The sequence below is a fragment of the Stegostoma tigrinum genome, chromosome 19, assembly GCF_030684315.1.
Source record: "Stegostoma tigrinum isolate sSteTig4 chromosome 19, sSteTig4.hap1, whole genome shotgun sequence".
NCBI lineage: Eukaryota > Metazoa > Chordata > Chondrichthyes > Orectolobiformes > Stegostomatidae > Stegostoma > Stegostoma tigrinum.
In genome coordinates, this window is record NC_081372.1 from 28,257,849 (window position 1) to 28,546,206 (window position 288,358).

Here is a 288,358-nt window from a genome sequence, read left to right on the forward strand (position 1 = left end):
AAAAAAAAATTCATGCAATCTGTTTCCTAGCAGGGATGGGAAGGTGGGAAGCAGGAGGTCCGTAGGTCACGCAAGCCCGGGAAATGTGAATATCTGATTTTTGAGACAATGACAGACTTTGTTGTGAAAGCCGTCCCCTACACAGAGCAGTGTACTGAAACTAAATGAATTGGAAGAGTTTGTTTCAAATTGTCTTATTTTTATTATAGGATAATCCATCACATCTCTAAAACCCTGGAAATATTCACTTGACTAATCTGTACTAAACAGTTGATATGTCATTGATGAGCAACACTGCTTTCATTTTATAGTCCTGAGTAACGGCACAATTGACATATTGCTCATTGAATCTTGCAAAGAAAATAATAATGTATTCACACCTGATAGCTGATATACTAACAAGCTGGTCATATATGGTAGTGACCTTGGGATCAAAAAAGAGAGACTGTTGGATGCATTTACTAAACTTTTGGCTATTTCGAATGATTTTTAATTATTCAGTTGCTGTCATTCCAGCTCTCCTTTCTCAAGCGTTATTAATGAAGCTTAAACAAATTCTGCCTCACTTATTTTTGTTTATTGGTTGTGGGCATCACTGGCTAAGCTAGCATTTATTGACCATCCCTAATTGTCCTTGAGAAAGTGGTGGTCAGCTGTCTTCATGAATAACTGCAGTCCATATGGTGTATGCACACTCAGTGCTGTTTGGGACAGACTTCTCAGGATGTAGACCTAACAACAATAAAGGAACAGCTAGACTGACTAGTTCCAAATCAGGATACTAGATATCAAAGTGTGGGGCTGGATGAACACAGCAGGCCAAGCAGCATCTTAGGAGCACAAAAGCTGACATTTCAGGCCTAGACCCTTCATCGAAAAGGGGGATGGAGAGAGGATTCTGAAATAAATAGGGAGAGAGGGGGAGGCGGACCGAAGATGGATAGAGGAGAAGATATGTGGAGAGGAGAGTATGGGTGGGGAAGTAGGGAGGGGAGAGGTCAGTCCGGGGAGGACGGACAGGTCAAGGGGTGGGATGAGGTTAGTAGGTAGGAAATGGGGATGCGGCTTGATGTGAGAGGAGGGGATAGGTGAGAAGAAGAACTGGTGAGGGAGGCGGGAATGAGCTGGACTGGTTTTTGGATATGGTAGGGGAAGGGGAGATTTTGAAGCTTGTGAAATCCACATTGATACTGTTGGGCTGCAGGGTTCCCAAGCAGAATATGGGTTGCTGTTCCTGCAACCTTTGGGTGGCATCGTTGTGGCACTGCAGGAGGTCCAGGATGGACATGTCGTCTGAGGAATGGTGGGGGGGGGGAGGTGAGTTGAAATGGTTTGCGACTGGGAGGTGCAGTTGTTTATTGCGAACTAAGCGTAGTGTTCTGCAAAGCGGTCCTCAAGCCTCCACTTGGTTTCCCTGATGTAGAGGAGGCCACAATGAGTACAGCGGATGCAGTATACCATATTAGCAGATGTGCAGGTGAACATCTGCTTGATGTGGAAAGTCTTCTTGGGGATTGGGATGGGGGTGAAGGAGGAGGTGTGGGGTTGAAGGAGAAGTGCCGGGTGTAGTGGGGTTGGAAGGGAGTGTGGAGCAGACGAGGGAGTCACGGAGAGAGGTGTCCCTCCAGAAAGCAGGTAAGAGTGGGGAGGGAAAAATGTCTTTGGTAGAGGGGTCGGATTGCAGATGGCAGAAGTGTCAGAGGATGATGCGTTGGATCCGGAGGTTGGTGGGGTGGTACGTGAGGACGATGGGGATTCCCTTTTGGTGGTTATTGCAGAGGTGGGGTGTGAGGGATGAGTTGCAGGAAATGCAGAAGACACGGTCGAGAGCATTCTCGACCACTGCGGGGGGGGGAAGTTGCCGTCCTTGAAGAATGAGGGCATCTGGGATGTGCGGGAATGGAATGCCTCATCCTGGGAGCAGATGCAGTGGAGGCAAAGGAATTGGGAATAGGGGATGGAATTTTTGCAGGAAGGTGGGTGGGAGGAGTGTATTCCAAGTATTTGTGGGAGTCGGTGGGCTTGAAATAGATTTTGGTTTCTGGGTGGTCGCCCGAGATGGAGACAGAGAGGTGCAGGAAGGTGAAAGAGGTGTTAGAAATGGTCCATGTGAACTTAAGGTTGGAATGGAAGATATTGGTGAAGTGGGTGAACTGTTCAAGCTCCTCATGGGAGCATGAGGCGGCTCCGATACGGTCATCAATGTAACGGAGGAAGAGGTGGGGTTTAGGACCAGTGTAGGTACAGAAGAGGGACTGTTCCACGTAACCTACAAAGAAGCAGGCATAGCTTGGGCCCATGTGGGTACCCATGGATACCCCCTGCACAGATGACATCACATCCGCCACCGCCGGGTACACCACTTCCGGGACAGCGAACGCCATCGCTGCTGAAGCCACTGCCTCTATTTCCGAGACCACAGACACTACCGTCACCGCTGCTGCCACCGCCCATCCCGATCCGCCCACCACAGACACGGACGCAACTCCATCCACCGCTGACGCCTAAGTAATCCTGCCCACCACCGCCGACGCAACTCCGCCCACAGCTGGCGCTGACATCGCTCCACCCACAGCCTCCACAGCCACCAGCTCCAGAGGAGACAGCAACTCTGAGCCGTGCTGAGTCTTCACCATCCCCCAGACCTCTCATTGACTGTGGACGAATGGTCAGTCCTCAGTAAAGGGCACACCTTTGTCCCCCTCCACCCACACATCAATGAACACCAATCATGTTTGGACATTGAGCAGTTTTCCCACTACCTCCACTTCCACGCTTACTTCTTTAACCGTGAACCTAACCCTCACTCTACTGACCCCTTCTCCCACCTCCAACCCAAGCCCTCCTCCTGGACACCACCCCAAAGCCTCCTACCCTCCCTTGACCTCTTCATCTCCAACTGCCGTTGAGACATCAATCGCCTCGATCTCTCCACATCTCTCATCCACTCCAACCTCTCCCCCACAGAACATGCAGACCGCTGCTCAACTCCCAACCTCACCATAAAACAAGCGGACAAGGGAGGCACAGTTGTAGTATGGCACACTGACTTCTACATTGCTGAGGCCAGGTGCCAACTCTCCAACACCTCCTCCTACCACCTCCTGGATCATGACCCTACTCCCAAGCACCAAATCATCATCTCCTAAACCATCCACAACCACATGACTTCAAGTGACCTCCCACCCACAGCCTCCAACCTCATCGATCCCCAGCCCTGCACTGCCTGCTCCTATCTCCTTCTCAAAACCCACAAACCTGACTGCCCTGGTCGACCCGTTGTCTCTGCCTGCTCCTGCCCCACTGAACTTACCTCCACCTATCTCGACTCCATTTTCTCCCCCTTGGTCCAGAAACTCCCTACTTACGTCCGTGACACCACCCATGCCCTCCACCTCCTCCAGAACTTCCAATTCCCCAGTCCGCAACACCTCATTTTCACTATGGATGTCCAATCCCTATACACCTGCATTCAACATGCAGATGGCCGAAAGGCCTTCCACTTCTTCCTGTCCCACAGGCCTGACCAGTCCCCCTCTACTGACACCCTCATCCACTTAGCCGAACTCGTCCTCACCCTCAATAACTTCTCTTTCAATTCCTCCTCGTCCTCACGTACCACCCCACCAACCTCTGGATCCAACGCATCTTCCTCTGACACTTCTGCCATCTGTAATCCGACACCACCACCAAAGACATTTTTCCCTCCCCACCGTTATCTGTTTTCGGAAGGACCACTCCCTCCGTGACTCCCTTGTCCGCTCCACAGTCTCCTCCAGCTCCACACCCGGCACTTTTCCCTGCAACCGCGGGAAGTGCTACACCTGTCCACACACCTCCCCACTCACCCCCATCCCAGGCCCCAAGAAGACTTCCCACATCAGCTGATGTTCACCTACACATCTGCTAATGCGGTATACCGCATCTACTGTACCCATTGTGGCCTCTTCAACATTGGGGAAACCAAGCAGAGGCTTGGGGACCGCTTTACAGAACACCTATGCTCAGTTCACAATAAACAACTGCACCTCGCAGTCGCAAACCATTTCAACTCCCCCTCCCATTCCTCAGATGACATGTCCTTCCTGGGCCTCCTGCTGTGCCAAAACGATGTCACCCTAAGGTTGCAGGAACAGCAACTCATATTCTGCTTGGGAACCCTGCAGCCCAATGGTATCAATGTGGATTTCACAAGCTTCAAAATCCCCCCTCCCGCTACCGCATTCCAAAACCAGTCCAGCTCGTCCCCGCCTCCTTAACCTGTTCTTCCTCTCACCTATTCCCTCCTCCCACTTCAAGCCGCAACCCCATTTCCTACCTACTAACCTCATCCCACCCCTTGACCTGTCCGTCCTCCCTGGACTGACCTATCTCCTCCCTACCTCCCTACCTACACTCGCCTTTACTGGCTCCATCCCTGCCTCTTTGACTTGTCTGTCTCCTCTCCACCTAGCGTCTCCTCTATCCATCTTCTGTCCGCCTCCCCCTCTCTCCATATTCATTTCAGAAGCCCCTTCCTCTCCCCCATTTCTGATGAAGGGCCTAGGGCCAAAACGTCAGCCTTCCTGCCCCTTTGGAGTATGTAGCTGGAGCTTCAGCAGATTATAAAATATAAGTTATAAGGTAGTAACATTGCATAAATTGTGTACTGGGGAAGTGATACTATTTGCAAGATGGCCCTAAATTGTGACCTGAAGAATATTTTTCCTTCAGGTTAACTGATTATTTATCCTACTTATTATTTTATTAGCATTGTTATATCAAAATCAGTTCATTTTATATCCAAACAAGTAATAATCGTCTTGACAGGAGTTTATCAGATATGAAAGACTTTGGAAGATTTTGAATGATGTGACAAGAGCCTGTGTAAATTCAAGTTTGTTCTTTAAATGTATACTGAATAATTGCTAGATATGTTTTCTGAAAGTAAGTTAAAAAATCAACTGAACAGAAATTATGACAATATTTTAGTTTACATGGACATGCTAATAACTAAATTTGCAAGCTGAATACCAATGTAAACAGTGTTAAAAGGTCATTAATAGGAAGCTCACCAATGGATTTTGAAACGTACTGACTGGAATATATAAAAAGCCTCAGTTACTAACGTTAATTAAAGATCAGAATTGTAGTTTTCTGTGTCATCAAGACAAATCTTGACAAACCAAGCTGTGACACTGCTTATTCCTTTTGTATTTTCAATAGTTAGCTTTTTATCAAATTACATTTGACTTCAAACTTTAATTTCTCACACAGGGTGGCACGTTGGCTCAGTGGTTAGCGCTGCAGCCTCACAGTGCCAGAGACCCAGGTTCGATTCCAGGCTCTGGTGACTGTCTGTGTGGAGTTTGCACATTCGCCCTGTGTCTGCATGGGTTTCCTCCTGGTGCTCCAGTTTCCTCCCACAGTCCAAAGATGTGCAGGCTAGGTGGACGCTCTGGCTTACTAAATTGCCTGTAGTATTCAGGGGTGTGTGGGTTATAGGGAGATGGGTCTGGGTGGGATGCTTCAAGGGGCGGTGTGGACTTGTTGGGCCATAGGGCCTGTTTCCACACCGTAGGGAATCTAATCTAAACAATATATTTTGCAGTAATATGAATTTTTAATATCGATTGATATCCATGCAACGTAATTTATTTTGCAGTAGGCTTGGTTATCATACTGTAACTACATTTAAAAGTTATGAAATGTAATATTTGTTCAGGATTTGAAATAAACTGTTTCTTTTTCAGGACACTGCAGTTAACAAATCAAAGTGCTATCATAGTGTAACAAGTGACTGCATTGTTTTACACAATTTGGCTTTTTTTTGCCTCTTCTCTCATTGGATGCAGTAAGTCGAGCTAAGTCACAGACAAAAATAATATTGGTGGAACTTAAGTATCAAAAGTAATGTAATGCTAAAACAACTTGAACAATCTAAATTACCTGTATAAAGGAGATGTTATCCAAACTACAGATGACTCCTGCTACAGTGATCAGTTGGCTTTTTCTGGTATACACCACATTGTTACTGAGCGAAATGTTGGCGTGGCCATTGAAATTCATAGACAAATATTTCTTAGTTGTGGTGTGGGCAGAAGATATTTTGGAATTTATAGTGTAAAATACTACGAATGAAATGGCTAGTTCCATGCCTTGCTAATTTTTTCAGATAATGTGCCTTCCCAGGTAGAGTGGCCACTTTGTGGTATGGAAAGTAGTCTTTGGGCCATTTGCAAGTTTGTTTGAGACAAGAAGAACAATCATTTGATGAGGATAGATTTTGTCCAATAAGAGTTTTGATGTTCTTAATTTCGGTGTCAAGTTGGCAAGTGAGCAAATATCTTTGGCCTTACACATTTGTTGATGAGAATAGTCTTATAACTCATGGCTTCTTGACTGGGTCTGCAGCATCTGGTGAGAAAAACAGCAAGTGGGAAAATCCTATTTGACCTCATCCTCTATCTGTCCACAACAGTATTGGGAGAAGTAACCACTGCACTGTCATGTTGGAGGTGAAGTCCCATCTTCACATGAATAAATTCTCTTTATGTGTTGTGTGAAACTACCACTGTGCTAAGTCAATATACTTAAAATTGATTAATGAGGTTGAATTTGGGCATCCACAAGGCTCTGAGGTTCACCAGCAGAACTGTATTCAACCACAATTTGTATTTACATGGTTTGCCATATCCCAGTCCATCATTAACATCCAGCAGGGAAATCAGTGTTGTTTCCGAAAAGTGCAGGAAGGCATGCTTGGAGAAGCATTTGGCATTCCTAAAATAAGGTTGGGGCAACATTACAAGATTTCCTGTGTATCAAACTGTGGAAACAGCATGTAAGGGTCAGAGCTAAATAATCCCACATCCAACAGATAAGATTGAAGTTCTGCAGTTTAGTACACATCCAGTCATGAAATGGGGATGACAATGAAATAACTAACTGAAGGGGGAGGCTCTATTACATCAAATCAAGGCAAAAGACAAAGCAGAAACATTTGTAAAAATCTTCAGCCACAAGTGACAAATGAATGATTTTTATCCTCTTCCCTCAACTTTCTACATCACAGATGCCATTCTTTAGCCAATTTGATTCATTTTGCAGGATATCAAATAATGACAGAGATTTGATTTAATCTGTTGGTTGTGGGATTGCTTACCACTGTCTCGCGCATGCTATTGCCATTAAAGACACAGTATACTGTAAAAGGTCTCCGCCTTACAATATTCTGGCAATAGTACTGAAAGCTTGTGCTCCAGAACTATTAAGTGGCAATTATTTTGGATTGTGAAAATTTATCCAGGCTTTTCCTTTTCACCAAGGGCAGGACAAACCCAAAGTGACATTTTCTGTCCCAGTCGTCAACTCTGGGTCATCAGCAAAAGGATGGAACAGATCATTGTCATTGCAGTCAAGCAACCTATCAATAGTCTGCAGTGATGTGCAATTTGGTTCCTCCAGGGCACTCAGGTCCTGACCTCATTACATCTTTGATCCAAACATGGAGGAAGTGCTGAATACCAGTGGGCTGAAGTGAGGTGAGAATACTGTCCTTTATATCAAGGCATCAACAAAAGTAGACCACATCCAGGCTTGGGCTGATAAGTACAATGCACCGTACAAGTTGCAAGCAATGACCATCTCCAACAAGGGAGACTCTAACTATAGCCCCTTGATGTTCAATGGCATTTTTAGCTCAAAACCCCACTATCTATATGCTGGAATTACCACGGACTAGAAATGCAACGTGAACCAGCAACATAAATACCGTGGTAGTCAGAACAGATCACAGGCTAGGAAATCTGCAGCAAATAATTCACTTGCAGTGTCCCTTTGCCAGTCTACAAGCAAGGCAAAGTCAGAAGTGTGATGGAATGCTCTCTACTTGCCTGAGAGGATGCAGCTTTAAAAAAGCTCAGGAAATCTCAACACCATGCAGGATAAATTTGCTGATTTGATTAGCATCCTACCCAGCACCTTTAACACTAGTCCCTTCACCACCAATGAGGTGGCAGCAGTGTGACGCTCTACAAGATAGATAGACTGCAGTAATAGTTCAAGCCTGTCAGTGTTAGCACCTTCTAAGTCCAAAATCACCAGGTGCAAGTTTCCCTCCAAACCATATACCATCCTGACTTGGAACTATGTTGCCATTTCTTCAGTGTTGCTGAATAAAAATACAGAAACTCCCTTCTTAACGGCACTATCAGTGGCCCCACACCCCAAGCATGGCAGTGGTTCAGAAAAGCAAGGCAACTTACTACTAATGGATAAACTGCACAATTTACAAGTTTCACATTTTACATGTAATGAGCATCTGCAGTCAGAAGTAGTGATATTTAAGGGAAACATTGCTCACACTTAACTGTGAAGCAGATCTGGTGGTCTTGATTGAAAGTAGGAGTATCCAAGGGACTAAATCACTGCCTAAGTCAGATTTCCTGTAAGTAATCATGATCAATAAGGCAGATGCAGAAGCAGATTTGTATCTCTTGAAGAGCAACTTCATCACTCTCCTGGTCCAGGTTATAGTATTATGGTCTGTTTAGCCTGCAAAATAAAAACTAGAAACCATAGCCACCCATTTAAATCCTCAATTTGTCTAGTGCCCCACTATCCAGGCACAAAGCCCATCACCCAACTTCCCACTTCAGGCATAAAGCCTATTGCCAGCTCTCTGAGCGTAAAGCCCATCATTAGCCCCCTGGCTGCCCCCAGCCTTCCACGTACAAAGCCAGTCAGTAACCCTTTGTCTGCCCCCAGCTCACCAGGCATAAAGCCCATCATCAGCCCTGCTGAATCCAAAAACTCCAGGCATAAAGCCCATCCCCAACAGTCACCAGTTCATCGGGCATAAAGCCCGTCATCAGCACCTCCCCCATCTTGGTGGCGTAAGGCCTGTTAATAAACATGTCAGGATTAAAATTCTACTCTTGAATGGAAATAAAGAACAAAGAAACCTACAGCACAGGAACAGGCCCTTCGGCCCTCCAAGCCTGCGCCGATCAATATCCTCTGTCTAACCTGTCATCTATTTTCTAATGGTCTGTGTCCATTTGCTCCCTGCCCATCCATGTACCTGTCCAAATATATCTTAAAAGACGCTAACGTGTCTGCGTCTACAACCTCCGCTGGCAACGCGTTCCAGGCACCCACCACCCTCTGTGTAAAGAACTTTCCACGCATATCTCCCTTAAACTTTCCTCCTCTCACTTTGAACTCATGACCCCTAGTAATTGAGTCCCCCACTCTGGGAAAAAGCTTCTTGCTATCCACCCTGTCTATACCCCTCATGATTTTGTAGACCTCAATCAGGTCCCCCCTCAATCTCCGTCTTTCTAATGAAAATAATCCTAATCTATTCAACCTCTCTTCATAGCTAGCACCCTCCATACCAGGCAACATCCTGGTGAACCTCCCCTGCACCCTCTCCAAAGCATCCACATCCTTTTAGTAATGTGGCGACCAGAACTGTACACAGTACTCCAAATGTTGCCGAACCCAAGTCCTATGCAGCTGCAACATGACCTGCCAACTCTTGTACTCAATACACCGTCCAATGAAGGAAAGCATGCCATATGTCTTCTTTACCACCCCATTGACCTGCGTTGTCACCTTCAGGGAACAATGGACCTGAACACCCAGATCTCTGTTCATCAATTTTCCCCAGGACTTTTCCATTTACTGTATAGTTCACCCTTGAATTTGATCTTCCAAAATGCATCACCTCGCATTTGCCTGGATTGAACTCCATCTGCCATTTATCTGCCCAACTCTCCAGTCTATCTATATTCTGCTGTAATCTCTGACAGTCCCCTTTACTATCTGCTACTCCACCAATCTTAGTGTCATCTGCAAACTTGCTGATCAGACCACCTACACCTTCCTCCAAATCATTTACGTATATCACAAACAACAGTGGTCCCAGCACAGATCCCCGTGGAACACCACTGGCCACAGGTCTCCAATTTGAGAAACTCCCTTCTACCACTACTCTCTGTCTCCTGTTTCCTAGCCAGTTTTTTTATTCATCCAGCTAGCACATCCTGGACCCCATGTGACTTCACTTTCTCCATCAGCCTGCCATGGGGAACCTTATCAAACGCCTTACTGAACTGCATGTATATGACATCTACAGCCTTTCCCTCATCAATCAACTTTGTCACATCCTCAAAGAATTCTATTAAGTTGGTAAGACATGACCTTCCCTGCACAAAACCATGTTGCCTATCACTGATGAGCCCATTTTCTTCCAAATGGGAATAGATCCTACCCCTCAGTATCTTCTCCAGTAGCTTCCCTACCACTGGCATCAGGCTCACCGGTCGATAATTTCTTGGATTATCCTTGCTACCCCTCTTAAACAAGGGGACAATATTAGCCAGTCTCCAGTCCTCCAGGACCTCACCCGTGTCTAAGAATGCTGCGAAGATATCTGTTAAGGCCCCGGCTATTTCCTCTCTCGCTTCCCTCAGTAACCTGGGATTGATCCCATCCAGACCAGGGGACTTGTCCACCTTAATGTCTTTTAGGATACCCAACACTTCCTCCTTCCTTACGTCAACTTGACCTAGAGTAAGCAAACATCTATCCCTAACCTTAACATCTGTTATGTCCCTCTCCTTGGTGAATACCGATACAAAGTACTCGTTAAGAATGTCACGCATTTTCTCTGACTCAGCGCATAACTTTCCTTCTTTGTCCTTAAGTGGGCCAATCCTTTCTCTAGTTACCCTCTTGCTCTTTATATATGAATGAAAGGCTTTGGGATTTTCCTTAACCATGTTTGCCAGCAATATCTCATGTCCTCTCTTAGCCCTCTTAATGCCTCATTTCAGATTCGCTCTACATTCCCGATATTCTTGCAAAGCTTCGTCTGTCTTCAGTCACCTAGACCTCATGTATGCTTCCTTTTTCCTCTTGGCTAGTCTCACAATTTCACCTGTCATCCATGGTTCCTTAATCTTGCCATTTCTATTCCTCGTTTTCACAGGAACATGTCTCTCCTGCACACTAGTCAACCTCTTCTTAAAAGTCCCACATATCAAATGTGGATTTACCTTCAAACAGTTTCTCCCAATCTACTTTCCTCAGATCCTGCCAAATCTTGGTATAGTTGGCCTCCATAGTTCTTGCATTGCAGGCATAAAGCCCAGAATGTTTAATCCTGGATCACCACAATATGCTCAAATAAACTTTTAAAATTACCAGTGCTAATAGGCGTAAAGCTGTAAGGAGCAACCCAACTGCAATTTATAGCTACAGACAGCACAGTTGCTCTGTGATTAGCACTGCTGCCCCGTGGTGCCAGGGACCTGGGTTCAATTCCAGCACTGGACAACTGTGTGGAGTTTGCACAATCTCCTGTGGCTGTGTGGGTTTCATCCAAAGGTGTGCAGGTTAGGCGAACTGGCTATGCTAAATTGCTCATAGGGATGTGTAGATTAGGTGGTTTATAGGGGATGAGTCTGAGTGGGATGCTCTGAGGTTCAGTGTGGACTTGTTGGGCTGAAGGGCCTATTTCCACACTGTAGGGATTCTATGATCTATGAACACTCCTTTTTTCGGGGTATTAAGGATGAGCAATAACTGCCAGCCTAGCCAACAATGCCTACATCCTACGAGCAAGCGAAAAAAATGACCAATTTTGGTGTCGAGGATGCAAAGCGAAGCTGAAAACTCTTTTCTGGTTGGAATCTTGCACAATGAAAACAGATAGTTACACGGAGATCAATCACTTTGACCCAGAACATCACCATAGAAATTCTTCAACCATCTTCAGCTGCTTCATCAAAGGTCAATGACATTCTCACCAATATGAGGTCAGAAGTGGGAATGTTCACTGATAACTGCACAATGTTCAGCATCTTGCGCAATTCCTCGAATACTGAAAAGATGTGTGTCAATATAGAGAAGACTGGAACAATATCCAGGCTGAGGCTAACAAATGGCAAGTAATATTTGTGCCACATGTTTCAGATGACGATCATCATGAACAAAAGAGAAACTGAAACTTAGAACACCAGCTGCTCCCATGGGAGCATCTCCATATTGCTTGAATAACTGCATCTCTAAAGACAGAAGTCACACGACACCAGGTTATAGTCCAACATGTTTATTTGAAATTATCAGCTTTTGGAGTGCTTCTCCTTTGTCATGGGTCCAAACAGCAGACCAACAGGCAACTGAATACTCCAACCTTTGCTTTTTTATCTCCAAGAACAAACAAATATTGGTTATAAGTGGAGAGTGCATGCATGTGCATGTGTGTATGTGTGTGCATGTTTTTGGGGTATTTAGAAGGATAGATACTTACACTTTCATATGTCAAACTGTATATTTTTAGCAAATGCAAGAAAACAAGATGAAAAGTTCCAACATGGTGTCTCTTTTTAATGATGTTTAAGTTCTGTAATATCAAACAAGTGGTCTATTTTGTTCGTTAGAGAGGTGTGTGGAGCAGGGAGTCTGAGGCACTGTAATTCCTGACACTCTGTTAAATACCAGTGAGTCAAAGCACTAATCTAGCAGTTGTCAATATTCCTGTGAGGAAAGGAATCTTTACATCTTTACTGGTTTCACAATAAATCAATAATTTTGTGGTTTGTTAAAAGTGTGGTTGATGAATATTTTTGTACTACACCACATATAGGGAAAGCATATAATTAGCCATATTGATTGAAACACAATATTATGTTGCGACCATGGAAAGTAGGAGAAGAGGGAGAAGAATACATCTCCCAGCTTGGTTGTAACATATGCAATATCATCATCGGTAACTCCCTTACTATCAACCTTCTGGAAGCTACCATTGGCTAAACCTGAAAGGGGCTAGCCAGATAAATACAATGGCTACAAGAATAGGCTAGAGTATAAGAACTTTGTGGCAAGTTACTCTGTACGCAAAACTTGTCCACAATCTACAATGCACATGTTAGGAGTGTGATGGAATACTCCCTACCGTTCTGGATAAATCCTGCTTTAACAACACTCAAGAAGTCAACGTCATTAAAGACAGACCAGCTTACTGAACTGATATCCATTCACTCCACAGTGGGAGCAGTTTTCTATCTACTAAATGCAATGTAGCTCTCATTGAAAATTCCTGTAGCAATACCTTCTAAACCTGCAACCCCCATTACCTAGCAGGACAAGGGGAGCAGGTGCATAGGACCAGCGCAGCTTGCAAGTTCCCTTTCAACTAACACTCCATTCTAACTTGAAATTACAGTAATGTTCTTTCACTGTTGTTAGGTCAAAATTCCGAAATTTCTCTCTTAACAGTATTGTGGAAGCATCTAGACCACATTGACTGCAGTCGTTCAAAGAAGTGGCTCATCACTAACTTCTCAGCGTCAGTTAGGAATGGGCAATTAATGCTGGCTTTGCCAGCAATGCCTATACCCTGTGAAAGAATACATTTAAAAAAAAACTCAGCATCCTTTGCAATATTACCACACATGGCTGTCACTGCCAAAGTTACAGTGTGAGAAAGACGTGAAAAAGCAGAAATGCAGGCTGTATACAGAACTATGTTGAGTTGAACTGTAACTTCTTACTATCTTGCTGAACATGGTTGAAATGAGAAATGTGTTTATGAAGCTTTGTGGGTTGCACTCGTCATGATAAACCCAAGAAATTTCAAACAACTACAGTTGTTATTTCAACAGAAGAAAAGGTGTTGGTTTGTTGACAAGGCAACTCTTATTGGCTGAGGCATTGCCATGGAGGAAGCAATGGGGAGCTACAGCTTCCTCATCTCCTGAATAATTCAAAGTAAAGACAAGGCATGAACATATCACTTTTGGTTGCAGAGAACAGGTTTCTGCATATGCACATATGTCACTTCCAGCATGCATAAATGAGCCACATCATGAGCTCAACTGATAGTCAATTTAAAACAATTCACTAAATTATATTCAACAGTATATGTTTTATTTTGAATCTTGCAAGTACAAACCAGTTAATTATTGTCTATACTTTGCTGTTACAAACAAATGAAGTGTACTTATTTGACCAGACAATCATTTGAACATATGACTTGCATGCTTGTCATCACTCTGGCACTGATATTTGACAGAAAATGCCACACCTGTAGCCACAGCATAATAGCTAGCTTAACCTGTTATTCATTTTTTTTAAAGACACGTTGCCTTTTCAGGTGATGGCGAGGCGAAAGAGGTTAATGCAGCTCAAACTATTACTTTGTATTTTCCAAAAGCTCATTTGACTTTGAAAATGTGATAGAATGTTCTTTCCTACAAATAAATGGCAAGGCCAGGAGTGATGCAGACCAGTTAAGACCAAGAATATTTTAAAACCAATGCTGTGTTTTTTTTAGCATTTTATACAAGTAATTTTGCTTGCTGTGCTTAATTTTAGAGTTGAGAGATCTTTCAGAGAGACAGAAGTTGCAAAGGAGAGAGACAGACAGACTTCCATAGAATTCAATGAGAAAGGTGTTGAGAAAAAGAATGAGGAGTTTGTATAGGCAGCATCAGAGGAGCAGGAAAGCTGATATTTCGGGACTGGACCTTTCTTCAGAAATTTTTTTTCTGAACATGGGTCCAGACCTGAAACGTCAGCTTTCTTGTTTCTCTGATGCTGCCTGAACTGCTGTGTTCATCCAGCTCTACACCTTGTTAGTTCACACTCCATCATTGGTAGTTCCTACTATCTCTGAGGAGTTTGTGTGTTTGTAAGAGAGGTTTTGACTTCAACCATTTTTAGCTCAAAGTTTAGCATGTGTATTACTACTATAGTGTAATTTGAGGTGGATGTGACACTTTTCAGTTCTGAAATCTTGGCTGTTGACCCATTTTCAAGTTGTGAATTGTCCAGTGAACATCAATTCAATCAGGACAGCCACTGAATTACACGAATGTGCTAATGTCGATTCTACAAATAAAGAAAATGATTACTCTCACTCCAGAACTTTAACGTAGTGTAACTCCAAAGGGCATAAGACTGCACCGATTCAACTTCAAGGAAACAGCAATTACAGTATTCCTGCAACGTACAAATGTTAAACAAGGGTTTGCCATGGATCAAGATTGATAGATCAGAGATTGCCTACTTAAGTGAAACATGTTGAAATTATAGAAGGCAGATTTCACTGAACTCAAATTTTTATTTCTTGAATAATATTGAGCCCAATTAGACTTCCACATTCTATGCCTTTTAATCAAGATTCTTGATATTGTTTATATTTATTGTCTATTTAGAGGTGGCATGATGTCACAGTGGTTAGCACTACTGCCTCAGTGTCAGGGATTTGGGTTCTATTCCACCCTCAGCCAATTGTCTATGTGGAGTTTGCACATTCTCCCCATGTCTGTGTGGGTTTCCTCTGGGTGTTGCAGTTTCGTCTCCTGGTCCAAAGATGTGCCGGCTAGGCGGATTAGCCATGCTAAATTGCCCACAGTGTTCTGGGATGTGTAGGTTAGGTGGGTTTATAGGGGGATGGGATGCTCTGAGGTTCAGAATGGACTTGTTGGGCCAAAGAGACCATTTCCACACTGTAGGGATTCTCTTATGTCATTAGGTCTATTTTTCCACAAGGACAATTAATATACCTCACTCCAGAGAGAGAAATTTTGATTCTGTAAAATGCCAGAAGAATTGCTCCAATCCCATATTAAAAGAAGTACTTTTGCAATAAAGAAATTAGTTTGACTTAAAATGCTTGCAAGTGTCTGCTTGTGGATAAATTATTAATCATTATGGGGGGAGAGTGACACTTGACAGAATCACACAAAAGCTAAACATGGATGAAATCCCCACTATTGCCAAGGAAGTGGCAGTATCAGTGAAACAAAAACTGTAAAGGTACCAAGATCAGGTGTGATCCCAAAAGAAAATTACACATGCAACAAACAGTTCAAACTGACCAGTTAAAGGAAGTATTCAAAGTCGTTTGCAGTGATAGTACCTGGCCCCATACTAAAAAGTTGCAATCTAAAACAGGAGGGAGAAATAAATCATTGCAATAACAACTAAGATAATAAAATGTGAGGCTGGATGAACACAGCAGGCCCAGCAGTATCTCAGGAGCACAAAAGCTGACGTTTCGGGACTAGACCCGTCATCTGATGAAGGGTCTAGGCCCGAAACGTCAGCTTTTGTGCTCCTGAGATGCTGCTGGGCCTGCTGTGTTCATCCAGCCTCACATTTTATTATCTTGGATTCTCCAGCATCTGCAGTTCCCATTATCACTGATACAGCAATAACAACTAAGATCTTTTAACTTTCATTTTAGTATCAGAAATATTTCATTAAGTATTCCTCTTAACTGACTGTTTGAAATGCAATCATCCAAGAGTAGAGTGCCTTTGGAACACAGTACAGCTAAATTATATGATTTTTATCGTTATCTTTCAATAGGAATTGCAAAAACATGATCAGTACATGTCTAACATATTTTCATTGTGGCCAAATGTCAGTAATTTTTCCTTTCCAGCACGCTCACATTTTTGTTATATTTTCCAGTTTTTTCACATTGTTAAATTAGTTCTTCAAACTCTAACAAATACATATAAATTAAAATTAATGAAGTTTTTACATGCCTGGCACAGGCACAATGGGCTGAATAACCTCTTTCTATGTTGTATTAGTCAATGAATGTGCCTGTTTTCCCTTCCACTTCTGACCTTAAATTGAAAAGTCATTTTACATCAGATGCATTCTTCAGTCATTAAAATCCTGTTGGATTTACATTAAGTCATTTTCCCCTACAGTGCTAGATATTAAAAGACATTAGTTCTCTAATGTTCGCTGCAGATCTCTTTTCCTTAATTCCACTTTCATTCAGTCATGCTGTCATCTTCTTTAAAATAGAGCTCATATCCTGTGTAATTACTTGCACGTCTTCTATCATGTATCAGAATCCCTACAGTGTGGCTGCAGGCCATTCAGTCCATCAAGTCTACACCTACCCTCCGAAGAGCATATCACCCACACTTACCCTCACTACCTGATCCATGCATTTCCCATGGCTAATCCAACCATCCTATACATCCCTGGACAATTTAGCATCCACCTCACCCGCACACCTTTGAAATGTGGGAGGAAACCAGAGACCCTGGGGGAAGTCCATGCAGTCACTGGGAGAATTCCATACAGACAGTTATCCGAAGGTAGAATCAAACCCAAGTCCCTAGCACTGTAAGACAACCACTGAACCACCTTGTTAGATACATGCCAGATACAAACTTTATTTCAGTAATGTGTTGACCATCAGATCTCCCGTTTCTCTCTATGTAAATTTTGTGCTGCTACTAAAGCACATGAAAACCACCAATTGGCAGTTTGAAAAAAACGCAACCAATAAAATAGAAACCAGTGATTACAACCATTTAAAGCCTTTAGTCACAGGTATGTAAAGATTAGGTACAAACTAATACCGTGAGTCAAGGAAATTTGTGGTTGAACTAACATAATATGAGGTTATACCTGTTTGAGTGGCACAGAGGTTGGCCGTGTCTAATTCTGAACTCAAAAATCTGCCCCCAATTTTGCATAAGTCACAGGTAGAACAAAGGTTTATTGAGAGAGCTTGTAGGGAGTGCAAAATCAGATATGGCTGCTGAACTAGAGGGTTACAGATTGTCAATAAAGGAGAAACTGAAAGCTTGATAGAAAGTTCAGACAATTGTTTATGATAGAGCAGAAACATGTAGGCAACACTGCTCCCTTTAATGCAAGAGTTGGAAACCTAAGGTTGAACAATTGCCCATAATGAGCACAGCTTACAGTGTATCTGACCTACTTTGTCTTTTTCCGGTTAATATTCACTTTTGACAAGATTTGCAGTTGTACATAACAATACTTGATTTTTATATTAAAGATTATAATGTGTGCTTTAAATTTGCAGACTTAATTTTATCTCATTAAATAACACTTCGAAAACTGATAAGTGTATCTTTGGCAGCAATTACAGTTGAAGATTTCTTCCAATCTAACCGACTGTGAATCGACTCTGCCCTCTGTTGCTCAAATCAGAAGGTGTATACCTAATTCTTGAAAAGCCTAAGCCATAAACTGAAACATGCTAGAAACTAATCAGTTATTTCCTTGTTTTATGATAACAGTTCAGATTATGTTTCATTTTAACTGTTTGACTACTAAAGAAGTGATGTAAATTTGTTTGTTTCAAGCCTATAATATCATTTGCTCTTGCTGTAATCGCAAGGGCAGTGGGCAGGGATTTGATGCAATATTCTGAGATAAAATATAGGGTGACAATTCACTCAGTTTCCACAAGCTAAAATGTTGCTCAACATTTTAACCCTCACTCGGCCTGGACTCTCCTTTGTCTTTGGATGATCTTGCCATTGGTCAGTGTGTAGGTGATGAAGAAGAGGTTCAATGATTTGAAGGATGTTAATGGTGTGGGTATAGGTAAAGAAGGCATTGCTGGAGGTGGTCTAACTATGACATGCTCAACACGTGTGGAACAAACAAGGGCTATTCCACTGAGATGGACAACAGTAAAGCAAAGTTGAAGCAAAATAGTTAAGTTGATCATATTAAACATTGTAGAGAAATCAAGAAGTTACAAAATGGGACTTGGGCATCACCTGTAAGGTCACTGTCTATTCCTTACTGCCCTGAGCTATATCAGAGTTAAATGCCTGCCAGGGCATTCTCAGACAGAATTAAGAACCAACTGTATTGTTTCAGCCTAGTGTCATAGGCAGACCAGAACAGTAAATTTCCTTTTCTAAAGGGCATTAGTGAATTGAGTTTTGGTATGGCAATTGATGATAGTTACCACTAATGATAATAGCTTTCAATTCCAGGTTCATTAAGTATCGTGTTGGGATTTGAAATCATGGCATCAGAACTTCAGACAGGGCTCTGGATTACTGGTTCAATTGCATGACACTTTGCCACTAACCCCCACTCTATTATAGTCACAGAGAATGCAGTTTGTGATTTTGGGAAGTAATTTCAGTCTGATGGTAAGAAACAGGTAACATGGATTAAAAGAGGCTAACTGTAAGTTGGACAAAAGGTGTATACAGATTTTGGAGGTTACAGCATGTTCAAGGACTTTGAGAAAGTGAAAATTCAAGTTGGCCAACAATTTGGAAAGATGAAGAGCAAAGGTTTTTTTTTAAAGATAGGACTGATTATGACATTGTTGAAAGTTGTGAAGACTATATCTGAGGAGAGGGAATCATCTACGCTGTCAATTAAAGTGGAGGTTTGAATATAATGTTGAGTATTAGCAGTTTAGATGGACAGAAATCAAAAAGCAAGCACTGGGTCTCATTGCCAGATGAGTTCAGGAAGAGAATTAAAAGAGAAATATGAGAAAAGCTGATCGAACAGCATCTCATTTTTTACTTGGGGACCCTGCAGCCTTCTAATTTTAGAAAATGAACTTCTTCTTCTATATCCTTTACCCTATCCCTGTCCCCATCTTTTAGCATAGCCAACCCATTTTCACTTACCAATACTCACCATTATCAGCTTCATTCAGGCGGTGAAGATAAGGCCAAAGACCAGGATGTTAAATCTCTGAAGATGCAACTACTGACCTGCCACCAATTAACCTCCCTCAACTCCAAAATACACTTTTGATGGCCTGATGACTTTCCAGCCTGCCCAATCATCGCCCCGCCCCCTGACTAGGCCACACTGCTGATTTGACCAGAGTACTACCAAACCTCCAACTACTCTCCAACCAATTACCCTGTCCCTCTGATGTGACCAAACTACCCCTCGATCGAAACCTTCCCTCACTCACCTGTCATCCTTCACCCCTCACCTACCCAACTGCCACTCTACTGTCTCTCAAACCTCTCACTGTCCCTTACACCCAGCTATCTCTCATGCTACACAGTCATCTGTCTATCTTACAATATTGTTTCCCTCTGTATTTTCTCAAAGAAGCTTTGGAACTTTTAAACTGCATTTACTCACCTAAATATGTCAGCTAGTGCTGCAGAAATAGGGCGTATCTCCATACTTCCACCTTTGGAGATTGCTATATTGCAGCGTGGAAAGGATCCTGCATTGAAAGAAGTACCCAAACTCTCATAGGAAATATATAACTTTTGCTGTTTTGGCTTGGAAATGGTTATTCTAACCCAGGTCAGAAGATTTAGGCCATATTTTTCAAAAACCCAAGATCCTTACTTATCAACAGAGCAGATCGGAGATTCAAGCACTCAATTTATGGCTTTGCAATCTTCTAATCATATAATTAATCATCCTGATACAAAGCCTTGTTTGACAGCAAGTTAGAGCCATTAATCAAACTTATAGCTTCGAGATTTTCTAATTATGAAGATCAATGATCAAACTATTCGGAGAGGAGTGAATCACATATGCGGATGTCGACCAATTTCTCCAACATGTGCTAATGTCTCTTCTCATTGATCTAGCACTGATTTATCTTCAAGTGGCTATTTCCAGCTCATTTTAAGCGAATTCACAGCTTAGCTTAATGAAATCAGCTTTTCTTCAATTGAGCAATTTGCCATTGTTCTACTGTATGACTATCCTACATCAAACTGAATTGATTGCTTCCTCTAAATTTTGCTCTGGTTATTACTCCTTTCCCCTCCCTAGCTTTAGTCCGTTGTTCTCTTGGGCTTGATGCATAAGGACTAAAAATTCTTCTCCTAAATGAATTTTAAGGATTTGTTCCCTCTGTGCCTTTCACACTAAATCTATCACAGTACGTGCTAGGGTACTTGAAATTTTCTACAATTACTGTCTTGTCATTTCTGTACTTAAAAGATTTGTGCACATATTTGCCCATCCACCTCCCTGTGACTGTTTATAAGTCTATATTGCACTCCCAGCATTGTGACTGACCCTCTTTATGCTCTTCAGTTCAACTTACATGCTCTCATTCAATGATGCTTCCCTCCTTTCCCCACAGCTATAAATGTTTAGTTAATCTTTATTGTCATCCTTCTGCATCTCTTTAATCTCCGCTCTATCTTGTTGGAAAACAATGTTACCAAGCAGGTTGAGATGCCATTCTTCCCTGTCTTACAGCTGTGTCACAATAACAACTATAGCATCATACTATGGTCTATCATACTGGAGGCAATATGTAAACTCTGTTTCTCCGTCTATAGTCATTTCCAGAATAAGGCAGATGAGCTGAGATCAAAGTTATGAAAAGTGTCTGAAAAGCATCCCACTCAGACCCAGCCTATCCCCATAGTCTCACATTTACCACGGCTAATCCATCCAGCCTGCTCATCTTTGGATACTATGGGCCAATTTAGCATGGCTACCTAACCTGCACATCTTTGGACTCTGGGAAGAAACTGGAGCACCAGTGGAAACTCATGCAAACAGGGGTTGGGGGGAGAACATGCAAACTTCACACAGTCGCCCATGGCCGGAATCAAACTCCAGTCCCTGGCACTGTGAGGCAGCAGTGCTAACTACTGGGAAACAGTATTGCCCCTATTCCCTAGCCTTATTAAAAAGAGGCAAGGTAGTGTCCCGGGCCAAATATTTTCATTTGCTTTATCAATGACCTTCCCTCCACCATAATATCAGGAAGAGATGGTTTGCTGATGGTGAGTTAGAGATTAAACAAGGCTACCCCAAAGTATATTATGGAGATAGCCAAGATCATAACTATAATTTTGTTTTAAAGAGAAATGTAAGGCGCTGAGTTACAGATATTATTCAATTGGTCCACCACTAAGCTTTAATCAAAATACACTTTATTCTTACAATGCAGTTAAAATGCGACAAAATGAAGAATTGCTACAACTGTATTGTATTCACATACTTAACAAGGCAATGTATTATTTAACCATCAATTATCAACTGTTCCAATATAGGTAGCAGCTCATAAACATACCCTTTGGCAAAACGTAATACAGCAAAAGTTATTTCTTAACCTTTCTTTCCTTTGTTTTCCAAACACACTTACTGATGTTCTGCTTTCCATTTCCATATTTTCTCCTCTCCCTTCTAAATGTACTTTCAGGTCCCATTTTCTCACAGCAACAACATAACACTACGAGCACGTACAATATTGGTCCCGATCACGTTAACATGTACAGGCTCTGTGTCACCCTGAAACAGTCCAGGTATCTCAGGTTTCTTACGTTGTCCCTCTTGCAGCCACATTTCATCAGTTTTATCATTATACTTTTGTGACACCCACAGTAATCCATGGATTACTACTTTGAAGGTCCTGCATTTCACCACGCTCCAAGCTCTTTAAGTTCTGTAATCATCTTCATTCTTGCTATGTCATTGGTACACAGCATGACCTCAGGCAGTTGAGATTTCTCCCTCAAAATGTCCTAAAGCCACTCAACAATATCCTTGCAGTGGGTACGGGATGTGGCATATAATTTGCATTCACTTACCTTGACTACTCCCGAGGAAAAGAAACCTTTTTCTGTGCTCAGGGCTAAACAGAATTGGCCACAGTTAACTGCTGCCTTGGTGTTCTTAGCAGTTGTTTGAAGGCCCCCTTGGCCGGAGGGGAGCTACCTCTCCAATCTTAAGTTCTTGCATCAAAGCCTCCAGCATGGTACCCGAAAAACCTGAAACACAGTCCAAGGCCTAAGACACTATTCTGTTGCTTCTTGCAAGTGTTCCATTCTTCTCCAAGCAGTTTCAATCACTATACTTCACAGTTCTTAGCATGGTGAAGTGTATTCATTATAAGGAGTATGAAACATGACATTGGTATGCTACCTACATCATTCTGAGATTGCACAGCATAACTGCATATCACTTTCTCTGTCCCTGATTTCAGCCTGTCCAATTTACCCCCCATAGTACTTTATTGATTATTAAGCTAATTAATATGATGGATCTTCATGAAGTAAAATGGCATAGTAGCTCTCTTAGCTGTGCTAAGAGTATTAAAATTAGCAATTACTGATCTGAAAGTAACAAAGGAGTTAAAGAGGTAAATGGAAAATGAGAGACTATGAACTCAGAAAGAATCCAATTTAGGACTGAAATATGGCCTGAGCTCCTGAATCAGGCAGGTTAAAAACCTTTCTACCCACTGATCTCTGATGACCTTTGATATACTGACCATTCCTTTTGCATCGCTTTGCAAATATGATTATGTTAATCTTGACCACCAAGAAAATCTAAATAACATAAATGTCAATTTTTTGCCATAGATCTCCCAAGTATTCTGACATTTATTTTGAAATTTTGGAGAACTTGTTCTCAATATCAGTAACCTTTTAAAACAAAACCAGAATTACGTGCATCAACTTACAATTAAAAAATTGTTTCATTTCCTTCCATAACTTATATCATGCACCAAGAGTTTAAATGATCTGAATTTAAATTTTTGTCATGCTTGAAACTGTAAGTTTCTTTTCGGAAAATCATGTCAAGATCTCTCTACAATGTGCTTGGATGGTATCTAGTGATTATAAGCTCCCAATCAAAGTGCTGATATTAATTTTCTTCATTACTGCAATTAATGTACAACGTTTTATATCATTCTAGAGCATTCATTCATGATAAATAAATTAGTGCAAGCCGTAATTTGCAAGTCATGATCTTTCCATTGCTAAGACATTTATCCACAACAACTTACAAAGTTCATTAATATGACAAATAAAGATCCATTTGTGATACAACTATAGTGTCAGAGTAAGGGCAACCTGGACCTGAAACAAAAAGAAAACTGAATCAGCAATTAAGCCAGAAGGGGATTTAATTTCACATATGCTACAGGGTCAGGTCAAGCCATAACATTAAAGGTTCGTTAAGGTAGCAAAGCTGCCGTGGATAGAGTTCCTCCTAAAAGTGGCTCAGCCAGTCTCAGAGGAATTTTGCACTAAGACAAATATTTTTACAAGTGCTGTCATTGAGAGGTCATGAGGGATTTTAAGTATGCTTCAGTGAATACAGCCTGCTGTGTTCTGCAGAATGCCATTTAAACTGGTCTGGATATTCTGGGGAAAAGCTAAGTGGAGGAGAATGGCATGACACCATGGCATAATTTCTTTGAGTCAAACACCACTGCCCTTTCAAATATGCTCTGAGTGGTGCCCTATATGTTAGCTCATGTAACTTCTAAAACAAGAAATAATAGTTAGGGGCCAGTTAGCTGGATGTGAGGTTTGCCTAATTTAATAAATTTAATCTGACCAACATAAATGAGTTTTAGCATTAATGCCTATGTGTCATGATCTACATCAGAATCTTTAGGGTGTGCAATTTTTATTTTACAGCAGTTCTGGAACTCAGTGCAAATCAGGTCACAAAGAGGCTACAGGAAGAATTGTGATCTCCTCTATGGGGTAGTCTCACAACACTTTTATTTGACAAAATATAAAATACAAATATATAACTTTAGAGTAGTTGTAAAATAAATTTAGAAGGTGAATGCAGTAGTCAAGTCTTCACGGCCCTGGTCCTGATATGTGCTTCCAGAGCATAAAACTGGTCAGGGCATTAATTCATCGAACATTCTTGTGAAGTTTTAAAGTGGTGCTGTACTTACAACTAATGGCATAAATGCATAAATCCATAACTGTATGAAATATTTAAAAATACTTCCTATAATAGAATTATGTCTGAATACATCATGCTTGAGAAATTTATTTGTGCGACATGCACTGTTTCAGCAAAACATGGAACAAAGAACAAAGAAAATTACAGTACAGGAACAGGCCATTCGGCTCTCCAAGCCTGCACCGACATGCTGCCCATCACAACTAAAACCACCTACCCTTCTGGGGACCATATCCCTCTATTCCTATCCTATTTATGTATTTGTCAAGACGCCCTTCAAAAGTCACTATAGTACCTGCTTCCACTACCTCTTCCAGCAGCGAGTTCCAGGCACCCACCTCGCTCTGTTGAAAAAACTTGCCTCGTACATCACCTTTAAACCTTTCCCCTCGCGCCTTAAACCTATGGCCTCTGGTAACTGACTCTTCTACCATGGGCAAATTTCTGACTGTCCAGTCTGTCCATGCCCTTCATAATCTTTTAGACCTCTATCAGGTTTCCCCTCAACCTCCGCCATTCCAGTGAGAACAACCCAAGCTTCTCCAACCTCTCCTCATGTCTAATGCCCTCCATGCCAGGTGACATTTTGATAAATCTTTTCTGTACCCTTACCAAAGCCACCACATCCCTCTGGTAGTGTGGCGACCAGAATTGAACACAATATTTCAAATGCGGCCTAACTAAGGTTCGACAAAGGTGCAACATTACCTGTCAATTTTTAAACTCAGTGCTCCAGCTGATGAAGGCAAGCATGCCATATGCCTTGTTGACAAGGGCACCATATGGCACTGAAGAAACCCACTTGACATGCAACTTATTAGCATTCAGTTCAGGCTGTAAGTGAACTCTGTACTTCACATAGAACATAGAACAGTACAGCACAGAACAGGCCCTTCAGCCCACGATGTTGTGCCGACCATTGATCCTCATGTATGCGCCCTCAAATTTCTGTAACCATATGCATGTCCAGCAGTCTCTTAAATGTCCCCAATTACCTTGCTTCCACAACTGCTGGCAACGCATTCCATGCTCTCACAACTCTGTGTAAAGAACCTGCCTCTGACATCCCCTCTATACTTTCCTCCAACCAGCTTAAAACTATGGCCCATTATCTCTGATACTCACATTTTATTATCTTGGAATCTCCAGCATCTGCAGTTCCCATTATCTCTGATACCCGAAACGTCAGCTTTTGTGCTCCTGAGATGCTGCTTGGCCTGCTGTGTTCATCCAGCCTCACATTTTATTATCTTGGAATCTCCAGCATCTGCAGTTCCCATTATCTCTTTAAAACTATGGCCCCTCGTGTTAGCCTTTTCTGCCCTGGGAAATAGTCTCTGGCTATCAACTCTATCTATGCCTCTCATTATCTTGTATACCTCAATTAGGTCCCCTCTCCTCCTCCTTTTCTCCAATGAAAAAAGTCCGAGCTCAGTCAACCTCTGTTCATAAGCTAAGCCCTCCAGTCCAGGCAGCATCCTGGTAAACCTCCTCTGACCCTCTCCAAAGCATCCACATCTTTCCTATAATAGGGCGACCAGAACTGGATGCAGTATTCCAAGTGCGGTCTAACCAAAGTTTTATAGAGCTGCAACAAGATCTCACCACTCTTATCAATCCCCCTGTTAATGAAAGCCAAAACACCATATGCTTTCTTAACAACCCTGTCCACTTGGGTGGCCATTTTAAGGGATCTATGTATCTGCACACCAAGATCCCTCTGTTCCTCCACACTGCCAAGAATCCTATCCTTAATCCTGTACTCAGCTTTCAAATTCGACCTTCCAAAATGCATCACCTCGCATTTATCCAGGTTGAACTCCATCTGCCACCTCTCAGCCCATCTCTGCATCCTGTCAATGTCCCGCTGCAGCCTACAATAGCCTTCTAATCTGTCAACAACACCCCCAACCTTCGTGTCATCTGCAAACTTGCTGACCCATCTTTCAATCCCCTCATCCGAGTCAGTAATAAAAATTACAAACCGTAGAGGCCCAAGGACAGAGCCCTGTGGAACACCACTCACCACTGACTTCCAGGCAGAATATTTTCCTTCTACTACCACTCGCTGTCTTCTGTTGGCCAGCCAATTCTGTATCCAGACAGCTAAGTTCCCCTGTATCCCATTCCTCCTGACCTTCTGAATGAGCCTACCATGGGGAACCTTATCAGATGCCTTGCTGAAGTCCTTATACACCACATCCACAGCTTGACCCTCATCAACTTTTCTAGTCACAAAGACATCTGGGAATCACATTAGTCATGCAGGCATCCCACCTGATTTTGGCTTTAGATCCATTGACTTTGCAAATCAGGTGCCTCATACTTATTTCACCTCATTTCCAAATTTGGTTCATGATGCTAATCTTAGGGTCCTTAGTATTAATTCACTACTGTTTGAGATTGTCAACAAAATGTAGGGTAAAATTATCAACCTAGTTTATTTTAATAACAATGGCACTGCTTCTCAATAACCCACATGCCAGTCCTAGCAAACAGACATCTCTCCCCCTTGTGCTCCTGAGATGCTGCTTAGCCTGCTGTGTTCATCCAGCTTCACACTTTATTATCTCTCCCCCTTAGGCTGTACTGTTGACTTAAGTCATTGCAAAATTACCTTCACACTCATGAATGGTGCTCACAGCTCAATGATACTAGGTTTACTGAATTACTGAAATTTACTGAACTACTGCCAATTGACCTAGATACACACAGGGAGCATACATTGAATTTGGAATGTGCCTCACTTTGGATAAAGTTGATTTTATAGCACAATACATTTCTTCTTACAGTAAATATACAATTACTAATATTAAAGCAGTTTAGTAGATTATTCATTCTTTGTTGATCACACTTTACCTTTAAGAGGGTGCTTTTATGTTGTGGGGAGAGAAAATGGCCTCGTGGAATTATCACTGGACTATTAAGCCATGGACAGAAACAAAGTTGCTGGGAAAGCTCAGCAGTTCTGGTAGCATCTGTGAAGGCAAAAAACAGAGTTAATGTTTCGGGTCCAGTGACCCTTCCTCAGAACTGTTAACAGCTTTCTCCTTCACAGATGTTGCCAGACCTGCTGAGCTTTTCCAGCAACTTTGTTTTTGTTCCTGATTTACAGCATCTGCAGTTCTTTCTGTTTTTATTAATCCAGGGGCCCAGATAACATTCTGGGAACTGCTGTTCAAATCCTGCCATGGCAGATGGTGGAATTCCAATTCAATAAATATCTGGAATTAAGAATCAAACAATGACCATGAATCCATTGTCAATTTTCAGGAAAAATCCATCTGGTTCACTAATGTCCTTTAGGGAAGGAAACTGCAATCCTCACCTGATCTGGCCGACATGTGACTCCAGACCCACAGCAATGTGGTTGAGTCTTAACTGCCCTCTGGGTTATTAGGGAAGGGCAATAAATGCTGCCTAGCCAGTGACACCTTCATCCTGTGAACGAATAAAAGGGGAAAAAACATTCTCTTTCTTTTTCTCAGTCCCTAACTTCAGTACAACAAAATTAATTTTGCTATAACTGTCCATGCATTGGTTTACTGTTGGGAATATGAAATAACAAGCCTGAGTGATGACAAGTCATGAACTTCCTATGTTTTCATTTGTGGCTTTTTTTATTTCTATAGCTCAAGAGCAAAAGATTGATAAGTACACATTTAATAGTCAGTTTGTTTTCTACTGTACAGCCTTTGATGCAGCTTAATTTATTTATGGTGTTTCTAGTTTGTTCATAAGCAGGAGTTTTTAAAAGACTGCCTATAACAAACATTCCTAGATTTGGCACAACTCAGTTGTCTACTCTCTTATTTTAACATAACCTCATGGAATAATCCTTCATGAGTGTTGCAATGCACTCTGTTTCAACATAAAAGCTTAAAATGACTTGTCAACAGGGCTGGTAACCCAGTGATGTCAAAGGTTTTATCTGTGAAGACGAACAATTCATTTCCATATCTTCCCTTGATTGTGTCACTAATATGTCCTGCTCACAGATGCTAGGAATTGCTGCTACACATTTTAGTAGTTATTTATGACAAACTAAGAAATGTTTATCCACTGTGTGCTACAGTATTACTTTCTTTCTGTCATAGTAGATACAGGGAATAAAAGCCAAGTGTGCTGTTAGAAAATGATCCAAACTTGTTTTAATTCACAGGAGCAGGAGATTAGATCTGAAGGTTCAAGGCTTAAGCTTACACTTCAAGATGAATAATCTAAAGGGTGGAAAAAATAAAAGAAAACAACTCAGGTCCATGAAATGTTCATAGCACTTCCTGTCTGATTTTCTATTCATTAATTAAAGTGTCTTCAAAAACAAACAGGGACTTCAGTACTTTTATTTGTTTATATGGTTGCATGGCAACTTATTTCAGTTTAAGAAACATATAATTAAAGTTCCGCTCTCACAATCATGTTTCAAATGTATTTGTCAGCCTCCTGCCTGCAGTTAAATTACTGTTGATGATCTGGATTCTGTTAACACTACAGGGATGATTTTCTGGTCGTGCCTATCAGAAAGTCACAAACATTCCATGATTTTCCATCCAATGATGTTAACGGTTGTAAAATTGAAGGCAGGGTGGCCACAAATTCCTGATACTTAGAAAGTGGATCATTAACTATTCTTGCTGTAATTATGAAAATATAATCAAGTGGTGATCTTTACCATAAATGTACTTAAATGAACACGTATTAGTCATTAATTCCTCTCCCAACTCAATCATTGGTAAACGTGGCAAGTTAATGGCAACCATCCCAATACCCACTAACGAAGCTGCATTAGAACATTATTCCAACGAGCCACCACACACTGCAGCACAGAGGAACTACGCAGAACAGAGGAAAATCACCTATACAGCATTTTCAAAAAGAACGGGTACCCAATGAACACAGTCCGCCGATTCCTCAGCAATAAACCCAAACAAACAGACAAAACGGGCTCAGAAACCGTAACCACTCTCCCCTATATCAAAGACATTTCCAAAATGACTGCCAGACTACTCGGACCTCTTGGCATCAGGGTAGCCCACAAACCCACCAACAGACTAAAACAGCAGCTAATGAACTTAAAAGACCCTATACAGACAACAAACAAAACAAACTTCATCTATAAAATACCTTGCAAGAACTGTGACAAACACTACATTGGACAAACTGGCAGAAAGCTCGCCACCAGAATACATGAACATCAACTAGCCACAAAACGACATGACCCACTATTACTCGTATCCTTACACACAGATGAGGAAGGACACCACTTTGATTGGGACAACACATCCATCCTAGGACAAGCCAAACAGAGACACGCATGAGAATTCCTAGAAGCATGGCATTCCAACCGGAACTCCATCAACAAACACATTGATTTGGAGCCAATCTACCATCCCCTGAGAAAAAGAACAGGAAATGACATCACTAACACAGGAAATGACATCACCAACCCAAGGAAACCTAACCAGATAAATAGAAAGCGGGACATAACACCAGCGCTTCGTTGGAGGCTCACTGTTGATGTTACCTAGAATGGTGACAAAACATCTGGGGACAAACCTTACAGCTCAGTGAACCAACTTACATCTCGAACACAATAAAGACCCACTCTCTTGTGGACCGAGAGGACGAGAGTGCTGTCTTGGAGGTGAAAGTAGGACGTCGGGTTGGCTGTGCACCCTTGCGACCAGTGGATCTTAATGCTGGCTTCGGCCTAACGCTGGTTCAGGGGAGCAGCCAATCTGCAACGATGGCTGCGGCAAGTGCTCGTGCCCCAGGTCAGGGGGTCCGGAACACCATCCGTGTTTCTGTAAAGAAGGTGGATGAAGGTGCACCTGTGGACCGCACCTTCTTCGTGAAGAGGGTCCTGTTGGACTGTTGTGGGTTTGCTGCTGCGGACATTTACTGCCTGCAGGATTTCCCCGGAGGAGGTTTTTACGATGTGACCTTCCGGAGTGCCAAGCTTTGCGAGCGCTTCCTGGAGGTTTTCAAGGAGAAAGGAGGTGAGGGCCCCCTCTCTGTATTGACCGCTGTCCCACTGTTTGTGATGCCAGCACAGAGGAGCCGTATGGTGACTGTACACATGTACAACCCGCATGTGCCAGCAGTTGATCTCCTGACCTTCCTCGGAAGGTATGTGAAGGTGGAAGGGGACCTAACTGACATGGTGGACCCCTTTGGCATCTGGACGAGTAAGAGGCAGGTCAAGGTGACGCTGAGGATGGGCGCAGACGGGAATGTCGCACACCCACCGTCCAGCTTCGCGATCGGCGGGAGCAGGGGCTACCTGACCTATGCAGGGCAACCTAAAGTCTGCCATGCCTGTGGTAGGTCAGGTCACATGGCGGCCGACTGCAAAGTCACCATCTGCAGGAACTGCACGGAGGAGGGACACCTGGCAAAGGATTGCCCACGAGAGAGAAGCTGCAACCTTTGCGGGGAAGCGGGCCACTTCTATAGGGCATGCCCGCGGCGGGGTACAACCTACGCCCAGGTCGCCGGCAGGGGAAATGCGGGGCCAGCCCCCCCGGAGGAGAGGAAGGCACCAGGGCCCAGCAAGGACCCTACTAATGTGCAGGAGGGCCAGGCCGTGCAGGAGGGCCCAGCCCTGCAGGATGGGCCCGAGGCCAGCAAAGCACCCCTGCAGGCTCCGATCCCCCCCCGACAACCCGGAGCCAATGGAGGCGGCAACAGGCGACCCAGGGGAGTGGACTACAGTCCGGAAAGCGAGGAGGAAGGTGCGTCGACGGGCCCAGGAACCGCAACAATCAGGAGGGAAGAGACAGCTACAGGGGGGCTATAAGAGCTCCTCTGACGAGGAGGATTCGGAGAGCGCCCACCCGAAGCAGAAGTTAAAGGTCTCGAGGGGGAAGGAAAGCAGCACCCCGCTTCCAGGTGACGGGAGGCGTCCGGAGGCTCACTCCGACACCCAGTCAAGTGCCGCTGGAGCACTGGAGGGCCCCCCCGAAATTCCAGGCGGGAAGGAGGAAACAGCACGTCCCCAGCCTGATCCGGAGCCGGACACTCCTGCCTCCGCACCCCTGACGGGGGGATGCCACCTGGAAGGCAGCACAGACGGTTTCCTGAGCCCAGAGAGCGTCCAGCAGTTAGCCCGGGCAATGGGCATGAAGGGACAGATGGAGGGGCTGGACCTTGGACTTGGGGAGGGTACTGCGGTCACTGCCCACAATGGGGGTACGAATTGCGAGCATTAATGTGCGCAGCGTCAAGTCAACCGCGAGATGTGTGTCCACATTGGCCTACCTGACCACCATCAAGGCGGACCTCCTGTTTCTGCAGGAGTGCGGGATACCGCACCTCGGCAGGTATGGGAAATGGTCCGGCGCCTGGACCTGTGGGCCTTCGATCTGTTCGGGGGGTAACGACTGTCGCTCCTCGGGCCTGGCTATTCTGCTGCGGGGGCGCGACTTCACCATCTCTCAAGTTCAGGAGGTGGTGGGGGTGCGCCTCCTAGTGGCTGACATCACCTACAGGAATGCTCCCCTGAGGCTGATCAACGTGTACGCCCCAGCGGTACGGAGTGAGCGGTTGGCCGTCCTGCAGCGGCTTCCACCCCTGCTGGCTACGTCCAGGCTGGTCATCCTAGGCGGAGACTTCAACTGCATCATTGATGCAGATGGAAGATCCGGCGTGGGGACAGCGGGTGGGGGGATTCAACTGGACGTCACGTCCAGATTCCTGATGGGCACGGTGAAGGACGCCAAGCTGCTCGACGTCTTCAGCACCCCTGCAGACGGAGCGCAGCAGAGGTACACCTGGTCGCGGCCAGACGGGTCTATCCGCTCAAGGATAGACTTCCTGTTTGTGTCACGGACGTTCTCGGTCAGATCCACTGGTGTCGAGCCGGTGTTCTTCTCTGACCACTGCCTCCTGCTGGCCGACTGTCACTTACAGGACGACCAGCCGGCCGGCAAGGGGACGTGGAAGCTCAACACGACTCTGTTGACCCCAGAGAACGTCGAGGAGCTTAAGAGGGAGTACACCGGTTGGAGGACCGTGAAACCCCTCTTTGAGTCTCCAGGCGACTGGTGGGAGACGGTGAAGGAGAACACCAAGAGGTTCTTTGTCCTCAAGGGTGTTCAGAAGGCAAGAGAGAGGCAGGGAAAGCTGTCGCGACTCCAGAAAAGGGTGCAGAACCTGCTCCTTCTGCAGTTGATGGGGGTCGATGTCACGGAGGACCTCCGGGGGTGAGGGGCCAGCAAGCCTCGCTCTTCGCCGCGGAGGCCTCCAGGATAATCTTCCGGTCCAGGGTCCGCTCTGTGGAGCAGGACGAGACGTGCTCGCGTTTCTTCTTTCAGAAGGTGCACAAAGAGAGCTCTGTGCTTAGCCGGCTGAAGGAGGACGACGGCTCGGTGACGTCGTCTCGGCCCGACGTTTTGAGGATCAGCAGATCCTTCTATGCCGGACTGTACGACACGAAGCCCACGGACAGCACGGCCTCCGAGTCGTTCCTGTCGTCTGTCACGGAGGTCTTAGATGACGGCACGAGGGAGTGGCTGGACCGGCCGATATCCCTGGACGAGCTGGCCAGAGCCCTCAAGTCCTTGCAGAGGAATAGGACTCCCAGAAGTGATGGCTTACCGGTCGAGCTGTATTCTGCTCTGTGGGGCCTGGTCGGCCAGGACCTGCTGGAGGTGTACGATAGTGCGCTTCGGGCAGGGGAAATGTGCAAGTCCATGAGGAAGGGCATCATCACCCTCATTTACAAGAGGAAGGGGGAGAGGGAAGAAATTAAGAATTGGCGTCCCATTTCACTTTTGAACGTGGACTACAAAATCCTGGCCAAGGTCATTGCCAACCGGGTCAGGTCTGTCCTGGAGTCGGTGATTCACCCTGACCAAACCTGTGCTGTGCCGGGCAGGAAGATCGCTGAGAGCCTCGCGCTCATCAGGGATACGATCGCCTACGTACAGGACAGGCGGGTGGACACCTGCCTCGTCAGCCTGGACCAGGAGAAGGCCTTCGACAGGGTCTCTCATGCTTACATGAGGGACGTCCTCTCCAAATTGGGGTTCGGGGAGGGCATCCGCAATTGGATCCGGCTGCTCTACGCCAACATCGTTAGCGCAGTCTCGATCAACGGGTGGGAATCAGACAGTTTTCCTGTTAGATCTGGAGCCAGGCAGGGCTGCCCACTCTCTCCTGCCTTGTTCGTGTGCTGTTTGGAGCCCTTCGCCGCCTCCATCAGGAAGGACGTGAGCCTGAAGGGCGTGACTATCCCAGGCAGCGGAGGCCTTCAGGTCAAGACCTCCCTGTACATGGATGATGTCGCCGTCTTCTGCACCGATCGTCGGTCGGTGAGTAGGCTGTTGGACATCTGCGGCCAGTTTGAACTGGCCTCGGGTGCCAAAGTCAATAGGGGTAAGAGCGAGGTCATGTTCTTCGGGAACTGGGACGACCGCTCCTTCATCCCCTTCACCGTCAGGACAGACTACTTGAAGGTGCTGGGTGTTTGGTTTGGTGGAGCTGGGGCACGCACTAAGACTTGGGAGGAGCGTATCTCCAAATTTAAGCAGAAGCTGGGCAGGTGGACGCTCCGGTCCCTCTCCATCGCGGGTAAGAACCTGGTTGTCAGGTGCGAGGGGCTTTCGGTACTGTTGTATGTGGCGCAGGCCTGGCCTATTACCTGGACCTGCGCCGCTGCGGTCACCCGGGCCATCTTCCACTTCATTTGGGGGTCGAGGATGGACCGGGTCCGCAGAGATACCATGTACAAAGACCTGGGAAATGGGGGAAAGGGCGTACCGAACGCCACCCTCGCCCTGACGGCTACCTTTGTGTGCGGCTGCATCAAGTTGTGCGTAGATCCTCAGTATGCAAACACCAAGTGTCACTACTTACTGAGGTTCTACCTGTCCCCGGTGTTGCGAAGGATGGGCCTGGCCTCGTTGCCGCAGAACGCTCCAAGTAGTTGGACCGTTCCGTACCACCTGTCCTTCGTGGAGAAATTTTTGAAAGGAAACACCTTTGACCACAAGGCCGTCAGGCAGTGGTCAGCACGTAGTATCCTCAGGACCCTTCGGGAAAAGGAGAGGGTGGATCCCGTCGTGTGGTTCCCCACGCAGACTGCCAAAGTCGTTTGGCAGAATGCCTCATCGCCAGAACTTTCAAACAAGCAGAAGGACATTGCTTGGCTGGCGGTGAGAGGGGCTCTGCCAGTGAGATCCTTTATGCATGCCCGGAATCTCTGCACCACCGCACGCTGCCCTCGAGGTGGCTGCGGGGGGGACGAGACTGTCGATCACCTCCTTCTGGAGTGTGCCTATGCGCAGGAGGTCTGGAGGGGGATGCAGTGGTATTTGTCGAGGTTCGTCCCGAGCAGCTCCGTGACGCGGGACTCCGTGCTCTACGGGCTGTTTCCGGGGACGCACACCGAGACCAACATCAACTGCGCCTGGAGGACCATCAATGCGGTGAAAGACGCTCTTTGGTCTGCCCGCAACTTGCTGGTCTGCCAGCTGAAAGAACTGACCCCGACCGAGTGTTGCAGACTGGCGCACTCCAAGGTCCAGGGCTACGTTCTGAGGGACGCGCTAAAGCTTGGGGCAGCCGCCGCCAAGGCGCGGTGGGGAAAGACCACCGTATGAGCCCCCTCGTCCAGAAAAGGGAAAAGAATCCTATCTGGTAACTGGGCCCAGCTGGCGCCTTCCCCAACTGGTCAGGGGGCCAACTGGGACTGTGCGGGGTGACGACTGCCGGGGCGGTTTCTTTGCTTTGTTTTTTTTTTCTCTGTTTTGTTTTTTTTTCCCTTTAGTTGGTGTACGTACCCCCGGGTAACCTGGAGTGGCTTGCATGACTGGGTAGGTGTATAAATGTTTTATTTTTTGTACATTCTATGAATAAAGTATATTTTTTCAAATAAAAAAAAGGTGACAAAACATCTGGGAACAAACCGGCAAGCTCAGTGAACTAGCTTACATCTCGAACACAATAAAGACCCACTCTCTTGTGGACCGAGAGGACGACAGAGTGCTATCTTGGAGGTGAACGGAGGACGTCGGGTTGGCTGTGCAACCTTGCGACCAGTGGATCTTAATGCTGGCTTCGGCCTAACGCTGGTTCAGGGGAGCAGCCAACCTGCAACGATGGCTGCGGCAAGTGCTCGTGCCCCAGGTCAGGGAGTCCGGAACACCATCCGTGTTTCCGTAAAGAAGGTGGATGAAGTTGCACCTGTGGGCCGCACCTTCTTCGTGAAGAGGGTCCTGTTGGACTGTTGTGGGTTCGCTGCTGCGGACATTTACTGCCTGCAGGATTTCCCCAGAGGAGGTTTTTACGACGTGACCTTCCGGAGTGCCAAGCTTTGCGAGCGCTTCCTGGAGGTTTTCAAGGAGAAAGGAGGTGAGGGCCCCCTGTCTGTATTGACCGCTGTCCCACTGTTTGTGATGCCAGCGCAGAGGAGCCGTATGGTTACTGTACACATGTACAACCCGCATGTGCCAGCAGCTGATGTCCTGACCTTCCTCGGAAGGTACGTGAAGGTGGAAGGGGACCTAACTGACATCGTGGACCCCTTTGGCATCTGGACGAGTAAGAGGCAGGTCAGGGTGACGCTGAGGATGGGCGCGGACGGGAATGTCGTACACCCACCGTCCAGCTTCGCGATCGGCGGGAGCAGGGGCTACCTGACCTATGCAGGGCAACCTAAAGTCTGCCATGCCTGTGGTAGGTCAGGTCACATGGCGGCCGACTGCAAAGCCACCATCTGCAGGAACTGCAGGGAGGAGGGACACCTTGCAAAGGATTGCCCACGAGAGAGAAGCTGCAACCTTTGCGGGGAAGCGGGCCACTTCTATAGGGCATGCCCGCAGCGGGGTGCCACCTACGCCCAGGTCGCCGGCAGGGGAAATGCGGGGCCAGCCCCCCCCGGAGGAGAGGAAGGCACCAGGGCCCAGCAACGACCCCACTCATGTGCAGGAGGGCCAGGCCGTGCAGGATGGGCCCGAGGCCAGCAAAGCACCCTTGCAGGCTCCGATTCCCCCCCGACAACCCGGAGCCAATGGAGGCGGCGACAGGCGACCCAGGGGAGTGGACAACAGTCCGGAAAGCGAGGAGGAAGGTGTGTCGATGGGCCCAGGAACCGCAACAATCAGGCGGGAAGAGGCAGCTACAGTGGGGCTATAAGAGCTCCTCTGACGAGGAGGATTCGGAGAGGGCCCACCCGAAGCAGAAGTTAAAGGTCTCGAGGGGGAAGGAAAGCAGCACCCCGCTTCCAGGTGATGGGAGGCGTCCTGAGGCTCACTCCGACACCCAGTCAAGTGCCGCTGGAGCACTGAAGGGCCCCCCGGAACTTCCAGGCGGGAAGGAGGAAACAGCGCGTCCCCAGCCTGACCCGGAGCCGGACCCTCCTGCCTCCACACCCCTGACGGGGGGATGCCACCCGGAAGGCAGCACCGACGGTTTCCTGAGCCCGGAGAGCGTCCAGCAGTTAGCCCGGGCAATGGGCATGGAGGGGCTGGACCTTGGACTTGGGGAGGGTACTGCGGTCACTGCCCACAATGGGGGTACGAATTGCGAGCATTACTGTGCGCAGCGTCAAGTCAACCGCGAGATGTGTGTCCACGTTGGCCTACCTGACCACCATCAAGGCGGACCTCCTGTTTCTGCAGGAGTGCGGGATACCGCACCTCGGCAGGTATGGGAAATGGCCCGGCGCCTGGACCTGTGGGCCTTCGATCTGGTCGGGGGGTAACGACTGTCGGTCCTCGGGCCTGGCTATTCTGCTGCGGGGGCGCAACTTCACCATCTCTCAAGTTCAGGAGGTGGTGGGGGGGCGCCTCCTAGTGGCTGACGTCACCTACAGGAACGCTCCCCTGAGGCTGATCAACGTGTACGCCCCAGCAGTACGGAGTGAGCGGTTGGCCGGCTTCCACCCCTGCTGGCTATGTCCAGGCCAGTCATCCTAGGCGGAGACTTCAACTGCATCATCGATGCAGATGGAAGATCCGGTGTGGGGACAGCGGGTGGGGGGAATCAACTGGACGTCACGTCCAGATTCCTGATGGGCACGGTGAAGGACGCCAAGCTGCTCGACGTCTTCAGCACCCCTGCAGACGGAGCGCAGCGGAGGTACACCTGGTCGCGGCCAGACAGGTCTATTCGCTCAAGGATAGACTTCCTGTTTGTGTCACGGGCGTTCTCGGTCAGGTCCAGCGGCATCGATCCGGTGTTCTTCTCTGACCACTGCCTCCTGCCGGCTGACTGTCACTTACAGGATGACCAGCCGGCCGGCAAGGGGACGTGGAAGCTCAAGACGTTCTCTGGGGTCAACAAAGTCGTGGAGGAGCTTAAGAGGGAGTACGCTGGTTGGAGAACCGTGAAACCCCTTTTTGAGTCTCCGGGAGACTGGTGGGAGACGGTGAAGGAGAACATCAAGAGGTTCTTTGTCCTCAAAGGTGTTCAGAAGGCAAGAGAGAGGCTGGGAAAGCTGTCGCGACTCCAGAAAAGGGTGCAGAACCTGCTCCTTCTGCAGTTGATGGGAGTCGATGTCACGGAGGACCTCCGTGAGGTGAGGGGCCAGCAAGCCTCGCTCTTCGCCGCGGAGGCCTCCAGGATAATCTTCCGGTCCAGGGTCCGCTCTGTGGAGCAGGACGAGACGTGCTCGCGTTTCTTCTTTCAGAAGGTGCACTAAGAGAGCTCTGTGCTTAGCCGGCTGAAGGAGGACGACAGCTCGGTGACGTCGTCTCGGCCCGACATTTTGAGGATCAGCAGATCCTTCTATGCTGGACTGTACGACACGAAGCCCACGGACAGCACGGCCTCTGAGTCGTTCCTGTTGTCTATCACGGAGGTCTTAGACGACGGCGTGAGGGAGTGGCTGGACCGGCCGAAATCCCTGGACGAGCTGACCAGAGCCCTCAAGTCCTTGGAGAGGAATAAGACTCCCGGGAGTGACGGCTTACCGGTCGAGCTGTATTCCGCTCTGTGGGACCTGGTCGGCCAGGACCTGCTGGAGGATTACGATAGTGCACTTCGGGCAGGGGAAATGTGCAAGTCCATGAGGAAGGGCATCATCACCCTCATTTACAAGAGGAAGGGGGAGAGGGAAGAAATTAAGAATTGGCGTCCTATTTCACTATTGAACGTGAACTACAAAATCCTGTCCAAGCTCATAGGCAACCGGGTCAGGTCTGTCCTGGAGTCGGTGATTCACCCTGACCAAACCTGTGCTGTGCCGGGCAGGAAGATTGCTGAGAGCCTCGCGCTCATCAGGGATACGATCACCTACGTGCAGGACAGGCAGGTGGACACCTGCCTCGTCAGCCTGGACCAGGAGAAGGCCTTCGACAGGGTCTCTCATGCTTACATGAGGGACGTCCTCTCCAAATTGGGGTTCGGGGAGGGCATCCGCAATTGGATCCGGCTGCTCTACACCAACATCGTTAGTGCAGTCTCGATCAATGGGTGGGAATCGGACAGTTTTCCCATCAGATCTGGAGTCAGGCAGGGCTGCCCACTCTCTCCTGCCTTGTTCGTGTGCTGTGTGGAGCCCTTCGTCGCATCCATCAGGAAGGACGTGAGCCTGAAGGGCGTGACTATCCCAGGCAGCGGAGGCCTTTAGGTCAAGGCCTCCCTGTACATGGACGATGTCACCGTCTTCTGCACCGATCGTCGGTCGGTGAGTAGGCTGTTGGACATCTGCGGCCAGTTTGAACTGGCCTCGGGTGCCAAAGTCAATAGGGGTAAGAGTGAGGTCATGTTCTTCAGGAACTGGGACGACCGCTCCTTCATCCCCTTCACTGTCAGGACAGACTACCTGAAGGTGCTGGGTGTTTGATTCGGTGGAGCTGGGGCGTGCACTACGACTTGGGAGGTGCGTATCACCAAATTGAAGCAGAAGCTGGGCAGGTGGACGCTCCAGTCCCTCTCCATCGCGGGTAAGAATCTGGTTGTCAGGTGCGAGGGGCTTTCGGTACTGTTGTATGTGGCACAGGCCTGGCCTATTCCCTGGACCTGCGCCGCTGCGGTCACCCGGGCCATCTTCCACTTCATTTGGGGGTCGAGGATGGACTGGGTCCGCAGGGGCACCATGTACAAAGACCTGGAAAATGGGGGAAAGGGCGTACTGAACGCCACCCTCGCCCTGACGGCTACCTTTGTGTGCGTAGATCCTCAGTACGCAAACACCAAGTGTCACTACTTACTGAGGTTCTACCTTTCCCCGGTGTTGTGAAGGATGGGCCTAGCCTCGTTGCCGCGAACGCTCCGAGTAGTTGGACCATCCCGTACCACCTGTCCTTCGTGGAGAAGTTTTTGAAGGGAAACACCTTTTACCACAAGGCCGTCAGGCAGTGGTCAGCACGTAGTATCCTCGAGACCCTTCGGGGAAAAGGAGAGGGTGGATCTCGTCGTGTGGTTCCCCACACAGACTGCCAAAGTCATTTTGTAAAATGCCTCATCGCCAGAACTTTCAAACAAGCACAAGGACATTGTTTGGCTCGCGGTGAGAGGGGCTCTGCCAGTCAGATCCTTTTATGCATGCCCGGAATCTCTGCACCACCGCACGCTGCCCTCGAGGCGGCTGCGGGGGGGACGAGACTGTCGATCACCTCCTTCTGGAGTGTGCCTATGCGCAGGAGGTCTGGAGGGGGATGCAGTGGTATTTGTCGAGGTTTGTCCCGAGCAGCTCCGTGACGCGGGACTCCGTGCTCTACGGGCTATGTCCCGGGACGCACACCGAGACCAACATCAACTGCGCCTGGAGGACCATCAATGCGGTGAAAGACGCTCTTTGGTCTGCCCGCAACTTGCTGGTCTGCCAGCTGAAAGAACTGACCCCGACCGAGTGTTGCCGACTGGCGCACTCCAAGGTCCAGGACTACGTGCTGAGGGACGCGCTAAAGATTGGGGCAGCCGCCGCCGAGGCGCGGTGGGTGTATGAAACCCCTTGTCCAGAATAGCAAAAAGGGACCTATCTGGTAACTGGGCCCAGCTGGCGCCTTCCCTAACTGGTCAGGGGGCCAACTGGGACTGTGCGGGGTGACAACTGCCAGGGTATTTTCTTTGCTTTGTTTTTTTTTCTTCTTTGTTTGTTTTTTTTTTCCTTTAGTTGGTGTACATACCCCCTGGGTAACCCAGATCGGCTTGCATGAGTGGGTAGGTGTATAAATATGTTTTATTTTTTGTACATCTTATGAATACAGTATATTTTTTTCAAATAAAAAAAGTGACAAAACATCTGAAAACTAACCGTCCAGCTCAGCGAGCAAACTCACATCCAGAACCTCAACCTGAGCTACAAATCTTCTCAAAACACGTGGGAAGTTAATATTAAATTGTTTCATGTTTTGCCTGTGTTCTATGATGATTCTGCTCAAGACAGATCTGGTTTAGTTGACAATCACCATCATTTAGACTGGTATATGAAGGATAGTCTGAGGAAACTGAATTAGACGTCATTCATGCCCCTAAACACAAATAGTGAATTCAAATTCAAACCTAACTTTGTCACAATTTTATGTCGGTGAAAGGAACTTACACAATATAGGATACTTGCACAATTTCAGGAAGCCAACTGACATTTTGGGATGCTTTATTTATTGCAATTTGTAAAGTATGGGACTCAACATAGTCACAGACTATCGATGGTACATTGACAAATTTTGAATTGAAAATGAAGTATTAAAAGGAATGTGTTTGTATTTAATTTGCATGCAAGCAAAAGAAGCAAGACTGTTTCACAATTATTTGAATTTGTTTCATAAAATAAAGCATATAAAGTGATCTGTGAAAAAAATAGCCTGGAACTTCTGGTTTCATATAGTTTCTTCTGATACTGACAAACTTGAGTTGTTTTTGTTAACTGAATGTCATGAGGTAAATAGAACAGAGAGTAAACTAGTTTCTATACAAGAGTTTTTTTCAAACTATTGACCTTCAAATGAATTGCTTTGTGTTAGTAGCCCAGGGACAGAAGTTCATTCATTACACTGATTGTGGATAGTGAGGTTCATTAATACTTAGCTGCTTTATCATTTTTATTTGTTTGACTTGATAAATTGCAATAATAACTGTGCAAAAATAACTGTTCTTCATTTTTAGTAATTATACAGAAAAGGTTCATAAACCATTACATTTTCATCTGGATTTTCATCAGACTTATGTTACATCAATATCCTTAAGTTATTAATCATAGCAGAAAATGTATCATCACAGAAACAAGTATCTGGATATTGACATTTGGCAATAAGGATCGTAATGATAATGATAATAATTGAGTTGCTCTTCCTCCGCATAGCGTGACAATGTCATAAGTATGTCCAACAATTCACATCTGATTTTTCCACAAAGGCATTTAAAGGGCTTGTGTAACATTTTAAAGCTTCTGCATTGGAGATTCACAAAACTTGACAAATTACGGAGATTCAAAGGGTTTCCAGCCAAATTAACATAAAATCAGAAACATCAGCTCAGTTCCTCAAAAACACAAATTTGAGAAGACTTTTTTTTAAAATTCATTCACAGATGAGTGTATCAATGAATAGACCAGCATTTAGTATGTATCCCTAATTGCCCAGAGGGCAGTTAAGTGTCAGCAATTTAGTTGCAGGTCTGGACTCACATGCAGATCAGACCAGGTAAGGACATTAGTGAGCCAGATGGGGTTTTTCCAGAATTTGACAATAAATGCATAGTCATCATCTTCCTCCCAGGCTGTGTACTTCCCTCCTTCCCTTCCAGAATGATAAAGAAACTGCCGATGAATATGTAAACAAATGGCTTTTATTTATAAATAGAAACGTTATCACCTGGTAGTCATGCATGTCATATAACTCCAATTGTGTTTCGTTCTTGATTTTTTTTTTTGATGGTTTTGATGTTAAATTACACAAAACAGTGAAAAAGTGTGTCACTTTCTTTTGAATTGTCATGACTTTATCTACTGTTTCAGTAACTGTTAATAACACCCAAAAATGATGGAAATGATGTGATACGATACAAGTAAGGACTTTGAAACGCTCCTTAATGAATAGTGATTCCAGGAAAGTGAACCAAGAGATCAAAAAAATACATACCAAATGTGTAGTTAAAAGTAGGTTTCAATGTAAAAGGCAAGATGCTGGAATAAACAGAATATCCCCAGGTAATAACAGCCAAGCAGATAATTGGTTGCAGGAACATTATTAGATAAGATGCTGTTATTGGTATGGGCTTTTCAACATCCTACTTATTCCCATTCTTTGTGATGGGACTTACTTTGTTGTGAATGTGAACTCAGGATCAAATGTCTCAACTCTGGGCTGCATCTGGTCAGAAGCTATGAAGGGTTGCTCTTGATTAGATGGTACAGTTGCTGCAGTTCCAGCTAGAAATTATTGTTGGACATACTGCAGAAATTGCCTCAGAAATTTAATCTGCTGTCACATGGCGATGTTGCAGAGATGGCTGATCCTGTGCTAAAAATGCCACAGATCCATCATCTGGCAATTTCATCATTACCTATTGCGTCTCTGCTGAATCATAGACAAATCTAATGTGAGGAAAACAGCATCCACACCATTGTCAGAGGCCCTCACATGGGTGCCTTCTCTCCTCCACAGTAGGTATAACATCACATTGCTGCAATGTCCTCACCTGTTTATCCGTAACAGTTTATAGAATGCCTAAAGAGTAGAAGCAGGCCATTCAGTCCATCGAGTCCATACTGACCTCTGAAGAGCATCCCGACCTGAACCACACCCTACCCAATCCCTCCATTCTCCACCCTAGACACTAGTGGCAAATTAGCATGGCCAATCCACCTACCCTGCACATCCTCGGACTGTGGGAGGAAATCAGAGCAACCCATGCAAACACGGGGAGAGTGTGCCAACGTGACACAGACAGTCCCCAAGGCTAGAATCAAACCCAAATCCTTTGAAGCAGCATGCTAACCATTGAGCCACAGTGCCATTTCTGATGTGTCAGTATGTGAACACAATGGAGGTTGACTGTCAGCCAACATCTCTGCAGTATCTGTTAGAGGACAAAACTAAATCACACTAAATTTTCATCACAAAGCAAGCCCAATACAATGGAGCAAATATTGCTCAACTTACTGCCTCACTTTTGATGCCAATGTCTAAAGGTCACTGGTCACAGTGGGATTCTCCAGGACAAGCATGCACTGCACATGCTCCTCTTGTTCGACGTAGGTTGTTCTCTCATCAGTTAAAGAATTTTCACAAGCAATATTTGCGACCTTCCCCTAAAGGAAGGCAGCGTGCAAGTTTATGAATTCTTCACTAATTTGAAAGAAATGCAATTGAAGTAAAATCCTCTGACTATAAAAGGAATTGTGCCACTGTCCGAGACAGCTCAAGACACTTTGGGTATTTTATGATGTCTCATAAAATCAGTTAGCCAACACTGACCTTTCAGAATTCAGCAATCTTCAGTTGAAGTAACAATTATGTCCAGGACCACTGAATTTTATAAAATCTCACAAAATCCATGTCATTCACTTTTTCAAAAAGACTCTTATCAAAGTCAACAAATGATACCTATGTGATTCTGACAAACTATTCACAACCTGTTTGTTGCCTTTAGCAAATCAACCACATCATCTTCTTCCAATGTCTCTCCACTATTATCAGTTGGTGTGCAACTGTTATTGTTTGATCCAAACTTATCTATCTAATCAATACTATAAAATCATCTGCAACAGCCTCTCTTCCCACTCCCACATCTTGTTACACCTATAAATCAAAGTTAAAAAAAATCCATTCTACATGAAGCAGAATAAATTAATCCACTGAAATGAAACTTAACCTACTAGTAGAAAGAATTAACTTCTCGACCTGTTTCACCAAAGGATGGAGCAAAGCCATCTCCAATTCACACACTAGCATCATTCTATGTATTTTTAAAAATCTTTCCTGAATGATAGAGAAAAAAGACTATTTCAAACTCTGCACTCTTTCAGCACAGAACTGTGCAGCATTTTAGACAAATGTTAATTTTCTCTGAACATTTTGTTCCATTTTTTTCTCAAACCAATCTCTTATTTTTGTGAATTGTAACACAATGAGTCCACTGTATCAGGCTCACATCATTTGTTTACATGTTCCAATTAATAATACTCAAACTTAAAAATCGTCTTTCTTTTTAAGAATTGTATGAGATCTGCAGTCGTGGCTGAGTGGTGAAGACGATGGATTTGAAATCTATGAGGGTTCCTCCACACAGGTTCAAATCCTGCTGGCTACTTTTCTAGGGCAGCACAGTGCCTCAGTGATTAGCACTGCTGCCTCACAGCGCCAGAGACCCGGGTTCGTTTCCACCCTTAGGCGACTGTGTGAAGTTTTCACATTCTCCTTGTGTCTGCATGGGTTTCTTCCAGGTGCTTCTGTTTCTTCCCACAGTACAGGCTGTCCGCGATGTGCAGGCTAGGTGGATTGGCTACGCTAAGTTGCCCGTAGTGTTCAGGGATGTGTAGCTTAGGTGGGTTATAGAGAGATGGGTCTAGGTTGGATGCTCCAAGGGTCGGTGTGGACCGGTTGGGCCAAAGAGTCTGTTTCCACACTGCAGGGATTCTATGAAAATCTTCAAATTTTGCAAGGTTTCTCATTCAAATTAATACAACTCAAGATTAATCATAACACTCTAAACAGGAAAAAAAAATCAATCTAAATACGTCTGAACTTTGTACGGGAGTTAAAAATCTCCATGTTTCTCATAATACCTGGAATCATTAATCAGGATTCCAGGACTCATCGTTTGAAAAACATAGGTTGTTTATTATCCTTCTCACAAGTTACTTTATGACCATTTTTTCAAACTCGCAAAATGCAACCAGTTTAGTTTCCAAGAAGAACTTTAACTTATTTAGCCCAAAACAAAAGGAAGCCTGGAAGTTTCCACACACACTGAACATCTGCAACACCCATTCAATTTAACAACATTTATGTTTCAGTTTTCAAAAACTGTGACTTACAGGCATGAGAGGGTAGAAAAAGGTCTGCATGTTTTCATTGACAAACCTCGCATTGTCTCTACCTCAACTGTTGGATCTTATTACACTCTCATGCCAGATGGACAGTCCTAGAAATTCCATCCTCAACAAACAAAACATCTGCTTTTGAACAACTGAAACAAATATTTCATCACAAATTATTTTCAGGCCATTTTGTACAGAGAAACTGTACAGACACCAACAGCTTTAAACTATACAAAACAAGATCACTCAGAGTTAATTAATCTTTATTGGCACCAAAAAGGAGACAAAAAGAACAAGGCAACCATAAAGTACAAAGAGACAACTTGTACATGTTCTTTTATCTCCAGCAATTGTGCTGATTTGTTACTTTTAGTTCAAAATGATTCACAAAAATTAGCAACCAACTCCAAATTCTCCTTTCTGCCTCAATTTTACCTGAGGCGTAGTGGAAGTCAAAACAATATTTTTCTTTGAGATCAAATATACAAGGACTTGAAGTGTAATCTGCTTAATGAGGGGCTAGTCTCTTATTTCAGCAAATAGCAGGTTTTGCTCTATCAAGCATGCCTTCAGTGTCTGAAGAGCTACAAATGATCCTGAACACTGTGCAATCAACAGTGAAATTCCCCACTTCTGACCTTATGATAGAGGGAAGGCCAGTACTGGGCCTCGGACATTAGCCTGAAGAAGTCCCGCAGCTTTGTCCTGGACCTGAAATGAATGGCCACCACAAACTTTGTGTTTGATATGTTCCAACCAATGGAGAATTTCCACTGATTTCAATTTTACTAGGGTTTCTTGATGTCACACTCAAGTCAAAATCTGTCATAAAGTCCATTTTAACTAACATCTTGAATTGAGTTTCATTGTCCATTTTTGACACAAAGCTGTAATGAACTCTGATGCTAAATATCTTTGAACAAATTATTACTGGCTAGGTGCTTTTTGATAGACCAGCCAGCAACATATTCCATCGTTTCACTTTACTTATATTTAAAGGTAAATTGATGAGGTTGTAATTAGCCAGATTGGATTTGTCCTGCTTTTAGTGGGCAGTACATACTGCCAATTTTAGGCACTGATGCCAGTTTTGTAGTTGTTCTGGAATGCTTTGTTAAGGCTACAACTTAGTTTGAAGTACAAGTCTGCAGTACTTCAGTTTGGATGTTGTCAGGACCCATAGCCTTTGCTGCATCCTGTGCCTTCAGTCATTTCTTTATATCACAGGGAAAGAATTGAATGTATGAAAACTCGAATCTGTGTTGTTGAGGGTCTAATGACAAGACTGAGATGGATCATTCATTCCACACTTCTGGATGAATGTAGTTGCAATTTCTTCAATTTCATTCTTTTTCACTGACTTGCTGGCCTTCACTGTCATCGAGGATGATAATATTTAGGAATCCTACTCCTCCCCTTAGTTGTTTAACAGACCACAATTGGATTTGGGAGGACTGCAGAATTTTTTTATGTTATCCACTGTTTTGTGGGACAGTAAGCTCCATGGACAATCTGCTACTTCTGCTGCTGAGAATGATTGTAGCACAATATTACTAATTACTTTCTTCCAAATTATCAATAGGTTGATGGAAGAAGCATCAGTTGTGCCATAAAACAACATCTACTCACCAATTCAGGTTCTGCCAAAGCCACTCACTGATGTAAGCAGACATGGACTCAACAGCTTAGTGACAAATAACAGGTGCTAGTATCTGTCCCCAAAATTCAAGATCAAAATTGTCTAAGGATATCACTGAGGGCCAATATGGGTCAAAGGGAAAACAGTGCATTCTAGACAGTAATACCTAATACAAAGAGGACATTCCCCCGAGCACATGCTTACGAACATTTTCAGCTGTTACATTAATGACCTTTCTTCAGCATAAGCTTAGCAATCAAGCTGTTCGCTGACAATTCCACAATATTCAGCTCAATTCTTTTTTTAATAACCATCACCAGGGTATAACAGGACTTGAGCAACACCCAGGTTTGGCCGACACATGGCAGGTATTGCAGTACAAAGACGGCAGTTAATGTCCATCATATTAAAAGAAAACCCTCCACTGTCAAACTCCTGCCACTCTCCTTCGAGAGTACAACTAACCAGAAGTTTAATTGGATTATATAAATAATAATGTGCATAAATGCTGAAATGAAACAAGATGCAGCAGACAAAATCAGTAAGTGTGTCAGTCCTAAAGATAAAGAAAACAGGCCAACACACTAAGTACCTAACTAGCTGCAAGATCTTAAACAAAAACAAAATTGCTGGAAAAGCTCAGCAGGTCTGGCAGCATCTGTGAAGCAGAAAACAGAGTTAACGTTTCGGGTCCGGTGAACCTTCCTCAGAACTTAACAGTTTGGGGTCACCGGACCCGAGACGTTAACTCTGTTTGCTCCTTCACAGATAATGCCAGACCTGCTGAACTTTTCTAGCAACTTTGTTTTTGTTCCTGATTTACAGCATACGCAGTTATTTTGGTTTCTATCTGCAAGAGCTCGTTTTTTTTTGGACACATCAAACTCCTTCGCTGTTCTCTCTAATGTCAACAGATGTATTTCACTTTAGAGGTGGCTCTGACAATAGAAAACAGAACAGTTAAGCTAATTTTTGAAATAACAAAATACAACATTTGGAATAAAACTGAAAACAAAAATGCTGGAGATCATAGCTTCAAGTCAGCTCTGATGAAGCGCCATATAGACTCAAAATGTTAGCTTGCTTTCTCTCCATGGATGCTGCGTGACTCACTGCGATCTCCAGAACTTTTTGTTTTCAGTACAGATTCCAGCATCTGCAGCAATTTGTTTCTACATTTGGAATAAAAAGCTGCAGAATGTCGAGGTGAAAATGAGATACATAAATGCCAAAGTTGGAATTAGAGAGAAAACTAAAGTAGGAGATAGGAGAGCAGAAAAACATTGAACATGATGATGCAATATATAGTTTAAATTACAGGAATTCAGTTAAAGAATAGATAACAGTGCAGAACATTTAACAGCCTCTGTGAAAATGCTATATTTATATATGGTATGTCAACATTAAAAATTCAGTAACCAACTAAAAGACATTCTGTCTGAAATATATAAGGAAGTGATCGTGCTATATCGTACCAGCAGTGGATGTTTAACCCATGAAATCATATCAAAAAGTTACAGAATTATGAGCGATATTAAACTTTAGTAAGGCTTTACTTGGAACACTAAGTTTAGTTTTAGACTCCATGTTGAATGGTCAATATTCAGGTAATGATACACATTCAGCATAGATTTATTCTGATACCACCTCGTATGATGAAATAAGAAAAATTGAAAAAACCCGAGTGTTTTCATCAGAAGAAATAATTAAGAGAGGTGGTTAGAAAAATTTGGCAGGAGCTCGGGAATGTGGATTGGGAGCAGCTGTTTGAAGGTAAATCCACATTTGATATGTAGGAGCTTTTAAAGAGAGCTTGATTAGAGTGCAGGATAGACATGTCCCTGTGAAAGTGAGGGACAGAAAGGGCAAGATTAGGGAACCATGGATGACAGGTGAAATTGTGAGACTAGCAAAGAAGAAAAAGGAAGCATACATAAGGTCTAGGCCGCTGAAAACAGACAAAGCTTTGGAAGAATATCGGGGAAGTAGGACTAATCTGAAACGAGGAATTAAGAGGGCTAAATGGGGTCATGAAGTATCTTTAGCAAACAGGGTTAAGGAAAATCCCAAAGTCTTTTATTCATACATAAGGAGCAAGAGGGTAACTAGAGAAAGAGTTGGCCCATTCAAGGACAAAGGAGAGAAGTTGTGCGAGGAGTCAGAGAAAATGAGTGAGATTCTTACTGAGTACTTTGCATCGGTATTCACTGAGGAGAGGGTCATGACCAATGCTGAGGTTAGGGATAAGTGTTTGATTATTCTAGGTCAAGTCAGCATAAGGATGGGAGAAATGTTGGATATTCTAAAAGGTATTAGGGTGGACAAGTCCCCATGATCGGATGGGATCTATGCCAGGTTGCTGAGGGAAGCGAGAGAGGAAATAGCTGGGGTATTAACAGATATCTTTGCAAAATCGCTAAGCACACGTGAGGTCCCAGAGGAATGGATAATTGCTATTGTTGTCCCCTTGTTCAAGAAGGGTAGCAAGGATAAACCAGGTAATCATAGACCAGTGCACCTGACGTCAGTGGTGGGGAAGCTGCTGGAGAAATTACTGAGGGATAGGATCTATTTACATTTGGAAGAAAATTGGCTTATTAGTGATAGGCAGCATGGTTTTGCGCAGGGAAGGCCATGCCTTACCAACTTGACAGAATTCTTTGAGGAAGTGACAAAGTTGATAGATGAGGGAAGGGCTGTAGATGTCATATACATGGACTTCACTAAGGCGTTTGATAAGGTTCCCCATGGTAGGCTGATGGAGAAAGTGAAGTAACATGGAGTCCAACCTCCGTAATATAAATAATCCTAATCTACGCAACCTCTCTTCATAGCTAGCACCCGCCATACCAGGCAACATCCTGGTGAATTTCCTCTGCACCCTCTCCAAAGCATCCTCATCCTTTTGGTAATGTGGCAACTAGAACTGTATGCTGTTCTAGTTGCCACATTACTAGCTAGATTGGTAAAGAACTGGCTGCGCAACAGGAGACAGAGAGTTGTAGTGGAAGGGAGTTTCTCAAAATGGAGAACTGTGACCAGTGGTGTTCCACCGGGATCCATGTTGGGACCACTGTTGTTTGTGATATACATAAATGATCTGGAGGAAGGTATAGACGGTCTAATTAGCAAGATTGGTGGAGTAGCAGTTAATGAAGGGGACTGTGGGAGAATGCAGCAGAATATAGATAAATTGGAGAGTTGGGCGGAGAAATGGCAGATGGAGTTCAATCCAGGCAAATGCAAAGTGATGCATTTTGGAAGATCCAATTCAAGAGCGAATTATATGGTAAATGGAAAAGCCCTGGGGAAAATTGATGCACAGAGAGATCTGGGTGTTTAGGTCCATTGTACCCTGAAGGTGGCAACGCTGGTTGAGACAGTGGACAAGAAGGCAAACAGCATGCTTTCATTCATTAGATGGGGTATTGAGTGCAAGAGTTGACAGGTCATGTTGCAGTTGTATAGGACCTTGGTTCAACCACATTTGGAATACAGCATACAGTTCTAGTTGCCACATTACCAAAAGGATGAGGATGCTTTGGAGAGGGTGCAGAGGAAATTCACCAGGATGTTGCCTGGTATGGCGGGTGCTAGCTATGAAGAGAGGTTGCGTAGATTAGGATTATTTATATTACGGAGGTTGAGTGGGTCCTGATTGAGGTCTACAAATTCGCGAGAGCTATAGACAGGGTGGATAGCAAGAAGCTTTTTTTCCACAGAGTGGGGTCTCAATTACTAGAGGTCACGATTTCAAGGGGAGAGGGGAAAAGTTTAAGGGAAATATGTGTGGAAAGTTCTTTATGCACAGGGTGGTGGGTGCCTGGAACGTGTTGCCAGTGGAGGTGGTGTGGTGGGGGTGGGGGGCGGGGGGAATGATAGCGTCATTTAAGATGTATCTAGACAGATACATGAATGGGCAGGGGGCAGAGAGATACAGATCCTTGGAAAATAGGTGACAGGTTTAGACAGAGGATCTGTCTTGGAGGGGGGAAGGGCCTGTTCCTGTGCTGTAATTTTCTTTGTTCTTTGTTCTATAGGATGGGACAAACCAAGCAAATTGTTAAAATGTAGCTGCATTCTGATGTTTTGTTGATTGGAATATTCAACAGAGGAAGTGCTGGATATACAAAACATTTCAAGACAAAACTGGATGACAGGTGTGTCAGAAAACCAACTATATTTGGCCATAATTTTAACTTTAATAAAATTCATTCCTATTTAATAACCCATAACACATGTTTTTCATTGAACATTCATTCAATAATATGCTTTCAAAGAAACTCATTAAAGTAGCAAATTACATTTTTCAACAATGCTTTCATATAAGAATGCATGCCTATCAGGGGACCAACTTTAAAATCTGAATAATGATCACTTAGGTGATAGTTACGATATATTGATATTTGTAAAAGCTTTATTGATAGTGCTTTGTACTTCCATATGTTTAGAAAGATGGCTTAAATTGAACATACATTTCAAAATTGAGAAATTCTTTGTTTCATTATATCATGGAAATTTATTAACTTTTCAAGAATAATGAATCAAAGTACTTTTTTTATTTCTCTTATGCAGTAATAATGAGGATTTGCAAACTTCACTTTAGAAGCAGCAATTGCAGTAGAGCAATTCTGAACCTTAAAGTGACTGCCACAGACCCTCCCATGGACTAAATTAACATTTCTCCTATTGATTTCCATGGAACCAGGAGGATCATGAATACATCTTGCAGGCCCTCTGCCGGTGTCCTGTTGGCCCACCCAGATGATCACAGCCAAGCTATTGATCAGCTTTAGTCAGGCCTTCTGCCCCTTTTTGAAGGAATCCTTATCTCTTTGAGCTGTCAATCGATCAACTGGCTGGCAGTTCTTGCCCCTGATGTGTCTTTGGAAGTTATGGTCATATATAGTTGGTTTTCTGACACACCTGCTCTTCAGTTTCCTCTTGAGAAGTTTTATGTATCCAGCACTTCCTCTGTTAAATATTCCCATCAACAAAACGTCAGAATGCAGCAGCTGTAGGGACTATGGGCAGTTCCTTAAGAAAAAATATGAATGCAGCCCAGGCTGCAAGGCAAGCACATACTTTTTGCAACAGCCAAGCTGGCAGAATAAGGTACCCTCCCAGCCACCAGTTTCTCAGGTTCAACCATGCCAATCTTTCACACCATGTGTAAAGTCCCAGCAGTGGTGGGAGCAGACCCTTAAGTGGCTACTAATTTGGGAGGCTAGTCAACGTCTCCTCACTTTTGGCAAATACTTATTAGAGGCTGAGAGAATTCATGTAGGTGATGAGCATGATGCTACTGTCACAATGCTCAACTCTTAGTTCCGACTCCATCACCCTCCCTTAGTTTGCATCCTGGAAGGGCAGGGGGAGGGAGAGGTGGGGGAAAGAGTGTGATACAATCTATGAAAACACCACAATATAGAGCTGATGATGGGAACTGCAGATGCTGGAGAATCCAAGATAATAAAATGTGAGGCTGGATGAACACAGCAGGCCCAGCAGCATCTCAGGAGCACAAAAGCTAACGTTTCGGGCTTAGACCCTTCATCCCACCCTCTCTGATGAAGGGTCTAGGCCCGAAACGTCAGCTTTTGTGCTCCTGAGATGCTGCTGGGCTTGCTGTGTTCATCCAGCCTCACACAATATAGAGCTTCCATCTTTCAGATGAAACTTTGTAATAATTTGTCTGTTTGGGTGGACACAGAATGTTAGATGGCAGCACTGAAAGAAAGAGTAAGGAGACTTACGTGATATCAGGAAATCAGCATTTCTTCCTTTGCCCTCACCATCACAAACACTTAAAGCTCACTCAGTACTTCAGAGGTCATGCTGTGCACAAATTGACTATTGCATTAGCCTGCGTCACAACAGTGACTTCACATCAGAAAAATAATTCACAGGTTGTTACATACTTTTGGATATTCTGAGAATGTAATAAAGCATCATAACTACAATTTACTTTCTTTAATTAAAGTGTCTGTTTTCCCATCTAGCTTTCACACAGAATGCAGGATGGAGAATTGGTGCCACACATCTGTTGTTCTGTTCCTGAACTTTCCACTTTTTGCTGCATAAATACTTTAAAATAAATTAATTGAAATCAATTGACAGAAAATCACAATTAGTGCATTTTCAATGTTTGACTGCATTTATTGTACCAAGAAAATGAACACATTTCATTTAGCTTGTGCTTATCATGAAAGAAAACGCCTACTTAGCTCAATTTTCACAAGTAGTAATAAAATGATGCACTCCTCTTCATCAAAGCACATTTAACAAACTTCATTCTAAAATCACATTTTGTATAAAACATTAACAAACCATAACTTAATAAGTTATTCCAAAAAAAATGAGCAACTTCCATATTCCAGAAACACTGACATCAACAAAATAACTTGACGTGTAATTTAAGATAACAAGGTGTACAGCTGGATGAACACAGCATCATCTTAGGAGCAGGAAAGCTGACGTTTCGGGCCTAGACCCTTCGGTTCATCCAGCTCTACAACTTGTTATTGCGGAGTCTCCAGCATCTGCAATTCCTATTATCTTTGACCTGTAATTTACCTCAGGATACACATAGTAATATCATTTAATAGGTGTACCTCAGCAGAGGCCTTAAAGAAACAGTCTGGATTCACAAATGAAAACCATGTACTAAGACCCTCTTGTGGTACAGTTTCAGAATTCCCTACCTGTGGACTGAGAGACCTAGGTTCAAGTCCAACCTGCTCCACAGTTGTGTAGTAATATCTCTAAACAGGCTGATTAGGACAAAAAAAAGGCACAACAACAAAAGTGAAAGCCATGCATGAGTTTCAAGACTAAACAAGAGCAATACAATTGACATTGAGCACTGATTTTTTTTTTAACGTTTAAAAGAGCGATCTTTATTGAAAAACTGCCCTCAAGAAACAAAAAGTATAACTGAAAGTGAATAAATCCACCTGTGCGTAACAGGGTAGGGAATTATTTGTTAGTTAACGAGGTTGATTGTACCTGCAATGCAGATTTAACAACGTATCAAAATTATGCAATTAGCTGTATTTACACCCGAGGTAACTCCAAATCTTTCCTACATCATTACTGCATGGCTTTGAGATAATACTTTAACCAGTGATATTATATTGTTTAGTAATTATTGTCCTTCAGAAATTACAACTTCTGTACTTCATTACAAAATCTACAGCTTTGCTCCAGTAATAATGTTGTACTCTATTGTATAATATTTCATTACTAATAGGTTGTAGACTTAAAGAAATTGTCTGTATTACAAGTTACCAAACCAGCTGGAAACAATACTATCCAGATGGCATCAGTAAAATCCATATTTAAGTTCAATTATCCACAAAAAGGCTTATTACCATTATTAATACTTGTTAAGTTTGAACTCTTGGAGGAGAACCAACTAGCTTTGCAGTTTCTATGATAATATTGTGTTAGTTTGTAAACTCCTTCAGAAATAACACCAAATAAGACTGGATTATGACATCCTGGAATTATAAATTATGTCCAGCCTAAGAGGCCCAACAGCATTACCAATAAAAGTACTATTTCAATAGAAAGGACAATAAAAATAGAAATACGAAAGCTTTACATTTGCATAAGTACATAGGCAAAGTCACAATGCAAAACAAATAATCAAACTAAAAATATACATCTTGCAATAAGCCCATTTGCATTATGAAATACTTCCAAATGAAGTTAGTTTGTTTTCTTAATTAGCACAGATAAAACTTTCAAGCCACAAACTTGAGCAAAAGACATGTTCAAACTGTTTTGTTTTGTGATGTTCGAACAGAAAAGTCTCCAATGATGTCCTCAAATTATAAACTGAAAGGCCATCACCACTCGTGCCCAAAATTTCCTGATATTTGCGAGTGATGCTTCCCCAATACTTTGCATTCAGAAAATTCAGTGTAAGAACGCTTGATAATTTTTGGGAGGATTCATAAATTCGAAACATTTAATCTGTATCAATGATTTTAATTTTTGTTTTTTTTTAAAGTTGGATCTGATTAAATTAGACTTTTTTCTTTACAAGTTGATTTCTTGTTCTTATTAAACATAACACTAATGTTCCAAAAATCTCTAATCATATTTGCTGTTGTAAGGCCGGGTAAATATGTGCATAAAATCCTTGTTATTACTTCCACCAAAACAAATATTAATGCTAAAGAAATCGCACTATGATGTGAACAAAAAGCTCTTGGCTCCTGACTTTTTTTCGCTTTAGTTTAAGTTGTTTGTTATTTTATTCTTTAAAATACCTTAGCTATTGGTACTACATAGCTGTCATGATCTTTCAAAGAGTCTAGCTCAAACTCAATCAGATTCCGTTGCCATGGTGACTTGACTGCCCCGGATGGGGTTGGCGGGAAGTCCTCTGTTTCCATTGGCCGACGGCCCAGCTAATAGGAGGCGGGGGAAGCGTTTGGCGGCCCACGTGGTCGAAGCAGCGAACGGAAAAGTTTGTCGCCAAAAGTTTTGGAAAGTGAGTGGAGGGCTTGGGGAGCGATAGAGAGAGAGAGAGGCTAGTTTTCAGGATGAAGTTAGACAGAGGTCCTGAGGTCAAACAGCCAAACCTTTTCCATCAAACTTATTCAGGGATGGGGATCTGGAAATATATTAAGTGTAGGGAGGCAAAGTTGTTGTACCTTTCTGGAAAGTAAAATCTTCACAAGGATGTGCGGCAGCTCCTGGATTTGAGGCAATTTCTAATGTTTTTTCAAGAACTTTTCCTTCTTATCAAGTGTTTGTGTGTTGCGGATTAATTGAAGTAAATACGATGGTGGGGTATTCCTGAATTCAGAAATTTGACTTTCATATACATGAAGAAATACCTGATAGTTTATACTTAAACTTAATTTTATCTGCAATGAAATATCCTTGCACTCTTCGCAATCCTGTTGTTGACTCAAAAGAAATTGAGCAGTACGCCTTAACTTCGCCGCATGATGGCACCAAATGTCAAACTCACACAACATCGAATAGTGGTAGCATGTGTACATCGAGTTGCCTTTAAGTTATGAACGATTCTGCATCTGAAAAAGTATGATATCTAGGATATATACTTTACAGTCTCCCGCGTGAATAAATTGTCAGATTATGTTTTGGGGCCTAAACCCATGCGTCCTTGCTGTAGACCTATGCAAGGGTAAATGTCAGAGTTCTGTTTCGCATACTACTAGTGAATTAAAGTTAATTAGCATAGCCATGAATGTTGCTATATTCAGCACTTGCACACCTTGGTAAGGATGTGATTGCAGAGCAAGTACTAGTTGTTTTTAAAATAATACGGTATGGAGTTAGAGGAACGCAGCAGACCAGGCAGCATGGGAGGAGCAGGAAAGTTGATGTTTCTAGAAAAGTGTCCCGACCCGTAATGTTAACATACCTGCTCCTCTGATGCTGCCTTGCGTGCTGTGTTCCCCCAGCTCCACACTGTGTAATCTCTGACTCCAGCATCGGCAATTCTTACTGTCTCCTACTAATTGTTTTAAGCTTTTTATGTTAGCTTTCTTCATGGTTCTTTTTGCCTTCCACAATGCCCCCTCTAGCTAGCTACTATTATGACTGCTCCCTTTCATGTCAAAGGCATAAACATATAAAAAGTTAGTCACCGATTCTGGTTTGATCTTTTCCTCGAGGTCTCGTAACATTAGTTATTGCCTTTGGTTGTGTCACCCAGTCAAACATTTAAAAAATATTTTCAAACCATAAAGCCAAAGTGTTCAAAGGAAATTTGTTTAATGTTAAATACATTTTCTTTCATGTTTATAGTAGCATCCTTTAAGGTTAATCAATAGTTCTTGCAGAGTGCAGGAAAATTTTGAAATTGACAACCCAAGTAATTGTAAAGAGGAGGAAATGATGCTTCAGTGATAATGGGAACTGCTGATGCAGGAGAATCTGAGATAACAAAGTATGGAGCTGAGAGATAATGGGAACTGCAGATGCTGGAGACTCCAAGATAATAAAATGTGAGGCTGGATGAACACAGCAGGCCAAGCAGCATCCCAGGAGCACAAAAGCTGACGTTTCGGGCCTAGACCCTTCATCAGAGAGCCTCTCTGATGAAGGGTCTAGGCCCGAAACGTCAGCTTTTGTGCTCCTGGGATGCTGCTTGGCCTGCTGTGTTCATCCAGCCTCACAAAGTATGGAGCTGGTTGGACGCAGCAGGCCAAGCATTATGCTCCTGAGATGCTGCTTGGCCTGCTGTGTTCATCCAGCTCCACACTTCGTTATCTCGGAAATGATGCTTCAGTTGTCTAGAGCCACTCTCATATTTCATATTGAATACCTCAGTCAATTTGGAAACTGCACCTGAGGAAAGATAAATTGACAGGAGTGTAGCACAGGTTCACCAGAATGATGCTTTGCCTTGATAGGTGCAATTATAATGACAGTTTGCATAAACCTCACTGGATTCAGGTGTCTTTACAAGGTCAAAAGGTGATCTAATGAGTTGTTCACAATGGTAATACCTCTCGATAGGAGAGACACAGAGAAATTATTTACTCTAAGTGCTTGTGTATGTGCGTGTGTGTGTGTGTTACAAATCACTCATTGACTTTAAGATGCTGTTGCACTATCCCCTTGTAGTTGCACCTTATCGTCCAGAGTTGTGGATAGCAATGTTAGAGGCTCAAATTTTGCCTCCATCACAAGCCTGACCAGGAATAATGTAAAGTAGAGGGATCCAAAGCAAAGGAAAGTAGTGTTAAAATTAGAACTAAGCCATTCAGGAGTGAAGTTAGGAAGCAAACTTTCACACAAAGGATAATGGAAACCCAGGACATTTTTGCACAAAAGACTTTATGCTGGAATAGAGTCAACTAAAATATTCAAGACTGAGATAGACAATTACTGTTAGGTATCAAGAGATGTGGATTAAAGACAGGTAATTGGAGATGAGATACAGATCAGACTTGTCGCAACCGTGGCACAGAAAGCTCGAGGGATGGAATAACTGATGCTTATTTCTGTGTAATCAGGGGAAGACATGCCCTCTTTACTCCACTCCTGTAATTTATGCATGACCTTCAATGAAAGATGTGCAGGATCAGCTGGTTGACATCTTTTTCAATCCCTTCGGAAAAACCCATGTTTGCTACTTCGTACGTTACTGGCACATCTGAGGCTGTGGACCCAATCTCTGGGTATTGTGGTGCAAATTAACATCCTTCAGCTTTGTTCATAACTGCTGTGTAAATGTAAATGTGGCCCATTTATCAAACATGCCTTTAGTCAGCAGATTCCAGCTCCAACGCATTTAGATCTCGGCTGGATTAGATCTAAACTACATAACACCAGTTAAGACTACATTTCTCAAAGGAAACTAAAGACAATACAATTGACCAATGCAGTATTAAAAATGTTATGTAATTACTTGCTCTGGAATATTCATGCGGGGAACTTATATTATTATGTTCTGCTAATTTATTTGTATAGACTTTTTGCAGATTGGTAAAAGAAACCTGTATTTTCTGTTATTGCATTACCAGATGCAGATTAAGCCTTTGATCGGAAGGTTTAATGTTTGCAAAATGCTTGAATATTCCTACCTTTTTCTTTGACCTAAGACCACAGTGGCAGAGAAAAATAGAGCAGGTCTGGTTGGGATGGATGAGTTGGACCAAAGATCCTGTTTCTATGCTGAATAACTTTATGACTCTGTTTGGCCCTTTAAATCCTGCTGTTCAACTCAGTAACCTACTCTTGCTTTTCTCACACAATTTTTGATCCCTTTAGCCCCAAGTGCTATATTCCTACTCCTTGTTTTTGCCTTAACTACTTTCTGTGGAAGCAAATTCCACTGCTTCACCACTCTGGGTGAACAAATTTCTCCTCATCCCAGTCCTAAATGGTTTACCTTGTATGCTTAAACTGTGAGCTCTACTAATGAACTATACCACCATTGGGAACATCCTTCCTTTATCTACATCATCTAGTCCTGTTAAAAATTTTATAGGGTTCTATGAGATTCCCCCTCATTCTTCTGAACTACAATTCAACCTGCCCTTATCCTTCACTCCCACCATCCTAGGAATCAGTTTGGTGAACCTTTACTGCATTCGCTGAATAGAAAGAACACCCTTTCTCTCATAAAGAGACCAGAATTACATGTAATAGTCCAGGCATTGTCTCATCCAGATGCTGCATAATTGCAGTGAGACATCTCTGCTCCTGTACTCAAATTCTCTCACTATGAATGCCAACAAATATTTACCTCTTTACCACCTGCTGATATTACATGCTTATTTTGAGTGACCCCTAGATATTCTTGCATATTCCTGTCTTTCAATTTATAGTTATTCAGATAATCATCTGCTTTCCAGTTTTTGCTACTCAAGTGGGTAACCTCATGTTTATCCATGTTATACTGCATTTGACATGCATTTGCCCACTCTCTAATCTTGTCCAAATTACACTTGAGTATCTCTCCTTCCACCTTACAGCTTACCCTCCCACCCAGTTTTGTGTCATCTGCAAGTTTGGAGATATTACATTTAGTTCCCTCATGTAAACTGTTGACGTATATTGTGAATACCTTGTAGTAGTGATCCCAGTGGTACTATGCTAGTTACTACATGCTATTTGGAAAAAGATCCATTTATTCCTACTTTTTTGTTACCTTCTGCCAACCAGTTTTCTATCTGTCTCATTACGTTACCCTCAATTCCATGTGCTTTAATTTGACACTCTAATCTATGTCAAAAGGCTTCTGAAATTCCAAATAAATCACATCCACTGGCTTCCCCTCATCAACTTTACTGGTTATGACCTCGAAGATTTCCACTCAATTTGTCAATCATGATTTCCTTTTCTTATATCCATACCAAGTCTCCTACCATTGTTTTCCTAGTCCACTCCTTACATCTTCATTCTTTGCTGTCTTCTCACCTCTTGGGCAAAGGGTACAGAGATTATTGAAAGTAAAAGTAACATATGTATTGTGTAATGTAAGATGTGTGATTCATACATTTACTTTTGTATCAGTTTTGGATTTTTGAATCTTTATGTATGAATGCATTTAATAATTAACTTGTATTTCTGTAGCCTTAGTAATTTCTTTTAAAACACGGTATTAGAGAGAGACTTAATGGAGCAAAAGGGGAATTTGTTTACATTGAGAAAGTGTATGAGTGAACAAAATAGTGTAACAGGTTTTCAGTCAAAGATTCTGGAAGTTTCGGGAGGCTTGAGGAAAGCACCCATAGCAAGGAAAGAAAGCCTTCAATTTCAGTTTGAGGCAGTTTTGTAGAAGTTTTGTTTGAAACTGAATGTGTAAAACAGAAGCTCCTGAGAAAGAAAGAGGTCACCGCTGTGTAAGGAGTTTGTTAAATGTTCCAGGCCTGAAAAGATTCTGAAGGGCCAACCTGTAGCTGGGAAAATCTGAGATCAGTTGTATGAAGGTCCTGGAAGGGGCCATCAGATTCTCAAGATACAGAATTGTAACTTGCTTTAAATTAAACTCAACGGTGGTGAAAGAGAAGGAAAATCTCTCTGATAAGAATACTGTGAAGGAGAATATGGGGACTAATGGGATTATATTTTACTGTGTATTTCGAAAGCTTTAATATTCTGTTGTATATAAGTAACTTGGTCTTGCCAATTTTATTTTAATTGCTTTTGCATAGTAAACTTTTGTTTGATAGGTAGACCCAAGTCCCGTTCTGCGTTTGTGTTTCAGTATAAAATCACCTGGTTAAAATCAAAATAAAGATTATCTGACAAGCCAGTCTGGTATGTGACTTGTCCTGGAGAATCAGTTAGGATCATCACAACAGAAAATCTCATTTACTTTTTGATATTTAGAATTAATTTATTTCTGTTCTAATCATTTTTATTTGCTTCTCTTTAGTTATTTTACTGTCTGTTGCAGATGACCAGACTGAATGCAAAGGAAAAAACCAGATCAGGGGATGCAAGAGATAACAGCAAAAGGTTAATTGATGACATCAGCAAAACATCGCTCAGTTACATTTTTCCTGTGATATAGACTCTGCATTGTTCATGGAAATACTTTATAGAGGCCTTTTTAAACAAGTCATCTTTCAGGCATTCTATTTGGCTTCAGGTAATTAAAATATTATATGTCAAACATTGTGTTATGCCCATATAATATGACGCTTCTGTAAAATGGATTTTCACATAATGCAACCCTTTCATTATAGAACATAGAACATTACAGCACAGTACAGGCCCTTCGGCCCTCGATGTTGTGCCGATCTGTCATACCGATCTCAAGCCCATCTAACCTACACTATTCCATGTACGTCCATATGCTTGTCCAATGACGACTTAAATGTACCTAAAGTTGGCGAATCTACTACCGTTGCAGGCAAAGCGTTCCATTCCCTTACTACTCTCTGAGTAAAGAAACTACCTCTGACATCTGTCCTATATCTTTCACCCCTCAATTTAAAGCTATGCTCCCTCGTGCTCGCCGTCACCATCCTAGGAAAAAGGCTCTCCCTATCCACCCTATCTAACCCTCTGATTATTTTATGTTTAAAGTTAAGTCGTAGGATGAAGATAGTTTTCCATCGCTCCCAGATTTTCTTTTCTGACTGAAAGTATTGGAAAACTTGTGTATGTTAATTATTTGGGGCAAAAAATGCTTTATCACAGGGAGTAGTCAAGCAAGAAACCATTGTAACTTGTAAGGGAAAAATAAGTGAGTATTTTAAGCAGAGGAAAGTGCAGGATTCAGGGTACAGATTGGGCCAGTGGCATTACTTTGGACTTGCCTGACAGGTGGCCTAGGCATTTTATTGCTGTTATAATTGTGTGAAACCCCCCCAAAAAACAATTTCATGCTCCATCAATTCTGTGTATGAAGAAATGTCCTTCACCCTCTTTCTGTGCATTAATGGGGATTTTAAGTTGATGAACTCTCATCTCTGACTCCCAACTAAATAGTCCTTCTCTGTTTAGTGTAAATATTTCATGACGTAAAATAAACTCTTCTCAGCCTGAAGTTAGCAAGAACTGCAGATGCTGGAGTCAAAGATAACAAAGTGTGGAGCTGGAGGAACACAGCAGGCCCGACAGCATCAGAGGAACAGGAAAGCTGAAGTTTATGATTAAGGGTCCTGAGCTGAAATGTCAGCTTTCCTGTTCCTCTGATATTGCCTGGTCTGCTGTGTTCCTCCTGCTCCATACTTTGTTTCCTGTTCTCAGCCTGCTTCTTTCTAGTGGAGATGGATTTCAAGTTTTTCTTCATAACAATGGTGCCTTATAACTATGGTTCCTCACACCTAATATGTTTCCTGATGAAGTCTACTCGGAGCACTCTCTATGGCTCCATCTCAATGATGGAATGTCCAAAAATGTATGAAGATATACTTGAATTGGAGAGGTCATATGAAGTTTCACTAGATTAATTACTGAGAGGGCTGATATATGAGAAAAGGTGGAGTAGAAAGGTACTGTATTCTGTGAAGTTATGAAGAATGGGCTGTGATCTAACTGGGTATGTATAAAATTGCTTGCAATTTGACAAGATAGATGCTGAAAGGCTGTTTTCCCCTAGAATTAAGGGTCATAGACACAGAAAATGAAGTCACTGTTTAAGACTTGAAATTAGGACAAATTTCTTGACTCAAGATTATGAGTTTTTGAAATTCTCTGCCACTGAATTGTTATGTATTTTCAAGGCTGACATCAATAGATTTTTAGACAGTAAAGGAATCAAGGGATATGGGGATAAGTCAGAAAAAATGGAAATAAGATTGAAAATCATTCATGATCTAATTGAATTGCAGAACAGACAAGTGGGTCATTTGAGATAACAAGGTGTATAGCTGGACGTACACAGCAGGCCAAGCAGCATCATAGGAGCAGGAAGGCTGACGTTTCGGGCCTGGCCCCTTCAGAACTGGGTCATTTGGCTTATTTCTATTTATTCTTTTCTACTTGAAAGTAGCCTAACTATTGCTGGGCCAAATTCATGCAGAGTTGGCTTGTGAGCAGTGACATCCAGCTGTCTATTCTTTCAACTACCAATTCATGCAAACTTTAATGGTGACTTTGTGGCTCTCATCATCAAATACACATTGATTTCTCCCTTTACCCCTTTGTCACTTTCTTAATCATCATCTGAGTGCTTCAGTTTGTTCCACCCAATTGGGAGAGGTAAAAATGAGTCAAATAACTGCCTGACCTAGTCATATTCTCATATTTTACGGCCAGTGCCCAAGAAATCACCAATTCCTTACCTAGTATGTCCTGTCCCACTGGTGGGACAGATCCACCAGGGATGGTAATACATGAAATCTCATGCCACCAGCTCAATATGGGAAAGAAAACTTCCTGCTGATTACCATGTACTGTCCCTCAACCCCAACCCCAACCCCAAGCCTCAGATAATGATACTTTGTATTTATCAGTGTTGAAGAGCACTTAAGCTTTGAAGGTTGTGATGAAATGTGGATGATTGATTTTGAATTCCATTAACTAATTTAACTTTCATTGATTGAAACAGTTTTAAACAATGAAGTAGGGACCAAAAACACTGGCTTAAAATGACGACTAGTTTTCAACTGCCCCTTAACAGGTTGGCCAAGGGCAATAAAATCAGCTGTACCTCAGGAAACAAAAAGATCCTTACCTCCTATTGGATTTAAATCATTATGAGAATCTGAACATGTTGGAAATCAAACATTACTGCAATTACTAGCTTGAAGATCATAACTTATGTAGGCATGGAATATGGAAACAACTTCTATTTTAAGGAGCTTCTTGGCAGGCTAAAATAGAATTAAGAATACAGAACAGAAAGCCCTCCCCACCCCCTCCCTCTCCCTCTCCCCCCCCCCACCTCTCCCTCCCTCCCCCCCTCTCTCCCTTCCCCCTCTCCCAACCCCCCTCTCTCTCTCCCAACCCTCCCCCCCTCCCCTCCCCAAGGTGCCTGGTGGATGGCACTGACTGGAAAGAATCACAGAGAACTAGGAACTTTAAAAATACCTGTGACATTTGCTTCTGAGTTTGCTTTGGATTTATTGTTATCATGTACCATGATACAGTGAAAATTGTTGTTTTGTGTGCTATACAGGCAGATTGTACTGTACAAAGTGCATCTGGGTAGCAGAACAGAGTGCAGAATATAGTGATACAGAGGAGAGAGCTCAGAATTAACATTTGAAAAGTCTGTTCAAAAGTCTGATTACAGCGAGAAGAAGCTGTTCTTGAATATGTTTAGATGTGTACTCAAACTTCTGTACCTTCTGCCCAATGGAAGAAGGTGAAAGAGTATAACTGGGGTGGGAAAGGCCTTTCCATATGTTATTTGCTTTCCCGCTGCAGTGGGAAGTATAGAAAGAATCAGTAGATACAAGGCTGGTTTGTGGGATGGACTGGGCTGTGTTCACAACTCCCTGTGATTTCTTGCGGCTTTGGAATGAGCAGTTGCCATACCACATTGTGATGCATCCAAATCGAATGCTTTCTATGGTGCATCTGTGAAGATTAATAAGGGTCCATGTGGTCAGCCCGAAATTATTCAGCCTCCTGAGGAAGTAGAGATTTTGTTCTGCTTTCTTGGCTGTTGCATTGTCTTGGGTGAACCAGGACTAATTGTTGATGATCATCACTCCCAGAAACTTGACACTTTCGACAATCTTCACCTCGGCTCCTTTGATGAAGATAGTGGCATGCCCTTCACTCTGCTTCCTGAAGTTAATGAACAGCTTCATGTTGCTGACGTCGTTGAAGAGATTGTTGTCTTTATACCATGCCACTAAGCACTCAATCAGCACTTCAATCAGCCAGCTTCTGCTGACTGCATCCAAAAAAAACTACAAGCCAACTTTGATTTTTGGATCACTGAGCTCTTTCACATGTGCTCCTTACATTCGTTGGCATGGATGTGGTCCTATGCTGTAGCTTCCCCAGATCATCTTTAGGTATGTGTGGTGCTGCTCTTAACATGCTGCCCTGCAGTCATTACTGAATCAGGCTTGATCCCACAGTTTCATGGTAATGGTGGAGTGATAGATATCGAATATGCCTGGCCCCAGGTTAAAACTTTACTCCTCAAGGACACCTGAAGGACTCTCCACCACATTTAATCTTACGCTATCTTATGTACGGGATTCTATTCACTTTGAACTTTTTGTGTGTATTAGTGGCCCAAGTGACTGCACAAATGTCATATATTTAATATTGCATCTTTATTCTTTCTTCAGTATGAGCACATTACAGATTTGCTGTCTCTTTTAATTCTAGAAATCTTCATGATTGACTGCTATTGTTTATAGCAAAAGCAATAAACATTATTTTGTTGGAGTAAGGCATAGGTTTGTGCTAGAAAGAGCTTAACCTTCTGCCTGAGGAAGCTGAAAAGAGTGAAGCAGGTTCATCCTTCCTACCAGGTCATAGCAGGTGGCAAAAGGACAGGATGTGTTTTAGTGTAAAGTTTCTATCACTATGAATTGCCCAAGTCTTAAAGGACATAGCTGAGAAAGTAGATTTTAGTGAGGAAACCAATAAGTGTGAAAGAGCAACTTTACTTCAGTGTATCCAATCTGCCTGTCATAGGTGCAGTTGTCTGTGACAATATCAGGAGGTAGTGATCACTGCACAGAAGACAAAGTCCAATCTTTACATTGAGGGTACACTCCCATTTTGTTGCCTGATTCTACCACTATGCAAAATGGGATGGAATACAAGTGGCTCTAGCAACTTGAAATTGGGCATCCATGAGGCATTGTGTGCCATTAGTAACAATCGATTTATATTCAAGCACAAACAGGCCAGGCATATTCGATATCTATCACTCCACCATTACCATGAAACTGTGGGATCAAGCCTGATTCAGTAATGACTGCAGGGCAGCATGTTAGGAGCAGCACCGCACATACCTAAAGATGATCTGGGGAAGCCACAGCATAGGACCACATCCATGCCAAAGAATGTAAGAAGCACATGTGAAAGAACTCAGTGATCCAACAATCAAGACTCAGCTCTCAGTCCTGCAGTCTTGCCATAGTTAGTTATGAATGTTGGGGGGAGAATTAACCACCCAACTAGAAGAGAAGGCTTTACATATGCAACATTAATGATGAGGAGGGGACTGACAACATTACTACAAAATACAAAACTAGAGCATTTCTAGCTATCTTTGACTAGAAGTGCAGTATGGATTATCTATTTTGGCTGCCTTTTGAGATGATGAACTTTACAGATGTACGCCTTTTGCCAATTCGAATCACTCCATATGATATCAAGAAATGGCTTTAGGTTCTGGATATTACAAAGGCTGCAGGCCTTTGTTGCATTATTGATCTAAATATGGACGAAAGAGTTGAAATTGAGGTGGGGTGAGAATTTCTGCCATATATACCCCTGCAGCATTCAAAGGAGTGTAGCTTCAAGTAGCTGCAGCAAAATGTGAACCGTAGAGGATTGGAAAGAAACACTCCGGTAACTGGCATCATACCTGGCACAAAGGAATCTAGTTCTGATTGTTGGTGGCCAATTAACTCAGTCCCACACAACCTAACTGCAAGATTTCCTCAGGGTAGATCATTTCTAATCAGCTTGTCCAGATGACACCACCTTGAGGTAGAACTTGAACTCAGACCTCCTGGCTCAGAATTAGAGACACCAGTTTCCTCAGGACATTGTCATTTTTCTAATCAACCTGCTCAGTGATGTTATTATTTATCTCTGAAGCAGGTGATTCTTGAATCCAGGCCTCCTGGCTTAGAGGTACAGACGCTATCACTGCCATACAAGAGCCCTTATTTCCTCAGTGCAGTTATTTTCTAATCAATGTAATCAGCAATGTTATCAGATGTCTCTGGAGCAAGTGGAACTTAAACGTGGACCTTCTGCCACTGCACTGATCAGATCAGAAGCTGGGAATCCTGTGGGAGTGTCTCACCTCAAGATTCCCCAGACTGTGACCACCATCTTCAATGTACAAGGCAGGAGTGTGATGGGATACTCTCCACTGCCAGTATAGGTAAATTTCCAGCAACATGAAAAGTTGACACCATTCAGGACAAGGGTAACCTGCTCGAATGCTACCGCACCCTCTTCATCACTGACATTCAGTAGGAGCTCCTTTCACAGAACCTTCCACCAAGTGACATCTGACACTTGGAAGGACAAAAGCAACAGGTGCATTGGAAAGCCATCACCCATAACTTCTTCTCCAAACCATGTACTGTTCTGACTTTGTATTATGTTGCCCTCACTTTACTGTCTCTGATAAAAATTCTAGAATTTCCTTCCTAAGAGCACTGTGGATGTACTTACATTAAGTGGACTGCAGCGGTTCATGCAACTTTTTCAAAGGCAATTTAGGATTGCCAATCAATATCAAGCTGAAATGGGCAGATTATTTATGAATAACAGTTGGCAGGCTAGGCTATATCTGTTGGTGTTTAGAAGAGTAAGACGCGATTTGATCGGAATTTATAAGAGACAAGGGGATCTTGGCAGTGTAAATGTAGGAAGAGTGTTTCCTCTTGTAAGAATATAGAACTAAGCGTCTCTGTATAAGTGGTTGCCTGTTTAAGACAGAGTTATGAAGTTTTTCTTTGACATTGAGGGCCATGAGTCTTTAGAACAGTGCCTTTCTCAAAAGGAAGTGGAATTTGAATATTTTTTAAAGAAGAGGTAGACAACTTATTCATGAGCAGGCGAGCGAAAGATTACTGGGGTAGACAGGAATGTGGAGTAATCATCAGATCAACAATGATTTTATTGAAACATAGAGAAGGCTCAAGTGGCCAAGTGACCAGCCTCTCCTAATTTATATGTAAAAAGTATATAAAGCATTAGATTTGGGTCTGAGCAAATGCTCTTCTTACCTAAAGTCTACAGCGTTGTCACTGAGCCAGGGTTGACATCAAAAAAGTAATCAGGCAGTGGAGAAGTTTGGAGAACTAGTTCAGGCAGAACTGGAAGTCATCAATAGAAATGTGAAGCCTGACTGCATGCCTTAGAAATTGACTGGTACCATGCCTATTTTTCAGATACTAAATGAATGGTGGTGTTCTGTTTATGGTAATAGGAAGCACACATCGAAACACACTCATAAACTAGTAATGTCCTGCCTGACATATGGATGAATACAAAAATTAGGTTTCGAGGAACATTCATAAAAAATGTCTCATAAATCCTTTGCCTAATTAAATAATGAGCCTTGCATCTGTTTTAGGTCCAGCTACAGTGGAGGATTGCCCGGAACACATTGCTAACCAAATGTGTTCAGAGAAACAAGGCCTGTACGCAGCCTTAGGAGGACTACTTCTTGTCGCCATCAGAAAGACAAGTCTGTAAAATATACTTAACTCAAATCAGCATTCCTCCTGGGTAACCATTTAGAACTCATGAACAGCTGCCAACCACGCTATCCATCTTAAAACCACTATCATCCTCTCACATAATCATCCATACCCTCTCTCTCTCCAGCCCCCAGTAGCTTCTCTCACAAGTATCAGTAAGACATTTGATAAGGTTCCCCATGGCAGGCTGATGGAGAAAGTGAAGTCACATGGGGTCCAGGGTGTGCTAGCTAGATGGATAAAAAAAACTGGCTAGGCAACAGGAGACAGAGGATGGTAATAGAAGGGAGTTTCTCAAATTGGAGATCTGTGACCAGTGGTGTTCCACAGGGATCTGTGCTGGGACCACTGTTGTTTGTGATATATGTAAATGATCTGGAGGAAGATGTAGGTGGTCTGATCAGCAAGTTTGCTGAGGACACTAAGATTGGTGGAGTAGCTGATAGTGAACGGGACTGTCAGAGATTATAGCAGAATATAGATAGATTGGAGAGTTGGGCAGATAAATGGCAGATGGAGCTCAATCCGGGCAAATGCGAGGTGATGCATTTTGGAAGACCAAATTCAAGGGTGAACTATACAGTAAATGGAAAAGTCCTAGGGAAAATTTGATGAACAGAGAGATCTGGGTGTTCAGGTCCATTGTTCCCTGAAGGTGACAACACAGGTCAATAGGGTTGTCAAGAAGGCCTATAGCATGCTTTCCTTCATTGGATGGGGTATTGAGTACAAGAGTTGGCAGGTCATGTTGCAGTTGTATAGGACTTTTGTTCGGCCGCATTTGGAGTACTGTGTGCAGTTCTGGTCGCCACATTACCAAAAGGATGTGGATGTTTTGGAGAGGGTGCAGAGGAGGTTCACCAATATGCTGCCTGGTATGGAGGGTGCTAGCTATGAAGAGAGGTTGAGTAGTTTAGGATTATTTTCATTAGAAAGACGGAGATTGAGGGGGGACCTGATTGAGGTCTACAAAATAATAAGGGATGTAGACAGGGTGGATAGCAAAAAGCTTTTTCCCAGAGTGGGGGACTCAATTACCAGGAGTCGTGAGTTCAAAGTGAGAGGAGGAAAGTTTAAGGGAGATATGCTTGGAAAGTTCTTTGCACAGAGGGTGGTGGGTGCCTGGAATGCGTTGCCAGCGGAGGTGGTAGACGCAGACACGTTGGCGTCTTTTAAGATATATTTGGACAGGTACATGGATGGGCAGGGAGCAAATGGACACAGACCATTAGAAAATAGATGACAGGTTAGACAGAGGATCTTGATCGGCGCAGGCTTGGAGGGCTGAAGGGCCTGTTCCTGTGCTGTAGGTTTCTTTGTTTCTTGGTATCACTTTTTGCAATCTTCCTGTCTCTCATTTGGTTCCTTACCCGTTTCAAGATACCTTTAAAGGCTGTTTTAGTCCTCTCCTCCAGTAATCTGTCTATGAATGCATGTTACGTAATCCCAGTTTGCAGGATTGTTAATAATAAGGCCCGAGCCTCATAATATATGTAAATTTAGTCTACTGATTCGTTCACAGGTATTGTTCCTTGTACCCTTTGTTTATCCATATCTGGATGCAAGTGAATTTTTAATCCATTGCCTCCAAATGATCAGCGGAAGGCCAGTAGATAAAAGAGGAAGAGATCTTGAAGACAATGGTAAGGTCAACTATATCAAATACTGAAGAAAAATCAAAAAGAAACGAGATGTGAAATACTCTGTGGTGATTAGGTTTGTGAGTCTTTGGAAAACTCTTTTTCCAGAGAGTGATGCAGACAGAGTCATTGAATATTTTTGAGGACAGAGAGATCTGCTATGTTCATTTTGGATAGTAGTGCAGGTTTGAGAGGCTGAATGGCCTACCCTTGCTCTTAATTTGTATATTCATATGAATGTCACAGTCACAGAAGGTGTGACTTGTGATTTCAATTCTGGCCATTGTTGCGCTGTAATATTATAGAGAGCTGACTGGTAGGTTGCAAGGATAGAATTGTAGCACGTTAGTACGGATTTAGCAGATATCAATATGTTCAAGACTTTTAGAAAGGCGAGGGCATGAGGTGGTGGCTTCTACGGATAAAATATTCAAGGGTAAGACATTTGCAGAGATTTAATAGGATCAGGGCAGGCCTGTGGAAAGAGGGTAATTGACAATGTCACCTTGCATGGAAATCAGGAAGGGAAGCATGGTGGCCAGCAGTTTAGTGGGAATGGGATGGAGGGAACGGGAAATAGGTTATTTAAATCAGAACAGTTTAAAGAAAGCAAGAGGCAAGAAAGGAGGGGCTTAAAGAAAGTTTTGAATTCTGGGCTTCTCTAGGGGATATTTTGAGGCAAGTTTGGGTTGGTGCTAAACAGGGAGATATGGAAGTTGAAGAGATGCTCCGAAATTAGTCTGAAGATGACCACAAGCTCCTCATGCATGTTGAAGTGAGGGTGGATGAGTCAGAGTAGTGCTGTAAAAGGAAAGTGTTGCAGAAAGAGCAAAGGCTTTTATATTACAGCATGATTTTCAGCGTTGAGCAATTTTAGCAGACAGTTTGTAACATGTGCCAGTTAAATCTGGCGATGAATGACTTCAGGATAAACAAGAGTGAAGATTTTATGAGAGACAGATGCCACAAAGACAGATAAAGTGTGATTACAAAGATTGATAACTGTACTGGTATAGTGTATGTAGAGAACAGATGTTTAGATGGTTGGTTTTAAACAAAAGCACTGGAGAGAATTTTGTTCGAGGCAGAAGCATGAGGAAGTGAAATTTGAAAGTGCTAAGGACAATGAGTGGTGAGGACGAAGCAAATGGTCAGCAATGGCATTTTCAATGATTGATATTAAGGAGGTAGAGAGACTATGTGATATGTCCAGATCAAGTGGCTAGCTCTGAATTTTGGGAGAAAAGTATATGTGTAACGGAAGTTTCAAGGAGGTATGGACAGCAATAAAGTCAGAGAGTTAAGGTGGAGATGAAACTCAGCATGATTTTTTAAAATTCTTTCGTAGAATGCAAACCTTTTGAACTGCTGTCAATGCATTTATGTCCTTCGTTAAATAAGAGGACCAATTTCGGACACAGTATTCCTGATATGGTCTCACCAATAGCCTCCCTACTTTTGGAATGAATTCCCTATATACATCAACATTCCTTTAGCTCTTCCAATTACTTGCTGTACTGGTACATTAAGTTTATGTGATTCTTGCACTAGAACGCCAAGATCCCTCAGTCACTTTTTAAAAAATTATTCTCACGAAAGTGGACAATTTCACATTGTACGTTGTACTCCATTTGCCAGAACTTTACCCATTCACTTTAACCTATCCATATCCCTTTGTAGCCTCCTTGGTGAACATTACAATTTACTTTTTCTAACCGTGTCTGGTGTCATCAGCAAATTTAGCAACCATACCTTCATTCCTTTCATCAAATCCATTTAAATAAATTGTAATATGGTGAATCCCTTGTACTGATCACTGTGCAACACTACTTGTTACATCTTGTTCCACCTACACCATAAGTTTTTATGCCCACAAAAGCCTTTGATATGGCACCTTATCAAGTATCTTCTGAAAATTTGAGTGCAGCTCGTCCACTGATTTCCCCTTTATCCACAATGCTTGTTAATTCCTCAAAAGAACACTAGTAACTTGTTTAACATGATTTTCCTTTTACAAAATCATGTTGATCCTGCCTGATTACCTTGAATTTTTCTAAGTGCCCTTCTATTAGCAATCTTTAAAGTAGGTTTTAACTTTTCTCACTCTAACAGATATTAAACTAACCAGCTTGAGATTTTTTGCTTTCTGTCTCCCTCCCTTATTGAATGAAGTGGTTACATTCATGTCCACTTTAATGGAACTTCCCCTGAATTCAGGGAATTTTGGAAAATTGAAACCAGGACATCAACTTGCTCACTTCAAACTCTGGGATAAAGTTCATTAAAGAATACTGCTTGCAATTTTGGTCTCCCTGCTACAGGAAGAATGTTATGAAACTTGAAACAGTTCAGAAAAGATTTACAAGAATGTTGTCAGAGTTGGAGGGTTTGAACTATAGGGAAAGGCTGCATAGGCTGGGTCTATTTTCCCTGGAGCATCGGAGGCTGAGGAGTGACCTTATAGAGGCTTTTAAAATCAAGAGCCGCATGGATAGGGTGAATAGACCAGGTCTTTTCCCTGGTGTGGGGGAATCCAAAACTAGAGGGTATAGGTTTAAGGTGAGAAGGAAAAGATTTAAAATGAACCTAAGGGACAACTTTTTCATACAGTGGGTAGTGTGTGAATGGAACAAGTTGCCAGAGAAAGCAATGGAGGCTAGTACAATTACAACATTTAAAAGGCATCTGGATGAGTATATGAATAGGAAGTGTTTAGAGGGACATGGGCCAAATGGAACAGATTTATTTAGAATATCTGGTTGGCTTGGATGAATTGGACCAAAGCATCTGTTTCCATGCTGCATAGCTCTATGATTCTATGACTTCAGGACTTGTTTGTCCACAGCCCAGTCCATTTGCTCATAACCACTTTCCTACTGATTTTAATTTTCCTGAGTTCTTCTCTCCCTTTCATTTCCTGATTTACGGCTATTTATGGAAAATTATTTGTCTCCTCTATAGCGAAGACTGATGCAAGTTTTCTGTCCAATTGATTTATGATCTCCTTATTTTCCATTTTTCCCCGACTCAGTTTCCATCTGACCACTGCTCACTTTGTTAACTCTTTTAAATAGCCGCAGGAACTCTTGCTATCTGTTTTTTTCTTGCATTTCTAGCTAGTTTTCTCTTGTATTCTAATCTTCTCTTTTAAGTAATCGTTCAATAATTTATTTTTGTTGTCTATGTTTTTCCTAATCTCAGATCTTCCACACAGCTTTCTACAATAGTGTGCTTTTCCATTTGAACTTAATGCTTTCTTTAAGTTAACAGCAGATCGTGGATCTTCTTCTTGAATTTTTTCTTTCTCAATGGAATGTATCTCTTCTGTGTATCTTGAAATAATCTCTTTGTTATCTGCCACCGCATCTCTCTTGACTTATCTCTTAATATATTTTGCCATTTCACTTCACCTAGCTCCGCTTCATCCCCTTTTAATTGTCCTTGTTTAAATTTAAAGTGTCGGTCTTGGGCTCAATTTTCTCTCCATCAAATTGATTGTAACCAATCATATTATGATTGCTGTTGCTTTGGGGCAGCCTCACTTTGAAGTTTTTAGTAAATCTTATCCCATACTGTGTGCTCTCTCTGGGTGTTTCCAGAGTGCGCTGTTCGAAGAATCAATCCTGAAAACATTGTGGAATCCTTATCTAGGCTACCTTTGCCCATCTGATTTTATTAGTTGATATGGAAATGAACCCTCCACCCCCCCATGATTATTGCCATAATTTTCTGACAAGCTTTAACTATTTTCTTCTTTTGGATTCCATCCCACCACATGATTACTATTAGCAGTGCAGTACATCACTCTCACAAGTGACCTCTTGCCTTCACAATTTCTCATTTCTATCTAGACCAACACTATATCCTGGTTTCCTGAACTTAGGTTATCCATCTCTATTGTGCTAATACTGGAATTAATTAACAGAGCTAGCCTCCATTTTTTCCTAGCTTCTTTTCCTGATTTTCCTAATTGTAACTTACTCCTCAATATTATCGTCATTATCTATCTCATCCTACAGTCAAGTCTCTTAAATAGCTATTAGATTATACTGATTTATTGGCGCTGTCAATTAATCTATTTTGTTTTGAATGCTCTGTGCATACAGATGCAGAACCTGTTGTTTTGCCTTCATTATTATTTTTGTGACCTCTAGTCTATTGTTGATTCACTCTTAGATTTGTACCCTCTATACCTTCTTGCCACATTCTTTTTATCACTTCCTGTATTAATGTTTGTCTGTCTTCCTTTGTCTCTACTCTTTGACTTACTAACTCTTCCCAACTTTGACTCCTTTCCCTCACTAACTTAAAACTCTCTCTGCTTCCCTAGTTATGTGATTTGCTAGAACCCGAGCCTCAGCATAGTTCAAGAGTCAACCATTTCAACAGTACAGACCCTATTTCCCCTGTGCTGATGTGGGTGTCCCATAAATCAGAACCTGCTTCTACCGCACCAGTCTTTCAGCAATATATTCATTTCTTTAATTTTATTTACCCTATGCCAATTTGCATGTGGCCCAGGTACTAACCCAGAGATATTACCTTTGAAGTTCTTTTTCTTAATTTGGTCCCTAGCTCTTCATTCTGACTATGTAGATCCTCTTTCCATGTTGGGCCTATGTCAGTGGTACTCACATGGATCATGATAACTGGATCCTGCCCGACCCGCCATATGTTCATTCCAGCCCTGAACATGATATTTTTTGAGGAATTATTTATTTTAAACCCTAGGCTTCTCTGTTCCTCCACATCCTTCAATTTATATTTTTATTAAATTTTAACTGCTAATATTTTTAACTTCACTGACATGTTACACAGCCTGCCCATGTTCCTTTGAAGCTTGCCATCATTCTTATCAATATTAGCAAAACCCCTTTTCATTGTCATCAACCTTGCATCTTATTTTCAAATGCGATCCATTTAGGTAAATGAAGTTAAATTCAAAGAATGATATTTTATCCAACTTTGAGAGTAGTGATGGTATTGCCATTATCTCAATGGTTGCAAAAAGGCAAAAAATGCTGGCACCCATTCTGTAATCAAAGTAATCTTGAGTTATCGCTGTAAAACAACTTGAAGCTTATCTCACCTGTTACAGAAAAGACAGTTACACACTGGTCCCAGTAAATCGAGTTTTGTAAACTGTGTCTGAATCATGCAGTTCACGCAGTATGTTATGCATTTAAATCGGTTTGGCAGGAAAAGACCACAGGCAGGTGTAATTCAGTGCAAGCAGTTGAGTACTCACTGATTTATAGGTTGCTGCACCTAGCACTGCTCACCATTAAGGCTGATAGCTTTGAGTGCAATTGGTTATCTTATTCAAATCCAAACTGAATTCAGATTAGTTTCATTTGATTAGAAGTTGCCACTTGGGGAAATGTATTTTGGCCCAGAGTCATTCATCTCCATACAACTCTTGCTGTGATATCAAAAGTGCAAAGAAACCCTTGGCAATCTGCCACTATTTCTGTTTCTTTTTGCCAGCTATTGAAGAATAAATCCATGATAAACGTAAACAAGCGGCTGAAGAAAGGTTGATTGGGAGGAAATAGGTGCTACTGATTTGTATGAAATGTTTACACAAATATATGTTCAGTTTAAATATTCGAAGCACAATTTGCTAGTGTTTGGAAGTGGCTGATATGGTTTTCCTCTATTTGCTGCTTTTCCTCTTTTGAAATAAACAAAACACAGCCACTGATTTTCCCAATCGAAGCGATGACTGCCTGATTTTTTTTGTCATCACTGAATTATTTATTGAGAGCAGACAATAAACCCAATATGATAAGTTTTAGAAACTCGGAAGACTTCTTTGAAACTTGACTACTAATCCAGATCCCATGATGGGGTAATTCTCCATTTTTTAAACATACACAAAGTTGTGATTTAACTTCACTGAAGAGTCACAATACATATAATAAGTGCTTTTATATTTAGCAATCAAAGTAAAATTGAAAAGAATGCAGCCAGTGTAGCTTTGGACAAACTCGGCATCTGTGTCTCAACCCAAGAGTGAAAACCATGTGTATAGGTTCTTTGTTCCATTTTACAAACTTTGCATGTAAAGTTAAATTGGGAACATTTCAAATCAATGTTAGTGAAACACAAAATATTTGGAAAATAGAATTCTTTGCTTTTCAACTTTCCTAATAATATAGTATTTGAAATCCGAACAGTTCACAGCATACTCCTCATTTACTTCAAAATAGAGTTTCATGAAAATGCTTGCTTTTATTAGCAGATGAAATTCTAGAACACAGAATAGTACCATTCAAACCCGGAAACAAACTACCTATCTTGCAAATGTAGTTTTTGGTTGTTTGCTATTACATAGAACTGGATTTGTTCACTAGAATAATCATTGCTCACATTTCCCAATTTACCGTGACTGTGTTTTTCTCATTCAAAAAGTGAACCCTTTAAAATTAAAAAAAATGAGAAAAGTAGCAAAACAAAAATAATATACAAAATGAGCACTGAAAGGGAGACATTACAGCTTTATAACATAGAGACCTAGGATTGGATTTTGGCATCCCTGCCCTGAATGAACCCATATCGGGTCAGGGAGAAGTGCTGATCCCAGGATTCCTGACCCAATTCTCATTAAATCTAATTTTCGGGACTCATGTAGAGAACGATTATGAGCTACGTGCAGCAATCCCAGTGATTGTGTTGTGATGACCCCCAGTTGGGCATTTATCTGAGAGGTAAATGGTTCTTGCCAGCTTGGAGATGTTGAGAACTAAAGGGATGACTTTTATGGAGTTGGAACCCATTTGACAGGTAACTTTAAAATTAGATAATAACTTCACATGTTGAAATGTGTGCAGTAAGATAAATCGAATATTTTGAATGCAGTGATTAATGATAGGACATTATTTAGAAAAGTTAAATGACCATTAAATTGGCTAGCATTGTTTCAAAAAAAAGGCTTCAGAAACATTAGATTAAATAAGCCATTGGGTAAAGTGCGCTTCCTTATTGATGATTATCAAGATTCACTTTTACCCCGTGCTTTGATAATTTCATCGATAAGCAAATTATACCTTCAAAGGTGAAGCGATTCCTATTCTACAACTTAATAGGCTTTAATTTGTTCACCTTGGTGACCCAGTTGTGCACTGTCATCGTAATTTGAATGTGGAACTGAACTCCAGAAAACCTCAAATCATGTCAACAGGTATTATGAATATAGATTGACAATGTTATGAGCTCCTAAGAGAATTTTATTTTTTGATGTAATTTTTGAATGATTGTTTGTTTTTGTTGATCATCTCATTGGCACTCTCAAAGATTTCCCAATATCATTGTAGGGCTCATGACTCTGTTTCACACTGTATATTAGATGACTTGCCATGGGATTTATGAGGAGTAAGGACAGAGCCGGGGACATGAGAGGCATTCGGGTTATAGAGGAGATAGAGTAATTGAGGAGTAAGGGGACATTGATGGTTTGGAGATGGATAGGAATTGAAGGGAGCAAAGCACTATGGTGATAACACTGGGGTACAGTCTGGGCTGATGTTCCAGTGATTGAAAATTTGCATTTTAATCAGCCCACCTAGAGAATTAGGTCTGCTTCAACAGTTGGTGGCGGGCCCAGATTCATCCTGTCTCTGGCACCCAACCATGCAAACAGCATGGGCAGTGCAGGATAGAAAGTGGGATCACAACTTGGGAGAGTCCTCCTGACTCTCAATTCCTACCCCAAAGGGGGAAGTGCAATTCCTGGAGTTTATATTTTTAACCAGACAAATCCATAATACGGTTGAAAGTTATATGCCTTAAAAGATGACTGAGAACATGACAATTGTACAACCTACTATGCCCAAATATTCTCTGATGAATATATATGCATCAGTGTTTCATCCAAACTAATTCCTCGCCTAAAACTGGCCGTAGCCCATGTCTTTGGGACAGAAAGTGTGATCTTTCAGTATTTTAACTAGATCTTAAGTCACATCAGAAAATAGAGGTACTTTATGTTTTTATTAATCGTGTTTTAGTATTTAAAAATAAATACCATTACAAATGAAATAACTCCATGAAGACTGGTATCCCATCACCTAGTCACCATTTATTTACACATGCACAGAAATGACATTGATCCAGCTAGCTCAGAGCCAGTTCCTAGAGTGATGCTCTTGTTTATATTTAACAGCCAAGACTCCCTGACTAGAACAGGTTAACAGCCCTGATCAGGGAACTCCAAATGGTGATCTGGGGTAGACCTTCTAAAATGTTCTCAGTTGTCTGCTGAAAAATGGCATAAGCTGATGATACCCCATATGACAGACTCATATATTGATACAAGCCCTTATGGGTATTAGTTTTAGCATATGTATGGGAATCCTCATCCTAATTGCAATTGCAGGTACGCGTGGCTCATGTCCAGCTTTCTGAAGGACAGCCGTCGCCAATTTTGTGTATAAGTCCAAGCGAGGGACTGAGTATTTATCTAGCTGTGAACAGTGGTTTACTGTTTGTTTAAAATCCCCACAAAAGTGAACTATCCCATCGGCTTCACAGTCCGTATGGCCAATACTGCAGGTTCCACAGACTGGACAGATTTGACGATTCCTTTGCTTTCCAGTCTCCTGATGTATGCCTGTACTTTTGCACACAGGGCAAATGGCACTGGGTGGGCCTTGTAGAATCATGGAATTGCTTCCTGGTAAGCTAGCATTGTTTCTTCAGATAATCCCTGGATCTTCCAGGAAAAAAAACTTCCAGGCATTTAATTAGGATTTCACTCAGGCAGCCACTTGCTAATCGAAAAAATGTCGCCAATCAAGTTTAATCTTTTTCAACTAATTTTGCCCCGTCAAGTTTGGGCCCGAGCCTTTTACTACAACCAGTGGCACTCAGCCAACTGCTTCTCATAACAGACTGGAACCAAAAGTGGACCCTCAATCTGTAAGGTTTTCCTGGTATAGGTTCTCAGCCTGGCCAAGATCTTAAGAAAACTTAAAAGTTTGGAATTCAGAGCGAATTTTGGTAAAGACTGGTTCCTCAATCACTGATACAGCCGTGCCAGTATCAACCTCCATTTCAACCATTGACCATTTAACCACAGTTTTATTTTGATTAGTTCTGATTTGGATTTTGCTAAGCAATCTCATTGTTCCAAGTCAGATATCGGTGAACTTCACAGGTTGCGTGCTTGCCTGGATACGGGCCTATGGGGTTCTCTTACTCAATTTTGTATTGTTTTGCTGACTCTAACCCACTCCGGGATTGTTTTGCTCACTCAAGCTCACACACCGGCAGCAACTACAATGTCTTGCTGGTCCATATCCTGAAGAAAATGTTAACCATTTAGCCAAGGCTTGGCTTTGTTTTGATGATTTGCTTTTGGCTGACCTAGAGTACCACTGTTCAGGATATGTTCTGAGTGAGACTGCACAATTGCCTTCACTCAAACAGTGTCCCCGAAGCTCAGTCAGCCTCCTCTCACCAGGGGACACAGCCACAGGACATGTAGTAGACAATTTAGGACTGAGACGAGGAAAACATCTCCACTCAAACAGCATTGAACATGTGGAATTCTCTCTCACAGAAGGCTGTCGAGGCCAAGTCACTGAGCAGATAGACTTTTATGTAGATTTTAAATGCATCAATAGTAATGGGGAGAAACCTGGAATATAGCATTGAGACAGTGGATTAGCCATGATCATATTGAATGGGGTTAGAGTTAAAATTTGTGACTTAGGGTCAGGGCCTCAGAGAGCCAAAAACAATGACCAGAGCTTCTTGGGTGTCTGCAGTACTTGGTCAGGGTGGTGATGGGGGCTGCTGCAGGAGTGGACACACCATGTTCAAGTCAGGTGCAGGCACACTATTCGTTTGGGGGTGGCACACTGTTCGGGTTAAGGGGTGCAGCTGTCGGGCTCGAGCCACAGGTAGGTCTGCTGTGCTCGGGTCTGAGGATGGGAGGGACAGGGCCAGTATCGTCAGGTCAGACACACGCACACTATATTCAGGCCGGAAGCAGCACAGAGCCCCAGGATTTCTCTCCCTGGCCCTGTCTGTGGTTACCAATCCACTTACCAGAAGGAACAGTTTTTTACCACCTGCTCTCAAAACCGCTCCCACTTTTGAATGCTTCTGTGAGATTTCTCCTTAACCTCCTCTGCTATTCGGAAATCCAATCTAGCTTCTCCTTTCTCTGTACTTGTTCAAAGTCCGTCATCTCTTTACTTCTTCAAGACTTTGACAATTTTCTAAAGTTTTGATGACTGGAATTATGCATACTATTCCAGCTCAAATTTAAATAAACTGATAGAATAGCAATGAAATTAATGTAGTTTAGGATTCTTTCTCTCTTTTATAATGTCTTGCCACATAATAAAACTGTAGATTTCTCCATGTTACTGGTGAGGATTTACAGGGAAAAGAGTATTTTGGTAATATCTAGCGAACAGCAATAATTCTGGCTTATTTGATGCATGGCAAATATTGCTAGTGTTCTCAGAGGCAATCTGAATTTAAGATTACAAGGTGTGAAGCTGGATGAGCACAGCAGGCCAAGCAGCATGAGAGCAGCAGAAAAGCTGACGTTTCAGGCCTAGACCCTTCTTCGGAAATGATCTACAATCTGAATTTAGCTAGTTACATAACTTGCTCATGACTATTACGAACAGAGTTGATGCGGAACTTGTGATTGACGTGGTCTTTCAATCCATGAGATCATGTGGATTAACTCAACGCAAAATGCTTCCCTTGTGAAGTGCAGCTTCCACTGGCATTGTTCATACCTCAGCTGTGTGCATTCTTTCATGATAGTTGACTGCTTGTCTTTCCTACATTTCTCCTCTTCAACCTTCTTTCCTCCAAAAAGCAAACATAATGTTATTCTTTGTACTGTTCAGTGGGTGAGGGATTGTAGCTTCAAATCATAGACAATTACAACATGGAAAGAAGCCCTTCAGCCAGTCATCCAGGACTCATCCACTCTAATCACATTTTCTAGTTCTTGACCCTTAACTTTGTAAACTATAGCCTTTCAAGTGTTAATCTCAATATTTCTCAAATGTTCTAATCCTCCTGCCCTTATCTTAAATTTGTGCACTTTGGTTGTTGACACCTCTACTAAGAGGAGAAGTTTCTTCCTATCTACTATATCTATATCCCTCATACTTTTATTCATCTCAATTAGGACCCCCTCAACCTTCTCAGCTCCAAGGAAAACAACCCTAGCTTACCTATACTCTCTTCTTACTCCATCCTGGATAACACATTGGTGAATCTCCTCTTCATCCTCCCCACTGCAGTGACATCCTTTCTATAGTATGTTGATCAAAACTGGATACAGCACTCTAGTTGAGGCCTCAGTAACTTCCTGTATAGCCCCATCATAACCTCACAGCTGTTGTAATCTATACATTGCATAGTATTCCTACATAAAGTAGAAGCAAAGAAAAAAAAGTCAAATGATTCAAAAACTTCAATACTAGGACAATTTAAAATGTTCTTCCTGTGGCTCTTTCAATCAAATACCATCTCTCAGTTGTCACATAGCAATCTTCAATGCTTGTTTTCATTGGTGACCTCATTGGAAAATATAAACATCATTAAATCTGAAATTATGGAAGGGAATTTGATTACTTCACCTTTTGGGTACGTTTGCATTTGGTAACATCGAAGCAGTTCCCCTGGTCTTCATTTTGATGTTGTCATTCTGCAGTCCTGAATGCATTAATGTTGGTGAAAGATCTTTTTACATCCAGCATGATTGAGAACATTCAGGGTATGATACATTCCTGCCGTGTACCCTTCTGGGATCCCACCTCAGTTTCAACCCTCTGTCCAGCATACGGTAAAGGCTGCAGATTGTATAAGCATCATCTTCTTTTCTTCCATCCAGTCACTTTTTGATGGAGTCTACACTCCCATTTCACATTCATGTTTTCTGACACTGAGGAACTGCTGCCTGTCTAATAAGTACAGCTTCATAAGGAAGAGGAAAGAGCAATACCACACCTCTATGTGTAAAAGCTACTGTCATTTGATCTGAAAGTCACAAGCACCAGCTCCGGTAAATACATAGTGCATTCTTTAAAAGTTGGTATAAAGTCAGGATCTGCCGGTGTGAGTCATTGGGTATGAATGAGCTGCAGCCTGCCAGGGACAAAGGACTGTCTGTATGCCAGTTCCAGAGGGTGCAACCACAGATGACACCTGCTGCGGAGGCCTCAAATACGCATGTCATTGGGGCAAGGTACAGGAGAATGCTATTTAGAGCACATAAGATTTTTGTTGAGCTGGCAGGCCTACTTGCCATTGTCACTGGAGCATTGAGCTCCGTTCCAGCCTACTGCCGGGTTTCACTCAGAGCTTGAAGATAGACTATAAGACAAAGGAGTGGAAGTAAGGCCATTCGGCCCATCAAGTCCACTCTGCCATTTATTCATGGCTGATGGGCATTTGAACTCCGTTTCCCTGCACTCTCCCTGTAGCCCTTAATTCCTTGCGAGATCAAGAATTTATCAATCTCTGCCTTGAAGACATTTAACGTCCCGGCCTCCACTGCGCCCCGTGGCAATGAATTCCACAGGTCCACCACTCTCTGGCTGAAGAAATGTCTCCTCACTTTGGTTCTAAATTGACCCCCTCTAATTCTAAGGCTGTGCCCACAGGTCCTAGTCTCCCCGCTTAATGGAAACAACTTCCCGGCGTCCACCCTTTCTAAGCCATGCATTATCTTATAGGTTTCTATTAGATCTCCCTTCAATCTTCTAAACTCTAATGAATACAATCCCAGAATCCTCAGCCATTCTTCATACGCTAGGCCTACCATTCCAGGGGTCATCCGTGTGAATCTCTGTTGGACACGCCCCAGTGCCAGTATGTCTTTCCTGAGGTGTGGGCCCCCAAATTGGACACAGTATTCTAAATGGGGCCTAACTAGAGCTTTATAAAGCCTCAGAAGCACATCGCTGCTTTTATATTCCAACCCTCTTAAGATAATTGACAACATTACATTCGCTTTCTTAATCACGGACTCAACCTGCAAGTTAACCTTTAGAGAATCCTGGACTAACACTCCCGGATTCCTTTGTACTTCGGCATTATGAATTTTCTCACCGTCTAGAAAATAATCCATGCCTGTATTCTTTTTTCCAAAGTGCAAGACCTCGCATTTGCTCATGTTGAATTTCATCAGCTATTTCTTGGACCACTCTCCTAAACTGTCTAAATCTTCCTGCAGCCTCCCCACCTCCTCAGTGCTACCTGCATGTCCACCTAACTTCGTATCATTGGCAAATTTCTCCAGAATACCCCCAGCCCTTTCATCCAGATCATTAATATATAAAGTGAACAACTGCGGCCCCAACACTGAACCCCATGGGACACCACTTGTCACCAGTTACCATTCCGAAAAAGAGCCTTTTATCCCAGCTCTCTGCCTTCTGTCAGACAGCCAATCCTCAATCCAAGCCAGTAGCTCACCTCGAACACCATGGGCCCTCACCTCACTTAGCAGCCTCCCGTGAGGCACCTTATCAAAGGCCTTTTGGAAGTCTAGATAGATAATGTCCACTGGGTTTCCCTGGTCTAACCTACTTGTTACCTCTTCAAAGAATTCTAACAGTTTTGTCAGGCATGAACTCCCCTTACTAAATCCATGCTGACTTGTTTTAATTCGACCCTGCAGTTCCAAGAATTTAGAAATCTCATCCTTAACGATGGATTCTAGAATTTTACCAACAACCGAGTTTAGGCTTAATTGGCCTATAATTTTCCATCTTTTGTCTTGATCCTTTCTTAAGCAGGGGGGTTGCAACAGTGATTTTCCAATCATCTGGGACTTTCCCTGACTCCAGTGACTTTTGAAAGAACATAACTAACGCCTCTGCTATTTCCTCAGCCACCTCCCTCGGAACTCTAGGATGTAGCCCATCGGGACCAGGAGATTTATCAATTTTTAGACCTTTTAGCTTTTCTAGCACTTCCTCTTTTGTAATGCCTGCCATAGTCAACTCTGCCCCGACTCTCCTTAATTGTTGGTATATTACTTCTACTGTGAAGACTGACGCAAAGCACCTATTAAGTTCTTCAGCTATTTCCTTATCTCCCATCACTAGCCTTCCAGCATCAATTTGGAGCGGCCCAATGTCTACTTTTGCCTCTTGTTTGTTTCTTATGCTCACCCTATTCTGACTTGGGACCCAATTCCGTGACAACATTTGCAAACCCATCATTGACATTTGATGGCCAATGTCTCAGCTTTCATTGCAACACATGCAGAAGCCACCCAACATCTGTATGCTGCAGTAGAAACTGGAAACTCAGGTGGAGGTCATGTGATCCATGTTTGCCACCATCTAAAGTATGATTCCTGCCATTATAGCTGCAGACCTCAATGCTGAAATTGACTATCAGGCTCACTCGCTCTTGTAATCCAACATTCTGTCCTCCAGCAGATAACTGACATTTTTGAAGTGCCTTCCTGGAGGTGTGCCAGTGGATCTATGAAGTACTAACTTTCTCACCACTTTCAGAATGACCCCATTTCTACTCCAAACACTGCCACCCTACGCCCAAAAGTTGTTCAAAGCTTTCCTGTCTGCCACACCCTGCATTGAAAATCATCAGTATTCCATGAGTCAGTCTCCAGTCAGTATTTCAGATACACTTACAAATAGGCACAAAAGTGATGCATGAAGGTGAATACTTCAGGTTTATATATGATGTTGGGTGGTTTGTTGGATAAAGTTGTTAAGGAAGTACTGCGATGGTTCATAGAAGGAGGATTGAAAGATTGGGGAATGAAGAACAATGACGATAGTGGGGGTGACATAAAAGAGCCAGAGTCTCAGTGAGAAGACAGTAGGTTTTCAAACCGCGACTTGGATCCCCACTAGATCAGTGGGTCTTTATTTCTTTAAATTACACATTTATATTTTGCTTATCTAATGTACAACTGAGAACCATACTGGTCACTAATTAGGAAATGGTTACACTGGGCAGTTTGTCACCAGTTTTCTTATTTATTTCTTGCGCAATGCTGACATATATAAGTTCACTTCCTCATTGCAGGAGCATGCAAGAAAAGCGATCCCTAATATAGATGCAATGTATCACTTTCCCCATCAAACTTTGTCTCTATATAAGTACATAGAAATTAGGAGCAGAAGTAGACTATTTAGCCCTTCAAACCTACTCCATCGTTCAATAAATCATGGCTGATCTATTTGTACAACAAATTCCACATTCCCATCACTTCTCCAACAAGAATCCATTTACATCAGCCATAAAAATATTCAAACACTTTGCCTCACATCCTTGTGAGACAGAGTTCCAAAGTCAGGTGACCTTCCAAGAGAGAATAAATCCTCTCATCTCTGCCCTAAAAGAGCAATCTCTAATCTTAAAACCGTGTTCCCTAATTCTGAATGCACCCACAACGGTAAACATAATTCCACATCCATCTTATCAGAACTGTTCAGAATCGTATAAATTGAAATCAAATCATCCCTTGCTCGTCTAAAGTCCAGTAATATCAAGCCCAACCTATCCAGTCTTTCCTCGTAAAGCAACCCACTTATTCTAGACCTCCACCATATTTACATCTTTCTTTGAATGAGAATGTCAACACTGTTCACAGTAATCAAAATGTGGTTTCATCAGTGCCCTATATGATTGAATCAGTACATCCTTACTTATGTATTCATTTCTTCTTGTGGTAAGGGCTGGCATCTTATTTGTGCATTCTTATCTATTGTGACTGATGCATGAGAACACCCAGGCTCCTCTGAACCTCAGAATTCTACAGTCATTCTCCACTTGAGTAATACTTTGTTTTATTCTTCCTGTGAAAGTGGACAGCTTCACATTTCTGGACATTACGTCCAAATGCCAGACTTTTGCCCACTCATCTGACCCATCTACAACACTCTTTTAGGTTGTCACATTCACAACACACTTTCCTACCCACATTTGTGTTTTCTGCATCATCAGTCTCCATGCATTCAATGCCCTCATCTAAGTCATTAATATAAATTGTAAAACGATGAGGACTCAGCAATAACTCGTGTGGGACCCCACTTGTCACATCCTGTCAATTTGGAAAAGAGCCATTTTTACATACTTTGTTTGCTGCCAGACTCTCAATCCTCGATCTATTCTAGTATGTGGCCTCCTATATCATGGGCTCCTACTCTTTTATGTGGAACCTTTGTCAACGTCTGTAAGATAAAAGTACTATATAATTACTGGTTCTTTAACTTGGTCACCATTGAGCATCACAAAGTCTTTTCCATGTATGTACTCATCTCCATATTTATTTTACACACTTTTTAGAATGCTGAAAATAATCCTTAGTACTGAGGTTGTTGACAACCAGGTCTAAAGTCTTGCTGAAATTTCAGCCTTCTCTTGTGGTCTCACAAAGGATAAAATAACAAGTTTGCTAATACTTCAGAAAGGAACTTGCCATTTAATTGGACAAGTGTAAAAGGTTGCATACGATTACTTAGGAAAATCTTCACTGTGTAAAGCATATAAGCCGCATATATTTCTACATTGCTAACAGAATTTTCTCACCTTTATTCAGTTTTATTTTGTAAGATATTTGAAAGGTTCTTTTTTTTAAGGAAACTTCCCGACCAATAAACGTAATGGGTAAAAAGGGAATTTTTGTGTGAGTAACCTTCTCGCATTTTAGCTTTTTGTATTTTGTTATTTCCTATTTGAGGTTGCCTGATAAAGCTGTCCTGTTTGGAAGACAGCATGATCAATTGAGTAGTTTACTTATCAAAATTCTCACCGCCTGGAACACAAATTTAGTTGAAACTGCAAATGATAGTTGGTAGATTTCTGTTAAATGAATTCAAGTTGAACTGAAATACCAAATGAATGTCACTGAAGTGCTTGAATGTTGTGAAACTTGGTGTACAAGCTGAAAGTGAAAGCAAACTCTGTTACAGTACTGAAATCACTCATGTTTTGACAGCTTAAAATGTTTTTGAATTAACTCATCAGAAGTCCGCAGCAAAACAGGACTACAGTAGCTATGTACTGGTCCTGTGCCCTACAGCTATTATTTGGATCTATTCAGTTACTTCACCGCTAGGGTATGATATCATTTGTGCATTCTGCTGTGAAAAAAAGTTTTCAAATGTTTTTGAATGAACAGCATCTTCATTGTGTGGTTGCTACATATGGTAGAAACTCAGGCAGTAAGATTTCCCAGTTTTCAGGATCACCTGATGTTTGGAAAGTTATTAGCAGTTTTGTTTTTCATAACTGCTTTAGAGTGTTCAGGGTTTGTGTTTTTTTGGTAAGTTTGCCTTCAACTTTTATTTTGTTTAAAACAATTTTTCGAAGTAGCTGTAAAGAATCATGCTTAAGTTATACTTGAAAGAGATTCTGATTGTTCTAAAGAACCTACTCAGTTTTCCTGATTGGATTTAGGTTCTGAATAGTTTTCATACAGAATAATGTAAAGGTTGTTGAGATTTTTATACACTTATGTAGCGAGTGAAAGAACCTTTACTTTGGCGTTCTCATGGTTTCTAACAGTTAGTAAACCACACATTCTTTGTATTCAGTATGATTGTTTAAAAATAATCATTTTGTTGACACAAAAATAGAAGTTGCTGAAGAAGCTCAGGAGGTCTAGCAGCAACTCTGAAGAAAACATCAGAGTTAATGTATCAGGTCCGGTGACCTTTCCTCAGAAAGACCGGAAACATTAACTGTGTTTTATGTTCTTCACAGCTGCTGCCATACCTGTTGAGCTTTTCCAGCAACTTCTGTTTTTGTTCCTGATTTACAGCATCTGCAGTTCTTTAGGTTTTCATTATTTAGTTGAAGCCTTTGTCTGATATTTTACTGATGACATACATGATGTTCCAGTACTGGAAGTAATTTAATACCCTATTTGTCAAAATCCTGAACACTGGACAAACACTGTATATCTTAAAAGTATTATGAAAGCTGATTGAAACTATTTATTAGTTCCTTTTGTTCAATGTAGCTTAGATATAAACAGAAGACTCAGTTACAGTGTAAGTCTACAGTGTTGACATAAGTTGAGCTTAGTGCTTTCAAACTCTATATAAAGCAGCGAGTACTGATACCTTCTTTAACATTTAAAATATTGTTTTGTGTTCTTGAAACAGGCCAAAATGAAGAATTTTGAGAAACTTGTCACGGTCAACCAGTCAAAATCCTATGAAAGCTGCAGTCAAAAAATGACGAAGAGTGAAAAACTGAATAATTTAAAGAATGTTGATGAGTCAGATATGAACACTGAATATACTGGCAAAGGTAAGAGCTTTACTTTCAAGCTAACTTATACTATTTTACATGTAATTTTTTTTAAGCTGCTAATCAAATTTAAGCTCCAAGGAATTTAGTTTTCAAGTCAAAAGTTTTCAAAACAAAGTATGTTATTTTGCAACAGCACAAGGCTGGGTTTTCACCAGGTCATTGTTATAAAATGGTATTTTCTATGTGATGTGAATTCACACATGACTGTTCAGCTATTTTCACTTCCTTGTACCAATAGTACTGATAAGGAAACAACTTACTGGATGATAAGTAGTCACAATTTCCAGAGGGACGTTAATTAATGAAATGTGATAATGACGAAGACAATAAAGGTTTTAAAATTGCAGTTATTTGAGAGACAAAATATTCAATGAACAACAATTTTATCTGAGGAAGGTACAGGAAATATAATCTTGCTTTGTATGGACTCATTATTTATGGTTTATTTGCAAAGGATTATCGCTGAAAGCAGAAATCCTATAACCCAACGCTTAACACATTCATTTTGATTGTCATTTAAACTATCCTTGTTCCTGCCAGAATTTTTGAAGCTTGTTTAGGTGTAGCTCTACTTACTTCAACTTTGTTGCATTGCCTTCACATTGAAGGGCATTGTTTTAAGAGAACATAATGACAGATTTGGCCATTTTTGCCAATCCCTGTATGATTGACATGCGATGCAGCCCATTTCACACTAAAGTTTACCAGCTTCCACATTGAGTCAGTTTGCTGACTATTCTGCAGTTGTAAATCCCTACAGAACAAAGTCATGAAGTTTCTAGTCATTAAACAAAGTCCAGATGATCAGTCAATGTGTATGCATTAAAAAGATACACAACAGGATGTAGTAATGTATTGAACAATAAGGCATTAAGCAAATCAAATCTACATAGCTGTTTGCCCTGCAGACTTATAATTAAGAGCTCACTGTGACTCGATGGTTCTTTTTGAACGACTACTGAGTCATAATGCACCCTGAAAACACTTTTTACCCTGTATAACTTGTTCAGACGTCAATTTAGAGTTTTCACAGTGTTACATATATTTATAATTAAAAATCTAAAACATGTTTGTAATGTTTTTGGTCCTGAAATTTCACTGAGTTAATAGCATGTAAAAATTTAATGAATCTGCCAGAAATGCCTTTCTGTGATATTTTCATTAAGTTCTCAATTTACCTAAATTGAACTCTTCACTGAAATAGTGAATGAAGGAATTTCTAACAGTCAAGTTATGCTTTTATACACTGGTGACCCACAGTGTAAATTTATTACCATGCAATTTACAAAATTTTTAAAATCAAATTTCATTATACACTAGGTAAGACAAATAACATTATTTGCAAATGTAGTGTGTTACAAAATCCATTGTTTTATATACAAATATATATTAATTCACAGTAATTTCTGATTGAAATCAACTCCTCACCCAATTATAATAACAGCGTTTTAAACATTTTTCGTACCATTTCTTCTGAATGGGGACAATTGTACAGGTTTGCTAACTGAAGTTCAACTTATCAAGGTTTTGACAACTGCCTCAGTGTGATTAATCATGTTATAGACTGAAGGATACATTTGTTGCAGTGAAAGACATGGAATGATAAATTCTGGTGATATAAGTTTTACACTGATGGTAAGAGCTGTCTATGCCTTTAACAGGGCTTAGAATTAACAGTGGTCTGTTAGAAGCTAGTGAATTTGGCAATGGACCAGTGACAGTCGAAGTTGAACTGGCCCATTGGATCAGTGAATATATTCTAGCGCTGATCCACTTTCACTGCATTTGGCTTTTGCGCACAACAACAGGCTTCTTGTGTAGGCTTCAGTAGATATCAACGCATTAGAAGGTGAGAAGTTTTTAATGTTTAAAATGTCGGCGCTATTGATTTTTGCTTTGGACCAGCAGATTTTGTGAGCTACTTGTCCGACAGTCCTAGTGTCTTAAAGATGAGTTCATAGAATTCCACTGAGTGATTGTAAAGAGTAAATTTTGATTGAAGTTACCAGGCTAAATTTTAGATATTCAAACTACATTATTGTTTTCTGTATGATTATGTAGTTTTGATTGACCGTTTGTCTGTTCAATTTGCAGTCCTGTTGGAATGGCAAATTGAACAGTTTCAGCAAAATGATTTAATTCATGACTGGTCCTAATTACTTTAAATTTATAGAACAATGGCAGTAACAGAATTTGATATAATATCTGTTGTCTGTTTGAATGTTTATAGAGGCTAGAAAGACAGTGAGTGGGGGCTGGGGTGATAGGACTTAAACAGCTGGGCCATATTAGTTAGGTACAACTTACTTTTCACAAACTGTAAGTAACATCAAACTGTTATTAACATAAATGTTATTATGTTTCAGTTTAGGACCCCAGTGTTTTGAAGAATTTCTGATCCATGAAACTTTTCACAGGTTGTTTTTACAGCTGATATATTTTTAACTATTGAATGGAAGGAACTAAACACTGGCTTAAAATGCCAAGAAAAGAAACACAATGTTGTGCAATATTATCAAAACAGCAGAAGATAAATCTGAGGCTGCCATAGCAAAGCTTTGTGGTACCCTAGTTAAGCTGAATTGTAAGTGCTGTATTTAGTTCTGGTTACTGAAATAAAATTATTCAGGCACTGGAAAGCGCATGGCAGTACAGGTTTGCAAGACCAACCCTCAATACCAGAAACCTGAGAAAAGAACAGCTCAACTTCTTCAGCCTTGACCAGAACTAAATCAGAGGGGACCTAAGGAAGATATTTAAGATACTAATTAGACTAGAGAAAATTGATCAAGAATATGATTTCAAGTTACCACAATTTTAATACAATGGGCATAATTGGGGAAAAACAAAATCAGGATTAATGTCAGAAAGCGCCTTTTATTGCAAGAACTCTGTATACCAGGAATGATCTGTGTTTGGGTGAATCAAGGCAATGAAGTGCTTTACATTATTGTTAAACCAATATTGGAAGGGCCATCAAAGCAAGAAAGAACTTGAAATGATATCACACTTTGTTGCTTCTCTTAGGAAAGTCCCAAAGTAGTTCATGAACTTTATGTTATTTTGCATTGCAGTCATTGTTGCTATGCAGCCAATGTGTCAGCAAGCTACCAGAAACTAGAACAGTAGCATGAATGAGTAGTTAATCAATTGTTGATGCTCTTAGTTCGAGAGGAGAGGTTTGGCAAAAACAATAGAATTTTCCTGGTTTTTTTTTTAAATTACCTTTGATCAGCAACTTTAAGTTCAAAGAAGATTCACTAGATTAATCATAGGAATGAAAGACTTGTTTTAAGAGGAGAGATTGAACAATTTAGACCAATATTCATTAAAATTTAGAAAGATGAGAGATCTAATTGTTAGAGATATGTAAGATTTTAAAGAGAATGGCAAAATAGACATAGGACAGATGATTTCCCTTGTAGTGCATTATCGAGCAAGAGCCATAGTTTTAGAGCGAGGGGTGACAGATTTAAAATATAAAAGGGGAGGAATGACTTTTCTCAAAGGGTCATGAATCTATGGAATTCACTACCCCAGAGTATGTTGGTCACTGAGACACTGAATAAATTAAAAAAGGCAAACATTTTTAATTCAGCAAAGAACATGGGGAGCGGGCAAGAAAGATGACTTGAGCTGATGTGAGATCAGCTATGATTGTATTAAATAGCACAGCAGGCTCGAAGGGCAAAATTACATTCTCCTACTCCTAGTTCTTATACTTAAAGTATAGCATATCTATCAAAATAAATGAAACGCTGCATATTAACACCTAAGCTGCAGAACAACAGTAAAGAGTGCAGCACTTTATCAGTCGTAATGGCATCTACTGAAGGATAAGTTAGATTGAAAAGGTCTAAGTCATGTTTTGAGACTTTTGACCACCTGAAAAAGATAAATTTTGAATTGCTTTGTCATAAAATATTGTATTAATTAAAAATAAAATCACACAGGGTTAAATACATACAACATTCTCTGCTTCTGGGTAATGTCGGTTAGATCCAGAACATCCTCACCAATCTACCTAGAGCAAATGCATATGTCCGAACGAGTGACATCTGTACAGATCTGTGGAAATGAAATCCCATTCTCACAATTATGATACTTCCATGCTGTTGTGTGATGTCACCACTGTGCTAAATTGGATAGCTTTCAAGCGGATATAGAAACTGAAAACTGGGAATCTATGAGGAGCTAGAGCCATCAGCAGGAACAGAATTGCATTCAACAGCAGTCTGTAACGTTGTGTGACCTGGTGTATCCCCTTTGTACCATTATCATCAAGCCAAGGGATCAACCTTGATTCAATACTAGATATTTCTCAAAATGAGATGTTGAATCCAGTGAGAGACAAAACTCACCCAGTGAATCACTGTCAGTCTGCTGTCAATCAGCAGCAAAGTCAGTACAGTGCTATCTCACTTAGTCAGCAGTAACCTGCTCACTGATGCTCAGTTTGGATTTATCCAGAGTGTCTTAGCTTCTGGCATTGTTACAGTTTGGAACAGGAAGCCTGGTACTCCACGAAGTAAGCCATCAATAAACACAGAGCTAGAACCCACATATACTCCATTGCGAAGGAAAACTTGAAGTGAGGTAATTCAGCTCGACAGTCTCCAGAGTTTAAATAACAGGCAGGAAAACACAACAGCGCTTCATCGGATGCTGCACTGATGATGTTACCCAGCAGGGTAATGAAATGTCTGCGGAACAATGAACCAGATCAGTGATCCAACTAACCACAGTATTTGATCTAGTAAGACATCAGGGAGCCTTTACACAACTGAAGCTAATGGCAGTTAGGGGACAACTCTTCACTGGTTGGAGTCATGATTCACACAAAGATAGATGCTTGTGATTGTTGGAATTCAATCATCTCAGTCCCAGGATATCACTGCATCTGTGCTGCCTGTTAGTAACTTATAGAATCATAGAATCCCTATGGTGTGGAAACAGGCCATTCAGCCCACCGAAGCTACACCAACCATCCAAAGAGCAGCCAACCCAAACCCACCCCATCCCTGGATTTCCCATGATTAACCTATCTAGCCTCCACATGTTTGCACTGTGGCAGAAAACTGGAGCACTCGGAGTAAACCCATGCAGAAACAGACACAACTCCATACAGACAGTCAAACCCTTGGATTCAAACCCAGGTCTCCAATGCTGTGAGGCAGCAGTGCTAACCACTGAGCCATTAGGCCACCCTTACACCCAGTCATTTTTCAGCTGCTTTCTCAATAACATTTCCTGCATTCTCAGATCAGAAGAGAGGATGTTCACTGATGATTACATAATGTTCAACACTATTTGCATCCCTTAGGACATTGAATCAGTCTGTAGCCTTAGGCAAACGGATTTGGGCCTGGACTAATAATTGGCACATTACATTTGCACTGCACAACCACCCAGGCAATGTTCATCCCCATTAGGTGAGACGTAACACCTCCCCTTGATATGCAATGGCATTGTCACCACAGAATCCCCAACCATCAGCATCTTGAGGGTTCACTTGGAACTGAAACTGGAACAGCCACATCTATGCATTGGCTACAAGAACAAGTCAGAGGCTAGTAATTCTGCAGTGGGTTACTCAGCTCTTGACTTTCAAACCTCTCTACCATCTGCAGCTTAAGGGTGGGATATAATACTTTGCACTTGTTTGGATGAGTGCAGCTCCAACAGCACTAAATTTCAACACCATCCAGGAAAAATTAGCTTACTTGGTTGTCAAATTAACCATCACCTTCAATATTTACTCACTGTACAACTGATGCACAGTGATGGCAATGTGTATCATCTACAAGATGCACTACAACAGCACCGTGGAGCTCGTTCAGCAGCACCCTCTAAACCTTTGACTTCTACCACTAACATGGCAACGGCAGCAAATGTATGAAAATACCACCATCAGCAAGATCCCTTCCAACTCCTGAGTTGGAACTGCATTAGCTTTGCTTCATCGTTGATGGATCAAAATCTTGGACTTACTTTCCTATTGGCACCATGAGTACACCCTCCATCATAAGGATTGCAGCAGTTCAAGAAAGTTGTTCACTGCCCCTTCTAAAATGCTGGCATAACCAGTGATGTCCTCATCGCATTAATGAATTACCAAAAAGAGCATTTCTCCAGGTTTCTTTCTTTCACAAATATATAAGTTCAAGACAGTGAGGTCTCTTAAAGACATTTTTGTCACATTCCCAGATATGTTGAAGTAGTTTTATATCAGGTCTGGGTATGGGAAGTTCAAATGAGTAGAAGAGCTTGGTTAACTTTCCAGGAATCCATTAGCGCATTAATAGTTCTGCTGGCTCATTTTTAGATATGTTAAACCTAGAGAGGGTAAGTGAGTGTTTAATGATGGGAGTATTAGAAGTGAAATCTTTGCCTTCCTGTCTAGCACTGGCAAAAAGGTTAGTCTGCAACTATTACAGTGTGGGGCAGATAATATACTCTTTGTAAATTTTTGGCCAACTAACTTTAAGAAGTTTACTAGACTGTTAAGTTAAATTTAGCCCATTAAAATTGGGGAATGCATCATGGTTTGCTATGTTCTTTGATATGAGCAACGTTAAGAAATGGATGGAAATGAATTGAAATTATGTCCTACTCATTCATCTAATGAGTGTAAAATAAACACATCCATTGTTCTGGGTTGCTTTTATCATTTCACTTTAGGAAAATGGAAGACATACATATGACAACACTTGCAAGGTTACAGTCTTTGTGAAATAATGTGGAATTTCATAGTTTGATCCTGGGTCAAAACAATCCTAAGACTATATATTCAGTGATTAAGGTAATTACTGTGAGTAGAAATGCAGAGCCTGTTATGCAGCACTGTTATTACTAAGCACCAGAGAATATTTAATGCTGAAATTTAAAAGTTTCCTTTATTTGTACTTCATTTTTTGACCTTCATGAAAATGTTTATTACAGAAATTTTTGAGAAAAGATGGAAACTAAAATTTCCAACGCTGCAAAAGAATTAAAGTTGAGAAGCTGTTGTTGCTGCCAAAAGCATGTTAACATTTAGAGTATTTAAAATAAATAGAATAAAACTTATGCTAAAATAGACAACCAAGGAATTCATTGTGAATATATTAAGCATTTTTATCTTAATATCTGAAATTGTGATTTCTAGGTTTAAATCAAGGAGAAAGTTTTATGGCTTCTAGAAAAAGCTTTATGATTCTGATTAAATTTCACTAATTTGCCAGTAGGTTCCCTTTTAAAATTTTATTTTAAACAGGTTGCTTTCATATGAACTTGCTATGCATATGTCATGAACTACAATTCGTAACATTCTGTAATCATAACATTAAGGTATAAAAATCAGCCAGTGCTTTTATTAATAATTGTATTAAATATTGCCATGGTATTATATTTATTTTTGTGTCACAGCTTCAGAATAATATTCCTGATTTAGGATTTTCAGTAAATTTTCTAAGAACACAGCTTTTCTATAGATAACAGGTTGAATTGCCAAAACCCTAAAATGTCACAAGAAGGTAGTAAGATATAAGTTTTTTTTTTCTGAAATTTCTCTCACCAGTATTTTAGTAGAAAGAGGTATTAGCCAATGTATTTAAAACACATTACTGGTTCTGCTAAAATAGCAATCAAAAGGTTTCAGAAAACATGATACAATTGTATGCATGCCTATCTCACAGCGTAATTTCAGAGCCATTAAATTTAAATAGTTTTTGTGCAAAGCCATATGTTAAAATGAAATATAAGCTAGAAAGGTCCCACAATAACAATTTGCATTTATATAGTATTTGTTCAAAAAGATGAGTCAAAGTACTTTAGAATAATAAAAATGAAATACAGTGGGCATCAGTATTTGGGAATGGATGAGGAATGGAGAAGCTAGGAATGGGAACCAAAGACGTTCTTTACAATTGTCTGAGAAAACACTTATTGTCCTTGTCACAATTCCAGAGATTGTGAATAATGTGGATCCACAATTCAGAAAGACTAGGAACATTTGCTGAAACAAAATTATTTTTTATGGATTCACTGAGAACAATGATCATAGAATCAGCTCTTCAATTCCCAAGCACATTTTTAAATACCTGTCAGCACTTCTATTTAGGAGAACACAGATCCTTAGTTTGTATGTTATTTTAGAGTACACGTATTTGTCACATTGATTAATATTAGAGAAGAAAACAAGGAACAAGCTCTTCATTTGTGGTTGCATCAAAAAATTGAAAACAGAGAATGCTTTTGTTTGATTGTTAAAAGCATATGGGGAATGTTTTAAATGGTAAAGAACCTACTGCTCCATTTTCCGAGTAAGTGAAAAAATAAATTATGTATACATCACAAATTTGTATGTTTTCTAGTCATTTTCCATACTGGAGGGATTTTTGATGAAGAACATTGTAAAATTTTTGACAGGTATTTTTTAAAAGTATATTTCTAAAAATACATACTTTTATGTTGAATATAAGATAAAAGGACTATCTGATAATCACTAGATTGAAGCATAATCTGGCCAGAAATGAGCTTTAGCTTTAGGACTGGTCTTTGTATAGAGGCGAAATAGTGACTTTGACACATTAGACTTGTCATTGCTCATATTTACCTCTCCCATCATTGATGTACCTTGTGGTTGTAAGGGTGAGTATCCAGCTTTGGGAGATTTCAAGTGAACAGCCCATAAACATGAATTGTGTACCATAAGGAGAAAAACAGTGCTTCAATAAATTTCATCATGCCTTGTTTTGGTATGAATAGATTTGAAACCCTTGAGGATAAACACACTAATGTGCTTTTTGTGGACATGACGTTTTCAGCAGAATCTATAATGTCTAACAAGTTGAATTTCAGAGCTGCAGAGTTTGCATAACATATGGACAAAGTAAAGAATCTGGGTCATTGTTCTAAGGACTGTGAAATTAACTTTGAACAATGGTGCCACATGAATTAATACATGTTTATGTAGAATTACACAGGACCTACAGCGTAGGAACAGTTGATCTGTAATGGCACTATGTTCCACAAGAGCCTCTGCAGCAATTGTCATGAACATATCTGGCATTTCCTTTTGTACCATTTTACTTTGTCTTAAATTGAAATGGGAAAAACAGATTGCTTTTGTTTATGTAAAGAATCACCATTCTTAGAATGCAGGGTCCTTCCATAGATCATTCTTCCTAATTTCTGAGTTTTCAATTTGCCTTTTAAGAATTTCTCAGTGTGAGGATTTTCTGCATATAGTTATTAATTTATGTATTTTTAATAAAGATATAACTCTATGCTTCACTCCAAAGAAAACTATTATCTGCGCAAAGAAAGGCAAAGAAACTTGGAGTATGCCATCAATGAAAGGTTATTTTAATATGCCTCTTGTAGATAAATGCTTTGAAGATTTTTTTTAAGATCCTCTTTTAAAGTGATCAGAATCTGACTGATCTTCATTTTTGGATCAATTATTTAAGCATTTTAAACATGGTGTGATCTTGTAAGACTTAAGATTATTCTAAAAGAGCATTTTTGTTTTTACTCTAATGCTGGCCCTGTCATTGTTACCAAAGCAATACCTGTATCAGGTCATTCATGATTTAGAGAAAATTAAGTCTGTTAGTGATTATTGTTTTGTGTTGCTTTGTAGATTACACTGACATCGTTAATTGCAACATTCATTCACATAACACTTTGATGTAAAGTTTCATAGAACCTACAGCAGGTTTACTCACCACATGTGTTCCCTCCCATTGCTCTTCAAAACCATATCAGCATATCCTTCCATTCCTTCCTCTTTCATGTGCTTACCTTAAATGCATCATTTAATTTTTTAAAAATCCCAAATGGAAACAGAAAATGAAATCTCTGCAGTTAAAGGGAGGTAGGAGTAGGGAAGGAGCGGAAAATTTTACCCCAGACTTGTTGAGGAAATTCCTGTCTTGATCACAGGTTCTCTTCTTTTGTACCAAATGCAGGCATCTCAATCCCCTCATCGCCAGGGAAGACCCCAGCTGCAGGCTACTCTGATTGGTAGTCCTGTCCACTTGCTGGTCAAACCATTTGACACAGGAAGTAGTTTTTTTTATTGTGTTGGTATGTTATTTTGAAAATTTGTATTCAATTAAGTAAAGAATTTGATTTAATAAAATAAAATGGCAGTGATTGTCCTAAAACACAATCACTTTACTGAAGCTTTTCAGGGAGGATAACCGGCAGTCTTTACCTACTTTAGCTAAATGTGACTCCTGCCTGCCTTTTCAAGTAGCTTAGAAAACTATTCAATTATATCAAACCCAGTAACCAGGAATGGACAATAAAACCCGCTATTTCCAGCGATGTCCACATCTCGAGAATGAAAACAAAACCTGTTTCAAATCATTGGGTTAAAAAAAATTCTAGGTTTTCATTCCTTACAGTACCTAAAAAGATTCTGAATGTGGAAAATTCATTCCTGAATTTTGTGTAAAAGTGTTGTCTTAACAGTAAACTAGACTTAAAACTAAACAGAATATTGTCTAACCACTAGCTAACATAGCATGAATTTCTGCTGTGTCTCCTGAATTATCCCCAGAAACTCCTGCCACTACTGCTTCACTGTCTTTCTTGCTAGGCTCCCCATCCATCAAACTCTGGTCAGCTCTATTTGCCTGTCTTTGTAGTTACCATCACACAATTGTAATACTGTAACTTCTAATTCCAGGAGGAATTCTGCCATTATTATGGTCAATGTCCCCTCAGGGCTCCTTCACCTTAAGCTCCCTAAGTAAATCTGCCTCATTTCAGAGGCAGGTTCTTCACTCAGAGAGTGGTAAGGGCGTGGAATGCCCTGCCTGCCAATGTAGTTAACTCAGCCACATTAGGGGCATTTAAACAGTCTTTGGATTAGCATATGGATAATGATGGGATAGTGTAGGGGGAGGGGCTTAGATTAGTTCACAGGTCGGCGCAACATCGAGGGCTGAAGGGCTTGTTCTGCGCTGTATTGTTCTATGTTCTATGTTCTGTGTTCTATTACACATCGCCACATCCAGAATTGCCTCTTCCCTCGTGGGCTGTATGACAAACTGCTCCAAAAACCATCTCATAGACATTCCCTAAATTCCTTTTCTTGAGATCTACTACCAGTATGATTTTCTCAGGCAACCTGTGCATTGAAGCTACCCCATGATTGTTGTAATAGTGCCTTTCTTATATATCTTTTATATCTCGTGATTTATTTTTCATCAGATTCCCATCAGTCTTGTTTCCTCTGCAGTTCCTCAGCTGTACCCACATAGATTCTATACTTTCTGACTCTAAATCACTTATTGCTATCAATTTAATTTCATTTTTTACTTAAAAGGTAATCCCGCCCTTTCCTTTGTCCATCTGCCTGCCTTTTTGATAGGAAACGTATCCTTGGATGTTTAGTTTCCAGCCCAGATTGTCATGCAGCCATGTCTCTGTGATGCCCACAACAGAAATAGAACTATCAATTTTTAAATCTGATCTGTAAACAATTTAAATGTGTGGTATTTCTCTGTTTACTGCATGTTCAGAATCAATCAAAAAGCTGTAATTGGGTATTTGGCCTCTCAAATGGTTCCAGTTTTCATTACTTGAATTTTTTTCATATATTTAAAGGAGTGATCATACAACAGATGTCATGCATAAACCATAAAATATATTTTCTCAAATGCCTGCAAGAGACTTTATAATTTGATGTTTTAGTGCACGCATTTACTATTCCTTGAGGATACTGGTTGATTTTATGCTGTAATCCACTGGTATCCCAGAGCTTTCCTGTAGTAAATGCTTCAACTAAAGGATTTTGTTTGGCCATTCCCTAGCTGCCAACTTGATTCCTTTCCCTGTCAACAGTCTAAGATTAATTCAGACTGTTTACAGCTTTGGTGTCATATTTGATCCCTAGATCAACTTCAACCTAATTTTCATGCTGTCATTTAGACTGTACCAGCTCATCTGCTGTTGAAGCACATTCATAGCTCCATTTCCTCTATTGTGGACTAATCTAATGCACCTTGGTTGATCTCCTGAATTCTACTTTGTGAAAATCTGGAATCATCCATAGCCTTGCTACTCAAGTTTCCTTATCACTCCTGCTAACTCATTTTGCCTCCTGATCAAGCAATGTTACAATTCTCACAGACCATACATTGTGGAGCTGGAGGAACACAGCAGACCAGGCAGCATCTGAGGAGCAGGAAAGTTGATGTTTCTGGTCAGGACCCTTCTTCAGATAATCTTTTGCATCCTGGTCTTCCCAGCATTCCATGACCTCACTTTTCCCAGTCTCTGCAATCTCCTTCAGCCTCTCAACCCTCCAAGATATTTACAATCCTCTAATCCAGTTTCTTGTGCATTTCAAATTTAATTGCTCCTGTGAAGTGACTTGACATGTCACATTATCTTAAAAGAGTAAAATAAATATCAGTCTTATTACAATTACTGAATATTCAAAAGGATTGAGTGCACTTAATAAGCAACATTTAGAGTGTGGATTATCTAATTGTTTCTGCAGGAAAATAATTGTTATGACCTGCCACAACGATTTACAAAATGTCTGCACAAGATTTTTTTTAACATTACTCATAGTTTTAATGCTTGTTAAGCCAGGGCTAGTGCCACCACACAAGCTACTGTGTTACTTTCATTGCAGTAGAATGCTTTTTTTAGTGTAAGCATACTTATGCCCTACCCTTCTAAATGCTACACTGCTTCCTCTGACTCTCTGCTTCCCTGACTCAACTTCAGTATTAGAGATTGAGTTTTTTGAGGAAGTGACCAAAAAGATTGTTGAGAACAGAGCAGTAGCCGTTGTTTACATTGACTTTTTTAAAGCCTTTGACAAGGTTCCACATGGTAGACTAATTAATAAAGTTAGATCACAGGGGATTCGGGGTGAGTTAGCAAATTGGATACAAAATAGTCTTGATAGTAGGAGACTGAGGGTGATGGTAGAGTGTTGTTTTTTTGGAATGTGACCGGTGTGTTCCACAGGGATCAATGCTATGTCCACTTTTGTTTGTCATTTATATAAACAATTTGGATGAGAATATTGGGGGCACGGTTAACAAATTTGTGGATGATATCATAATTGGTAATATACTGGACAGTGAAGAAGGTTATCTCAGGTAACAGAGATTTTCATCAACGACTGAGGAATGGAAGACGGAGTTTAATTTGGATAAATAAAAGGTATTGCATTTTGGTAAAACAAACAAGGGCAATGGTAGTAGATTCGCCAACTTTAGGTACATTTAAGTCGTCATTGGACAAGCATATGGACGTACATGGAATGGTGTAGGTTAGATGGGCTTGAGATCGGTATGACAGGTCGGCACAACATCGAGGGCCGAAGGGCCTGTACTGTGCTGTAATGTTCTATGTTCTTAAAACCTATGCAGTTAATGGTAGGGCCCTGGGTAGTGTTGTAGAACTGAGAGAGACCTATGGGTTCAGGCACCAATTCTTTGAAATTTGCACAACAGGTAGACAGGGTGGTTACAAAGACGTTTAGCATGCTTGCCTTCATTACTGAGACCTTTAAGGAGTTGACACGTGTCGAGGTTGCACAGGACATTGGTGAGACCTCTTCTGGAGTACTATGTGCAGTTCTAGTTGCCCTACTATGGGAAGAATATTATTAAGTTGGAGAGGATTCAGAAAACATTTACCAGGATATTGCCAGGAGTGGAGAGTTTGAGTTATAAAAATAGGCTGGATAGGCTGGGATTTTTTTCACTGGTGCATCGGAGGTTAAGTTTGACCTTGTAGAGGTTTATAAAATCATGAGGGATATAGATAAGGTGAATGGCAGGTGCCCTTTCCCTAGGGTGGGGTTATTTCAAGACTAGGAGTCATATTTTTAAGATGAGAAGAGAACATTTTAAAGAGGACTTGAGGAGCAATATTTTTACACAGAGAGTGGTTCGTGTGTGGAATGAAAAGCCAGAGGAAGTGAAGGATGCAGATACAGTTACAACATTTAAGAGACTTTTGGATCAGTACCTGAACAGGAAAGACTTGGAGGGAGTTGGGCCAAATGCAGGCAAGTAGGACTAGTTTAGTTTGGGAACATAGTTGACATGGAATGTTTGGACCAAAGAGTGTGTTTCCATTCTGTATGACTTTATGACTCTATGCTGTTTATTCTCCATCAAGCAGCATTCCCAGTCTCTGCTCACTTTGTTCGTTTACATTTTCTCTTTTATGTAAGATATTCCAAAATAATAAATCTCCTCTTCAATCAATAATCTGGGCGCAAAATCTCATGAACCACTTTTAATGCTATATTTTCCTACTGCCTGTCCTAAATCTTACATTTCATCTGATATCTGCATTGCCTCATTCTAGACCTCTAAATCAGAAGCTGATCCCACCTATTTAGCCCTACTCCATTTTAATTTTATTGCTATGTTGTTTTTCTTGAAATTTCCAAAACTGAAACCAGTAGATTTTTTTAAGCAAGGGGAGAAAGGATCTGGAGGAAAGTTAGATCTGTAGACCTAAGGCTGACCTTAAGCAGAAACCAGTTTCAAGTGTTAACATTGGCACGAGTCATGGAGGCCTCTCTCACCACAGGTGGAATGGCCACGTGCAAAACCTTCCGGTTTTCTGAGAGTCTGCAACATCTTTAAAGTCCACTTATGCATTCAGTCTACAGTTGCCCTGCACGGTTCCTGTCAATTGTTTCAAACATGTTAAATGGAAGGAAATTGGCATCCTGCTTTACTAACCTGGCAGTCCTGCTGGATGGAATGGAGATGTGTATGTGGTCCCTGCCCATGAAACATGTTGTGAAATGTTGTTTGGTGTACAAGGTGAAGGACCAGAGGAGCAAGCAGCGAGCTGTAGTTGTCATGTAATGGCTCTGATTTTCACGTCAGGAATTGTCATTTTACTACTTTCTTTCTAACAGGTGGATGCATGGGAAACTGCATACCAGTGAGGCGAGATGACATAATAATGAAAAGCTGATGCATGCAGATAGGCCTGTCACTACCCACTAGCAAAAATCTTCTCTCACTCTTTAACCCAATAGTTGAAAAATGGGACTTTTCACTCTTGATATTGGGAGTTTCCTTGTTGTCCAATGTCCTCACCAACGCCCACATTGTTCAGTGGCTGGGAAAATTCATCTCTGAGAAACTAGTCCACTAAGCGCCTTTTTTTTGGCCTGTTATTCAGACTGCCGGAACGGCTCAGCAGGTCTGGCAGCACCTGTGAAGAGAAGTCAGAGTTAATGCTTCGGGTTCACTAACCCTTCTTCAGAACTGATGGTAAACAGGAAAAGGATGGCTTGTGTGTAGAAGATAGAGTGAGGTGAGGGGTGAAGAGTAAATGATAGGTGGAGATATACCCTGAAGAGAAAGAAAAACAATTAGACAAAGAAGTGAATAAAGACCAGCCTAGGAGATAGAAAAACTGCTAACGGGGACTATTAGTGGCTGACAATGGGTTGTGTGAGGTAGCAACCTATGTGATGACAATGCCTGATGTGTTGGTCTGGGGGAAAGCATGGGGAAAAAGTGTTCAAGCCCTAAAATTATTGAACTTGATATTAAGCCCAGAAGGCTATAGGGTCCCCAGCAGAAAATTAGATGCTGTTTTTCCAGCTTGCGTTGAGTTTTGCTGGGGCACTGCAGTAAGCCTGAGACCGGGATCTTGCTCTGGGAACATGGTGGTGTTTTGAAGTAGCATTTAACTGGAAGCTCAGGATTTTCTTTCATGGGCAGAAGGTAGGTTTTCTATGAAGTGGGCACCCAGTCTACGCTTTGTTTCCCTACTGTAGAAGAGACAACATTGTGAACAGTAAATACAGTAGACTAAGATTGACTAACGTGCAGGGGAAGAGCTGCTTCACCTGGAAGGTGTGTTTTGGGCCTTGGATGTTAAGGAGGGAGATAGTAAACAGACAGGTGTTACACCATCTATATGCAGGGAAAGGTGCTGTGGGAGTATGGAGCAGTGTTGAGAGTGAAGGACGAACGGACCAGGGTGTTCTGGAGGGGATACTGGTTTAGTTGCTCACACCCTGCGATAGCAACCTGAGCCAGCAGTGTTCTAGTAACCCTTATAGCAACAATTACTGCAAATTTTTGAGGTCATGAAACACCTTTTCTTCCTATTAGAACAGAAATGTGCATAACAGTGTTTAAAGACATTTGGTAAAATGAGAAAAGATCTTTCCTTCAAATTATCCACAGAGAACAAGCAAATACAGTGTTCATTACTCATTTGTGCTGCTATGCTCCAAGAATAATGTATAAACTAACATTCATTGGCTCATTTTAAATTTCATTCCATATTTATTTACGGAGAGAGGCTGCAAGCAGTGCTTTAAAAATGCATTAGTAGTACCCTCAGATTACTTCAAAGGAATGAAGGTCATGGTGCAAATGCATTTACGTTGCTTTGTGCTTTGAAATGCAATCGCACTGTGTACAAATTTAGTGTGAAAAATGGAAAATGATTACCAAGACCCAGAGCTGGAAAACAAGGTGTCATTGGCACATTTTCAGCTTTTGGCCAGTTAGTATTATCTCCGAAATAAATAGCCATGCACTGAACTAGCTGAATAATTGATGAGTTGGAAGAGCTCGGGTTTTTTTGCAGGAAGTGGAGATTTCAAGAACACTAGGGCCTTGTGTCACTGTCACAGCTGGCAGCTGTACTCTTACTGAGGTAATCTGCCTCAACTTTAGGTCCTTATACAAATGTGTGCATCCTTCTCATGGTCTGACAAGTTATCACTTTAAATTTTAAACTAGTTTTTGAAACTTATCAAAGGAAGATAGATTGCTTCAATGATTCACATCAGTACTTTCTGTGTGTCAAAACCGCTATGCACAACAACTTGTTTAAAGTTTTTTGGCACCGCAGATAAATAAAGAAAACACTACATAAGCATTCATAGAATGTTGCATTTTTCAGGGATGGTAAAAGCATCAATCTTTAGGTTTCGATTTACATAAAATGTAATGTTGATGTAAATGAAATGCAATGTGTCTGCAGATGAAAGATGATATAAAATTCTCTGTAATAGCTCATTTGTTAAAGTGGTGTTTAGTTTCATTTGTGTGATATAAGTGCTTAGAAAGGTTCAATGGATTAAGTATATGGACAAGTGAGGGGTTCTTGTCACACAGTGGTAATGTCCCTGCCTCTGAGCCGGAAGGCCCAGGTTCAGGTCCCACTTGTTTCAGAGGTGTGTAATAACATTTCTGAACAGGTTGATGACAAAATATCTACAGACAAATGACAGCAGCTACAATAGCATTTTGTTTGTAGTTTAAACCATTGTACAGAACATTGAGCAAAATAACCTTTCAAGCCTTCTATCCTTTTAGGAAACAGTGTAGATTTTCTTTTTCAAATTTGTAGCTGGAATTATTTTCAAAAACTTCACTTTAGGATAATCCATTATAATGAAGGTCTTCAGAATATTATATTCAGCAACCCACATGAACATGCTGAACTATATTCAAAAAATTACACACTCAGTTTCATTTCCAGTTTTTTTTTCATTTTTATGTTGCTGTGGCTGACCTCTGAGACTCAAGGAGTCCTAATCACTTTTAAAACCAATGTAGCTATCCTACATATACTATCTACCTATCTTACTGAACTGTGTCTGTGTGGTTTTAGTGTCATGTGTTGTAGGGATTTCTGTCTTCAGTCAAAAAGAACATGATACCAGAGATCGTGGTTTGTTTTATTAGTCCCACTAGAAAATTAAAAGAATGGAGTCTTCAGGATACAATCCCTTTAATTTCCCTCTTCCCTTTCAGCAGGCAAACGATTATATCCCAAAACAAATGTGAAGAAAATACTTAACTTGGCACTTAGCTGCCATGACTGTTGCTCACCAATCTCCTTCATGCTCTTAAGAGTCTTGGCTCAAATCATCCTCCTCGGATCCAAAGATGATACCCGTTATGATATCGAGCCATACAGTCATACAGCACAGAAACAGACCCTTCAGTCCAAACAGTTCATACTAACCGTAATCCCAAACTAAATTAGTCCCACCAGCCTGTGCTTGGACCATGTCCCTCCAAACATTTCTTGTTTATGTAGTTACCTGAATGTCTTTTAAATATTGTAACTGTACCCACATCCCCACTTCCTCTGGAAGTTCATTCCACACAAGAACCCCTTTCTGTGTAAATAAATTGCCTGCCATGCATTTTTTTTTAAATCCTTCTCCTCTCACCTTAAAAATACACCCCTTAGTCTTGAAATACCCAACCCAAGGGAAAAGACACCTGGCATTCACCTCATCTGGACCTCTTGTGATTTTATAAACCTTGACATGATCAACACTCAACCTCTGATTCTCCTGTCAAAAAAAGTCCCACCTTATCCAGCCTTTCCTTATAATTCAAACCCTCCATTTCCAGTACATCCTGGTAAATCTCTTCTGAATCCTCTCCAGCTTAATAATGTCCTTACAATAATAGGGTGTCCTGAACCAGATACTGTATCCCAGAAGAGGCCTCACCAACATCTTGTTCAACCTCGACATAATATCCCAACTCAGAGATTGTAAGAACTGCAAATGCTGGAGTCAGAGATAACACAGTGTGGAGCTGGAGGAGCACAGTACACCGGGCAGCATCAGAGGAGCAGGAAAGTTGATGTTTTTGGTCGAGACCTTCTTCAGCTTTCCTGCTTCTCTGATGCAGCCTGGCCTGCTGTGCTCCTCCAGCTCCACACTGTGTTATCTCATAGTATCCCAACTCCTAACCTAACAGGTCTGACCAATGAAGACAAGCATGCTAAACGTCTTCTTAACAACCCTATCTATATGTGACACAAACTTCAAAGAATTATGTACCTGAACCCCTAGGTGTCTCTGCTCTACAATGCTACCCAAGGCTCTACTTTTAATTATGTAAGTTTTGACTTTGTTTGCTTTAAAATAGAAAGAAATAAAATAAAATTCTGAAAGAAGTAGAGACAAAAGAGGCGTTTTTGATTAAGGAAAACAGTACTGGTGTAACTAGTGAAGACATTTATGAAAAATTGTCCAGTGAAAATATATGGGATGATATTAGAAATTAAAACGGAATGAGCTCAATGATGAGATTGTACTATCGACACCCCCAGTAGTCAGAGGCAAACTGAGGAACAAATATGTAAAGAGATCTCAGATATATGCGATAATAATAAAGTAGTAACAGTAGGTGATTTTAATTTTTCAAACATTGACTGGGACTACCATAATGTTAAAGGTTTGATGGTGAAGAATTTGTTAAGTGCATACAAGAAAATATTCTTCATCGATATGTAAATATTCCTAGCAGAGAAGGAGCAAAACCTGACCTCCTCTTGGGTAATAAGATGGAGCAACTGACTTAAGTGATAAAAGCAATAAATGACTTTAAGGAAATCTAGCAGAACTGGCAGGGACCTGGTTACAGTGGGTCCCTGCTGACTCTAGATGTCCAACATCCTGCCTTATCAGTCCTTGAAACTCCGTCTCCCTTTCTGCCCCCCAAAAGTCTATGATACCAAGATGTAATGCATAAATTCAGGTAGAAGTGGCTGCTTCCAAAGTATCAAACCAACCAGTATGTCAAGATGAGCTGCACTGCTAGTAGAATGTTGTAATTTGATCCCATTCGGGAGCCTGGTGCTCAGAAAACTTATGAATAAAAGGTTATCTACGTAACTAGTCCATAAAGAACTCATTGGAGTGTGCACAGGAAGCTTAGGGCTACAAGGGGAATACAGGAGGGTGGGCAAGTGACTGGTTGCTCCCAATCCCCTCTCTTGCACCTCCTGTTGACCACCAGATACAAAATTCTAATCAACATGACACAGTCAAATACCAGAGTTGCACAACAATGCCTTCCAGCAACACATTAATTAGGTACCCTTAAAGGCTGCAAAATTGGGTAGGATTAGCACCGGAGTGTATCAGTTGGTGTAAATGTTGCAGTTACAGCAGGATTGTGGTCTAAAGGTGTTTCTGTCAAGTTGATAAGTAATGTGAACTTAGAATAGAATTTTTTTTAAATTGGTATAACAAAAGGGGAGAAAAAGTCACCTAAATCAGGTCCATATTACATTTGGCGTAGAAAACATTATGTTATAGCTCTTTGTCATGCTCCTGTATGGTATCCAAGATGGGATTTGGGGATCACATGTTCTATCACTAATATCAGTTGACAGCTATAGAGCCAGTTGACTGGAATTCCAGTTCTCAGGTGACATTGGTCAATTCAATAAATGTCCTGCTGAAGCAACAGAGGCACTGAAATCCAGTAAGCAATAACAACAAGTGTTAAGGATCTATTAAAGACTCTTTAGCATTGCAACCTTGAACAAATGTATCATTGAACTGTACTACCAGAGGTCTACTTGTATTCTTTTGCAATTACGACTTTGCCGAGCTTCAGCTGCAATATTTTAAACCATGTAGATATTTGCGAAGGCTTTTAAGGGGTAGCCAGTTGTGTAATGCATGTGCCACTGAATGAGCTAAATATTCTGGAGACATGGGATTACATCCTGCCATGGCAGATGGTAAAATCTGAATTATATTAAAATCTAGAATAAGAGACGTAGTCAAATGGCAACCATTGTTGATTGGTATAAAAACCCATTTGGCTCACTGATGTCCTTCGGGGAGGGAAATCGGCTGTCCTTACCTGGTTTGGCCTGCATCTGATTCCAGACTCATAGTGTGCTTTACTGTAAATTAGCGATAGGCAATAAGTGCTGGCCCAGCCAGCAGCACCCATATCCCGTAACTTTATGAATCAACAAGATCAACAATATCCTGCTCCTAAGATGCTGCTTGGCCTGCTGTGTTCATCCAGCTCCACACCTTGTTATCTCGGATTCTCCAGCATTTGCAGTTCCTATTATCTTACTCCCCAAGATCAAATGAATGTATGTTTTAGACCATGGATAATGTTTGGAAGTATAAGAAATTTGCCGTACTTTCAGATCGAGTCACAGTAATACGGCACAGAAACAAACCCTTCGGTCTAGCTAGTTCATGTGGACCAAGTTTCCCAAAGTAAACTTGTCCCACTTGCCTGCGTTTCATCCAAATCCCTCTCACCTTTCTGATTCACGCACCTATCCAAATGTCTTCAATGTTGTAACAGTACTTGAACTGCCAGAGGAAGTGATAAATTCATTCCACATACAAACCACCCTCTGTGCGAAAAAGTTGCCCCTCAGGTCCCTTTGAAATCTTTGTGCTCTCATGAAATTGAATTAAAATATAAATTATAATCGCTGAGGTTGATGTGACACTGAGGGCAGAAGCTAAGGGAGCATTGGACTGAGAGTAGTAATGATGATGTGTTGAAGTTGGTGGGTTGCCAGAGCTGACTAGTGTGAATGAAGGGTGGAGAAACACGGTAAGCATGGAGTATCTAGGGGGTGAAGACAAAGTTGGATGAAGGCTCAGGCTAGCAATGACAAACTTCTGTTGTCAGGTACCCACTGTGGCATTCACGATGCGAATTAATGTTGTCGAGTTTGTGGGGAAAGGGAGGAGAATTGAAAGTGTTGTAGGTATGAGGTAATTTGTACTAATAATGAAATGTATAGCTATGAAAATAAGGCAATCGCTGCTTGGTAGCGAGACTCTAAATTCACCATTTAAACCTTTGGGGGGGAAGTTAGGAATTCTTTTCTAGATATCGAAGTTCTGATTTTCTTTTCTCTTTACATATTTTTTTGACCTTTCACACCACTGCCCACGCCGATCAAGGGAACAGCACATTCAGCACCGAAAGTAACTAAATTTTCCACTGTGATGAGACAGGCTGAATTTGGCTTTATAATCTAATATCGAATGGCACATATGAGATTCAAAACATTGCTTCTGTTTCTGTATTCTTAGCTTAAAAAATGTTATTGATTAGATTTACCATACTAAGTTGGTCGCACCAAATATTTTCATTAATTTTAGCACACAACTAAATGTGTCAATCAAAATGAAGGAGCCAATTACAAGGCTTTCTTGATTGGAAGAAAGATTAATTGTATGGCTTCCTAACCTGAAGAAAAGCAAGATCAAACACAAGCAATAAATTTAAGAAAAGTAGTGTGCCAGTATAGATAGAAGGATAGAATAAGGACTGTGCAATGTAAAAAAAACCTTGAAGTTCTTCAGGTATAAGATTTTTAACCCTGAGGTCACAATTATTTAATTGTTGATTCATATCCTCAACAGTGGTGAAATTTCTTCCAGTTTCCAGTAAATGGCTCCCATTTTGCTCTTTTACTGGTACTATCTTCTGTAACAGTGATGTGGAAGCCAGAAGAAAGAACCTTCCAGGTTGTTATGGTTCCATCATTGCTTCAGTCTGCTCTGTGGTACCAAGCAACTACTGAAATATGATTGAATTAAATATTCCCAAGTCTGACTCCTTTGTCTCTCCAAGATGGGTAATCAGCAGACAACTCATCAAACTCCCAGTATGTGAAATTTATCATTGCAGTGTAAGGAAAATAAAAAATACAGATTTGAGCTCTGCTACCTATTTAAAATGTTAATTTCAGCTCTGTAAGCTCAGGTAGTTTTGTTTATCCTGTATTGCTTTCACAAAGCTTGCCTCAGTCTATGGTTAGGTGAACATTGCAGCTATTTTATGTCTGTTTTTTTCCTTTTTTAAGAACTATGTTATAGGTACTAAAATTAGATGATGCAAGTTAAAATTTGGTGGTCTATTGTTTCTACCATTGTAACATTAATCATTATTCAAAGCATTTTAAAACCCTGTTAACCTTTTAAGACACTGATGTGGAAATTTGAAAGAGTGGATCCCCATCAAAAATTCGAGAATGGTAGTCATAGCAGTAAAATCATCAAAATTTAAGAGCTCTAAGCTTTGTATTGAAATTGATGAACCAATTGTGCAGATCTCTGTACCAACAGTACTAAGTCATAAATATGTGTTATGTTTCATGTGTAGTTACAAGTCTTGGATAGGGTGGTCAGTAGTTTTAGTGAAATGTTGATTCTTTGGCAAGGAATCAATCGAAGGTGACCAGCATCTTCTCAGTTTGTGGGGCTCTAAGTTTGAAGAGACATTCACAGAAGTGGACGTACTTTCACCAGAGAATTCAAAGATTTTAGATCATGACATGTGTGACTATGCAAAGTGCATTTCAAAAGAGTGAAATAATTCAATAATGGACACATCTTATTTGGTTAACTATCAGCATTCAGCTGTTGTGAACTTTCCTAAAAGCAATGGCATGAATTTGACCAACAACTAGGTTTCTATTCTAAAGTACCATCTCCTGTCCAGCAGAGAGATTATGAAACATGTATATTCCATTAAATTCAACAATGCCATTTCTAATTTTCTCTCTGATAAGTGATTTGCACTCATCTTTCAAAGATGCATGTTTAAATTAAAGATTCTCATTAATGAAAGACCTTGGACTGCTAGTTTTCCCCTTGTGAGTGTCTTTACATCACACAAGGGAGGATGTGAGACTGTCCACTGTCTTAGCCAAATGCCAAATGAGATCAACATACAGAGTAGACGTTTGGCAATAGAAAAGGAAAAATCAGCTGCACTACCATGCTAATCCTGTAAGATGGGATGAATTGGTTTGCCCTGAAAGCATATAGTGTAACTTAGTAGTCTCAGTGCTTCTCCCATGTGGTGCAGAAATAATCTTACTCTTCCTGCTGACAGGGTGTAACATCTTTAATTAAGTAGGACTGAGAGGCATGTAATGGTTTAGTAATCTCAGACTGGTGACTGTTGATCTTTAACCCTGACCCCTGTCCTCTTTGCATTGATGGCAACATTTTAACAGCAGCAAACACAAAAGTAAAAAGGTTATATAGTTTCATTATAATAGGTCTATTTTAAAATGTTTAAATGTGTTTTTCGACTGGAAGGAAGCATCACCTGCCAATAGCTCATTTCAGACTTTTGGGCATGAACTGAGAATGATGTTCTGGCCTTTAAAAAATTGCAACAACGACATAGTCTGGGTGTCTGAATCTCCAGGTATTTGTTGTTGGTAGGCAAGCATGAGCTCTGATAAGACCCATCTGAAATCTGCTGTACTGTTCTAATGACAGCCATTGTGCTGTAAATGAAATCCCTCGTACTGGAGAAAGAAATAGCAATAGCAGAACTGAAGAGAGGAAAGAGAGAACAATGCATTTCGTGATAGAATGCTTCTAGAATGTAACTTAGTTAAACATATAAGAACAGAAATGGGCCAATCAGCCCTCTATCAGCTCCACAATTCAGAATCATGGCTGATTATCAACCTCATCATCACTTACTCGCAATGTACCCATATCCTACATACAAGCAGCACTGCACAGTGTAAACCAGATTTGCAGAATATTTGAGAGAGGAGAGGAGACATTAAAACATTGGATGTAACCAGAAAATGCAAAATTAGACCAGGAAAACTGAAAAGTAAGAGAAATACATTTTAGGAGAAACAAAGATAGATATAGCTACTGTTTTAAGCTGAAATACAGTTCATTTAGGCGATGGGTTGAGAGCTGAACACTCCACAGTCACCATATCCCCAACTTCGGTACCATTAGGCCTATGATATTGAACTGCTGAGTCTCATCTGCTTGCTACAATTGAGCTGCTGATCTAATATGAGCAGGAAGTGGCAGCTGGCTAGCTGGTCGGTGAGAATGAACTTTGAGTAGTAGGAAGCCATCTTCACACCAAGGTGGGTTTTGCCAGGAAGAGAGTAAGTTACTGGGAGCGGTTTTCAAGAAGATGTCTGTAGTTTTTGGAACCATGGCCAGATGGATCTCATTGACTGTGAGATTCTTGATTGGGGTTGTTAACCTGGGTCAATCAGTGAGGCCTGCCTGACAGATATAAGTAGGATTTTCTAAAGATCTCCTCAGTCTAAGGACTGCTTTGAGCATGTCACAGCATGTGTACAGTGCACATATAAATAAAGGGTTTCTTATTGACAGGATACCAGCCTCTGTGCGATTACTTCAAAGGGATTTGGGAGTACTTGTGCACAAAAACAGCAAAAGCTAACACATACATGCAGCAGGCAGTAAGAAAGGCTAATGAAATGTTGGCCCTTATTTCAAGGCTGCCAGTACTTTAGCCAAATGCCGTCAGTTTGAGATCAAAATCCAGAGTTGACATTTGGGAGATCTCATAAGGGAAGAATTTACACAATGAATGGTAGGTCCTAAGGAATAAAGGAACTGTGGTGTACAAGCCCATAGATCCCTGAGGATGTCAGCACAGCTAGACAAGCTGGTGAAGAAGGCATACAGGATGGTTGGCCTCATTAGCTGCAGAATATGGAAGCAAGGGGGTCTTGTTACAGTTGTATAAAACATTGGTTAGGCCGCAGATAGAGTACTGCTTACGGTTCTGGTGACCATACTTTTGGAAGGTTGTGATTGCACGAGAGGGTTTAGAGGAGATTCACCAGGATTTGCCTGTGATGAAATAAGTCTCAGTTTTGAGGAGAGACTGACTCGGCTGGGTTTGTTTACCTTGGAGCAGAAGAGGTTCAGAGGGGGGATCTGCTTGAGGTATACAGAATTGACTCGCATAGTCAGTAGATAATGAGAATTTCTACCCCCGCCCCCCCATGTCAGATGTGTCTTAAGACCAGAGGGCATAAGTTCAAGGTGAGGATCAAATATTAGTGGAGAGCTGAAGAAATGTTTTTCTATCCAGATATAGATATATGAACCAAAAGGCCTGTTTCCATGCTTTTTGACTCTGATTTTGACATGGCCAAAGAAAAAATATTAGCTATCATGCTAACCCTGTAACATAGAATGAAGTGATTTGCCCTTAAAACACATAAAGTAACTCAATAGTCTCAGTGCTTATCTCACTTGGTGCAATTATTGCAATGCAAAATTAAACCAGGAAAACTGAAAAGGGTGTAACATTTTTAATTAGGTAGGGCTGAGAGACAAATACTGGGTGCATATGTGATTCCTGACTCCCCAGAGCCTGTCCATCGTCTACAAGGCATAAGTCAGGAGTGTGTTCGAACACTTCCCACTTGCCTGAATGGTTCCATCTCAAACAACATTTAAGAAGCTTGACACCATCCAAGACAAAGTAGTCCTCTTGATTGCCTCTGCATTCACAAGGATCCACTCCTTCCACCATCAATGCTCAGGTGCAGCAGTATGCGCTATCTACAAAATGCACTACAGATACTTGTCAAAAATCCATAGCAGCATGATCCAGATTCATGACCACTGCCATCTAGAAGGCCAAGAACAACAGATACATGGGAAACCCCAACATCTGCAAGATCCCCTAGAAACTCCCCGCCAGCCTGACATGAAAATACAGCACATTTCTTTCACTGTTGCTGGGTCAGAATCCTGGAATTCAATCCCATACGTTCAACCTATCACACATAATTGCTACAGTTCAAGGTGGCAGCAACACCACCACCACTTCAAGCACAACTAGGGATGGCCATTAACTGCTGGCCCATCCAGCACTGTTCACATCCCACAAGGGAATAAAGCAAATTTTTATAAGTTTTACAAAACTGTCTAAAATGATGAATTCTGATTTATGAATCATACGCTTCCAAGTTTTAAAGACATTGTCTGCATTTGTACCAATTTTTAAAATAGTTTCAAAGAACTTTGAAATGCAAAGAAAAGTGGTTGGCATTAGAACATTATGTTTGCATTCTCAGTGCTTATTTTTGCATGACAAATGTGTACTATTTTGGAAGTTCCCATACCCCTGATATTTCACCATTTGTAACTCACAGGGACAGAAAATAGTGGAGAGTAATATTGACCTTTGTTGTTGAAGTCCAAATATTGTAAAATTATTCCACACATTCTTATGACAGTAAGATTTTAGAGTAGGTAATCTGGTAAATTACTGTATTACCAAGTAGAACTTGACATCAGGGTTATTATTAGATGAATGTTAGCACCCATCTCAAATTTGTGGCAAAGATACACCTATCAGTGGAACTACTGGAAATTTGAAAATCGAACTTTTGGAAACTGCACTATTTAAAGAAGCAAAGATATAGGATTAAATACCAATAATTGTACTGACCATCATAATTGCTACTTTAAGATAACAAGGTGTGGAGCTGGATGAACACAGCAGGCCAAGCAGCATCTCAGGAGCACAAAAGCTGACGTTTCGGGCCTATACCCTTCGTCAGAGAGGGGAAAGGGGAGAGGGTTCTGTAATAAATAGGGAGAGAGGGGGAAGCGGACCGAAGATGGAGAGAAAAGAAGACAGGTGGAGAGGAGAGTATAGGTGGGGAGGTAGGGAGGGGATAGGTCAGCCCAGGGAAGATGGACAGGTCAAGGAGGTGGGATGAGGTTAGTAGGTAGGAAATGGAGGTGCGGCTTGAGGTGGGAGGAAGGGACGGGTAAGAGGAAGAACAGGTTAGGGAGGCAGAGAAGGCTGGGCTGGTTTTGGGATGCAGTGGGGTGAGGGGATGAGCTGGGCTGGTTGTGTGATGCAGTGGGGGGAGGGGACGAACTGGGCTGGCTTTGGGATGCGGTGGGGGAAGGAGAGATTTTGAAGCTGGTGAAGTCCACATTGATACCATTGGACTGCAGGGTTCCCAAGCGGAATATGAGTTGCTGTTCCTGCAACCTTCGGGTGGCATCCTTGTGCACTGCAGGAGGCCCATGATGGACATGTTGTCTGAAGAATGGGAGGGGGAGTTAAAATGGTTCGCGACTGGGAGGTGCCGTTGTTTATTGCGAACCAAGCAGAGGTGTTCTGCAAAGCGGTCCCCAAGCCTCCGCTTGGTTTCCCCAGTGTAGAGGAAGCCACACTGAGTACAATGGATACAGTGTACCACATTGGCAGATGTGCAGGTGAACCGCTGCTTAATGTGGAAAGTCGTCTTGGGGCCTGGGCTGGGGGTGAGGGAGGAGGTGTGAGGGCAAGTGTAGCTCTTGCTGCGGTTGCAGGGGAAGGTGCCGGGTGTGGTGGGGTTGGAGGGCAGTGTGGAGTGAACAAGGGAGTCACAGAGAGAGTGGCCTTTCCGTAAAGCAGACAAGGGTGGGGATGGAAAAATGTCTTGGGTGGTGGGGTCAGATTGTAGATGGCGGAAGTGTAGGAGGATGATGCGTTGTATCCGGAGGTTGGTGGGGTGGTGTGTGAGAATGAGGGGGATCCTCTTGGGGCGGTTGTGGCGGGGGCGGGGTGTGAGGGATGTGTTGCGGGAAATGCGGGAGACGCGGTCAAGGGCGTTCTCGACCACTGTGGGGGGAAAGTTGCGGTCCTTGAAGAACTTGGATATCTGGGATGTGCGGGATTGGAATGCCTTATCCTGTGAGCAGATGCAGCGGAGGGAATTGGGAATGGGGGATGGAATTTTTGCAGGAGGGTGGGTGGGAGGAGGTGTATTCTAGGTAGCTGTGGGAGTCGGTGGGCTTGAAATGGACATCAGTTACAAGCTGGTTGCCTGAGATGGAGACTGAGAGGTCCAGGAAGGTGAGGGATGTGTTGGCCCAGATGAACTTGAGGTTGGGGTGGAAAGTGTTGGCGAAGTGGATGAACTGTTCGTGTTACTCTGGGGAGCAAGAGGCGGCGCTGATACAGTCATCAATGTAACAGAGGAAGAGGTGGGGTTTGTGGCCTGTGTAGGTGCGGAAGAGGGACTGTTCCACGTAACCTACAAAGAGGCAGGCATAGCTGGGGCCCATGCGGGTGCCCATGGCCACCCCCTTGGTCTGTAGGAAGTGGGAGGTATCGAAAGATAAGTTGTTGAGGGTGACGACAAGTTCGGCTAGGCAGATGAGGGTGTCGGTGGAGGGGGACTGGTCGGGCCTGCGGGACAGGAACAAGCGGAGGGCCTTGAGGCCATCTGCGTGAGGAATACAGGTGTATAGGGACTGGACATCCATGGTGAAGATGAGGTGTTGGGGGCCAGGGAATTGTAAGTCCTGGAGGAGGTGGAGGGTGTAGGTGGTGTCACGGACGTAGGTAGGGAGTTCTTGGACCAAAGGGGAGAAAATGGAGTCCAGATAGGTGGAGATGAGTTCGGTGCAGCAGGAACAGGCTGAGACAATGGATCGAACAGGGCAGGCAGGCTTGTGGATTTTGGGAAGGAGATAGAAACGGGCCGTGTGGGGTTGGGGAACAATGAGGTTGGAGGCTGTGGGTGGGAGGTCCCCTGAGGTGATGAGGTCATGGATGGTGTTGGAGATGATGGTTTGGTGCTCGGGGGTGGGGTCATGATCAAGGGGGCGGTAGGAGGAGGTGTCGGAGAGTTGGCGTTTGGCCTCGGCGATGTAGAGGTCAGTGCGCCTTACTACCACTGCGCCACCCTTGTCTGCGGGCTGAATGGTGAGGTCCCAGGAAGTGCTACACTTGCCCCCACACCTCCTCCCTCACCCCCATCCAAGGCCCCAAGATGACTTGCCACATTGGCAGATGTGCAGGTGAACCTCTGCTTAATGTGGTATACTGTATCCACTGTACCCGGTGTGGCTTCCTCTACATCGGGGAAACCAAGAAGAGGCTTGAGGACCGCTTGGCAGAACACCTCCGCTCGGTTTGCAATAAACAACTGCACCTCCCAGTCGCGAACCATTTTAACTCCCCCTCCCATTCTTCAGACAACATGTCCATCATGGGCCTCCTGCAGTGCCACAAGGATGCCACCCGAAGGTTGCAGGAACAGCAACTCATATTCCGCTTGGGAACCCTGCAGTCCAATGGTATCAATGTGGACTTCACCAGCTTCTAAATCTTCCCTTCCCCCACCGCATCCCAAAACCAGCCCAGTTCGTCCCCTCCCCCCACTGCATCCCAAAACCAGCGCAGCCTGTCTCTGCCTCCCTAACCAGTTCTTCCTCTCACCCATCCCTTCCTCCCACCTCAAGCCGCACCACCATTTCCTACCTACTAACCTCATCCCACCTCCTTGACCTGACCATCTTCCCTGGACTGACCTATCCCCTCCCTACCTCCCCACCTATACTCTCCTCTCCACCTATCTTCTTTTCTCTCCATCTTTGGTCCACCTCCCCCTCTCTCCCTATTTATTCCAGAACCCTGTCCCCATCCCCCTCTCTGATGAAGGGTCTCGGCTCGAAACGTCAGCTTTTGTGCTCCTGAGATGCTGCTTGGCCTGCTGTGTTCATCCAGCTCCACACTTTGTTATCTTGGATTCTCCAGCATCTGCAGTTCCCATTATCTCTGATATAATTGCAACTTTGCTGATATACCCATAATAGAATGGCAGTTCAATTTCTCTGGGATGGAAACTGTCATGGGATAGTGTTCAGTTGCTCTCCACAAGTTTTTCCCTTTCTGCATGCATAAGTACAATTGGGCCTTAAATCAGTATATCTGATTGAATTGCTGGTTGGCTGGATGTACCGTTAAACTGAATTTAGAACAGATACCAGTGAGTAGAATTTGTTGTGCCTGCATTTTTTAGGGACAGGAACTCAACTGATTCAAGTTTCATCGGAGGTTCCTGCCCAAAGACCAGTGACTTATGAGTTTTTCAGTATTTCTGTTTAAACATTGAAAACTGATGAAGTCATCATTGTTTTACCCTGTTGTGAAACATGAGGGTGAAATCTTCCCGGGCCCAAGGGTGAAATTTGTAAAAATCAGGTGAAATATCAAGCGAGACCCTTCTCTAGATCAGGATTGAAAAGTTGCAATTTCTAACCAAGTCCCAGACATTGAAACAAGACCTTTGCTAATTGAGCAGTGAAAAGCCTTTTAACAGTGATTATTACTCATACTCCTGAACGATGCTTCATTAATATGCAGCTTTTCATTCTCCTACTGGCTGGATAGGAACTAGATCCTGAGAATTCGTGACATGGAAGTTAGAGCACTCAGCAATTCCAACTTGCCACCTTCCCCACTGGACTTCCATCTGGTACACTGGGCTCCAACACCACAGTGCACACACCATGGGCTGTGGCCACATGCACCCATGTTCATGGATGTTGGCAACCAATCGTTCTGGGCTTCTTTCACTGGAATGCTGCTGCATGGACACATTGTGCTCAGGTTTAGGGGCCCAGCGCATAGATTTGACTAGAGACCGTCTCAGGGTTTCTGAGGATTTGTTCTCTGAGGATTCAATCACTTTGTGTCTGCTTGGACACGCACAGCATCCTTGCTTTGCCTTCCCTTGTCTTTTTGTGCTTTGATGTCTCAGTTAAATTTTATAGGTTCAAAGCACAGACAAAAACATGAAGACAAGCAGCATGTAATGTGTGTCAGCAACCATCAGTCAAGGGGGGAATGTTTGCATCGTGCTATGTAAATCTCACACTTATAGCATGTGACAGCAGCCTACATGGCAAGCACGCTATATGTGTTTCGACCAAATGGCCATTTTCAAAGTTGAATGGGAATAGTCCTTAGTCAATTCACGGGGGGCTGCCATCAGTCAGGGGATACTGAAAAAGCAGTCAAGGCCAGCATCCACAACCAGTTCAGAGGTTTGGGCATGTTCGTACATCCTCTTGGAGTGGTCATGGTCAGGGATGGTATCCCAATACAGCCTGGGCAGGAAGCCACAGTCAGTCCTGGTGCGAGCAGTGTAAGCAGTCAAAGGATTTGCAGATTGCCAGTCAGAGAAATGCACAGAGATCAGCCACTCAACAGTCAGGATTGTCAATTTAAATTGGAAGTGTGAGTGTGAGGAATAGTCAGTTCTAGGATCATTGGATTGAGTGCTGGGGATATTGGAGAACATTGTTGCATTAGGGAGGTATTGGGGGCAGACACATCTCAACATTGGGAACTGGAGGCAGCAAACAGGGAGACAAAAATGGTGAAGGTGTGAAAATTCACTGGACTCAACATGTTAACTATACTTTCCGTCTACAGATGCTGCCAGACATCCTGACTTTCTCCAGCAATTTCTTTTGTTTTTCTCTAAGCACTGATGTTGTGAGCAGCAGCCCTCTTACTCGGCATGGCTGAAGTTTTTCTGTTTTGCTGTTTAAAGGCTTCCCAGCCTGTTAGTTTCACTAAAGAAACTGTTGCCTGGTTTGCTATGAGGTATTGCTCCCAGTTCAAGGAGTGGGTGCACTGTCTGTTAAAGCTATAATGATTGGATAAAACAGCAGTTACTGACCTATTTGTACAAGGCAATTACTACTTGACAGCTGTAAACAAGTTCTGCATTTGCCTGTCAACTCACTCATTTAAAACCTGGAAGTGATTGGGAATATATTGTGTGCTGATTTGATTTCACTTTTGGGAATTTGACTGTGCTTCCACTTAGCAGTTAGAATTCTGCACGTTTTGTTGAGGTGATTTTGCAGCTGTGTGGAAAGGTTTTTGACTGACAGTTTGCTGTAATTTATCATTCTTTTTTACTATAACCTCAATTTATGTTGAAACTACTTACTTGGAGAACCTTTTTTTTAAATAGGTTGTGATTTCAAAAGAAATGAGTTGACCTTATAGTTTAATCTACATGGATGACATGGTCCCATTTCAGCTGGCAAAGTAGCTCTTCTGATTAAGTATTCAGTTTTTGTTTAAAGATAGTCGAGTACATTTCGGTATTCATTTCTGTCAAAACCCATTGTGCTAAGTGAACAATAATAATTGTAATTTTGTGTTAAGTGTGTAGTTTTGCAGTCCATTAGTTCCACTGTTACATTGGACTCATATCCAGCTGACATAAGTGTGATGCTAAATAATAAGTAGTAAGAACAGCTGAGGAAAACCAGCTTTCCTGTATTCCTAGCAAGCACACATTGTACTTCTTTTTTCAATGTGTAAAAGATAAAGAAATGGGCAGTGTATCACAGAAATTGCTTCAAAGACTCAGTCCTGAGGCATGTTTTATTTAATTTACTTAGTTGGCTATTATTTGGTGAAATATTAATGTAATGAAAAACAAATGATCACTCTCATGTCTGCTTGGTTTGAGCAAGAAAATATTTCATTTGATCACGTAAAAAGAAAAAGCTAATTTCAATTACCCAGAGAACTTCTAGAAGGTATCGAGTTTTCAGCATACATTTATAATTCTCAACTTCATGCAGGGTTCCTCGTTATCTTAAGCGCCAGCCTTTTGTCTGCTAGTTTTCATGATAAATCAACCCAGTTTGTCCGGCCTTCAGTGCCCGTTATTTCCTTGCTTTGTGTAGGAATTACTAATTGTTACTACTGAAATTGAGCTTTGACTACAACCAAGACTGTCACAAACTTTAAGTTTAACTTAACTAATATTAACCCCCTCATTTCAATTTTGTTAGGGGCTGTTTTTAAGTCGTTAATTTTGTTTTTCTTTGTTCTTGTGATGTAATTGACACTGGTACAACTACGTGTATATTTTAATCCCAGTTACCTTGGGAATGTGGTGGGCCTTTCAGAACTGCTGTTGATGCTCATCTCAAATGCCATTAGATAGAAGAAGCCATGTGATAAGTGTTCAAGGCAGGGGGGCTTGGAGGGCTTGTCGATGGGGCATTCTTATGATGATAGCATTTTTGTTCATCCCATCAGCCTACCGCTGTTCAAGATGTCCCTCCTTCACTAATTCTGGCCTCCTGCACATTTTTGATTTTCATTGCGCTGCGATTGGCATCTGGGACTTTGACTGCCTAGGCTTTAGGCTCTGGAATTCTTTCTTGAGCCTTTCCATCTCTGTCTCCTCCTTGAAAATCTTTCTTAAAATCCACCTATAGACAAGTCTTACTAATGTTAGTTCTCATATAAGTACTAAGAAAGTTTAGAAAAAGGAAACAGGTCCTTTGGCCCAACTTGTCCATGCTGCCCAGTTTTCTCACACAATCTAGTCCCATTTTGGATTAGGTTTATTGTAACTATTCTCTTGTTGCTCAAGAGCAAATTTTGTTTGATAACTCTGTCTAAAAGGTCCATGAGCATTTTGACTATATTAAAAACCCTGTTTAAACGTACTTTGTTATGGCTGTTATCATCAATGATGGAAATGCAGAGACCTGACAACACAAATAAAAATCCATTTGGCCCAATCAGGACTTGTCAGCAATTACCCTTTGTTCACATAAATAGTTCCAATCGTATTGACCCACAACTTGTCCCTGTCCCTTCAACCACTTTCTTTTAATCCATCAAACAATCTAATCTCCAGTGTTGTTATGGTTTCTGTCTCAACTATCATGCCTGGAGTGAAGTGTACAGTCTCATAATGTATAATGTAGAAATGTTTTCCCTTCCTTCTGTCAAGAATCTCTCAAATATAATCTCTATCTCTGTATCCTCTTTCACTTTTGGGGATCCTCCAATAGTTTACTGATTAATGAACTTTCGTTTTGATCACTTGATCTGTAAATGGTCTGCTTCTACCTGTAGTTTCCCATCTGTTGTAATTTTAAACATTTCCATTATAATGTACATTGTTTTAAGAATAAGTATTTGTTGTCAAAGTAAGAGTAAGAAGCTGCTGCAATGCCTACTTTGGGTGGTATATATTTTTGTAGCAAGTTGCCAAACGTCTCTTTATTCTCCAAAATATGCCCCATTTGAACATGAATAATGCAAATCCACACATTTGCATCAAGTTTAAATACAAGATGGTTGAAAAATGTAAGCGAACACTAATTACTTCCTGATACTTCCAGTGAAAGTATCCAACAACAGAAAATATCCTTTAATTGACCTTAGGAAATACCTATTTATAGCAATTAGGCCAATGATATGGCAGATTACATACAATTCCACTTTTAGAAACGGCATTATAATTTGTGCATTACATGGTGTTATGCTCCTGCTGTAATAAAATAACATGGCCTCGAAATTGGATGTGAAGGGCATGTGGTGTGCGTGATTTAATTCTGTATTTGGTAGGCAGCACATGCTATGTTTGTTAAAGTGCATCCTTTCTAAGATCCAGAGTACCTGCTTCAGGTCCATTGCTGATACAAGCCATAAGATATAGGAGCAGAATTAGGCCATTCAACCCATCGAGTCTGCCTCGCCGTTCATATATTTCTCAACCCCATTCTCCTGCCTTCTGCTGTAACCCTTGATCACCTTACTAATCAAGCACCTATCTACCTCTGTCTTAAATACACTCAAAGAATTGGCCTCCACAGCCTGCTGTGGCAATAATTTCCTCAGATTAACTGCCCTCTGGCTGAAGAAATTCCTCCTGATCTCAGTTCTAAAGGATCGTCCCTTCGCTCTGACACTGTGCCCTTGGTTCCTAGTCACTCCTACTCGGGGCAACATCTTCTCCACATCTACTCTGTCTAGGCCTCTCAGTATTCTGTAAGTTTCAGTGAGATTCCCTCCTCATCTTTCTGAACTCCACTGAGCACATACCCAGGGTCCTTAATTGCTCCTCATATAATAAACCCTTTGCCTCCACGATCATACTTGTAAACGTACTCTGGACCCCCTCCAAGGCCATCACACCCTTCTTTAGAAATGGGGCCCCAACCTACTCACTGTATTCCAAATGGGGTCTGACCAGCGCCTTATATAACCTCAGCAGTGCACCTCTGTCCTGCATTCTAGCCCTCTTAAAATGAATACTAACATTTCAGTTGCCTTCCTAACTGCTAACTGAACCTGCATGATAACCTTAAGAGAATCCTGAATTAGGATTATTCAGTTGAGGTCATTCTTTGTGCCCCATTGCTGCTTCTCCAGCTTCATTTTCCAGATGTCCAATGTACAGTCTTCCCTCTCTTTACCTTTCATAAATCTAAAAGAAATCTCTTACAGCATTTTTTTATGTAATGAACTATCTTACTGTCATATTTCTCCCTTCTTTTTTCCTTATGGCTTTTTTTGTTATCCTCTGCTAGTTTTTAAAGCCTTCCCAATTCTCCGGTTTCCCACTAATCTTCATCACATTGTATGATTTTTCTACTTCTTTTACGCTGTCTCTGACTTTCCTTGTCAGCCATGGTTGCCTCATCCTCTCCTTAGTATGCTTCTTCGTCCTTGGATGAATTTCTGTAGCTCCTCCCGAATTACCCCCAGAAACTCCTGCCATTGCTGCTGAACTGCCTTTCCAGCTCGGCTCCCCTTCCAATCAACTCTGTGCAGCTCCTCCCTCATGCCTTTGTAGTTACTTTTACTCTATTGTAATGCCATTGCATCCGATTCCAGCTTCTCCCTCTCAAACGCGGAGTGAATTCTATCATTATGGTCTTTGCCCCCGACAAGTTTCTTCACTTTAAGCTCCCTGATTCAGTCTGCTTCATTACTTATCGCCAGTTCTAGTATTTCCTGTTCCCTTGTGGGCTGTACTACAAGCTGCTGCAAAAAACCCATATCGTAACCATTCCACAAATTCCTTTTCTTAAGTTCTGCTACCAACTTGGTTTTCCTAGTCCATCCGCCTGTTGAAGTTCCCCCACAATTATTGTAATAGTGCCTTTCTTACATGCCTTTTCTATCTCCTGATTTATTTTCTTCCCACATGTGATTATTGCTAGGAGGCCTGTACACAACTCCCATCAGGATTTTTCTTCCTTTGAAGTTCCTTAACTCTACCCAAACAGATTCCATGTCTTCCAAGTCTGTATCACTTCTTGCGGTCAATTTAATTTAATTTCTTACCAACAAGGCATCCCCATCCCCTCTATCCATCTGCCTGTCCTTTCATTAGGACACGTATCCCCTGGATGTTTAGTTCCCAGCCTTGATGTCTTTGCAGCTACCTCTCTGTGATATCAACAACATCATACCTGCCAATTTCAATCTGTACTACAAGCTCATTAGCCTTGTTTTGTATACTGCATACATATAAGCACAACACCTTTAGTCCTGCATTCACTGTCCCTTGTTCATTGTTGTCCCCTCATCAGCTATGCCTGAAGTTAGATTCACGACCCTTTACTTACTCTCTGTCTTATTACTTGATCTGGAACTTTAATAACACCTGATGACCCTTTCACTCTCCAGCCTTCCCCCTTTAACTTTTTCACCTCATTTCCCATGCAAGTGAACCCCACCAGCTATTTCGTTTAAAGCCATATCCACAGCCCTAGTTGTGCAATTTTCTAGAACTCCAATCCCAGCATGATTCGGTTGGAGTCTGTCCCATTGGAACTGCTCCCTTCTTCCCCAGTACTGGTGCCAATGTCCCATGAATTTGAAACAAAAACAGAAATTGCTGGAAAAGCACAGCAGGTCTGGCAGCATCTGTGGAGAGAAATTAGAATTAACATTTTGGGTCCAGTGACCCTTCCTCAGAACGGAATGAATTTGAACCCGTTTCTCCCACACCAATCTTTGAGCCAAGCATTTACCTCCTGTTGACCCTGTTCTAATATTTTCACGGCTCAGGCAGTAATCCAGGGATCAATGCCTTTTTGGTTCTGCTTTTTGATTTAGTTCCTAACTGCTCATACACCCTCAATAGAACCTTTTTCGTCTTTCTACTTATATCATTAGTAACTATGTAGACCATAACAATTGGATCTTCCCCTGCCAACACCAAGTTTCTCTGCGGCCCAAATGAGATATCCTGAACCTGGGCACCAGGCAGGCAACACAGCTTTTTGGACTGTTGATCCTGGTCACAAAAAACAGTGTCTATTCCCCTGACTTTGCTATCCCTAATCACAACTTTATTTCTTGTTTTTGCTCCCTTTTGAATGCCTCCTCATACCACAATGCTGTGGTCAGTTTGTTCATCTTCCCTCCGATCCCTACACTCATCCACAATGGGAACAAGAATCTCAAACCTATTAGCTCAAGGGCTGGCGCTCCTTCAGTACTACCTCCTGGATCCCTCCACGTGCTTCACTTGTAGTCACCCCTTCCTGCCCCTGACCACTGACTGAATTCAATGTTGTTCATCTAATGGGTATGACTGCCTCCTGAAACACAGCATTCAAGTAACTCTTCCCTCCCTGATGTGTTGCAGCGTTCAAAGCCAGAGTTCCTCAAGCAACCAACACTTCCTACACGTTGTCACTACGAACCCCAATCGGGTCAACCATCTCCCACATCATGCAGCTCCAACACGTCGCTTGGCCAAGCATCTCTATTTTAGTTACTTGGTTCTTAATTTGATTTTTTTTAAAGTGTACAAGTCTTTTAGTTTGTAACCTGTAAATATTTACCCTATTTATGGTTAATCTGAAGGTAACCTATAATAGATAGTCAAATTAGTAGCTATCATCAACCAATGATTTTGTGGATTACATGCAATATCACTGTTTTGTTCTGAACCCCAGTGCTGTGCTTTAATTTATCCTGTTAAAAAAATTTCAAACTTTGTGCCAGAAGAAAGCAAGCAAAAAGCACCTTTCTGTTCTATACTAAATTCCCACATTGTCTTCCAATTCGCTGAACTGTATACTTGCTGGGACTGTGTCACACCCAGGATGTGATCAATCCTTTATGACTGTGCAAAGTTTACTGGTCAACAATTTTCACCACATGAATTTTAAACAATTTTTTCTGTTTTTGGATTAAGAATAATTTCAGGATGTGGTGAGTATGTTGCATGTAGTTTTCTTGTGTGAACAAAAATTAGGCCTTTTTATTTCGAAGACAGTTATGTGATTGTGGAACCAGAAGGTGCAAAAGTGCATTCCTGACATAATTAAGGCACAAAAGCTGATGTTTCGGGCCTAGACCCTTCATCAGAGAGGGGGATGGGGAGGGGGTTCTAGAATAAATAGGGAGAGAGGGGGAGGCGGACCGAAGATGGAGAGAAAAGAAGATAGGTGGAGAGGAGAGTATAGGTGGGGAGGTACGGAAGGGATAGGTCAGTCCAGGGAAGACAGACAGGTCAAGTAGGCGGGATGAGGTAGTAGGTAGGAAATGGAGGTGCGGCTTGAGGTGGGAGGAAGGGATGGGTGAGACGAAGAACAGGTTAGGGAAGCGGAGACAGGCTGGACTGGTTTTGGGATGCAGTGGGGGAAGGGGAGATTTCGAAGCTTGTGAAGTCCACATTGATACCATTAGGCTGCAGGGTTCCCAAGCGGAATATGAGTTGCTGTTCCTGCAACCTTTGGGTGGCATCATTGTGGCGCTGCAGGAAGCCCATGATGGACATGTCATCTGAGGAATGGGAGGGGGAGTTAAAATGGTTCGCGACTTGGAGGTGCAGTTGTTTGTTGCGAACCGAGCGGAGGTGTTCTGCAAAGCGGTCCCCAAGCCTCCGCTTGATTTCCCCAATGTAGAGGAAGCCACACCGGGTACAATGGATACAGTACTGCATCCCAAAACCAGCCCAGTTCTTCCCCTCCCCCCACCACATCCCAAAACCAGCCCAGCTCATCCCCTCCCTCCACTGCATCCCAAAACCAGCCCAGCCTGTCTCCGCTTCCCTAACCTGTTCTTCCTCTCACCCATCCCTTCCTCCCATCTCAGGCCGCACCTCCATTTCCTACCTACTACCTCATCCCGCCTCCTTGACCTGTCCGTCTTCCCTGGACTGACCTATCCCCTCTCTACCTCCCCACCTATATTTGCCTCTCCACCTATCTTCTTTTCTGTCCATCTTCGGTCTGCCTCCCCCTCTCTCCCTATTTATTCCAGAACCCCCTCCCCAAGCCCTTCTCTGATGAAGGGTCTAGGCCCGAAACATCAGCTTTTGTGCTCCTGAGATGCTGCTTGGCCTGCTGTGTTCATCCATTTTCATACTTTGTTATCTTGGATTCTCCAGCATCTGCAGTTCCCATTATCACATAATTAAGGCATTCGTGATTTTCTGTTTCACTTTCTATTGCAACACAGGTCTGATATTGGCATCTCCACTAACTGATCTTTATTTGCTTCACAATCTAGCACAGCTCCACAGGGCACAACTGTTACTCCAAATTTGCCAGTTGTGTTGTAATGATGCCAACAAACTTAAATTCCTCCTGGTCCTCTTGCTCATCCATTACGATGGATGGCTTATTTTCAGCTGAATTCAGGTTCAATACTGCCTCGTGGCACATTGTCTTAGGATCAATGGGAGCAATAGCATGGGGCATCTAAGAGTGGAACTGAAAACAGTGGTGGCAGTAATGTTGCACTGGCATTTACATATTTGTAGGGCAAAAATGACTTCCAGAGAGGGAGCAGGATTTTCCGAGATTATTCAGCAAGGCCCCTATCTCCTTGACCTAATACATGTTAAACATTTCAAGAGTCTTTGTGAAGGCTCTATTTGACTTCTTCCGGTATCCTAGCTGTCTGCCCTTCATTCCATATCACCAACATACCCACCAAAAACAAATATTCATCTCTTTTAGTGACTTTTTTTGTAACATACTTGTTGCATTCAAATAGCAGAAGTGATAGCAGTCATTGAATATGAGTTGATGAGTGCTGGAGTAAGGTGGTATGGAAATTCCTAGGCACCTTTGATTAATAACAATCAAATTAATATATGGAAGAAACATGGTTTATAGTACTCTGTATGAAAAGCTCCACCAAGGTATTACCTTAACAATCTCTTTTCACCTTTTATTCATCACTGATTAGTTTCTCAAAAGACATGGCTATGTTTGTCAGGTAATTTTGTAGTCTATCTTAGGTTCGTTTTATTCATTCATGGAATGTGGGCATTGTTGGCTCGGTCAGCATTTATCATACATCCCATTTTGCCCTTTAGAAGATCAGGGTGAACTTACTTCTTGAATCCTACAGTCCGTTGCTGTAGGTAGATCCACAATGCCAGTAGGTAGCAAGTTTTGGGATTTTGATCCAGAGGTACAGAAGGAATGATGATATTATTCCAAATTAGGTTGTGTGATCATCCAGGTTTGTGTTGACAAGTGACAACTAATGTTCATGCCCCATAAGTGCCAAACAAGCGGGGAGGCCCTCTCCAATAAGGGAGAACCTAATTATCACCCTTTGACATCAAATAGCATTGCCATCACTGAATTCCTACTATGAATGCCCTGGGGGTGATCATTGACCAGAAACTGAACTATATTAGCCTGATAAATAGTGTGGCTACAAGAGCAAGTCAATGGTTATGGATCCTGCAATAGGTAACTCACTGACCCCACAAAATCAGCCAGTCATCTACAAGGCACAGTTAGGAGTATGATGGAGTTCATCTCACTTGCCTGGATGCATGCAGCTCCAACAACACTCTAGAAGCTTGACGTCTAGCTAGTTTGATTGGCACCGCATTCATTAACATTCATGCCTTCCACCATGTATTCTCAGTAGCAGTCGTGTATACCATCCTCAAGAGGAGCTGCAAAATTGTTCCAAATCTTCTTAGACAACTCCTTCCAAATCTACAGTCATGACCATTTGGAGAACAGGGCAGCGGATACTTGGGAACACTATGACCTGCAAATTCCCCTTGAAACCATGCAATCTCCTGACTTGGAAATATAACATCACTCTTTCATTGTGGTTAGATGAAAATCCTGAAACTTTTCCTGTTAGCACTGTTCAAATCTGAGGTTGTTGAATTTCTCGCTGAGCTGGCTAGTTCTCGTTCAGACGTTTCATCACCATGCAAGGTGAAATCATCACTGGAGCCTCCGATGAAGCGGTGTTATTCTATCCGCTTGAAACTTATACTGTTTGGCCTGTATGGTTAGTAGTGTCATTTCTAGTTTTGATCTGTATGGGTTTGCAATATGGGGTCCAATTCTATGTGTTTGTTGTTTGCATTATGGGTGGAGAACCATGTCTGTAGGAATTCCCATGTGCGTCTATGTTTGGCTGTGCTACAGTGGTTACCTTGTCCCAGCTGAACTGATGGCCTTCATTGCGTGAGTGTACCAATATTAAGGAGAGTTCATTGTGCCATTTTGCTGCTAGTTGATGTTCATGTATTCTGGTGGCTTGTTTTCTTCCTGTTTGTCCAATGTAATGTTTGTGGCAGTCTATGCATGGTATTTTGTAAACCACATTGGTTCTGCATCTTGTGGAAATGCTGTCTTTAATCCTTGACTTTGTCATAGAGTGGCTGTGGGCTTGTGGGCCACCAGATTCCTAGTGGCCTTAAGAGGCTTGTTGTCAGTTCCAATATGTTCTTGATGTATGACAGTATGGCCATAATGTTAGGGTGTACTGTGTCCTCTTGTTGTTGCCTGTTTAGTAGGCATCTGTGGATGAAGTTGCGGGGATATCTTTCTATAGTGAGGGTTTTGTATAGGTGCTCTTCCTCTTTCCTGCGTAGTTCTGGTGTGTTTCAGGGGGTCCTGGCCTGTTTAATTCGTGTCCTAATGCTGCTTGCTTGTGGGTGTTGGGGTGGTTGCTGTGGAAGTTGAGGATTTGATCAGTATGAGTTGCTTTTCTGTTTACTGAGATTTGGAACTCCCCGTTGGTCATACATTCAACTTTAACATCTAGAAATGGAAGTTGATTGTTATTTTCTTCTTCCCTTGTGAATTTAATCCCTGCATATATGCTGTTGATGAGGTGGTGGGTCTCTTCTAATTTGTTGCATTTAATAATGACAAATGTGTTGACTACTTACCAGATCCATGGTTAGGTTGAATACGGGGAAGGGTGGTGTGTTCTAGTCTTTGCATGACTACTTCTGCAATGAGTCCTGTGATAGGTGACCCCATTGATGTACCGTTGATCTGTAAACATCAAATAGCAGCAAAAGGCACAACGAGCTGTCCTTTATATCGGTACATTCAGACAATGAAGGCCGTCAGTTCAACTGGGACAAGTTACCCATAGTAGGCCAATCCAAACATACACACGCATGGGGATTCCTAGAAGCACGGTTCTCCACTCGTAGTGCAATCAATAAACGCATAGAATTGGACTCCATACACAAACGCATACAGATCAAAACCAGAAATGACACTACTCACCATAACGGACCAAACAGTATAAATTCTAAGCGGACTAGAATAACACCATTTCATTGGAGGGTCCACTGATGATGTCACCTAGCATGGCGATGAAACATCTGAATGAGAACAGGCCAGTGTGATGAACAAGTCAACAACCTCCCCCACAACCCGAGCTACAGATCTTTGCCAAAGCTTTGAAATGTTCAAATCTCTACACTAGATTGACTGCAGTTCAAGAACACAGCTCCCAAAACCATCACCTCAAGGGCAAGAAGAAATGGCCTATAGATGCTGGCCTAGCCAGCAAAGCCCACATATTATGAAACAACAAAAAAAAGTGGATGGAAGACCATATGAATTTTTAGCAAAATACGCTTCTTGCGAGAAGTGTTTCACTAATTTGTTAGAAAAGATGAGTTCAAGAAATGTTCATTGACACAATAGGTTTTTATTTTTTTTTACATAGGAAATGTATAATGTAATCCAGGTGTAATATTAGGGTTAAATTTACAAAATTTTATTCCTGATACAGAACTTAGCAAGAAAGGAAAATATTAGGCATTTAGGCATGAAGTTCAGAAAGTACTGCAGGTTGTTTTCTTCGTTAAAATCCAGAGGGTCGGTGTAAGATGCTATGTGGAATAAAAGAAATCACGAAAATATACCTGGTATGCTATGCTGCTGGTTTATGACATTTACCTTCTGCCTTGCTGTTCTCATTCTTTGCTTGATTATATGAAAGCTTTTCTCTCATTCTAAGAAACTGAAATGTGTTGAGTGTTTGATCATGTTGCGAGGAGAGGATGAAAATTTTGCAGTTAATAGGGTTCAATTTTCCCGGTGTGTTTCCGAACGGTTCCTATTTTCCAGACACATGAAATAAGGGTAGAAAGTTATCTTAGTTCTCTATCTCTGATATTTCTCAGTCATATACCAACCAAACATCTACAATGGCAAATTAGGCTGAATTTTCCTCTTGCCCTGCTTCAAGAGCACCAAAATCACCTAAAGAAACTGATACCTTTCTCAGATATTCTGATCTTTAGACCTTATTACCTTGCTCAGAAGAACAAAAATTGTAAAACAGGCGAACGAAACATTCTGGTCCGGCTCAGCTTGTACTTTTCAAAATGAAGGTCTGGTATGAACAGTACCCTTACTTCCAAGTAGACCTTGGAAATCCTTTAAATGAAAACCTCAAGGTCAACTGTTTTTCAGAAAAAGGATATTTTCAGTTTTTGTACACTTAGCCTTCCCTCCAGTAGGTCTGTTCAAGTCCTTTGGAGATAAAAAAAAATTCACTTGGCCTAAATGGACCCAAAAATGATTTTTTTTTCAAAGGGCTCAAACCCATTGTGTCTGCAGGTCCATTCAGGTCTACTTACAAACAGATCTTTGGTTTTTAGGTCATTTTGGTTTTCAGATGTGCGGGTGCAAGATACCAGACTTTTATTACTATTTCTTTCCTCTGGATGACTAGTGTATGTGAGAAAGGGCAAGCAATGAAGATATAAGAAGTCCAGAAGGGTAATGATTCACTTCTTCAAGCCTCCTTTCCAAAGGAATTCAACAGTTCAGCAGCCAGGCTCAGAGCTGCATTTGTGGGCTGCATATCAGACATCTATGCCCAAGTCAGTGGTGCGTACTACTGCCTAGGAGAACTCTTCACTGGAGTGCTGTTTTGTAAAATTTATCCCATTAACCCTGTACATAAAGGATCTGTGCCACCTTGTGGGGATTATTAAGTAAACTTTTTGTGTCTGAGAATTACCGTTGAGCAAATTAGCAAGGATAAATATGAAAGGTATATGTCAAATGTGAATACTAAGCCCATAAATACTGCAGATATAACACAATGTGGAGCTGCGGGAACACAGCGGGCCAGGCAGCATCAGAGGGCAGGAAAGTTGACGTTTCAGGTCAGGACCCTTCTTCAGAAAAAGGGCCCCGACCCTAAACGTCAACTTTCCTGCTCCTCTGATGCTGCCTGTCCTGCTGTGTTCCTCCAGGTCCACATTGAGTTATCTCTAACTCCAGTATCTGCAGTTGTTACGACCTCCATAAATACTGCAGATGTGAGTGAGCCTTCAGGCAACATGGCAATTTTTTTGGAAAGCCGCAAGGCTCCTACCTAATCTATTTTAATAGATCTAGCAAGTATAACAATTTTAAAAATTGGATATTGGACACATTTTATTTTGTGATAGTTTATCACTGTTTTCAATTAGACTTGCAGAGATAAATTTCTTGAATTTATGTTTCCAGTGCTGAGCACATAACACGAACTTGGGAACTTCCGGAAAATCCTGTAATGTATGCAGAGTTCTTTTATTTAAGATATCTGATACGCACTGCCAGCTTTTGTAGTTTGGCGCTAGCTCTGCGAATTTGACATCTACCCTATTTTCTGTAACTGCGTGATACAGGTGGTGAGAATATCGTCTATTATGAATTACACGGGCATTTACTAACTGTATTCCATCATGATGTGCAATATTGTATTATAAAACATTCAGACTAAGGAGTGTCCTGACCAAGAAAAAGCCACCCAATATGTTGCTTGCTTCATTTATATTCTATGTATAATTATTTGATCACAAACTTCATCTCCTCTCTACTTTATGTTGATCATTACTTAAGAAACATTAAGCCCTTCTGATATTTCTCCCTTCTGAAAAGCTACCAACTATCCACTTTAGGTGTCTGATCTATAAGGAGGGACTATCTTTTGGAAGGGAGTTTCCTCACTCCCCTTCCTCCACCCTGACTTCAAATGAATTATAGGAATCGTGAAGCAAGTGAAAAACTGTCATACTTAATTCCACAACTATTGTACATGTTAATATTTATACAGTATTTTCTATATAAATCCTGCTTTTGCTTTGATTAGAATCACTTTTTCAAGTTAACAAGGTAACAACATTTGTGTTGGACAATGAAACTGTTTGTATTTAGACCATCCAGCACTTACAAAACAGTATCGCAGCTAGGTGCAGAGTAAAACTCTTTGTGCTTTTCTGCAGCAGCCTATTTCAGTCCTAGCCTCAGGGAGAATCTTCACTCCGCCAATACTGACATTTTTTTATGCTATTGCTTGCACACGAGTCGCCCTGTGGCCTCTCTATGTGAGACTGTCAACTAACACCAAGTTAGGAGCACTTATGCCGTCAGTGGAAACTGAATTGAGACTAAGAGACTCATTTCACGTGGCACCTTCACTGTAGAAGACCAATAAACTTCCATCCTATTTTGGATTTGAAATCAGATCCCAAAACGAAAAGTCAATTCAATTTCTTTCTCAATTCCATGAAAGTTTCATTCATGGGGCTCTTGAGTTCCAATCTGTCATTAAGATGTGATTTATGTGAGAAAAAAGTTGAATAATTAAATTTAATGTTTGCACAAAAAGACAATTTGAGGATTTTATAAATCATTCTTTGATTCTTAGTGTTCAGTGTAACTTCTGCATTTTGAAAATTGCTATCTTAAAGATGTTGGAATTCAAATAACTGTGGTTATACTACACTGTAGAGTATAATTGCATTTGCCATCTCAAATTAAATATTATTTACCATGACCCCAATGTATTAGAGATATATTTCAGTGAATTAAAATTACAGCTGAATGTCTGCTCAGCAATGAGCTCACACAAGAACAGTAAGGTTCATATTGCTTGTTTATGGCTGAGTGCACACAAGAAGTTTCTGTCTGGAAATAAACAGAAAGAAGTTTCTGCTTCTCTGATAACCATTGCAGTGTGTTCTAATTTTGCACTTCAACTAGCTGAAAAAGCAATTTAAGAATATCACAACCATAAAGAGCAAGTGATTCTGTTAACTTGAGAAAGCAATGGTCTATCATTAACATTGTTTCTTTTTGAAGACATTTTTTCGTTATTTTGAACCCACCATTTATGATTCAGTAAAGTAGATATTAAATGCCATCTAAATCAATGTGGTCACTTTTTATGATTCCTAAGCATTTTTTTGGTAATCAGCTGAAATGTGACCAATGTTTTCTAAACTGTTATTCAATGTTAATGTTATTTCTTGGGCAATATTCAGTGTTATTAGAATGTGTTCATAAACCTTAGCTTATTCACATTTAGGCTTATACGCATTGATTTTTATGAAACATGTTAAAGACACTGCCGGTTGCTGTAGCTGTTCTATTTCCTTTTTACGAGTCTGTTCAAATAGACCATTGTGAAGAGTAAATAAATTACGCACTGCTTTGTTGGCTTTTTGCAGCAGCAGGCATAGTTCCAAGCAGCTGCTTTATTATAGATGCAGACCCAGCTGAACACAAAATAGGCAGCAGGCCGCACACTTCAAGGTCAAAGGTTTACAAACTGATGGCCTCATGCATCATTGAAAAGTTTTGTTAGCTACACACCTACATGCCTTCTGTATAAGTTTTGCTTGCCTGTCAGCGGCTCAGGCTCGACAGCTGAAATTCTTGGGGGGAAGCAAAGATAAAGAAAGAATAATCATGACTAAAAAAAAGTTTGTGTGTTTTGTTCCAAACCTGCATGTTTTCTTGTGATAGTTATTGCTATTGGAAACAACGGCACTTAATGTGGAATTTGATCGCAGACCCTGGCTCATTTTTAGTGCAATATGGTATTTGATACCAGGGTGAGAGATCATTCTATAGCACTATGTTGTGTACAATTTAAATCTGTTCTTCTGAGTTAAGCATTCAGATTAATAACAAAATGAATGTTTTAATTTAAAGAACTGCTCCTTTAATATCTAAATAAATTTTGCATAGAAATTTTCTGAAATATTTTGCAACATTACAGTGGGAAAACAATTTTGCACACTTGAGACTGACATGAAGGTTTACAAACATTTATTGTACTGTGATATTCTTTCTGTTTAAAAATAGTAGTGAACTTAAAATCCTGGTAATTACTGTAAGTGATGCCAATGCACAAACATTTAATATTTATTTCATGTCATTGCTATTTTAACTGTGCAGTAATTCATTTAAAACAAATAGATTATCCCAACTTTTAAAATAGCACAGAGTGAAATTCAATATGAGCATGTTAAGCATTTAAAGAATAATATCACCCACAAGGGGTAATCTTACAAATCTGAGCACTGGCAGGAAGTCTCATCTGATGGCAGCATAGACTCATAAAGTTACGCCTACAGTGTCAAGCAAAATAGTGAAGCAAATCATCTGTTGATAAAATGTAATTAGTTGTGAATGGACTTATAACAAAATCATTGGTTACAGTGCCAGCTGCAGTGAACTTCATCTAATTTTTATCACCTGCAAAAAATGTTTCTCATTTAATGTAGCAACTAAGACTATTACAGTAAAGCCAGGGGATTTAATTAGGCAGCTAATCCACAATTTTAAGCAAGAAAATGAATCAGGCTGAACCTAACTGTAATTCTCAGTAATTTGGCTATCTTCACATTATTGTTCTCACTTTCTCAAAACTAGTTGCTACAAGCTCTTGGTTTCAATGGAACGAATAAACCAGGAGGTTAAATGAACAAACTTATTATGATGTAAGGAAAAAAAAAATCCATGAATTGAATTGTAAACAATACTAGTGGCAGGTGCTGTTCTGAATTTGTTCCAGATGGAACTATTTGTTTTGTTGCTAAGTTTTTGTAACTTCTTTGTGTAAGTTAGGACTTTATTGTGAAGCTAAATGAAGGCTCCCCCAGGCAAAGTTTGCTGCAACAGGTGTTTTCCAAGACCATTTACACCTAGTACTTTGAAGTGATTGGTGAAGGACAGCAGTGCCCTGCAGAACAGGATGAAGAGAAAAAGTAGAAGAATTTGAGTATTTCAAGAAACTGTTTACAGTGTCATCTCAATGTTTTAGAGTAAATCAGGGGAGACAAGGTACCTTTTAAAAGCATTGTACCTACTTAGAACTTCTGTTGACTGCCATGTAATCTTAAACCATGTTTTCACCTCCTTGTTAATAAAATGTGTTGCAAGAAGTTATATACTTTGCAGCAAAATTTGACTAAACCTGTTTTGCAGTAAGGGGTCTCAATTCAAGATTTGTTCACAACCTGTTCCCCTTAAGAAAGACAGCATGCAGGTTTTCTGCTAACTCCTCATTTCACTGCAACCTGCCATGTCCTCGCTGCTGTCTGGCTGCAGGCTTAATCAGTTACAGCTAACCTCCAGCTCTTAAAGGCAAATTGCACTGAAAATTGCACTGGTACAAAGGTGGAAGATGCTGACTGTTAGTGCCCCAATTGAAGACAAGTCAAATTGAATGCCCAGTCAGAGAGAGGGCTACGCAATTCACAGATGCAGTACTGAATAAAGAAACCATATTTCCGTCAGGGCCAGGAAATGCCCTCTGAACATTGGTTGTCAAGGGAGATCAATGCAAGGAGTCAGCTGCCGTTGACTTGGCAGCAGAGACAGAAGAGGTTAAATGGCCTCATTTAGGTGGTCAAGGTCGGTGAGTGCGTCCTCACGTGAAATACATATCCACTACATCACCAGCCTCTCTGCCTGCTCGACATACATCCTCACCCATCACCAGTCTGAGGTGTTCAGAACCCATGTCTAACATTCAGATTTTCCACCACATCCTCATACATCTTTCAATGAAGCCTGCTTCACATTCCCCCTTTCATTTCCTGCACATAACTCCAGCTATTCAGTGAGTCACATCACCCAACCACATTACAATAAATTAAGTGGCATACTCCCCCTGTTTTTTAAGAATAATAAATTGCAGTAGAGCACCAAAGAACTGGATGGGGTCCAGGCATGTCTTCAACCTCTGTGCCTGACGGAGAGGATTGTGGCCCAAATTTCCAGGACTATTGTACAGAGCTCCTAGCATCCTGCATCATGGAGAATTTGCAGGATGCTGAAATGCTCCTGTCTTATTCTTTTCAAGACTTACAGCTCACTGTCACCTATAAAGTGAAGATGTTGTGACTGTTTGCCCTACCCTCCATCGTTCATCCGCCTCAACATCACCCCCTTTCCAATTGTTTACTTGCAGAAAGGCAGGAGCTGCCACTAGGCCAGCCGCAGCAAGTGTGAACATTGCATGTACCTTAGAGATTATGCAATCTCATGTGGATATTTTGATTAATACAAGAAAAGTTGCTTATCTTTAAAGTCAAATGTGCTGTGACTGAATATTTAATCTGACTTAAGAGTTTGTGGGCCAGCTGACCAGAATGAACAAACCTGCGACCACTATTCAAGTTTGAAACCAGAGTTGGTCAGGCCCATAATTTTGTGCTGTCAGCCACATTGCCAGTTTGCTGTCACAATCCAGTAAATAATCACAAACTATTTTTGGAGAGGCCATGTTCGGGTCAGACTGTTGTGCAATTGGAAGGCAGTTAGAGACAATTATAGTGCTTATTAGATCCTAACATCAGCTCTGATGACCGCCAGAAAATCAGGGTAGATGTTTCCCATCAGTAAATATGAGAGTCATTAATAATCTGGCAGAGAACCCCACCCACACCAGTCACTAACTTCTGTGACATAGCTGCAGTCATTGGCCGTCCTGTGTTGGGGTTGCCTCTCTGTATTCAAGGCCAGGCCAAGGTGGTCATTCTAAGTTTAAAACAACTGACCACTTTTTCAGTGGATACTTCTACGTTAAAGCCATTTCACACACTTTAAGCAACTCCCATCTTGGCCTGTGGCGCAGCCTCCATGTCAGTTTTGGATAGCCTCCTATTGGCTTTCCAGCCTTGGCTGCCCACCCAGTATGGCCATGCTGTGCTCTGTCGTTAGTTGATGCAGGCCATTTAACAATCCATTCAGTTATGTCTGGAAAATTATATCTAAAAACTGGTCTCAAGATAAGGCTCATGACCCCAAACTGAAAATCCAGTCCCTGGTATCTGCAGAATCTCTGTTTTCATTGTGGCAGAATCATCCCCATTTGTCTGGATCCATTCATGTACTTGCTTATTCCAACATGCATTGTCATAAAAGTGATGGTTACATATAGAAAACCACAAGGATTGACTATTGATCATTAAACAAGGAAAATAATAGTCAACCTCATCCTTGAGCATGGTTTTGATGAAGATTGACTCTTTTTCTTAACTGCCTTCTGATTGATTGATTTATTGTCACATCATTGGATCCGGACAATGTGAAAACAGGCCATTCGGCCCAGCAAGTCTGCACTGACCCTCAAAGCGTCCCACCCGCCTATAACCTACCTAATCTATACCTGAACACTACGGGCAATTTAGCATGACCAATCCACCTAGCATGCACACCTTTGGACTGTGGGAGGAAACCGGAGCTTTCTCCAAGAAACCGGAGGAAACCCACACAAACACAGGGAGAATGTGCAAAGACAGTCCGCTGCGGGTAGAATCAGACCCATGTCCCTGGTACTGTGAGGCAGCAGTGCTAGCCACTGAGCCACTGTGCCACCCTAAACCAAAACCAGCAATCAGGGCTTGTCCAGGAATTGAACCCAGGTCCTCTCGCACATTCGCGATCTACAATCCCCAAAGCAAGAATCATGCCCTTAGACCAATGAGCCGTTACCGAAATACAGTGAAAAGCTTTGTTTACAAGCAGTACAGGCAGATCACAGCAAGCAAAAGGGTGTACAGAACAAAAAGCCTTAGAGGCATACAGGTTACATTATTCATTGCTAGAGTCCGTTCAAAGTCTGATAACGGCCAGAAAGAAACTGTTCCTGAACCTGCTGGTGTATGTATTCAGGCTTCTGTATCTTCTACCTGATGGAAGAATGTTGTAAGAGGTCAAGGGTATCATCAGGGTGCAATAGGTATTTGAATGTTGGCTGTCTTTCCATGGCAGCAAGCCATGTAAATAGAGTCCATGGCCGGAATGTTGGCTTCTGGGATGGTCTGGGCTGTGCACACCACCTTGTGTAGTTTCTTATAGTCCTAGGAAGAGCAGTTGCCATACCTGGCCGTTATTCACTCGGACAATGGTTTCAATTGAGCATCTGCAGAAGTCGGTGATGGACCTTATGGACATGCCAAATTTCCTGAGGAAGAAGAGACATTGTTGTGCTTTCTTGACTGTCGCATCTACGTGGGAGGTCTAGGACAGGTCATCGGTTATTGTCACTCCGAGGAACATGATGCTGTTCATTCTCTCAACCTCAATTCCATTGACGTAGATGGGGTGTGTTGTCTTCCTTTTTTCTGAAGTCGATGATCAGCTCTTTGATCTTGCCAACATTGACAGACAGTTAATTTTCATTGCACCATGTCACTAAGCCCTCTATCTCACTTCTGTATTTTGACTCGTTGTTAGATATCCATCCCAATTTGATGGCATCTTCAGTGAGCTTGTAGATGGTGCTCGTTCAGAATTTGGTAAATTCAGAGGTGTATAGGGAGTACAGTAAAGGGCTGAGTGCCGATCCTTGGAGGACTCCAGTGTTGAGTGTTATTGTGAAGGAGGTACAGTTATCTTGCAGTCTGTGGGACAGAAAACTGAGGATCTAGTTGCCGAAGGTGGTGCCGAGACCAAGGTTACACAGCTTTGAGATTAGTCTGGAGGGGATAATGGTGTTGAAGGCAGAGCTGTAGTCAATGAACAGGAGGCTGACATAGGTGTTTTTGTTGTCCAGATGTTTCAGGTATGAGTGCAGGGTTAGGTATGTGGCACCCTCTGTGGACCTGTTATGTTGGTAGACAAACTGTGGGGGATCGAAGCAGGGTGGGAGACTGGAGTTGATGTGGGCCATGATCAGTCTCTCAAAGCACTTCATGATTATTGAAGTCAGAGTTATTGGGCGGTAGTCATTAAGGAATACTACATGCGTTTTCTTGGGTATTGGGATAATGGTGGCCCACTTGAAGCAGGTGGGGAGTTTGGCTTGTCGGAGGGAGAGGTTGAACATGTCGGTTCTGTGGAAGTCCTTACCAAAGTAAGATTTTGTTTGGCTTTAAACGTGTACTATTGTGTTGTTTAACAAATGCAATTTAAAATGTGTGAATTAGAAAATGCTTTGAAAGACCGTATTCACTGTCTGCCAAGTCAAACGTAAAAATATTAAAGCTGGCCCAGTGTGATATTCAACTTTCTTAACTACTCTGTCAAAGTGAATGATGCTCTAAAGCAGCACTGTTTCTTGCAGAGAATGTTTTGGGGCAGAACTGATATGAGATTGATTGGCAAAGCCAACATCTCTTTCCAGAACCGCAGGCTTGATTTCTCAAATTAAGCCACAAGGAAATTTCATAGCATTCCAAAAGAAAGGGTGTTCAGCACAAGAAGGCATGACATAAAAGATTTTATTGCAAGAAAGAGTGCAGTAATGTATCTTATATTAACCTTATGACATTTTTTTTGTTACAGAAATATTCTTTCCTTTGCTATTTTACCATGTCACAAAGCCATACCAAGTGTTTAATTTAGATTGCTACACAATCTGTTCAGAATAAAGCAGCGCTGTAAACATTTTAGACCTGTAATGCTACCTAGTTATTTAAATATCCAGTTATTCATTTGATGCTATCGTCTGAAGTTGGGATCCTGGACATTTCTTAATTTTCAGTGAACATATTTATCAAGAATAGATCTTGTTCTTTGGTCAAGTTTCAAACCTCAATGTTTTCACACATGACTGTGATAATCCCATGCTTGCTCCTGAGGATGCAGTTCACCTTCCCATAGTCTTTGTGTGATGGCTGGTGTGCTTTTATTATATACCAGAGAAGTTCCAAATCAATTCTAAAAGTTACTAGTTTTGCACAGACCAAGCTCTTGTACCATCCAAATGTATCTTGACTTGTTTGCTGACTTTCCTTAACTTGTCAGTAAAGGAATGACAGAACAACTTGTTGACTAACGCCAAACAGAACAATGCAAAACCTTGTTTCATGACTATCAAGCAAACTTCCAAAATGGAGAAGTGAAAACACTATGTCGTTAGGATCACTGACTTACTACTGAATTAATGACAATTTTGAATTTTTGGCGATGTTATATCCTGATAGCCAGAGCTCTAAACTGAAACATGATTAAGATGTCCTTTAGACTTTGATATCATTTTGTCCCTTCCTGCCACTTCCTGCACATCAATCATGACCTTTGCAAATACAATAATGTCATGAAGTTGTATTATATGGACTATGAATCTTCAATTCCATTGATTGATTTTATATCTGGAATTCTGCATGAAAGAAAATGCATTTAATTAAAAATGACCCTGTATTTTAAAATGACTAAAAGCTGTCTGGAAACTGGCTAGGGACCACAAAATTATAAAATGAATGCCTAAACAATACTTGTAAGGAATGGATTTGTATTAGGATAGTTTAATATTGACACTTAGTGGTAAGAGCTGTCATCAGTAAGAATGACCAGAGATAAATATGATTGACCAAAACTCATTCTGCAAAGAGAATGTTGAAAAACCCCTAATCTATTTTAATGGCGTCCTGATAACATTGACAAGGGAGATCAAACCTCCTTTGGTAATATGGATTGCCTCCATTGTGTGTCAGTAGCCATCTGCCACATGATCAAAACCCTGCCCAGAAGAACTTCTTATAAGCTTGTACATTTGGCAATAACATCAAGAAGGCCTGCAGGGTGGCATAATAGTACAACAGATCTCTATCAACAGTTTGACAAACTTGAACCCTATCCCTGTTAAACGTTGAAATATATTACAAAGATAGAGAATTTTTTTTCAACAAGGAATTCAAACGTCATAGAATCTACTTTGTGAAAGTGCTAATTGCCGGTTTAAAGAGATTGTCTCCAAATGATTCATCAACTTACATTGGTAGTAACACCTTTGACTTCCAAACAACAATTTAAAGTGAACATCAAGGCATATGATTATTTTACTAATAGACTTCATTATTTTTCAATTCCACTTGCCTCCACCCTTAACTTCAACTATTTGCTCGCGTACTAGAGTATGTGTATGTCTGTCATTCAGGACAGACCTTGCCTTTGAACGATGTACATTTAACCGACTGACTATTTTCATGAAGAAAAACAAGCTCTTTACTTGCAAAGTCTCATGATCTGGCTAGTTTGTTTCTTCATAAGCATAACTTTTAATGAAGTTCAAACTCTGTTATAGCCAATCTCAGGAGTGAAAGAGAAATTTAGTCAGCCCTCTGGACTTGGTCATAACCATCAAGAGGCAATCATTTCCAGTTATATTTAATTACATAGTGGCTGCTCTCAGGGAAAGCTGTACTGGATTTTTAGAGATATTTTCTTTGAAGTCGTTTTATAGGGTTTTATTTTGTCCTTAAGCAAATTAAAAGGACTAGTGGCTAATGTATATTCTGAACTGTAAAAAGATTTCTGACATTTGTTTTATTACATCGTGGAAGTCCTTCTAAGAATTGCACTTCCATGATGAATTGAAGGGCAAACTGAGCTACAGAAGGAGAAAGCAAATTGATAAAGGTTTGCCCTCAGGACTTTTTTACCCATCCAATGGACTTTATAGGCCAAAGACAGGAGAGCTTTAGTTCTCTAAAAGGCACTTAATCAGGAAGCTGCATTTCTTGAAAGACTGTAATAGAATTCAGCACCTCCTGCAATACTAGATGTAAACAGCTGCCACCAGCTAGCCCATTATCATCTGTTGTAGTCAAGGTCACTAGAATCCTAAACCTTTTTGCCCCTGGCTTCTCTCAGATTGCCACAGGGAATATTAGTAATATTAGTTAGTCTGCAGTCCATGTTTGCATTAATCAAGTGACTGAGGCTTTGTCAGTCAGAATAAGTTATCCACGAAGGATAATGTGTTTGGCTTTGAACAGATTGCAATATCTTTTTGTGTCCATGACATCAACTGCACCCATGTGACCTTGCACTCTCCTTCTTATGACCAAAGTATCTTCATGAAATTTAAGGACTTGGTTATCAATGTGTAACTGGTGATTGATCATCATGAACACAGTAGCTGCCATATTCCTTACATTTTATATCAATCCTCTACCCCTAAACCATTTGTGCTTGCACAGCAATTCAGAGCCTAACTGTTTGGAGACAAGGACTACCCATGGCATATGTGGTTACTTTTAGGAATTCATACTCAGTAGCAGAACTGCATACAATCAGATCTATTGGTCAAATGTCAGTTCTGATACATGGAGGGTCTGGTGGCTTTCCATGGTATAATACGGAAAGAGCGCTCCAAGTGATGGTTATTTGCTGTATGCTTTTGTTTGTGAGGGGTTGCAGCTGCTGAGTGAAAACAGGAATCAGGTCCCTACTGCACCAGGAAAGTGTTTAAACATATTGCCGCAGCTGTGAAGAACAGAATAAACAAAATAAAACGACCAAGTGGCCCTCACACTATACAGTCACTGGAGCCCCCCCCCCCCCCCCCCCCCCGCCCCCCACTCCCTCCTCTCCACACATACACACCATATCCGTGCTAAGCCATACCATCTCATGAATCCAAACACACTCTCCATGCCAACCTGTCCTGCCAAACTCATCCCACATCTTATGCTACCTCATGTCGCACAAAGTTCCTGTCACCAAGCTTTGCCCTTACATCCCCACCCCCCCCCCAACTTCACATGTCAACTTATCCAGTAACCACCATGGACGATTCTCAGAACCCCGTCTGAAATTAAATAAAGTAAGTTGACGAATTCACTATTAAAAAGCAGCACTCCCATTAACCCATTTACTACATTTAACTTCCTTTAGTCCTTTATATTGGAATTCATAGGGTGAGTTTTATTATTCTTTGACCAAGTGAGAGTCACATTGAGTTTGATAGAGTGATTCTTACCCCATGGGAGCAAATTTTCCCTGCCTATCCTATCAAACACACCTCTTTAATCACTGTTTGAACATTCGCAGTGAGAATAATATCCAGTCTCCACCCAATCTAACCAAGTGCCATCCACAGATGAACCTGTCACTCAGCAGGGTCCTCCCTAACACAGGCATTTGTTGGTGCCATGCCATCTTTCAAAGTCTGCTGCACAACTGCAGGGCTGCTGCCATTTGCAAGCTATGCTGCTCAACTGCGTTGGGAATCAAGAGAGATGGCAGGGAAGGGCCAGCAGACAACTGGCTTCTCAGAAAGGGATCTGGATGTGATGGAGAGAAGAGTCCTATTTCTAGAGGACCAGAAGAAGAGGACACATGACAGTATCATGCCATCCTGACTGTAAATGGCCACCCAGAGCAGTGCCATCTCCAGGGTGGGCATCAGTTTGGGAAGATCAATGATCTTTACTCCACCACAGTAAATGCAATACTCTGCTCTCTGCTGCCTCACATTTATCTATGCCGCCACATCCATCTCTCGCACCTTTCGCCCACATGCCCCAGCACTAACAGCTATGCCTCTCACTTGCATATTACGCATATTTCTAACAGAGGAAGACATCCCATAAAAGGGTGGAATGATACTATATAGTTTGGAGTCGCTGGACATTCATGTCCTCACCCCCTCTGAGGAAAGGATTTTTGCCCTAGTAAGAGAAGTACAGGGACTGCTCCAATGAGAACATGGAGACATCCCATGTATTGATACTGGAGTGAGTAACACTAGTTGTCCCATTCCTATGGTCACTTTACCACGCATGGATTACCATTATTAACCAATGTTTGCACTGCCCTTTGTCTCTTATGTCCTACATCCTCCCAAAAACTTTATGCAGAGAGCTCCAGCAGTGCCATGCAGGATTTTCACACTCACTGGCCCTCATAACTGAGAAGTTGGACAACTCAGCCACTGCATCAGTGCACTGTCTGTCATTGACTCTGCAGCAGTGTAAGCTGTCCATCAATTCACTGCCATTTATCACCAAGCAGCCAGCTTTGTCTATCTGTCTCCATGGACATGTTGACAACTGCCATGGAGAGTCAGGCCCAACAAACTCGGAGGCAGCTGAAGCATCATCAACACCAGCACCCCATCGCTGACATACTGTTCCTCAGGGCCAAAGCCAGGGCGACTGAGGGACAGAGAGCCTTGATCCTAGTCCTGGTACTTCTACCTCCCAATGAAACAAAGCTGTGCTGCAAGGCACCCAGAAGGAGGAGAAGCCACACATGGGCCTTTTGACAGTCTCCACTGATGAGACTGAAGGTGGCCAGGCCCTCCATCTCCACCCTATCTGCCCCTGTCCTACTATTGGAAGTTCCAGTCTGTCCATGGAGGTAGGCAGTCAATTTACCTCTGGCAAGAAGACCCTTGGTGTACCTGGTCTACCCAAACCCAAGCACCCCTGGTCTTCCTCAACCAAGCCTCCTGGACCAACAGTCTTCTCTGTGGAGCAGGCATCCTCCACCCCATCTGCAGAGCAGAACAGCTTGGTACAGCACAATGACAAGGCCAGGAGGAGAAAAATGTACCAATGCTTTATGTGGCAATGGTTGGTAAATTTGTGCATTGTTTATATCAGATACAATGATCAGTAAACTGTTTGTTTATTTAGAAAACACTTCCATGTTTAGTTTCTGTCACAAACAATGGTGTGAAAATAGTTTTACTATTTCATGAACCCTAGTGCTTTGACAAATGTGTGGTTATCCCTGTCTGTTTTAGGGCTGTAGATGCTGTGGCGTTATCCCTTGGCTGTCAAAGATAAGGTGTGTTTGGTTGTTTTTGGTGATCATTGTAGAAACCCAATCTATTTCAAAGTGTTTGTAACCACTTGGGACTACCAATCAAATTGTAAACTGAGGCACTTGGCTATAATAATGAAAGGTTGTGAGATCACTCATGCAGCACTATTCCTGTGAAGATAGCTGTCAGCATTGCAGCTTTTAAATGAAATATTTGAAGAGCAGGTAATTTAAATTCCTCAATAGTCTGACAGTTCTAAGAGGATTTAAATGCCTTGGAATCTTGACCACTGCGCTAGTTTTATCTATCTTTTACATAAATACATGTCTAATTTAACACTTCCAAGGGCACTTGAGACTTCCCAAAGAGCCCATTACTGCTTTCAAAGGTTGCCCTGAGGCCACATCTGAAAACACTTACCCCTCCCAAAGGGCACCTCACTTCACCAGGGCATATATGAGAGGCTGTCTTGCCTTCCAAGAAGGTATCCTACCTGTCCAAAGAACTCAGGTAAGTTTAGACTTTCTACCAGGTCTAGCACAGCACAATTCATAATTTCCTATTTCCTCTTGGCAAAAATTAAATCAGCTTGAAGGCAGCTGCTTTTTAACATGTGCATACCTCTATCAGGCATAAATTTATAAAGTGTGACTTCTCCCCTTTCCCCACTGCTGCAAAAATGCTTTGCACCTGACCTGGGGTAGGGGTGGGGGTTACTTATGAATACCAGCCTTCGGCATTATCATTAATGAGATGACTGTGCACGTTTCTGGCCTTAATTTTACCTAGCATAGTCAAATTCATCCAGTTTTCTAACAACATGGCAGATTTTGATGCAGGCTACATAAGGTCCCAACGCAAAACGTCAACTTTCCTGCTCCCCTGATGCTGCCTGGCCTGCTGTGCTCCTCTAGCTCCACACTGTGTTATCACTGTCTCTGGAGTTTTGAATTTTTTTTATCATGACGTATGAGATTCTATTCTCAGGGCACAGTTGCCCATGTTACAGAGTTCCAGATCAAGAAAGGATAGACTGGTAAATTCTAATGAAGTCCCTCATCCATTTATTCATGAGCCTGTCCAGAGGGAGGATAAGCTAAGTGGCGAGCCTATACAGTCATTTATAAGCAAATCTAGGAGGTGCTATTAATGGTGTTAAATACCCCTGCAGTTCAATTGTTGATTCCAATTTTATGATTGCATTTTGCATGATCGACAGCAGAACATTCATGCTATGTGCAAGAACCTCACACGTGGTGGTAAAGAAAATATTTCTGGAACTTCTTGACAGTGCATTCAATAATCGAGCTGACCTGAAGCTATTTTTCTTCAAAAGACTAGGCCTATAAATTCAGCAACCAATGCCTAACTCAGCAGAAGGGATGAACTTGCTCCGAGCTCCCTTGATACCACTGTCTACTCTTATTCACGTACTTGGTGAAATCTACTGTTCAGCTTCTAAATCATGCAAGGAATATCACTTCTCAGGGATGTTTGTGATGAGGTCACAAAGCATCAGATCTTTCCACTCTCCTGCACCTTCCACAGGCTGCAGCATTAATGGATTAAAGATTGCAGCCATTTCACAGATACCTTACACTCTTCGTCCTATTTTGTACCTAAAATATTGGAAGTAGATTCATACCTGTGCTAGACAAGGTCATTTAAAATGTATGTAATAGTTTAACATTGTTAGCATGATGATACGAAGGGAGGCGAAAAGGGAGACAGGGTGTTACTTCTCAAACATACAAGAGAGAGAATTAAGTCTTCCCTGTTGACATATAGAGAACAAAGAGTTAAGTAAAAAAGCATGAACTGTATTGAGAACTGCAGATACTCCAGCGTCTGCAGTTCCCATTATCTCTGATACAATTTTAACCTCACTGCGAAGCTTCTTCTGAGGATGCCTAACCTGAAGAAGTTACCCTGTTCCCTCCGGACAAACCTCAGGGGATTCATTTCAGAACCCTCAAACCCTCCCCCTTTTCTGATGAAGGGTCTAGGCCTGAAATGTCAGCTTTTGGCTCTTAAAATGCTGCTTGGCCTGCTGTGTTCATCCAGCTCCACACTTCGTTATCTCATGAACTGTACTGAGGCAAGTTGTGTTTATGCAGGGCTATAGAGAGCATTACATGTGAAGGGTTATCTGACATTTGTGGTTTTAATCAGATTTTAATATTCATTTTTACTCTGCAGCCAGGTCCTGGAGACAGTGTAGATTACTTGAAAGCTTTATATTAACTCTGTACACACCCATTCACCAAAGTGACATGGTACCATAAACTACCTTTGAGGAGGATTATGATGATGACTTGTTTTTTTCAACATCTCCACCAATGCACAGGAAAGCCTCGGGACTCTAGCAGAATTCATCTTTCGTGATTCTCTGCAGCTTTTCTTAACTCTCATATTGATTTGAAAATATTTATCCTTGTTTTCAAATCCCTCCAATAACTCACCGCCCCTATATATGTAATATACTCCAAGATCATTAACTTCTTCAAATTCTTGCATCTTGTGCAAACCCAGTTTAAGTTGCTCCAGCATTGAATATTGTACCTTCAGCTACCTAGACTCCAGGCTCGGAAATTCACTTTCAAATTCAAATCACTTTCCTGTTCTCCTTGTGCATCTTGTCTTATCTACAGTCTCTAAAACGGTTGACCACATTACCCTCTTCAACACCACTAAAGCACTGGACTGTACTCAGTTGTTTCCACTTTAATTTAATTGTAGCCAGACAACTACTTGCAATGAATGGCTTATCTCCACCATTCCCCCACCTTCTGCCTCCCCCCAACCCCTTCAAGTTGTTAGGTGCAGACAGAAATGCCCCTCAAATTCCTTAAGACTCAGAGGAGATGCCTTTCTTTCTGATTGCTAACAGAAGCATAGAATACCTGACACCTTTGAGGATTGCACTGGCATAACTGTAATTTTTTTGATTATGATGTTATTCTGATGAGAATCAAGAGGTAAGGAGAGGGTCACCGGCAAAATGGAAGATAATTATGCAATAATAACCGAAAGAACTGCGGATGCTGTAAATCAGGAACAAAAACAAAGTTGCTGGAAAAGCTCAGCAGGTCTGGCAGCATCTGTGGAGGAGAAAACAGAAGGGTCTGAGAAGTGTCACCGGACCTGAAACATTTACTCTGTTTTCTCCTCCACAGATGCTGCCAGACTTGCTGAGCTTTTCCAGCAACTTTGTTTATGCAAGAATAGCACTTGATATGTGAGATATGTTAAAACTTTTGAGTACAACACATTCCAACAAAACATTACTATCCTGACCTGATTGCAAAGGCAGAATTTTGATTTCATCAGCCTTCATTTCTGAACAGACATGCTCTTTTACTCTTGAAATGTTATTGACTTAGAACAATTGTCCATAATATTTGACAAAAGGTTAAATAAATCATGTTAGCCCTAATAATCTTTATTCTCATGTAGCCAATTACCAACTGTTCTTTCCATTCTCGAAATTATAGTCAACAATATTAGTGGACATGTATTTAACACATTCTACTATAAGATGTTAAACCTATTTATTTTAAATGAATAACTGCCTCTGCTAAAACACTGGAATGAGGAATATTTTAAGTTTAATAAAATTCCAAACAGATATTTGGTGTTCTTGGGGATTTAAAAGTTATGCTACACATGGATTGTTTATTTTGTTTCTTATATTCATGTAAGCCTTTGCGATCAGGGGTTGATATTGGTCAGCACCAAAAATGCAGGATAGACTGATTAAGAATCTGCTGTGCATTTTACACTTGCCAAATTTTCATTAACAATTAACTTCAATGGAAATGAAAATAATACATGTTGTAAAGTGTACTGCTGAATTGGCCTTCCTGCACTGCTGGTGCTAATCAGTTTCACTTTCCCTTCTCTTTCGTGTTTTTCAAAAAGATTTAAATGTTTCCCATAATTGTTTTCACCCCTGTACTGTTGTGTTTGATCTGAAATTAAAAAGTGGAGTTTCTGGTTTATCAAATAGTTTTATGTTACCTGAGATAAATGCAAGTGGATTCTTGGCCCTGATCAACATATTTGGGGTAAACAACAAAGCTGTTTGACCATCCACTCAAAGGAAAGCATCAAGTTGCTAATAATTGTTATGTATTCACTTTTAGTCTAAAATACAAGATGAGTTGGACAGTCTCATGAAGTATGCAGGCAGGGAAATAAAATGGGTTTAGACATGCTGAGCATTATTTTCTAACTGGCAGGAAAATTTAACACTCATTGCAGCCAAAGGTGCATATTCATCCTTTTGTATACATTCCAATCTGTCATTATCAAGAATAAAATTCAGATACTAATATTGCTGAAAACAATTAGCAATTTGTAGTACAGTATTTCAGATTGATTAAGTTTTCTTAACCTGATGTAATTAACAGCAAACACAAAGAATGCTGGAGAAACTCAGCAGGTCAAGTGTGATATGACTCTTCTTCCCTTCACTTCCTTGACTTAGCGAGTTTTGAGAAGATTTCCTTGACTTCACCATTTCCAATTCTGAGGATCGATTATCCATCAAAATCCATTACAAGGCCACCAACTCTCACAGTTATCTTGACTACACCTCTTCTCACCCTGCTTCCTGCAAGAATTCCATTCTATTCTCCCAGTTTCTCTGTCTCCACGTCATCTGTTCAGATGATGCCTCCTTTCACCAGACTACATGCAATAACCCCTTACCCCACTATGATTGACTGGACCTTAAGTAATGTGTACCCATCTCCCACACTTCGGCCCTCATCCCTTCCCTTCTTCCCATAACTGTAGTAGGGCTCCACTTCTCCTTACTTTGCACCCTAGCAGTCTCCACATTCAAAGGATAAAGCTCAGTTATTTCTATCACCTCCAGTCTGATATTACCACCAAACATATCATTCTCTCCTCTCCATGATCAGCAGTCTGTAGGGACCATTGCCTGCATGACATCCTGGTCCTCTCTTCCATCACTCCTACCGCTTACTCATTTCCCATGGCATCTTTCCATGCAATCACTGTAGGTATAATACTTCTTCATTCACCTCCTCCCTCTTCTAAGACCCCAAACACATCTTCCAAGAGTAGCAGCATTTCAATTGTACTACTTTATAAAGAAAACTTTGTAGCAGAAATGATGATGAACAAAAATCAACTGTTCATCCAGTCAATAGGAATTGTTAATTGTATATATGAATGTGCCTCAGCTGCTTTAGAATATTAAATTTTCCTACTCAAAACTACTTTGCTTTCTGCACAACAGTCTACAATAATGTAATAATTTTCTAAGATTTCCAGAGTGAATTTTAGCTTGCCCTCCAACCAGAATACCTTCTGAATCTTGATGACTCGTTTTCTATATTTTGTTTTATCCAGAAGTGCTCTCACAGACAGCTGAATGTTTTTTCCTGTCATCACCGAATCACCTGTATATTTTTCATCTGTTAGCCACCACCTGTAAATTACCCATGTTTCCAATTTAATAATTGCCTGTAAAGAGCAATGCAAACCATCAAATGTGGGCAGGAGATAATGGGAACTGCAGATGCTGGAGAATCCAAGATAACAAAGTGTGGGGTTGGATGAACACAGCAGGCCAGCAGCATCTCAGGAGCACAAAAGCTGACGTTTCGGGCCTAGACCCTTCATCAGAAAAGGAGGATGGGGAGAGGGTTCTGAAATAAATAGGGAGAGAGGGGGATGCAGACCGAAGATGGATAGCGAAGAAGATAGGTGGAGAGGACAGTATGGGTGGGGAGGTAGGGAGGGGATAGGTCAGTCCGGTTAGGACAGACAGGTCAAGGGGGCGGGATGAGGTTTGTAGGGAGGAAATGGGGGTTCGGCTTGAGGTGGGAGGAGGGGATAGGTGAGAGGAAGAACAGGTTAGGCAGGCAGGGACGAGCTGGGCTGGTTTTGGGATGCAGTGGGGGGAGGGGAGATTTTGAAGCTAGTAAAATCCACATTGATACCATTAGGCTGCAGGGTTCCCAAGCGGAATATGAGTTGCTGTTCTTGCAACCTACGGGTGGCATCATTGTGGCGCTGCAGGAGGCCCAGGATGGACGTGTCATCTAAGGAATGCGAGGAGGAGTTGAAATGGTTCACGACTGGGAGGTGCAGTTGTTTACTGCGAACCAAGCGTAGGTGTGCTGCAAAGTGGTCCCCAGGCCTCCGCTTGGTTTCCCCAATGTAGAGGAAGCCACACCGGGTACAGCAGATGCAATATACCACATTTGCAGATGTGCAGGTGAACATCTGCTTGATGTGGAAAGTCATCTTGGGGCCTGGGATGGGAGTGAGGGAGGAGGTGTAGGGGCAGGTGTAGCACTTCCTGCGGTTGCAGGGGAAAGTGCTGGGTGGGGTGGGGTTGGAGGGGAGTGTTGAGCAGACAAGGGAGTTGCGGAGAGAGTGGTCTGTCCGGAAGGCAGACAAGGGTGGGGTTGGAAAAATATCTTTGATGGTGGGGTCAGATTGTAGATGGCAGAAGTGTCGGAGGCTGATGCATTGTATCCGGAGGTTGGTGGGGTGGTATGTGAGCGCTAGGGAGATTCTCTTTTGGCGGTTATTGCGAGGGCCCGGGGTGTGAGAGATGAGGTGCGGGAGACACGGTTGAGGATGTTCTTGACCACTGCGGGGGGGTGTTTGCGGTCCTTGAAGAACGAGGACATCTGGGATGTGCGGGAGTGGAACGCCTCATTCTGGGAGCAAATGCAGCAGAGGCGAAGGAATTGGGAATAGGCGATAGAATTTTTGCAGGAAGGTGGATGAGAGGAGGTGTATTTCAGGTAACAGTGGGAGTCAGTGGGCTTGAAATCTGTGTAACTCACTTCAAAATTGCTAATTTCTTTCACCTGGAAATATTTGTCATAAATGAGACCAAACACAGGCAAAACTTCCAACTGTGCAATATTAGACCAAGCTACCATTATGCACCCAATTCAGATTTAAATTCAAGGATGTTTAAAGCATTTCTTATGGTCCCTGCTGAAGTTGAAAGTCCCAACCTATAAAATTTGCAGATACTAATGAAGTCCTGTAGACAAATCATGGTGTCAGTGAACTAAAAAATCATAATATTATTGCTTTAATTCAAACACCATCAATGAGAAAAGATTGTACTATTTTATAAACAAAGGTTTTGTAACAGAAAAAATGAAATAATGATGTGAACAAAAAGCAACTCTTAATCAACTCAGAGATAATGGGAACTGCAGATGCTGGAGAATCCGAGGTAACAAAGTGTGGAGCTGGATGAAGACAGCAGGCCAAGCAGCATCTTAGGGGCACAAAAGCTAATGTTTCGGGCCTAAACGCCTTCATCGACTCCTTAGGTTTAGTTATTTATGTATATAAGAATGTACCTCAGCTGCTTTAGAAAATTAAATGTTCCTACTCAAAACTACTTTGTTTTTTGCACAGTGCTGCAATATATTTCTCGGGTTTCCAGAGTGAACTTTAGCTAGGCCTCCCAACCAGAAATCAATGGGTCATGTGATCACAACAAGTAAGACTGTTGGTTAATGGTGATTTCGCTCGGTAATGTGAGTGCAGATCAGGTCGTCAGGTATCAGGAAGTTTTGAAAAATGATGAAGTTCTTAAACAAAGAAGATTGAATGGACCATAGGTAATGGATCTGTGTCCGTGAATCAAATATAGCCCCTGAACTAGACCCCATGCTGAAATTAATCCTTAAAGACTGGGAGGTTCATTAATATTTGTCCTAATGCTTCTTCTTCTCTGTTTCATCAAGTTTGGAAAGGACTGTTCTCTTAATGATGGATAAATGCTAACATAAGACTGCAAGTTCTGTTTTTGTCACTAACTCCTTCAAATGGATGAGCATACAGCTTGGTCGCACTTCCAAATATGTTGGTGAAGCCCAAGTGTACTCCCCATATCAAGCTATGGCTTTTCCTTGCCCATTCACCAACTGTATAGAATCAATGATCCCCACAATGGCAATCAGAGGTATTAGAAAATTCTCCCTATTACAGTTATTCAATTTCTTAAAACGAAAATCCATTTACTGCCTGCCAATAACAGTGTTTGTCACCTGAACAAATTAAAGTACCAACTGCAGGAATGGCAAGCACTTGAAACCTGTTTCTCTTGTGTAATCAGACATTGAGCAATTGGCAGAGTTAAAAAGAGAACCAAATCTGTTAATCAGTGATTTTCTTTTACCCTGAGAATCAGCTGATTTAACATTCTAATGTCTGCCAATCAAGGATGAAGAATGAGGCTTTGGAGAAACAAAACCTCCAAGATACACTAGGTACCCAGTCCACTTCCCGATGACCCCATCAACCCCTTCCTTCCCTTCCGTACCTTTCAATAGAATCATTGCAGATACATTTCTGCCATTTCACCACCTCTTTTCTCACTGTCCAGTGTCCCAAATATTCTTACCAGGTGCTCTGCAAATTATTTTAATTTTTTTTCTTTTGTTTTTCCTATTCTCTTCCATTGGCTTAAAAACTCTTGAATGTCTACTTTCCCACAATTTTGATCAAGCTCTTTGACCTGAAATGTTGATGCTGCTATAGATGCTGTCTGACCTTCTGAGTGTTTCTGGCCTTCTCTATTTTTATTTTAGATTTTCATTTTCTGCAGTACTTTGCTACTGAAAACCTACACTAATGCTGATAAAACTGCTGGCTTTCTGATTTTTAACGTTCCTCTTTCAAGTTTTCAATTTAGTTTTTCATTTTTATTTCTTTATTTATTGATGTATCCTACTCAATTTTCCAACACAGATTATGTTATCGGATTATCACATAACTTCAGAATGAAGGATTGTTGTCAAGATTGGGTCAAATTATAATTGTACGTTTCATTCTCAGACCACAAAGAGCCTTAACAAGAGCATGGAGATAAAAAGGCCAATAACAGTGAACCTTTAGAAGGTTACAAATCTGAAAGCATTGTTGTCAAATAATAATGCCTGTCCTAAAAATATTTAAAAATTATAATTTAATGTATAAATTATACGTATTTTAGTTCAGTATCTTTACTTAATTGGAGTTAAAACAACTTTACTTGTTCAAAGATTTAACTTTCATGTTTTTTCATTTACTTTTGTGATTATAGTAATTGTTAGTTATGGTCTTCAGGGTATAAAACACTATTAAAGGAAAAAAACACACAGCTCTACCCTGAAAGTACATTAGACCACAGCACTTTAGGGAAGGAACTGTTGCAGTACAGTTGTGATGAATAATTCATGTTATATTTTGAGTGCCTTCTGCTATAATGGATAAAAGTGGTAGCTGTGTTTAAGAATTTGAATAAATTAGAGATCTGAAGAAGAAATAGCATAAAAATAAAACTCAGAAATGAAATGCTCATAGTAGAAGGAAAAGAGTTATCATGGCAGTTTCGTAATGTTACTAAAAGCTGGAAAAATACCTTGCACCCAAAATACAGCATAGAGAGTAGAAAAAATACAGAACAAACGTCACACTGGAGAAAACTGTTGAAATGCTGCATTGGTATAACACCTCAGCATAAAGCACTCACATACCAAACTCCAAGGCACCATGTGATTTGCATACAGATGCCAAAATCTCTGGCTCAGTTAAAGTTGAGAGTTGCATGTGTGGCCACCTAAATCCCCTGTAGTACATGAGCATGCTGACTCAGGGTGTCCAGGTGTCTGGACAATGACCATTCATTTGGAGCCATTATTTTCCCTGGGGTTCCCCCTTGCTTGTAGTTGGTAATCCTAAAACCCAAGATGAACACATGGCGAGGCATTGTTTTGGACTTTGCTGATTGCTCTAGTTTTTTATCGTGGGGTGGGCATGGTGGGGAGAATGGGCGGAAGGCAGTGGTTAGTAGGAAGGAGACGTTATTGGAATAATTGTCACTGGCTCACCGGCTGACAGTCTTAATTCACTTTCTTCCATGACTGAAATTTAAAAGAATGCATTTTTTTTTCGTGAAGTGTGCCGCCATTACTTTAGGACATCTGCTAAGCTGATTTATGGGGCTTAACTGCAAGACTATCAAACAGATTACGTGTCAGTACAGCTAATACAGCAGCAATTTCATTCTTTGTCTGGAGCTGCCAGAAAAGTTTGTTTCTTTTACCGTGGTAATTTTCTGAAAATCTGGTGCATTTTACTCTGTTTCAGAATACTATTTTCCTTTGCAGTGCTTGTTTCTTTTCGAAAATCAAACATTAATTAAAAACGTAGACAAGCAACTCAAGTAAATACCTACATAGTACTTAATTCAACAAAATGTTAGGGAAGGAGATTCGATGGATATATGTCATAAAGCATAACATTAGATTAAAAAACATTCCTAATTTTTAAATCATACAGAAATTACTAATGCAATTATATTCAATCTGCACGTCATAGTTATACACCAAGTGAGTTTCAACCCATGAAGAGTGATGTTAAACTGATCTGATGCTTTTTCTCGTAAAGTGCTGATTTGAGTAGTACCCTTGACTAGCTAAATTTTCTTAGTCTCTTTTGATTTATCATTGGACACAATCAGTAAATTGTGTTCAATTCATTTGTTTTTGTATTAATTGCTCCCTTTCACTGGCTGTCCTTAAATCCACAGTCTGGATCGTTTTGCTATTCTATAGTGACAGCTGGTAATGGAAGCTTACGCTTCTATAGAAAGCCTATTAAGAATGCCGCTCACTCAGTGGCCTGTGGTCCAGGATAGAGAGCTCCTCCCATAAGTGTGGCAGGCTTTTGTCATTGTAATTGGGCTCTGTTTGTAGAGTGCTGTCTGTATTTACTCTTTGCCAGGTCTCATATTTACACAGCCTGTTAGGGGGCTTGATGTCTCCCTGCCATGCCACAAATGCATGCAAATACTGCTACAATGCCTTTCGGCACTTGTGCTTTCTTGTAGGTCTGTTAAGTTACTCTGTCAAAGAGTACAGTATGTGCAGTAGGAGTAAAAGGCTTTGAGGGGTTGGGGAAGTTAATAGGTTAATGACCCTTAGACTTTGGGAATAATATTAAAGGTGTCTGGCGTTATGGGATTTTTAAAAAAAAACGCTACCCAGAGACATTAGCTGGCCATACCTCTTTCACTGAGCTCATTCATTCAAGAAGCAGAAAGCACAGAGCTAGCAAATTTAATAAGCGCTGCATCCATTACACATTTAGCTTCTGCCATAGCAACAGAGTCAGGGCCATTCAATCTCCTGTGCTCAGCCATCATTATCTCCTGAGCCATCTGTTGTAGAGGAGTACAATTCCATCTTATTTAAATGAAGTGAAGCTAGCATCTATTTAGCAGGACATATGTCACAGAAAGCATACAACTAGAAATATAGCTACATAGATTTGGCTTGTGCTTTCTTTCGAGATGTTTGTATGCTATTGTGTTTTATGTGACAGACGAAGAAGAAATTCAGTTGTAACTCTATTAAGGTAAAGTGTTCATGTGCTGATGTAAAGTGGTTAACTGTGTCAGTGGTGAGTTTGTATTTAAATATAGTGTATGTCATCTTGGGGAATTGCCCTATTTAAACTTAAAATGAACAAATAACAAAATAGGACAGAGGAAGTTTTAATGACGATGGAGGACTGAGTGTAGTTTTTAGTATTTTATTCTTGAATGACAATTGTTTTGTGTATGCAGCATTGCCGCAATGTGATTGGCTCTCATGTGTTGCATTGAATTTTAATTATGTACAAAATTGGCTGTGATTGGTGCAGCTGTCAGTCTGTGCTGTCCCTTCAACTGATAAGTTGCACGCACTTGGCAGTAACTTTCCAGGAATGATACTCACTTCTGTACTATTCTTCCAGATATCCAGAGACTAGCAAGAATGAAGCTGTGTGGAACATTTCTTGGTTTGTACAAAGCATAACTTATTCACTTTCCTTACAGTTGTTCCTCCTGCAACTCAGCTGATAATACTGGGCATTAGTGAAGCTGCAGATTTATAACATAAGCAATTGTAATTGTTCAGAGCATTATTTGTAGTTATTTTGTTGTAGATTTTTGTGCACAGGCAGAAATGAATTCTTATAATTTATTTTATCCACATCTGTGCAAACAAAATATGTACTTTAGATCTATTTCTTGCATTATTTTATAGTATCTTAATCTTACTTCCCAGAATTTTTTTGCTTAGACTTTCTTAAGTGTAGTTTGGAGCATATTATTTTACACCACAAGATGTTAGAGCCTGTAAACCTGAGCGGTGAGGACGTGTAAACTTTACTTTCCTTAAAATTATTTTTTTGTATTGAACTAGAAGAGAGATAAGTATTTTTCTTGGACTTTGGGCAAAGAAGTTGTGTCTCTTCAGTGATTCTGATACACCCCTGACAAGGATCATTAAAACAATATTAGCCTGAAGGCTTATTAAAAGTTTCTGTGTGCTGCTTCCATCTGCCAGGGTCTGCCACAGGCAGGTTTCACTCCAAATGCTCAGCTGTTACGTATACAATATTAATGCTGACCAGTTGCATCCAGCATACAACAGGACTAATTGTGGTTTGGTGAATTAGGGTTGCCCATCTGCATAGGTTCAAAATCTGTTGCAAGACTAACATGAAAAATGAATTCAGTTCCAGCTGGTAATTGAAGGAGCTACCTTCATTGACTATGCAAAAAGTTTAACTTGGAACTTGCTCAAAGTGAAATTTAGCAGATGTAGAACTGGAAGAAGCACTTAAGCAATAAGCAGATTCATTTTCATACTATTTTAAAATATTATTTCATCATTTCAAATATTTTTACTGATGTTGATTGAATAATTTTGTTTTTATCTGATTTTTAAGCTCTTAAAATTTAAGTGACAAAAATTTTAATGTTAACTACTTTATTGTGAAAGAAGTTGACAACTTCACTTTGAAAAGTAGTAAATTAGTAAGAGCTGTTTAAAAGAGCATAGTTCTACATCAAAAGACTTGTGAACAACTCCACTACTGAACAATTTACTTTAAACGTATAAGCCTAAGAATGATTACTGGTGCAGTTTATGTATGAATGCTTAAACTTCTGGCATTAAATTGTTCTTTCTCTCTCTTAACTTAATTGACTTATTTTAATTGTTAATTGTAAATATTATTTATTTAAAAATATTGACAGCATTGCACAATAATTAAGTAATCTTGTAAACTCAGGTTGAGTTTTTGAAAAGTTTGGGATTGCATAGCAGTTTTTCAACAAATCCTTTTTAACTACAGACATCAGTATTTTCACTAATTGATAGATATGAATATTTATACTCTCTAGTAATATTTATGGAATGCACGGAAATTGGAGTCATAGCAAATTGAAGTTTGCACAGGAAAGAGAAATCCCTGGAGCTGACTAAAGTGCTGAAACATGTATTTGTCCACTACTGATTATACTGGGCCTGGAAGGAGCTGTCCAAGGTGTCTATCATATAGAAATTTTCATTTAGGGAGTCCTGTCGCTAAACAAATCTTATAATAACTCGAGTTAAATCTCCGGCTAAAATGATAAAATTCTAAGATTTACTAGCTGTGTTGCATTTTTATTTAAATTCATGACCTAACTTACATAACCTAAATGTGATTTAGCGTGGAAATGTTGGTACTTTATGTCTCTGTGCTTTTGTTCTAAAAGTAGGTGTGTAATTACTCAATCAATACTATTAATCTGAGCTAAAAGTATGTTGTAAGAAACCAAAGTTTTCCTGCATCTAGTCCTCTGGTTGAGGCTTGTCTCTCTGCTTAGTGCTCTGTGGTCTCTGCCAGTTGTTTGTTTCTTTGTTATTCTTTCTTAAAATGGCATGATACAGCTGATCCACACCAGACACTGCTGATTGATTTCAGCCATAATGCATAACAAAAGAAGTGCAATGTATAATGCTGCCTGGTGCTTTGAGATAAGAATTTAATAGAATTTTGGCAAGGGGAGATTGGCTTGTAGAAGCTTACTATATGCACAACCTGGTAAAGTGAGATAGAAAATGACATTTGAATGCAAATCTCAAATGATCTTAATGAATGGCTGCTGTCCTTTGCCTCTAATAAGGTTTGAAGCCAACAAAGGAAGTAGCTTTGATAACCTAGGGCATCTGTCATATCCTCGGCCGCTTACAGTGTTTCTAATAGGAATCCTAGGACTCTACCACAAGTATGGATAGAGGGGGTAGGTTGACAGTTGTGACATTAACAAGCTTTTAGTTCAAAGCATAAATTAAAGTAAGCAATCTTACCCATTAAATTTTAATAAGATCGGGTGCATTAACCAGCGATGTGTAGCAATTCTTTTTGCTACAGTAGAAACAATGATGTTTGAAACAATAGTTCTGAGATGTTTAAATTTCAAGGACCACCTATTAGATAGTATACAGTAAATTCATTTCTCCTCATAGAGTAAACAGATATATTGCAACCCCAAGGGTTTATGGGTAGTGTATTTACACAGAAAATGCATCAAGCCTTCTCTGCCATCTAACTAATGAGACTGGTCATTAAGTAAATGACACACAGCCTTTAGCAGGCTTATACGACACACTGGAGTATCAAATATTTAATTCAACCACCACATGTCTCATACTCCGTTGTGGACTGCCGTGGCCCAGCCCCTGCTGTAGATTTCATTATTGCTTTCCGTGATGTCATTTCACCGAGGTGGACAATAGCTGTGGGGAAAAGGTAAGTCAATATTAATGTTTTCCTCCTGACAAAAGAAGACAAAGCTTGTGTTCTTGCCCTCTGTTGAAGTCTGATAAATACAACTGAAACTGCCGGTGCTACCTTGTTGGGAAAAAACTATTTGTTTAACTGGGACAGCTTGGAAGAGAGCAAAATTTGCAGCTCCATCCAGTATGTTGTTGGATCTATTCTGTTCTCTGAGCTTTGTACGGACACAGCTGATCTGTTTGTCAATAGAAACCACTTCAGGGTGAATTTACATCACTTTAGCTATATCTCGTGAACCTCCTTTTCCTAATCTGCTCCCATTATAATAATCTTCTGCGTGGTCATCTTAATTTTAGAGACACTGACCAAAACATCCTCATTCTAGAATTATCCTTTTGACGAAGTTGATCTGTGCTCTCTAAAGTAAAAACAGATTGTGGTGCTGTTTTGATATGTCAGCTGTTTGCTTGAACTGTTGGGCTCTTGATAGTACAAAACTATCTAACGCGTTGTTAAGTTACTTCGGAGCTGAATCAAATCAGGAGTGACTTTTTGATGCTTTTTCTGTAGAGAACTTTTGCATTTGATAAATTGGTTCTACCAATAAGTTCGTTTTTTGAAAAGAAAACATTAGCTGACATCTTTGATAAACCTTGAGTTCTAGTGTTGTATTTTTTCCTTGTCTCTCTGTGTTTGCAACTTCACATCCCTGCTTACGTAGAACTCAATCTGTGCAATACAAGTTGAATAGCAATATCTGATTAAATTAAGGATTTAGTTTCTTTTTAGTTTCTATTGAAAGTATTCCAAAAGAACAAATCCTTGGGAATTAGGCTTGAATTTAGAAAAGCCTTAATGTGATCACAAAAGAATGTAATTAAATTGATTTACATTTGTTGCTTCGTAGTATTGTAAAAGTAATAGATCTATCAATAAGATGCAATATAACTTAACACGAGTTTTAGGTAGCTATTCTAGTTTCATTTTAATACCTTAAAACTTCACTTTTCACATGAACTTTAGCAATATTTACATGCTGATAAACTGTAATCACATTCTTTTAAATCATTAATTGTATCAAAAGTTCATGATTTAAGTAGTTAAATCCCATTGATATACTGCTTTTTAACAAAGGGTAACTTTATAGCTAAGTGCAAGTTTGGTCATGTGTTAAAAATCAGAAATCAACCTTTATGTGGAAACCTTGTTCAATGTAAATTAGCTTGAGCACTCCTCGTCTCTAAATTGTTTTGTATTTTAGTTCAGAGCCGTCTGGCAGAATGCTTACGATATCGGCAGATAATTTGGTGGTGGGTGTTTTCAGTGACCAGCTTTGCACAGATTTGTTTGCATGATTTGTGGGAAAGTGCTGATTTCTATCATTGATTACACAGTGACGGGAACAGGTGACTTGCTAATAAAGACCTGGAAAAAAAGCAATTAGCTGTGAGAAAAGAACAGCTGTTTCAAGAAGCTCTTTGCTTTCCAGAGAACATGGTCAATAATCGGTGAAAAAAATACATAACCTATAGAACATTGCAGCAGAGAGAAGGAGTCCATTATTCCCATTCAGCAGCCTATGCATTTAATTATACTGCAATTAACAAATTTGTTTCTTAAAACCACATAATTTGTGAATTTGTTTTTGGGAATTCTGATTTTTTTTGGGATGGAGAATTGAGAATCCTTCTTAAAATGGTTATTATACAGCTAGATTGATTCACTCACAATCAAGTACAAGAATTTAAATTGCTTAACAAATTACACCAATGAGAAATTAACCACACAACTTAGTTTTAGTGAGTGTTATTAGATATGAGATGCTTCAGTTCAAATTTGAAATTAATAATTACATTGTTGATTTTTTTTAAAAAATCAAATGCAGGATGCAGTGCAAAACGTGTGGTACTGTATATCTCCTGCAAGCTTTAAAGGAGCCATTTACATTTGTAAGAAAGGAATCACGTGGTTTCTGTAAGTACAGTCAGCAGGAAGCCTTTGTTTAACCTCACCACACTTGTCACATTTCAAATTGAAATCTGCTGAACATGAGATGAGTCACAAAGGATTTATTTTTAAATAAGTACACTAATGGTCATTTATTTTTAATTTGATTGAAAGATTTGTATATAACTGTTACTGTGTTGCGCTAGTAAGTTTTATGTTATTAAAACTTTAGCCTGCTAAATGTAACTTCTGTGTACAGATGTATACACAGTGTGCAGCATAGGGTAAATGTAGCAAAATCATGAACTTTTTATTACTTACATTTGTCATGTAGTCACTTGAAAAACTTGATTATGCAGTTATTGTCCATGTTAATATTGATCAAAGCCAACAAACTAGAGGGATTGAACGTTATTTATCTCAGACAACCAACTTACGACTCTTTAAATCTGACATGGTTTTGTCTGGTCTCTGGATTAATACTGCATACATTTCTCATAATATCACACCATTTTAAATGAAATCATATTGGTTCATAGCAAGATTCTGATAGCCCAGCACAGGATTCTTGAATCCAAAGGCCCAAAGTTTAGCCCACTACTTCAAAAGGAAAAGCTAAGGGTACAGTGTAAAAACCCTCCCCTTTGCTGAATTTGGTGATAGGGTGTGAACGCTACTGCTTTCCTGCCACTGGTCAGATAAATCCGTAGCAGGATGCAGATCCTTGGAGTCTTCCCATCTACCATAATTGAGACCCTTAAGTGGGCAATTATTCTTCTGTTCAGTGATACCAATGTAGTTGTGGGCAAGAGACTTGTGTTGTGGGAAACTTAAAAAGCAAACTCTGATGGAGTTCTTTTAGGAACTTCCGTATTCAAAAACACCCAGGGTCTGATTGAGAGACCCAGCATCAGGCAGGGAGATCATAGAGTAGATAGCACGGAAACAGCTGAGAACTATGTTACTGTTGTTGCTGCCAATTGCCCTTGTCCCACCATCACTCACCTGTGCCAAGGTCCTTGCTTGATATGAGGTCTCAAGTGGGTGTAGTACTAAGTGCAATCACCCCTTCCCGACAGTGCTGTCATACAATTAAGAGCTGGTGACCTTCGATTTGATGGCAGAACTTTGCAGACAGGATTTCCACTCCTGATGTTCATGGTCACACAGATGATTTGCTGCTGTCCAGACAAGTACCTGATTAACACTTAGTTTGGCTGGCCTTCCCAGAAAAAGCTGATGTGGAGCTCTCGTCAGCACTTCTGGAGACCCCCATCACCTTGATCAAAAGCCACCTTAAATTTGTATTTTATTGCACTGGCAGAGGAATTTTTCCAATTGATCAAATGTATTTGCAGATCTTGTCTCTAAAAGTGAAGAGCAGTGCCGGTGGAATATAGGAAGTAGTAGACAATTTTGAAGAAAAACAAGACAGATAAAGCCACTGTTACTGGAATTGCCTGGATTAATATAGTATATTTTACCTAGTTAATAAATGTCATCTCAATTGATGAATTGTTTGATGTAAAAGCTGTAATGGCATGCAGTTGCTTGTTTGATTGAACCTGCATTCATTTCTGAGCACAATAATGAATTATGGTATAGTGTATTGTTAATTGCAGCTGAAAGTTCAGTAAGTATCAGTTTTAGTTCAGTTCAGATGTTTATATGCCTGAATTCTCAAAATATAAATCAAGCCAAAATCATGTTCCACAATGGGGGATTATATGCAAGGGTATAACCATCCTCAGAACTGATCGAGACTCCAAAATTGTTGTATAGCATACATAATTTAGAGTGCTTAGAAAGCAAATGAAAAGCAATGTAGCCCTAATATACAAAGTGACGTATATTCAGTAAGGTATAAATCAAAATTACATTTTAAATCCCTGCACTGGAAGCTTTATAAAACCTGCTTTCCCTTTATGTTTGGAAAGTACCGAATTGATTCCAATATCATAGTGGAGAGTAGATTATATTATTAAAAGGGTTAAAATTGTTAACAGAAAGTTAATATCTTGCGTTAAATACTGTAAAAATTCGTAAGGTACAATTTGTTTAATTTGTATTGATGCTCACATTTGTGCAGGTGGTAGTTATCGGCTGTGTTCAATCCCTTTCTTTTTTTACGGGACAGAGAACAGATGGAGTTTGCAGCCAGGATCATTGTTGCACCTCGAAAATTAACAAACGTAATGAATAAGAAGTGATGTCTGGAAAAGTATTTTACCCTGGAGAGGACCAAGCAGGAAAAGTTGGTGGAGATTTTCACATGAGAAAAAAAGATCTAATTATTTATGCATACAATAGTCTGTTGAGTATGCAAAGATAAGAATGTGTCATTCCGTGTTTAACTGATAATATGATAATGTTCTGACCAATTGCAGTAATAATAGTGTATTTACTTTTCCAACAAATTAGATTACTGCAGGGGAAAGTCAAACATTTATATTGAGCAAACTATGCACAACTTATTGCTTTTAAGTTATATCAACTGACAGATTTGAGTTTAAAATTTCAATTAGTTAAATGTTAAAAAGACCATTGAGGGAGTTGCAATAATTATAAAAAAGGAATAGCATTTATATTTTTGGTTTATATATATATTTTACCAACATCCACTGGTCTGTGGGTTTCACGAAAAAATCATCTAAATTGAGGAATGTACAGTAAACGTAAACCTTGAAAATGAATTAATCCTTTGTAAAATAATTTTTCTTTTAGGCCACATAAATCATGGAGGTAAATTATAAATGTGTCCAAACCAAATCAAACAGAAGAGGACACACTATAAAAATAGATTTAAAGTCAATGGATTGAGTACTAGTCCTGGGTATCAGCAACAAAAACAATACAAATTATCTCGCTAAAGTAGAATAGAAAAGCATGTTAACTTTGCTATGAAAACTTTGGTGACAAATTAACTTTTCCAGTCATTGTTGACCTGCCAAATCTCATTACTTTTGTGGTGAGAATAGCTCTTTTTAATTTAGAAAGCCGGTTACATACTTTGGAATTTCTTCAAAGACACAGCTTCAACAATTTTGGACAAGCCTGAGTATGAGCTTGCACTGAGATTTGAACTGACAGTATCAAGATAGGAGTGCAGTGCTGCTGTCAGGTTGCCTCATATTTGAACTGTTTCAGACAAAAAGCAAGTTCGAGCCCTGTATCAGTTTAATTGGAAATACTTGTTAATTGAATTGGTGTTGAATGTAGGACGACTAAACATTAATTTTTTCCATTGTTTTCTTTTTTGGAAATTTGACTGATATATATTTATCTGATCACACTTTCTTATTTATAATGGACAATAAATGGACAAAATAATCAGAACTGCAGGGGTTTTTAACCATTAAAATACAGCTGCATGTATCTGAACATTATCCTACAGGATAGGTATTTGGGATCGGAGTGAAGTTGCCATTTTAATATTTTTCAGAATCAGTTCACTTCTGGTTTGGAGACAAAGCAACATAAAAGTGGAATATTAGACTTCTTCATGAAGAAGTACGTAAATAACTTTGATTAGAAGAAAACATTACAATTATGTAATGTAATACAATAATATCTTTGATTAGAAGAAAACATTACAATTATGTTTTCCATCTACAACAGGAGGTGATTTAAAAGAATCTGTGTGGATTACTTCATATACTGACTGGATAGACAAAAATAAGGTTTGCTGAATCATTCTCTTCTCCTGTTCAGAATCATTTTAATGCCTGCTTTGTCAGCTGGCTTCAGTAAGAAACTGGAGAAGCAATCTCTCATTGCTGAGAAGTGACATTGAATGCTTTGATTTTCTTGTCTTTCTTCCAAATTAGCCTGGTCTTTGGAGCTTATAAGACATCGCCAAACAGCCCTCCCTCATAGAATCATGGAATCCCATAGCAATATTCAGGAGAATTAGATGTGAAGTAGAAGAATTTACTCTGACACGTGCAAATTCCAATAGCAAGCTGTGCTATGGATTTCAGTCAAATGGGAAACAGTTGTAGCAAAATCTATGACCTTTGCCTGTCTTTCATTGCATACCCTTTATGAGGAAATGTCTCCAAACATGCCTTTTTTACCAATATCCCTCTCAGAGGCTTGTATGCTGTTCTACTACACTGAGGGGCAGTTGTTTCTTGAGAAAACTGACTTGGGATGTCTATAAAGTGGTGTCTGCATGTATATGATGAGGTTAGGCAAACGGTTCAAAGTACTGTATCTCCAACAGGTGTATTTTGTTCTGAGGGCTATAGTATGTATTCATCCTTTGGTCAGAAGACGATGGAAATAGTCTCATAAATTTTGTGGTGGAGTTATGATACTAATCAAGGCACTAAGGATGCCCAAGTACATGTTATCCAGTTATCAGTTATCCAGTGACCAGCTTATGACTGACCTAAAGAGAAAGTGAGTGGGTTCTGTATGTGGTTGTAGTGCTCCAAGCAGACGTAACTGCCAATGGGATTTTGAATTCATGGCAAATTCCGTAATCAGTACTTAACCTTGAAAATGTGAATAGTGCTTAAGACATTGTTGATTGATCTAGCAACCTGGTTAAGTAATGAAACCTGAAAGGATACACACATCACTGAGATGTAATACTTTTCCTGTTTTATTTCTAAAAACTCTGAAAGCCAATGCTTTAATTGCCAAAGTAATCTTGCCATTTCTCTATGCTAAAAGATTTATAACATTTTACAGTATCCTTGCACACAGTTAATATTCTCAAACCTTTGCTCTGCCAACTTGTATCAACATTTTCTGTATTTGCATAAGTATTGTATGTCCTCACTGTAACAGGAACTGTTCACTCAAACTCAGGCAGATATACATATGGATTTCTCAGTAACTTGCTTTGTCGAGTATTGAGTATGGTGCCAGACTTCTGTCCATGTTGGACATTCACTTCTCAAAAGAAAAATGTCAATCAGGCTTTGAGGCACCAGCAACTTGCAAAGTAACTAACACAGCAATTAATCTAGCACCTTTTATACAGTTGCATAAAGTGTACAGGAATATGAAACTATTCAGCTTAAGAAACCTAAATACATTTTGAAGTTTTTCATGTCAATATTTTTGCTTTGAATTATGACTGATTTGTTTATTGGAAGATACAATCACAACAGAGGAATGAAAATTTTAGAATTTAGTACAACTATCAAATGATGTGGATAAGTTACGAGTAAATGTTATTGCTTGATATAGATTTAAAATGCTATTTCAATCATTTGTACAATGAGCTGGAAAAATAATTAAAAAGAGATGAGTGATCTCATTAATATTATGCAGGATTCATAGGGTAGCAGCTGTGCCACTGATGGCCAAATAGATAGTTTGCATGTTACTCACCATACACTAAGCATGTTTCTCTTTGGAAACTTGGCAAGTTTTCAAAATATGTTCAAGTTGACTGTAAATTGACTTTTGAGCCATGTCTTTTGTCTAAAAAAAAATCTTACTTTAAATCACACAGAAAATGAATTTAGAGGTGAGCTGCTGAATCAGACTTGGACTCAAGGAAGTACTGAAAAGCTCAGAACTTGTGAGACACCCCATAACCTGCAAAACAAACACACAAAGGTGACAAGAAAAGGTTTTCACTCTCTTAGTGCTGAACTTGCTGCATTTATGTTGTGATCAATAATAGCACTGAAATGGTCCCAATTACTACTGATGCATTTGAACAACTTACACAAAATACGATAATATATAGGGTAGATATTGCATAATACATGCCTCATTCCATGCAAACTGCTGTACATACTTGCTTCACAGTTATATTCAAAGTAATAATCTGGGACTATTACATTTTTGGATATACAGCTTTTCTTCCTGCACCTAACATCGAACATCAGTGCACTGAAAACAATGAAGTTAAAATGGGATCCTAATGTCCTACATCAGTTAATCTATTATTTCCCATGGTTAATTGTTCATTTCAGCAATATGATTTTTTTTTCCTCTGCATTTTGCCTCAGAGGAAAATCAGTAGAATCAGATATGTAAGCTAATTTAACTAGGATGCTACAGCACATTAAACTAATAGATCACTTCCTGCAAAGTATCGGGATTTAAAAGACGATGGTGTCTGTATCCAGGAAGTCTATGCCCTCAAATTACTAATCCTGCTCCACAGATGAACAATTATGCGATATATAGTGTTTCTACTATAAAACTTTTATTAAGAAACATCCTGTTTGAATCTTCTTCGCCTGCTTTCTCTTTAAATTTAGGAAAGGAATATTATTTTTATTATTTATTTCTGCCAGATCAATGCATAGATATAAATTTAACAAATATTGTGCACTACACATTAGAGTTTTATGTGCCATCTATTTTAATAATTTATTTGCTGAAAGCAGCAATTGCCAAGTCATCATACATAAAATTTGCAATGCTGTGAAATTCTAATGTTTGTGAGTAAAATGCTAAACAGAGATTTAGCTAAACTTAGGCCTCCATAATGAAAATTAATATGCCTATTGTGAAAAAATGCCTTTGAGGTCATGGAAATGGTGCAGTCCTGTGTATTGAATGCCTAATAAATAAATTGCAGCCTATCCCACACCTGCTTCTCTGTGTAAGTGCAAACCATGCTACCAATGGGAATTTACACAAAGAATGGAAATTAATTGTAAATCCTGGTATGACTGCAGTGATAATACAGTATTGAATGTTGCTCTCTTTAATGTAAAGAAACCCTAAATATGTCAGTTACTTTGAAGAATATTTCCTGAAACTTCACGACTATCAATTGAACTACCCTAAACATATTTAGGTGGCTGAACATTTCATGGCTTACGTTTCAGATTTCTCTTTAAGTTACTACTTCTCCATCATCTTCTTTTTAACCCTCATTAAAATCTACCACTCTATCAAAGTTTTCAGTCACTACATCTGTAATCTCTTTCATGGGTTAAAATTCTTGTTTGTCTGTGAAATTCCTTGTGATGTTTTTAGACATTAAAGGAAACTTTTCATGCCATTGTTGGTAGCAAATTTCTCTTTTGATATTATATTAGATGAATGAATAAATCTAAACTGGGTTATGTCTCCACTAAAGTAGTAAAGAGAGGATTTTGTTCTGAGTCTCTTAAGTGTTCACACTGTAATAATTTAGAATAAATTTTACAGTAACTTCTCTTCAATGTCTTTTGAAATTGACCTGATCATGCATTATATATGCTACAGATATTTAAGGCAAAATTAAACCTACACCCCATTAACTGCAACTTTTCGTTTTACAGATGAATCAAGATGTTGATGAAAAGAGGTTACGCACCCGCTCAAAGGGAATCAGGAGTAAGTTTCACCAGCTTTCACTTCTTGTAACGTTTTGGTAAACACTGGTAATTACTGGAATGATTTTGAAATTTTGCAATAATTTTGCTGTTAACTTTGCTGCAAATTCAGTAATGTTACACAATGGACCTTATGATACCCTATAAAATCTTTGTTTACTGATGCTGCATTTTCTATCTTGCTTTGTACTACATTAGCCTATTACATCGATATATCTAACATTTAACAGTTTCAATGTTACTTTAGTGGTGAAACTTTATTATGTAATTAAACTTAAATATCAATTATATCACAACATATTGTATAATGGTTCCTTAGCACCTATGTCTAATGTTAAACGCTTCTAAAATCTAAATCCTGATTATCACTTCTTTTTTCATCAAATTGCCAGTACCAGCAGAACCCATGGGACAGGATGTAAGGTATGATATGCACTTAATATGCTGTTGGAGTTTAGCTATTTATGTTCTTTACGCCTCAGTAAAATTCTTTCTGAATAGACATGTGGAGGTATATTCTCGTCCTACTAGGCAGAAATGGATAATCATGAAAACCTTGTGGTCCTGCTGCTAATCGCAATCCAGCATATTTGGCCAGGTTCCACTGGAGTTATATAGGCCATTGCCACCCTGGTTACCCCATCTATCTCCTGGCTATTCAGTCACCTTTCCTTTTCCTGTCCCAAAACCGACATTTAACCTGGTTGAGAGAGATGGTAGGAACTGCAGATGTTGGAGAATCTGAGATAACAAGGTGTGAAGCTAGATGAACACAGCAGGCCAAGCAGCATTAGAGGAGCAGGAAGGCTGACGTTTCAGGCCTAGACCCTTCTGAAAATGAAGACGGGTCTAGGCCCGAAATGGAAGCTTTCCTGCTTCTTTGATGCTGCTTGGCCTGCTGTGTTCATCCAGCTCTACACCTTGTTATCTCTTATTTCAGCTGGATGAGTTGTTCTGTGTGTTGCCTTGTCTTATATTCCCAGCACATGTTTAGTGAGAGTGCCTTTAGCCCAATGACAGCAGGCTAATGAGGTCTGGCCCTCAAATAGACCGAGTCTTCTGCTAGTGCCATCAGACAACAGGTTAATTAAAAATTACACCCACTGCTTTGGGTTAATGTTGTTTGCTTTCAGTATTTATAGACCATTATATATAAAAAGAAAAACACGTACACTGGGAAGGAAATCAAAAACAAGAAACAATAGAAGTTCAGTTTCTCCAAAAACATACTTATATGATTTTGTTCTATGATGCTTTAAATCTGAATAGAATATATTATTGATGCATGCCAAAAAAATGATCTCAAATAGCAAGATGCGTGGATGTAGCAATTGAGTGTAGCAGCGGGAGAGAACTCTAGCATGTAGGTTACTGTAATCTGGAAAGTATGTTGTGATCTTTTTAAAAGAGGTAACTGTGTTTTCAATCTCAAAAGTGTTCAATTTACCTTGGAACATTAGTTTTATAAGTACAATTGTATCAACCAAGTAGGACAGTGTTAGACTTAGGCCATATGACATGTCTCCAAGAACTCTAAGTCATGTAGGTAAATAGTATCTGTGAGCAGATAATTCAAAATTGCAGTTCTACCAACAACCAATATTGGCAAAATTAAATCTTGTAGGTTTTTTTCAAGATCAAGTTCCTAAGAATGAGCAATTTTCAAAACTAAAAACAAGGATTGTAAAAAGATTATTTACCACACATCTTTGATAACTCATTAATATTATCTCCAAATGTGCATCCTTCCTTATAATAAAAGGGGGACATTCACTCAATCCATAATTTTATTGTAAAAGTCACTAGACTTTGCAGGTGAATACTGATATGTGAATGTTTTGTGCAGTCATCAAAAGTTCGCTCACTAGTTTTTCACAAAATCAGTGAAATCCTCAGAAGCAAAATTGCAATAAATCTGTTTATTAGATTACTGTGAAAGGATACCATGGTGCACATTAAGGACTGAAAATATATTTGGCCCACTTTGTGTATCAAGCTCCAATAGTATAAGTAAAGAAAGATTATCATTCAATGTTAAGTTCTTCTGACCTTGAGCTAGGAATTTATTAACACAACCTCTCATTTCTGTGCCCATCCTCAAGATTTTCAGTGGTTAGTGTCTATGATATTAATAGCTATTTTAAATAGTTTCACCTTAATATTTTCATAGAGGTGTCATCCTTTTAAAAATAAATAGGCTAATGCTTCTCCCAAAGAGTGAACAGAATTGCAAACAATTTTAAGATCAGTGTGAACACAGAAGTGGGAAATCCCATTTTATACAAAATCCAAACATTGCCACCACCAAAGTCAAGAAGAAGAGGATGACCAGGTAATATTGTATTATGTGCTCTAATGTGCAAAAGTGTTGATGTTGTAATCATTTTATTGTTCAGCTGTCCTACTCCAGGATGTAATGGCTCAGGGCATGCTAGTGGAAAATATGCACGGCACAGAAGGTAAATCAATTTTTCCAAAGTTAATGACTGTGGCCTGAAAATTGCACAATGGGATACTAGTATATTGAAATCTAATAACAAGCACACTACTTAACAAGTGGAGATTAATTTCAGACAAATATTTTTGCGTGTTATATCTCATGGTGTAATTTCAGGGTTTTACTTTACTTTCTGTTCAGAGTTAGAAGTTCTTTCTTGAACATTTATGTTTAAAAAGATTAAAGTGCCTTGCAAGTAACTTTAAAATTCTGTTCTTTTTATTGTAAGCTCACAAGGTTGCCCTTTGGCAAGAAAGAGGAAAATACAGGACTCTGACTCTGATCAACCTCTAACCAAAAGGAAATCCCATCCATTGAAACTTGCTTTGGATGAAGGTTATAATGGAGATAGTGATGGAATAGTTGAGTTGGAGATAAAGGAGGAGTCAGTTATAGATGAATCAGAAGAAGCACTTGAAGTTGAAGAAGAAATGGAGGAAGAAGAGGAAGAGGATGAAGAAAAAAATATGGAAGGAATTGAAAGCACTGAATCAGTACCAGGTGCATAATAAATTAGCAAGATGCTTAGAAGTATTATGATTAATTTTGCATCGATGCTATAACATAATAAAGATACCTCTCAATCACCATGGAAAAGGCTGAGAGACCTTACAGCATTTACGACAGTTTGTGTGCATCAGTTGCAATCTTCTATTTTGCTAAACCTACGTTGCCAGTATTTGACAAGCACCAATATTGCCCTCTTTTCCTCCTTTCCCATCACTCGCAACATCCTGATTGTATCCCCCTTATCCTTGCTTTTCATCCCACCAGCCTCTGCATTCAAAGGATCATTCTCCTCCGTTTCAGACAGCTCCAGCAGAATGCCACCACCAAACACATCTTCTCCTCCCTCCTCCTGTCTGCATTTTGCAGGGATCATTCTAGGCTGTTCCTCAACCACCAACACCAACCGCCTTCCTACAGCACCTTCACATGTAATGGCAGAAGGTGCAACACCAGCCCCTTCACTCACTGACCATCCAAGGGCTTAAACAGCAGCATTTCACCTGTACCTCCTCCTGTATTGTATTCGCTGCACCCAATATGGTCTACTATAAATTGGAGAAACCAAACTGGGAGCAGACTGGGTGACTGTTTTGCAGAACATCTCTGGTCCATGCGGAAGCATGACACTGATCTTCCTGTAACTGATCATTTTAACATCCTGCTCACATGCAAATTATCTGCAATGCTCCAGAGAATCACAGCAAAAACTGGAGGGGCAACATCTCATCTTCAGACTCGACACTTTACAATCTTCAAGGTTCCATAATGAGTTTAACAGCTTCAGATTGCGAACCCACTCCCTTCTCTTCCCTTTGTTTTAGCTTTATTGTTACATTTTCTGTCACCATGTCCTGTCTCCTCTCCACCTGACACCAGTGGGACTGTCTGTTCTTTCCAGTCTGGCAGTCAGACACACCATTGTTCAGCCATTCTCACATTCTGATCACTTAATCTGAACTGTCAACATCCTTTCTCCCCAGAACGACATGCTCCCCCCCACCACAATTTCATAAATGTTGACCCTCCACACTTCACGTCAGCTCTAATGAAGAGTCATCTAGACTTGAAATGTTCGCTTGCTTTCTCTCCATGGATGCTGCCTGAACTGTTTTGATCTACAGTATTTTTTGTTTATGGAACAGATTGCATCATATGAATAATTTCCTCCTCAGCAGCTACTGTTACCTGGAATTGCTTACCTAGACCTCTTCTCATGTGGAGTATGTGAACAATGGCCAACATCTCGGCACAACATTGTGGGCTGAAGGGCCTGTTCTGTGCTGTACTGTTCTATGTTCTATGTTCTATCATTACATTCTCGTAGTTAAATAATCCAGGCATTAGATTCCATATAATTTATAAACAGTGCTACTAATACAATCATCTTCTTGAGTTCTGTCCCAAAGGCAGCTCCGACTCACAGCACCATGGTTAAGTCAGGGAAGTCTAGTCACCCCAACCAGTTTCAACCCAATGCTGTTGATACTAATTTAATGATCAACTGAGTCAACTTTGACCCCATCCCTTCCCCAGCCATCACCCACATAAGAATCCACATTGCTGTGTAGACATGCACTTTTACATGCATATTATAGCCTAGAGCTATGGATGGTCGTGGTGGAGATTCTAATATCTTTACATCATGTGGCTGAATCACTCCCATTTTTACTTTATGATACTTAACCAAGTTTGCCATGTAATGAGATGATGGCCTAGCGGTGTTATCACCGGGCTGTTAATCCAGAGACCCAGGTAATGTTCTAGGTACTTGGATTCAAATCCTGCCATGGCAGATGATGGAATTTGAATTCAATTTTAAAAAATCCGTAATTAACATTCTAATCGAAAAAACAGAGTTAACGTTTCAGGTCCGGTGACCCTTCCTGAGCAGGTTCGGACCCGAAACGTTAATTCTGTTTTCTCCTCCACAGATGCTGACAGACCTCCTGAGCTTTTCCAGCAACTTTGTTTTTGTTCCTGATTTACAGCATCCACAGTTCTTTTGGTTTTTTATTAAGATTATAATGATGACCATAAAACCATCATCATTAATGCCCTTCAGGGAAGGAAACTGCTATCTTGGCCTGGCCTACATGTGACTCCAGACCCACAGCAATGTGGTTGATTCTGAATGCCCTCTAGACTATTAGAGATGAGCAAAAAATGCTGGCCTAACCAGAAATGCCTTCATCTCATCAGTTAGTTTTTCTTTTAAATCAACACATCTTCCTTGGCCAAAATCTCCTTGAGTGTCATTCTGGCTCGTAGTCAGGGATGCTATCATTGTGCCACCATACCCTCTACTAGTATAATAAGTATATGTGAACTACATCTTGCAACTATAGCAGATGTGGTAACATTTTATTGCTGAAGTACAAAGATGATTGTTGAAATCATCAACTTTTACCCACTGTACAATGTAAAGAAATATTCCAAAGAATATAGTAATCCTCAAACAAAATTATATATATATATTCATTAGATTAATATAGAAGACTAATGTTGTACATTTGGAAGACTGAAAAAACATTGGTAAAACTTTGGACATCACACTGAAATGTGCCAAAAATATCAATTAAAAAGAGTATTATTTGATTCTGGTTTCTTCTGACTAAGAGCTAAGTTGTGCATATATCTGACAAAATGAAAGCATCATTCGTCAACTTCTAAGTTCTCTAAATATCCTCAAGATCTTCAGTCTATTTAACCGTAAAGGGACACGCTACTTTAAACAATTTCATCTCAATAACAAGTTTAACAAACACCGCATGCTGTCTTAAATCACACTCCAGCCATTATTAATTGGATATCTTGTGACTTCCCACAAGCAATACCACAAGTGATCAATTAGTGTAAGTGTAATGAAATATTTAACGATAAAATTCTGAGTACACCGTCATAATGGAGATTAAACATGTTTCATTTTGCTTTGTGTAGACGGCAGGCATAAAGGGGCAGATGATCGGCATCGTTGGGAGGATGGAACTAAGAATGTCAGCACTCGAAAGGATGATTTTGTTAGCTATCAGGAATTAGTTGCCAAATCACTTCTAAACCTTGGCAAAATAGTAGACGATACCGCAATTCCTGCTTTCTCAGATAAAAAGCCAAGTAACAGTGAGTCACAACCTACAGAGACTTGCATTTATAGAAAAGACAGCACACATCAGGAGGCAATGGAAGAAGAAAGTGATTCCGGGAAAGATGTTATTGAAAGTGAGACTGTGACTGAAGATTCTGAATGCGAAAAGGAAGTTGACCAGGATCATGATTCAGTTGAAGGAAATATAGTTGAAAATGTGCTTCCATCTAGTGATGAAAGAAATGAAGAACAGCGTAAAGAATTTAAGGGCATGACTGACTCATCTCACTGCAGTGAGCAGACAATTGTTTTCCAACAAGAGGTTGATGAGGCTGATAAGGCGGATATGGAGGAGAATAAGTCCACTAATGTGCAATACAAGGACAATACTGAAGTAATAGTGCAGATATCACAAGAAATAGAACAGGAAATCCATTGTGAAGGACAACCAAAGTCAGAAAGCTCAGCAATAGCAGAGGACAATCTAGAAGAATGCACTGATGAGAGTGAGAGTTTACCTCCAAAATCTGCAATCACTGAAGAGTCAGAAATTTATGACATGATGACAAAAGGAAATCTTGGGCTCCTAGAGCAGGCCATTGCTCTGAAAGCTGAGCAGGTGAAGATGAAGAGAGAAGATGTAAACAGGGAGCCCAGTAGGTTATCAGGGGAACAGATGAGGCATAGCCACATGGAAGAAAAAACAAACAAACCTTTGGATTCCATCAGGAAAAACCTTTATAGTAAAGGTAAGTGGCAGGCTGTAGCCTGGACGGCAATTACTTGATTATTCTATGTACATGGATTTAATTTTCAGTGCAGTGTACATTGTTATTCCACCACATTGAGCATGACACGTGCAGTACGGTATGCATAAAATAACTGAGCACATACTGAGAAAATTACACATGCTCTGCAGCTGTGCTAGAACTCAAGCCAGAGCTATTAAATACACTGAAGCATTTCTCTAAATTATTCAACTGAATGCAGTTTAAAAACATAAAATATTGTAAAAACAGCAGTTGATTATAGCATTTTGGTATTCTACTTATGTGAAAAGCGAAGAGAATTTACAAGTGGCTTACTGTTTATGCATAACATATTCAGCTGAAAGTCCACAGGATGCCTTATTGGCTAAATGCAGTTTATGGTGCTGTGTAGACAAGGACGGTCCAGTTTCTAATCTTGGAATGGGTTGATTTTCGAAAGTGTCACAATAGGAAGCCAGAGTTGGCCTCTGCAGATCAAAAATAGGAAGGACAAAGAATTGCCAGCGTCTTTGATTCTGATCTCTGTCAAGAGTCCTCTGCTTGAGAGGGAATCTAGTCTAAAGTCTGAAATCTTGGTTTATCTCTGGTTGGCTCCATGGTCAAAAAAATCCAACCAACAATACTTAACACCATTCAATTAAAAGATCCCTTAATTTTGAGGTACATATAAATATTGGTGTCTAACACTAACATGATCCACCACATTCACTAAGCAAGGGCAACAAAAGAGAAAATAAAAATTAAAGCCCCTGAGATTAAGGCATAACGATACTTAATATGGTTTTCCTGAAATTCCTGCCTTTGCTATTTGTGGTGTTATTTACCAGTGTAAAATCAATGGATTGTGGCTTTGTTGAAATAACAGACAAGATTACATACAAAGGCATTCAATGTTTATAGGTTAGTGTCAGATGCAGTAATTTCAATATCAGAGATTCAATGCATAAAAGATAAGCCATTTGTCACTGTGTGTTAAAACAATAAAATATTGCGGAGGACTTTGATACAATTGGAAGAACATAAGTAACATAGCAGTGAATAATGCAATGGTCTATTTATTTCCATGTGGATTCATTTTTAAGATTTAAATCCTCCCTGAAATGACCATTAAGTAATAATTTGTTGGAATGAACTATATATTTTTTTAATTTCACATTGCTGAATAGTGGAATTATAATTCACCTCTTTGGAATAATGGACTTTTACACTCATTATTAACCATAATCAACTGCAACCCGTGTAATTTTCCATACTTAATTGAATTACATTTTGCTCAGTGAAGATTGTATGAAACGATTATCATTTAAAATGTATCTTCAAATGTTCTTTAACATACAGTTAGTTCAAAGTCTTTATATTCAACTTGAATAAAACTTTAAAATTCATCAGCAAAAAAAATGTGGCTATCTTTGAAGATAAGTGAGGTGATATCAGGGACATATTTCTTGAACCCAGGAAGAAATACCAGTCACAAATAGACTGACTTAAAAACCTGCCCTGCAGAAATAACACACTGAGAGCAGCATAAGAAAGCTGAAGTCAGACTTCCAGTTTTCCGCGCACAGAAAGCCCCACACTTGAGAGCTGCCAGCATTTTTGATTATTGGGTTAGCTCTAGTAATCCCAGCAGAACAAGAACTCGATTGTGTAGAAATTAAAGCATCTCCCTAAAGAGTGATGATGATTGGAATGGGTAAGTCTGCATCTTTTTAGGGTTGAGAGTTTGGACTTCATGGGGGAAGGGGGAGGTGGGGTAGCAGTGGGTTTTAGAGAACAGCCAAAGAGGAAGAAAATGGGATGATGTCTTAGTGGAGTTGCTCCTGATAAGAACAAAACACTACTTAATTGATGTGCCACCCTTCCATTATGCTTTCTTTTAAACTCACTTATGGAATGTGGACATTATTGGCTGGGCCAGCGTTTATTGTCCATCCCTAGTTGCCCTTGAGAGGATGATGAAGAGCTGCCTTTGTGAACTACTATGATCCATTTGGTATAGGTACACCCACAATGTCATGAGGGACAGGGTGCCAGGATTTTGACTCAATGACACTGAAGGAATGGTGATGTATTTCCAAATTGAGGTGGTGTGCAGCTTGCAAGGGAGCTTGAAGATAGTGGTGTTTTCATATGTCTAAGCCTGTATCCTTTTAAGTAGTAGAGTTTGTGGATTTGGAAGGTGCTATCTAAGGAACCTAGTGAATTTCTGCAGTGCACCTTGTAGATGGCGTAGTGTGCTGCATCTGAGTGTTGGTGATGGAGGAGTGAATGTGGATGTGGTCCCAATCAAGCGGGCACCTTTGATGTACATGGTGTCCAGCCTCTTGACTGTTTTTGGAACTGCAGGTGGGGAGTATTCCATCACACTCCTCAGACAGAAGGACAACAACAGATACATTCTAATAAACAAATAGTAAATTTTCTGCTGATGTCAGGGAGCTGTTCGTACAAAGAATAGTCATGGTGCATAGGCTTTGAGGAACGAAGAGGTGAGTTATCTGCTGCAAGTATGCTATCTTCTAACCTGTTCTTGTAGCCACACTATTATATGATTAGCCCTGTTCAGTTTCTAATTAATATTAACCCCGGGAAGTTGGTAGTGGGGATGCGGGTGATTCAGTGATGGTAATGTCGTTGAATGTCAAGGGATAATGGTTGTATTCTCTCTTATTGGAGATAATCATTGTTTGGCACTTGTATGACATAAATGTCACTTGCCACTTATCAGTCCAAACCTGGATACAAGTCTTGCTTCGTTTGGACATAAACTGCTTCAGTACCTGAGGAGTCACAAATGGTGCTGAATGTTGTACAACCATCAGCAAAAAGCAGTTTAAGATGATTGGGCCTGGGACACATCCCTGAAGAGCTCCCATAGAGATGTCCTGGAGCTGACACTGTCGTCTTCCTTAATTCCAGGTCTGACGCTAACCAGCAGAGAGCTTTCCCCCGATTCACATTGACTCCAGTTTTGACTCCTTAATGTCACACTGAGTTAAATGCAGCCTTTTTCTGGAGCACAAGTCGACAGGACTGTTGCTGAAATGTTGTCAGGGCCATTGCCCCTGTCATACCCAGTGCCTCCAGCCAATTCTTGATTTCAGGTCAAGCGAATCAAATTAGCTGAAGATTGTGATGGTCTTTGCACTGTGACCTACCTGTAAAATCAGTGAACACAGATTGAGTCTACTAATCAACAGTAAATTGGGCATTTAAATGTGTCAATAACGTTAAGGACAGGCACCTTATCTGCTTTCTTTTGTGGGGTATGGACCAAGGTTGAACAGGGAAGATGTTGGCTAGCCACACAACATATTTTACATATATCCCTGCCAAAAACGTGCCTAGTGGGAGCTGTAAAATCCAGCCCATTGTTGTTTGTAAGACAACAACTAGCATAGAAAAGGTCAATCCTAAATACTATGTCAACTTAAACTAGGAGAGTAGGACAAGGACAGATATATTCTAATAAACAAATAATAAATTTATTGCTGATGTCAGGGAACTCTTCATACAAAGAATAGTCAACATATGGAATCAATTTCAGGTAAAGTGTTGGAGGCAAACCTTCTGGTATCAATTTGCATACAGGATAGTAGAATTACAGAGTTTTACTGAATGAATGAGATGGCTGAATGACCTTAGGCTTGTGAATATATCTTGTAGTCTTCTCTTGCCGTAAATCATACACTGGTTTAGTTCAGTACAAAAAAAACTGTACCAGTAAAGTAAATAAATCTTAGTATTTTATCAGCAGCAGTGAGAGTGTATGTGTCAGGGAAACAGCTTTTGCTACAGTTCTTTGTAGCTGACACAAACTGTACTTCATGAGCTTCCAAAATGACCTTAGGCAATAAGCTAATGATAGGGAGTACGCAAAGGAATTCTGAATATTAGTATTTTCTGTTCACACTGTTGTATAGATCCCTCAAGATCTGAGAAGAGGGAGATCAAATGCCCTACCCCAGGCTGTGATGGCACTGGTCATGTGACAGGATTGTATCCACACCATCGTAGTCTTTCTGGATGCCCACACAAGGATAAAATACCTCCAGAGAGTGAGTAGCTTTCTTTTTGTCAAATTGATCCTGGTTTTATTTGACTTCACAGCGTTACTAGACAGTGTTGATTTTAGCAATTGGTTCTTTTGGTTCAGAATTTTAAAAGTCTGTTTGGGAATCTTGCAGGTTTTCACCAAACTCCTGAAATTCACCTCCAGAAGTTCTCAATCAGTTTTAATAATAAACTTAATAATTTAAGTTTAATATGTAAATTTATCTTTGTGTTTCATTGATAGCCCTTTGAACAAAACCCATTTGCAGCAATTATATTGTATAAACTATCTTTTCACACCCATTTAAAATACCTGAGAGAATAGTGAAACTGTTAACCCATTTAAAATAAATGTTGTTTCAAAATTTGATGTGAATATGCACAATATTTGTATTTAATAAAAACCATGAAATGAAATCAGTACTTCTGAGCTTACATTGCTATTAAAGCATTTGTCCCAATGGTAGATACATTTCCTATTTTTGGTGGTGTTATCAATGAACAACTCTACCTTGGTTAGTTGAAACAACCTTCGTAATGACTTAGAGAAATTATGCTTTGTGGCTTTCTAAGATATTGATAAATTAATTTGGTACAGACAGTGCTTCAGTTGTTTGCCTACATTATAGAACTTATAACTTAGTCATATGTGCTTGAAGATTCCACAGTCCTTTGCTAATCATTGCTGAGGTAGTGGCAGCTGAAGTAGTACAATTAGCCTCAGCATTCCCAAACAAGAAAGAAAATCGTTCAGGTTTCCTGTTCTTGATCACTAATCAGTGACCCCTGTTGGAAAACTGAGTGTGCACAGTATTTGAGTACAGAATTATATTCCCCGGTGATTTCTTCCTTCCAAGGTTAGACATCCTGCAACATTTGCAGGTACTTAACTGATGCTTATGATTTGGTCCATAAAACTGAAGCACAACTTTCCAAAAGTAAAGCTGCCAAACAACTTGAATTTTACAAGCTTTACCTGATCGCTGGGATGAAGTTTGGCACTACTGACAAAAAAAGACAGATGGTGTTTGATACTTTATGTTTTTTACTTGCTATTCAGTCCTTGCCATGCATGAAAATGTTTTGAAGTGTCCCACACCAGGCTGCACGGGACAGGGGCATGTCAACAGCAACCGAAATACACACAGAAGGTAGGCACCTTTTCTTAATACAACTGATTTGTTATACTTTGACATAATTTAGAGGGGAAGGATATGGCAGAACAGCTGCGCTACAGTCTATTGGAATGAATATTAAACGTAACAAAATTTCTTCTTAATATTCTTGATTATTTTAAAAATCTGAACTCTTTGTATCTTCAAGTAGCCTTGGGGAGAAGAAAGTTTGTGCCAACTGTTTTTGGATTTTCAAAGAGAATTGAATAGATAAGGAGGCAGGTAGCTGAGATTGCATGTTTGTCCTTCATTGCAGTATGCCAGAGAGTCATGGCTGATCCCACCACAAGACCAATGCTAGGCAATTCCATGATACATGCCGGGGGAATCAATCCAGTTACCTAAAGGCAGAGATAATGGGAACTGCAGATGCTGGAGAATCCAAGATAACAAAGTGTGGAGCTGGGTGAACACAGCAGGCCAAGCAGCATCTCAGGAGCACAAAAGCTGACGTTTCGGAGGGTCTAGGCCCAAAATGTCAGCTTTTGTGCTCCAGAGATGCTGCTTGGCCTGCTGTGTTCATTTAGCTCCACACTTTGTTACCTAAAGGCAGAGTCCTGTTTCTTACCTATTTTCTCAGTCAGTTAATATATGTGGTTTCTGAATGAAATTAAAAATAATATTAATTATAGCAAAATAGCTTTTAAAAAGACACCCAATAAACAGTCTTGTTTGATGAGTCACTGTCTCAAAACAAGAACTGAAAAGTCCCATTTCCACATGCAGCCTGCAATCTCCATTGTCTTCCAGCCTCTGGGTTAGGGGAGAGGGCAAGAAAAAAAGAGCTGTTCCTGATGACTGTCCAGCATCTCCTGGAAGACATCACATCTGAACCTGATCTTGTCCTCACCTAACACAACCCACCATTCATAGTGGAGCAGAAATACTGGTTACAAGCCTTGGGTGGCCTGGAGTAGTTGCTGTACCTGCATGGCAGAAGGTCATGGATTTCATTAACTTAATAGTTACCTTGTTGAATAAAAGGAAGTATTGAATTCAGTTAGCACCAACTTAGTGCAACAAGTTCATTTGTTCTAGGAATTAAGGAATATCTTTTCTTTCCTTTGTTTTGCATGAAACACTTAAAATGAACTGGGTCATTATTTACAATCAAAAAATGACAGATGGACTAAGTACAAGATTGCAAAGAATTCAAACAGGGCTGTTCACAAAATACAGCCCGAAGTAGCTGTAATATAGCTTTCTTTAGTTATTTGGATGCAAAACTATCCTCATACTTAAATTGCTGCTTTCTTAATGACAGCCTTTCTGGATGCCCCATTGCTGCTGCTGAGAAACTGGCAAAATCTCACGAGAAACAGCATAACAGCGAATCTCCCAAGAGCAGCCAAAGTTCTGACAGAGTGTTGAGGTAGGTTTACTACACCAAAGAGCCTAAAACAATTTAGAGAAAGCTGCAAAGGTGAGAGCAAATTAGAGGAAACACCTTCTGTGCACCACTGTTTAGATAATCCAGAAATAAATGCTAGATGTCCTGTTTACATACGCATATCCTGAAGTGGCATTGTCTGCACATTATTAAATAATTAAATCAGTGATTAATGAAATATTTTCTGTTTTATCAATTGTAGTATGGAACTTCTGCACAACATTTTGAACAAAGCTAATATTTAAAAAGCATTGGAAGCAATACCTTAGAATATGCAAATACTTATGATTATTGGTTTATTTCAACTTCATGCTGTCAGCATATATCTCTTCTACATAAGCAGCACTTGTCAGGAATCCAGGCACAGTAATCAGCATATTTTTTTCAGGGTTTGCCATCCATTGGAGGACAGTTCTGTAGACTTGCACTGACATTCACCCTTGAAATGAATTTCCAGTATTCATTTCTGTTAGGAGAAGAGCTGCATCAAGTGTGCAAATTTGTAAAAGATTAGAACTGTTAACATTACATTCATTCACAAGTTTCTGGCTGATTGCTAGAAGTTTGAATAATAAGTGATAAAATATTGATGGAGTGTGGCAACCTCGGCAAATTTCCGTACAAAATTATAAAATAGGAGACATAGACCATTTGGCCCTTTGGACCTGTTCCGCCATCTAATAAGATCATGGCTGATCTGCTTGCATTCCAAATTCCACATTCCTTTTTACCCTGAATAACTTATGACTCTCTTGTTGAACAAGAATCTATCCACTTCTGTCTTAAGTGTATTCATTGACCCCATCTTCACTGCATTTTGATCCAAAGTCGCACAACACTCAGAGAAAAAAATTCTCCTCATTCTCTGTCCTGGAAGTGTGACTGCTAATTTTAAAACACTGTCCCTTGTTCCACATTTGTTGCATGAATGGCATTCAGGTGAATTATAAAAATGGTACTGCATAGATGATATATATTTAGATAAAAAGCATCTTCAAAATCATAAAGGTAGAGTATATGGGAAGAAGCTGTTCCTACTCATAAAAGTATTGAGAAGTTGAAGGCACAATTTTAAGGTATTTTTGCAAAAGAAGCAAATGTTTGTCATTAGGGCCTAGAGAACTGCCTGGAAGTCTAGTGGAAAGAGGTTCAGTTGAGGCATTCAGGAAATCATTAGTAAATTATTTAACAAGAAACAAGGTCCAAGGCTGTAAGGAAAAAGCAGGAGAGCAGCATTAAGTCAAAATGCTTAGAGAGCTGGAACAAACTCGATGGGCCAAAGGTCTCCTTCTGTACTGTAACACATGCTGCGATTAGTCTTGTGACAGTCTGAATGTGAGTTGATATCTGAAAATTTTCATTGTAGGAGAAACTGTCAGGTATTCTCAACTTGATTATGTGGTTAAAGTTTATTTTGCATTTTTGCAGAATGTAGTATTGTAAAATGAATAAAAATGAAGACCGCTTTGCTCATTCAATTTGACATCTTTAAATAAATGAATGCTACACAGTCTCATTCATTGCTTTGCAACTCACCTAATAACTCCAAATGTCTTCCAGGCCGATGTGCTTTGTGAAACAGTTGGAGATTCCACACTATAGTTACAGGCCTAACATGCTGCCAGTCACACCTCGAGCTAACCTAGCAAAGGAGTTGGAGAAATATTCCAAGGTTACATTTGATTATGCCAGTTTTGATGCACAGGTTTTTGGGAAACGTGTGATTGCACCAAAGCTTCAGGCATCTGAAACCTCCCCCAAAACTTTTAAATGTAAGTATTTTTTAAATTCAAAGACTGAATAAAAATTTGAATCTGCTGTCTCTGTCACTTCAGACTAGGAATGTCAGAATATCACATTTCAGATTAAGTACACTGAATTGATCATGTTATTAGTAATTTAGCATAAAAATTCCCCCTAATAAAATGGCAAAGCTGTTCTTAAATGTTGACATTAATATTATCTTAAGTATTTGCATTCATGATTATTTCCAATTGTGTCTCGACCTGAGGCAAGTGCATTGCATTACATCTGAAAAGATTAAGTCTGCTCAATATCTAAATCTGCTACAGTCAGCTGTACCCTTGAAATGATCCACATCATTTCATGGACCATGGTTTTACTGAAATAATTTGAAGTGGACTCTTGCTAACTTATTCAAAATTATATATTTTCCTGCATAGCAAAACCATTCCCAAAGGCCTCCTCACCCAGTCACTGTTTGTCTACTAACTATGCTAAAAGCTCATCCTCATCTGGTGGCTACGACTATGCTCATGATGCCGAAGCTGCACATATGGCTGCGACGGCTATCCTCAATCTATCTACACGCTGCTGGGAAATGCCTGAAAATCTAAGCACTAAGCATCAGGATCATTCCTCAAAGGTAAGTCACTGCATTCTGCTAACTGTAAAGCTGAATAGAATGTTTTGGAAATATTGGACAAGGCATGTTTAATTCAGAAGCTGGAACGTCTTTAGGTTTGTCAGCAACAGACAAAGCCAACTGTTAAAGCTAACAAAATAAGTGGATTGCTGCCATCAGCTCATGAGATTTAACAGTATTCTATATGCAGAAATGTTTCAAGACATGACTGTCACAGTTGACACTGATGCAATTTTTTTTTTGTCACAGCAAGAAAAATAGTACTCAAAGGAAACGCTGCCCTGTAATGCTGGTTTCCTCTGAGTTGAGGAAAAGCCAAGGCTTTACAAACAGTCATTTTGCTATCCTGCAGTAGACCTCAGCATGTAGCTAGTCATGCTATTGTGATTTGGTGATGTTACAATTACAAACACGTGGCTCCATTAAAGAAGAATGATGCTGTATAATAAGTGTAATGAGAATTCCAATTGGATCGGAAACCTTGGGTGGAATTTTATAGGGCCTGAACAAGGTGGACTATGATGAGAAACGTGGCAGAATCACAGAAGAAATCCGGTGGTGCCGACCTTGGCATCGGGAATAATTCGCTGCATCCATTAACTGCGACCCAGGACTCAAAATGAAACTCTTGCTGAGAAGTGGCGAGTTGCTTATTAAGCGGAATTATTGCTTGTTAAACTTATTAAACAGTACATATGTAGCTTTCTAATCACCAAGTAAACTGGCACAAGTAAACTGGACACAGAATTCTTGTCAGAGGAGCCTGTACTGTGCTGTACTTTTCTATGTTCTATGTTCTATACCTGGTGACTGCAGTTCGCCATGGACTGTAAACACCCTCCATGTTAGTCATTAAGCAACAGCCTCTAAGGGCACAATCCGTGCACCACCCACACGCACACCTCATCCAAGGACTTGACAGCACGGTGACACAGTGGATAGCACTGCTGCCAGAGACTTTGGTTCGATTCCACCCTCAGGTGACCATCTGCGCAGATTATGCATGTTCTCCCCATAAAAGTGTAGGTTACCTCCCCCAGTGCAGAAGTGTGCAGGTTAGGTAGATTGATCATGCTAAGTTGCCCAGTAATGTCCAGGAATGTGCAGGCTAGGTGGATTAGCCTTGGTAAATATGGAGTTGTTGGGATAGGGTGGAGGTGGAGGGTCCATAGCCAGCCATAGGCTACCAGTGGCTTAGTGCTTCCAGGCATAGCCCTGTCTCCTTGTGAGAAAAGGTCTGTTCAAATGCGTGCCAGGTTCCCCGTTCCCTTGTTATCATGCCTTCAGTCATGAGAACCAAAAGCTGAGGCAGTGGAGTATGGGTTTATGCGTGTATCCAGAAGTCCCTGGGGATTAGATCCAGCTCTCCATGCACTGTTGCCAGGTTTTCCATGGAGGCAGCCAAAAGATTGCATGCTAGAGGCAGGTGGGTCACCACCTTGGGTTGCACTCTTGCAGCTTTGGGCAATGAAGGCCACTACATCCCAAATCTCTGTCTGCCACTGCTGCCTTCCTCCCTGCTCATGTGGGCAAAGCCCCTGGAAGCTGACACCACAGGGTCCTCTCCTGCATGTGACTGAGCAGGTGCCAGTTCTCTGGCAGTCCTCGCATTGAGATTGGCTTGGGCAGTCTCTTCCTCAGCCAGCTGCAAACCAAATTGTGCTCCCATTCTTTCTAAATGTGACATTTTCACTGAGTTGCCAGTGTCTGTATTGATGGAAGGTGCAGGAGACAATCTTGCGAGTACTGCCTGTGAGTTTTCTGAACATTCTCCCTCAGAAGTCAAGGAGGAGGCTTCTGTCAAGGCAGGCCAGTTCTCTGGAGGGGTCATGGACATCCCTGCAAGACACAGGAGAGGAAGGTTCATGGACAATGGTTAGAAGTGGTTTGCACTGAATTACACTGACAGCAGGGTTAATGTGAGAGTTGCAGTGGAATGAAGCATGGTGCCTACTCGGTGGTCATTTCATTGGATATCTTTGCATTCCCACTGGAAAGGTCCCAGTCTTCTTTTGCAATGAACAGGATTCTGTCCTTGTGCTGAGTGAGGAGCTTAATGTCAGGCACTTCTCAACCTGTCAAAGAGTCATAGAGGCATACAATATGGAAACAGACCCTTCAGTTCAACCATTCCATGCCAATCATGTTCCCAAACTAAAGTAGTCCCATCTGCCTGCATAAGAACGTACATCCCTCCAAACCTTTCCCACTCCTGGCTCCTTCTCCCCTGTTTTGGGCTGCTTTCCCCTCTAATGAGAGACAATGGGGGATTGAGTATGTTGAAAGAGGGTGGCCCAGCTGTTAGTGCTGACGTGGATGGAGGAAAGGTGGTGAAGAGCTCCAAGCAACTGAGTAAGCAGTGCAGAGGCCACAGAGTACTAGTGGTGTGGGAGGTTTGGAGAAGGGAAGGCGACTGACGGAATATGTTACATACAATAGTAAGAGCCTGAGTCTTGGGATGAGGTGGGTGAAATTGCAGAGATGGACAAGCAGAGGGACAATATGGCATTTACCCAGGCATTACCCTGCTAATAAAGGCCAGTGACTTCCTTGTGGCATTGCTGACCATCCCTCTAGATCATTGAGACTATACTGACCCAAGTGAAGACCTCAGACCACATTTCCAGTGCCTTGTGGTATGCCTTTTCTGCCAGTCTTCCAGAAAGACGATGGCCTGCTCTCAACTGGCCAGTTCAGCAGGACTTCCAGATTAATGTTTGAGAATTGTGGCACCACCTTTCCCTTCTCTAACATCTTCAGAATGAGTGTCCATCACCAGGCAGGGCAGCTTCAGAATACCAGTGCTCATTCAAGTTCATATTGGCCTTTTCCATTTGGACTGGGCAAGTTGTTCTGGAACACCAAGTAATAAGATCGGGCTAGAATTGGGTGAGAGGTAGGGATGGGTTGGGAGTTAACAATGAGTATTTGTTCAGTTAAGCTGAGAGTTCTCACTAGGACTTATGGTGCGAAACTCTCCATGACACTGAGTGAAACTGACAGCCCCAAAAAAGATGACATTTAGCTCCTAATTTCTGACTTTGATTGGGCTAAAATGATACCATTATCTTCCTTTGATTTTTCTGAGCAATCTTGTAAAGGAGGATCTTTCAAAAGTGGCTCAGCTAGGGAATCCTTAGAGAGAGTATTTCAGGGAATCCGTGCAGGAGCCACATTCCCATTTTGTGGCACAAGGTTCCACAATGTGGCAATTAAAGACTATGAGGTAAATGGGTAAGTGTGTAGGATGGCAAAAGATGCAAGGTAGATTAGGTAGGGTTGTAAAAGTAGGTGAGGTAAGTGGGTAAGAGGGAATCGCGGAAAGTGGATAGGTTAGATAAATTGAGTGGCACATTGGAATGCAGGAGGGCAGCACTATGGTAGATTAGCAAATATGCTGGTGGGCATGAAATAATTTGGAGAGAATGTGGCAGGTGTCATTTTGTGGTGTCAGGTCATGTTCAGGGGGATGAGTTAATAGGTCAGATGGGCAAGGGGCCTATGTAGTTAAAGGCCGTTAGATCGGAAGGGTAGTCACAGACTCAGGGGTAATCCAGAAGGTCAGGTGACTAGTCCAGATGGCTCAGGGTCAAGTTGAGTGATTGGGGGATCAGTTGTATAGTTAACCAGGAGTTAACTGTTGATTCTTCTGTTTCACTTTTCTTGGGTAACTATCCAGAAAATAAAACAGTAATTCAGGGATATTTTCAAAGGTTCTGAGGGAACAGTGGAATTGCCCTTCTAAGTTCACATTTCCTCGGCAATTGCCATTATGCATTGGGACTTCAGAGTGATCCCATAGTGCATCTCCATGGTACATCAAATCTCTGAAATTCTAGAGACCAGAGGATCTGGGATAATTATGTCACTCTGTTTTCTATTGAATGACATACCGAAGCAATTACTATGATCAAAGATTTGGATAGATCCATTCTTAATATCAAGTTGTTAACCATGCAAATTAAAATAACGAAAGATATGATTGGATTCTCAAAACTAAGAAAAACGTTTTCTTCATAAAACTTTTGTTCAATTATTTTGTAGAATATGGATATTGAAGTAGATGAAAATGGAACTCTGGATCTCAGCATGAATAAAAACCGTAAAAGGGAAAATGTATTTTCTGCAATAAGCACGAATGTCAGATCAGCAGATTTATCATCCTCCTATCATCATGGAAGCAACAGCACATGTAGCAGCGTCATGGCTTCACCGCAGTCCAGTCAGACTTCTAAACAGGATGAATATGATGGCCCTATTGACTACACAAAGCCAAGCAGACAAAGAGAGGAAGAGTCTGAAGAAGTGAGTTCTGGGCAGGATCAAGTTTGATTGACAACTAATGAGAAGTATGCTATTTGCTTTTAAAGTCAGTGGCATCCAAGAACAAAAATTGAACTAAAAATACACCATTCATTTCATGAACAAACTCAGTCATCTGATAAATGCAACGTAGTAATACATCAGTTGATTCAAAATACTTCATGTCAATCAGTTATTTCAGTGGTAAAATTTCAATGATTTCGTCAATTTCCCTTTTTCTCCCTGTTCTCTTACAATTGATGACTGACTCATAAAATGTAACCCAAGTTAACTCAAGATCAAATTTTTCTTTCCTGCCTTATGAGTCAGCTGAGATTGAGAACTGTCCACATAGGATATTTGGATTATTACTATTCTAGGATTTAGTGCAAATGTATATAAGTGTCTTGTAAAATTAGGTCATCTCAGAAATGCCTTATTTACATAAAAATATAAGACTTACTACACATAAGCAAAAGGTATGTGGGTTTTACTATCTCCAGCCCTGGAATTAATTGTGACTATCAGTAGGGAAATATAGAATGTGAAACACAAGACATAATCAGGCACTCTTTAGGCAATTCTTTCCTGATCTTTCCGTGAAAACAACTGCCAAGTATGAAAGTCGTATTTTGTGTTTAGACCTAGACCACAGTGGGGAAATCAGACAGGGAGGCTTTGAAACAGCTGGATAGAGGTGTTTTATGGTGGTATTTACATTATTTGTTGATCTGTCTTAAACATCACATCATCACTTTTCTCAACATGCAGTGTATGTGAACTAAAAAAGTAAAACTAATCTAAAGCCATAGAAACTTTAATTCATTTGCAGTATGGCTATGTACAATATACCTGCTCCATAAAAAAACTGCAGGGGTTCAGGACAATAGCACACCATCATCTCAAGGGCAGTTAGGAATGGGCAATAAATAGAAACATAGAAAATAGGAGCAGCAGTAGGCCTTTTGACCCATCGAATTCATGTAATTGTTGTTGATCCTCAATCTCAGTGCTATATTCCCACCCTCTCCCTTAGTGTCTACGAATTGATCTGTTTATTTCTTAAATATATTCAATGACTTGCTCTCCATTGCCTTAAGTGGAAGACATTTCCACAGATTCATTAGCCTCTGAGTAAAGAAGTTTCTCCTCTTCTTAGTCCTAACTGACCCACACATTTTCTGAAACAATGACCCCTTGTACTGGGCTGGCTCGACATAGAAAACGTCATCTCTGCATCCAGTCTGTACAGCCTTGTCAGAATTTATAGGCCTCATTAAGATCTCTCATTCTTCTAAATTCCAGTGAATCTAAGCCTTTCAACCTTACCATTTACAATGAATGCCCACATTCCATGAACAAACAAAATGTGAGGAGGATAACACATTGAATACTGCAGTCATGCATCAAATTAATATACTGGCACCAAAGTTTAGGTTACTTTCAAATTTATCCAAAGCTATCTGTGAGCATGCCAACACAAAAGTATCAGCATAACTCTACAGTCAGAACTCAATTTAATTCTTGACTGCATCAAATAAAAACTGCTCCCAGTAACTTAACTCTTAAAAAGATATTTGCAATTTTAACATCTAAAAATTGCTAATATCTGGGTTATTAATTGTTAAATGCTTCCTTTTTTTACATATTATCCATTTGTGTTATTTCGTTTCTTCGAATAAAATATTGTAAAATACAATACATAGTGTGAACAGTCCTACTTTCATCCAATTAAAATCTACCAGTCAGGGTGCAGAGCCATATTTCAAGTTACATTATGGTTGGAATTAAACATCAAGTGCTCTCTGACTGCACCCTAGATGTCACAAACTATGAGACAGTGAAGTGATGTGTGATGTAAAAACAAAACCAACAGAAATAGCAATATCTCCGAACCAAGTGATGCCATTTAAATTTGGCGATCTGCTCCTTACTCAGACTGTTCCATATTTAAACTGATGACAGATGGCAGCTATTTAAAAGGCATGGTACAATCCAGAAATAGTTTTGGCACCAACAGAAATTAGGAAGTTGGATACCTGATTTCCATTCTATCCAAAAGTTATTATATACACTACAGATTCAGAATTTAATGGATTATGATTTCTGACAAATGGCAGCCAACTCATGATTTCCAGAGGCTAGGAATTAATAAAGTATTTTTGAAAATAATTACATTTTCTGATCCTAGATGGAACCTGCCACCTCTTCATTCCCTTCATCAGAGGCAGGAGATCTGGAAGTGATGGATGAAAGTATAGAAGATAAAAAATACCCAGGAGAGGTCACAAGTTCAAGCCTCAAACTGAAATTTTCATGCAAGGATGCCAAGAAAGAATTAATAACGTAAATAACCTTGCTGCTTGAAAGCTTTGTCACCAGTGGATAGCTCATAAACAAGAAGGATTGGCAAGCGTGAAATGTTATGTTCTGTTTCTCCTTATGCCACAGTGATAAAGTACCTGCTACCAAAGCAGATTGTTACCGTTCTGAGGCCTGCAACTGCTTTCTATTTCAGCATACCTGTCACTGGGACAGAATTTCTACATTCTTAGTGTGTCACTAATGAGACATGTTTGTGTTATCATGGGGAAATTGAGATGGGCAGCTCACAGTATAGTAAACACCTTTCACCAAACCACTCAGACAGCGTATTATCCCCCCTTTCAAGTTGCTAACGACAAATAGCTATTACAGTGAAAGAAAAAATACATTTTGTATCAACAAAACATTTTGAGAGAAAATCATTACTATCATTATGAAGTAGTTAAATTTGGTTAAAAACTGAAGGCCTTCCAGATGAGGCTTTTTTTTTTCGTTTTATTCACTTTTGGGATGTGGACACCGCTGGCTAGCCAGCATTGTTATTGTCTGACCCAAGTTGCCCGTGATTTAGTTTTGTTTTTATTTAGTTTTGTTCAGACTCATTTCGTTCATAAAACTTCTACGAGTCAAATGAACTGGATTAGTTTAACTCATGTTTCTTCAATTTTCTCCCAGTTGCCCGACCCCTGGATGTGATGGCAGTGGGCACATAACTGGAAATTATGCCTCGCATCGCAGGTATATTGGTGACTTTTTTTTAATGTAATCACCAATCAGTTATTTGCAACACAGTAAAAGATTGGTAAATGACTTACATGGTGTTTAAGAATATATTTTATTAAGTGTTGTTTCTTCTGTGCAGTCTGTCTGGTTGTCCTTTAGCGGATAAAAGTTTAAGGAACCTCATGGCTGCCCACTCTTCAGAACTCAGGTATGTTTGTTTTTTACAACATTTCCACATATTATTATTTCCTTATATTCCATACAACCGTTTCACACTTGAATCATTTTCTCATACAACTTAATTATCAAGAAATTATGATCACATTTGTTTATACATAAGTGAAGTGCAGTTGAATTCGCTTAAGTGCAAATATAAAAGGAGCAATTTTTCATAGGTTTATTGCTTTCTCAAACGTCTTATACAAAAAAAGTTTGATCTATTAAAATTCAAACGTACTTAGTGTTTTTAACTAACTTCCTTAACTTTTAAACTTTTGTCTGTAATTGCATTGTTGTTGAATCAGGCCCCTTTACTTAAAAAAAACTGAATTGTAAAATGTCTGCTTCTACAATTCTTGCATTTTATTTTACCAGGAAAGAAAATTGCATTTTACTTAATCAATATTGTAGTTGAAACTCAGCCAATGCAGTTACAGCTATTCTTGAGTGATTCAACTTATAAGTAACTATTTTGTCCATCCTGTCCGATTACACATAAAAGGATCCTGCTAAATATGCTAAAGCAAGTTTCATTCCATTTCAAGGTGCCCAACTCCTGGTTGTGATGGGTCTGGTCATGTGACAGGAAACTATACTTCTCACAGAAGGTGAGGCCTATAACACTGATCAGCTAAAGTTTTTAATTTTGAATGGGTCGCCTCTCTTGGACAGAAATGCTGATGTAATTCATTGGTTTTTTAAAATCAGATCTATAAACTCCATGTGATCCTCAAGTGGATCCCATCAGGACCACAAACTCACAGACTTCTGTCCATCGTGCCATCATTCTGTGCAGTAACATAGTTTCTCAAAGAGCTCTGAATTCTACATTTTTCTGGATTTTGTTCATTTGTTGTACATTAAGAAAAGTAATTTCTACAAGAGAGCAGTGGTTTCCTTTGGTTAGCTGACACTTACTGCAATTAGGAAAGGGGGTCCCTAAGTATGTGCCTATATATCCCCAATAGAAATGTTTGGAAACCACTGTAAAATTAACTTACTGTGTTATATACCGAACTTGAAAAATTCTATGCTAATCTGTTCCAAGAATTTGTCAAGAAATAGAAATAAACCTTCAAACCTTCTCAGAATTAATAAAGTCTAACATTTCTGGATGATGATTTTCCTTATAATTTTTGGTCATTTTTCCTTTATGTACTGTATACTGTTCAAGTACAGGATAGTTTACTTGTCTTGCTGCTCTTGAATTTATTATTTTTTTAAATTAGTGATAGGGCATTTAAAGAGTTTGCTGCAAAATATATCTTCTGTACAAACTAGGAATTAAAAACTAAACAGAATGACCAGCTACCCTGAAAGACCTTATGCTGTGACTATGATGTGGAAATTCCTGTTAGCAATAATAGCATATTAACACTTAATATAATTATATGCTTATTATTTCAATGGAGATGGCCTGTTTAATTTAAATGGCTTAATACATCCTCTAAAAATGCTGATAGAGAAATGTTACACAAACTAGGGCTAATTTTAATTTGGCCTAGCCGGCTTTCAAAGAACCAATAGATATGCTACCCTATTAATACGGATGCTGTGCTCTGTGGAGCTTTAAAGGGTCTTTACATTGTGCATCTAAAAGATTGCCCTGTTTCCTGCCTTATGCTGTGATACTATGAAGTAGTTCAGAGTCAAATTGCAATTTTCAGGAATGCATAGCTGTAAGTGAGTGCTGCCCATTAATCCTGGCATTTGACACTCTTAAAGACATTGATGTCTGTTCCTAAGATAGTCCAAAAAGTTTGTAGATTAAAATTTTGGAGAGCCAAGGAATAGGAGTGCTTGCCCTGATTACACAACAAGACATGGGTCACTGCCTCACCCATATCCACTCCTGGTGGGCTAGCACGACTGTGAAATATTCCAGGGATCCAGAGTTAGCAAGATGCAGCAGAAATAGTCGCAGTACTTGTACCTATTAACCATGGAAATGAGGCCCACCTCTATGACTGGCTTAAACTTCCCAACAGCTGGAATGAACAGGTATCCAGTACATTCTGCCAGTCAGTTACCTGAAAATTAATGTCTACCCCATTAAGTGTTCATAAGCTGTTATTGCAAACGGTTTCTACCCATATATCTTCTCAACTAATTCACAGCAACTACAATTATTCATTTGTGTGAGATGCATTCATTTCAAGCAGCAGCAGTTCATGCCCTTCTTTGTGAGTCAGTCCCATTCTGGTTGTTTTTACAGCTTGTCAGGTTGCCCACGTGCAAAGAAAAGTGGACAGAAATTAACACCGACCAAGGATGATAAAGAGGACCCTGAGCTCATGAAGTAAGTTTTGAACATATTGCTGGCTCTGCTGTCCTATGGCAGAAGCTAATTCAGTTATGTTTCATAACTTGCCCCATTAGAAGCTGAAAAACTGCTACAACTCTGAACTACCTACACATCCTGTAAATAGTTAGAGATCAGTTTGTTTTTCACTAATCACACCAGAGTTAGGTGCAGGTCAGTCAATAATACAACAGTAACAACCAGAACTTATGTTTCACCATTAACAGCATAATTTCCCAAGGCACTTCACAAAAGGAATTTGAGAAAAGAGAGGGACCTACGAGCAGAAGTAGACAAAGTCACCTGAAGATTTTTTTTGAGATTGATTTTTAAGATACTTTAAAGATGAGGACAAACATAGTAAAATTCGAGTAAGAATTCACTAAAATCCAAAGGACAAGGCAGTAGTGGCTCAAATCATTGCCACTGATAGGTGCAAAGTAAGCTCAAAAACAGAGAGAGGGAGCTAATCTGAATTATTGGAGGAGATTTTGAAAGTAAGACAGCATGTGATCATGGAAATTTATAAATAAGGATGCGGTGTTTGGAATCATTATATTGATTGAATGGTCACCGGTGGTTAAAGAAAATGTTGTTGCCAATGTTTGTGGCAGTTGAGAGGAGTCGGAAATGCAAAATATTGTTAAGAATTTTCATGGGTACATACAGAAAAGGGTAACCGGATTTAATGAGATAATGGGAACTGCAGATGCTGGAGAATTCCAAGATAATAAAATGTGAGGCTGGATGAACACAGCAGGCCAAGCAGCATCTCAGGAGCACAAAAGCTGACGTTTCGGGCCTAGACCCTTCATCAGAGACGGGGATGGGGAGAGGGAACTGGAATAAATAGGGAGAGAGGGGGAGGCGGACCGAAGATGGAGAGTAAAGAAGATAGGTGGAGAGAGTGTAGGTGGGGAGGTAGGGAGGGGATAGGTCAGTCCAGGGAAGACGGACAGGTCAAGGAGGTGGGATGAGGTTAGTAGGTAGCTGGGGGTGCGGCTTGGGGTGGGAGGAAGGGATGGGTGAGAGGAAGAACCAGTTAGGGAGGCAGAGACAGGTTGGACTGGTTTTGGGATGCAGTGGGTGGGGGGGAAGAGCAGGGCTGGTTGTGTGGTGCAGTGGGGGGAGGGGACGAACTGGGCTGGTTTAGGGATGCAGTAGGGGAAGGGGAGATTTTGAAACTGGTGAAGTCCACATTGATACCATATGGCTGCAGGGTTCCCAGGCAGAATATGAGTTGCTGTTCCTCTAACCTTCGGGTGGCATCATTGTGGCAGTGCAGGAGGCCCATGATGGACATGTCATCTAGAGAATAGGAGGGGGAGTGGAAATGGTTTGCGACTGGGAGGTGCAGTTGTTTGTTGCGAACTGTGCGGAGGTGTTCTGCAAAGCGGTCCCCAAGCCTCCGCTTGGTTTCCCCGATGTAGAGGAAGCCGCACCGGGTACAGTGGATGCAGTATACCAGATTGGCAGATGTGCAGGTGAACCTCTGCTTAATGTGGAATGTCATCTTGGGGCCTGGGATGGGGGTGAGGGAGGAGGTGTGGGGACAAGTGTAGCATTTCCTGCGGTTGCAGGGGAAGATGCCTATTCCCAATTCCTCCGCCTCCGCCTCATCTGCTCCCACGATAAGACATTCCACTCCCGCACATCCCAGATGTCCAAGTTCTTTAAGGACCGCAACTTTCCCCCCACAGTGATCGAGAACGCCCTTGACCACGTCTCCCGTATTCCCCGCAACACATCCCTCACACCCCGCCCCCGCCACAACCGCCCCAAGAGGATCCCCCTCGTTCTCACACACCACCCTACCAACCTCCGGATACAACGCATTATCCTCCAACACTTCCGCCATTTACAATCCGACCCCACCACCCAAGATATTTTTCCATCCCCTCCCCTGTCTGCTTTCCGGAGAGACCACTCTCTCCGTGACTCCCTTGTTCGCTCCACACTGCCCTCCAACCCCACCACACCCGGCACCTTCCCCTGCAACCGCAGGAAATGCTACACTTGTCCCCACACCTCCTCCCTCACCCCCATCCCAGGCCCCAAGATGACATTCCACATTAAGCAGAGGTTCACCTGCACATCTGCCAATGTGGTATACTGCATCCACTGTACCCGGTGCGGCTTCCTCTACATTGGGGAAACCAAGCGGAGGCTTGGGGACCGCTTTGCAGAACACCTCCGCTCAGTTCGCAAAAAACAACTGCACCTCCCAGTCGCAAACCATTTCCACTCCCCCTCCCATTCTCTAGATGACATGTCCATCATGGGCCTCCTGCAGTGCCACAATGATGCCACCCGAAGGTTGCAGGAACAGCAACTCATATTCCGCCTGGGAACCCTGCAGCCATATGGTATCAATGTGGACTTCACCAGTTTCAAAATCTCCCCTTCCCCTACTGTATCCCTAAACTAGCCCAGTTCGTCCCCTCCCCCCACTGCACCACACAACCAGCCCAGCTCTTCCCCCCCACCCACTGCATCCCAAAACCAGTCCAACCTGTCTCTGCCTCCCTAACCGGTTCTTCCTCTCACCCATCCCTTCCTCCCACCCCAAGCCGCACCCCCAGCTACCTACTAACCTCATCCCACCTCCTTGACCTGTCCGTCTTCCCTGGACTGACCTATCCCCTCCCTACCTCCCCACCTACACTCTCTCCACCTATCTTCTTTACTCTCCATCTTCGGTCCGCCTCCCCCTCTCTCCCTATTTATTCCAGTTCCCTCTCCCCATCCCCCTCTCTGATGAAGGGTCTAGGCCCGAAACGTCAGCTTTTGTGCTCCTGAGATGCTGCTTGACCTGCTGTGTTCATCCAGCCTCACATTTTATTAACCGGATTTAATGGATACTTTTATTGATGTTGTCGCAGAAAGACTCCAAACTAAAGCTAACGTTTATTTTAAAGACACCACTATGTTATACCTTGAACCTTTCTTTATCACAGTTCCAGTAAATCTCCAGAACTTGGTAGGCCAAGGTGAGAGAACAAGATACAATTAGAGCATTATGACTATTTAAGGTCAAAGGCGAGATGGATGCTAGGCGCAAAAATGACATGGGACTGAACTTTTCGCAGACAGAGAGGCACTGAATTTTTTTTTAATTTGGTCATAAAATATGGACATAATTGGCTAAGACAGCATTTATTGTTCATTCCTAATGACTCAGATCGTAGTTAAGAGCCAATCACACTGTCACGGATCTGGAGTCATATGTAGGACGACTGTGAGGATGCCTGATTTTCTTCCCTAAAAGACATTAGCAAACTAGGTGGGTTTTTATGACAATTGACAAGAGTTACATGGTTGCCATTTGTTTAGGCTTTTATTCCAGATTTCAAATTTCACCACCTGCTATAGTGCAATTCAAAACCATGTCTCAGACCATTAGCTTGTGATTCCAGATTAATCATCCGAAGGCATTACCACTTTGCCACTGCTGAAGACAAAAGGGATATTAGCCTTTACTTTGAAGAAAATGGGGTATAAAAGTAGGAATATTTTGTTCAAACTATTATAAGACACTAGCTGGAATACTGTGAACATTTTGGACCCCTAATATAAGGAAAGATATACTGGAATTGGACACAGTCTAGAGATTTTCATTCAAGTTAATACCAGCAATGGAGCGACTTACAAGGAGAGATTGAGTAAATTGAGCCTGTATTCATTGGAATATCGAAGAATTAGAAACCACCTTATTGAAACATACAAGATTCTCGGAAGATTTGACAGAGTAAATGTGGAAAAGTTGTTTTCCCTTGTGAGAGAGTCTAGAACCAGAGGGTTCTGGAAAAGTTGTTTTCCCTTGTGAGGGAGTCTAGAACCAGAGGGTTCTGGAAAAGTTGTTTTCCCTTGTGAGGGAGTCTAGAACCAGAGGGTTCTGGAAAAGTTGTTCTCCCTTGTGAGGGAGCCTAGAACCAGAATGAGGGGTCACACATTAAAGACACACATGAGAAGGAATTTCTTCTCTCAGATGGTTGTGAATCTGTCGAATCCTTCACCACAAAGGGCTGTTGATACTGGGTCATCACTTACATTCACAGTTGAAATGGCCAGATTTTTATTCAGTAAAGGAATTAAGAGTTTTGGAAAAAAGGCAAAAAAATGGAATTGAAAGTTATTAAGTCAGCCATGACCTAATTAAATGGCAGTACAGACTTGATTTGCTGAATGGCCTACTTCTACTCCTACATCTTATGGTGCAAACATGGCACTGATGGCCCAAATCTGGAAGTCCCACCTTGAATACAGGCCCTATTAGCTTCACAGGAGTGGGCCACATGGCACACCCTCAAAGAGGAAGCTACGCATATAAACCTGTCCCTCCAGGGAACTAGCAAACAAAAAAAGCTTGTGCTCTTTAGACCTGGTAGGAGAAGTTTTGAATTTTCCAGAGTTCTTTGGAGAGGGAACAATAATTTTTGGAGCAATAAGGTAATCTTTGGGTATGTACCAGGGACACGTTTGGGATGCTTTTAAGAGAATAAGATGCACTTTGGGAGAGGAGAAGATCAAGCAGCCTTTGGGATTGTTAAATGCTGATAAATGAGCATGAAAAGTGGATAAACTGGCTGGAACTGTCAAAGGGAGCTGTTAAGTACTCAGGACATTTAAATCTGCTGTCATTTAAATGTTTAAAAAAGGAGCTCAAAAAACATTTTTGTCTGTCTCTTGACATAAACCTAGGGCTATCATTATATGATTAGTGCTGCATGATTGATTTTACAACTATTCATTATCTCAATGGGTTGCCTTTAGTTCAAAGTTTGATGGGCAGCTCCAAATACTTTGAAGTGTTTGAACTGGGACTGTGAAAACAAAAGCTTTCTTTCATAAGGGATTAAAGGAAGCTAATTGTAGTGAATGGATTTTGTTTAAATCAATTTGAACTTTTTTTAAATGAATTCAGCAGTCGGTCAATAACTTTATTTAATCTCAGCATAGGTTCTCAGATCTGCCCGTCATGGAACGGAGTGAGTTAACCTGGTGAGTGTAAGAGCCTAGGTGCATGAATTGGCAAAGGGGTGTGAAAAGTCGTAGGGATGAATAGAGGGATATAAACGTTGGCATAAACGATATAAGGGGCCATGGGCACTGGGCAATATAAGATGTAATGAATTGGCAGAGTTGGAGCATGGGAATTGTGTGGGATGTGAGCAATTAGGGCTGGAAGGTTTTTCTTGTTCTATACCTCCTCTTGTGCTGCAGCTCCAAGGCAGGTCTTTCAACAAGCCCATCAATGCACCTTCTAATCTTTCTAGGGGTGGTGGGCAAAATTCCCAGTTTCATGCTGATCTCCAGAACAAAACTCCATACGCTCAGAAACATTTTTCTTCAGGTCTGGCTTGCAGAGCAGGAAATTGTCCCAAATCTGTGCTCCTGACCTGGGGACCAAATTTCAGACCAAGGTTGATCGTTACAATTATCACTGAAGCAAAACTGAATTGACTTATGAAAGTGAGATTCTGAGATTTTAAACCAAAACACTACAGAACTTAGTACCTTCAAGCATTTTCCCTTTGTGCACACTGTTTTGTTGTTATTCTTTCACTGATTTTGGGCATTACTGCCTAGGTCAGAATGTTTTATCCATCCATTTTATTTTATTATTACCTGTAGAACAGTTAAGATTCAACCACATTGCTGTGGGTCTGGAATCACACGTGGTCCAGAACAAATAAGGCCCCAGTGACATTAGGGAACCACATGAGTTTTTCTGTAACAATTAGCAATAGTTTCATGGTCAATATTAGACTCTTAATTTCAGATTTGTATTGAATTCAAATTCCACCATGCCAAGATTTGAACCTGGGACCCTGGAATGTTACTTGGGGTCACTGGATCAATAGCCTAGTGGTAATACCACTAGGTAATCACCTCTTCCTCAAGTATATGCACTTTCGTACATTTTATAGCCCTTGATAGGTTGCACATCCTGTTTAATCCCATTTTCCCTCCGTCTATTTGTTGAGAGACAAACTGGGTTGTTTGAGCTTTGTGGGTCAAATTACAGAACTTGGACCTGCAAGAAACCTGTTGACCGTAAAACCACATTCTTGCGTCTTTGACAACAGAACCTTCAAATTACAGACTTGTAAAACTGAGTTTTCTTACTACGAGACTATCAAAGCCATTTGTTGTGTTACAATAATTTATAGTAATGAAAGCTGAGGACAAATTCCATAGACCCTCCTGTGCTGGGAGATGCAGGAAAAGTAAAAAGAAATCCAATTTTGGTCAGAGGCAGTAGGAACTGCAGATGCTGGAGAATCTGAGATAACAAAAGCTGGATGAACACAGCAGGCCAAGCAGCATCAGAGGAGCAGGAAAGCTGACGTTTCGGGCCTAGGCCCTTCTTCAGAAAAAAAGATTTGGTGGGATTGGGTTTTAAACCATCATTGTCAGGGCATAGTAGTCTAGCAGTTATCCTACTAGACAGCCAACCCAGGGGCATGACTCAAGTTCTTCAATGTCTCTAAATGTTCTCAGGGCAACCAGTGATTGCAGTATCCACATTGCAGAAGCAAACTTAAAATAATTAAGCAAAGCTTTAATTTCAAATAATGATTAACTACTTATTACTGTAAAATTAGCTGACTCATCAGGTCATAGGCTTTCATTACAAAATAGAAACAGTACTTGATACAGGTATAAATAAGGTATTAGAGAATTGAAAAGGTCCCTTGTCATTGTTATATTGAAACTAGTGCTACAATGTTGACATGGCAAATCTACCTCTGAAGCTGACATCTACAACATACCTACTAAAAATAAATTAGTGTCATTGTATTCACCAATATCAAATCTCAACATACTTAAGCTTCAAAAAATAAACAATTTCAGTTACTTCTGTTGCTTAGACCTACATTAAACTGACAATCATTTGCATGAATCTATTGTATGAGATGCACACAGTATATGTAAAATGTGTCTGACTAATTTTGCATAATGTGAAAGTTAATGTCCAATAATGCATTTTCTCTAAGCACAGTAATATTTGCCTCAAGCAGTAGAAAAGCATTCTTGAAAAACTCCATTAAAGATTACTTTGGGATGGGAAAAGAATTGTGTTTCTCTTTATAATGTTTGATTCAATTTACAAAGTAAATTGTTTGAAATGCAGGATCTGTTAGAAAAGAATATTTGTTATTTGAAAAACTGTTATTTAAAACCAATCATGGGAAATGATTATTTTTTAAAATTTCACAAGCTGGTGATGAATCGTTCAAATCATTTAACTGCTTCAACATTTATTAGCCCATTGATTAAAGTGCAGTTTTTGTATAAAAAAACTGGATTAAAGTTAGGAAAAGCCAGTTTATCCAAGGCACACTGTGTTTCCTTCAGAAATGCCCTACTGTCTGCTTTGAAGAAAGATGGAAAATAGGGTTTTGCCCATTATCAAGTCAGTAATTTTTCAGGTAGACTTGAAGGCTGTTTCTTTCCTAAATTATACCTTCTAATATCTGTTCTATGCCCACAAAATTTATATAATGCAATCAAATTTCACTGCTAGCCCCTGGCACATTTTGTCCTCAAATTAACACTTGGAGAACCTTTGTTTTATTTTGTTGAGCAAATAAACTGTTTCCATATTCGACTTCTTTGTTGTAATATTTGCCTGCTTCGCTTATCAACAATAACTTGCATTTATGTCTACGCTTTTACTAATTTTTTGTGGTTTGTGTCTGTAGAGTTGATGATAATGCAATAGGAGTACCATTAATGTGAACTTCACACCAGTATTTCCCAAATTAATGAAAGTGGTTAATAACTGATTCAAGGCTCCAACCTGAACCTACTCCTACGCTCCTGATTGATGAATGCCGTTAATAATATCCCATTTAGGATTATACCGTTAGAGGTACTAAATTGCATCACTGAACATTTCTGAGAAAATTATATTCTCAAGCTTTATGGAATATCTGTATAAAACTTCAAGTGCTGTTGATGTATTATTATCTAGAATACTTTATTTCATATGATTTTGCAAAATAATATTCAATTTTGACCTCTTGCCATGCAAATATATTAACCCAAAAGATCTTACTGAGAAACAATTGCAAGGTGGTGTGCTTATAACTACATTATGCACTATCTTAAATCAACAAACATTTGTTTTTTACAATATATTTGTAATCTTAATGTATGAGTTTATTTTGCAGCACAATGCCATTTTTAAAGTTATATCTTATTTTCAACTGTATATTTAGCACTGTTATGACAGGCACAAAGCAACATGTAAGAGTATTGCAATCAGATGTTGGTGAGTCTCAAATTGAAGTATTACCAAAAACTTACAGCTTCTGAGTTTCAATCTGTTGCCATTTTCAGGAATACAAATCTCTTAGCAGAGTCTGGGCATTTCTTATTTACTTGCATTACTACAGCAGTGGCACTTCTACATCTTCATCCTTGGTAAGGTCGTGAGACTTGCTGTCAATTTTGATTTGAAACAGTGAATGCTTTGTCTTAACGAAGCTGAAACTGGCAAAAAAACAGCCACATGTTGGGGGCAGTTAGTCTTTGGCAAAAGTGTGTGATGGATATGAGCAAATAAGGGGCCTCAAGGAGGGTGTAAAATGAGTTGCCAATTTAGTTTTCTCCCTTTGGTGCTACTGCCTAAAACCAATTTTACCACTTTTAACTCAACTTACTTTTTTATAATTTTCGCTATAAAGTAAACCAATTAAACAATGATTTAGTGTTCTTTTTACTGAAAACACAGCCTTTTTAATTATATATTTTGCTAACACAAGAAAATGAAGAAATATTATCCTGTGTTAATGAAACTTGAGTAATGTTACTTTAAATAATCAACACAGCAACGCTATAATATTTGACACAGTTATCTTAAGATAGATTACCATGTACTGGGAAGAAGGAGACAAACATATGGATAAGCAATGTTTAACAGCCTCTCTCCCAGTTGCAACTCTCAATGCATTTTATATTAAGGGACTGCTGTTTAATTAATCAATTATCTCTGTGCATGCTAAAGGAACAATTTACACCAGATGCCAGATATAACAAGTTTAGCTTTTCTAATTGTCATTAACATGATGCTATGTTTTCTATTCATTTCTGTTATAACTACTAGACATTAAAAAGCAAGTGTAGTTATCAGGTGAAGTAGTGTTGGAGGCTGGTGTAAGTGGACTTGGCAGCTAATTCAACATACACTTTAAAGTCATGCATTCTGCCATTTTATTTTCTCTATAAATTCATAGTCCATTCTCAGGAAATCAAACACTATTGTGAGTTTCCGAACCAAAGTAAATACTGACTTGGTTCTTAATGAGATTCTCAGATATTTCTGCCTGATGCTCAAAGCTGTCACATATTTCCCAGAAGGTGTTCATATATCCAGGATAATTTTCAAATAAAACTTTCTTAATCCAAATGTTCTGGTGGATAGATACTTGTGAAGAGATGTGGATCTTCTGCAGTATTGAATTTGGCCTCCCAGGTTCCCCGGTTTCGACCACCTCTTCATTCTCCAACGTATGTAATAGTAAAGCAAGTAGCCCCCATTGGTGAATCCATACTGCAAACCTTGGGAAATCTTCCTAAACAAAAAAAATTGTTAACAAGTAATGTTCTAAACAAAACTCAAAGCCTCTGAAGTAGCAAACAAAGACATTTGACGAAACCACCAGCTGTAAATAAAATTAAGAGTAAAAAGAATGAGGTAAGTCTGTAGAGGCTTTCTAATTCTCCACTTTTCTCCTTTCCATCATCCACATGTTTCCCTTGGGTGGCTGTATCCAAAGTACCAGCATCTACAAATATATCGGCAATACCCAGCTCTTATCTTTCCACCACCTCTCCTAACCCTTGCACTGCCTCTGTGTTGTTAGATTGCATATCCAACAAGTCTTGGATGAGATACAACTTAATGCTGCAAAACATTGACAGAATCAAAGCTATCACCTTTGACTCCTATCAACAAATCTTTGCTGCTGATTTTGACAAATCTTCTACTATCCAAATCCTAAGGCTGCCCCTCCATGGATTTGAAACTGGAGCACTCACTGCATCATACCACCCAACCCCAGCCCCTCCACCTCAGAACTCCATCATTCTTCGGAGTTATTAAACTTGTTGCTGAACACCAGGGGCAAAATTTCATGTTTGTGTGCCAAAACTGCTTGAAATTGCAGCATTTAAGATGTAGTTCAAGTTCTGCCAAAATCATCTTCAAGAGTACAAATATTCATCTTCCATGAACCAGTGCAATTGGTCAGGGTAATAGAACATAGTTGTTACCATTTTTTACCATTTAAAAATATTGCCTAATCTATTAATAATTAATATTTATTATTGTTAGGTTTGTGCAATTTATATGGTTAGAAAAGGATTCATCAGCAAAATTAATTATATTTAATTAGAGTGTCACATCCCCCACCTTTGAATAACCTAATTCATAAATGACTGAAGGTGACTTACAGAAACTATGCTGAGACAATTTGGTAGTTTCATTTGTGTACACTATTGATTTCTTAGTAAGTTAGATCATTTGTGATATGAGAAAGCTTTTAAGATGTGCTGACTAGTGCCTGTGCACCTTAGCCAATCAGCAAAATTTAAAGAGCCTTCCTGAACCAGCATGAATTGCAGAATCGTGCAAACTCAAGATTGGGCAAGGAGTTTTGTGCAGGAGGCCTGAGCTGGATCAACTGAGCAATAGATCAGCATAAACTTCAATGGTACACATGAAGCTGAGTGGTTTGGAGAATACCTTTAAAATTCCTCAATCTTCTGCACTGGTTCTGTTGACTCCACCTAGGTGGTATTGCTATTGCTAGGGTAAGTAATGGGACACTTTACTCCCGAGTACCTACCCTTGCAAACATAAGGTTTATATGACTAAATCTGTAGTCTAAAAGCAGAAGATAAACTTCTGCACAACTAGGATTGTGGAAAGATTGAAATCCACTATTTCCCATTGCCGTGTTCTCGCAGAGCAGCTAGGGGAGAAACTATTACAGCTGACATTGCACCCAAAAGTTGCAATAAATGAGCAGACACAAGGAGCTGAACAATGGTTTCAGTGGTGTGCTATTCAATAATTCTACCAGGTGAAATTGAATTCAGTGGCAAACAAAAAAAAGTGTTCAGATGATTTTGCTATTATTTGGGGGTCAACCTATTATAAGGTACATAAAAAGTTAATAATCTTTTTAGCCAAATGTTAGGCATTAGCATTTACGTAAGACAAACCATTCCTTTAGTATAGGATATCTCAGACCTGGGTCATTTTGCATACCACAATGATATACATTTTCAGCTTCAGGAAAGGGAAAAAAGTAAAATTAAGTTTATAAAAATGTTTAGAAATTTAAGACTACTCATTTATAAACGCAAGAATAAACTAATTCACTCTGAAGTTTCATAATTATAAAAATGAACAGCCTCAGAATCAAGTCTCTTGAACATCAGTAAAAATTCCAAAATATTTAAGAATAAAAGCAAAACTGTCAATTACTAGCCTTGGCAATTTATTGTTTATTGATATGGCGTCCAAGTTTTATGGAAAAAGCATGAACTGTGCAACACTATGAGCACTGCTGTGTCAGTATGCATATATACAAACTATACATAACGTGTAATATTTATCTAGAATTCATTAATTGTGTCTTTAATACTCCAAATAACACAGGAACAGATGTCACAAACAGAAGTTTACACAATTGCTCTTGTTTTTTGTGTAATTTTCTTGGCATCAACATATAATGAATACAAAAATTGGTGAAATTTTCAGCACAAATCACATTTCACTCATGTTTCACTGATGACGGGATAGTGTAGGGGGAGGGGCTTGGATTAGTTCATAGGCCGGCGCAACATGGAGGGCCGAAGGGCTTGTTCTGCGCTGAATTGTTCTATGTTCTATGCTCTATTTTTCCACAATCTTTTGTGTTAGTTTTAAAGACAGTATCGTAGAAGCCAGTCCTGACCACCAAGCTGGCCATTTCCCCAGGTAAATTAATCACCATGGAGAATTCCTAACAATTGCACTGGCTTGCAGATGTTCAGTGAGGCTCCAAAATATACATTGAACCTTGTACCCCGATACTTTTTGAAAGTTCTTGAATGATATTATTTTACTTTGCTGGGGAATTCACCACTGTACGCTGAACTATAAAACTAAACTGATAAATGTTAACCCCAAATTTCAAAGTGCAGCACCCCATTACAGATGAACCACTTTCCTTAATATTAAAAAAGAGTTTTGAATTTGACGGATCTCATTTGATGTTAATGGGATAGGAATGGTTGAAAAATGGGATTGGTCACTTACTTCTCTGTTGTTAATATGGTTGACACCATTTGAAAAATTGTTGGCCTCTGGGCGTCCATAAGTGCCCATCTGATTCATAAATGGGACTACTGTTTTCTTTCAGAATTGGTCAAAAGTGCAACAGTGTCGGCTTCAATAAATTTTATAGGCGATGGTAAGGAAGAGGCTCTGCAAAGTCAGAACTTGAATTGTGGACGCAAGCATAGTTACATTTAAAAGATATTTAGATAAGCCCATGAATAAGAAATGTTTGGAGGAATATGGGCCAATCACAGGCAGATAGGGCGTTTAGTTTGCAATTATGGTCGGCATGGACTGGTTGGACCAAAGGCTCAATTTCCATGCTGTATGATTCTATGAAAGTCCACAAAAATAATCTTTACCACAGTTGCACGGGGACAAGCTACCCTTTGTGAGCAGGGTTCCCTATCATTAATTACCTTCCCTGTAGCAGCTCTGGCACTTCTCCTGTGGATGCTGCAAACTGCATCAATAAATATGCTTGACATCTGAAATATTGCGGTCCACTTTGCCATTGGAATGGATTGCTGACCAGCATACTCCAATGATCATGTACCAGAAAGCCAAAATCAAATACATTGACTGTTCAGCAGTAACTTTACAGAGTCATGTCCAAAGCAACCGTCCCTAAGTACATCACAACACTATCTGTCAAAAACATCATACATACATACAGCTTAGTCTTAGAACAGGGTTGGTTAGCTCAGTTGGCTGGATGGCTGGTTTGTCTTGGCAACAGTGTGGATTCAATTCCCACACTGGCTGATATCATGAAGGATTCAACTTTTCAACCTGTGCCCTTACTTTAGGCATGTTGACCCTCAGGTTAAACCACTCATTGCTGTCTCATGACAGGGTAATTCTGTGGTCTGGTAGGACAATGGTGACTTTAGCACACCTTTATTCTTAGAAAGAAACATTTATATGAGCAAACATATGCATTTTACTTCTTTCTGTAAGGAGTATAAAAATGTGGATTCAAAAGTCAAATCAAAATTTCTTTAGTTGAGTTCACTGTAACTTCTGTATTGTGTACATTTAGCTAGAAAGATTGTCATCAATTTGCTTATGTTAAAGTTGTAGAATGAAAGGAAATTCAGTAAAGGGCACAATTTAATTTTCTATTAAATCTCATCAGTATCTATATGCTGAATGAGAGTTGGAAACCTGGTCATTTGGAGACTTATTAGAATTATGCAAGCTTCATTAGGAGCCAAATTCTATTCAAATTCAAGCATAATGAGACAGGCCCCAATTTCCTTGATTTTCTGCATAACTCTAAACTCACCCATCCTAAAATGGGTATTAAAACACTAGCCAAAACAGCTAAAAGAACAAAATTAATAAGGTGGGTTTTGTAAGATCAGGTGTTCAGCTCTCTTCAGTTATCACCTGGCAGTGAAGGTGGTATCTTCATTTTTTTTTCCTGGAATGATGTGATGGTAAATTTCTATTTGCAAGACTTTAATTTTGTACCATGTAAAGTCAAGCAGCCAAATGCAGAACATACACTTAAAATCCTCGTGAAAGAAATTGCAAATTATTAAATATATTCCAGTTCAAAGATATAAATGGATAATTACACAAGTTTTCAAATCCTTACATCACCTGCATATTTATCACATCCCAGACATCAGGTTTCAAAGTGTCACATTTCATGAATGCGAAGCCATGTTTTAAAAAGAAGAACGAAACAGCTATTGGCCCAAGGCTTGATGTTTACATGCAATTTGCTAAGCCCTATTTATTGTCACTTACAAACAGCTACATTAATCCTATTGGGTATACGTGAGCAGCAGTCTTAAGACACGTGTCTAGTTTGCAATTAAACATCACATTTATAGTCCAAACCACATTCTAACTATGAATAACACATGTTGCATTCTGTACAAATGGACTGCATTACTTTCACATTTGCAATTTAATAATACTTGGCTTTTGCCTCCTAAATGTGTTTTCCCTGTATTCCTGTGGCATTTCTCCTTATTTTTGCTGCAGTTATTAGGACAGTGAATCAGTATAAATTCTTTCTTTTTTTTAGATGCCCTGTTCCTGGTTGTGACGGGCTTGGGCATGTAAGTGGCAAGTATGCATCGCACCGTAGTGCATCTGGTTGTCCTTTGGCTGCACGCAGACAAAAGGAAGGATTCCACAATGGGTCACCATTTGCTTGGAAACCTGTGAAAGGAGATGGACCAGCTTGTCCAACCCCAGGCTGTGATGGCTCAGGGCACGCCAATGGCAGTTTTCTTACACATCGAAGGTATGTATCATTAGCCTGAAATCAAGTAATCTAAATAAAACTGCAAGAACTGTATTGAAATATTTTGGTTCCATTATGATCAAAATATACTCCTAATCTAAAATTTCTAAGATCTGATATTGTCAGTGCTTCACAGTCTCATGCAAATTGTTTCTGTAATTTGGTCAAGAAAGGCATTTAGCAGTTTAAAATAAAGGTATCAATGTCCCCACTGAACCAAGAGTGAAAGGACTTTCAGAAAAAATGTATAGGATCCAGATTTATTTCCCATCATTTATTGGTTGATGTCAAACATCTGCATGGAATGCCAAGCTCACAAAAGCTACTATTCTCCCATTGCTAATGCCACAATATTTAAGTTCTAATGGGTAAAAATTATTTGTACAACTTGGAGCAGTATGCTGTTAGTAAACTAAAACATTGTTGAAGATTCTGACAAACAGTTGAGTGAATTAAACTTTAGAATAAGATACTGCAGCTTTATGGTGGAATTATAGTACTGTCATTCTCTTGTCAGCACCTCTAGAGGATACTGTGCTTCTTCAACTGGCAATTGCTAGCAAGAGCTTGGCTCACAACATGTTTCATTGGGACAAAAGTTATAAATCTATCTGAAGTCCAAGAATAACTACGTCACTGCAGTATTGATCCTGTACTATTAAAAATATACAATTGCTGATAATCTTAAGGAAAATTAACAGCCAGGGGATTACTGTTTTTATCAGTGGAAGAGTTAACCTATTTAAAACAAATAGATCACCTCTTGTGTTAAAATTACAGACAGAAAAAGGCACTGAATGCGTTATGCATTCCACAGCTAATGAAGCAAATATTTCCAGTCTCAAATTATTTAAAAATTTTGCTTCTGCCTCATTTTTTTATGGTTAGATAGACTGCTATTAACTCTGCTTAATTAATTAATTCTTCACTGTCCCCTTTCTACAACAACTCATTTATTTAACCTTTACAACATAGTAAAATAATACAAGGTGCTTCAGAAGAATGATAGCAATTAAACGGTAAGCCATTTAAAGAGATTATTAGATCAGATGTCCAAAATCTTGATCAGAGAAGTAGTTTTAGAGATCATCTTAAAAGAGGTAAGGGGAGAAGAGAAGAGTAAGGGTAGAATTCCAGACTTAAACTTTACAACTGAAAACATGTTTGCCAGTGCTCCACTGAGCAAAATCAGGGTGCTCAAAAATGAAAAAGACACAGTTAGTGTTAAGTCAAAGTATTCCTTAATCAGGAACCAGTGTGGATCAGCAAGAAAAGGGTGAGGAAAGCTTACTGTGGTTTGAGCATAGGTAACAGAGTTTTCGGGATCTCAAGTTTGCAGACTGGGACGCAGCCAGCAAGCTGTGCATTGGAATTGTCAAGAATAGAGGTAACAAAGGCAAGAATGAGGGTTTCATCAGTAGGCGAGTTAAAAAGTGAGTGGAGTGGTTTATAATAAGGCAGGAGGAATAGGCAATCTTAGTGATGTGTACAACAAGGTTGTAAACAGTCTGGTTTGGCCTCATACAGCTCCCAGTGAGAGGACTGGACTCAGTGACTAGGGAACAGGTTTGTAGACAATGGACTGCACCCTCCCATTAATTAATTGTGAAAAATTCATCCAGTACTGGACACTGGCAGACTATCAATGTCTAAAAGGTGGAAGCGTTGATGGGGTGTTATGGTAGTGTTGGATGCCATCAATGTACAGGTGGGAATTAACACTTCACCCTCAACCTTATGGGCCTAGACAGCAGGCCTGAAGACAGCACATGAAACTTAAATAGTTAGGACAATGGCACTGGAAAGCCATCTGATCTTGATGAGAATAAGTTCTGGGTTACAGCAAGAACTGCAGATACTGGAGTCAGAGTCAATACACTGTGGAGCTGGAGGAACACAGCAGATCAGGCAGTATCAGCAGAGCAGGAAAGTTGGCGTTTTGAGTTCGAAACTTCGACTTTCCTGCTCCTCTGAGGCTGCCTCACCTGCTGTGTTCCTCCAGCTCCACCCTATGTTGACAAAGTTCTGGGCTGGAAGTTCCATGTGCAATCTTCCTGCCCTACAAAAATTAAGATGCTTAAGTGGTCAATTAATGGCCTACTGGGCTGTAATTACTTCAGCTCCATGCGAGACTGGAAAGAATTGGCCTTCTCAATTCATTATCAATGTACGCTGTGTATCAGTTTGTGAGAATAGGAAGTCCCTTGATCTGCATTAATTCATACACAGTCAAGAGACTGAACCACGGGAAGGTAGTGATAACAAGAGCCTTATTGCTGGTGAGTCAAGAAAGTTGCCCCTTGACCTTCTTGCCCTACATTTAATTGCAGAGGCAATAAGGAGGGAGACAAATATTTCTCAAGAGCAAACTCACCCATTTGTTTCCCTTCTCATCACCTAGGGAGGGGAAAATTCCACTGCATGACACCTTGGTGCAAAATGTCAGTCAAATCAAAGAAACGAGATAGAAGTGTAGTTTGTCATAGTTCACTATAGTTTAGTGTAGGGGGATAGGCACCGTGTTCTCTATAGCCACAACCTGAAGCCCCAGAGGTTATGTTGCCTGCCCAAAGCCGAGTTTAAGGACATCTTATCTCAACTGGAAATGAATTTGGAGTGCAAAGGCAAAGATCCACTTATTGTAGTCCACTTAGGAATCAATTACGTAGATAGAACTGGAAATGATTTATTTTTCTGAGTTTGAAGAGCTATTTTCAAATTAGCAGCACATCAAACGTAATCATCTCTGGATTAATCCTGACCCATGTGTCAATTGACAAAGCAGCAACAAATCAGAATTGCGTGTGAGAATTAAGACTGTTGTGGGAAGAAAGGGCTTTGTTTCAAGGGGCACTGGTACCAGTACTCGGAAATGAGAGTTGTTCCATTTGCAAGAGCTTCATTTAAATTGAGCTAGGAACATTGTCCTTGTGAATTGTATAAGTAGGGCTATGGCTGGACTTTAACAGCTGTTGTGAGGAAAGGGTTCAGGTAAAATGAAATTCAGAATGTCAATGAAAAAGTGGAGAAAACGGGACAGAGTAGCAATATGGGTAAAATCAAGTTGAGTGGGTTAGGGAAGGACAGAAATGGCAGTAATAGTGCATCAGTAACTAAGGTTTATACAGAAAATTGTAAAAAAAGTGAAATTAAAGACTTTATTTCTGAAGGCACAAAGCATCTGTAATGAAAGATGAAATAGTGACACAAAGAGATCAATGGTTTGCATCTATTCACCATTACACAGATTAGGATGGATTATATGTTAAGGACAGACCCCCCCATACCCCAGAGTGAGTATCAGAGGAAAGCTCGTCTGCCCTGATTAATTTTTTGGGTGACAACCCGTTAATTTTTGAATGAAGAGGAAGAAAGTTGCTGAAGTAAACATTGGTCACTTAGGAGCAGAGAGACGGGACTTTCTTATGGTAACATAGAACATAGAACATTACAGCACAGTACAGGCCCTTCGGCCCTCGATGTTGTGCCGACCTGTCATACTGATCTCAAGCCCATCTAACCTACACTATTCCATGTACGTCCATATACTTGTCCAATGACGACTTAAATGTACCTAAAGTTGGCGAATCTACTACCGTTGCAGGCAAAGCGTTCCATTCCCTTACTACTCTCTGAGTAAAGAAACTACCTCTGACATCTGTCCTATATCTTTCATCCCTCAATTTAAAGCTATGCTCCCTCGTGCTCGCCGTCACCATCCTAGGAAAAAGGCTCTCCCTATCCACCCTATCTAACCCTCTGATTATTTTATATGTTTGAATTAAGTCACCTCTCAACCTTCTTCTCACTAATGAAAACAGCCTCATGTCCCTCAGCCTTTCCTCACAAGACCTTCCCTCCATACCAGGCAACATCCTAGTAAATCTCCTCTGTACCCTTTCCAAAGCTTCCACATCCTTCGTATAATGTGGTGACCAGAACTGTACACAATACTCCAAGTGCGGCCACACCAGAGTTTTGTACAGCTTCACTATAACCTCTTGGTTCCGGAACTCGATCCCTCTATTAATAAAAAATAGCAGACATTAAAGAAATGTTTTGTTTTTATCATCACGGGGGAAGAGATAAGTTTCCTATCAGAAAGAAAAAAGAATCCAAAAGACTAAAAAGAGTAGAGAAATGTAAAAAAAATAATATCACCTGAGAAAATGTACTGGCAAAATTTAAGCAATCAAAATCTCACAGGAAAACATGGCAGGTGTGGCAGTCGCCAAACTGCAGACAGGACTAAGCAATCTTACAACTAACAGCTCAGATCTAAGCTGTGCAGTCCTGCACATTCAGTGGTGAATGGTGGTGGATGAATTATACAAATAATAGGAAGCTTCACAGATATCCCCACACTCAATGATGGGGAAGACCAGCACAACAATGCAAATATTGATCCAGAAATGCCAAGTGAATGGTCCATCTCAGTCTCCTCATGCAGCCTCCATTATCAGAGATGCCAATTTCTTCCAACTTGGTTCACCCCAAATGAGTAAATTTGGCCTCTATTCTCTGATGTTTGAAGAATGAAAGGTGACCTGTTTGAAACATGCAAGGTTTTCAAGTAGCTTGAAAAGGTAGACCGTGAGAGTTTGTTTCTACTGGCTGGGGATCTAGAAGAAGGGATTGCAATCTCAGAAAAAGGAGCCAATCACTTAGGACTGAGGTGAGCAGAAGTGTATTTGCCAAAAGGGTTGTGAATCTTTGGAAATGTCTACCTTTGTAAAGTTGTAGATGCTCCATCATTGAGTATCTTTAAGGTCGGGATAGACAGATTTTTGCTACCTGAAGGAATCGAGAGGATGAGAAAGTGGAGTTGAATCCTACAATAACCATGACCATATTGAATGGCAGAGCAGGTTATATGGCGTGTACCTGCTCCTTTCTCTTGTGTTCTTGTGAGAAGCCGTTGGGGATGATGCCCTGGCTACAGCTGTATAAATGAAAGTGGGACCAGGCAAGTGCAGTCCCACCAAAATGGATGACACAGAAGAGGCTTTAGACAAATTTCATTCACTCAGCTGTGTTATAGGCAGACAGGTTGAGAAGTTTAAGAACAGTTAGGTGACTTGCACAACTGTCATACAGGATGCTGTTTGCTGCTTTAGAAAGAGCCATTTTACTGCTATGATGGGTGGAAACCTGGATATCTAAGAAAAGTGGTCATAGATTTGGGAGGTATCAGCGCTTTCAAGGAGCAACTATTTTCAAGGATTGAGAGATTAAAAGTGTCTTTTTTTTAAAGGAGGGTATGATGTAATATAGCTAAGACTTGTGTAGCTTTGAAAAAAGGAGTTGTAAATGTATTTGTAATGAGCAAAACCCTGAGCAGTCAGAAGCCAGAATTAAATCGGTCATCAGCAGCAGGTTAATCTGTTTGGGAGAGTAGCAGACGGAGAGTAGCCTAAAAACATTAAGCATATGTAGACTTCACTGGCCAGGATGTCTAAGACCATTTTTAAAAGTGCTGAAGACATCTGTTTATTATGCTTCATTATAATACTTTAATTCCAATTATTATTAAATGTGCATGTTTGAATATATATACAAAATTATTAAACTACTCTCAAACATATATTCTTGACTCACTGTTATAACTTATTTTTCTTTTGTTTTAAGTCTTTCTGGATGTCCAAGGGCTACTTTGGCCATGAAGAAAGCAAAATTCTCAGGGGAGGATCTACTAACTACCAAATTTAGAGCTAGTGACGGTAAGAAACGAAATAGAAAAGATCAATGCAGTCTTCCAGTGAGTTGTTAAAAGTATGGAAAGACAGCTTGCCCAGTTACTGTTTGGTGGCTTTCAAAGAAAATGGATAGAATCACAGAACTGACCCCCCGAACTCAACCAACTACTGTACTAAACACAAATGCAATTTAATAGGTTGCTGTAAATGAGTGGCCTTGCTTGTTAATTCATTCATAGGATGTGTGTGTTGTAAGGTAGCCTAGCATTTATGATCCGTTCCTAATTGCCTTCGATTTTGGCCCAGTGACAAGTAAAAAAAAATTGTGCAATAATCAGCATGGTACATGGCTCGGAGGGAAACCTACAACTGGTGCTGTCCCCATGAATCTGCTGCCCTTATTCTTACAGGTGGTAGAGGTCATTTAAAAGATGCTGTCTAAGGAGCTTTGGTGAATTGTAGCACTGTATGTTGTAGGTGGTGCACACTGCTGTAACTGTGCATCAGTGGTGGAGGGATTGAATGTTGAAGTTACCATTCAATCAGACTCCTTTGTACTGGATGGTGTCAAGTTTCTTGAATGTGGGAGCCGCTGACTTCCAGGCAAGTGACTGTATTCAAACAAGTTCTTGATTTGTGTATTGCAGATGTTGGAAAATTTGGATGAGCCAGGAGATAAATTACTCGCCATAGAATTCCCAGCTTCTGACCAGCTGTTGTAGGCAGACAATTTATATGGCCAGTCTAGAGCAGATTCTAGTCAACAGTAACCCCTAGGATCTTGATGGTAGGGAATTCCAAAAATGGTATTGCTGTTAAATTCCAAGGTATAACAGTTGGATTCTGTCTTGATTGAGATGACCAGTGCCTGGAAAATGTGGTACAAATGTGAATTAACTTTTATCAACCCACGCCTTACTGTTGTAAGGGGCTTGCTGCATTTGGACATGGACAGCTTCAGTCTCTGAGGAGTCACAAAGGCTGGGGAACATTGTACAATCATCAGTGAACATCCCCACCTCTAACCTTATGATGGTAATGATGAAGAAGTTGAAGATGGTAGGGCCTAGGAGAGAACCCTAAGGAAGCCACACAGTAATGTCCTGGGACTAACCTCTAACAACTGTAGCTATCTTCCTTTATGTTACTTACCACTTCAAACTCGAGTAATTTTCCACCCATTCACATTTACTTCAATATTATTAAAGCTGCTTGATACCAAACTTGGTTAAATGCTTCCTTGGTACTGTAATAAGAATTGCATTATGGGAGAAAACAAGCAACAGAGTAGTACTATTGATTGCCTGAATGGGAAGAAAATTGCTCGAAAGTACTTCTTGTTTTTATGTAAGAATTAGACTCTCAGAGCTTCTTATTAAATATACAATTTTATGTTCAATCTGGAAACTTGTATACAAGGTCTCCATCTGCACTCAGTCTTAGCTGAGACAGCCAAAGAAGATATCATTGAAAAGTGGTTCCATTACAGAAATCAGTAGGTTAGACCACATGAGCCTAAGGGCCATACCAATACTGACCAATCCCAAAATTTGGGATGACTTTTCAGGGTTAGGAAGCTCCAGAGTATCACATGGTCAACTTCCCAGAAATTGATCTACTTAACAATGTTTTCTATAATTGGCGACACTGGAGTGGCTAAACAGGAAGGGAAGGATGAAGTTGCCATTCAATAGTGTCTTTTGTGGCAGCAATCAAGTGTTTTTGCTTACTATCTGGTATAAAAGAAGAATATTTTGAAAAATGAAACCTTTTCCAATATTTTACTTCCCTTTCAATGTCTGCATTTCCTGTCTACAGGCTAGAAAATGAATGTTGGCCCTAGTACCAGGCAAGCACTTAATGCATTCTTATGACTTGCTTTCAAAATAAAGGATTAACGCCTCCACTAAAAGCTTGGAGAGTGGAACGTCATATAAACAACATTTTGTAGATTTTAAATAGAAACAATGACTACTTTCTGTAATTCACTTTTTGTTCTCACAGCAATTGAAAATGATGAAGAAATTAAGCAACTTGACAAAGAGATCAGTGAACTAAATGAATCCAACACTGAGATGGAATCCAATATGGTGAAATTGCAGTCACAGGTACAATTACAGGAGTGTGTTTATTCAAAGAAAGCCTTATTTCGATACAGATACTTTTTGTCCAGTGCTTTCACAACAAAGTATACCAATAAATTGCTAACATCAGAACATACCAACTTAAGTGAACAGGCAACTTAAACAAACTTAAACAAATGCTGGAAATTTGAAATAATGAACATACAGCTAACATTTCAGGTTGACAACATTTCATCAGAAAGCCAATTATTTACTCTTCTAGCCTGCAAAATAGATATATATAATTTAAAAGTATTGAAAAATGTGCCGTTTTTTTCTTATCTTCCATACATGTTGTAGTAGACTGGCTTTTTATGTAAGAAACCTCACATGCATAAAATATTTTTGACTTGGAGAGCTTAAAGATGTTCTTTTGTGATCTTTCCAGCTCTTATGCAGTATATATAGCTTGTTTTAGAGTAAAATGGTCTGCGCTCTGGCCCAACCTTAGAACAGCACCCAATCAAATAACTGTGATAAATATTTCCCACACCTGATTTGGTGACATTACCAATTCATACCAATTTTGTGTTCTAAAACCTTACCATAAGTGAAGTTTCCAAACTCCTGTCACATTGGACCATTACAGGCACCAAAATGAGACTTTTTTTTGAAAATAGTCAAGGCCAGATTTCAAGTAAGTGGCTAGGTTTTACAGGCCACATATGAGCAGTAGCAGTTTGGGGGAAAGGTCACTGGACTCAAAACATTAACTCTTTTTTTCTCTTCACAGACGCTGCCAGACCTGCTGAATTTCTCCAGTAATTTCTGTTTGCGTTTTATAAATTGATCTGTCAATCATCAGCATGCCTGCTGTAGGCCCACATGCCCCCAGTATGATTTTACAAGCAGCAGGGGAGCTATCAAAAACAGAGTTGTTGGAAAACCTCAGCAGGTCTGGCAGCAACTGTGAAGGAAGAAACAGAGTTAATGTTTCGGGTCCAGTGACCCTTCCTCAGAACCTGAAACGTTGATTCTGTTTTTTCCTTTACAGATGCTGCCAGACCTGCTGAGCTTTTCCAGCAACTTTGTTTTTGTTCCTGATTCATAGCATCCACAGTTCTTTCAGTTTTTGTCAAGTGCGTTTCGCAGCTTTGACCCAACTGAGATCCATAAGAGGCAAGTAAATGCCCAGTAAACAGCCTTATTCCATCACTGGTCTGATGGGCATTTATTAACTATCGCGAATTACCCAGAGTGCAATTAAGAGTCAACCAGATTGCTGTGGGTCTGGAGTCGTATGTAAGCCAGATCGGATTTCCTTCCCTACAGGACATTAGTGAACCAGAGGGGGTTTTCCAACAACTGGCAGTGGCCATTATTAGACTCTTAATTCCAGACTTTTATTGAATTCATATTCCACTATCAGGGCTAGATTTGAACCCAGTTCTCCAGAACATTTGCTGAGTTTATGGATTAATATTCAAGCAATAATACATTCGGCCTCTCCCTTTTTATTTCAGAACCCTCTCCCCATCCCCGTTTTCTGATGAAGGGTCTAGACCTGAAACGTCAGCTTTTGTGCTCCTAAGATGCTGCTTGGCCTGCTGTGTTCATCCAGCTTCACACTGTTATCTCGGATTCTCCAGCATCGGCAGTTCCCATTATCTCCTGATCACATTGCCTCCCCTTGTTTTCTTCCCAGATTTCCAGTCCCCATGCCTTCTTTCTCCCCAGACCTGCAATCCTCACACCATGTCCCAACATATTCCTCTCTCCCCACCACCCCGGGTTGCTGGGGCATGTCAGTCTGGCCTCATTGAGAACCTAGACATATCTGAATGTCTGGGTATATTACTGGAAGCCACCGCCTTGACCTACCTACTGTACCAGCGGTGACCATTAATCCTGCTAGCACTCCAGTATACAGAGTTGCAAACCTCAATTGGCCAGCAGCTTTATGCTGTGGGACATCCTCCTTGAGACGGACAGAACGGGTCACACTAATTCATGGACTCCTGCTCAAAACATTAAAGCAGAGTGATCCAGATAGGCAGAGTTAGGCTCAGCCTGTGATTTAAACTGAGATGCAGGGATCCCACCCTCAGTCGGTAAACCAGCCTCAGTGTCCCAAAGTAAAAAGCTCACTGATTGTTTACTTGGCATGGCAACTGATCTCCACTGAGCTCTCAATTAGATACTCTGCTAATACTGCAATATCCTACTTGTATTTTTCAGTTATAATCACTTTATTTGGTTATTCTGCTAATGTTAATCCCTTTCTGTGTTAAAGACAGTAAAAGCAAAGGGTTTAACTGCTTGCAGTAATCATTCCCATGAGGTAGAATTTTTAGGATCTGGCATGTCCCTCTGTTCTTACATAAATGTGTAAAAGGAAGTTTATCTTTCTCGGGCAAGTGGTAAGGAAAGTATAACTTATTGTCAATAATGTCTTGAGAGGGTACGTAACACAATTTGGATGGCGATGAAGCTTGGTGAAGGAGCTACAAAATAGACCAGATTTTCTTCATCAGGAAGAATGTGTCAGAAACAAGTGATTTGAAGCTGCAGGCATCTATTGACTACAGGACCTCCACAGCACTAGATATTTTGATGTGACCTTCAAGAACGTACACACCTGTATAAAGTTCTTCAAGGTCTTCAAAGAGAAGAAGAATCTGCCCAGCTGAAAATCCTCACAGCAGAGCTATGCACAAATCTGCAATCCCAATAAGCTTGAGTGGTGTATGTGCGACTTTCTAACACATATGCTCCCATCAAGAATGTTCTCACCTTCCTCATCCAGTACGTCGACAAAGTTGAAAACTGCACTGAAGATAAGGATATCGTTGAAACCTGGTCCAACAGATAGTAGGTCAAGCTAGCTCTGAAGGTAGATGTTATGGTAGCAGTTCTCCCGCTCCCTCCATCCTTCCAGTCTGTGCATCCCAAAGTCTTGTATTCCAGTGGAAAATCTGGCCAGATGACAGCCAACTGCAGCGATGTCTTTTGTAAGGGCCACAAGCAGGTATCTCACCAGACAAAGGATTATAAGCAAATACTGTGTTCTGGGTCAAGTCCCCTCTGAAGAGATGCCCAAACCGTAGCCTCAGTGTTACACAAGCAGCAAAATAAACGAGGGACATTTACACAGAAGAATAAACGTTACTATCAGGAAGGAGACCTCAACTCTCCCCACAAAGTCCTCCAATGAACAGAATGAATCAAGGGCTGAAAAAGAGAGCAGAGGATTGGAAAGAAAGAAGCAGCAGGCCCCAGAGCCGCCTACTTCTCCGACTGAATCTCTGGAGGAGGAACCAGCAGCAGAACATCTGGGAGGCTGGAAACTCATGAAGAGGTCTAAAAAGAGGCCTGGGAGCCCTGCAAGCAATGTCCGGCCAGTCAGCGTGGGTAGTGATTTTAATGGCACCATCGATACAGCTGGATGATCAAACAGGGCCAATAGCAAACTGGACTCTGTTTCAGCACATCAGATGGAAACAACAAGAAATGCTCAATTGTACAACATATTCAGCAACTCTGAAGATGGAGTTTTTTTTAAATTCATTCGTGGGGTGTGGGCATTGTTGACTGGGCCAGCATTTATTTCCCATCCCTAGTTACCCTTGAGAAGATGATAGTGAGCTGCCTTCTTGAACCACCATAGACTATGTTCTATAAAAAGACCCGCAATGCCTTTAGGGAGGGAATTCCAGGATTTTGATCCAGTGACCGTGACGAACAGAGATATATTTCCAAGTTGAAATGGTAAGTGGATTGGAGGGCAACTTGCAAGTGGTAATGTTCCCACGTCCCTGCTGCCCTTGTCCTTCTAGATGGAAGCAGTCATGGGTTTGGAAGGTGTTGTCTAAGAACGTTTGGTGAATTTCTGCAGTGCATATTGTAGATAGTACACACTCCTGCTACGGAGCATCTGGGGTGGAGTGACTGAATGTTTGTGGATGTGGTGCCAGTTTGGTGGCCTGCTTTGTCCTGGATGGTGTCAAGGTAAGTGGGGAATATTCCATTAGACTCCTGATTTGTGCCTTGTAGATAGTGGATATGACTTACGGCATCTGGAGGTGAGTTAGTCACTGCAGTTTTCCTAGCCTTTAAACTGCTCTTGCAGCCATTGTATCTATATGGCAAATAAAAACCAAAAGAACTGCGGATGTTGTAAATCAGGAACAAAAACAAAGTTGCTGGAAAAGCTCAGGAGGTCTGGCAGCATCTGTGGACGAGAAAGCAGAGTTAGCATTTCGGGTCCGGTGACCCTTCCTCAGAACTGATCCTGTTCTGAGGAAGGGTCACCGGACCCGAAACATTAACTCTGTTTATATGGCAAGTCTAGTTACTGGTCAATGGTCACACCCAGTACGTTGATAGGGGATTCAACGATAGTAACACCATTGAATATCAAGGGGCAGTGGTTAGGTTATCTCTGCCAGAGACGGTCATTGCCTGGCATTTGTGTGGTGCAAAGCGTACCTCATAGCTTGAATGTGCAGCATGGATACAACTGATTGAAGTGAGACAGGTCTCCTTTTCAGCATTGGCTTCCTGTTGTTGAATCCAATGTGAATGCACGGGACACAAATGCCAAGTCAGTGTTCATCTCTGACCTCTGCCTCCTACTGGTTGACTGTCACCTACAGGAAGAGCAGAGGTCTGCTGACACCAGGAAACATCAAGGAACTCAAAAGAGTTTTCAAAGGCGGGAGAACCCTGAAATCACTCTTTGATTCCTCCGCATTCTGATGAGAAACAGTCGACTGAAACATCAAGAGATTCTTTCTGAACATCATTGAGGATGAAGAAAAGAGAGGAATAAGTGTAATGCATCAAATCCAAAATAGCAAGGAGGGAAAGGCAATGATTTTTGTCAAGGTTCAACCTAAGCAGCTGTGTGACACAGGACACAATACAAGTTGTTCCCAGCAATGCACACTCAACCAAACATCATCTGTGGCTGGAGTACTATCAACTTAGTGAAAAACATCCTTTGGTCTGCCTATAATAAGACCACAAGATATAGGAGTGTAGTTTGGCCCATTGAGTCTGCTCCATCATTCGATCATGACTGATATTTTTCTCAACCACATTCTCCTGCCTTCTCCCTGCAATCCCGTCACCAATTAAGAACCTAACGACCTCTGTCTTAAATACACCCAATGACTTGGCCTCCACAGCCTTCTGCAGCAATGAGATCCACTGATTTACCACCCTCTGACTGAAGAAATTCCTGTTCATGTTTCTTCTAAAGGGTCATCTCTTCATTCTGGGGCTGTCCCTTCAGGATCTAGCCCTTCTCACTAATGGGGACATCTTCTCCAAGTCTACTCTATCCAGGCCTCTCAGTATTAAAAGTTTCAATGAGATTTCTAAACTCCATATCAAGTACAGACCCAGAGTCCTCAACTGTTCCCCATATGACAAACCCTTCATTCCCAGGATAATTCTTGTGAACCTCCTCTGGATCCCTCCAAGGTCAGCACACCCTTCCTTAGATAGAGCCCAAAACTGCTCACAATGTTCCAATGCATTTTAACTGAAACTTTATACAGCCTCAGCAGCACATCCTTGCTCTTGTATTCTAGCCATCTCAGATTTACTGGTCTTCCAGTGCCAGAAGCTGGCCTTGATTGAGTATTAGATATTGGTACATTCCAAGATCTTGGACTACATGCTGAGGTGACATGTTAAAGCTTGGACAAGCTACCACAGAGGCTGAATGGGAAATATTGTTGTTGAAAGCTTTTCAGCAAGAATACAATTAGGGGCTGGAAACTGTAGAATCCCCTCAGGCAATCTGCCAGACAAAGAATGCACATTGTAAAACAAGAGTATTGAAAATGTTCTGAGGCATGTTGTAGTGTAGCATTGTAGATCGAGGAAAATTCTACATCTTTTGAACTTCTTGTAATTTTCAATTTGAATTGTTTTCCTTGGACCTTAGGCTGTATACATGACATGAAGTGCTTCTCGTAAGTATTAAGACGGTTTCACATTGAAAAGGTATGGGGAGCAAGTTGAATATTATTGTAAATTCTGCCAGATTCACAGTGAAATGGTTTTGTGACTTACAATAATATATAATTATATTTACAACTTTTAGGAATAAAATAAAATAATGTAATTTTCACTCAGCTGAAATAATTCTAGGAGCAATTGAAACAGTTGTGAGAGTATAATTAAATGCATTAATTAACCGGACTGGTTGGATTCTTATGGTGCAGAGATAGTGTCCCTACCTTGGGACCAGAAGGTCCTACCTGCTGCAGAGGCGTATCATAACATGTCAGAACAGGTTGATTGAAAAAAAGAACAGATTAATGAGAAAATTGAAGGTATCTTAACATTCATAGAACCATAGTCCTAAAACCCAGCACTAATATCTTTCAGATTTCTAACATGGAAAAAAATTTAAAAACTATTGAGGATGAAAATAAAGTGATTGAAGAGCAAAATGAAGCCTTATTCAAAGAGCTGGCTGGGTTGAGTCAGGCACTGATACGTAGCCTTGCTGATATAAAACTGCCTCAAATGGTAAGCAAACTTGTTCTGCATTATATTCTCTCAATATCTGCTTCTGTCAAGGTCTTTCATTGCTGAGTATTATTCTGATGATATTGCAGATAATTGTATACATTTGTGCTGCTGATGCAGTGTTTCTCCTGCTGTGAGCACATATTGGGAATTGTAAGATAGAATTGAATGGGCCAGGAAAGATTTTCTGCCTGTAAGACTATTCATAAAGTGTACAATTTATGAAAAATTGCCTGCTATTTTGCCTCTTCATGCTTTCAGTAATGAGTCAAAATTCTGTTCCATAATTCCACAAGAAATGTTTTGAACTGATGAAGGGAATCATTGGACAGCATTAAAAATTTAACCTGATTGATTGTATTTATGAGTTATGATTTGAGAATATAATTAATACTCCTTGGAACTCAACGTAACCTTTTTCTTAATCTTGTGCATATAGCCACAATTCAAATTGCAAACAAGATAAAATGCCTGCTAGGCTGATTTCACAACTGTTCCATGCACTTATATCTTCAATAAGATGCCTGTTTATTTTCCCTGTTACTCATTTTGCAATTCACTTGTATATCATTAAATCTGTGAAACATATTGGCTGCACTTAACAGCCAAGGTTTCAGAATGCAAATCGTGTCACTTTTCCCCATTAATATAGTCACCAGCCTCAGCAGACGTACACCTGGAAGTCAGTGGACAAAGACCAAAATAAAATGTAATGTTTATCATCAGGAGCCTACAATTAAAATGTTTGCCACAGTCAAACATCATGCTTACGTATTTTGCGTGGAAATTTCAAGTTTTGAACCAGCTGCATCAAGGCTTTGCTTGGTCGCAATCTCTTTTACACAAAACCATGACAAAGTGGATGGGGTATATCTTTCAATTCCTTATCCATAAGAAACAATTGTAAGCTGGGAGTCTTGTGTCTCAGTCTGTAACACCCTTACCTTTGAGCCAGACTGTTCTGGATTTGTTGGCCTCGTGCAGATAAACATGTGCTAGTTGAGGTTGCCATGAAGGATTCTCCTTCTCAAACTCACCACTCACCTGAGGCGTGTTGACCTTCAAACTAAAGCACCACCTATTGTCACTCTCTGATGAGAGCAGCCCTATTGAAGTATGGTATATTGGAGTTGATTCCCAGTGTGAAAGAAATGGAGTCTTAGTAGCAGGACCTTGCCGTAAAGCAAACCACCAGATCCAAATATGGCTCATCCTATGTCAGATATGATCAACTAACATTGTGATGACTCCACATAACATGACAAAAGCAAAAAGAAATTTAGGAAAGAGGGATCCAGAAGAAACAACTGCACACATACATAGATATAGGAAGTCGTAGAAAATTATATCAGGTTGGAATCTCTCTGCTGTATTTCACTTTAAGTGGTTAAAAGGAGAGGAGAGCACCCTGATAAATCAATGAATAAATAATGTCTAAGTTGCTGAGATTGTAAGAAGCCATTTCAAAGGTCATTTAGAACTGAGACTTGAATTTCCCAGCCATGTAGGCTGCATTCCAGTCTGCCAGCAACTCTCCAGGGTCACTGAGGAAGATGCACAGTGAAGAGAGCTTCAGTGAAACCGACAAGCTGTAAAAGTTTTTACAAGTTACTCTGAAGAGCTCCAGCTCTTGCTGTTGAACAACTACTGTTCAATACACTTCTTCTATCAGAGAGTGCTATCTTGGCTGACAGGTGATTGCTAACTTCCTAAAAGCACATCACCTTTCGAGTGGACACTTATCTCCAGCAGCCCTTCTCTGCTGCCAGTCTTCAAGATGGCGAGGAAGCAGTTAGACAGTTCCAACTTTGCTGAATGCCAAGGATAGAGACTGCACCACTGCTTCAATGCTTCATCACATAGGAGCAACACCAGCAGCACTGGCTGCAATCTCTGAGCCAGGGTGCCTCTTCAAATGACACATGGATGGATACTGAAATCCACCCAGAAGGAAGCCAGACCTCACTTCAAGGGGCCATACCTCTACAATTAAGACTGTCATGGTAGGAGGCTACTGAACAATCTAGGAATCTTTAACCAAAATAAATAAACGGGCAAATGATACTTCAAGTAGAAAGGCTATTTTAACATTAAATAGTTGATACTACAAAGAAATGTCCCACAAAATCACAGGGGCTCACATCATTCCCCATTCATTCAAATATGTTGGCACTACATTTAATCACGCAATATTTCCAACTGAAATGCCTGTAAAACATGGGATCTTTCACTTTCCACTCAATGGATTTGGTGCTCAAGTTGTTTTCACCAGCAGCTGTAATCTATCCACCATGTCCAGATAGTTAATAGTGACAAGGTTGCGCACCTACAAACATCTTCTGTCTCAAGTCTCAACAGTCTCAATGACATAGTTTTCCCTCATTATTTTTCAACCAACAAGCACACCCCATTGGCCATCTGGATCCCTGATAAACTCAGCCACGAACTGATCATACCATTTTCAGGATTCAGTTACTTTATCAGTTTAGTTGTAGTTTCTAATTACTGTAAAACAGGGGAATGAGGTTTTTCATTGAGTTTTCTTAGGGATTTTCCTGCACTTCTTGCATAACTTCTGTGTTTCCCATTCTGCTTGGATTTGTTTTTTTCTTTATGTCCACGTCTTTCTGCCGCTTACATTCTGCTTCCAGCTCTCCATTGTGTCTGACCACACAGCTTTGATGTTTTGTTGGTACTGCTTCAAGATCAAGGCTCACCAAGTCACAGGAACCACAATTCCTTATACTAACAAAATGTAACTGACCTGTTAAAATTGAAGCAATCTCTTCAAATTCCTTATAAATATTTTTAAAGCGATTACAGATTCTCCAAACATCCTAAAGATATTTAAAAACATCTTTACTGTGACTAGATCAAAGGTCATTGCACCAACTATATCAGCAGTTTCCTTTAAAAGGATCATCTTAAGACCATAAGATATAGGAGTGGAAGTAAGGCCATTCAGCCCATCGAATCCACTCCGCCATTTAATCATGGCTGATGGGCATTTCAGCTCCACTTTCCTGCACTCTCCCCATAGCCCTTGATTCCTTGTGAGATCAAGAATTTATCAGTATCTGCCTTGAAGACATTTAACATCCCGGCCTCCACTGCGCTCCGTGGCAATGAATTTCACAGGCCCACCACTCTTTGGCTGAAGAAATGTCTCCTTATTTCCATTTTAAATTGACCCCCTCTAATTCTAAGGCTGTGCCCACAGGTCCTAGTCTCCCTGCCTAACGGAAACAACTTCCCAGCGTCCACCCTTTCTAAGCCATACATTATCTTGTAAGTTTGTATTAGATCTCTCCTCAACCTTCTTACCATATAACAGGTGCCCATACATTTTCCCTCCACTCACTATGTGCCTCTGCTTCTCACTATGTTGTGTACTGTCTTGTCCTGAGAGAGAGGAAGCATAGAATAATGAGTGCAGATAACAGCTGGTGTGTTGAACAGTGAAATTTGTAAAGAGTAGCTGGGAGACATGGATGTGAAACTCCAATAGACTGAGATTGAGTCCAAATTAATGGTGCTTAGAGTTGGTGTGAGGTAACTGTAGGGAGGAGAATAAATGGAGCTTCAAGGTGTGTTGACCTACCTAAGGAATGCTGTGGAGGTGAATCTTGGGTATGTCAGAGTGTGCAGATTAGTATCCGAAAGTTGTCATGCCCTCCTACTGGATCCTCTTTGATACTTCACATCAGAGGGATGGCATTTCAACCATTGACTGTGTTCGTTACTTCTATCCATACCTTCTTTGTTACTAAGATTGCCCTCTTCCTACAGTCCTTGAGTGTGCTCATCATATTGCAGTCTCTCAAATATCTGAGCTGGGAACCAAAGTGAGAGTGAGAGGCCCAGCCTTTCTAATTCTCCTGTCCATTGTTGGAGATTGCAGCATTTTTGTTGTCCATTACAGCTTCTATTTTATTTTGATTTTAGGTTTTCACTTTAAGATTCAGTGTCATTTCTATTGAATTCTAAATGTAATTAATTTTAATAATTTATTTTCAATAATATTCAATGTTATTTATTTGGATAAATCATTATTTTTCAACCAACAAGCACACCCCATTGGCCATCTGGATCCCTGATAAACTCAGCCACGAACTGATCATACCATTTTCAGGATTCAGTTACTTTATCAGTTTAGTTGTAGTTTCTAATTACTGTAAAACAGGGGAATGAGGTTTTTCATTGAGTTTTCTTAGGGATTTTCCTGCACTTCTTGCATAACTTCTGTGTTTCCCATTCTGCTTGGATTTGTTTTTTTCTTTATGTCCACGTCTTTCTGCCGCTTACATTCTGCTTCCAGCTCTCCATTGTGTCTGACCACACAGCTTTGATGTTTTGTTGGTACTGCTTCAAGATCAAGGCTCACCAAGTCACAGGAACCACAATTCCTTATACTAACAAAATGTAACTGACCTGTTAAAATTGAAGCAATCTCTTCAAATTCCTTATAAATATTTTTAAAGCGATTACAGATTCTCCAAACATCCTAAAGATATTTAAAAACATCTTTACTGTGACTAGATCAAAGGTCATTGCACCAACTATATCAGCAGTTTCCTTTAAAAGGATCATCTTAAGACCATAAGATATAGGAGTGGAAGTAAGGCCATTCAGCCCATCGAATCCACTCCGCCATTTAATCATGGCTGATGGGCATTTCAGCTCCACTTTCCTGCACTCTCCCCATAGCCCTTGATTCCTTGTGAGATCAAGAATTTATCAGTATCTGCCTTGAAGACATTTAACATCCCGGCCTCCACTGCGCTCCGTGGCAATGAATTTCACAGGCCCACCACTCTTTGGCTGAAGAAATGTCTCCTTATTTCCATTTTAAATTGACCCCCTCTAATTCTAAGGCTGTGCCCACAGGTCCTAGTCTCCCTGCCTAACGGAAACAACTTCCCAGCGTCCACCCTTTCTAAGCCATACATTATCTTGTAAGTTTGTATTAGATCTCTCCTCAACCTTCTTACCATATAACAGGTGCCCATACATTTTCCCTCCACTCACTATGTGCCTCTGCTTCTCACTATGTTGTGTACTGTCTTGTCCTGAGAGAGAGGAAGCATAGAATAATGAGTGCAGATAACAGCTGGTGTGTTGAACAGTGAAATTTGTAAAGAGTAGCTGGGAGACATGGATGTGAAACTCCAATAGACTGAGATTGAGTCCAAATTAATGGTGCTTAGAGTTGGTGTGAGGTAACTGTAGGGAGGAGAATAAATGGAGCTTCAAGGTGTGTTGACCTACCTAAGGAATGCTGTGGAGGTGAATCTTGGGTATGTCAGAGTGTGCAGATTAGTATCCGAAAGTTGTCATGCCCTCCTACTGGATCCTCTTTGATACTTCACATCAGAGGGATGGCATTTCAACCATTGACTGTGTTCGTTACTTCTATCCATACCTTCTTTGTTACTAAGATTGCCCTCTTCCTACAGTCCTTGAGTGTGCTCATCATATTGCAGTCTCTCAAATATCTGAGCTGGGAACCAAAGTGAGAGTGAGAGGCCCAGCCTTTCTAATTCTCCTGTCCATTGTTGGAGATTGCAGCATTTTTGTTGTCCATTACAGCTTCTATTTTATTTTGATTTTAGGTTTTCACTTTAAGATTCAGTGTCATTTCTATTGAATTCTAAATGTAATTAATTTTAATAATTTATTTTCAATAATATTCAATGTTATTTATTTGGATAAATCTGGGTACAAAAACAAAGTTGCTGGAAAAGCTAAGCAGGTCAGGCAGCTGTTGTGAAAGAAAAAACAGAGAAGGATCACCGGACATGAAACATTAACTCTGTTTTATCCTTGAAAAATGCTGCCAGACCTGCTCAGCATTTCTAGCAACTTTGTTTTTGTTCCTGATTCACAGCATCCGCAGTTCTTTCGTTTTTTATTTAGTACTTAAATGTGGGTAAATGAGTAAGAGGGTAAGGAACAAGGTGGCTATGGAGGAGTGGGATAGGGGTAGGGAGTAGATTACTCGTGAGTCAATGTTCAATTTAATACTGACCAAGAATGTACAGTAGGTTTTAATTCCTCTAAATGTCTGTGGGTAGCTATTGACCTAAGTGAGTTGGAACCATTCCTCTCACTCTAACTCAGAGTTGGGATTTTTTTAGTGGTTTCCCCACATAAAGTAATTGTCCAGTGGAAGTTTTAGTTTCCTTAGTAGAATTAGCTACCTTGCAAACTCAGCTTGATGGAAACACGCATCTTATTGTCTAAGTTGCTGTAATGATTATCTCCCCATCGGAAGATCTGAGGCATGTCTGAATTGAACTAGGAGGAGCAGTAGCGTTCACCTGACTTCAAAGTATTTACAATTGCCCACCATCAACTAAATCCTCAGTCCTCGCATATTGCACAAAATTGAACTGATGAGATTATTCATCCAACTTTGATTTTGGCCTTTAAATTGGGCTGCCATTATTAGTACCCAGCTGCTTATGGCTTTGAAATTAGCCATAACTGACCTCTACCTTTTGTGTTAGCTTATATCATTTAAAAGAACTAGCTATGAATCCTGAATGAATGACCTATGATAGAGCTCTAGAATGTGGTGTATGCTGTCTGTTCCTATAAATGTGATATTCAGATTATGCTGGGTACAGTGGCTGCCTTTGCCTTCTCATTGTAAGATGAGAATGATGTATTTGTTGAAATGTTGCAAGCTATTGTGAGAAGAGGATAATTAGCCATTTTGCTTGCTGGAAAAGTAAATCAGTTTATGTTATATCAATCAAAGGTAGACATTAGATTGTAAGGGTGAGAAAATGATGTAAGCTCATGTCCGCAGGTACAATTGAATTTTCAATTAAACTTTCTTTACATTTGATGTGACAGTTCATGTGACAGTCCTGATAATAGAACATAGAACAGTACAGCACAGAACAGGCCCTTCAGCCCACAATGTTGTGCCGACCATTGATCCTCATGTATGCACCCTCAAATTTCTGTGACCATATACATGTCCAGCAGTCTCTTAAATGACCCCAATGACCTTGCTTCCACAAATGCTGCTGGCAACGCATTCCATGCTCTCACAACTCTCTGCGTAAAGAACCTGCCTCTGACATCCCCTCTATACTTTCCACCGACCAGCTTAAAACTATGACCCCTCGTGCTAGCCATTTCTGCCCTGGGAAATAGTCTCTGGCTGTCAACTCTATCTATGCCTCTCATTATCTTGTATACCTCAATTAGGTCCCCTCTCCTCCTCCTTTTCTCCAATGAAAAGAGACCGAGCTCAGTCAACCTCTCTTCATAAGATAAGCCCTCCAGTCCAGGCAGCATCCTGGTAAACCTCCTCTGAACCCTCTCCAAAGCATCCACATCTTCCCTATAATAGGGTGACCAGAACTGGACGCAGTATTCCAAGTGCGGTCTAACCAAAGTTTTATAGAGCTGCAACAAGATCTCATGACTCTTAAACTCAATCCCCCTGTTAATGAAAGCCAAAACACCATATGCTTTCTTAACAACCCTGTCCACTTGGGTGGCCATTTTAAGGGATCTATGTATCTGCACACCAAGATCCCTCTGTTCCTCCACGCTGCCAAGAATCCTATCCTTAGTCCTGTACTCAGCTTTCAAATTCGACCTTCCAAAATGCATCACCTCGCATTTATCCAGGTTGAACTCCATCTGCCACCTCTCAGCCCATCTCTGCATCCTGTCAATGTCCCGCTGCAGCCTACAACAGCCCTCTACACTGTCAATGACACCTCCGACCTTTGTGTCGTCTGCAAACTTGCTGACCCATCCTTCAATTCCCTCGTCCAAGTCATTAATAAAAATTACAAACAGTAGAGGCCCAAGGACAGAGCCCTGTGGAACTCCACAGCTTTATTATACAGGTTCTGTTGAAACTAGTAGGGTAAATGCAGAGAAATGTAGAGTATAATATATATCATGGAAGCGAATCATGTTTGACATTACAAGATCCAGTTGGTGGTTCATCCAGCAGTAATTATTGTGAACTGCAAATTTTCCCATTTTATGTGCTGCCTTGGGTTAACTATAATTTATCGGGAATGGACTTTAATTTCCAGAGTGTAGATTACTCAATTCAGGATTAGTAACCAGTCTTTTGAAATCAAGACGTTCAAATCTCTTTACTGTCGACAGTGATGTGTGAAATAAATGTGTTGAGTGTACTGTGCCATTGCAAATCCGAAGCTCATTCAAAATAAATTTTAGTTCATGCAGCCATAGAGTCTTAGAAATCTAAAGAAAGGAAACAAGCCCTTTGGCCCAACTTGCCTATGCCACCCAGTTTTTTACAATTAAACTAGTCCCATTTTCCTGCATTTGGACCATATCCCTCCATACCTATCCCATCCAAGTATCTGTCTAAATGGTTCTTAAATGAAAAAATTGTACTCACTTCCACCACTACATCCGGTAGCCCATTCCAGACATTCACCATCCGCTGCATGGAAAAAATTGCCCCCCGGACCCTTTTGTAACTCTTCGCTCTCACCTTAAACTTAGGTTGTCTTGTTTTGGACTCCCCTACCCTGGAGTAAGCTGTTGACTATTTACTTTATGTGTGCCTGTCACGATTTTATGGACTTCTAGAACTTCATCCCTCAGTCTTCTACGTTGCATGGAAAGAATTCCTAGCCTGTCCAATCTCTCCTTATAACTCAAACCGTCCAGTCCAGATAGCATTCCAGTAAATATTTTCCGCACTCTTTCTAGTTTAATAATATCCTTTCTATAGTAGGGTGACCCGACCTACATGCAGTACTCCTAATGTGCCCTTACCAACACCTTGTACATCTTCAACAAGACGTCCCAACTACTATACTCAGTGCTCTGACCAATGAAGGCAAGCATGCCGAAAGCCTTCTTCACCACTCAGTCTTCCTGTCACTCCGCTTTCAAGGAACTATGAAACTGTACCCCTTGATCTCTTTGTTCTATAACACTCCCCAAGGCCCTACCATTGACTGTGTAAGTCCTGCTCTGGTTTGACCCACCAAAATGCAACATCTTGCATTTATTTAAATTAAACTCCAATGCCAATTCTAAGCTCACTGGTCCAGCTGGTCAAGGTCTCGCTGCATTCCCAGATAACTTTCTTCACTGTCCACTATACCACCAATCTTGACTACATCTGCAACCTAACCTTACCATCTAAATTCTCATCCAATGACAAATAACAGTGGATCCAGCACACCACTGGTCACAGGCCTCCAGTTGGAAAACAACCCTCTACCACCGCCATCTGCTACCGTCAAGTCAATTTTGTACCCAATCACTAGCTCTCTCTGGATTCTGTCAGGTTTACTCATACTCAACAACCTACCATGTGTTATCTTGTCAAAGACCTTGCAAAAGTCTATGTAGACAATGCCTACCTCACTGCCCTCATCTAATTCCTTGGTCACCGCTTCAAAAATCCCAGTCGAATTTGTGAGATATGATTTCCCACACACAAAGCCTTGCTGACTATTCCAAATGAGACTTTTCCTCTCCAAATTCCTGTGGATCCTGTTTCTCAGAATCCCCAGTAACAACTTACTCACCACAAACAGAAGGCTTCTACATCGGGGAAACCAAGCGGAGGCTTGGGGGCCGCTTTGCAGAACACCTCCGCTCGGTTCACAACAAACAACTGCACCTCCCAGTCGCGAACCATTTTAACTCCCCCTCCCATTCCTCAGACGACATGTCCATCATGGGCCTCCTGCAGTGCCACAATGATGCCACCTGAAGGTTGCAAGAACAGCAACTCATATTCAGCTTGGGAACCCTGCAGCCCAATGGTATCAATGTGGACTTCACAAGCTTCAAAATCTCCCCTTCCCCCACTGCATCCCAAAACCAGCCCAGCTTGTTCCCTCCCCCCACTGCATCCCAAAACCAGCCCAGCCTGTCTCCACTTCCCTAACCTGTTCTTCCTCTCACCCATCCCTTCCACTCACCTCAAGCCACACCTCCATTTCCTACCTACTACCTCATCCTGCCTCCTGGACCTGTCCGTCTTCCCTGGACTGACCTATCCCCTCCCTACCTCTCCACCTAAGTGTGAAGCTGGATGAACACAGCAGATGAAGGGTCTAGGCCCGAAACTTCAGCTTTTGTGCTCCTGAGATGCTGCTTGGCCTGCTGTGTTCATCCAGCTTCACACTTTGTAATCTTGGATTCTCCAGCATCTGCAGTTTCCATTATCACAAACATTAGGCTTATTGGCCTTTAGTTTCCAGGCTTTTCCCTGCAGCCTTTGTTAAATAATGGCACAACATTAGTCACTTTCCAGTCTATAGGCACTTCATCTGTGGCTGAAGTGCCTGAGGTAACATAGCAGTAACATTCGGAAACTTTGCTTGTATTTAACACTTTCATGTTAGAATTGATAAAATGCACTGTTCATTTTAAAGAGTATATCCTTGAAATTCTACAAGCTCAGCAAAAAACAGACCTAACTAAATATATTCTAAATACTCCTGTGCATTTAAAATTTCATAGAGAATTTAATTTGTATTTCATTCTCCTAAATTATGTAAACCAATATCACTTTTGCCTGAATGTATATTTATTGCAGATATTTTGACTTTGTCTTGTTCTTAATTTACAGCATGGGGCTGTCAGTCATATGTTGTCTTTAAAATGTGTCATTTTTAGCCACATTTGAGGGAATTCAGCTATTCAGATACAGGACCATTAGTATTGTAGAAAACAGATATTTGTAGCATCAGCCCACTGTTTTGGTAATGATGTCAATCAACTCCCTTGTTAATATCTAATTCTGTAATTGGAGGCTAAATGTTTAGGAGTTAAAGGGAACAAGGCAAATAGGTGTTATGAACTAAATAGTCAATTTAAATGTATCACTGGCTGGCACATTTGAAGTTTCTTGTGACACATGAACATCATGGGGCTGGGAGTGCATTACCTCCTCCTCCACATTTTGACTGGATCCGCCAGATTTTGTTTTAAGTTATAGTACCCTAATGGGCTATTCTAGTTTCTTTGATTCGGTTCAGCTTGGATTTTAGTTTTGCAAAAAAGAATATTCAGCTGTATGTTAAGGAGTAATTCAGGAACTCGTAAATACCTGAATTAAGCAGAATAGCTCTGAATCACCAGTCTCGCAGAGGTGAATATTAATATGATCCTAATAAATCAGACCAGATCCTCATAAAAGGAAGACAGTACAACTCAGGAAGAAGTTGACCAGTTGAGAAGTTTAACTAAGTTCTGCACATTAACTAAACTCGATGTATTAAAATGATGCTTCATCTTGAGATATGCGACAGGTGGAGAGTGCTGAAGATGAATTTGACACTAAAGTGGCATGGATGAGTTGGACCAAAGGGTCTGTTTCTGTGCTGTACATCTCTATGACTCTAAATTAAGTTAACAACAGTGCTGACTCAGATTTTCAACCTTGGATGACCCAGAAAGAATGAAATCGGTATTTTGGTGGTGCCAGACAGACTCATCTTACCAATTCTGTTTTTTTGAGTACAGCAGTATTTATTATATTTGTAGTGGGAAGAAATGACAAGTTTTGTCTTTTTGCTTAGGAATCGAAAAGATTAAAAAGAGTAGTTAAAACCACCTTAGCTGCAGACACACCTGCACTGGTAGAGGTTGTAGATATGGCTATACAACCACTTAATACTCGAAAGAAGCTCCTACATAAGGTTGAAGAAAGGAAAAAGTGTACCTGTAGGATGCTGTATTGATAATTATTTATCTCTGGGACAACATCGACTTGGTAAGGAATATTGGCAAATAAGGATCGAGCACTGAATATGAAAGAAACGTTAGAAATGAAATTTCAAAAGTAAAGTGTATTGAAGCAAGTGTTCAGATATCAGATTAGATTGATTTACAAAAATTGTTGGATGCCCTCAAACATGGTGTCATAAGTTATATCAAGAGAACAAAAAATATTCATGTTATAATCTTACTGAATTTTTTTTAAAGATGGTTTGGAGTACAGGGTTTGTTAGTTGCATTATTATATAAACTGTAATAACATATTATCATTTTGTATATTTTCTCTTTACATAAAGAGAGGAATCTATTAGGATCCAATTCTTTTAATAGGATGCTAAATACTAAGAGTTAAAGATGATGAGGCAAACATGTGTTGTGTACTAATTAGTTAATGTATTCCAATGTCGAAGAGTCTTGTGGTGCCAGGATAGTGTCCCTACCTGTAAACTAGGAGTCCTGGGTTCTAGTTCTACCTGCTTCTAAAGTATGTTGTAATGTCTCTGAGCATGTTAATTAAAAAATTTTGAGCCTATGGTAGAGTGGGTAGTATCTCTTTTTCCCTAGGTTTGGTGGATTTTGAACCCAGATCTTCTGGCCCAGAAGTGTGTCACAAAATATAAATATAAGCAATAGGGCCAGGAGTGGACTGTTTGGCTTCCCAAGCCTGCCATGCCATCCAACGGCCATGATGATTTGTTCCAGGTCTCAACTCTTCTTTCATACCAGCTGAACAAAGCAGTGAATTTGATATTTCAAAAATCTATCTACTTCTTCTTTAAATACTTTCAGTAATCTACTTTCTCTAACTTATAGGAACAAGGATAGGCTATTCAGCCCGTTGATCCTGTTCGACTGTCATTCATTGAGATCATGGATGGTTTGTGGTCAAAGTTCATATACCTGTCTTTGGCCAATAACTTTAATGCCGCTGCTTAACAAACATTTATCTCAGATTAAAAAATTAACAACTAATTTAACATCAGTTGCCATTTGTGAAAAAGTGTTCCCAAGGTCTACCATCCTTTGTTTTTAAAAGTGCTTCCTAATATCTCTCCTGAATGGTCTGACTCTGATTTTTAGACTGTGCCCTCTAGTTCCAGAATCCCCAACTATTGGAAATAGTTTACCTTTCTCTAACCTGTCTTTTCCTGTTAATATCTTGAAGACTTTGATCAGATCGTAACTTAGCCCTCGAAGTCCAAGTAACACTCTTGTAAACCTACATTGTATATGCTTTTGGGCCGGTATATCCTTCCTAAGGTGTGGTGCCTAGTTGTCTAAACAAGTTGATCAAAATAACTTTTCGAAAGTATATAAAAGAAAGTCAGTCATGAAGTGACTGAGTTTTAGTGTGTGGTTGGAGGAAATAAAACTCTGACTGAAAGTGTGTGTCAGATCTTAATCTAACTTGTAGTCGCACCCCTAACCTTCTCCAGTTCGTGCTAAGTGCCCTTATTCACAACATTGACCAATTTCACTACATTGTAAACACAATATGAGAAGACACTATCATTTAACTTTGTTTTGAAGTGTTACGTTATACCTAAGTTTTATTGCATCATTTCCCCTAGTTTAAAAAAAACAGTACACTTACATTTATGAAGGCTTCATGGTGCTGAGAAACCATAAGATATATTCCTACTTTGTAAGGTCACTGTGATAACATTCAGTTCTGTAAAACTCAAAATTTTGCTTATTTCAGAAATTGACATTTCTTGACTTTTTTTTCCTACATTCTTCAGCAGGAACCAATCAGCGAACAGAACTTTGATGCCTATGTTAATACCCTCACAGATATGTATACCAATATGGAATGCTACCAGAACCCAGAAAATAAAGCACTACTGGAGAGCATCAAACAAGCTGTAAAGGGCATTCAGGTTTAAAAAAATTGTAAATGAACTGTTCACTTACCCTGTAAATACAGTAAATTTGTGATTGATATTGGTTTAGAAATATTTATAGCAATTACGAACATAGAAATTGCACTTGATTAGAACAAGTTGTCCGTAATCTTATTGTGTAAATTTTAAAATAATGTTTAAAATGAATCTGGAAAGCAAATATGTAAACTATTCTGAATTCTGTATGTTGACTCTACCTATTTATTTAATATTGTTTATTTATTTAGTTTTGTTTTTAATCCAGATAAAACTGAATTTAAAAGAAAAACACAGGCATCTGGAGTGCATGAGGGCAGTGTTATTCCTTATGCTGTTCTAGTACAAGCTTTTAAAAATTTAATTAACACAAGTCAGGTTATTTTTGTATTGTATTATTTATTACTTTATTAATGTGATTTATTCCCTTTTTATGTGGAGTGAGAATATTTTATAACTGACATGTTTTGATAATTTTTTCAGAAACTATTTTGATTTTGTTAATATTTTTTCCTATTCATGAAAATAATTTTCATAACATTTACCACAGCTAAAGCAAAATTATGTATTAACCACTATTTATTTGATATTTAATCAAATTAATTTAAAGAGTCCTTACTGTAATACTTAAGAGCCATTTTTTGTGATTGATGTATATTTATTTTGTAAGTCAATGTGTCTGTTATGTGACATTGAGTTTGAAATCAGCATAGTCTGCGAATTTAAATGTATTGTAGAGTGACGCATTTAGAAGCCTTCCTCATTGAATAATTTGAACAGTTTCAAATAGGGATGTAATGATCAGACATTTTAATATGGGATATTTACAGCATTTTTGCTGCAGCAGCAGGTATACAGACTTTTACAGGGGCTTTATTACATTAATGCTCCACTGGCCAAAATAAACTGGTATAACATCATCAATGGAGTGAACAACTGAACATTTATAGGGCAGGAAGTACAAAAGGAAAGAGCAATCATGGACTTCTGTACAATGTATTGGAGTCCAACTGTAGTTTAACACATTCCAGGTACTAAACTATGTTTGAATTTGTTGAAGTCTCAGGTCATTAAAACTTGAGATCAGGGCATTCGTGGCGCTTTTGCCTCACTGACAGATATGTAATTTATAAGTGATGTTTGTAAATCAGAAATGAAAGCTGAACTTTGTTGCAGTGCTAAGTATTGTAATTATTTACAGAAATAGGCACTGTTCACACACTGTTTTAGTGCAATTTTTGTTGTGATTGTGCATCCAAATATATGTATCTATGTTAAAAGACAGAACTGCTGTTTACTTGTTTAAATACGTACATCTTGTTGTTCCATCTACATAATAAAATAAAACCAAGCTGATAAAAAGAATAATCTTGTGGAACCTCATTTTTATCCAGCTGAGAATTCTGCTCCATATGCAGTTTCAAATATCTTCCGTGATAATTTTATTTCTTTCTTTATTGGTTTATTTCCATGGCATTTCTCAAACTAAGTGAAATGGAAAATGTTTTACAACAAGAATGGGATGTACTAAGGGCTGGATTTTACATCCGTAAATCGAGCAAGCCACCCCGCCATGCAACTTCAAACAGGACATGATAATGACAGGTCAGCAATACAAACCAATCACGCCAGTCTCCAAAATCGCAGAATGCAAGTGAATGTGGAAATCAGAGGAAACAATTTTGAAATTGCTAATTTACCAGCAATTCAGCATTTGAAGGACTCAATCACCTGAAGTTTTTCTTGCTGGCTGCATTTGTCAGACAGCAGCCATGTAAACATGAAGGAATGTTTTCGGGCAGCGATGTCAAGGTGGCACCGAGCGGGTGAGAAAGGGGCTTGCTGCTGGGACCACGGCTGACGCAGCAGCAGAATCCACAAGTTATGATGCCAGCATCTGCACCATCTTTTTAAAAAAAACTTTGAACTTTTGAGAACCTTAATAAGTGTGTAGAGTAGTAAACACAGGCAGATTTAAGCGAGGCATTCACTTGTAGTCATGCTCAAATATATTGCATAATATTAACTATATTTTATAACATTATATATAACCCATAAAATTATATATTGGCTGTATTACCCTTCTGTCAAATGACTCCCAACCTTCATTCCTGATTGGATAAAGAGCCCTCACTCTGCCCCTCTGGTTCTCCTTCCCTCACCTCACTGGGAACATACAATTCAAAACCAAGGTATAGATAACACAGTGTGGAGCTGGAGGAGCTCAGCGGGCCAGGCAGCAGCAGAGGAGCAGCAAAGTTGACCTCTGATGCTGCCTGGCCCGCTGTGTTATCTCAAACTCTAGCGTCGGTAGTTCTTACTATCTCTGCATACCAAGGCATAATTGTGTTTAGCCTCCCTATTAAGGCAAAACATTTAATTGCTAAAAATAACAATAGCCTGAGATTATGTAGAACTTAATTAATGTTGTTGGGGAAAGGTTGAAGATTGACAGATATGCAACTGTAAACTGTAATATTTTGGTATATACTAATAGATCTTCCAAGTCTAAGCTGCAGGTTACTACTACTCCAGAGCTTGATGATGCATCTCTTCCATCTCCTTGTACAGTTGTTACATGGCAGTGACCATAACATTCATACTTGCTGTGCTGGGTCTATCAGTCACACTGGCAATGAACCTGCCTCAGGAACATAGGGAACAGAGAGGTTCTTAGCAATGAAAAGAGCCAAAAGTGTGTCCTCTAAAAACGACTGCTAACATTCTGCTGCATAGATGCAGACATGTTGCATTTTGTCAAGGAGGGCCATGGAATGGCTCACATTGTCATTTTGACATGGGAGTTTATTTCAACACATGGTCCACTTGTCATACCTCAGAGAGTTAGTAGGAGAATGTCAACACTGCACAAGTGCTAATATCCTTCTTCCCCAGCTGCACTTTATCCATGTAAGGCATTGTTGCATATAATAGTCTTCCATTATAATCACTGTTCAGATGGAGAGGTAATTGGTTTCATGCCTCTTTGCACCCTAGGCTCTCTTGCCTTAGCTGTGTATGACGTGGACTGTGAATGCCTCGCTTAAAGCTGCCTGTGATTACTTCTCTACAAAGAGAGGTGGATCTGCAATTTGCAAGGACCAGTCACAGAAGCAACAATGGCTGTGACAAGCAGTTGGATGCCACGTATTGTACACTGCATGCATTTCACCTGCATGATGACATGATTTCTAAATGACTTGAACCTGCTTGATAGATGCAATTGCCCCTTGAAGGGCTTCCAACCCCTCAAAGCTGGCATTTATATTTTTGGCCATCAAGTCGCCAACTCTCACTTGTAGTTCCTGATCCCCATTGCTACAGCTTGGTGGTGCCCGCCATCTTGCTATGTAGTCTCCCTGTTGAGGTGACAGTGGTGGTGATCACCTATCACACTTCCACCTCCATCGGCATCCCATAGTCTACTAACTCTTTCCCCAGTCGAGACACCAACCCATCCCCATCTCTGTCTTTCACCCCTCCATTTCCCACACTGCTGCCTATATCGTCCATTCATGATTCCCTCCATTTTGTCATTCCCACTGTCACTGTTTGTTCCCTAACATGCCTTAACACTCATCCCACTGACAGTCAGGTCAGCCCTTGGCTCACCCTCAGACTGTACTGAGATGTGCTGAACATAAGCACCCAAGTGGGTAACTGAGCGTTGCAAAAGCCCTTGACTGTGAATAGACTGCAGCAAGAGTGGTATCCCTTGAACCTGCTGTGGGATGACTTCCAGACATGGCCATTTGTTGAGGCACATGCCACGTGTCTGCTCTACAGACAATAGGTATGCAATTGATGTAGCATGCTGCAGTACAGAATCACATTCACCCTCTTGACTGATGATTATTAACAACCATGATAAGCTGCCTGACTTTGTGTCTGTGCTACTCTGCGAGGCAAGACATAAGTATTGTGCAATTTTAAAATGGGGTTGAGAGGACAATGCATTTAAATGGAAGGCAAGGCATGACTGATACGCTGTGTGCATCCGTGTAGGTTTAAATGGAGTGTGCAGGAAGACAGCAGGTGCCCTACTGCAGTCTTTAAGCTGGGTGCCTGTCCCTCCATGTAAAGTGTCTCTGCAGTAGCACTGTAGCAGATGGCCTCCAAAGTGCAGCATTATGGTGCAGAAAGTTCTGTAAGTGGATCAGGGATGTGCCATGATATGGAGAGGTGCATGTCAGATGCCAGCCTCCATAGACATGGAGAGTAAATTTTTACTGTTCGGGAGAGTGCCCTGTGATGTTGTCCAAGACAGTGATCCTGAAGAACAAGCAATGAGCTGCAGTAACCAGTAGCTGTTTTGAATTTCGTGTTGGAAATTCTCGACTTCCAGTTTCAATGTGACAGGTGGTAAAAAAGAAACCTAGATATTAATGAGGTGAGAGTCAGTGTTTGGGGTGATAATGAGCAATAATCCTCAGTAAGAGGCACCTTACCACTCTCTAGCAAGAATCATGTCTCGATATCCAGAATTTAGTTGGAAAATGTGACTTGTTGCTACCAATGTCAAGAAGGGACTTGCTTCTGACCTAGAGGTAGGGACAGTACCACTGCAGTATAGGATCCTGTTGAAATACTATAAGGGAACAGGCCTCCATGAAATAGCACAAGGCTGGAACCTTAACTGTTGGCATAATTCAGCAACACACTCTTGTCAACTGAGCTCTCTGACCCCAGTGTCCCCTTTTTAACAGTTGTAGTTGTATAGTTGTATGGCATACTATACTTTAATAAAGCAACATTGAAACAAACTTAAGCCCGTTTACTCACATTAAGCCTCATTAGTGGTTACCGGCCCCATATAGGGAAGCATCACCAAAGAAAATCGCAAATAAAACTTATAACTTCAATAGTAATGATACACACCAGGTGCTGTGGTGCTCACTGAACAAGAAAGGCCTCAAGTTAACCAGCGGACATTGCATGCCATTCTCCAAGGACACTCGGGGAATTAACAAAACCTCAAAAGAGGTTCAGTCAGCTAGGCCAAATGACGCCCTCAGCCTTCACCATGCACAAGCCCAAAAGCATAGATGTGAGGGTCTGCAGAGCTGCCTAAAATTATTCTTAATTGACATGTTTGAAAATGTTGTGACATACTTCTCTGGCTATCATATTGTGAGTTGGGACTTGAACCTGGCCCTTTGGCTTATTGCTGTATATCAGACATCTCTACTGCAGGGCGAGGAAGTAAGCATCCATGAACTAGCACAGCCGGTGCAAGGCTTGAACTCATGCTGTTGACATAATTTGGCAGCACAGCCTAGACAACTGCGCTAACGGAGTCCTTTTTATATGGACACAAAGACAAACAATTAATGCCCGTCATCTGTTTACCATTAGGTATGAAATCGACTTGACATTAACAAAGTGGAGTTCTACTTGAAGTATTCAGACATTGACAGTTTCTAAGTCCCCAGCCTTGCTGCGGCTGTCACCCATTACTAGGCTTCAGTGCTCCCTTTCTGCATCAACTAACTGCTTATAGATCAAAGCCTTGATATCTGTTCCAAATCTGCCATCCTGGAGTTTGGCTGTTCTCCAAATCAGGAATGTCATTAAACAACTCATGATAAAGGTGCTTAATGTAATTTCCAGGTCGTTATCAAGTGGAACTGTTCAGGAGTGGTCATATCAATGCTCCATATGTGGATTCGTATAGTTCATGCGACAGAATCAACAGAAGCTTCATTTAAGAAATGTCATTTTTAGCAATGTTGTAATAAATGAACTATTATTACATGGTTCCTGTTATTGAATATTTACTGCGGTCCTTGAGATCATCCCACGAAATGCATCAGAAATGGGGGAGGGGAAGAGGGTTCTGAAATAAATAGGGAGAGAGGGAGAGGCAGATCGAAGATGAATAGAGGAGAAGTGGAGAGGAGACGGACAAGTGAAAGGGGCCGGAATGGAGCCTGTAGGGATGACAATAGGTGGGGAGGGAGGGAGGGGATAGGTTAGTCCGGGGAGAACGGACAGGTCAAGGGGGCGGGATGAGGTTAGTAGGTAGGAAATGGAGGTGCAGCTTGACGTGGGAGGAGGGAATAGGTGAGAGGAAGAGCAGGTTAGGGAGGCTGGGACGAGCTGGGCTGGTTTTGGGATGCGGTAGGGGGAGGGGAAGATTGTGAAATCCACATTAATACCATTGGGCTGCAGGGTTCCCAAGCAGAATATGAGTTGCTGTTCCTGCAACCTTCGGGTGGCATCATTGTGGCACTGCAGGAGGCCCAGGATGGACATGTCATCTGAGGAATGGGAGGGGGAGTTAAAATGGTTTGTGACTGGAAGGTGCAGTTGTTTATTGCGAGCTGAGCAGAGGTGTTCTGCAAAGCGGTCCCCAGGCCTCCGCTTGGTTTCCCCAATGTAGAGGAGGCCACACCGGGTACAGTGGATACAGTATACCACATTGGCAGATGTACAGGTGAACATCTGCTTGATGTGGAAAGTCTTCTTGGGGCCTGGGATAGGGGTGAGGGAGGTGGTGTGGGGGCAGGTGTAGCACTTGCTGCGGTTGCAGGGGAAAGTGCCGGGTGTGGTGGGGCTGGAGGGTCGTGTGGAGCGGATAAGGGAGTCACAGAGAGAGTGGTCTCTCAGGAAAGTAGACAGGGGTGGAGTTGGAAAAATGTCTTTGGTGGTGGGGTTGGATTGCAGATGGCAGAAGTGTCGGAGGATGATGCTTTGGATCTGGAGTTTGGTGGGGTGGTACATGAGGACAAGGGGGATTCTTTTTTGGTTGTTATTGTGGGAGTGGGCGTGAGGGATAAGTTGAGGGAAATGCGGGAGACATGGTCAAGGGTGTTCTTGACCACTGCAGGGGGACTTTGCGGTCCTTGAAAAACGAGGACATCTGCGATGTACAGGAGTGGAAGGCCTCATCCTGGGAGCAGATGCAGCGGAGGCGAAGGAATTGGGAATAGGGGATGGCATTTTTGCAGAAAGGTGGGTGGGAGGAGGTGTATTCTAGGTAGCTGTGGGAGTCAGTGGGCTTGAAATGGATATTGGTTTCAAGGTGGCCACCCGAGATAGAGACAGAGAGATCCAGGAAGGCAAGGGATGTGTTAGAGATAGTCCAGGTGAACTTAAGGTTGGGGTGGAAGGTGTTGGTGAAGTGGATGGACTGTTTGAGCTCAGCATTTAAAGCCAAATTCTTTTACTGTTTTGGAGTCTGAGTATGCTTTCATGGAGCCAGCTTGTAAGGATAGACTAAAAATCACTAAAACTCTTGCTTATGTATTAACTGTTGAAATCTGAAGCAGCTGATTACAATACACTTTCCACTATATAAATGTATGTTGTGAAATGGAACCACAGAAGTCCAGAGAGTTCCTCTTAGCGAATTAGTTAACATTAGCTAGGGCAGTGACGTGAATTTTACAATTATCTTCAATGTACTGAGACTGAGAATGGAAAATTTCTATCAGTGATCTTGTTCCGCATTCCTGTCCAATGATACTGCCAGAGCATGTTTATAGGTCAGATATAGGAAAACTGATGCATTATAAAATATACAATCGCATCAGTTGTAAAGGATTCCTAACTTAGTTTCAGACAAGGTAAGTCTTTCCTAACTAACCTAAGATACTTGTGTGAAAAATTGTCCTTTATAGTGAGTAATGGCAGATTATAAACCTCATAGTGGTATTTTCAATAATATGCTCAGTCCAGGAAGAATGGACTTTCAGGAGTTCGAGAATTTTAAACATAAGTGAGGTATCAATTGTCCAAATCTGTTTAGTTTGTGTTTGCCATGATCTTTTACAATGGTCTATGATTCAATTGATCAGACGAGGCATTCCCAGTCAAGTTTCCACTTTCCCTAATGTATGAAATTCCACTAATTATCTTCAAATTTCATTGGTTTTGCTAGGTGTTTGAGCATTAGTAGGTACCCTTTTGAATTATTTTCATGTCAAAAAAGTTGATTTACAAAGAAGCTGAATGGTAACTTTAACCATTAAATAATTCAGCAGGGAATGTTTAAAAGAATTCTTCAGTGACTAAAATCATGTTATGTATGGTGACGTACCTTTTCTCAAAAATGCTTTTTTTTTCAGTGAGAAAACACAGTCAGCTGTGTTTATAAAAATATTGCATACTTTATACACACAATCTGAAATATATCCAAAATGAAACTGAAGAGAAAAATAAGTAATTGTGTTCTTTTAAAATGTCTGCATAAGTGTATACAATATTTTAAGCTTGTAATCAAGCAAATTAATTTTAATGTAAACTTGAACCATAACATAACTAGTGTGATACGATGGCACAGTGGATAGCGCTGCTGCCTCATGACACCAGAAACCTGAGTTTGTTTCTAGCCTTGGACAACTGTCTGTGTGGAGTCTCCCTGCGTCTGTGTGGTTTTCCTCCGGGTACCCTGGTTTCCTCCCATAGTACAAAGATTGCCAGTTAGGTGGACTGGCCATGCTAAAATTGCCCCATAGTGTCTAGGGATGTGAAGTTCAAGGGGTTACAGGTCTGGACGGGATGACCTTCAGAGGGTCAGTGCAGACTTGATGGGGTGAATGGCCTCTTTCTCCATTGTCAGGATATAGTGTATTTTGGACATAATTTCCTGATTTTGTCCAGAAAAGAGCTCTAACATCTTGAGTTCTAAGCTTATTTGATAAAATGATAAGGAAAACGCAGGTGGAAATGATTAAAGATAGAATTGATTGACATCAGTTTTAAAATCTCCTTCGACACCTTCAGTAAAAGATCAGACCATTCCTGCAGCAGCTCGACTAAACTTCAAGTGGAGGATTGTAAACTAACTCCACTGAAGTTAATAGCGTAAATCTGATTGGATTACTGACAAATGTTAATCGAGGTCAGTTACAATAGTGTTACGACCAGACTCAGGGCGAGATTGTTACAGTTCTAAACAAATACCTCCAGATTGTTCAACTGGCAGCTGAGGGAGGTGAACTAGCTACCTTTCCTGTCTGCCCACCCCATTTATTAGTCATAACAAGGTTAGTTTAAAAAGGATCCTACCCTTGCGGATGCTCTCCTCACTGACTAAATTTGTCAAGACTTTCTTGTATTAACATAAGAGTGAATATATTTGTTCCTGTTGGCAAAATAAAAAATAACACCACACACATGTGCAGATTAAACATACATACATAGTAATAATGCAAAGTTAATCCAAAAGAAAGATAAACATTAAGTATAACGCGGTGTGGAGGTGGAGGAACACAGCTGGCCAGGCAGCATCAGAGGAGCAGGAAAGTTGACATTTCAGGTCTGGATTGTATCAGTGATAATGGGAACTGCAGATGCTGGAGAATCCAAGATAACAAAGTGTGAAGCTGGATGAACACAACAGGCTAAGCAGCATTTCAGGAGCACAAAAGCTTATGTGCTCCTGAGATGCTGCTTGGCCTGCTGTGTTCATCCAGCTTCACACTTTGTTATCTCTTATTTCAGGTCCGGACACTTCTTCAAAACACCTTCTTCAACTGTCCTGCTCCTCTGATGCTGCCTGGCCTGCTGTGTTCCTCCAGCTCTACACTGTGTTATCTCTGACTCCAGCATCTGCAGTTCTTTCTGTCTCTGAACATTAAATATGTTGTAGAGTGGTCCCTCTGGGTGGATCCTGAGCAGCAGATTGTGGAATGTTGATAGCTGAGCAGTTGATTGGCTTTTACAGTTAGTTGAGGTCATTTTGCCCTTTTCTTTGACAGCCATTTGCTGCTAACACTCAGAGTGAGAGAATCTTTTTTGTCCTATTTCCTTCTGACTGGATTGCTGGCTAGTTGGCTTTCAGAACTCAGAGCAAAAGTTAATGCATTTAACAATTAGTATAATCATATATTACTAAAATGACAGACAAATGCTTTACATTGTGATTGACAGTAATTTATAACTTCATTACGCTCCAGCAATCATCAAAGTACCAACTATAGCTAATGGATAAGTATTAGAAATATCGATTTATCTACATGTGTATATCCATGTATGTCTATTTATAAATGTGTACGTACATATACATACTTAGGTGTGCATATATATTATACAAAAATGTTTTACATCAATGCCATACAACTGTCAGTACTGCCTTGAATCAATAGATTTAAAAGGGACCTAAGGGAAAACTTTTTCACACAGAGGATAGTGCATATGTGGAATGAACTGCCAGAGGAAATGGTGGAGGCAGCTATAATTACAAAATCTAAAAGGCATCTGGATGGGTAAATTAATAGGAAGGGTTTAGAGGGATATGGGCCAAATGCTGGGAATGGAACCAGATCAATTTAGAATATTTGGTCAGCACGGGTGAGTTGGACCAGAGCCTGTTTCTGTGCTGTACATTTCTATGACTTTATGTCTCGAAATATCTTACAAAATCTTAAATTATCAATGATACATACCTGTGGTTATTTCATTCAGTTGTCCTCAGCACTAATGATTCAAAAAATTAGCAGCATAGAAGAAAATGGTTTTAACAGAAATCGAAAAGTTGGAAATGGTCAAATCTGTGATATTATTAGATATACGTTTCAACCTATTTGTCTTTCATTGTTATATCATTGCTGCTGGGAATTCTTGCTGTGCACAGAATCAACACAATTGCCGACATAACAAGACAGCCTTTCAGATTGCTTAATTACTTTTAAAGCATTTCAAGACTTTTTTTGAAAGTTATGACGATGTGTGATATAGATGAATGTTTTTTTTAAAAAACTCTTGAGAAGCATCTAGTTTCCACAACCCATCTCCAAAAGCTACAATCACTAACTCACTTTATGGAGAATTGCAGGCATAAATCCACATCCCATTAGCTGGTGGCTAGCATAACGAAGCTCATCGAAGCTTTGCAACTACAACTTTGCAACTAGCTGTCTAAAATAATATATCTTTTATAAGAAAACTTCATTAGCAGTCACGCTTGAGTCGCTGACCTATTGTTTCAACCAAGTCTGATTTTGTGGCTTTTGTAATCGATACAACTAAAAAAAATCTTAATGCAAACTCTTAACATTTATTCCACTTGGTCCTTAGATGTGATTACCTCTCTATAGAAGTACAATATGATATTAAAATTTTAAAACTCTGTCTTATGCAATCAATTAAATTTTAGTAAATTCCTCTTGTTCATTACTTTGTTTCAAACACAGCATCATTCCAAAAGTGTTATTAAACTGAGATTTTCAGATCAATCAGAATAGTTTTAACACTTTTAACATATTCATCAGTTGTAGCTGACAGATGGCAGATGATGTCAGGCTTTCAAAGGAAAAGCCTTGAACAGCAGGAGCACCAGCCTTCTGACTCGCACCTAATCTGTTAATGTGCAGATCTGTTTATAAATTGTATCTAAGGTTAACACAATGTTCTTTAACAATCAGTTTCAGATTAAATTACAAATCTGAATTAACACCAAATTTCATAAGAATGCTGAGGATGATCTATTATCAATCAGTAAAAACATTTTATAAAATTCACAATTTCAGGAAAGCTTCAAGCATCAAAGCAAACTTTTATTTACCTAGAACCCTGCTATGTCTTCAGGGCATCTCAAAGCACTTCTCAGCCAACGATTTACTTTTACAATGCAATGGTTACATGATAAAGTGTGGAAGTTAATTGTACATAGGAAGGTTCTACACACAGCAATTTAAATTAATTGGACAGTCTTTCTTTGTTAGTTTTAACCACATTTTTATTTGGACAATTGACACACTCCATCATCTGCTTTAACAAGTGTCGTCAGATCTTTACTAGCCAGTTAAACCATTCAAATACATAGGTGACTGTCTCGGTGTAATATCTTGTCTCTCATATTGCAGCACTACCTCAGAGCACACTGAAGGATCAGCCTGGGTGGTGAGCTGAAGTACTTAGAAAAGCTTACTTTCTTGGAGATCTACTGAGATACACTATAACCAGCAGCAGCCCTGTCTGGCTTTCATGTCACCTGAAGGGGATAAACTCTCCATTGGCTGGAAGAAGATTGTAGTAGTTGTAGGTCAATCATCTCAGCATCAGGATATCTCTGCAAGAGCTCCTCAGGTCCTCCGCCCAACCACCTTCTTCAATAGCCTTTCCTCCATTATTTTCGTTGATGTTTGCACAGTGTTCCATGCCAGTTGCAACTCCTCAAATCCTGAAACAGTTCATGTGATTATACTTGTGTAATTTCAAGGGGGTTTGTGTGATGTGATGAGTAAGCTTGGTAATCATATAGCATGATATCTAGTGGGACTCTCCCTTAACCAGGGAGCACCGCAAGGCTTAATCCAACAAGTGTTTCTTCAAACTATATACATTCCCAGGTAGTTAAGGAATTAAGGATATGCAATTTTTAAGAAGTTGGAAGTACCGCACAGGTCAGACAACATCAGTAGAAAAAGAACCAAGCAAGATTTCATGTCATTATCTTCCTTCAGAACTGGAACATGTTAGACATTAAAGCAAGTACAGAGTCAGGGAAAGGACCAAGTTTGGTGGTAGCAGAAGGAGACGGCAGTCATCAGGTGAAAGACAGCAGAAGTAACATGGCAAAGGAAATGATGGTGCATGGCAAGAGAAATTTGTAAAGGGAGAAATAAAAAAAACAAACAATAGAGGATGTGTCAGTGGAAATAGCAGAATTTTCACCAATAGCTGCAAACTAAAGCAAAGGGTACAGAGGTTACGATATGAAATCATTGAACACAGAGCAGCTTACATTGGTCAACACAAGAAAAGTGTATGAGGCCAGGGACAAAGAGATCTGAAAATGGGTTTCCTTAAAAAGAGAGGTGATGGACAGCTTAAGGTCTCCCATTTGATCTCCCCAATGTAGAGGAGGATACAATGTGACCAGAAATGGGGAGACGAAATTGGGAAGCTTCATTCCTTCAGCAGGGTATTTAATAATTACCCCAGATAAAAGCAGATTCTGCAAGCTGTCAGTCATGAAGCCAATTTTCAGTAAACATGCAGTTTTCATAAGACATGTGATGATCAAGACATGCCTGATTAAAAATAATTTTTCTAATGCTATTTCATTGACTTCTTTGAAAAATGGACCCCAGGTATCCCCAATCCTTCAAACTCAAATCCACAAAAACAAATTATTAAATATGAAACCTTCACAACAGTAGTCAAGGCGGTACTGGGAGTCGATAGAACTCTGGCAGATTTAAGTAGATAGCCTATCCAAAGAATTGGATACAGAAAAGCTAGGGAAGGAGAGGGAAGAATAAGAGATCATAGAATCACAGGAGGAATCATTTTGGAGTGAAGATTTTCCAGCAGAAATGATATCAATGCCAATTTTATAAATCATAGTTTAGTGAGATTATAGGCCAGAAAGAGGGTGACAGGAGTGTTAGAGTGACAGCATTTGATGTCCATTGAGTAGATTTGAGTTCCCCAGACATCAACACAGCCACCCTTGCCAGCCTTTAAAGGCAGTTGTTGTGTTCACCTTGAAAGAACCATATTCTACAAACTCAAATGATGATAGGTTAGAGCGAGTAAGGGGTATGGAGAAATTCTGACAACATAAATTACGCCATAACTTCTCAATAAAAAGATGCTTGAGATGGTAAATGTTCCATAAGGAGAGGTTCTGGGGGTAGGAGATTTCTGAAGACAAGAGAATTTGTGGCAAGGATCTTTGTTCAGTTGAATATATTCAGGATTTTATTTTCATTTCAGATTTATAGACTTTTATTTATGAAGCAAAATTCATGACCTTGTTCGATAAAAGCACAAAATTGTGGATGCTGGAAATCCGAAATATAAAGAGAAAATACTGGAGGAACTTGGCAGGTGCAACAACATCTGTGAGGAACAGAGTTCATGTTTTCAGTTTGATATAACTCTTCTAAGGAATTTTGTCTGCCCTTTCGAGGACATCGATAAAAGTATGTAGACACAGACCATTATCACCCCCTAGGGAGTATATGGCTTAAGGTAGTGGATAAGGTTCTGATCAAGTTGGCTGCTTTATCTTAGATGGTGTTGGGCTTCATAGATTTTGCTGGAGGTTTACTCATTCTGTCAATGTGAAGTCTTCCATCACAGCTTCAGTATCTGAGGAGTTGCAAATGATACTGCACAGCGTGCAATTATCAAAAATCCTCATTCTAATCTTCTGGTGGAGAGAAGGTCATTCTCAAGCATTCGCAATAAATATATTTGTACCTCCCTCTGGAGGCCATCAGTGGATACTGCACATTTTATGCCGGTGGCTTATCAGTCATTTTGAGGAAGTTCCAGAAGCAAGGAAGAGTAGACATTTCTCTGTCACAGGCATCTGGCACTTACGTTTCCAAACTTGGGCACACTTAATCGTGTTTGAGGTAACCTGCCTCCCCATCTTTACTTCAAAAGGAATACCTTGAGAAGGTTTTAAAGAAACATACTGCAGATCCTGGACATTGAAAATAAAAACACAAAATGCTAGAAAATGTCATCAAGTCTGACAGCACACCTGCGGAGTTAAGGGCTCAATGATAAAAAAGAGGAGCTGTAAAACGATTTAAGTGCAGAACAGAAAATTATATGAATGAGCTGTCCCTTTCTCTACATGACCATCAACGCATTACTTAAAATCTATAATGGTCCCCACAGCTAGCTTTAATGTCAACAGACAAAGCACAATAGGAAACAGCCAATTTTTGGAGTCCTTACTGCTAATCAGACACCCCTTCTGAAAAAACATGCATGCGTAATTTCATGAAAGGCCTATCATTACATTGAACATCCCTCAGTGTTAACTAGCCTGAGAGCATGTACTGCCCAGACTCAGGATCACAGACTTACAGCGTAGAAGGAAGCCTTTTGTTCCATTGTGTTTACACTGGGTCTCCAAATGAACAAGTCAGCTCATGCCATTACTTTGACATTTTGGTATAACCATTCAAGTTATAGAGTCATGAGTCATACAGCATGGAAATAGACCGTTCAGCCCAACTAGTCCATGCTGACTGTGTTCCCAAACTAAACTACTCTCCTAAACTTTTCCTATTCGTGTAATTATCCAAGTATCTTTTAAATGTTGTAACTGTACCTGCACCCATCACTTGCTCTGGCAGTTCATTCCACACACGAACCACTTTCTGTGTAAAAAAGTTGCCCCTCATGTCCATTTTAAAATTTTTCTCCTCTCACCTGAAAATAATGCCTCCTAGTTCTGAACTTCTCCACCCAAGTGAGAAGAACCTTGCTATTCACCTTATCTATGACCGTGTGATATTATAAACCTCTATAAGGTCAACTTTTAACCTCCTATGCTCCAATGAAAAATTTGCAAGCCTATCCAGCCTATTTTTATAACACAACCCTCCAAGCTTGGCAACATGCTGGCAAATATTTTCTGAAGCTTCTCTAATTTAATATTATTGTTCCTTTAACAGAAAGACCAGAACTGGACATAGAACTCCAGAAGAGGCATCACCAATGTCCTGTACAACCTCAGCATGACATTCCAACATCTGTACTCAAAAGTCTAAGCAATGAAGGCAAGCATGCTACATGCCTTCTTAGCCATGCCTACATGTAATGCAAGTTTCAAAGAATTATGTTCCTAAATCCCTAGGTCTCTGTGTTCTTCAACACCACCCAGGCCTGACCATTAATTGTATGAGTCCTGCCTTTGCTTGTTTTACCAAAATACAATACCTTGCATTTATCCAAGTTAAGTTTCATCTGCCACTCCTCAACCCATTGACCCAAGATCTCTTTGTAATCTTAGATAACCTTCTTCACTGTCCACTATAACATCAACTTTGGTGTTAGGCGCAAACTTACTAACTGTCCCTCCTATATTCTCATCCAAATCATTTATATAAGTGACAAAAAAAAAGTGGACCCAGTATTGAGCACTGCAGAATACCATTGGTCTCAGGGCTCCAGTACGAAACATAGCTCTCTGCCATCACTCTCTGCCTCCTACCGTTAAGCTAATTATATATCTAATTGGCAAGCGCACCCTGGATCTCATGTGACTTAACCTTACTAATTAGCCCACCATACAGAATCTTGTCAAGGGCTTTACTAAAGTCCATATAAACAACATCTACCACTCTGCCCTCATCAATCTTTTTGATTACTTCCTCGAAAAAAAACCTCAATCAGGTTTGTGAGATATGAATTCCCTCACACAAAACCTTGCTGACTATCCCATGTAAATCCTGTCTTTCAGAATCACCTCCAACAACATAGACACCACCCAGATCAGTCTCACAGGTCTTTAGTTCACTGGCTTCTCCTTACAGCCTTTCTTAAATAAAGATACACTATTAGCCACACTCCAGTCCTCTGACGCCTCTCCTGTGGTTATAAATGATACAAATATTCTGTTAGGAACCCAGTAATCTCCTCTCTAACATCCCACAGTGTCCTGGGATTCACTTATTAAGGTTTCGAAGATTTATCCACCTTTATGCCTTCTAAGACTGTGAACTGTTTTCAAAACATCAATATTTATTTCCCCAAGTTCTCTAGTCTTGATTTCTTTCTCCACTGTAAAAACTGACATGAAATATTCATTTAGTATCTCTCCCATCTCCTGAGGTTCAACACATAGATGACCTCGTTGAACTTTAAGGGTCCCTATTCTCTCTCTAGTTGCCCTTTTACTCTTAGCATACTTGTAGAATCTCTTTGGATTATCCTTAACCTTATCTGCCAAGGCTATCTCATATCTCCTCTTTACCCTCCTGATTTATCTGTTATGAATACCCCTACACTCTTTACACTTTTAAAAAGATTCATTTCATTCCAATTGTCTATGTCTGATTTATAATTATTTCTTATTCTTGATTAAAACTTTGATATCTTTATTCATCCATTGTTCCCTAATCTTAACAGCTTTACCCTTCACTCTAGCAGGAACATAATGCCTCTGAACTTTTACTATCAGATTTTTGAAAGCCTCCCATTGTCAGTTATCCCTTTATGTGTGTCTACCCCAATCAACACTTGAAAATTCTTGTTTCATACCATTAAAATTTACCTTACTCCAATTAAGAACTTTAACTTTTATTCTTTTCCATAACTATTTTAAAATTAATAATCCAATTTCTTTTTGAGTGCTGCAATTGAACCTAGTTTCACCAATTTCTTGGGCAGTGCATTCTAGACCTTGATCATGAAAAGGACTTTTCTCATGTCACTTATGCTTCTTTTGTCAATTACTTTAAATCATTCTCAATCTCAATCCTTTCTTAGGACAGGCTACTCTCTTGTGCTCCCCTCTACCAAATCTTATCTCAGCCTTCTAAACTCCAAGGTAAACAGTCTCAACTTCTCCATTCCAATTTCATGACTAAAGCTTCCCATCCCTGGAACCATCACACAAATCATTTCTGCACTGTCTCTGATTTCTTCACATTCTTCTTAAAGTGTAGCCCCCAGAACTGGGTGTAATATGTTAGGGGAGAACAAACTAGTCTGTTCTACAAGTTCATTACAACCTAAGACTCTCAGGGGAATGTAGCACTGGTAGCCAAGTTTCTGACACTGAGATTAGCTCTACTATATTAAGGGGTATGTCAGGTTCCAATCAATTGATTATGATTGGGGCCTGTCTCGTCAGAGACACAGATGGATGTTTCTGTGGCCGACAACAATATATCAGAATGGTGGAGATGACAAGGTGTCGAGCTGGATGAACACAGCAGGCCAAGCAGCATCAGAGAAGCAGGACAGCTGACGTGTTGGGCCTATACCCTTCTTCAGAACCCAAAACATCAGCTTTCCTGCTCCTCTGATGCTGCTTGGCCTGCTATGTTCATCCAGCTCTACACTTTGTTATCTCAGATTCTGTGGCATCTGCAGTTCCTACTGTATCAGAATGGTGTGTTGCATTCCAGGATCAAGGATGAAGGATGTCTCAGAGAGGGTGCAGAATAATTTCAAAGGGAAGAGAGACCAGCAATCAGTCACTGTATACATTGGAACTAAGAACAAAGGAGGAGAGAAGGACAAGATTCTAAGGAGAGAATATCGGATAATAGGCAGGAGGTTAAAAAGTAAGTTCTTGGGATTAATAATACCTGGATTACTCCTAGTCCCATGTGCAAGTAAGAGTAGGAATACGAGGATAGAACATTTGAATGCATGGCTAAGGAGCTGGTACAAGGGAGAGGGATTCATATTTTTCGATCATTGGAATCTCTCCTGGGGTAGAAGTGACCTACAGAGGAAGGACAGGTTGCACCTGAATGGAAGAGGATTAATATACTGGCAGAGATTTGCTAAACCCATACGGGAGCATTTAAACTAATAAGGGGGAGACCCAGAGAGATAGTGAGAAAAGAGGTCAGCCTGAGGCTGGTGTAGATGGGAAAAGGAGCAAGTCAAATAATCAAGGCAGACATGGCAAGGTTGACTGATAAATTAAGCTGCATTCATTTCAATGCAAAAGGCCTGACAGGTGAGACAGATGAACTGAGGTTATGGTTGGAAATATGGGACTGGGAATATTTTAACTGTTACAGAGATGTGGGTCAGGGTTGGACAGGACTAGCAGCTCAATGTTTCAGGATATAGATGCTGTAGGAAAGATAGAAAGGAGGATCAAGGTAGGAGGGGAACTGGAGTTTTTGAATAGGGATAGCATTGTGGCCTTACTTAGGGAGGATATGCCAGGGAGTATGTCTAGTGAAGTTATTTGTGTGGAACTGAGAAACAAGAAAGGGATGATCACGTTATTAGGATTTGAGCTATAGACTCCTTAAAAGTGAGCAGAAAATTGAGAAGCAAACATGTAAGGAGGTCTCAGTTATCTGTAAGAATAATAGGGTGGTGATGGTAAGGGATTTTAACTTTCCAATTATAGGCTAGAATTGCCATAATGTTAGAGGATCAGATGGATAGGAATTTGCTAATTGTATATAAGAAAGTTTTCTTATTCAGCATGTGGACGTACTGACTAGAGAAACAGTAAACCTTGACCTTCTCTTGGGAAATAAGGCAGGGCAAGTGACTGAGGTGTCAGTTAGGGAGGACCTTGGGGCATGTGAACATAATTCTAATAGTTTTAAAATAGTGATGCGAGAGGATAGACTTGATCTGAAAGTTAAATTTCTAAATTGGGAGAAGACCAATGATGGTGTTATGCAAGAACTTTCAAAGCATTGTTGGGGGCAGATATTCACAGGCAAAAGGATGGCTGGAGAGTGGGAAGTCTTCAAGAATGAGATAGCAAGAGTCCAGAGACAGTATGTTCCTGTTAAGGCGAAGGGCAAAGCTGGTAGGTATAGGGAATGCTGGATGATGAGAGAAATTGAGGCTCTGGTCAAGAAAAAGAAGGAAGCATATGTCAGGTATAGGCAGCAGGGATTGAGTGATCCCTAAATGAGTATAAGGGTAGTAGGATATACCTAAGAAAGAAATCAGGAGATCAAAAAGGGGACATGAGATAGCTTTGGCAAAAAGGGTTAAGGAGAATCCAAAGGGATTCTACAAATACATTAAGGACAAAAAAATTAACTAAGAAGAGATTAGGGCCCCTTAAATATACGCAAGGCCACTTTGTGTAGAACTGCAGGAGATGGGTGAGACACTAAACAAGTATTTTGCATCACATTGTACTGTGCAGAGGCTATAGAAGCTAGGGGACTTGGGGAAATAAGTAGATAAGTCGTGATATCTTGAAAAGTGTCCACATTATAGAGGAGGTGGTGCTGGATGTCTTAAAACAGATAAAGATGGATAAATCTCTGGGATTTTATGGTAAGCTAGAGAAGTGATTGCTGGGCCCTTTGATGAGATATTTGCATCTTAATAGCCACAGGTGGGGTGCATGAAGACTGGAGGGTGGCTAACGTAGGCCATTATTTAAGAAAGATGGTAAGGAAAAGCCAGGGAAGCACAGACTGATGACCCTGACATCAATGGTGGGCAAGTTGTTGGAGGGAATCCTGATGGGCAGGATTTACATGTATTTGGAAAAGCAAGGACTGATTAAGCATAGCCAACATGGCTTTGTGTGTGGCAAATCATGCCCTACTAACGAGTTTTTTGAAGAAGGGGATTGATGAAGGGAGAGCAGTGGACAAAAACAAAGTTGCTGGAAAAGCTCAGCAGGTCTGGCAGCATCTGTGAGAGAAGTGGGCGTTGTCCATATGGACCTCAGTGAGGTGTTTGACAAGGTTCCTCATGGTAGATTGGTTAACAAGATTAGATCACATGGAATACTGGGAGAACTAGCCATTTGGATTCAAAGTTGGCTCGAAGGTAGAAGACAGAGAATAGTGGTGGAATGTTGCTTTTCAAACTGGAGGCCTGTGACCATCAACGTGCCACATGGATCTGCGCTGGGTCCACTGCTTTTTGTCATTTATATAAATGATTTGCATGTGAATATCGGAGGAATGGTTAGTAAGTAGGTAGATGACACCAAATTGGTGGTGTAGTGGACAGCGAAGAAGGTTACCTAAGAATACAACAGAACCTTGCTCAGATGAGCCAATAGGCCAAGGAGTGGCAGATAGAATTTAAACTAGATAGCTGTGTGGTTCTACATTTTGTTAGGGCAAATCAAGGCAGGGCTTATGTATTTAATGGTAAGGTCCTGGGGAGTGTTGCCAAACAAAGGGACCTTGGAGTGCAGGCTCATAATTCCTTGAAAGTGGAGTTGCACCTAAACAGGGTAGTGAAGAAGGTGGTTGGTATGCTTGCCTTTATTGGTCAGTGCGTTGAGTATGGGAGTTGGGAGGTCATGTTAACTCTGTGCAGGACATTGGTTAGGCCACTTTTGGAATAGTGTGTTCAATTCTGGTCTCCCTGCTATAGGAAAGATATTATTAAACTGGAAAAGGTTCAGAAAAAATTTAGAAGGGTGTTGCCAGGATTTCAGGGCTTGAGGTATTGGGAGAGGCTGAATAGGCTAGGGCTACTTTCACTGGAGCATCAGAGGCTGAGGGGTGACCTTATACAGGTTTGTAAAATCATGAGTGGCAATGGAAAGGGTGAATCATCAATGTCTTTTCCCTATGGTAGGTGAGTCCAAAACTAGAGGACATAGATTTACAGTGATAGGGAAAAGATTTAAAAGGGATCCAAGGAGCAACTTATTGGCGCAAGTATGGAATCACTGTCAGTGGAAGTTACAGAGACTGGTATAAATACATTTAAAAGGCATCTGAACGGTTGTAGGAATGGGAACGGTTTAGAAGGGTATGGGCCAAATGTGGACAAATGGGACTAGATTAATTTAGGATATCTGGTCAGCATGGACGAGTTAGACTCAAGGGTCTGTTTCTATGCTGTACATCTCTATGACTCTATGACTCAAATTGTTCTTCTAATCTATGCTTGTATCAATAATGCCTAGGATCATACAGGCTTCATTACCACTCTCTCGACTGTTCTGCTACTGTAATGACTTATGCACATAAACACCCAGGCCTGCCTGCTGTTGCTTCCATGTTAGAATTTTATCCTTTATTTTATTTTGTGTCTTTGTGGTCTTCCTATGAAAAAGAATTATTTCACATTTCTCTACAATGAACTTTATCCACCATCCATCTGCCCATTCCACATGCTCGTTCATGTCTTTTTGAAGTTCTACAGTATCCTCCTTATAGTGTACAATGCTTCCAGATGTCGTATCATTTGCAATTTTTGAAATTGTGCCAGACATACCAAAGTTTGTGTCATTAATGTGTATCAGAAAGAGCAGAGATTCCCGGGCTGACCACTGAAGAACTCTACCACATATCTTCACAGGCTGAAGAAACAGCTATTGCTCACTGCTTTCTAGCCCACTCAGCCAATTTTGCATCCATATTGCTACAGTTCATTTTATCCATCAGCTATAATTTTGCTCACAAATCTTTTCTACAGTACTTTATCAAATGCCTTTTGGAATGTGTGCACTAAATCAACAGCATTACACTCTCTGTTACTGCTTCAAAAAGCTCCAGTAAATTAGTTAAGAAAGCCAATACGGCAACAGTTTTTTTTCCTTCTCTTTTGCAGAAGATTTTCCAGATAGATCTGTCCAGGCCAGAACGCTTGCCAGACATTTTCATTTTAGAATTTCCTAGAAAAAATTAATAGCAACTTTTTTTCACTTTAATATGTTGCAATGTCATTCCAATTCAGGAATTGGAAGGGAACTTGCAGATGGTGATGTTTTCATGCATTTGCTACCCTTGACCTTCTAAGTGGTAGAAGTTATGGATTTTATGGGTGAGGCTAATGGAGCTTTGGTACATTGTGCAGTTGGTCTTGTTGATGATACACATCGTCGTCATTGTGCATTAGTGGTACAGTGAGTAAATATTGAAGGTGATGATTAGTTTGTTGAAAGTAATATAGAAATGAATCTTAGATAACAAAGTGTGGAGCTGGATGAACACAGCAGGCCAAGCAGCATCTCAGGAGAACAAAAGCTGACGTTTCGGGCCTAGACCCTTTATCAGAGAGCACTGAGATGCTGCTTGGCCTGCTGCGTTCATCCAGCTCCAAACTTTGTTATCTTGGATTCTCCAGCATCTGCAGTTCCCATTATCTCTGATAGAAATGAATCTTGTTGTTTCCATAAGATCGTGGTTCTGTTCACAGTAGTAATAGGAGTCCTTGATTGAACATGCGCAAAACTAAAATTAAGCAATAACATTTCCATGATCCCACCACTTTGGGAGCAATCAAGTTCACTGAAGTTTTGAATGATATAAGTTCAGATCAAACGGTGGAAGGTGCTGAGCAGAGGTAAAAGCTCTTGGATGTGAGAATCAATATCATGAAACGAATAATTGGAAAATATTTGATGTTAAAAGCAAACAATCAGTTCATTTCAAATGAATGATATCCAGCAGAGTCTGGGAGAGGGGTTAAAGACTGTGCTAATCATGGGGCATGCTTCTACGAATGAAGGGTTTATGGGCTGGCTGGCCTGTCAATCGGGATGGAAATTGTCCAAAGCAGCCAATCTGGCACATAGATCATCCTGATTAGCAGGCTCACAGCCAATGAATGCTGTTGTTTTGAAAATCCATGCCATTCAGTTGTACTCATTGGTATGGTGCCTCCAGATTCTCAGCAATATTTGACTGTCCTCTAAATGATCTCGTCAACCATTGAGTTCTTTCAAATCACTGAAAACTTTCCAAGAAATGTGTGTGAGAGTGAGTGAGTATGTGTATATGAGTACACAGCCACATGCTATTTAGTAGTTGCTTTTATTAATCGTCCATTTTCCTTCACTGTTTTGCTCAGCAATTTATATGTTTTCTTCCAGGCTTTATTTTGAAATTTATATTTCATGTTGTAGCAAACCAAACTTAAGCTATTGCTGCTGCATTTCTTACTGAGGGGGAATGAAAATTCTCACAAGAGCTCTGTTTTTTTTGGATTGATGGTAAATGGAGTTGCAATGGAAATGAGAAGTTTTGGAAATGCTTAGCATGTCTGGCAGCAACTGTGCAGAGAGAAGGAGATCAGTGATCCTTCATCAGAACTATTACAGATTGTGGACCTTAAGTATTAACTTTGTTTCTCCCTCCACAGATGCAGTCAAACATGCTGAGTTTTTCTAGCATTTTCTAATCAGATTTCCAGGACCTGCAGTACTTTGCACCATACTGAGCATTTAAAAGGTGTGGTTAGTTTCAACTTAAAATGAGGATGTTTCTATCATTCAATGCAAAGTGTTATTCTTCTGTTAAAGCTCACTTGTATGAATAGAAATGGCTAATTACTGCCGGTGAATTGGGGTTAATTTATTGGGAGGTTTTGATATTGTTAATTTTTGAGGATGAGGTGAAAGCAGGGGACGTGTGCCAGTAAAATGCCACTGTTGGTTCAAGGTATTCCCAATTGTACATAGGATTAGAGATTGCAGTGCTTTTGAGGTTCAAGTCTTCTTCATGTTGCTGTCTGGATATTGCATAAATTTTAAAGAAGCAAAGCTGTTTGCATAATTTGAACAACCCCAGGTTTTGTGTAATATTCTGACAAAGCTGTTGTTGTAAACTGTACTGAAACTTGAGCTTTCGATGGGGTTTATAAGTAGAAGTATAGAGTACAAAGTCAAGAAGTTTTGCTGCACCTGTATAACTCAATGACTCTGGTTTTGATAAAGTACTGAAGGCAGAGAGAAAACTGGAATGTTCGTTACTTGTGTTAAATAATTAAAATAGTTAAGCACGAGGTTTCAGTCAATGGTCTTCAGGTTAATTGCAACTGCTGAGTCTTGGTAAATCAGCAAACATAGCCCAGGTACAGTTTCTCAGTTCTACTTCAGTTTATATAGGTTTAAAAAAGGCTGATTACTAAGCACTATTGCAACATTGAAAATATCTAAGATTTGAATACCAAGATCTGTTCAATTTGAAATGTGCACACAATAACAAGCTTTTATTTAATTAAAACCTTGCTTTATTTACTTGAAACTTAATTCGTGTCTTCCAAGATGCTGCATGGAACTAAGAGACCTACAACAAGAGGAATAAAAGCAGAAAATGCTGGAAATAATCAAGCATCTATGGAGAAGCAAACATTTCAGGATCATGACCTTCCATCAGAGCCACTTATTGAGGATTTCCAGCATTTTGCCATTACAAGAAATTTCCAGCATCTGCTTTTAAAAAAAAATTCATACATGGGATGTGGATGTTGCTGGCTGGACCAACACTTATTGGCAATCCTTTGTGTTACCAAACAGATATCCATCTCATCCTTACATTTTTGGCCAATGCTGCCATTCTAACACCTACCTTTTGGTGATTTAACATACCTCCAGCTTTTCAGCTATTCAGGCTATTTCAAGTACATCACCTGAACACAAAGCAACATTTCCACTGACGTTTTTCAAGGTAAGGGTTTCATGGGACATCAGTGAGGAACAGAGAACTGGTAAAGGTGATGAAGGCATTCCTTCATCCCATGAATTCTCAGCATAACCAGTGTCGCACATCGTGTGGCCAGTTATGACAGAGTCTGCTGCTGTCATTGAGAATATTGAGGATGATGTTATGTCCTTTTTCAACTCTTAGTTAATCCTCATCCTTCAGGAAGTTCAAGCTGCAGATGCTTTCAGACCCTCACTATTTCTTCACTCCAAGCCTCCCCTTTTGCATTTTTGCTTTCAGATGCTCATGATTTACCATAAGCAGCCAGTGCACTTTGAAGGGACAGCACCAGAACAGACCATTGGAGAATGAGCATTATTACTCAATCTGATAATGAGAAGAGATGTTTGCTGTATTGGAAGGCCAGCCACTGAGCCGATTGCCATTGTCATTCAGCATGGAGGAATTTTGCTTCAACTTGGCTTTGTGAATAACTTGTAACTCTGCTCCATGAGAAGATTGATGGGCCTGGCTATGGAGCAGCATTTAGTGGCTAAGGTCTTAGATCCATTGCAGCACAAACAGAAGATACCTAGTGTCTCAGTGCAGTTCAGGTGCCATGAGACCCAGGCCTGTTTCCATGCAGATTCAGAGTGCTGAGGTAAAGGCTAGCACAGTAGTGCAGCTAAAGATGAATTACATGCCAGGTAGGTAAACTGGTGGACGAATCAATGCTGTGAACGCAATTACTTACAATATATTAATGACCTGGATAAGGGAAGTGAATGTATTATCACCATGCTTGCCCCGATACCAAAATAGGTGGGAAGGCAAGTAGTCAAAAATGACACAAAGGAGCCACAGAGGGATATTAATGGATTAAGTGAGTGGGCAAAAACTTGGCAGCTGGAATATAATTTTGGAAAATTTGAAGTTGTGCACTTTGGCAGAAGGAATATACGAGATAAATATTATTTAAGTGGGGAAAAACTACCGAAAGCTGGAGCACATAGGAGGCCTTTGTACATGAAACACAAATGCTAATATCCAAATTCAGCAGGTTATAGCAAAGGCAAATGGATTGTTCATCTTTATTTCAAATAGAATGGAGTACAAAAATAAGGAGGTCTTACTGAAACTATACAGGACACTAGTTAGATTGCACCTGGAAGAGTGTGAATAGTTCAAGTACTCTTTTCTAAGGAAAGGAAAATTGATGTTGGAGGTAATTCAGAGAAAGATCACTATGTTGATTCTGGGTATGGAGGGATTTTCTTATGAGCTTGAACTCTTTGGAATTTTGAGGAATGAGAGGAGACCTTACTGAAACATTGAAGATTCTTAGGGAACTCATCAGGGTAGATGTAGAAAGATATTTTCCCCTTGTTGGAGAGTCTAGGACTAGAGGATATAATCTCAAAGTTAGAGGTTTAACATAGAGATGAGGAGGAATTTGTTCTCCCAGAAGATAGTGAATCTGTGTAAATGTTTACCATAGAAGACTATAGAGGACGTGTCATTAAGCATTTGCAAGACTGAGATAGAGAGATTTTTAATCAGTGAGGGGGTCAATGGACATGTGGATAAGGCAGGTAAATGAAGTTGAGGATTATTAGATCAGCCATGATTTCATTGAATAGCAAAATAGACTTGATTGACCAAATGGCCTACTTCTGCTTCTATATTTTTAGCTGATGTTGAAAGCTGTCTAACAGTGAAAGCGCACTGTCAGAAGTAATGCTCCAGGCATCAACTTCTTGCCCGAACATGGCGAGAGCTCTTCAGTTTAGAGCCTTCTGTCAGTTTCACAGAAGTACTCCCCACTCCACATGCAGTACATAGCATCATAGAGCATAGAAAAAGATCCTTCAGTCAATCAACTCTGCACCAGTCAAAATAAGCACCTAACTATTCTCATATCATTCTCCAGCACTTGGCCGATACCCTTGTATGCCTTTTCATTGCAAACATACATCTAAGCACTTCCTAAATGTTTTGAGGATTTCTGCCACTGTTACCGTTACAGGTAGTGAGTTCAGATTCCCACCACCCTTTGAGTGAAACAAAAATTGCTCACATCCCTCCCACTCTTTACCATAAATCTACACCTGCTCATCATTGATCTCTCCAACAAAAGGAAAATTTCCTCCCTGTCTAACCTGTATATGCCTCTCACAATTGTACACATCCCCAATCATGTTCCTATCAGTCTCATCTGCTCCAAGGAAAACAACCCCAGTCCAAGCAATCTCTCTTCATGGCCAAAACTCTCCAGTCCAGGCAGCATCCTCGTCAATCTCCTTTGCACCTTCTCCAGTGTGATCACATCCCTGCTCAAATGTGGCTTCCAGAATTGCTTACAATACTTTATCTGTGGCCTAACCGACATTTGTACAGTTCCATCATAACCTCCCTTATTTAGCAGCAATTCCCAACTTGAAATCAGGGTACGGTATGTAGCAGCTATAGCTCACTGTGCTTTCTCCAGGCAACCATCTTGTCTAACATTTCCCACTTCTGACCCTATGATGCAGGGAAGGCCATTGATGAAGCAGCTGAGGATGGTTTGGCCTAGGACACTACCTAGCACAGATGCCCTTGAGTTGAGATGACTGATCCCCAATGATCACAACTATCTTCCTATGTGACAGATATAACTCCAGCAGCAATGCACATGTGCCCTAATTCCGATGATTTCCAGATTTACTAAGGCTCATTGATGTCACACTTGGTTTAATGTGGCCTTGATGTCGAGGGCTGTCACACTCATCTATTGTCTGGATTTCAATGCTTTCATCCATGTTTGAACCAAAGCTGTAAAGAGGTCAGGAGCTGAGTGGAACTGGAGGAACACAAACTGGGCATCACTGAGCAAGTTATCTCTGAGCGGATATCATCAACAGTGCTGCTTGATAGCACTGTTGATGACACTTTCTATCACTTTACTGATAAATGAGAGTGGACCAATGGGATGGTAATTGGCCAGTTTGGATTTGTTATGCTTTTTGTGTACAGGACATACCTGGATAATTTTCCATATTATCAGGCAGATGTCAGTGTTCTAAGTGTACTTGAAGAGTTTGGCTAGGGGAGCAGCAAGTTCTGAAGCACAAGCCTCCAGCACTATTGCTGTAATGTTGTCAAGGGCCCTAACCTTTACAGTATGCAGTGTCTCCAACCATTTCTTGATATCACGTGGAGAGAATTGATTTGGCTGAAGACTGGAATCTGTGGCACTGGGGAATAGAACAGTGTTGGATGAAACAATCATTCAATGACTGTAAATTTGTTGCTGTCCAAAAACAAGCAGTCCCTGTTCAGTCCCTAAAACAAATATAGCTTTTTTTGTTTGTTCTTTTTTTGTTTTTCCTGTTGTTTTGTAAAAATTAACATAAACAACAATTCAGGACTTTGCAACATCTAATGTTCCCACATTCAACAAAGGCTACACTGGGCATTAGGGAAAGCGCAGCATGCCTTCAGACAGGATTTTAACATTGCATGGTGCTAAGTTTCTGTAGCGACCTTCTTGTATCTACACCTAAAATTTAATCAATCAGGCAGCTGATGAGTTGATATGGGAATAAATTTTCAAATATGATATTCTATTTTACAATTAAATATCAACCATGCCACCTATGCAACCTCAGAAGGCTTTCTTTCTCCTTATTTGCTGCTACTTTTCGATCCAGTCCTAGATTCTCCAGCTGGAGTGAAGAGGCTTGCTCCATAATGTAACATGTTCCTGTGAAGTTTTGAACAAATGACCTAGATTGCTAGAGAGCATAGACATGCTGAAAGGTCCTACCCATGTGCAGGTTTATCCTCATTGGTTTCAACTACCATGGGATTTAGGGTCACAGGCAGGGAGTATTCTGCAAGGAAATATCTGGTGGGCCTGTGTGCGGCTCCTCCTCCAACTGGGTTCCTTCTGACACCATCCTTTCTTTCTTCAGAGTAAGCAACAGCTTCAGTGAGGTGAATGTCCTCTGTTGCACGACTTCGCAGTTGTTGCAGAGCACTAATGTCAAAAGAGGTGGACTACAGGTCCCTGTGTGTCTCGGAGGGACACTGAGAATACTGCTGGACTTGGCTGTCTATGACAGTCACTAACCTGTCCATGGAGACAGTCGGACACTTAAATGCCAGAGGCTGCATGGTACAAATAGCATCAATAATCTCCTCCAACCATCAGTCCAGTTTACTGCAAGCCTCCAACAAACCTGCCAGCTGATTCTACATCTGTGCATTTTCATTCAGTTATTAATGACCAAGACAGTAGGCCCTCTTTTTTACCTGGGGTTGAGACATCATATGATCTTGGATAGTCCTCCAGGTGTCAGTGGTCTTCAGCATATCTCCAGACTATGCTCCTGACTCTAAAGTACCCACTGAGGTGTCCATATATCTGAGCTGGTGGGGTGGGGGGGGTGCAGTAAACTGCATTGCTGGTGCTTCCTCTGAGGAATCTAAGGCTTCTTCCTCAGAAATGGAGGAGGGCCTGATGGCCAGAGGGACTAACCACTTGCAAGGTGGGGGCTGTTTTGTTGTCCTGGTGCCTGCAGAATACAAGAGAGGGATTGAGTTATCCAATAGGATTGGAAGCTTAAGCATCTTAAAAATACATTCACAGAGGTGGCAATGGAGAATCAGCACAGCACAATACAGCAACTTGGTTATATGGAGGCATGTGCAGTAGTGGGGTTAGAATGGATGTGGAGCAGCAGAGAGAAGATGAAAGCATTTATGTTTGCAGAGTGGAGAAAATCAATAATACTTTTGCAGTATTACTGCATGTCTTTCTGTCCCATGGATACCATACCAACCTTCATGGCATCTTCACATTTGGCTGGCAGTTTCTGCTGCTGTCTTCTCCTCAGTCAGTCCTTTTCACCACTCCTTCCACCAGGACCTTCAGGTCCTTTTCAGAAAAGCAGAGTGCCCATTTGCCCCTTTCAGACATGGTAATAAATTGCAATACACTGGGAAAGTCAATACCTGACATGCAGCATTTGAACAGCTGCAATTTAAATCTGGCACCTACAGCCATGAATGCAGAACGTCCCAACATTAGCGAACAGTTCCATTTCTGCTGGGTGCAAGATTGCAAAGGAGAAGTGCTGCAGTGGTGAAATATATACGTACTGAGGTGAGCAATGGAGAATTATGTTCGATATTTCACCAGGGCTCGTTGAAGGAAAGCCTACCTGACACTCTCCAAAATTGATATCTAGCCAAAATATGGGAAAATTTAGCCAAATGGAACTCATGTCAAAATTTCAGACCATTTATCTTTAACAACAGCTGTGATGCAAACTGCAAACAGAGATAGGAAACTGCAAAAAGTGATAGGAAACCAAAACCGCATAAAGCAGGAAGTAGCCATTTAAGCTCAGTTTTCAAATTCTGTCAGTTATAACATGAAGCAAGACTAAGGAAGTTGTGCAAACATTCGAACAAATCAATGATGCTAATGGTAATAGCAGTTTCTTTCATTCTTTGGAAAATCTAAGATGTGATCTAAAACTTCAAAAGTTGGCAATGGGGAAGCCAAGAGAAGCCAAGTGGGGCACATCATTTCCTGTGTGCAACTTTTCAAAGCTTCCTTTAGCACACACATGACATGGCTTTCATGTGATTTTTGTCACTTTTTAAATAATGTTGGTGGATTTGCTATTGTTTTATTTCATCCTGCTGGATAACTTTACTTAGCACTTGTTGCATAGTCAGAGAGCAAGAACTTATTTGTAATTACTGGTTGCTAACTTAACCTGGGCTGTTTAAGGCACTTCTCAGGATTACTGATAAGTGGTCAAATAGGTCTTAAGATGAAAAAGAATTTTAATTGCTACTTGAAGAGGGAAGTTGGTGGTTTGCTTGCACTTACTGGCATCTAGTCAGAAAATAGTTCAGTTTTTTTGTACTTTTTAGTTTGACACTTTGAAGTCTGACACCTGCCCTTTATGTTCTGTGGGGCATTTGTCAGACTTGCTGGAATCCACTGGAACACATACAAGAAAGAAATCAGTAGCCATTTATATTTAAACTTTAAATAATGAGACGCCCAAAGACACTGCACAGGTGCATCATAAAACATATTATAATGCCAAGCCACATAGGAAGATATGAGTTCAGATAACCCAAAGTTTGTTGAAAGACATAGATTTTAAAGAATGTCTTAAACAAGCAAAGTAAGGTGCGGAGGGAGAAAAGTTGAGACAAGGTATTCCAGCTCTTGAGATCTGGGCAACTGAAGGCATACACAGTAAAGGTCTACTCACGACAACTGAGGATGCACAATGAGAGAAGCACCAATACCTGGAGGGCTTGTGGAGCCAGAGGATTTTACAGACATAGGGAGGTACGGGTCCTGGGAGGGATTTAAAAACAAGGATGTGGAGTTTAAAATCAAAATGCTACTTGGCCTAGAGTCAATGCAGGTTAGAATGCATACGGGTCGTAAGGAGGAGGGACATGCAGAGACCTTGTTGCATTGGGTTTTCTCCATTTCCGAAATATGACTGTAGAATCTCCACCTGGCCGTCTTCAGAGAAGTGGCATTAAGGCAATGGTTTGGAGTTTGAGCTAGAAGAGAGAATCCCCACAGTGGGCATTGTTATGTCCACTGTTTATTTGGAATTGAAGATGGGTACATCAAATGAGGTTGGACATACTGGAGATTTGGGCAAGAACTGTCTCCACAGATCTCAAAATGACTTCGCTGGGACAGTCATGAAAGGGGAACAGCCAGGACCCCAAGGGCTGCCTCTTAATTTTTTTTTGGATCAGCCTCCTTCCCAAGTCAAACGGGATGTTGTAGAGCTTGTCGTGGAGAGGTAGCAACAAAATTATCTGCCTGCAGCATGTGAAGCATACATATTGTGTATGTTCCCATTAAATCCAGAAAACAAACAGATTCAGGCACTGGAAGCGACGAAAAGGCTTGAATCCAAGTCACAGCAATTAAAAGAGCCAGGTAAGTTTTGGATGATTATTTGATTAGAAACAGTATGTAGGGATACTGGGAAAAGGCAGGAGATTGTTTCTACTTAATAAGACTGGTGAGGGTAGGCACAGTGCTGCAAATGGCCCCCTTCTGCAGTGTAAAAATTTGATGATTCTGTGGTGTGCAACAGCTGCATTCAAAACCATTACTTGGACATCTGGCTATTTATATCACATACACCAAAAGGAGATCGAGATAGGGAGGTATGATCACTTTGCCAAACACCCTGTGCAGTCCACCAGCCTGACTGTGAATTTCTCATTACCTGACATTTCAGTTCTTCTTCCTGTTCCCATTCTGGCCTTTCTACACCGTTCCAATCAAGCACCACAGGAGCCTGAGGAGTAGCAGTTAATTTACCTTTTGACTACCACGTTACAACATTCTGAATTCAAGATTAAGTTCAACAATTTCAAATCATAACATTGCTCCTATTTACTTTCGGCAACAGCAGGTGTGGGCTGTTGCTAATCATGTTGTTAGTCACATGTGTTCTAGGGACATCTTTTGTTTCCTTACTTATTCATTATCGCTGCTTTTCAGTTGCACCATCAAACATTTTGTCATTTAATCTCATCTGCCTTCCATCCTAACACAGACTTCACCTTTTGTTCTTTCATCCCTTCCCTCTTTTCGGTTTTTGTGCTTGCTTATAATCTGTTACAGTTCTAATTTTGTCCGGTGATTCTGTGAAACTTGTGAAAGGTCATTGACCTGAAGAACTATTTCTGTCTCCACAGACACTACTTTAACTGTGGAGTATTTGAAGTATGTTCTGTTCTTTTTCATAGATTTTCACTGTATTTTGGTTTTGTTATGCCTTTAAATTAAATATTCATTTTCCTCTGAATGTGTTTAATTCATCTGATTTAGGAAACACCTTGGTATGAAGGTTATAGGGGCCTGGGTGAAACAAGCACTGGTGAGACTTCTGGCAGAATCATCTAAGAAATCTGATGAGACCTATTCTGATATCATGAGCAACTCACTGTATCTATGATAGAGATAATGGGAACTGCAGATGATGGAGAATTCCAAGATAATAAAATGTGAGGCTGGATGAACACAGCAGGCCAAGCAGCATCTCAGGAGCACAAAAGCTGACGTTTCGGGCCTAGACCCTTCATCAGAGAGGGGGATGGGGAGAGGGAGCTGGAATAAATAGGGAGAGAGGGGGAGGCGGACCGAAGATGGAGAGTAAAGAAGATAGGTGGAGAGAGTATAGGTGGGGAGGTAGGGAGGGGATAGGTCAGTCCAGGGAAGACGGACAGGTCAAGGAGGTGGGATGAGGTTAGTAGGTAGCTGGGGGTGCGGCTTGGTGTGGGAGGAAGGGATGGGTGAGAGGAAGAACCGGTTAGGGAGGCAGAGACAGGTTGGACTGGTTTTGGGATGCAGTGGGTGGGGGGGAAGAGCTGGGCTGGTTGTGTGGTGCAGTGGGGGGAGGGGACGAGAGGTTGGAGTGGGTGAGAGGGGTGGAGAGGTTGAGGCGGTTAATGTCTCGACGGCAGTTGGAGATGAAGAGGTCGAGGGAGGGTAGGAGGCCTGGGGGTGGTGTCCAGGAGGAGGACTTGTGTTGGAAGCGGGTGAAGGGGCCAGTGGAAGGAGGGTTAGGTTCCCGGTTGAAGAAGTAGGCATGGAGGCGAAGACGGCGGAAAAACTGCTCTATGTCCAACCGTGACTGGTATTCGTTGATGTGTGGTTGTAGGGGGACAAAGGTGAGCCCCTTGCTAAGGACTGACCGTTCATCCTCAGTCAGTGGGAGGTCTCGGGGGATGGTGAAGATGCGGCAGGGCTGAGTGTGGCTGTCTCCTCTGGGGTTGCTGGCTGTGGAGGTTGTGGGCGGACCTCCCCCCACTGCACCACACAACCAGCCCAGCTCTTCCCCCCCACCCACTGCATCCCAAAACCAGTCCAACCTGTCTCTGCCTCCCTAACCGGTTCTTCCTCTCACCCATCCCTTCCTCCCACACCAAGCCGCACCCCCAGCTACCTACTAACCTCATCCCACCTCCTTGACCTGTCCGTCTTCCCTGGACTGACCTATCCCCTCCCTACCTCCCCACCTATACTCTCTCCACCTATCTTCTTTACTCTCCATCTTCGGTCCGCCTCCCCCTCTCTCCCTATTTATTCCAGCTCCCTCTCCCCATCCCCCTCTCTGATGAAGGGTCTAGGCCCGAAACGTCAGCTTTTGTGCTCCTGAGATGCTGCTTGGCCTGCTGTGTTCATCCAGCCTCACATTTTATTATCACTGTATCTATTATGTATTTTTCCATGAAGCATGTCAATTTTCTTGCTAGGCTGAGAAAAGTTGCCAATTAAGGGGGAGTATTGCTTGTAAAATGCCTTATTAAATCCACAGTTTATCTTATTAATATTCAGCTTCCTATCTTGCCAAACATGACAAATAAGCTAGATGTTGAGAACTCAACATGGAAATCAGAAAAGATACTCAATGATATCAGCTCAGCACTTGCTTCAAAGGACCTCCATATTGGATATAATCTCCTTTTGGTTTCCTCATGTATGGGATATAGCATATCAGGGTATGCTCTGTGGTTACCACTACACACATTCCATGTCCACAGACATTGGCACTTGTCTCATGCCAATCCATATGAATGCCCATGGCACATCCCCAATCCACTTGCAATACATTTCTGCACTTCAATATTGTATCGTGGGCTACCCTGGCAACTAGGTAATGCTGCTGTAGGTACACTGTGCACTAAGGGACACACATCCAACTCATGGATTGATTCAGGCTGCATCTTTAGACAGCTGGCTTGCTACCATAGTGCTCACTAACTTTGAATTTACAGCATCCCTGCCTTGTATTGCATTGCCTTATAGTTGTGTGCATTGCTCCATCAGCCATATATACCAGGCTCAAATTGTTTTTATCTTCCTTTGCTGTTTTGCAAAGGCAGGTAGCTTGTCATATTTGCCAGAAGTCCTCAGTCTAGATAAGGAAGATAGCCTTCACTCAGGAGGTCTTGACACAGTAATTCAAGGGCAACATCAGTTCCAAACTGACAGTGCATGTGCAGCTGCACAATGGGCTTTTAAATATGGGGCTCATGCCAGGGATACACATCAATTCTGAGACACCCCATGAGTGATGAGTTGCACTGGGAACAGCACTTTGTAAGATGGGGCTATAATAAGACAAGAAAGCTGCCATAGGGACATGATAGATAGTTAATGAGGCAGGTTTCATAAGACACGTAAGAAAAAGTAGTTGGCCTTGCAGCACGAAATGCTCCAAAAAACTCATTGCAACTTGCACTTAGCCAAAATATTGTAAGATTCACCTCTTTGTGTCTAACAATGTGGTCAGTAGGCTCTGTTTTTTGACCTCCCTGGATATTTTTAATATTAATTCTTGAGACGTGGGCTTTTCTGGATGAGAAATTCATTGTGCAATTGGATGAGTTTGCAGAGTTAATTTTATGTTTTTCTGGACAACATCACTTTTTGACCTTCATAGGAATGGAAGCTGTCCTACCAAAACCATCTCCCACCTAGACAGATGCTTTAATTGCCATCTACACCAATCCGTTGAGAAAATGAAGAGCTGGCATTGGAGGTGAAAGCACACACGCTTATTATTCAAACAGCCAAAAAGTAATGATAATTAAAGGGAGGTGGTTCTATTGTCAGAAACTACTGTAGAGCATGTATCTGTCTCTTTAATTCTCTCTCTCTCTCTCTCTCTCTCTCTATCCTTTAACAGAGGCAACACTGTTACAAGAATTCTTTAAAATGAAATAAGAGTTAACTATTACCTTATTTCTTTATTTTTCTATGAAGTAATGCTTAATGTCTTAACTCTTATTTCTCTGACTACTTTGTACTTCAGATTCTTATTGTACCTAGTTACCTTGGTACCTAAGATGGCATCATATGTAGTATTTCTGTACTTGAGAACACATGACAATAAAAATCTAAAATCTAAAAAAAACTAAAATAACTAATGTTCTGTACATTATATCCATAAATATTTTATCATAACAATTAGCAAAATGGCAAGAAGAAGTAGTAAAAACATTGAAATTTTTGTTTCAGATCATTAATTTATGGCAAATCTGAAATGCAAATGGTGTATGACTCAATTCTGTGCAGTCATTTTTGTTCTTCAAGTAGATGCATTTTCCTCTTTTTACGTGTAATGCTGCTGTATAAAAAGAATTCAGGAAAGAAACTCATGATCGAGTCCAAGCTTTAAGACTGAAGGAAATTTAAAGGTTTTCTTCCCTGGAGAAATTAATTAATCAACTATTTCAGCATCATTCAGTGTCTGTATAAAGGAACTGGGTCACTGTGTACTGAAATGCAAAATTAAGAGTTCTGGTGCTACTAATAACAATAAACTTTACACCAGGCCTGACTTCACTCCTTTAAAATGCAGCTTAAAACTATCACTTCAATCAAACTGTCAGTCCCTTGTCCTAAAGTCTCTTACTTTGGTTTTGGCAAATTTAAGTTGATTATGCTCCAGGGGAAGTGCCTTGGCATATTCTTGCTTTGTGAAATATGCTATAAAATTGCACGTAGTTATTAAGAATGGGGCTTAGCTGTGGACTGGAAATCAGTCCATTATACCATGCTCATATATGTCTCTGATGGGGCAGGCTTGATCAGCCTCAAAATTTTCTTATGTTCCTCCTACTAATGTTCACAGAATACATTAGTGCTCATTCTCCCACCACCATTGGGTTATCTTGAATTTTATTTTATCTGCAAATGTGACCTAACAGAGATTTCACCAGTACAACGACAAAAACATATTCTCCAATGAGAGAAGTGATTTCAAAAGCCTCCAAGTAAAATACAATTATTGCAACTGTGATGGGAATGCACTAGTAATCAAGCCCCACTACACACCCAACTGTACCATTACTGTAAATTTGTTGATTCAGTTATCGACATAGACAATTTTGAAGTGTTACCCAGAGTAAAAGAAACATCAACCAGGCTTCTATACTGAAGTTAAAAATTGTCCTTTTATTTTGATCAAAATGTATCCTTAAAACAAGTAGCAAAGGAACACCTAAGCAATGATCCAGAATTAAAATTACATCCCCCTTAATCCCACACACAGATGTACACACACAACAAAAACAAGAGATTATGGGATTTAAAAAGAAACAAAAGGAAAAACCAATTCCTGTGGGCTAAAAAGTTGGAAACAAAGCATGAAATATGAAAGCGTATCACATCTGCTGAAATTTCCTGTTGGTGAAGCTGAATTTCTGATAGCTGTTGATGTGATGATAAATTGGAACTTCTGTTTCAAATCAACTTGGATTTGTGCTGGCAAGAATTGGTCACAGGTTTTACCAGGTAGACAAAAGTAGTGGCATTTGGAAATTTTATCACATTTCCAGGGTTTTAGGAGAGAGCCTGCAGCTTCTCAGATGCTTCTTTCTTCAAACTCTTCTGGGTCCGTAAAACACAAATCTTAAACCAGAGAGACTCACAGTTCTCCGAAATATAGATTCATTTTCAGTAATTAAAACAATAAAACCCATTTCTATTTCCTTGAAAGATATTCACGTCTGTCCCTCCAAAGTCACAACGTCAAAAAAAAACAGAAGGCGGCCTACATATTAACACATTGATTAATTTCCAAGAAAGCACATGGTATAACCTCTTTCAACCTGAAAAGTCCAAATATTTCAATATAGTTCAGTAATTTCAAGATTAGGTTTAAATATATGTATGTATTCCCATGACAATTTAGACAAAGGAACATTCCAGGTTCTACATACATGATTTTCTTCTCCCTGAGGTGGTGAGAATAAGGCAAGTAATCAAAATCTCATGTCAAGATAAACTTTCTCTTTTGATGACAAAATGTCTTTATTATCGTCAGGTGCTGATATGTCCACATTTGCATCTCATTACTTGCTCTACTTGCTAGAATTAACTTCCCTTCCCAGTGAACTTCTTTGCAACTGAGATACCTAACACTTCAAAAGCTTGGCAGCCTAAAGAATGTCCTGGACCTGACTATTTTCATTGATGACTTCCTGCCATGCTAAGGCCAGAAGTGGGAATGTTCACCAATGATTGCACAATGTTCAAAACTATGTCTGATTCCTCATGTATTGAAAGAGTCCATGGCCAAATGCAGCAAGACAGGGACAAGGGCCAATTTTGGGCTGAAAACTGGTAAGTAACATTTAATGGCACAAAATACCAGACAATGACCATCTCCAATTAGAGAGAATCTAAGCATCAACCCTTGACATTCAATGGCATTGATTGCTGAATATCCCACAGTCAACATCCAGTGTAAGCAATACTTAAAATGAGAGCAGGTAGGTTGTTTTTAAAAACTGGAATAATTTTTTTTTCCAGAATCTTTGGTTTTCAGATAAGCCCTTTGCTTATTTCAGTTTGAAATCAAAAATACTGAAAAATGAAAGAAATATAGTCTTTATATGCATCACTAAAGCTAGGACCTAGGTTGGCCTTCTTAGGAGGTATCTCTGGGGTTTTAAGTGCTACCACCATGAGTTATGGGGATGATGCTCACTTGCACATCTGAAGTGGTGTCCAGCTGACCTTTAAATATGGTGCCAGAACCTTTGGCCCTGGAAGGTCCTGCCAGTGGCAAGAACTTCCAGCTTGCTGACCACATGTGATTCACTGACTGACTCATGTAACAAACCACTTGCATAGCTAATGAGCTGAAAAGCCATGTGAAAACTTACCCCAGGCATTGGTGGATATCACATCATTCAACATGCTCACTATCAAGCTTTAACTTCAAAATAGAAAAAATCTTGGCCCATGTCTTTCTTAAAAATAAGAACTTACTGTAACTTAATGAAAGCAAATCCCTTCCTTTCTTCATCATTTGTTTTAGGAATGTTCTGGCGCTGTGGTCTGTTGCAGACTGGAATATTTTCTTTGTTTCAAGGATGGAATGTGTATTATGTAAATAAGTCAAATTCAGTTGAAGTTTTTGGGTAGCTGTTGAAATTCTTTGGTGCATTTTTGTTATTTTTGGTTATTTATTAATCTGAGAACAAAATATTTTCAAACTCCATCTGGAGAAAAATCTTCAACTGAGATAATTTATGATAAACACTGTTTTTATATCAGCCCTTACGGATGCAGCAGAAAAGGATTTTAATTTACCGGGTCTCAGAAACTAACCATGTAACCTGCGAAGACCACTTTGTTGGCCTAGAAATGGGAAAAGATACTGACTTAAATGAAGGAAACTGGAAGGAGGTGTTTCTGGTTTTAAAAACAAGTGACCGCAGCACATTATGAGTTGGATACAAAACATTGCCTTATTACAGCAGTAAGAAGGAGAATTCCAGTTAAATTTGCACCACTTATGTGTTCAGGTCAATTCTACCCAGAGATTGGCTTTTCAATTGGCTCTAGCTGTTCTGGGATCAGGAGTGCTGACCGTAGTACCAACCTCTCAATTGGTTCCTGGGTAGGTGGCTACAGCCTTGAATGTGTGTAGAATAGCCTATAAGGAGAAAACATCTATCTCTTTTTATCTCCCTACTGTGTTGAGGAGTAAAAGAAAATCCCCAGCAGCTAGATATTCTCCACCACTTTTCCTCCCTGAGCCACGGTCCTCCTAAAACCCCTATTGGAAGGAAAATGAGAAAGGAAAAACAACCTACAGAGACACGGAAAGGATGAATTTTCAACAATGAATGAAAGACTGAGAATCAATGTACCAACATCCAAGAATCAGAATGAATCAAAAGGAACTGAGAATGAAAACTTATTAACTTATCAAAGTCCGTGATTTGGACATCATCTGCACTATTTTCTCTCATTTTCTGTCACCCACCCCAAATCACAACACCAGTTACATGAGTCCTCTACACTGTCTACTCAACCAAATCAAGAGAGACAGACTTTAGTTGGATGATTTTAGCACATTAAGTCAAGGATAGCCTCCGTTACCAGCCCAGGGACTAGGACATGGTCAGTCAGCTGCTCAGAGCATTCACACTCAGGATTCTTCCCACACAAGAAGTAAGGAGCCCAATGGTGGACAGCCCACAGCCCATCTTGACTCTTTCTGCCCTATTGTGGGATGTTTTCCTCCTGGAATAACAGAGAAGTTATTAAAGGAGGTGAAATGTCATGTCATTGTTACTTTTGGTGCAGATACAGTGGTGTCCTGAGTGAGTGAGTAGGTAGCACAGAGAGCATGCAGGGCTAGTGGTATCAGGTTTGGGGTAAGTGACAGTGAGCCAGGAAAGGTGTTGCAGGTATAATGAAAATGGTGGAGCATGACCCTTGCCAGGAGATGGGTGCAGTAGGCAAGAAAGTAAGGTATTGGAGAGAAGGTAGTGGCACTTACACTGGCAGAATGGAGGTCATTAACCTTCTTCCCACAGTGCTGTGCATTTTCCAGTTGGCTTCACTGGCCTGTGTGGCAAACTCAGCCAAAGCTGGCATAGTCTAATCTCATAGCCTCCTGTACTGGTCCTATCCGTGCAACACCACTAGCTTCCTGCCCACAAAGTACTGTGGCAAATTTCCCTGTCATTCATGTGAGGGCCAAATGTCAGGAATCTTGCAGTATAGCTCCAGAATAACAGAGCTTGTTTGGGTACACTTTTAAAGATACTCCCCTGCAGTTCTGGCGGTAAAAAGTACAACCTTAAAAAGGAGCTTCTGAAAGTTGAAAAATGCTCTGCAATTACATCTTCGTCAACTGGTATGTAATGCCTTTAAATAAAAATAGGACACCATTTTATCCTGGCAGTTTCAAGCAATGTAATAACCAATTAGAACTTTGATGCATTTTCTTGTTTAGTTGAAAACCTAAAATTTCTGAAGAAAGGTCCTGACTCGAAATGTCAACTTTCCTGCTCCTCTACTGCCTGGCCTGTTGTGTTCCTCCAGCTCCATACTGTGTTATCTTTGACTCCAGCACTGGCAGTTCTTACTATCTCTAAAATTTAAAGAGTTACATTTCTTATAAACTGGAGAAGTTTTCTCTTTCAGTATCAGTTTAGTAATTTTCAATTCAGGGTTTGATTAGATTCCAAGAAAACTTTTTCCCAATTGCTACTGTTTGCTTTCTGAGGAATATATATATTGAGAATGTTGTATGAATGGTTATGGACGGTACATTGGAGCATAGAGTTGCCATGGATGATCTGAGAATGCATTGAGTGACATAGTACAGGGTGTAGAGTAAGGTTTAGGAAGTCTTTAGCAATGTTGGAGGCTGGGCTGCCTTGTAAAAAGCCTGCCAGTACACACAGACTGCCCATTGTATTCCATTGTCATCAGCCAAATGCACTGAGCCCCAACATGTGCAAAAATAAAATTTCTAGACAAAGTCACACAAGAAATAGGTGCACATTTTGAAAGATGCATAAATGGTCAGATTATTTTTTATCATTTTCAGATGAGATAATAAAACAAAATTTTGCTGTCCATTCTCAGGTGTTAATGTCCCACAATGTTATTGAAAGTATTTTCAGTTTTGAGTTGTCCTCATCAATGTTCCACATTCACTACTTTATTAGATGAAAAAGGCATTAATTTCCTTGCTGTCTGTGGAATATAACAACTATAACAGCTGACATTTTTGACTGCATAGCAGCATTTCAAGGTAATTTATTGTATATGAAAGGGCATCAGGATATTTCTAAGAGATTTAACCAAGTGGTACATAAGCCTTTCTAAATTATTATCAAATTCCCTGGAGGGATAATCTTAGTGCAGGTATTCAATTTGTTTTGACTTCAGCTACATATTGACTGGAAACATTCAGCAAATGGTCAATATCAGAGGCAGATAATCTGCTTTCTCCACCTTTGCTAAACACAAACCAGTCATTGTGTGCACATTTCATTTTTCTGTTTGAATATGTTTTCTTTAGATTTACTTGATGTAATTTTGGCTGTGAGATAACATAATGTGAGCAGTATTGAATTGGCCACTCATTATAAATCTCTGTCAATTTTCATTTCCATCACCTTCAATGGAAATAATGAACAGAAAAGACGTGTAACCAGGCAGCTGATCTAATATTGCCTGTCTTACACTATCTCTCAAAGACAAACTCAAACCCCCATAGACTCTAAACTCTATCTGCCAGTTTCAGTCCATCTGACACAGATTCTTTAGAATGCTGTTTGTCACCTCATTCTCCATTAACATGAATTTCATATTTATAGAATAGACTTTGCTGAGTTTCCTTAGTAGTATTCCATCATTGCAAGATGTACAACAATTTTACCCCCACTGAGGAAAATGACTGTTAGTATGAAATGTTATTTCTGTCCATTGCACCAGCAGGGGAAATGTTTGTGAGTGCAAGTAGGAAAATAGTAACTTTTAAGCTTGTGGAAGACCTCAGCTAAACTGAGAAGCAACACTGGAGAATCCCTTCAGAATAAGGGGTATGAGAAGCAACTGGTTCAATTGCCATTGATTGTCTTAAAAGGCTGGGCCTAAGCTTGAAAGCCTAAGCTTGATGCAGAGAAATTGGTTGAGAAATGTTCAACTTGATTGGTTCAATATTTTTCGATTAGAAAATGGCTGCCTGAGTGAAGTCCTAATTAAATACTCGGAGATTTTTCAGGAAGGTCTAGGGACTATTGAAGGAGCCAAGCCCACCTTACCTGTTGACCAGGAAGAAATTCCATGATTCTGCAAGGCCTGCTCAGTGCCATTTGTCTTATGGGGCAAAAGTAGAGGCAGAAATTAACAGACTGGGATGCTGCTTGGCCTGCTGTGTTCATCCAGCTCTACAACTTGTTATCTCACATTCTCAGTATCTACAGTTCCTACTATCTCTAAATCATCAGAACAGTCCAATTTGCAGAACGGGTAGCACCGGGGTGTACTGATTGTGAAACCCAATGGGTTGGCTCACCATTGTGGGGATTTGAAACAAACAACAAACTGCTTTTTGTAACTGGATAAATACCCAGTCCCTTGTATAGAAGACATACACAAAGCTGGCAGTGAGGCTGTCCTTCAAAAAGTTGGACATAAGTCATGCATACCTGCAATTGTAGTTAGATAAGGATTCCAAAAAGTACGCTTCAGTTAATACGCATAACGGTTTGTACCAATATATGAGACTGCCATTTGGAGTATCATCTGCCTGTGCTATTTTTCAGCAGATAATGGAGAAAATTGTACAGTATCTACCCCAGGATACCATTTATCTGGATGATCTGCTATTAAATGTCAAGACCAATGAAGCGCATTTAGAGAACTTGGAAATGCGCTTAAATGTATCTCCAAGGCAGGTGTATGCTTTCGAAGGGGAAAATGTGTGATCCGGACACCACAAATGAGGCCAAGTTGCAACTACGGATGCCTTGAGTTGCCTCCCACTGGCAGATACATTACTAGAGTCTGTTCTGTCTTTAAACTTTCTGGGCACCCTTCTGGTAAATGCTGGCAATATCAGATAAAAACTGCAAGAACTGCAGATGCTATAAATTAGAAACAAATGTAGACTTTGCTGGAAAAGCTCAGAACTGTTCTGAGGAAGGGTCACTAGACCCAAAACATTCACTCTGATTTCTTGTCACAGATGCTGCCAGACCTGCTGAGCTTTTTCAACAATTTCTACATTTGTTGCTGACAATATCAGATTGAGGACACAAAAAGATCTGGCCCTGGCATAACTAAAACAGTTGGTGACGATGGAAGAAATGAAAGGGCCATCACAACCAGAAGTGAAGCCTTTCTGGACCCGGCCAGAAATTGCCATACAGATCGGCATTTTATTATGGTTAGCAAAGTCAAGCAAAGATTACTGGCTGAACTCCACCAGGGTCATTCAGGATGCCCAAAATGAAGATGTTAGCGAGAATTTATGTCTGACAACTAGGATAGGATGCAGACATAACTGCATTGTTGGGGCAGCACCCAGAGTGCCAACCAAGACAGAAATTACCACCAGCAGCTCCCCCAAATTCAGGGTATGGCTGGGTAAACCCTGGGCTCAGTTACACATCGATTATGCCAGCCCTTCATAGGTTGAACATTCTTAGTCATTATGGATGCTCACTCAAAATGGTTGGATGTGCATAGAGTTAATTTGTCAAACACAGAGATGACAATACAAAAGCTGTGAGAATCTTTTGCAATATGTAGGCTCCTGGAAGTATTTATCACAGACAGCAGGCCATCATTTACCAGCAGGGAATTTGAGTATTTCCTAAAGTCAAATGGCATTCAGCACAGAAAGACAGCTCCATACCATCCATCATCCAATGGTCTGGTGGAAAGAGCAGTCCAAACTTTGAAGGCAGCTTAAAAGAACAGTCTACAGCCTCACTCAATACCAAACTGTTACGATTCCTATTTTATTATCAGACCTCCCCTCATCTAACTACAAGGATAGATCCAGCACAGTTGCTAATGGGGAGAAGACTTTACACTAGGTTAAACCTGATCTTCTTGGGACCTGGTAGGTAGAGTGAAATGGCTTCAGAAATGCCAATGCCAGATACAAGACTCATCTAATTGAGGTGACAGTTCACTTCAGGAGGCAAAGTTTGGTGCCAAAATCATGGAAATGATTCTGCATGGGTAAGAGGCAATGTTAACATGATGTCAGGTCCCATGACTTACAAAGTTTGGACAGGTGAGGCAATTCTGAATAAGTGTTTGGGCCAAACAAAAGCTGCAAACCTGCAAAATGGGGCAGGGACAAAACATACCCGGCCTCTCAGAACAGCTGGAAAGGCTATCAGAACCTATGGGTTGTCCCCCTCTGTCTAGTGTCGAGGAAACATCAGAGTCTGAGAGGAACACAACAGATGTTACAGCCTCGACAACTTTCCTACCTGAAGAAGAGGATGAATACTTTCTGAGATGCTCCAGGCTCAAGAGGTGGGCTACAGTCTGGTACATGCTGCTTGGATTCAGGCTGAGTTGGAAGAACAGGATCTGGTGAAAAAATGCCTGAGAAGAGGCCACAATAAAAAGAATAGGCCTATGTTCCCAGACTTAAAGGGTAATGCGGTCAGCCATATGGACCTCATAGAATATGAGATCCCTGATTGTTCCAGGTTAACAGCCTCAATCAGAGAGCCCTGGCTGACAGATATATACAAGAGTGTCAGAGGTTCTGTTCACTCCGAGAGTTGGCTCTGAGGAAGCTGGACCACTATCAACTAATATGCACATGTAAATAAAGGGTGAATTTGTGATGGGATACCAGCCTCTGTGGAGTTATTTGATAGTTATCTCCTTCTTTGACCTCTAGTTTTGGGAAAACAAAAACCAAAGACCAAATCCTGAGCGGGTTATCCAACAGCCATCAGCATAGAAGCTTCCATAGAACATAGAACATAGAACATAGAACAGTACAGCACAGAACAGGCCCTTCAGCCCACAATGTTGTGCCGACCATTGATCCTCATGGATGCACCCTCAAATTTCTGTGACCATATGCATGTCCAGCAGTCTCTTAAATGACCCCAATGACCTTGCTTCCACAACTGCTGCTGGCAACGCATTCCATGCTCTCACAACTCTCTGCGTAAAGAACCTGCCTCTGACATCCCCTCTATACTTTCCACCAACCAGCTTAAAACTATGACCCCTCGTGCTAGCCATTTCTGCCCTGGGAAATAGTCTCTGGCTATCGACTCTATCTATGCCTCTCATTATCTTGTATACCTCAATTAGGTCCCCTCTCCTCCTCCTTTTCTCCAATGAAAAGAGACCGAGCTCAGTCAACCTCTCTTCATAAGATAAGCCCTCCAGTCCAGGCAGCATCCTGGTAAACCTCCTCTGAACCCTCTCCAAAGCATCCACATCTTTCCTATAATAGGGCGCCCAGAACTGGACGCAGTATTCCAAGTGCGGTCTAACCAAAGTTTTATAGAGCTGCAACAAGATCTCACGACTCTTAAACTCAATCCCCCTGTTAATGAAAGCCAAAACACCATATGCTTTCTTAACAACCCTGTCCACTTGGGTGGCCATTTTAAGGGATCTATGTATCTGCACACCAAGATCCCTCTGTTCCTCCACGCTGCCAAGAATCCTATCCTTAATCCTGTACTCAGCTTTCAAATTCGACCTTCCAAAATGCATCACCTCGCATTTATCCAGGTTGAACTCCATCTGCCACCTCTCAGCCCATCTCTGCATCCTGTCAATGTCCCGCTGCAGCCTACAACAGCCCTCTACACTGTCAACGACACCTCCGACCTTTGTGTCGTCTGCAAACTTGCTGACCCATCCTTCAATTCCCTCGTCCAAGTCATTAATAAAAATTACAAACAGTAGAGGCCCAAGGACAGAGCCCTGTGGAACCCCACTCACCACTGACTTTCTAATCAACCCATTGACTTCCATAGTTTAGACTAAAGGCCAGCTTTTCAGCATTTAAGAAGAATAAATCTCCTTTCCTAATCACTAAAGCTTTGTTTTCTTTTCAAAAATAATCTGACTTCCTGTGATCAGCACGTGGATCAGAGCCCACATTAAACTATTGACCTCATTTTCCCCTGAACCACATTAGTTTCCTTCATGTCTTAGTTATAAAGTGGACTTTTTAATGCAGAAAGTGTCCTTACATTTCAATACCACCAGTTATTCACATAGTCCATACGCACATTTTCCAACACGTCTCCACAGTTGGAAAATGAAATCTTATTTCAAAATGCATTTGATTATGTTGTAGACATGAAAATATGTACAGTGTAAAACACAAAATACTAGGTTTACATTCTTGATCCTTACTCACTTATTATAGCATATTTTTCTAATCAACCCATTGAGAGATATTACTACACACCTTTGAAGCAAGGGATTTGAATGTGCACCATCCTACTCAGAGATAGGGAAACTATCACTACACCAAAAGAACCCTTCATTTATTCACTCATCATACAAAGCTATGCATTTTTTTATCACATTCTTAATCTCCAAATGTTCCTAATATTATTTTATTCTTGATCATACATCAACAATGATCTAATGTTTTCTAGCAATATGAGCCATCTTTGTAAGCTGAATTAGCAAACTCACATAAAACTAAAGTGTTGATTTGCAAACATTTCCACAAAAAGACAAGATATTATAACATATCATTGTGGTTGTGATAACTATAAACTTAGAAATTCCTAAAGCCAGTAACAATCCCTGCATTTCCTTTTCTAATGTAGAATATTTCTTTTGATGCTAATTTTATTTCTTAGAGAAGGTAGTAGGGTATTTTACTAAGTTTATTTATCTTCTTGTAATGAGGCTGCACGTATCCCCGAGTAACCAGCATCGCTACCACTTTAAAAGGTTTATTGAAATGAGGGGAGCATCAGCATCGGTTTATTTGCTATAATTGTCTTCAGTTTCTCAATAGATGCTTGGCATTCTTTTGACCGTAGTATTTTTGCCTGCTAATATAAGTCTCAGAGGGAAGCAGCTACTTTGCTGAAATTTGGCACAAATGTTCAATAGAAGCCATAACATCTTGAAAAATCTCATGATTTTCTATTAAGGCATGGAGAAATCTATGAAGTTTTTATGGTCACTGTTCCCTGGCAACACTTATCCTTATCATACAATGTGTCCCACGCAAGTTACATGTGTTTTTATGACAAACTCTTGGCAAGATTTAACACTGTATCAGCTAACTGTGACCATATGAAGGTTTATAAAATCAGGAGGGGCATGGATAGGGTGAATAGTAAAGCTAGAGGGTGAAAAGCCAAAGGGCATAACTCTAAGATGAGAAGAGAAAGATTTAGAAGGGACCTGAGGGGCACCTTTTTAGACAACAAGTGTATGTAGAAATAACTACCAGAGGAAGTGGTAGATACAGGTGCAGTTACAATATTTTTAAGACATTTGGACAAGTACATGATTGGGAAGGTTTGAAGAGATATGGGTCAAATACAGACATACAGGACTAGTTTAGCTGGGGAAACTTGGCTGGCATGGATGAGTTGGCCCAATGGATCTTTACACATGCCATATGACTCTATGATTCGTGTTCCTAATTTTGTGACTTAGTTGAATAATATATGAATATACAACAACACTTGGGCGATTATGTAATACAGCTGGAACTAGCATCCAAGTTGAGCAGGTAATAGGGAAGGCAATGAACTATTGGCCTTTATTTCAAAGGAATTGCAAGAGAAAAATAGAGAGGACTTGCTAAAAACACTCATCAGACCACAACAGGAATAACCAGTCTTGGTCCCCTTATAGTTAAAGTTATACTTGCATTGGAGGCACTTAACAGAAAGTTCACTTGGGTTGATCCCGTGCATGGAGGAACTTTTTCATTAGCAGAGACTGAGTAGGTTAGACTTGTACTTATTGGGGTTTAGAAGAATGAAAGGAGGCATTCATTACTAAAACACGTAAGATTCTTAGAGGAGTTAATAGGATAAATGCAGAAATGTTCTTTTCACTTTGTGTCAGTCTAAGACCAAAGGGCAAAGATCATCCAATTAAAATGGAGATAAGGAAGACATTTTTTTCTCGCAGAGGGTGGAATCTGTGGAATTCTTTACCATAGAAGGCCATTGACGTTGTTTTGTGAAGTCTGTTCAAGGCTGAGACAGACAGATTTTAAGGGACAGACAGATTTTAAGGAACAGACAGCAAGGAAATCAAGGGTTATGTGGAAAATGCAGGAAAGTAGTGTGAGGATTGTTTGATCAGCTGTGATCTCATTGAATGGCAGAGTGGACTCAGTGGGCCAAATTATCTTTTTCTGCTCCAAGTCTTGTGATCTTATGAACTTCTGGTCAATGCTTATATTACTTTATCCTTTTTGCTTTTGAAAATCTTCATGATCACAGCTAACGTTATCCAGACTCTACTGTGCAGAGGTGGCATGATTCTTTCACTGCATCTTCTTTGAGAAGTGTAACCACTTCAGACATTGTTCAAGGCTATCATAGAGATAGGAGCAGTGCTCTCTGTGGTCTCTGGGTCAGTATGGCCTCCTACAAAGAGCCCGTTGCCTCCATTCATTGAATGCAGCTCCTGCCTCTGTTGCCATGTCTCTATCTCCAACTTGTGGTGCAACTTGAGAAATTGCAACTAAACTCCCATTCCTGAAAGACTTTCCACTGACAGGCCTTCAGATTCCTCTGCCCTCCTTAAGTATCTTATAAATCCAAAGACTTTTCTGAACTCTGCCAATAATACTCAGCACCTTACACTCATACTGTGCCAGTAAACTAAAAACAATAGCAGATGACCTGAAAGTCCCATGGTGACCCTTTTAATTAAAGCTAACATTGTTGAGATAATGGGTATGTGGCTGCCAGAAACATATGTTCAGCTAGGAATGTGTAAGAATGGTTAAAGACAAGACCAACAATCAGGAGCCCCAAGCTATTGTTCTGAGACAGGAGTTTAAATCCCACCAAGGCAGGTGGTGAAGTTTGAAGTCTGGAATAAATAATTAATCTAATGGCACTCAGTGTCAATTTTTGTAAAATTTCAACAGGTTCACCTTTGTATTTTTGCAAGGGATATCTATTGTCCTCACTTGGTTTGGTGTACATGTGAATCCTGACCCATAGAAATGTGATTGACTCTTAATCACTCTCTGGCAATAAATGCTAGCCTAGCAATATCTCACGTATAAATAAGGATATCAGTTTGTGCCTGGAAACCGGTGTTAAATGATGGTTAAAGTGACAATTTTTCCATTCTGTGTGGTTTCCTGCTGATATTCAGTGGCACTACCATCACTAAATCCTCACTACCAACATCCTAGGAAAGGGGATACTATAGACTAGAATCTGGTCAGACACCTGGCACAAGTCAGGAGAATATTCCTCGCTTGCTCGGATGAGTGGAGGTCCAACAACACACAGGAAGCTTGACGCCATCCAAGACAAAGCAGCCTACCTGGTTGGCACACCACCCACAAACATTCACTCCCTGTATTACTAATGAGCAGTGTGTAATATCAAAGGTGCTCAGCAGAAATTCACCAGAGGTCCTCTTAAGCACCTTTCAAACCAACACCCAC

At 40.7% G+C, this 288,358-nt stretch overlaps 1 protein-coding gene across 12 annotated transcripts; it reads left to right on the plus strand.

Annotated features, from left to right (window-relative positions):
* The first annotated feature begins 90,028 nt into the window (after window positions 1-90,028).
* Window positions 90,029-239,952, plus strand: LOC125461456 (myelin transcription factor 1-like). Of its 12 annotated transcripts, none has more exons than XM_048550267.2 (25): window positions 157,667-157,883; window positions 166,474-166,541; window positions 166,650-166,711; window positions 168,502-168,608; window positions 170,276-170,330; window positions 170,722-170,752; window positions 172,726-172,788; window positions 173,056-173,327; window positions 176,274-177,167; window positions 181,112-181,246; window positions 182,302-182,392; window positions 183,681-183,788; window positions 185,367-185,578; window positions 185,990-186,192; window positions 190,237-190,497; window positions 192,686-192,840; window positions 193,495-193,557; window positions 193,682-193,750; window positions 194,307-194,369; window positions 195,977-196,060; window positions 210,445-210,666; window positions 216,295-216,386; window positions 218,367-218,470; window positions 224,828-224,971; window positions 236,527-236,720. In XM_048550267.2, the coding sequence occupies exons 5-25, from the start codon at window positions 170,276-170,278 to the stop codon at window positions 236,686-236,688; spliced, it is 3,483 nt and encodes a 1,160-aa protein (XP_048406224.1). In that variant the 5' UTR covers window positions 157,667-157,883; window positions 166,474-166,541; window positions 166,650-166,711; window positions 168,502-168,608; the 3' UTR covers window positions 236,689-236,720. The 12 variants fall into 12 exon arrangements, with proteins under 12 accessions (XP_048406226.1, XP_048406224.1, XP_048406215.1 ...); XM_048550265.2 differs by lacking the exon at window positions 157,667-157,883 and adding an exon at window positions 160,698-161,096; XM_048550266.2 differs by lacking the exon at window positions 157,667-157,883 and adding an exon at window positions 165,107-165,285.
* The last annotated feature ends 48,406 nt before the right edge of the window (window positions 239,953-288,358 follow it).

Coding starts and splice junctions, on each gene's coding strand:
- LOC125461456 (XM_048550258.2), top strand. CDS start 158,285: ATGAAGCTGTGTGGAACATTTCTTG. Junction 172,789..173,055: donor AAATATGCACGGCACAGAAG/GTAAATCAATTT, acceptor TTTTATTGTAAG/CTCACAAGGTTGCCCTTTGG. Junction 173,328..176,273: donor AAGCACTGAATCAGTACCAG/GTGCATAATAAA, acceptor TGCTTTGTGTAG/ACGGCAGGCATAAAGGGGCA.